This window comes from Leopardus geoffroyi, chromosome B2 (assembly GCF_018350155.1).
Source record: "Leopardus geoffroyi isolate Oge1 chromosome B2, O.geoffroyi_Oge1_pat1.0, whole genome shotgun sequence".
Lineage (NCBI taxonomy): Eukaryota > Metazoa > Chordata > Mammalia > Carnivora > Felidae > Leopardus > Leopardus geoffroyi.
Window position 1 is genome coordinate 20,677,370 of NC_059332.1, and position 288,358 is coordinate 20,965,727.

Here is a 288,358-nt window from a genome sequence, read left to right on the forward strand (position 1 = left end):
TTCTTTTTTTTTTTTTTTTAATTTTTTTTTTTTCAACGTTTATTTATTTTTGGGACAGAGAGAGACAGAGCATGAACGGGGGAGGGGCAGAGAGAGAGGGAGACACAGAATCGGAAACAGGCTCCAGGCTCTGAGCCATCAGCCCAGAGCCCGACGCGGGGCTCGAACTCACGGACCGCGAGATCGTGACCTGGCTGAAGTCGGACGCTTAACTGACTGTGCCACCCAGGCGCCCCCCCAGTGAGCCCTTCTTAAGACATCAGTCCCATCTGAACCCTAACACTTCACACCCCCCTTCCCTGCCTTATCTTTTCCTCCTTGGCGCGTAGTCCTGACCAACAGAGTATGTAACTCCCATATCCTGAAGCTGTATTAAGGCAGGGGTTTGGGGGTCTATTTTACTCCTCGCCGAATCCCCAGCACCTAGAAGTGTGCCTGACCCGGACGAGACGCTGATACACATTTGAGTGAATTTCCCTGCAGTAGGTCCTCACGATAGAGGAGGAGGTGCCAGAGCTCTAGCAAGGCAAGGAGACCAGACGTTTATCTTTGCACGTGAAATGCGACCTAACCTTCACAAAGTCGTTCGCAATGCGTGTTTGCAAAGCATGAATGGCACAAGATATCCCATAAATGAAAAGGGGTCTGTGATGAAAGATGTTCGGGAAACGCTGCATATGATACTGTTGGAGACTCAGAGGGTGCGTTTATATATTCAAATCCCTGAGACATCCTTTGGTGAGTAAGCTTGTCTCTTCTAATTTCTTCCTCATTCCCACTTCATCTGGCCATTCGTTTAGTCTTCCCAGCTCCTTGGCACACGCTCCTGGTGTTTGCGGGGCTCCCAAGGTCACACGTCCCCGGGTGTGAACTAGAGTTCAGGGCACTCGGCCCTGATGCAGTGAGACTTCCATTGGAAACTAGTTTTGTCATGCAGAAGCCATTCCTGCAAGGGGGGTGGCGGGTGACGGCTGCAGAGGTTGAATCCTGTGTCCTGTCTCTGTCGAAACCCGGTGTTCTGCAAACATGTTGGAGTCAGAACTCTTTTCTTAAGAAAACCCCTGTTAAAGGGGCGCCTGGTTTCGGCTGAGATCATGATCTCATAGTTTGTGGGTTTGAGCCCCACATCGGGCTCTGTGCTGTCGACACAGAGCCTGCCTGGGACTCTGAATCCCTCTCTCTCTCTCTGCCCCTCCTTGCTCACTCGCTCTCTCAAAGTAAATAAATAAACTTAAAAAATTTAAAAAGAAAAGAAAACCCCTATCTACTTCCAGGGAACACCAGCATTCCTTCAGTGGTCTGTTCCACGTCTGTGTGCTCAGGGCCCTGCAGCACCCCCTTCAGAAGCACCCCTCCCCCCCCAAGAAGCACCAGGGGCAGAGATCCAACTATGCATCATCTAATCTCAGTGCTTTTCGACATTGGGTGCTGGGCCAAGGCATCAGTACTATTTTCAAGACCCAGCTGATTGTAGGATGCAGCCAGAGCCTAGAACCATTAGTTTAGGTAAATCATTTTCCTGGATTCTAGATTTGGAATAGTGTTCTGGGACCTGGGCAGCCTTTAAGAGCTGGATTCTTTTTCTTTTTTAAAAATGTTTATTTATTTATTTTGAGAGAGAGAGAGCTTGGCCCTTGGGTGCGACCATGAGTGGGGAAAGGGCAAAGACAGGGAGAGAGAGAATCCCATGCAGTGTCCACACTGTCAGCTCAGAGCCTGACTCAGGGCGTGTTCCCACGAACCATGAGATCATGACCTGAGCTGAAATCAAGAGTCAGACGCTTAACCAACTGAGCCACCCAGGTGCCCTTAAGAGCTCATTTCTAAGCACCGTGAGAGTAGCATGCCCCCATGCCCATATGGAACACCACAGACCACGGTCAAGGCCACCAATGCCAGCTAGCACAGCCAAAAGAAAAGTAGAGCTATTTAGTGAGTGGCATCCATCCTTGGTGAGAAGACTGTTCTCCTGCTCCCAAACCCAGGTGCCCATGTGCAAATTGGTGCATCGGCCTGTTGACCTTGCACTCAGGGAGCCCGGGAGAATGGCAGAAGAGCTGCCATAGTAACATCCAGCAAAACGAGGAGCTGGGAGAATGACAGAGGTAAGGAGGAGCACAAGAATCCACACGTGCAGAACCGCCTAGAAAGCTAGAGCCACACGTCCATGGACTTTGAGAAATAGCACAGTTGTTTCGGCTCAGTGGTCACAATCCATTCGAGAACTTTTAAAGTGTTTCCCCTGGCATGGATCCCACATGGATTCTGAACTGGATCTAGGATGTTACAGCGTGTTTTCCTGTGCTTAATTGTTCAGGAGGAGACGGGCAGTGTTGCCCAGGGAGCTCATGTGGGTAGCGAGCGAATATCAAATTTCCATTAACCATTTTCAAACGCTGAAAATAGCTTTATGTCTCTGAGGGACTCCAGGCTGGGACATTGCTTTAGTCTTTTTCTTTAGACTTTCTCTGATGAGAGCAATCCTATAGCTCTGCCCTCTTTCTCAACAATCACATTTGAAAAGTCACAAAGGCTCACTGAGAAAAATGGTTTCTCTTCTTTAGATGCACCTTCCAGAACGTTCTGACCAGCAGTCAGAACAACAGGATGCAAATGCTTTCAGTACCGGCCCCAAAGTAGCATTTTCAGCCCAATAATAACTCAGGATGCACCTGCTAAAGGGGTTCCGATGGTGGCATTTTAGTTTCTGTATTAACAGAATGTTCTGTGGGGTCCTCTTCCCAAAGTGACAACATACCGGGGTTTCATTTTACTCTCAGAACGTGGAAAATGCAAGCTGTAGTTTCCCTGTCGTAGCAATTCTTCCTATTTCAGCTTTGATTGCACTCACTGGGATGAGGACAGCTTTGCAAACCATAGGCTTTGTCACACACCCCTTGGGCTGCTGTTGGGATAAGGGCACAGCTCCTTGAAGGCTACAGATTTACAGTAAAAGGGCAGTCTAGCAACACTATTTGTCAGTAGTAGGAATACTGATACCAGCCTTCGTGCCTGTAGCCTTATCTGTTTGGGATAAGGCTGTGATTGTAAGGGTGTTTTCTGAAGGAAAACCAAATGACTATGGCTTTTCATTTAATCCTTCATGCATTCGTTCAACAAACATGCGTAAGTACCTGCACCAGACATAATGTTCACAACCCTTACCCCACGGAGTCTACAGGGGAAGGCTTATACCAACAAATAATTACTGTTCCGTTCAGGGGTATGGAGAGAAAGGACAGCTATTATGAGGGCATAGTGTGGGGTGAGGGCTAACCCCTCCTGGGGGGTCAGAAAAGCCTTCCCTAAGAAAGTTGTATTCACTTCATGTTGTAAAAATTCCATTTCTCCATTCTTAAGCCTTCTTGAGCTGGAAGTCAGGCTGCTGAGAGATGGGGCACTCCAGCAGGGGCTCTCGTAGCTGCCGCCATAGGAAGTGGCACCTCCGTTCCACATGAGGGCTGGGAATTCACAGAGAGTCATTCCAAGTACAGGGAAGAGCCCGATGGATATTTGGGAAAGAGTAAGTCATTTAGTCTTCCTCGAGCCTGGGAAAAGAACATGGGTCAGATGATGGGCTCCTTCACCCAACACTTGTTGAGTGGCTACTATGTGCCAGGCATTTGGGTTCTCGGGAGAGAGCGGGGAACATGACAGATATGGCTATCCTTCACAGGGCTTATTGATGGAGAAGAGGGCCAATTAACCAACTTAACCCACGTGTCTGCAACAAAATGACATCAAATTGTGGAAAGGGATGTGCGGAAACCAAACCATGCAGTGACAGAGACAATGTGGTGAGCAGAGGGAGGCAGCTCCAGAGGGATGCGTAGGGAAGGTGTCCCCGGAGTCGGTGATGTGGGGGCAAGAGACCTGAGGGCACAAGGTGGCCAGTCACAGGAAGAGAGAGGAAATGAGCCTGGGCACCACAAGTGCAAAGGAGGGAATCTCGTGGAGGGTGGTAAGAATCATCCAGAATGGGAGCAGAGGGCACAGAGGTAGGTCAGGAGGCTGCATCTTTCCTCAAGGCCCTCGGAAGCCGAGGCAAGGAGCTGGGGCTGCATTCTAAAAGAAAAGGAAGCCACTGAAGGAAGTTAAGTGACAGTTTTAGGATTTTAGCAGTTCTAGCTGCTGTGTGAAAACCTGTGAAGCCTGGAGGGACTCAGCGGCAGACCACGTGCGAAGTGATACTGCGGGTCGTGGCAGGGAGTAAGTTGTTGGAGATGTGTTTCAGACATGGAAGTGACTGAGCCTCCTGGTGTGAGGTGGAGGCTGGGGTGGGGACTGAGACGCAGCATTAAGGGAAAGGGAAAGGGAAAGGAAGCCGTGCAGCTGTGAGCAAACCCCAGGGAAGCGGCGCTTACCGAGGTGGCGAAACTGAAAGACAAGCGCATCACTGTGGGGAGTCACGAGTTTGGATTCGGCCACGCTTGTCAGAAAAATGAACGGCGGTGGCAAATAGGTAGGGAGAGCTCAGAGAAAGGTCTCAGCTGGTGTAAGCACTATGGAGTCGTCATCGTGGGGGTGTCTAAAGTCATGGCTCTGAGTGAGGTCACCCAGCGTGGTTGGGGGGAGTGTAGCCAGACGAAAAGTGGGTTGGAGGCTAAGCTCTGAGAAGCTGACACGGAGGGGTGGAGGAGTGGCGAGTAACGGAGGGGGCACATGGGAGAAACTGCCACCAGTCTCCATCCTGAGTGGATCCAGATGTGGCCAATGGTGATTGGACCAAAGCTGCCAGGAAGCCCAGTGAGATGAGCAGAGCAAAGCGCTCCTCTGACTAGCCAAGTGGACACCTTTGGTGACTTTGGTGTCTCGTGGGTGAGGGAGCCACAGAGGCCTGGCTCAAGAATGAATGGAACGTGAAATACAGATAATTCTTGAAAGATTTTCCTATGAAGGAAAAGTAGGGAATTGGGATAGTAGCTGGGAGATTGTGAGGTCAAGGGATGTGCTTTATCTTCAAGTTCGGAGATCTAAAGTATGTTGTCTGTGCACGGAAAGGTCTAGGAGAGACAGAGCAGTTCATAACCCATGCTGGGGAGAGAGAGAGAGAGAAGACAATGGAAGCAGTGAAGCCCTTGGGGAGGTGAGCTGAGATAGGGTCAGTTTCCTCTAGCTGCTGTTACAAACCACCATGAACTTGGGGCTTAAATAGCGCACATTTATTCTCTTACAGTTCTGCAGGTCAGAAGTCCGAAATTAGCTTTACTGGACCAAAGTCACATTGTCAGTAGGGCCAAAGAGCCCTCTTGGAGTCCCAGGAGAGAAGCCGTTTCTTTGCTTTTTCCAGTTTCCAGAACTACATTCTCAGCTCACTGTCCCTTCCTCCACCTTTAAAGCCAACCGTGGAACAGCTTCAAATCTCTCTCTGCTCTGGTTGCCTCCTGCACTCCTTCTGTAGTCAAACTTCCCTGTGCCTTTCCCTTATTAAAAAACTTGTGATTACATTTCAGGCCTACCTAGATATTCCAGAATAATCTCCCCGGCTCGAGATCCTTAATCTCATTACATCTGCAAAGTCTCTTTTGTCCTGTAAAATCACACTCAGAGGTCCCAGGGATTAGGACCTGGATATCTGTCTGGGGAGGTGGGTGGAGGGGGTGGAGGGAGCCACAGATATGCTCTAGAGCACTGCAGAAGACTGGCCTTTGGAAGGAAGGGGATACTTCCTTCACTTGTATAGCCATAGGGAAGAAGGGGAAGGGGCCACGAGGGTGTGTATAGATTTGGTGGCACAAACATGAGAGAGTTCACGCTTTGGGCTTCAGTTTCCTGAGAGCAGTATGAGGTCAAGTTCAACTGAAAGGGTGAAGAGGGGAGTGGAGGGAGGTTGTCGGTAGAGGTAAACATGGCTGATTGGGAAGCCAAACTATGTCTCAGGCCTTGCCAGAGTCACTGCAAGAGAGCATGGCAAGACATCAAGTATGAGAATCCATGGGATCCAATTTGGTCGGGAGGCAAGGAAACACAGCGATGTGGATTGTAAGGAGACTGTGAGCAGATGTGGTCTGGAGCTCAGAAGTCATGATGAGGGGACACTGAGCAGTAGACTATAAGTACAAGAGGCATTGGGCAGAGTGGGATGCCTTTGATTCAGATTCCGGACACAGTGCAGTTTCAGGTTATAATAAGTTCCAGGGTTTCCCTTTGGGAAGGAATCACTGAGGGACAGATAGGTGGGCCATCTGAAGACACCAGGAATGAAGACGGGAAGGTGGTGGCCAGGAATACGGTGAGCCAGGAATCAAATCTTCCATGAACAACAGGGGGAACCACCTGGGAGAGGTTAGATGACAAAAGTGGGCGGGTGACAAGGACTGGAAGAGCAGTGGATGCCATACCCACTGGCATCACTTGAATGGCAGCTAGGGGTTTTGCAAGAGGAAGGGGGAGAGACGGTTTGGGAGGAGCAATGGGGAGCAAGGAAGCCATCTTTCAAGGTGTGAAAGAATAAATAGCTAACATTTGGGAGGGCTCCTCTGTTTCTGTTTGTATTACGATAAGGAAAGAAACGTGTGCCACTCTTGTGTTGGAACTTCCTGATAGCACAGGTGAAAGAGTTTGTATGAGATTGGGGGGAGCATCAGGATAAGAGTCTGGCAATAATAGATTATTGGAGAGGATCCCTGGACTTCCAGTGGTGAGTTTCACAATGATACAAAGCGCATGGAATCTCATCACAGAGGGCCTTGAGTGGCAAACTAAGGAATCTGTGTTTGACCATGTTGGGGGGGAGGGTGTGTGTGTAGGGGAAGGTATTGAGCAGCAAACTATCATGGTCAAAGGTAGGCTTTAGGAAAAATAATTTTCCTGATGTGTGAACAAAGGAGGCCCTTAGAAAACTACTACAGTAGGCCAGGATTAAAGTCTGATGAGAGTATGGATACTTACAATGGTGGAAAGAAAGGATAGATGCAGGAAGTGTGGTTGGTTTGAATTATAGGAGATAAAGGAAACGGGGGAGCATGTGAGAGATGATTCCCATTTTTCAAGCTTAAGTGGTTGGGAGAAAAGGTTTTGAAGGGAATTGATAGTTTGGTGTTTGGCAAAGCATGGTTAAAGGTTTAGTGGCGGCTGACCCAAAGTCTGGAACAGAGTAATGACAGGTGAATCACTGGGATCTTCCGCTGTTGCCATGCCGAATGCCTGGAGTTTCCCAGATTGAGGACAATCAAGGACCAAGCAGGATCCCAGGAAGCAACCCAGTGATTCTGCCTAATTTAGCTTCAGGCCCCCAGGGCAGAGCCCAAAACTTCAATAACCATATGCAACAAGACATGTGTGCAGGTATGAACTGTGAGGTGCCCAAGCCCAGGGAATACCTTTTACTGGTTCCACCAGGGGGGCAACCAGAGTAGGGGTGTTGTCATTCACCTTAGTGCAAGGGGGTGCACAGTAGGATGCCAGCCACCCTTTTGAAGATGAGCCCTGCGGGACTTGTTTGAAAGAAGCCACTCTGACCTCTCCTTCTCGCCCCAAAGTTAAGGCAGGGCGGGGATAACAGGCCACGGTTTCACTTGGAAAGTGGGTTTCATCACACTTCTGACTGAGCTCAGGCCCAGAATCACGGTTGAGGTCTGGCCAAGCATTTGACTCATTCAGGTGCAAACCCCACCCACTTTTGCTCAATCCCCTCCATTCTGCTGACAGCCGCTCTTTTCTTCCTTTAGCCTGAAATCCCGGGGTCTTTGTGTGTGTGGCTACGATTAACCGACGCTGACATTCCCATCTGTGGCTTCCAAGCACTAGTCACCTTACTGTGGGCTGAGCGGGCCCCGGGGCGGCTGGCGGCCGGGACCACTCACCTTTTCCCCCCTGGCGCTGGGGGTAGGAGGACCACGGACGGGCGCGCGCGGACTCAGCCTCCGGCGGGCAGCGGGCGCGCGCCAGGCGCGGGGCGGGGCGAGGAAGGGGCGCGGCCTCTGCGGGGCGGTGCGCTGGGCGGCGCGCGGGGCGGGCGGCTGCGGGCGGGCGCCGCCGAGGGGACCGGCCGCCGCGGCGAGAGCGCGCCAGCCCCGCCGTGATGCCCGCGCGCCCCGGACGCCTCCTCCCGCCGCTGCCCCGGCCGCTGGCCCTGGCCGCGCTGCCGCTGCTGCTGCTGCTGGGCCATGGCGGCGGGCGCGGGGGCGCCTGGGCCCAGGAGCCGGGGGCGGCGGCGGCGGCGGCGGCGGACGGGCCCCCACCGGCCGACGGCGAGGACGGGCAGGACCCGCACGCCAAGCACCTGTACACGGCCGACATGTTCACGCACGGGATCCAGAGCGCCGCGCACTTCGTCATGTTCTTCGCGCCCTGGTAACTGGCCGCGCCGCGCTCCACGGGGCCCCGCACCCTGCGCGCGGGGGGCGGCCGGGCCGGGGGCGCCGCGGCGGGCCGGCGTGGGGTGGGGGGTCGCGCAGCGCCGGGGCGGCGGGGGCGGCGCGGGCTCGGGCCGGGGGCGTGGGCGCTCACGGCTGACGTGGCGCAGGGCGGCCGGGGCGGTGCAGGAGGGGGCGGACCCCGAGGGGGCAGCCGGGAAAAAGCCGTCCCGTCCCTGCTCCCAGCACACCCTCCCCCCCCCCCCCGCCCCCGAGTCTCCGGACCAGGGGGAGGGGCGGGTGGCCTTGTCGCCCTGTGGGGCTACCCCGCCGGTTCCGCAGCCCCCGCCCCAAACTTCCTGCGCCGGCCAGAGGCGGCGGCCTGCGGGTGCGGCTGGGACCCGTGGGCCACGTGCGGCGGCCGCCGGCCAGTGGAGTCCGGCAGTGAACGCTCGGAGGTCGGATTCCGTGCGCTCGCTGCAGGGCAGATCCCCCTGCACAGGGGTTTAGTTGAAAAATAGCAACTCTCAAAGGTGGGATTTCCCACTTTTGTGTGTTCAGGAGCTGGGAAAGGGTGGTCCGGGGAGAGAAGGGGTTCCTGTGCTACCCCGGGAAGCCGAGAGTAGTGCGAACGCTGGAGACCCCGTCGTGGCTCCGAGTCGATGGGGGAGCTGTGTGTGCTCTAGGCGACTGCAGCGCACTGGCCCCTCCACTCAAGGCTGACCCCCGGCACCTCCTCCCCACCTCTGTCTTGGGGCCTGGTCTTCTGGAAAGTGTGAGCTGAACGGAGCTCCTGCCTCGGTTCTCCGGTGGAGGCGTCCGTATGGGCCTCCGTGCCAACCCCAGAGACCCCTTCCCTGCGAATTGTCCTGCAGAAGGACTTCCTGATGTTCACAGAAGCGCAGGTAGTGCTTTCCTTCCAGCGCCTGGATGCCCCGGTGGAGGAAAGTTCTCATGGGGCAGAGCACAAAGCCAGTGTTAGGGCACAAGGCAGTTTGCAGGCTTGTTGCAGCACTCGGCATCCTTCCCCAGAGCGGGAGAGAGGCTCGCTGAGATGGGGGGAAGCGATGTAGGAAGGAACAGAGAGAAGATGCCCATGAAAAACGTCCTGTTCAGGAACTGTGCGGGCGGAAGTTGGAGGAAACTTTTTTTCTCTTTTTTTCCATATTCTGGCTGTTAACTGTATTTCAGTTCATTTGGAGTTAAGTCAACTTTGGGGGGCAAGTCTGAGTGAGAGCTGGCATTTATTAGCAGTGTACCCGTGGGGTACATTGTGTTTCAACTTCCCAAGAACCAGCCCCGACTTGAGGTTTTAGATCTTCCAGTGGTCTAGAAAATACTTTGTAGCATAAAATAATCGTTCATTATTAATAGTTCCGCTGTGAAGGAGTATTCTCAGTAACTATTCCAATTAAATACATTACTTAATTGGAGCCTATTTCAGTGGAATAAGTCCGTGGATTTTTTTTTTTTATCTTTTAAAGAAAAGCTGACATGTAGACATAGGAAGTCTGTGCAGTGCCGAAGGAGTGTTAATGTTGGAGTCTCAGTAATACCAGCGAGTCCTAGACTGAGCGAGAAGACTGGCAACTGGGCACTTCGTATTAAGTAAACTCCTTTTTCAGTGTATGTAACTTACAGATTTAGGTTTTTTTTTTTTTTTATGTTTAGTTTTGAAGGCGAGCGAGAGACCGCACACATTTGTGGGGGAGGGGCAGAGAGAGAGGGAGACACACAATCCTAAACAGGCTCCAGGCTCTGAGCCCTCAGTACCAGAGCCTGACACAGGGCTGGAACTCGCAAGCCATGAGATCGTGACCTGAGCCGAAGTCGGAAGCTTAACTGACTGAGCCACCCAGGGGACCCATGACTTACAGACTTTTAGGTGGATGTTCCTAGGAACATAGCTCTTTAAAGTTTTTGTTTGCTTCTTAATTATCCACTACAAAATACTTAGATAAAGATGTTGGGTTTCTATGAAGGCATTTAAAAGTTAGACCTTAAGGGCACATCGGGGCTCAGATAGAACAGGCTGTGGCCTACACCATTCCCCCCATCTCTTTCCAGGTTTAGTCTCTGGAATGTTGGAAGCCCACATGTAACTTGGGGGCAGCGACAGCATATAATGAGAATATTGCTCTGTATACCTGCACTCTGAACCTGGCAGATGTAAGGTTATCCGGCTGTAGATTTTGTGCTAACATCAGGACACGGCTTCTGTATGGCCGATGTGCATCACCTTGAATCTGGTGACTGTCAGATTAGGAGGGCCAGGTGGCTTTGCTCTATTACATGGTCACAGATGCAAGATTTTGAATTCAGCTACTGTCCCAAAGGTTCATACTGTAGCCACAACGGTCCCAAACCAGAAGTGCCCACTACATGGCACCTGTGGATGATCCATCACTAAAACATTGCCAGACACTCAGTACCCGTTAAGCATGTGCTGGTTACTGGAAATAAAGTTGTAAAAGGAACAGTGCTTGTCTTCACAGCACTTGAGCTGTATAACTTATATAACTTAATACAACTTAGGTATAATTCTGATTTTCCTTCACAATTATCTTCCAGAAAAGAGGGAATCATTTTGTAGTTGAGTTTCTTATAAAGCAAGGATTCTCTTAGCTGGCCAGGAAAGTGCTGCTTAGGGAAGACACATTAGCTTAAGGCAGACTTTTTTGGTGCTGCCTTTCAGTGCTTATGACAGAGGTCATCTGTCAGAAAAGAAGAGAGGCAAAGAAATGTAACACTGATTTTGTTGAAAAATTACTTTGAGGACATAGTGACCATTTTGAGTGTTGGGTATTCTTTATAAACAGGCATTTATTTTTTTTTACGTTTATCTATTTATTTATTTGGGCGGGCGGGGGGAAGAGAGAGAGAGGGAGAATCCCAAGCAGGTTCTGCACCTTCAGTGACCTCGGGCTTGAACTCATGAAACTGTGAGATCATGACCAGAGCCAAAAATCAAGTGGGTGCGTAACTGACTGAGCCAACCACGCACCCCTATAAGTAAGCATCTTAAAGATCACTTTGAAAAGCAATACGGCAGCCAGTTTCTTTGTAGATACCATGAATATACACCAGGTGAAAAAAACAAAAAACACAACAAAAACTCCTATGTGCCATAATGCTACTGTGACTGCACCTGAAGCTTGAGATAAAGTTTCCATGCTGACTCATATAGTGTTCAAATATGGCACTACAGAGAGCTGATAATTAAAAAAGGTGATCAGTTATAGGACTGAAAAAGTAGATTTAGTGATGGACAAAATGCTGATGCTGTCAAGAAACGGGAAGAGTAGCAAGAAGCAATAATTCTAAGTTAATGTATTATTTTAACTGATAGGGGATTTGAAAATGTACTCTCAAATTCATATAGCGAATATCAGAAGTATACATTTGGTTGCGTCAAACCGAGAAGTTGGGGTAGCCACAAACTTTTCTAAAGTTTCTCATTGGGGAAAGTGCAGAATTGAGTGAATTTTGAGGTTGTCTCGCGTTGGCAGATACTTAGTTATTTAGTAGAGAGTCCTGACTAAATAAAATAGGGGCGATTATGGCAGGCAGTGTGAAGCTGCTGCAGTAGAAGGAGAGCAAGGGAACTTTCCAGAAGAAGAAGAGTAGAGAATGGCATCAGACAGCCTCGGTAGTCAGAGCCGACTTGCTGGAGGAAGCGATACCCAAACCAAACCTGAAGGGCAAATAGGAATTTGCCATGTGGGCTTAGGGTGGAGGCGTCAGAGAGGGTGTGTACCAGTGCCCGTGTGCAAGCCAGTCTGTCCCCCTTCAGAAAACCGCAAGTAGTTCAGTTTGGCTCCAGGTTAAACTGCAAGCAAAGGAGGGCAGCAGGTGTACAGAGGTCAGATTGGAGGTCAACAGGGGCCAGTTCAAGGAGGATCTGTCACAACACCTTGCTATGTTTCGGTTTCCTGCTGAGAACAATGCGGGAACTCTTTCGGGGGCTGGAGGCCGAGGAGTGAGGTTCTGTGGTAATTGTGAGCCATCCTTCCCTGCTGTAGTATAAAGAAAGGATCAGAAAGGTCCACTGCCGTATGGAAATGGGTGAAGAGGTGGCCTGGCACCCCCTGACCCAATATTCAGTGTGCTTGCTCCCCTCCCCTTGTTCCAGGTGTGGACACTGCCAGCGGCTGCAGCCCACTTGGAATGACCTGGGAGACAAGTACAACAGCATGGAGGACGCCAAGGTCTACGTGGCTAAAGTAGACTGCACAGCCGAGTCAGATGTGTGCTCCGCCCAGGGGGTCCGAGGATACCCCACGTAAGTGGGAGGGGCCCGTGTTTCCCGTATGGGTCCAGGTTTTCCAGAGCCTTTTGCCAGCTGCACTTGGCTAAAGAACATTCAACTTAAACTTCTGGTAAATTTTTATGTAGTTCTGAAGAGTGAGGAGATGATAAATGTAAGCAGGCAGTCCCTGGTGTCGGGGAGAGGTTATACTTAACACTGTCTTGTCTATATTAGATGTCTTTTTGTGCTGTATTTGGAAAGAGCCTTTCATTAATCAGTGTCGGGTTTCCTGTCTGTAAGGGAATGTGTTTGTGAGACAGAAATGGCGGTCTCCATGGGGTCCTGTCAGGTTTGATGTTCACAAGTACCTTTATGCAACGAGCATACTTTGTCATCAATTTTACTTTGAGTTTTTGGTCACTCTGCTATGCTTAAGCATCCTTCCTGGAGTAATTTTCCCATGTGACTAGCACAAGGGCTGTTTCTGTTGGAAAGAAAAGTGACAAACTGGAATATGGCAGTTCTGACCAGCGGTGCTACTTACTCCCTTGACAGTTAAAACAGGTTTTTTTGGTTTTAAGAAGTAGAAATTGAAACTGGCTTAACAAGCAATAGAGGGATGACTTAGAAGGCTGTGGAAGAGGCTCTGAGGCTCCCCTCCAGGGGCTTAGGGGCCAGTTTTTACCTTTACCTCCTTAATGTGACTTAACTTTCCAGCTCTGCATCTCTCTGTTGCCACGGTGGGCTCGGGCTCACTACCGATGGGCCCAACTGGGGTGGAGTGTCCGCCCCAGACAGTCCTTGTGGCCAGAGAGGCAGGTACTGTAGGAAGGCAGCAGTGCCCTCAGACCACATGGCAGGCGTTAAAGTGAAGAGCTCTGCTCCAAAAAAGGGAAGAAGCTGTGTCCAAAAGGATGGGGGAGGGGCTGGCCACTGCGATTCCCCAAATATTTATTCAAATTGATGAATGAAGTGAATTCTTATAAAACCTGGGCCTGTCTTCAAACCCGAGGGGCGGCATGGAAAAGTGGAAGGAACTCTGGGTTGGAACCTAGAAGCCACGTCTGAATCCCGGCTCTACTGTTTACTTATCATGCAGTCCTGGCCACGCTGTTTAACCTCTGAGTCTAAAGTAGGATGTTGATACCTTACCACCCCCACCACCCTCATTGTTGTATGAAATTACGTGTTTGTAAATACTGACCTCAGCATACTCAATAAATGTTAAAGTTTTCCCTTACGTTCAGAAATTTGGCATTTTCATAAAGGACACTGGAATTCTTGCTCTTTGGTGACTGCTGCTAATCCAAGTGCCATGATTCAAATCAGATCAACTACGATGTGTGCCTACGATAGGTACCATTGTCCTGTGCTTCATAGCATTGCCTTTAAAGTAAACGTAGCTTAGATGAGGGGCATCGCAAAGAAGCTGTCAGTGAGTAGTGGGACGCACGGAGGAGGTAGATGTTTACCTGTTTGGAACCTGTTACTTTCAAGATGCAAGGGCAACAGAGATGATTGGCTGAGGTGTCTACTGTTAAATAGCTGGCTGTGTGTGGCCATGTACACCACCAACCACACCACCAGGAAGTGAGACAGGACTGGTGATAGGCTGAGAAGGGCAAGTGTTAGGGGGCGTCAGAGGGGGCAGTAGAGGGTTCCACCAAAACCTGGTCATAGGAGCTCTCTGGCTACGACGTCAGTTACTCCATAGATGTTATTCACAGATTTTAAACGAGCCGCATTGGATCGTGTGTCCTGGTTTAGAAGATGTGGTCTGTCCAAGAAAACCATGCACTGGTTTTGTGTTGTTAAAAAGAACTAGAATGAATCCACATTATACTGAACATTGTTTGGCAAGGAACTTCTGTAACCCTCAGAGCCCTACACACAAGTGCCCGAGAACAGGTTCTTGTTTTTTTTCCATAGAATGCAGGAGGCAGGGTGTGCTGCATTAAAACGAGTCACATGAGGGCACACATGAGGGCATTCATGCATTGACCTGCGTGAGCTTTTACTTCCTCTGAAACAGTACTCATGTCATAGAGATACATGAGTGAAAATGCCTGAGCGTGCACCGTGGGTCAGTGCATTCGCTTTTATGTCATTCTAACCCTGGTACCTTCAACTGAAATAAAGGATTGCACAGGGAGGGAGTTTGGGTTCCCATGTTCCTAGGGATGGTTCACTGTGCTTAGAAAAATGTTTTGAGGTCATGCTGTTGAGCCAGTAAGGAATCTTTATTATCTGGGAAACCGTGAGCCAGAGCAGGGCTGAAGGAGGTTTGCTAGGGCTGCCGAAGCAAAGAACCACAAACCATGTGGCCAAAGAGACCAGAAATTTATTGTCTCATAGTTCAGGAGGCCAGAAGCCCAACATTGAGGCATTGGTAGGGCCATGATCTCTCTGAAACTCGGAGGGGAACCCCTCTCTGCCTCTCCCTAGTGTCTGGTGGCTGCTGTAGTCTTTGGGGTTCTGTGCTTGTGTCTGCAGCACCCCAGTCCTCTGCCCTTACACGGCCTTCAGCCTCTGTGCATGTCTCTCTCTGGGTCCAAATTTCACCTTTTAAAAAAGGATCCCAGCCATATTGGATTAGGTAGGGCCCATCCTCGTGACCTCATTTGAACTTGCTTGCCTGTATATTGATCCTATTCCCGAACAAGGTCACATCCTGAGGGACAGGAGGCTTGGACTTCAACAGATCTGCTTTGGGGGACACAAATCAGCCAGTAGCACTGTCTCCTTAGTTGTGCTAGGATTTTGATCACAGATTTCCAGAGTGACCCATAAATGGAGATTTTTTTTCCCCCTACAGTCTCCTTGAAAGAGAAACAGATCACCAGGAAAAGCAGATGCCCCTGTGGAGGTTTGGGAATAGCAGGAAAGTTTGGGGCTGTCCTTTAGGCTTGTACCCCGGGGCCCACTCCCTATCCCAGATGCCCTGGACAGACTGAAAGGTCTGTAAAGGAAGCTCTGATTTTATCCCCTAGGCTCTGTGAACCTAAGGAAGAACCCAGGCTTGGGCAGGATAAGAAGATTTCTAATCCAGTAAGAAGAAATTAAAAAAAAAAATTGTTTATTTTTGTTTTGCTCAGTGCACACCAAATCAGAAAAAGTCACAGGTTAGATTTTACTGCATTTTAATGTTAGCAAAGAAATGAGGAATGGGTTTGGTAGTGCCTGCTCCTTCCTAGTAGTTTGAGGATCCACCTCCTTTTCCACTCTGAAGAGCTGTGGTGGGGAGGTGCCTTCTGGAAGAGAGAGTCGGGGGTGGAGGAGTACATTAAGCATCTTCTAGCTCTGTGGGCATAACACGTTTCTAGAGCTTCCTGAGGTCCCAGGGGTGGGTGTGGGCATTCGTGATTGTGAGATCATTGGGGTTGCTTAAAGTGTTAAAGTTCACGAAGTAACGGATATACTGGCCAAAATGGTGAGTTTAGCTTTTTGTTACAGTCGTCGTAAAAGTAAAAGCTACTGAGGAAGCGGGGCACATATTCTTTATTGGAGGCACATTAGGGATGTCACCCTAAGTCCATCACAGGATCTTAGAGCGGGTAAGGCCTGTAAGCCTGTTGTGATTAAAGTGCTGATTCCGGCTAATGTGCTGGTTTTCTTGTACTGCTACAAAACTTCCTTCTAAGGCCTTTGGGGAGTTAGCTCTTCAAACCACAGTTCTGATATCTGCATATCTTGACTTCTGACACTCTGCTCCTACACGTCTGGCTCCTATTGCCAAAGTCCACAGATGTGCCATAGAAGTGATAAGGATGTTTGGATGAACAGCTCACCAAAAAGTGCTCGTCTGTGTTTCTTTTCTTCTGTCAGTAGCCATATTCCCTGCCCCCACTCCTCCATCCTGGACACCCTCTATTAAGTTTTATCTAGAGCGTATTTGTCCCCTACCAGTGGAATGATACGGGATCTGGAAGTGTAATTTCAGTCTCTGACAATGTCTTTTGCTCACCCACTAAAGCAAGTGCTACATATTCTATCTGCAGATACCTTCAGAGGCTAATATATGTAGAAATAGAAAAGACTCCTCAGTGGGGAGGTGGATAGACCATATCAGCCAGTGTCAAGGCTATTCTTATAGCTAGCAATGTAAATCTCACAGAACCTGGATATTCGTGCTTTGTTAAGAGTTGAAGAGCTGACAAGGTAGCGTGGAAATACATTTATTGCAAAACAGTGCTATTTCTACTACAGCTTTAATTTGTTTTTAAACGCAGCACGTAAAAACTACTAAAGCCTAGGAAGGATGACAAATCCCTAGCAGGAGAGAAGCTTGGAAGTTCTGTCAACCAAACGTTGGTGGCTTGGGTTTTCACTCACGACATCTTAGACTTGATGTGTTCCACTCAGTCTTATTTTTCTTGAATAAGTTAAGAAACTTTTTTAAGTGTGGGATTAAATGGCTATGTTATCTTCTAGGACATTCTTTTCCTTTCTTTTTCATGTTGTATCAGAGGGCAGCAGGTCTGTGCCTGGCTGCGGTCCACTGATTGCCTCCCTCCACAAGCTTGCCCCCCGACGGGACAGCGCTGTCTACTCGGAGCACTCTGAAGGATTTAACAGTCTGCTCTGTCCTGTCCTCTGTCACCCTTTCAGCTTGAAGTTTTTCAAGCCTGGCCAAGAAGCTGTGAAGTACCAGGGTCCTCGGGATTTCCAGACACTGGAAAACTGGATGCTGCAGACGCTGAATGAGGAGCCTGCGGTGAGTGCACATGAGGCTTCCCTGCCTCCCGCCTGCTCTTTCTTCCTGTAGTTTCGGGGTAATAAAGAGGCCACTTCAGGCAAAGAAAAGTAAAGCTACCATTTCAAAGGAACTTTTTACTCTTTTAGAACTAATTGATGCTGTAAGTAAAAATGAACTTTTTTTCCCTTCTCAATTTTTGTTGATTTTGGTAAAATACACATAAACTTTACCATCTTAGCCACTTTGAGTACACAAATTCAGTGGTGCTAAGTCCATGCACCCTGTTGAGCAGCCATCCCCACCACGTGTCCCCAGAACTCTTTGCACCTTGTAGAACTGAAACCATGTCCCCGTTAAACCAACTCCCCAGCCTTTCCCCTCAGCCCCTGGCAGCCAGTCCTTCTACTTTCCGTCTCTATTTTCACTGCTCTGAGTATCTTGGTGGAAACAGATGAAATTTTGAAAAGCTTTTTATTATGGAAATATTCAAACATGAACAGAAGTAGGAAGAGTCTTATCTTCGGTGCATGAGCGAGGAGCTGTGTAATGCAGATGGCCCCGTGTGCCTGCCCCCACCTTCCACAGTTACCCCCATTTTGCCCAACTTGTGTTATCATACCTGCCTTCCTAGCTCTTGTTTGGCTGCAGAGTCAGCCCTGGCAGAGTGTCATTTGTGAATATTCCAGTAGCATCTCACAGGTGCACGCTTCCCACTTCCTGACATAAACCTCTGGGCAAGTCTCGCATGTAATACAGTTACACTAATTTCTTAGCATCACAGGGTTGACTTGGGGTCCAGTCCAGGCCGGCTTCGGCCCTCTCCTGCAACCGTGAGCGGTACAGCAGGGTGACTCCCTCCTTGTCCTCTGCACTCTCAGTCCCCAAAGGTGCTCACTGGCCTCGCCAATAACCTAACGTAGTAAATACTCGTAATACTGTCGGTGTCTTAATGGCCCTCCCTGCGCTAAGGGTGATATCAGGAAATGGTGGGAACCGTATGATTTCTGAGATATTTTTCAAAGTTGTAGGTCTGTGTAGAGTTATACTAAGCGTTTATAACCCTCCCCCTCTCCAGTGGATGTTGGGAGCCTTGGTTTTGACCTGGAAGCACTCAGAATGCGTGGCACTTTCTGATTGGCGCAGAAGGCCCGCGGAGGCGGGGCGGATTGGCCGGTGTGTGGGCCCTGGCGGGGCAGGTCTGGAAAGACGAGGTGTCCGGTGCCACTGGTGTCTCTGGTGAAATAGAACCCCTGGAGTCTCTGGAGGCAGTTGTAATCCCGCAGTCCACTAAGGCTGCTTTGTTGTGTCAGGTGGGCTTTCGCGGATCCGAGGGTTGTCGGTGCCCATGCGCAGCTCCAGCGGTCTTTGGGGGGGATCCACTGCTCCCGGTGCCGTTTCCCGGGGTGCCTGTGTGGTCCTTCGGCTGTCCCCCGCATTCTCTGTAGATGTCGCTGCTTATCCAAAACCCACCTGCTTCTCAGGTGCTGCTTTACCTCACGTCTTACAAAGTCTATCTATAACTGCGTGGTGAGGAGCGTTGGTGTTCGCGCTGAATAAGTGTCCAGCAGGGACTTCTCTAATTTTAGGCACCAGGGGAAGCCACAGACCTCTCAGGGAGTGAATTTGCATCTTTGTCATGGCAAGAGAGTTACATGAGCAGGTGGAACTTTCATGTCGATTTAAACTTAAAATTGTTTCCTCTGTGAAAAGTGCTCTGAGTGGAGGAAGCCGATTTTAAAGAGGGAGTAACAGTCTCAAAAAAAAACCCACTTACAATACTTGTTTTCCACTATTCCACCAAAAATCCAGTCTACTGTGAGGACGTTTTTTCAAGGAACCAGTAGCCCTTAACAGGATGGCAGAATGACTTCTCTGGTGCTTCAAGCTCCCGTTTTGAGGAGCGGCAGCCTCGGGGCAGGCTGGGAGGGACAGGGAGGCCCCGCCCCTTCTGGGGGCACAGTGTCTCCAGATGAAGGGCCATTGCTGCTTGGGGTCCACCTGCTGCCATATCCTAGTGTCAGAGCAGTAGGGATCTCAGGTCATTGCTGGAAAACAGTGACAATGTGCCTTCCTGTCAGAAAGTTCAAATAGTCAAACCTTATATTGCAAACCAAAAATTTTTTTCAATTAGAATTTGCCTTTTATTGTACATGAAAACTTTTTAAAAAGTTCTCCATCTGTGTTTATACCTAAGTAACTTAACGTATGCATTTTTATATTTAAAGAGGATAAATTTAGAGTTTTCCCCTTAGTGTTATGGCAATATTAAAGAAACTCAAAGAAAAGAAACCCTGATGCTACATCTTAACTTTCAACTTCAACTTTTATATTTTCCTATTTGCTTCTGTATTTTTTTTCTTAAATAGTCATCATCACATAAACACAGTTCACTTTACTAGTGATGTTTTTGTATAGTTATATCATCTCAACATTGGTCATATTTTATATTATGTGGATTTGCCATAATTCATCTCTTCTCTGTCAATGGATATTTAGGTTGTGTGTATTTTTTCTATCATCAGAAATGCTTAAGGAGCATGTTTATTTTTGTAAAAGACATTTTTTTCTACTTTTGAGTGATGTTTTTAGAATATATTCCCAGACATAAAATTGCCAGGCAAAAAAAAAAAAAAAGAAGAAAAGAAAAGAAAGAAGAAAAGAAAGAAAAAGCAAGACTACTTTTATGGCTCTTGATGAACATTGCCAGATTGCTTTCTTAAGAATCTGTAAGCTCACAGTCACCAGCAGGGCAAGACTGTACCCATTTCTGTGGTATACTGTGTTTTTGCCATGACTGCAGGGACTGCTCTGGTATCTGCCACAGGGCAGATAGTGACAGTGCCCCCTCCCCCCAAGTTTCATAAATGAGCATTGAACATCCTATAAAGGGTGACATACAGTGTTTTGCATTATTGGAACTCACTGTTTGCTTAGCCACCATTCTGTCGGGCATCTTTTCGTGTGGGTACTTAGCACTTGGAAAGTTTTGACAGGCCCGCAGCAGCAAAGAAAGCTTCACGGTGCTTTACGATTACAACTCTGCACAGCTTTGAGCTGTCAGCACTTTTTGAAGCTTTTAATAACTTGGCTATTCTTTCTCATAGAAACGTGTGAACTGCCAGATAAAAATTGAGTAATCTACATCCACGTGTCTATAGCAAAATGGTGATTTTTCTGATCCAGCCTCAGCAATGGAGAACTTTAGACTTGTGTCCTGTGCTAACTGCCTAGTTGTACACAGTTGGTACCCGCTCAGGGACTGGCAGAAGCATCCTTTAAAAAGCCACTTCTCGCTCCTGTGTTACATTTCTGTCCCAAGCTTCGTTGAGTGAATTAAGAAGCACGACTCAGGTCTGCTCCATGGTTTTCTCACTCTTGCGAGAAACAGTCACCATCTCTTCTGTCCCTTTACCAGTCCTTCACAGTTTGTTACCATTTGTGTGAACAGAGGATGGCCAGGCCCTTCTGTTCTCTGATGGTCTCTTGCTCTCCACTGTGTCTATCTTGCTATCTTTGTATTTTCAGGTACTACTTCCTTTAGAGCCAGTCTGTCAGGGATTTCATTTTGAATTCCATGTGGAATCTGAGGTCACGCTGCAAAGAACAGGGCAGTGTGCTTGTTTGGGGTGGGCCTCTCCTTCAGTTTGTCTGCTCTGTTCGTCTGGGGACAGCGAAGAGCAAGTTGGGGTGGGGACAGGCATCCCTGGCTGCCTTGAGTGCCGATTCTGGAGCACTTCCTGGAGGTATGGCTGGTGAGGGGCCTCCTGCTGAAGTGTCCAGACGATCTGACAGAGTTGGTTCCTGCCTCGGCCTCCCTTAACACAGCAGCATGCCCCAAGGGTTTGATGTAGCCAGATGAGGGAGGAGATCTGCAGAAGGTTCCAGACAGACACAGGTCACCTCCTCAGTTGGTTTCTCTATGTCTTCACATACAAACCCAGTGACTGTTGTTTTGTTTCTGTTAGACACCAGAGCCAGAAGTCGAACCGCCCAGAGCTCCTGAGCGCAAGCAGGGACTGTATGAGCTCTCAGCAAGCAACTTTGAGCTGCACGTCGCACAAGGTATGGCGGGTGAAGCTCATGGGTGCTCACAGTGGGACGCACACTCTTAGAACCACTGACCGTCCGTCACTCCTTGATTTGCCGGGCTCTTTCTTCCTGCCACTTGAGGGCTCGTGGTTACCATCTGTGCACTTAGCAGTGGTCTCTTCAGGACCCGTAACGTCCTTGTACAGTGCACTTCCTCTTAGAAATCATTTCTCCTTTTGTCTCTCTGCTTACAGAAATGCCAGTTTTAATGCTAGTTAAAGATGTAAGTTTTGGAAAGCTCACAAAGCATGAATGGGCACGCTTAATTTGTATACTAGTTAGCGTATCCTTGGATAAGAAAGTATTTATTTATATTAATGTGAATCATATGCTTATTGACCAGAGGCAGAAACAGAAGTTTCTCTTATGTGTTCAAACTAGAATTTAATGGGACCATTTTAACGTGTGAATCAGAGTAGGTGTTCTTGACACTTAAAACGGTTTTTTGTACCACATCTCATTTTTTTTTGAAAACGCTCTCCTAAATAGTAAAATGATCTATATACGGTTTCTAACGTAAATAACCCATAAGTCCTTTATTCACATATTTCGGAACAATTGGCTCAGCACTGAATGACTTGAAAGCAAATTCAGCTTCCTTGTTGCTCTCCATTCTCAAATGCTGCCATGGAGAGAAGTCCTCCTGTAAGACTGGGCTGGAAACATTGTGAAAAGGGCTTAACATTATGTCTGGCCCTGTAACTTCATGCCCGCTGGGGGGTTGAACCCCCCCTCCCCCCCAACTTAAGGTCTAAAATAACTTACTGTGATGCCTTCTTTTGTTTTCCCTTTGTGTTCAAGGTTGTTATTTGTACCAGGGCTCTGGGGGGGAGGGGGTGGTGGTGACAGTACAATTTCAGGGTGTTTTCCCCAGTAGGGGGTTCACTTTAGTTCCCATAAGCCCAGCTAGGACTCTCTCTAAGCAAATCGTGCCTGAAGGGCAGCATTGTGGAGATGCCACCTTGTGCTGCTCACATGAGGATCTGTCCTCAGAAAATGACAGTCACCTCTTGGCCTTAAAGCTTCCACTGATACTCTGGTAGGTTCCTTCCTGGACATCCTGTCTCCACCTCACAGCACAAGTTAGTGTCATTATCTGTCCAGAGAGGCATGGCTTCAACCTCATGGATCACTTGCTAGTTTTTTGAATCAAGTGTTTCACCATTTCCCTCAAGGTGTCATTGCTGTGGGTGACAAAGCACTGCCATGAGCGTTTGGTGTGGCAGTGTCCTGTGAGCCTATGTCACATTTTGATGACGTACTCACAACCTGATTGTGGTCTGGTCTCAGCCTGACATCTTTCAGGCCCTAGGCTGGTCAAGGCAGAACAGCCTAGAAAAAATCTTCAGTATCCAAATGACGATGTTGTATGGATTTGGGTTTTTTTCTCCTAGCCAAGGCACTGATACTGTTTTTAAAACCTTCTGTTTTATTGTCAAACAAAACACAGACACAGAAAGCCCTCAAACGTAGGGCTTAGTGAGTTGTCATAGAGTGGTCAGCCTATAACCACCGTCCAGTTCAAGAAATGGCACTGCCAGTCACCCCGTGCCCTGTCCAAGTCCCAGTCTTCCTGCCCTCAAGGAGGCACTTTCCTTGCTTTTCTTCATCATTCACTATCCAGATGTGCCTTCCTTACATTATAGTTTAATTTGTTCTTTATTTTACCTACGTCTCTCTTGTGTCTCAATCTACATGTTCCCCCAGCATGTTTTTCTTCCTTGTATCCTTTTGCTGAGCACATAGGTTATTGGACCTGTAGAATTCCCCAGTCTCGACTCTGACAGCTGTGTCCCCATGGCATGGTTGAACATGTTTCCCTAGATCCGTTAACTTATCAGGGTTGCCAGATGCCGATAGTCTCATTAAAACATCCTTTCTTCATTGTTTTAGGGAGAGAAACTTGCCCTCATTTATCATATGCTTATCCAGTGGTGCAGTTTGTGTAAGAAAGGTGGGATAATTGCCTGATTCTTCCCGTTTGTTGCCAGTTCTTCAAATAATGTGTTGGTTCCCTGTTGTCCTCCAAAGATGACAAATTAGATTTTGTTTTGAGGATTGCTATGAGTTCATGGATATACACTTACTTGATGGAGTCTCTTTTTTACCAGTTAAAGGGTTCATACTGCAGTTAGTTTTGCGAGAGGACAAAGATCAGATCCTTGCATTCGATCTTGAGTAAGGTATTAAGTCACTCCTTCTCCCTCCTCTGTCTTGGCTCTCCACTGAAGGCGACCACTTTATCAAGTTCTTCGCTCCGTGGTGTGGTCACTGCAAAGCTCTGGCTCCAACCTGGGAGCAGCTGGCTCTAGGCCTTGAACATTCTGAAACTGTCAAGATTGGCAAGGTAAGTGAAAGCCCTTATTAAACTGGAAATAGACCGCCTTTGGCTGGATTAATTAGCAGAGTGGCCCATTATTCATTCTGTGTGCAAAGTCGCAAACTTGATTTATTAATTCCATTTAGTGTGCCACTTGATAATTCATTTCACCTTCACAGATGGCAGCCTGGTTTCAAATGTGCTGGCTTTTCCACAGCCTAAAGATAAATTATGGCTTTGGCTCCTTTGTTTATTTTGAAGCAATGGCCAATTCTGAATTGGCAGCCCCAGAGCCCTTTCTGCAAAGATATGGGGCACAGCCTTCACGAATGTTCACTGGCCGGACTTGGAGGCCATCCACATTTGACCTCACCCAAGAGCTGTCCCCTAGAGGAGCCTCAGCCCTGTGCTCACAGAGGCATGCAGAAGGTCCCCCTCCGGTGAGCCCCAGCTTTCACTGCTGCCTGGGAGTCTTTCCAGCTTTCCCCACTTTGCAGAGAGAAGCCAGAAGTGGTGTCTAACAACTTCTGTATAAGTGGATTTTCTGGAAATCTCCAGAGCGGCTCCCGGGCCATCAAGCACTTTTCATCTCACCCAGCCTTTGGCATCCACCAGATGTCCAGGCATGGGTTTCCTTTTATAAAGATCTCATGTTTTACTTTGCCAAAGGCCTGACTTGTATACAGAAGGAATGCTGCGTTTCCAGAACTGCAGCTCATGAGATGATCTGCCCGGGACAGGGAGATGGCCAAAAGCACAAGCTTAGGGTCCAGGCAGACCTGGCTGGCCAGCCTTTTTGACAGCTTCTCCACACCTCAGTGTCCCCTTTGCAAAACCACAATAAGACCTAACTGGGGCGGGGGGAGGTGGCGCGGGGAGAGTATGGAAGTCAGATGCTCAGTACGACGTTTGGCATGAAGCAGATGCCTGGTAAGTTGTAATAGTTGTCGTTCAATGGATTTTCACTGTTGCCTATTAAACACTTTTATTTTTTTAATGTTCGTATGTTTTTGAGAGAGAGAGAGAGAGAGAGAGAGATCAGGAGAGGGGCAGAGAGAGAGGGAGACACAGGCTTCAGGCTCTCAGCTGTCAGCACAGAACCTGACGCGGGGCTCAAACTCACGAACGGTGAGATCATGACCTGAGCCGAAGTCAGATACTTAACTGACCGAGCCGCCCAGGTGCCCCGTTGTTAAACACTTTCAATTATGTATTCTAGTTATATGTGTTCTTACAATTTTATATTTATTGAACATATCGTGGAAGTAGTCATAATTTTCTTGTGTTCTATCCTCCCCATTCCTTGTATCCTTACTTTAAACTATTTTATGAATTCTCATGGGCGATTATTTTCAGGTCATGTCTGTAGAGATTTCTAGTAGAACCAGGTGTGAGCCGACACAGTCTGCCCATGCGGGCTGTGGCCTCCGTCTCCGGACATGTGTGCGGCTGGCTTAGATTGGACTCTGAATGCCCCCCACCCAGACTTCAGGCTGGGGCTTCCTGTGCTTCAGTTTAATACTTTAACTGCCGACTTCAGTCTTAGGTGTGAATGTAATATTTTTATCCTACTTTGTTGATATCCTGAAAACCAACAACTTAGTATCCCACATAGCTGATTTTAACATCAGTAGAAAATCAAAGAGAAGTGACTTAGGATAAACGGTTTCATGAAAATGTTGAACATGCAGAATCTTGATAAGATTTAAGTGAAACAAATTTAAAGAGCTGTAATAGTTGAGCTTATGGAATTAAGAACATATAATCACCTTAATTTGATATCTTTTGAGTTATCTTTATTTTATACTGAATACTCCTGTTTCAAAACTCCTTAAGTGTGAACATGAGAATAAATATCGCAGCTGGTGTTGGTGTGGGCCCCTCTCACCGACGGCCAGGCCTCCCCTCCCCAGATGTCAGGCTAGGCTCCCCTTCTCCATCTGCTAACATGCTCCAGGTAAAATGTTGCTTCCTAAAAATTGGCATTTTTAAGTGAGATAAATAAGTCCTGTCTCTCAAACAAATCCCATCCCTCTGCTCCCTTAGCTCAGGTGTATTTTGGGGTAGGTTTTAGGAAGTCTCTCCCCAAACTGCCACTTGCTGGCAGAGATGCTACAGATGAAGTATGTAAAGTACTGAGTGCCCAGTGATCCATTTAGCAGGGAGGCTCACGAAGAAAGGAACTGAGAATCTGGTCTTACTTTATTTTTAGGTCGACTGTACGCAGCACTATGAACTCTGTTCAGGAAACCAGGTTCGTGGCTATCCCACTCTTCTGTGGTTCCGAGATGGTCAAAAGGTACGTACGTCTTCAGGTCCTGGTATTGAGACCAAGTGCTTCTCTTAACCACAGTGGGCTGTTGCCAATATGAATTGTTTGGGCACTGGTTTGTTTTTTTTTTTTTTTAATTTTTATTTATTTATTTTTTTTTTTCTTTTGAGAAGAGTGCATGAGTATCCATGTGTGTATGAGCAGGGGAGGGGCAGAAGGAGTTTTTTTTTTCAGTTTCATTTCATCTGAGAGAGCACGAGCACGAGTGGAGGAGGGACAGAGGGAGGGAGGGAGAGAGATAATCCCAAGCAGGCTTTGCACTGTCGGCATAGAGCCTGACTCGGGACTTGATCTCACAAACCGTGAGATCACGACCTGAGCTACAACTGAGAATTGGACACTTAACCAGCTAAGCCACCCAGGTGCCTTGGGCACTGGTTTCAAGGCATACGTAATCAACAAAAACGTCTTGGCCTCGATTAGTAAGATTTGGGTAGTTGACAAAAACGGTCAGTTGTCCTGCTATTTTGAAGCATTCCCATTGGCTGAGGTTAGCACTAGAATAGCTTGGGCATACCGCCGGCTGTAGCTGTGCTCTGGCCACAACCGTTGAGTGGAGTCAACACTGGCTCCCAGTCACTGGCACTCACTCCCACTCTCCTGTCTATCCCTGGCCGATGGTCAGCTTCTCAGCACACCAGAGTCGGCCCCAGTCGTGACTCTGGGCTCTGCAGGAGGCAGGTGCTGTCAGGTTCTCTCCCCAAAGCTGAGGTGTTTGGTTTGTAACGTGCACTCTCGTGTGAAGATGAGCGTGCGAATGCTGCCCAGTCCCCACTGCCAGGGTGACGGCATCAGTGGAGGTCTCATGGGGGTGAGTGGGGTCGGGACGAGGTTTGAGCGATTCAGAACACTTAAGTGTACTAACCTGACAGCATTTTTGTGCGGCCCTTACCTTGGACAGATTGACCAGTACAAAGGCAAGCGGGATTTGGAGTCCCTGAGAGAGTATGTGGAATCACAGCTGCAGAGCACGGAGCAGGGAGCCCCGGAGGCCGTCGAGCCGTCAGAGGCCCCAGTGCCAGCCACTGAGCCCGCGGCCAAGGTGGGTGTCCACTGCGATCAGGAGCGCCGGGGGTGGCCCACCACCTCCTGCCCACAGAGGCCGCTCTCCTCAAATGCTTTGCACAGAACGGCAGTTGGGGGTCAGCAGAGAGTAGTTCAGATGGTTGGCTGAGGCTGACTTTTCAATGCGAGACATTTCCTTCAGCCACTTTTAACATGCTTGTGAGGGGTAAACCTAGGAGCTCCTCTGAAATAAACGTGAGACAAATCCTAGGAGTATTTGGCGTCAAAAGCTCTGGAAAAGTCATCCCTTTTTGAGTCAGTAATACCTGTACTTGAGGGCATTTGCTACATGAAAGTTTGGCTGCTGTTAGGCCCCCGTTTCTGTCCATTTCTACCACCTACTACAGTAATTTGACTTTCACCCCGTGGTAAAGGCCCCTGAAAGGTCTGCAGCAGGAAAGATGTACATGTTGGAACTGAAAGGCACATTGCCCGAGGACATTTAATTTGCTTAGGCAGGCAGTCTCTGACTTACTGTGCTGTTGTCTTCATTCACCCAGTAGAAGGTTTCAGATCCACTTGTTCTGCATTTATCGAGCCCGTTACATTTCAGACACTGTCCCAGGCCACCAGGAAACAAAGGCAAATAATAAGACTCTTTCCCTACCTGTGAAGGGTACCTGTTCTAGAGGGGAGACAGATGAGAACTTGGAGAAGCAGATGTCCCAGGTGTGTGACCCAGGAGTGTGCAGGCCCAGTCATGATTGGGGCAGGCAGGCAGGAAATGTCACTTGAAGAGCTGAAAGGCAAATTGGTAATTGCTGCAGAGATGTGGACGTGGAGAGAAAAGGCTTGTCTGAGGAAGAGCGTGAGCAGAAGCGCGTTAGTGTAATCGGCTGGGCGTATTTGGGGCAGGGCCAGCCGTCAACTGGAGGGAAGGGGGTGAAAAGGACAGGGGGTGCGGTGCAGGATGCCAGAGAGGGGAGGTAGGAGCTGGATCATAGAGGACTTTGTCGGCCAGCCAAGGATTTTGAGCTTCATCGTATATTTATAGGGATCCAGCAGAGGGTTTTGAGCAGATTTGAATTTTAGATGACTGGCAGAAAGAGATGGAAAGTATGAAAGGGAGGGGAAGTCAGTGTATTAGGCCAAAATGATGATGAGACCCCGAAACTAAGGCTGTGACAGAGGGTGGAGACCAGGAGACAGCAAGCGTAAGGAGCCTCACCCTCCTGAATACAGTCGGGAAGGTGGGGTGAGGGGATGACCGGAATTGTGGCATACCTGGTGGTCAAGGGCACCAAGCGTGAGAGAAGGACTGAGGGGCGGGGGGAAGGGAGGTGATCAGGTCAGTTTTCAAGTTGCTGATTTTCAGGGCTGTGGTGGACATTCAGGCGGAGATGTCCGGTGGACAGTTAAGTAGGACTCGGGAACTGAAGCAGGAAGGATATGTGCACTAGAAGGGTAGCCTTAGGCGTCAGCCGATGATGAAGCCGTGGGTGAAAAGGAGATTTTTCAAAGGGAGTCAGGGAATGTTTTCCAGGAAAACAGAGCTTGGTTTCCTAGCTAAGAACCCTAAGGCCTATTTGTCAACAGATTTCCAAGCAGAATACTTAAGTTGCTACATCAATTTACACCAAACCCTTAGCTGGGACACCAGGATACAGTGGGCAGGGGAAGGGGCAGCATGCCCTTGTCCTGTGAGGCCAGAGCAGTGAGTGTGCAGATGTGTGTGACCACCCTCCTCCCGGCCCCCCCAGTAATTCTTGAACCCTCAGCATTTACATAGCAGGTCCTGACTTGCTGGGACCATCGCTCTCTGAGCCCTCTAGTTGTTTGGAATTGGAAAAAGACAGTCATCCACTCCCTCCTCGTGGAGTGGGGACAGGAATGGGCCTCCTTGCCCCCTACAGCCCATGCCTTAGTTGGACTCTTAGGTTGGGGACTTGCCTAGGTGTTAGTTCAAAGTCGGAGCTTTGGTTTAAGAAGTAAACGAATGATTCTGCAGTAGTTGCAACCACATACGTTGGAGGGGACTGTGTCACGGTGGTTCTAAAGGTCACCATCCCAAATTGAATGTAATTATACACTGTGGATGTTTTCATCAAACACAGAACAGTTTCTATTTATAACACAGTTTTCCAGCAGTAAGTAGGTCTTTCAGTGAGCATGGCGTCATGTTTCTGGACATAAAGAAAGATGGTAGTGTTCTACAATGGGCCCCTTGGCGGGCTTCGCCTCCGAGTCACTGACACGCGTTACTCGATGCCAGACTCAAGCGGAGCAGCCCTGGTACGTTTAGCCACATGATAAATCATCATTTTCTTGCTCTCGTGAGAGAATCACAGATCCATTTCTGGAGAAACCCAGGAACATAATTCTGCAAAGAATTGTCAAGACCAAATTGCTTTAGAGCAGGCTCCCTCATGGCACCTTCCCCCTACATTCTCCAGCCAGAGCTTAGATGAACAGTTTGCACGTTTACTTTGAATTTAAGAAGGCTAGGATACGTAAAACACGTATCCTTGCCTGTGGTCTTGCCACTGTCGACTCTGAAGGCAGTACACAGAGAAGGGAACTTGTGCACATCCACGTGCTAGGAGAGCGGTAGGGTCACTTCGAAAAGACAGCAGGTGCACGCACATCAGGTGAGCCAGTGAGTCGGTGTCTGGGACTCTCCAGTCGGCGTCGGAGGCCCTGGGCCGGAGAGGTGCACACTGTGGCACAGGCCGCACAGAGCCAACTGGTCCACACCATGGAGCCCTGAATGACAGCAGCCACACCTTGAGCCCCTTTTCCCCCCCAGCGGCCGGGGAGGACTGCGTCCTGCCACCTCCTCGAGGCATCTCCTGGGCTCAGGACCTTGGGGACCTACCTGTGGTGAATCATTGTCCCTTCTTGTGTAGCTTGTGAAATGCACGTTGTACAGGTATCTCCGTGTGACCTTGGAGCATGTATGACAGCACTGTTAAAAGATTATTGATTTGTATTTCTGTAATCCCTGCTTTAAGTGATGCCTTGGAACTGTGGCCATTCTGTCCCCTGCAGGGCACCCTGTTGGCACTCACGGAAAATAACTTCGATGACACGATCGCAGAAGGAATAACCTTCATCAAGTTTTATGCTCCATGGTAAGTGACCGTTTGATGAGAAACTGCCTTGTCTCAGTGCACTTGAGCCCCATCAGAGTTCTCTGCTCATTAGGCACCGCTCTAGACTCGATGTTGGGCCTAGATGTTGCTACATTTATACATAGGTTAGGTTCTAGGAAATGAGGAAAGGTTATTGTTTGCACCTATATTCAGGTATGTTGAAGTTCGGTTTGGTGGTACTCATGAAGTTATTTATAGAGGATGAGGCCAGTTTATTTTAAAATTCAGTCTGTTTTGGAGAAAACATGACAATGTGACAATAGAGAATTAGGATGGCCATATAAAAGTTAAGCTTTGTGGTATCTGCCCTTGTCCAGATAGATTGAACATCCATATCACTATGTAGCTTTGCTCCTTAGTGTCTGAGACGTTGAAGAGAAATCCCATGGGGCTCCTGGGCAGCCGTCCTATATGTTACCCAATTACCCGAACCTTCCTGCTGCATGGTCCTCAGAGACCGGAGCAGAGAGGGCGACACCAACTTTGTGCCCAAGGCTCCCTGAAGTGGGGCAGGTGACAGGTGCCAAGAGTCACCTGCACTGCTGTAACTCTGCATGTCCTTTCTTTCCTTTGAACCTCTGTTTTCTGAGCTGTAAAACGGGAATAGTGCTTTGTCTTCACAAACAATCCGCTTAGAAAAGCACGGTCTCAAGGAAAGTGTTAGGTTTTGTTTCTAAACACGAACAAGTAAGGTCCAGCGTGTCACTTCTGCTCTTCGGTTTGTTTTCATTCCAGGTATTGATGAGAAACCACAGGGGCAGAGAAGAGAAGTCAGGGAGCACGCGACTCACAGGAGTTGTACAACTTTTGTTCTTAAAGAATAGAAACACTAGTCAATAACACCTTTACATCTATTATTTTCTTTTTTTTTTTTTTTTTTTTTTTTTTTGAACCTAAAGCCATATAGACCAAGTATGAGGACAGAAGATCCCCTTTCAGTGAAGGGGTAAAGTGCTGGGGAAGGGGGAGGGTTTGCACAGAACTTGGCTTGGACTTCACTGCTCACAGCGAATGGATGACGTTTCAGGGAAGCTTTCAGGCTGCTCTGACATTTTGAGACCACAGCAATCAAATCTAAAATGAAACGTCTTTAAAAGAAGTTTTTGGTGTCCATTTTCTTTTCTGTTCATCAACTCCTGCTCATGGTGCACTTGCTTCATTCATAATCCAGCTAGCTCAGTTTACCACATCCTGGAAATGGTCTCAGAATCTAAACTTGCTTTCAGACCAGCCTGTTTCCATTCAGTTCTCCAAAAGCCTACTTTGGATGGACTTCGAATTCCGTGTCTGGGACGGAGGAGGAGGAAATGTTAGCGCACCCAGGGGGGAATCTGATATCTTACACATTTCTAGGCAATTGCGGACTGCCTCGTACAGAAGAAACAAGGCTTGGCTCGGCAGCTGGATTTAGGTGAGTGAGCTTGACCCAAGACTTCAATAAAGCTGTCGTTGTCCTATTCCTAGGTGTGGTCATTGTAAGAATCTGGCTCCTACTTGGGAAGAACTCTCTAGAAAGGAATTCCCTGGTTTGGCAGAGGTCAAGATTGCAGAGGTGGACTGTACTGCGGAACGGAATATTTGCAGCAAGTACTCGGTGGGTACATGCAGAAGAAAACCCTCCCGGGGACCCTGAGTGTCGGGAGCACGCCCACATGGAGCTGTCATCTGGTGTGGTGGCCTCAACCAGGACAGACCACAGGGCCCTCGTCGTCTTTGCGAAGCGCTCCTTGTGTCCTTTTGAGGCTGTTGCTTCATTTTCGTTTTGAAAAGCAAAAGAGGGGGCGCCTGGGTGGCGCAGTCGATTAAGCGTCCGACTTCAGCCAGGTCACGATCTCGCGGTCCGTGAGTTCGAGCCCCGCGTCAGGCTCTGGGCTGATGGCTCAGAGCCTGGAGCCTGTTTCCGATTCTGTGTCTCCCTCTCTCTCTGCCCCTCCCCCGTTCATGCTCTGTCTCTCTCTGTCCCAAAAATAAATAAAACGTTGAAAAAAAAAAATTAAAAAAAAAAAAAGAAAAGCAAAAGAGATGCTCTGCCCGAGGAAGGGCTTTCTTCTCCCACTGGTTACACACCTCTCAAGGGGGACTTGAGGCCTTGCTGTCTGCATAGAAGGCTGGGCGGTAACAAGAAGGAGGTGCCACCTCGGCACAGCCACTTGCTGGCTGAACAGTCAGCTGACTTGCAGCCTCATCTCAAGCCCCTAAGTGGCTTATTGTTCAGCCCTGAGCGTGTCCTAAAGTACAGTGGTTGAGTAAGGGAAACCCCTGACTTCCTCCCGAAGGGACTATCCCAGCCAGCCAGGCTTCCACTTGGTTTTAAGCGTTGCCTTCTTTCTGAGCTGCTAGCACAATCTGATAGCCTAAAAGGTTTGTAGTTCACATTTTTGCTTTTGTGCGGTTTTCTTAAAACATGTGGGGGCTCTGGAGTTCCCTCATTAGATTGAGAATAGGTGCAACACAGACGTCATTTACTCATCACTCGAAGGTGCCATTTTTTCTGGTGCCTTAAAGCCTTAGAAAAGAGCTGGAGATGTATATTCTTGTGACTCCGCGGGGGCCACAGAGTGGCTGGGCATCCGCAGGGGGCTTGTCAGAAATGCAGTCAGGCCCCACCTGGACCTGCGACATCAGAATGTGTCTGTTCACCGGGTGCCCAGGTGGTGGCATATGCACGGAAGCTCCAGAAGCTGTACTTCTGGGTAAAGTCCTTCCTTTGACACTAATCCTGAATGCGCTTTTGAATTGGAAGGTGAATAACCCTGAGGCTTTGCTTTCTTGTACTTTTTAAACGGTCTGCACCTTTTAAAAATTTAACCATGGGGGTGCTGTGCTGACAGCTCAGAGCCTGGAGCCTGCTTTGGATTCAGTGTCTCCCTCTCTCTCCCCTGCTCATGCTCGCTCGCTCTTTCTCAAAAATACACATTAACAAAAATTTTTTAACTTAACCATGAACTTCCCTGGTTACAACTTTAGGAGTTTTTTTGGCAGGGGGTGGTGGTGGTGGTGGTTTATCTCAGAAGCAATTTGTATGTGACCTGGACCACTGGTCTTCATACTTTTTTTTTTTTTTTTTGAAGGTACGAGGCTATCCCACATTGCTGCTTTTCCGCGGAGGGAAAAAAGTCAGTGAGCACAGTGGAAGCAGAGACCTTGACTCGCTGCACCACTTTGTCCTGCGCCAGGCAAGGGATGAGCTGTAAAACCCAGTCCCAAGTCGCCCGGCCACCCGTGCCCAGGGTGTGGGAGCTGAATTGTGCAGGTGTGGAGTTTCACGTGGTGGTTTTTCAGAGAGCTGAATGTACTAAACTTGTGGTATCTTCTTTGTGTGTGTGATTTTTAAGGCAACACACTCTACAAATTCTTTAAGTTTCTCTAAGTAAACACGTAACTCATGATCCCTTCACAAACAATATTTTCAGTGGCGATCTGTCGTCCCCTTTACCTTTCTCTTGATGAATCTAAATGGTTTCCTTTGAGACTAAAATAGAGTTGAGAAAAATCAAATTGCTCAACTACTTTTGGCTCCTGAGTGATTCTGGTGAAAGTATCATCTAAAGCATCGTTTGTGAACCGCCCACAAGTTCTGGAAAGGTGGCAGTATTGATATTCTGCTGATCTTAAGGTCATAAAGGACTTGTTAGTAAGGTGGTTGGTCAGTAACTTGGAGCAGATCTAAACACAGAAACCCCACACCTCTGGAAGATACCTTCACGTCCACCCCTGGCTTTGCTGTTTCTGTTAATACTACTCTCATTGCGAGAGGTCAGCCATAATGAAAGCAATGGTACTTCTGACGTGTGCCTGAGTAAGACAATGCTGGTGCCATAATGTGTGTGTGTGTGTGTGTGTGTGTATGCTTCTGTTTGTTACTCACAGGTGAAAGATTTATTAGGTTCTCATGCAGCCAAGAGTCTATGTGAACTTTAAGATTTGACGTCTTCCACAGAAGATGTGGCACGGAAAGTTTCACAAGACTTGTCCTGACTATTCTGTTAACTCATAGAAAGATTCTGGTTGTATTTGCCACCAGGGGGGCAAAAGGACTTAGGCGAGCTTTCCCAGCCCTGGGTCTCCTGACCAGGGTGGCCCTCCTGCTCAGCAACAGGGCCCGAGCTGGAGGCAGCCTCACGTTCTGCTTCTGAGTAGTCATTTTAGAGGCTAACTGTACTTTGCCTTGGAAGAGGTCTGCTCTCTGCTGTATGAGGAGCAGGATTAAGTTGGCCTCCAGACCAAAGACTGAAGTAGGTGGGGCTGGCTGGGTCAGGGCTGACACAGGCCAAGTCACTGCCAATACCGGCGTTCTCGAGAGCCACGCCATCCTAGGTGTTAAGCATTCTTAACTGTCACACTCGAAAATAAGCACCCATCGGACTAGGCTCCCTTAAGATAATGTACCTGTATGTTCTTTGCCATCGAGTTACCTCTCATAATCCCTCCGTCTCCAACACTCTTTGCCCCACTTCCCATGCTCGGGGGGTGCGGGCAGTGGACACACAGTAACTGGTGGTGGGAATCTGATAAACAAGACCACTTCTGCTGTCTGCGGCAGAAGACAACAGAGCAGGATCTCGGCCAACCTCTGCCTTAAAGGAAATCTTTATTAATTATGTATGATTCACAGATGTTCTTTTAAAACCCCAACTTTCTAGAGAAGCACAATCCTCATGAGTGGCTTCAGCTTTGCATCATGAGTCTTGTATTAAGAGAAAATCCAAGTGGTACAATTTGTTTACACTATGATACTTTCTAAATAAACTCTTTAAAAAAAAAAAAAAGTCTGGTCTTTCCTTAAATGTTACAGCAAAACAGATATAAAATAGACAATAAATTATAGTTTCTATTTACAAAAAAGCTGTAAGTGCAAACAGTTTTAGATCATAAATGTATTATTTAATCAGTTTAGTATGAAATTGGCTTCCTAGTACATGATTGTGAAAAAGACACTTTAAAAACATTCTACGATTTCATCGGCGTCTTACTTTCTACAAGAGAAAATGGGATTCGGGTTCATGAGGGCATGCCCATCCCATTCCTAGCGGCTGGGGGCTTCCTTCCTCATTTTGTTTCCTTTGTTGCTTCTAACCCCGCGACCCGGCATGCTGTCCAGTAAAAGGCAGACAGCCATTTTACTGAGATAGGTGAACTATTAAAGCCGACATTCCCGAAGTTAATGTGCTTTTCCAAGAGCCGTTCCAGAAGAGAAGAGGCGCCGAATGGCTTTCACATGTTACACGGTTAAAGTGACGGCTGTCAAAAATGCTTCTGGCCCCCTGTAGCCTCACCGCAATGCCCAACTCGCCCCACTTACGGTGTTAGCAGAGAAAATAGCAAATGCTGGGGTGGGGGTAGGGGACCGAGGTGTGGAAATGACATGGTTTGTTGGACCAAAATAAGTATATTTTCACACCAACAGAACTCCAGCACAAATGCTAACGGCAGTGACGGAGACAAAAGGCACTTCCACGCAGCCCTGGGGACGACCCAGGCTGTTGATCCTACATGAAACCAACTTTTCCGGGAATGAAATCTGTGAACAGAGGCATTTCCCCCCAGTTTCCATTATCTGTAGGTCTCCCTTCGACAAACACTACAGAACGGGTGGATACTTTAGCCGAGAATACTCCTTTTAAGATTATTTTCCCTATTTACTGTTAGACACTAAAGCCACAAATAGCTTGATCTAAAGCTAAAACTAATTTCAGTGGGCTCTTTTTCTTTTGTTGGGTGTGTGTGTGGTGGGGGGGGGGGGGGATACTTCAAAGTTATGTTTCTTTAGTTAACCAGACTTCATACTGCAGACATCCAAACTCCATTTCCTATAGACCAACTACTCACGTTATTTACTGTGTGAGCGAATTATTAACGAGGCCCTTTACAATCTTCCGTGGGCGGTAAGGCACCAACCAGCACTGAACGGCTTCGAAGCCTCGCCTCCCCCCTTCGCTGTGCTTCTGAATGTTTGTTTTTAAGGCAGACGTCATCTGGGAACCCAAGGCAGCATCTGTGTCCCCAGCAACTGGTTTTGAGTTAGTGGCATCCACAAGCTCTGACGACCATATTCCTGTATTTTTTCAAGATGACGTTGGAGTTGTCATCAAAGTAAAGAACCGAGATGGCATTCAGTTTGGTCGGCGCACAGCACGGTTTGGGGACATACTCAGGATTCATAAGGTGAACCTGTTCCAAAACAGAAGGGGAGAGGCACCGTTAGAAGCCATACCAGACCCTGGCTGACTCCTACCTATAAAGCGAAGTGGGGAGGGCGCCTGGGTGGCTCAGTGGGTTAAGCGTCCAACTTCGGCTCAGGTCATGATCTCACGGTTTCTGGGTGTAAGCCCTGCGTTGGACTCTGTGCTGACAGCTCAGAGCCTGGAGCCTGCTTCGGATTCTCTGTGTCCCTCTCTGTCCCTCCCCCCACTTGTGCTCTCTCTAAAAAAAAAAAAAAAAACATAAATTTAAAGTGAAAAGGGTCCCCAGGAGCTCACCAGCGTCTGCACAATCGCGTGGTTTGTGGCGTTCATGTGTGCATTGAGTGGGAAGGAGCATTCTCCATCACAGTAATTGGCAGCATAGCCCTTGGGTGCGATGATCCAGTCCTTAGTTGAAAGCAAAGGGACATGACATGTGATGAGCATACATTCCTTCTATCATCTGTGTTCTTAGTAATCCTGTGAGAAGGTATTCCTCACGTAGCACAGCTATGCAGACCAACACAGGGAGGCCAAGTTCACGTTCAATTGGCAAAGCCAGGATGTGAACCCGGTCTGTCTGGCTCCAGAGCCCTCGCTCCTTCCACAGCCTGCAGGGCCTTAGCTGCTGCCCACCTGCCAGACCGGGAAGCACACAGGTGGTTGGCTGTCTGCACCTGGCCGCCCCCCCCCCCCCCCGAGGGGCCTCGAGTATGCCCTTCCTCATACTGCCACCTGCGTACAGTAAATGGTATCTCCTATCCCTTGTCACCAAGGATTTGCTCATAAACTAGTGGTGGCTCTCAGCTGTGGGGCTCAGCCTTTGTGCGCCTCTAGATAGTTCAGGTGAGTCAGTTTGTAGCCATTGGAGAACTGTCAGGGCAGTTTCTCCAATGCTTTCTCAAAACACAAAATTGGGGGGCGCCTGGGTGGCGCAGTCGGTTAAGCGTCCGACTTCAGCCAGGTCACGATCTCGCGGTCCGTGAGTTCGAGCCCCGCGTCGGGCTCTGGGCTGATGGCTCAGAGCCTGGAGCCTGTTTCCGATTCTGTGTCTCCCTCTCTCTCTGCCCCGCCCCCCGTTCATGCTCTGTCTCTCTCTGTCCCCCCAAAAATAAATAAACGTTGAAAAAAAAAAATTAAAAAAAAAAAAAAAAACAAAAAAAAACACAAAATTGGTGGGGCGCCTGGCTGGCTCAGTCAGGAGAGTGTGCGACTCTTGATCTTGGAGTTGTAAATTCAAGTCCCACATTAGGTATAGAGCTTGAAAATAAAATCTTACACACACACACACATACACACAATTTGTTTAAATGCCCAAATAACCACACGCCTTGTGGACTTTGCAAAGAACGGGAGAAGAACACTGGGGACGGTAGTATGGATCCTGAGGGACACAGAACTTAGCAACCAGGCTCCCTGGGAAGGGGGGACTCTTGGTGCACAAGCAGGCCCGGCCCTTCCTCTGCCTTACTCCAGAAGCCCAGGCATTTGGAAAGGCTCCCAGTACCTTCACACAAGGAATTGCCTCAGCCCTAAAGCTCAAAGTCTTTGATGGTAGCTGCTCCATTAAGATAGGAAAGGGCTGCTGTGAAGGGACCTTTGTCCGCCTTGCTGTCCAGAAAACTCACCTGCCATCCCAGGTCTTGGAAGCTCACGTAAAGCTCATGTTTCCTGCAGGCTGTTTTCAACTCACTGCTGTTATAATCTGTCGGAGGAGATCAGAAGATGCACCCATTAACCCACTCATTCTTTCATTTGAAAACATACACCGGGAGGGGTTGCTGCAGCCCAGGCCCAGTACGGGGCTCATGACAGACGCGAACCTGGCCCCTGCTAGACACAAAGGCGGTCACCAAACAGCTCCGTCACGTGCGCAGTCGCTTGGCTGTCTCGTTCATGCCATCTTGTTCACGCCAGGGCGGGTGCCGGGCAAACTGGCACACAATGTGTAATTATTGACTTGAATGGATGCTTTCAAGCGACAGATGATCGTTGTGAGCCCATTATGTGCAAGGCCTACGGACAGAGTTTACAGATGCCCCTAGACCCCCCTTGGGCTCCTGACCTGGAAGGCAGTGTATTCACAGTAAAAGCCACACCCAGGCAGGGTTTGCTATCATTCAAACAGACACAGTCCTAAAACTGTCCAGGGGCTGTGAGGACAGCTGGGTCAGGAAAGCATCTGGAAGGAAGGGTAATGGAGCGGAGCCTAACCAAGAGAGTGTCGTCAGAGAGAGAGAGAGAGAGAGAGACTGCAGCAGGAATCACTCTGGCACTGGTCCCTTGCCTCACATCCAGCGCTGAGCCCTTTGCACCAAAGCACTGACTCTTAAGACAGGAAGCCCCGTGAGAATCTGCTGAAGTATCCTACCTGCCCTGTGCAATGCAGGAGCCACGAGCCTGGCCTAACCTAGAAGAAGGAGAGGGCCTGGATTTGTTTCGGTTGACTGGAATAGCTCTAATGTGACATGCCCTCTGCTAGACTGACCGCGGGAAACAGGAAGAGAGGTTACACAAGGCTTGCATCCTCCAGGAACTTAGAGAATCTAAGGGGCAGTATGAGACATGTACACAAGTAACTCCAATACAGAACAGCATGGACGCTCCAGGCAAGTGCGGATGGCAAATCCCACTGGGAGTTCGGAAAAGGGTCAGTTATCAGGAGGAATAAAATGGGACATGAATGGCCTGGAACACCAACCAATCCAGAAAGATTGGGACTTTCTACCAGAGGCATTAAGTAAGCCTGTGAAGGGTTTTGAGCCAGGGAGCGCCATGTTCAGAGCTATGATTCTACAGGATCAATCTGGTAGCAGTGTTCCAGAGAGATGAAAGGCAGGACTCCGGAGAAAGGTTCCTAATCTAAAATGGATTTTGATGGATGCAAGAGCCTGAGGTCACTCACATGCCTGTTTTAATCACATGAGCCAGTAAATTGCCTAATTGTTTAAAGCCTATTTGAACTGGGTTCCCTGTTAACTTGTGCTTCTGGAAAGCTTGGCCCAAAGTAAGACAGGACACGCGAGTTTGTAAGGGGAAGAGACAAATGGTACTGACTCCACTCAGTCACCTACACTAGGAGGAGAGAGAGGCTACCTTTTTGAGGTGATCTGCTAAATTCTAAATTTTTTCATGCTCCCTACCTGCCTTCTTCACCTTGCAGAACAACTCTTGCTGTAATTTCAAGTACCTGGGAGAACTGAACACAAGGCCATGCTGAAGGGAAGTCTTCACAGAGAAGGGCACTGAGGACTCTTGCTTAAACATACACACACACAAACCACCATTACCAGGCAAGACCAAACCTCCTGCTGAAAACAATCCCTCAAGAAAAAATCAAGCACCCAAAGGAATAAATTATCCCTAAAGTTAGAATATAAGAGAATACACAGAGACCACAATAAGAGTAGTCTCTGAGTGAGATTACAAAAAAGAATACCTAAAATAATGGAAGAAATAAAGTAAGAAATAGAAATGTTACAGCAAAAACGTTATGGAGAAAGAACACGAAAAAATGATAGGTGGATGTGAAAGAGAATAAAATAGAACTTTATAAAACCAGAACCATTGAAGATAAAAATGAAATGGATGGTTTAAACATCAGATTAGACACAACCGAAGACAGGATTAAAGAACTGAGCAATAAATTTGAAGAAATTTCCCAAAATATAGCCCAGAGTGAAATGGCTCAAAAATAGGACTCTCTTCCTATAAAGAGATAATGGAAGACAGAATGTAAATTCCAGTGTATTTCTAGTAGGAATTTCTGAAGAGAATAATGGGGGAACAGTATTTGAATATATAAAGTGTTGGGGTGGGGGGAGAATTTTCTAGAAGTGAAGAAAACCAAACATCTTTATATTGGAAAGGCACAATGAATCCTAAGCATAGTAAATAAATTCCTGTCTGGCCACATGTGGTGAAACTGTAGTATATTAGATGCAGAGGAATGCTTAAAAGCAACCCAAAGATAAAAAGAAAATAATCCACAAAGGAACATAAGGTAGATGGACAGCAAACTTTTTTTTAAATGTTTTTTTGAGAGAGAGAGAGAGAGAGTGCACGAGAGAGCAGGCATAAGCAGGGGAGGGGCAGAGAGAGGGAGAGAGAGAAAGAATCCCACGCAGGCTCCACACTCAGCGTAGAGCCTGATGTGGGCCTCCATCTTACAACCATGAGATCATGACCTGAGCTGAAATCAAGAGTTGGATGCTTAACCAACTGAGCCACCCAGGTGCCCCATGGACAGCAAACTTCCTAGCAACAAAAATATACAACATAAAAGGTTTAATACCATAAGAATGATGCTGTCAACCCCGAATTCCATACCCAGCTATGGTGGATACTTCTCGTTTGGGCCACCCAGCTCCCAGGTTCACCTCTCATTTGGAATGAGATGGGAATTCATAGTCAGGTGAGAATCAAGGCCCGATCCCCCACAAGATAGCTCCTGCCTTTCTTCCCTGGCAACTGAGTACAGGCTTATGACTTCATTAATGCCAGGCAGATGCCCCGACCTGTGAGAAGGGGACTCCAAGGTAAAGCCAAGAATGGGCAGCTTGGCAGCCATGTGTTCAGGGTAATGGCATTCCAAACCACACTCTCCTTGTGACTAGGTCTCAGCTTCCTCACTGGATTCCCTGTGTTTGGTTGTAGGTTGGAGGAGTTCCTGATACTCTTACATTAGTTTGCACTTTGATTAGGATCTGTTTCTCTTCCACATAGCCAAGAAGGGCCTTGACTAGCTAAATTATTATTCCACGGTTAAGGGATAGGGAGTGCAGGATGCAAGGGAAATGATGGTCACTATCTCATATGGGTTGCTGAGACTGTCTTTCCATTCACATGTCTTCTAAGCAGAGACCTGCAGGCATATTGGGAGTAAGGCAGGAAGCTATTTGGGGGAAGAATAACCTGCACGGTGAGAATGACAAATGCAAAGTCCCCGAGGAAGCAGCCTGGCCGGCCTATCATAGAACAGCCTGGTGAGGGCTGCTGTCTGTTTAGTAAAAACCCATATCCTCCATCTACCCCCTGGGCACACAGCTATTGGACATTTCCCACTGCGGTTAGGTGTGGCCATGTGCCTAAGCTCTGCCCACGCACTTGGGGAGAAGGGGGGGTGTGCGGCTCCCAGGCCTGGGCCTCCTGGGTGCACATTCCTTCCTTTCCTGCCAGTTTTGAGCAGGGGTCAACCTTTTGAAGACTCCAAGGCTCTGGTTCTTTGTGCTCCTGAAGGTTTCTTGGGTTAGATGCTAAGTTATATGATCTTCCTACTTATAGTCTCAGTCTGGAGTTTTCCCCACCCAACATCAGTTGGCCTGTGTCCCCACAAAGTAAACTTCCCCCCAAATGCCTTCTCTGTGCTGGGGACCATGATCTCTCCAAAGTCAAGCTTGGAACCGTTCGCCATGTGGAAGGCAGAGATTTCTGGGATACTTTTCCTTCCCAGGTTGATGAACATGGACAGTATAATATAATAAAGAATATACATCCTGGCAGAGCTATAAAAACCATGAAATCTCCTAATAGTTCCAACTCGTGGGTCCCTAGATAGGCTCGGGATGAGGGCCGGCTTCCAGAAAGACCAACCATGATGTCATAGAGCAGGACTCTGCTTCTCTACCTTCACCAGTAGGTCTGTCTGTGAGCCTCCTGCAAATTTGACTCTCTCAAAGCTCAACAAAGAGAACTTTCTCCATAAGAACAGCTATTTCTTTTAGAGCCAGACACTGGCATTTTTGTTGTTAAGTAAAGATTGGGGCTGGAGAGAGGAAAGGGAGGAATTCAACTCTCCTGTTTTTCCTCCTACAGACACTTTCAAGCCACACTTAAGTTTCCTTATAACTCCATGTTAAGTGCTGGCTGAGAGTGTATAAATATTTATGAAGGTCAATGCTCCTCAAAATACTTGTGTCTGCCACTCAGGGGTCGGTGCCCTGGGTTCTGCAGTGGAATTACACCGCCACGCACCATTTTGTTTGTTTGTTTGTTTGTTTTTAAGGACTGAGAGCTTGCAGAAAAACATTCTCCTGCCCTGGCCCCTTGATATTTGTTTAGATGAATGGTCTGGACAGGCCCAGTGAAAGTTCATGCAGTAAATTCTCAGTGGGAGAAAGGAAGGCAACATGACTTTGTCCAGATGGGCTCGCCAGTCAAGGGGAAGGCAGAAACAAGAAGCCATATTGCTGGACAGAGGTAACAGACAGACAAACAAACCAGAGCAACAGACCTGAGGCTGACACAAACCTCCCCAAGGGCAACAGTCCTCTGTCTGATGCATCGTGAGACTCATCAGGGAATTCAAGCCCTCTCTCAGACCCTCAAGCCAGGATCACTGGAAATGGGTCCCCTGCCACCAGGGCTATCTGGGCATTCTGGCATGCAGATGTGGCAAAGGCTGGTCTTGGAGGTGAGACACATCTTCAAGGAATCTAAGTTTCTCAAAGTTGAACACATAATGTGAAATCTGTCTTCCATTCATCCCAGGGGATTCTTTGGCCTAGAGCAGAGGGCAGGGCAAGTGCCCAGCAGCCCAGCTAGGATTCTGGCCCAGCCAGACCAGGTCCAAGGGGGTTGTCCTGAGTACCGTGGATAAGCAGGGCCCAGCCATAGACAGGTTGGGGCAAATAACTGTCACCAGGTGACAAAATCTACCAATCATAAAAGCCCCCAGGATTAATTTCTTTCATAACCAGAAAAACGTAGCTCCCTGGTCTACTTTTAAATAGGAGAGAAACATTTTCCCTCACCACACATTTCCTTCCTTCCGAGAGTATGAGTAGGGGAGGGGCAGAATGAGAGGGAGGCAGAGAGTCCAAGGAGGCTCTACACCGTCAGCGCAGAGCCTGACACGGGACTTGAACTCACAAACCGTGAGATCGTGCCTGAGCTGACATCAAGAGTTCAGATGCTTAACCAACTGAGCCACCCAGGTGCCCCAGCCCTCACCATACATTTTCAAGCTTTAAAAGATTCAGATGCCCCACACTGGGAGAAGGGGGGAACCTTTAAAGACCTAAGACAGCCCTGCCCGTTTGCCCCCCGCAAATGAAGATCCTTGGGCAAAATCTTCCAGGCTCTGTCGTGGGAAAGGCACCGTCCTGGTCGGAAACGAGGATGAGCAGAGCGGGGCTGGGGCAAAGGCCAGGCTCCCACACACGTTCTCCATAAGTGTTCCGTTCTTCCCATACTTTGCCGAGCGACACCTGCATCTCTTTCAGGCCTTCTGGGCCATTAAACCAGTGGCACAGAAAGTGCCACGTCCATGCCCAGTGGCCACGGCCACCCGTTTTGCACTGTGGCTGCTTTGGAGTAGTCAATCTCCCAAGCCTCAGGTGTGTGTGTTATTCGTCGATCTGGGTAATGCAGGAGCCAGGTGCACCGCGGAGGCTTCAGGGGGAGGGGCGGAGGGCAGCACAGAATGAGCTCTATGGAGGTACGTTCCCTGGAGTCCAGGCTGATGGGCAGGAGGGTAGGGTGACACGCTTCTCGTCCTGGCGCTTCAGACACCACCTCATTCCCACATCTGAGAGTCCTGCTGGGAGCAGGTGGGGGTGGCTGTTCCCATCTGGATGGGCCACTGGAGGCCAACACGGTGGGTCCCACCTCACGCAGCTCTTCGCTGACCCACTCACTTGTCCTCGGCCCCCGCTTCACCTTCCAGTGCCTCTCTCACCTGGACAGCTACGGCCGGACTGCCACGGCCTCCTCGGCTCTGGCTGGCCGCTCTGTCTTCTCGGCTTCTGGCCCGCGGCCCTGACACTCAGTTTCATCGGCGACAGCGTCTACTCCCCAACCTTACGTTCCATTCTTCCCTGTGATGCCTGAGGGGCGGCTCACCTATAGATAAGAACTAGTGGGACTAACGGGGGGCTCACAGTGGGGGCCACCACTGCCTCACAGGACACTGCAGGGAGACAGTTCTCTTGCTCAGCACAGTGAGGACAGGGTGCTTCTGACCCACTGTAAGCAGCCAGCTGGCCTGGCACCTCCTCAAGGCATTCGTGTCCCTAGGCAGTGGCCATGTGTACCATATGTTTGTTCTGTCCCGAACACAAGGGTCACATCCCATACACCCTAAGGAGGACATCCAGCATTCCTTGCTGCCCCCCGCCACCCATCCCCGAAAAGCCATGCAGACAGTAAAGCACAAAGGAGCCATAGGAGGGGAGAGCTTGGGCCCCACCACTGGCTTATTTCTGAAGCTGATCGGCTACATGGAGTGAAATGCAGGCTTCCCAGGCACCAAAGGTCAGGGGATTCTCAGGGGAATGAGTCCTGGATGAGAAGGGAAGGGCCTAGCAATGATCCTGACTTCCACGGCAGGCAGCGAGTGGGAAAGGTGGGGACCATCGTGCCAAAGTGGGAGCCATGCAGCCAGCCGGGTCCCAGGTGTCCAGGCAGCCTGCCCGCCATCCTTTCCAGTGCCAGGAGAAGAGGACAGGAGAGAAACAAAAGGGAAGACATGGAGAGAGGAGACAGGCAGACCAGGGACAAGGTGAAGGCAACCACATGTAACCAGGTGAGTGGGAAGGAGGGAAGCAGGCAGGTGGCCGCCACCCCGGCCAGGGCTTCTGCACAGGGCTGCTCAGCAGTGCTGGGCTCACCCCACAGCTGTTGTCCCTGCTCAGCAGGCTACACACCTGGCAGGGGCTGGGGACCAGGTGGCACGCCCCACACTGGGTTCCCCGTTCTTCTGAGCCCAGAGTCTTCCCAGAGGAAACTCGTGTTTTAAGTTATTTTTAATGTTTTATTTTTGAGAGAGGCAGAAAGAGAGAGCGAGCGAGCATGAGTTGGGTGGGGCAGAGAGAGAGAGGGAGACACAGAATCAGAAGCAGGCTCCAGGTTCTGAGCTGTCAGCAAAGAGCCCAACATGGGGCTCAAACCCACAAACTGCAAGGTCATGACCTGAGCTGAAGTTGGATGCTTAACTGACTGAGCCACCCAGGTGTCTCAAAACTGGTTTTTCAGAGAAACAATTGACTACTCTTATCTCCCTCCTCTGCTAGAATGACAAGGGCAAGTATAACATTAGCAGCTGTTGAAATGGCACATTGGTCTTCATTGATCTGGCTGCACCTTCCAGATCGCCCAGCCTTATCAGCCTGTCTTAATCCAAGAGTCTCTGGCTCTCCCTCCCTGCCCCGCCCCTCCAATGGAATCAACCTGGCCATTAAGAACGTGCTGGAGGAAGCCCAGCTCCTTGTGGAACCACACTGAGATCTTGATCTCAGGTCTCAGTAACGTCACAGAATGTTGGGGGGCAGGGAGCTTGATCTTCAGAATCTAGACTTGGTTTACAAGCTGGATGGTTAGATTGAGAGTCAACAGGGAGGTCCCATTCTTCTGGGGTGCTGGAATCTCAGCCTCTCCTGCTTTATTTAATTGGGGTGGACTTTGGCCTACTTTCAGCCTTTATCTCGATTATCAAAGAATGTGGAGATTAACTATCTTGAAAACAGACACAGGCTTCTCTTCAACACTGAGCATGAACACTAAGACTCCCTGTGCTTTCAGCTTTCAGCATCTCTGCTCTCCATGTTCCCTCCTAGGTGGAGTCTCCTGGCCCCCAGGACCTGCCCGTGGGCTTAGCAGGTCTTGGTGGATCATTCAGGTTTTTGCAGCTCCTGTTTATGCTTCTTTATTATTTCCCTTCAGCACTGCTGGCCGTTATTACATTCCCATGGGGTAAACCTAAGGATGGGGTAAAGGGGAGCCTATCACTCCTTGATAACTTTTACCCAAAGGGACTTCATGGTAAAGGAGAGTCAAGTATTATAAATATGGAGTTTGAAATGACTCTGTTGAATCACTAACACCATGCCTGTCGGCCACAGCTGTGAAGAATTAAGACTTGATTTCATTTTAGAAAGTCCTGAACAGGCCTGTACTTCTTGACCAAGACATCTGGAAGCCAAGCCGCAGGCCCTAAAATTTTAAGTTGAGATCAAAATGACAAATTACAATTCCCGATTCCTTTGAAGAACCATAAACAGCTAACTCAAAGCTCTGACCCACGTCCATTCTTCTCAAGCTTTGGATGGCCACAGAGGGTCAGCCCACTCAGCTGTGGCATGCCAACCCCCAGAAGCACATGAGGAGCTAGTGGGGACACCTGCCAGGAACTAAAAGGCCAAATAAACATTGATCTGTAAGAATGAGGCCCTCGGCCTGCAGACCGGAGTTCCCGGAGATCTACAGCAAGATTTCACAGTCATAATAAAGTACCCAAACCACTGTTTTGCAAGCGACGCAGTCCGGTTACCTTGCTTTTATGCTGGATGCGCACTGAATGGTCCCAATCAGGAAGTTCATGAGATACAAGATATGAACTATCAATGAGGTCAATGGCATATCTATAATGTACCAGAGCCACATTTCCCCCCAAGGATCCTTAAAGGCACATGTCTGGGTGGGTTGGAAAGAGACAGAAGAAGAAAGGACTCTGAAATGCTAACTGGTAGCATCTGAAGCAATGAAGGACTCATTCCAAAAGACAGGGTCTTGAGGAGTCGTTGATTCACAGATGGTTGGCAGAGGTGCGTGGCAGCGACAAAAACATGAGGATTAAAGAGGCCTAAAGGTCATCTAATTTTACATAAATCGTTAAAAGTGGCAGAAGAGTTCCCACACTATCATCTGCCACAGCAAAGCACAATTCTAAGTCACAGCGTTGGCAGCTAGTGGGTTGGCGGGGCAAAAAACCTCAGACTCACCAACAACTTCTCCCTCCTCAGTGATGTCTTAGAAACATCCTGGGAAAATTAGCTAGGTTGGTATCTAGGATCACCACATGGATCCCTCCCTCAAGGCCATTTGTTCATGGAACCAGTAGTGAATTGGCCAGGTGTTGTCACCTACTCCAGTAGGTGAAATAATGAACCCCAAGAAAAAACTACTATAAGAGAGGGTGAGAGGGGCAGCAGGTAGAAAGACCAGCACACGAGAGAAGGAACTGGAGGGTAGGGTGTCAGAGAGCAGTAGGCTGGGAGAAATGGAGGCTGAAAACTGCCAGATTCACTGGAATTGCCAGTAGGCAGCACAGCGTGGCTCGGACCAGCACTAGTAAAACATGTGTAAAAGTGATAAACAATGCTGTCCAGATGATGTCCAAGCCCACTGGAGAGGTGTGACACAGCCAACATCCATCATTCATTTGGAGCAGACAGCTGCAAAGAAGCAAGGGCAAGTGAAAACCATCCGGGAGACTTCGATCCAAACCCACGCTTCGGTGCTTGTGTTTGCAAAGTCTGGCTTGAAGGCCAAGTACAGATGTCAGAGCAGATTCTGGTGGGCGGTGGGGAGGAGGTGGATGGGGCTCTTGGCCTTTCCCTTGTTGTGGACTCGTCCTACCGGCCCAGGCATCTGCAGCTCTGTTCCAAAAATAGCCACAGATTTCCCTGCCATGTTTCACCCTGATGACAGGCAATTTGATGGATTATGTTAACTTCTTTGCCCAGATGCAGGATGGTCTCTGATGGGCTTCCGGTGGTGGTTGTTTCTGTGGAGAAATATTAATTCCTTGGGAGCACTCTATTGAAGAAGGGGGGCAGCAGAGACAAAGTAATCTCTCCCTTCAAACTCCAGAAGATTTACAAAGGGAAAGTCCTGCCTGGAGTCATACCAGAGACCACAACTTTTTGTCTCAGTGGCAGCTACCTGGTTCAGGAAGGTCCAGCAAGACATGAAGGTTTAGTCCCATGGTGGCCTAGAAAAAAGAATAGTCCAACCGGATGGCCCATTTCTCTGGGTAGCAGACCATCTTTGTGGAATTCCCTTCTCCAGGAGTGACCTCTTCCGTTATGTATCTGCTCCCATTAATAGCAGGGATAAATGAAGAAAATGTCAAATACATAAAGTAGCACTTGAATGGGCCTAACCTGAGCAATTTCTCGAACCAGCTTGAGAGGGCTTTTGAAGACAGTAAGAGGGAAGGAGAGTCCTTCTTAGTCACACTCTCTTGGGGGTTGTCCTTGGAACAGGTGAGACCAGAGGCACTTGCTGTGAACTCTCTCATCCTACTACCGCTGAAAAGAGTGAAGCGCGTTTGCAAGTGCTGGGTTGGGAGGTGGGGGAGGGAAGACCAAGACAAAGCAGATATACTTGCCTGTTATTCCACATTCGATCAACTTTAATACTCGTATTTAATTGCAACTTATCAAATTGAAAAAAAAATGTTGAAAGGGACATGGAAAAGAATAATTGGGTGACATTATGGAAACCCAAATCAGAGACATGTCTTCCCAATGAAAAACTCTGGCATGTGTACTTGGGGGAGGGGGTGTTGAATAAATCAAGTGACATTTCAATTTTAAAAAGCAATCAGCATTCCCAGCGCTGCTTCATGTCTGGGGTCCCAGTACCAAAGTGACCACAGTTTATTCATTAATTGAAGCCTAAAATACTGAGATGATTAACTCTCTTTAGCAGGGTTCCTCTGAAGTGAATAAAGGAAAGCAATCATTTCTTCTTTGTGTTTTTTAAAAACCCAACCCTCACTGTTTTTAGTGATAAACACAGGAACACCCATGCTGGGCAATGCTTCCAAGAAACACCAGGAGGACAAGCAGGAAAATGTCACGTCACCCTGGGTGGTAGGTCCTCAAAGCCCCACAGCTAAGTTGCTGGGGAGAGAAATGGCTTATTAAGTCAGACTCCAAAATGAAGACCATTCCTCCCAAAGAAAAGATGAGTACTCTGGGAAGTTGCATGAACTCTTTGTGGCCACTGATGAGGACACTTTTAAACAGTCACCTGGAGGAAGTAATGCATCTTCCAGATCTTTTTTACATCCTTCCCAACGATCCTAACATACGCTCTCAGAACATACTTCCCACAATTGGAGGTAACTAATCTTTGAGTATTAAGGACCAAATCAAACACTTCTTATTTAATCCCAGCAAATCTACCAAGTGTTAAGCATCCCCACTTAATGGATGAGTAAACTGAAGCTGGAATGGATTAGGTTTGCCCAAAGTCAGTCACAGGGTAGTAACAAGGGAAGCAACATCTCTGGCTTCAAATCCTACCGCAAAAGTTCAACTGCATGCTTGAATCCTGGGCTGGTTCAACAGCTTGAGGAAACCCAGAACTTACAAGCCTTGGCTTTAGAGTAAGATGGATCTCTGCTGGAATTCAACACTTACTAGCTATGTGAACTTCAAAACATTGAAGAGTGGACTTCCATACCACTTCCCAAAAAAAGGCACAGCATAGTGGGGTGGGCATCTCTGAAGGACCACTAAATTGACAAGTAGTGGTGTCAATTGACTCTCAATTGACTCTCACCCTTTGCACCTGCCCGTTCGGGGCAGGATGGAGCTGACCCCATTCTCTAGCTCCAGGGTCAAGCACATGACCTCAGCCTGGCTATCTACTAAGCTACTGTGAGAGAGACATTCTCTCCTGAAGCAGAGGTAACCAAGGGTGATAAAATCCTGGAGCTGTTGGTTGTCTTCTTTACCACCATGTTAGAGATAGTCTTTCTAAGAATGCCACCAACAAGGGAAAAATTGAAAAGGAGAAAGTAAGACTCCTAACACCATGTGAGCCCATGATCCAGCCATGCCTAAAGCCAGAACCCTCGATTTCCCAGTTCAGTGAACCAACGAAACCCATCAGAGAAGGCTGTTTGAGCTGACTTTCCATCACTTTCAGCCAAGAGCACCAACAAATGCAAGTCCATTTTCTGCAACTATACAAAGTTTGCTTGTGCACCACAACCTCCCAGGTGTCATGCAACTAGAAGAAAATCTAGGTGTCCTCAGGATCTTTACGTGAATGAAAGAAGAGTTGGAAGAAAAAAAACCAGAAGGATGCTTTTCCAGAAAAAGAGACTCTCAGGAGGTCTTCAGCCTGCAGACTCAGTACCTGGATAACAAATGGTCCTTTCTGACAGCCCTAGGAACCCATCCAGATAATTGGTGGCTGTGATGAGGCACCTCTGGGTTTCTGTATTTGCCATGCAGAAGCCATGCGACGGCTAAAACCATCGACACGTCCTTGTTCTCGCTGAGGCCCAAGAGCCAACTAGGCTTCCTGAAAAACCAGGCTCCACCCAAACCTACCTGAAGCGCTGGAGACCCGCGACACGTCTTGCGACTGGGTGGAGCGATTGCGGCTCTGCTGTCGGCGCCGCCCAGGGGCTGACCTCGTGGTGCGCACATGGACCTCACTCACTTTGAAGAAGGCCACCATGAAGGGCTGCTTGTCGTAAGGGCCGTCTCTGCCCACCAGGCCTGCGGCTCGGGGGTTGATGTTGAGTCCTTGAAGGCAAAGCACAGCGCACCTGTCTTTACCCATGGAAACTTGTTCCTGCAGCTGTAGACCTGAGCTTTCCTGGCCACCCAAGTGCCAGCCACAAAGAAGGAGCAGGAGGGAAGAACACTGTGCACTCTCAGAGCCCTGATGACTCCCCTCAGATGGGCAGAATCAAGACACTCCTTCCAAAGTTCCATGAATTAGAGCCAGGGGTGGTGTGAACTCCCAAGGCTTGCCCATCCCGGATAGACTTCCCCCTGCATGATCATTCTCTCTTTCTGATGATATAGGTCATAGAGTCGCTAACCAGTGAGGTGACTTCACAGGCAAAGTGTGCCTAGTCTGGGACCTGATAATATAGATCTGATCAGATCTGATCATATAGATCGTATAGTCGCCAACCAGTGAGGCGACTTCACAGGCAGAGTGTGCCCAGTCTGGGACCTGCATGAGGACCCTGAGCTGCCAGGCTTTGGTGCTGCAGGAGAAGAGGGTGCTGGAGGGGTTCTTGTGCAAACCCACCCAACTGTCAGGAGGTAGACTAGGCTCCCCCCCTGCCTCCAAGAGCTGTCTTCCCATTGTGGCCCCTGGAACTCAGACCACCTACTTGTATCTGGAGACCTCAGGGACAGGTTTTGCTTTTCAATAGCCATTCTGAGGGAATAGTCAGCTCATCTTGGAGCTGTGGTCTTGACTGTAAAATATGGTTCTACCATAACTGTTGCAAAGGAGACGAATGAAAAGTGTTTGCTGATTTGAGCAAACTTACCATCCCGAGTCACCACGCTCAGCTGAAGCCCCATGTTGTGCTGTGGGGTCACGACCCACAAGTTGCTAGTGGCTGTGATGTCAAATTCCAGCCAGCCTTCTTCTGAGGCCCACACCACGCGGGTGTCCAACAAAAATAGGTCAGAGTCTCTGAAAGAGAGAAAAGACAGTGTGGTGAGTACCACGCCGCCTTCTTGGCCCATCCTCTCTGTCCTGCCTTGGCATTAAAGTGAAAATGCCAGCATCAGATCAGGTTCACCTAGGAGACACTGCATACAGTGCCTACCGCGGTTCTGGCTCACACACACAATACAATCTGGAGACGGATATCTGCTAGGGCACTTCAGAGCAAGGAGTTTTCTCCCAAATATAGGTGGACCCCTCAACTTCATCAAAGGCCTTGCTAGGGCTGTTCATGCCAAGTCTTTCTCTGAAATAAGGGAGGAAGGGAGGGAGGGAGGGGGGGAGGAGGAAGGGAAGGAAAGGAAGAGAGGGAGGGAAGGAAAGGAAGTCATATTGTTGCTTCCTTTATGGCAAATGAACTCTAAAAAGAGAGAAAGGGGGGCATGAAAAAAAGAATTAGGAAAATATTAAAATCAAGATTCATGTGAGCAAAAAAAGAAAAAAGTTGTGCTTTGTTCATTTTTTTTTTTTTGTAAAATTAGGGAATGATAATCTTCACATGTTAGTTCCCATGAAATAATGAGAAACAAGAAGCCACATCGTATCTATGAGTAATCATTAGTCCCTTGCTTTTAATTAAGGCCTGTGAGTGGTCCTTGCTGAGTGTGGGGTCCTTCCTCATGTGGACAGTATAGCCACGGGTGTATGTTGAGTGATTTTAAAGTTCATCCCAGCACAGCTGTGAGCCATGGCTGGGGTTCTTGTAGGCAAACTCAGAATCCATACCCAGGGAGTAGTTTTATATATGTATCTCTATCTATACATATGGACATAATTTTTGTTTACAGTTTTCAACTAACATAACCCTAGGAATTGTGGGAAGGTGGGGTAAGGGTTTCTTCCTGCTCCTGCACACGTCGTGATAGAGCAGTGATAGGGGACAGTCCCCTTCATGTGTTTCAGGGACATGCTGAACCTGAGTTGACATCCCAGGATCACTGGCACGAAATGGCCAGGAATTCCCATGACAGGGAAGGGGAACCACTTTGGCCATGGAAAGATTCAAATCTCCTGGTGCCATATTTTACAGGATAGAAAAAGGACTAGAATTAAATACTGAATTTAAGATTAGTATCACAATACTAATGTCGTACACCAAAATTGACTATAAAAGGCTTTCATCCACTTTGCTTTCCTTAACAACAATCCTGAAAGCTAGCAGCATATCATTATATAGCTGGGGAAACGGAGACTCAGATGTGAGGTTTCAGACATACAGCTAAGATCAAACGCTAGTAAGTAAAAGAACTGGCTAGCAAGGGGCGCCTGGGTGGCTCAGGAGGTTAAGCATCAGACTTTAGATCAGGTCATGACCTTGCAGTTCATGTGTTTGAGCCCTGCATCAGGCTCTGTGCTGACAGCTAAGAGCCTGGCACCTGCTTCGGATTCTGTGTGTGTCTCCCTATCTCTCTGCCCCTCCTCTGCTCGTGCTCTCTCAAAAATAAATAATTGTTAGAAAATTTTTTTTTTTTAAAAGCCTAGCAAGCAAGAAGAAAGCAAACATATTCGGAGTTTTCCATACTATCATGCTGCCTTCTGAGATCAATATGAAAGACAGCCTGTGGCAAATGAATAAAATGCATTTCTATCCCATCAAATATCTGTGAGGCCAGTGAAAATGTCTAAATTAAACATTTTAGATTTCTGAGGGGAAACAATTTTTCCTGTTTACATGGCTTAGAGTTAGAAGGAAGTTCTATTGTCATCTTTTCCAAGCTTAAAACAGTAGGTAGAGCTAAAAGTAGTTTACTCAGCTGCTGACCAGGGTCCGCGGGGGGCCACTCTCGGGCCTGCCATCTTTAAAGCGTTCTCCGATGTGCATGTGTCATACCTCCTGTTGACAAATTACCCCCCAGGACTGAGGTAACTGTAAGCAGGGATGGGGGTGTTCATGGAAAACAGCAAGAGGAGAGTGCAAGTCCAAAGCTTTGAAGTGAAGATATAAAAAGACATAAATTCTGATCTAGAAGGTTGGAGAAGACCCTCATCCAGAAATAACACAGACGCTATGGACAGCAATGTGGGAAAATGTCCCGAAGGCAGCATGAGATGTGTCCATGTCAGAGCGGCACCCTCAAGGATGAAGACATAGTGAGAATTTCAGGGTGCCACGCTGCCCCTGAGGCGAAGGGGGTCTGCTGTCACTATCTACAGAGCTTCGATGACAGACCTGGCAAATGATTCTGAAGGCCTTGTAACAAGGACGCAGAAAACCTCAGTCTGGGACAGGAGTGTGGCAGAGATGGTACGAAGAGCTAGAATGAACTTTTATTTTGAAAAAGTAGGGTTTATAATAATGGAAATGGGCCTCTATTACAAGAGAAAGCAGGATGGGACACAAGTCCATCGTCCACAATAGGACAGAAAGCAGAGAGGAGAAAAGGGGAAAACATGAATCAGAAACTAAACTTGGGGTAAAGGGGGAAGGTGTTGACGGGAAGGATTAACAATAATGACGTGGAAAGCATGAACTCCTCAGGGTTAGTGGACACCCGTGGACACAGGGAGCCTGACGTTCTCTCCTGACTGCTCCTGAGTCAAGCCGGGTCCCCAGGCATCTATGATGTCTCTCCACCACCTTCCCAGGCCGTGCAGTGAGAACGCTGGTCCTCACTGCTTAGGAGACCAGTGGCATACACAAACACAGCCTGGCAGCTGAGTCCAGAAAGAAGGAAGACTCTGTGGCTCACCAGCAGTGAGACAGCCTCAAATTCAGATGTTCTTTGAATCTACCATGCCTGGGTCCCATGGGAAGAAGGTGAGCTAGAGCATGTGCTTAACATGATGGGACTAAATGGACAAGGAACAACAACTATTCACTGTGTGCTTTCGATATGCAGGGTGCACCCAGAGCCTCTCCTTTATTCCTTGGGGACCCCGAGAGGCAGGTCCTATTACTGTCTCTCTCCTACAGTTGAGGACATGGAGCCTAGAGAGGTGAGGTATATCAAAAGTCACACAGGTATTAAGCGGGGTGACCAGAACTTACAATCAGAGCCCACACTCTTGGCCACCACGTATCTCAAAAGCAGAGTCAAGAAAAGCACAGGGCCCAGGTTGAAAACTACTGCACCAGGGCTCAGAATAAGGTAAGTGTTCAAATCTACTGCACACCAATGCCAACATCAGCTGGATGCAGAAACATGTTAAGATACTTGGAGCTGGCATGTGATCAGAAATCACGAGCAGGTTCTCCTATCAAGGCCAGGGAGGAAGAGGTGAAAAGTGCACACAGGAAGGGACCAAAGATGGCTGACATCTGCTGAACTCTAGGGACCTTCTCAGTCTTGCTCTACTCTTCTTCCCACGCACAATATTCTCTGTTTAGACTGAGAACACTACTGACACATATTCACCCAGCCAGGGTGAAAAATTAAAAAAACAAACAAAAAACAAAAGGAACAACTTCATTAGCTCACCCTCAATGTTTCCAATAACTCAGGTATTTAAGAGACGCTATTTGGGGCGCCTGGGTGGCTCTGTTGGTTAAGTGCCTGACTCTTGATTTCAGCTCAGATCATGATCCCATGGTCCATGGGATCGAGCTCCAAACTGGGTTCTGCGCTAACAGCACAAAACCTGCTTGGGATTCTCTCTCTTTCCCGCTCTCTCTGTCCCTCCCCCCTTCACGCTCGCTCTAGCTCTCTCTCTCAAAATAAATAAACATTAAAAAAAAGACATTATTTATGGCAAGTCAATGAAGTGGGTCAGGTCTCACCCACATCTATTTACTTTTCTTCAATGACACATAACCTTTTTAAGTCTCCTTACTATAAAAGTGTAGCCTCAGGGCCGCTGGGTTGGCTCAGGCAGACAGGTGTGCAACTTTAGCTTAGGTCATGATCTCATGGTTCATGGGTTCAAGCCCTGCATCGGGCTCTGTGCTGACTGACAGCTCAGACCCTGGAGCCTACTTCAGATTCTGTGTCACCCTCTCTCTCTCTCTGCCCCTCCCTAACTTGTGCTTGCTCACTCTCTCGCTCTCAAAAATAAATAGAAATATTAAAAAAAATTTTTTTTAAATACAAGGATTCCCTTCTGAATCTTATCTAAAACATGTATAACCAGTGGATAAAGAATCCTAGGGTCTGGCCAAAGTGACTGCCATGACTGGACTATTTGGACTTCCTACTTGGATGACTGACATACTCAAGTTAATACACCATGAAAGAAGATTCTGAAATGAGAGAGAGACAGTTTTGAAAGAATTTACTGGGGCGCCTAGGTGGCTCAGTTCGTTGGGTGGCTGACTTGGGCTCAGATCATGATCTCACAGCTCGTGAGTTCGAGACCTGAGTCAGGCTCTGTGCTGACAGCTCAGAGTCTGGAACCTGCTTCGGATTCTGTGTCTCCCTCTCTCTCTGCCCCTCCCCCTCTTACACTCTGTCTCTTGGTCTCTCAAAAATAAACATTAAAAAATTTTTTACAAAAATAATTTACTGCCTATTTTGTTCTCTATCAACTCACAGAACCCCATGTTTCATGCTAAATATGCATTCCATCTTCAAGGATACAATAATTTTATTCTCAGTGTTATCTAACCTGAGGGAATGAGTTTCCTCATACTGTGATCATCCTGGGAAAATTACGTTCTTAACAATTAATAAGCCTAACAAGAGATTTCCAGAAAATGTAGAAATTTCTAGAAAATTTCACAAATTCACCTTGGGGCTAGAGTTGACTGACCAGCAAGTCACTTGCAAAGACTTGTGGAACTAGTGTTGATGGGCAAGGTCACCTCTACGTGGTCCCTCCCATTGCACAGCCTCCAAAGCACCTGCCCTTGTAGGTGACACTCCGTCAGGCTGAGAGGCAGACCCATGGCGAACACAGTGGGTCCCTTTCTTTTTCACCCCCAGGGAAGAGCAGGAAGTATCTGAGCTCCTAGTGGCCAGCTTTGGTCTTTCCTGACAAATGGCACCCATTGCAGTCATACTGCCCTAGACAAGGTGCAACTTTGCTTACTACTCACCATTTTACTAGAAATGTTCTTGATAAAGTAGAATTTAGATGTTTGAAGCAAGCAGATTTATGAAATATTTGATAAGGTGAGCCTGTGGTCTTGTGCCTTTATTTGTTCAGAACATTCCTCTACCTATGTGTAGACTTAATGGTAAACTAAGATACGAAACGACATTCTTATAGTGATGAACCGACTTTATATGCAATGAGGTGAATTTAAACTTCAAAAAGAATGGAAGTCAAAAGCAAATCATTTTAGAAAGTGAGATAAAGCAGCATTTTTACTTTCTTCTTACATAACATATCATATATAGAGAATTATGTTTAAACTTTTATCACTAAAAGGACAGAAAAGAATAGGATATTTGAAAACAGCCCTACGAATCAGCGTAAACTGCTACACACACATCAATTTGAGTAACAAGGGTGAAGGCACATTGTTATTATATAATTATCTAAGCTCTCATTGATTTTATGCCACTTTCTATTAACTAATTTTCACCTCAAGGACTAGCATGGTATAAAGAGATGTTTCAAATGGCAAAGGCACCTTAACTCTGTATGGAATATTCCATCTTCAACAAACGAATACAAGTCACTTTGCTGACAGAATATTAACCTAGCTAGCCCTTACATGCTGTTTACTACCTGAATGCTTTTATACATGCTAACGCCTCACAACCACCATAAGAGGTAAACGCCAGGGATACCATCACAGGTTTACAGATAGGGAAACTAAGGCACAAAGAGGTTAAGAAGCTTGCTCGCAGTCATACAGCCAGTAAGCGTAGAGCTGGGATTTGAACCCAGCCAACTTTGCTTCAGTGGTGCACATGCTCTTAATCATCAGAGCGGTGGTTCTCAAGTTCAGCTGGCTTCCTGTTGGAATCCCCGGGAGAGCTTGTTAACACACAGACTGCTGGGCTCACCCCCAGAGTTTCGGGGCATGGGGCCTGAGAACTTGCATTTCTAAGGTTCCCAGGTGATGCTGCTGGTCTGGGAATGACACTGTGAGAGCCACTGACCTACAGCATAGTCCCCCTCCCTTGAATAGGACTAGCATTACCTTCACATGCTTTTTAGACTTAAGGTTCAAAGCTAACTGCTCTTGAGAGTTCTTGCTCCTCTCCTTAAAACAGTACAAAGCAAATGTAGAATGCTCACAGAGTAAATGTTTGATTGTCTTATGGATTGGCCTTACCCTCAGGGAGTTATCAAGTTAGACTAATAATCAGAATCACAAGCAAGATCAAGTCCAAAACAGCGGTACCATTAGAAGGCCCACTTCTCTGTGTCGAGGACGGAGAGAGATAAAGCGGATGACTTTCCACAAATTCACAGCTACCTAACCTGCAAAATAATGTTCTCCTTCACTGGGGTATATACTCCAACATGCCCGAGTGATCAAGCACAGACTGAATGAGAAATCCAGCCGGCTTTTAAACATGTTATGTGCAAATGTTACGCTGTCATTGTCATCACCAATCCTACATTTCCATATCCTGTATGATCTAGGGAAACAAAACAGGAAAAATGCTGTTCATCTGTGACTTTTCTTTAAAAAACAACAACAACAACAACAACAACAACAACCCCAGATGTCTTGCAAGATAGTCTTAGCTACTACTATGGCCGGCCTCCCACAAGGCTGGACATCCTGATAAGAAGATTCACGTGACTAAGGTGCCTCGGTGGCTCAGTCAGTTAAGTATCCAACTCTCAACCTCGGCTCAGATCATGATCTCACAGTTTGTGGGTTTGAGCCCCGCATAGGGCTCTGAGATGCAGCCTGCTTGAGATTCTCTCTCTTCTCTCTGCCCCTCCCCTGCTCATGCTTTCTCTCTCTCAAAATAAATAAATGAACTTAAAAAAAAAAAAAAAAGAAAGAAAGAGAGAGAGAGAAGAATATGCACATGATTAAGGCAATCTGTTTCTGGGAACGAATAATATGGAAGGCACAGTTTCCAGAAATAAAGACCTATTTTCATGTTTACCAAGTTACCACTTGGTAACAGTCCCCAAACAATAGTTTCTCTTGCCCGCCACACCCTGACTCCCCCTCTCCCCCCAAGTGGAGCATTCTTTTGAGTATATCCAACTCTTTATGATAACCTCAATTCCTTTCTGTAATATTCTCTTCTACATTGTGCCTATGCAAAGAACAGAACTTAGATTGGCTAAGGAGTAAGGTTCAGTAGCTGCTTGAATTTTTTTCTTGAATTTCCAGTAGACCATTCTAGGTATGACTTCACTAAAGAGATGAAACTAACTAGTTATATAACCTGAGCTGTGGGTCAGCTGTATTGTCCCTTTTTCAGGGGCAAAGGAACAAATACTGAAAAGTTCAATGCTTGCCTGAGGCCCATGCTGAGTGTGCCAAAGATTATCAAGTCGGCAAGTAAGATTTCAGGAGTCCCTGAGGATCATACCTGTGAAAGCCAGATACAGAAAGAGAAACAGGTGTGGCTTGGTACAGTGATAAAGGGCTTTGATTTCCCTCTGCCCCAGGTACAATGAGGTTCTCTAATCCCGGCTTTCTCAAATTTGCCCTTCTCTTCAAAAAAGAACATAGTCTCAGGTATCTCACCTTTACCTCAGTGAAGATAAAGGTTCGTGTCACTTCAGCAAGCAGCACTGAAAACCCAACAGCATTTTTAGAGCAATCAATCTATAAGAAATGCTATTCGAAGGAAATTGCTCTCCTAGATCCTGGAACTGGATCAAGTACCAGGTTCAGGTCCTGTTCCCAAAACAACACCATTTGGTTAATAAATCAAAAGCAACATTTGTAGGGATTCATTATAAAGATTTCACCATAAAAATAATAAAAATACTATGATTCAGAGACACAGGCTTCTGGTTATGATGTAGCAAACTAACATTCCCACTAAGAACAACTGGGGAAAAAAAAAGCCCATTTGTCGTCATCTTAGAGCAATAGGACAGTCAACTCTTGATGGGTCAATTTCACAGAGAAAAAGAAAAACACATGGAGGTGAGCCCCGCATTTGTATTCTTTGTATTGCCTTTTCATTTCAGGACATTGGATAATTCCTAACCTGATGCATGGGTATCAGAAAGGAGCAGGAGCCTATAGCTTGGAACAGTATCTGTAACTGAGGATAAAAACTGGAGTTTCAGAAAGCGAGGGCTTGAAGGGCTAAGGTCTCAGAGGAAAGGGGCTGCATAAAAGTGAGCTCACAGAAGTTTGGGTTCATTTCCTCTAGGGCCTTGGATCTTTAAGTCCTGTATACCTTGAAGTCCAATGTTTCCGTGTGAGATATTTGCCAAATATTAGGCTGTGTATGCCTGGAGTAAGAAGTTGAGAAAACAAAGAGAAACTGCTTAAAAGGCAAAAAGCAAAGCAGAGTTTTTGGCAGTTTCTTCATTCTGGGGAGTTAAATACTAAAGCTCAGAGCCCACCAAGGAAGAGGAGTTCTGGTAAACATCCTAGACTTTCAGCTGAGACTCCCTGAAGAGCTAAGCTCTAGGAGAAAGGGAAAAATCAAAAACAGATAATCCTTAACACATCCTTAAATACCCCCATTGGAACAAAAGAACAAGATGATCATGGTGTATTTTGTCTGCCTTCCAGAAGAATTTAGAGTCCACACTGGAAAGAGATAACAGTATCTATTAAATATTTTCCATAAATAATTTCCAGAATTTATTTTTTAAAAAGTATCAGGCATGCCAAGAAATAAAACCAAATGAGGAAAAATCAAGGGAACAAATAGATAATGGGAACAGACCCATAGGTGATCTAGACAATAGAGTTATCAAACATGATCTCTGAATCAAGCCTTGTATAAAAAAGATAATAAATGACAAGTTAAGCTTGTTCCAGGGATGTAAGGTTGGTTTAACATTTGGAAAACATTTAATGTAGTATATCACATTAATACTTAGGGAAAAAATCATATAATCATCCCCCCAAATTCAGAATTTTTAAAATAAAATTTCACACCAATTTCTAACATTAAAAAACTCTTAGCAAACCAGAAATAGAGAACTTCTTTATTCTAATAAAGATCTACAAAAACAGTTTTAGCAAACATCATCCTTAATGGTAAAATATTAAGTCTTCCCCCTATAAGATTCAAAATATCATAGGGATTTCTAATCTGAGACAGAAATCTGAATCAAATTCAAAATTTTACTGGATGTCCAGCTAGCATAATAAAAACAAGAAAAACAGAGGAAGATAAACTATAAGAATTACAAAAGAAGAAATAAAACTGATATTTATAGATGGCAAGATTATATTTATAGAAATTCCAAAATTTTGCACAAAAAAATTTTTAGAATGAATATGTGAATTTTCAAGGTTGTTGGATATAAGATCAACATACAAAAATAAGGGCATCTTGGTGGCTCAGTTGGTTAAGCATCCAACTCTTGACTTCAGCACAGGCCATGATCTCACAGTTCCGTGAGTTTGAGCCCCCTATTGAGATCTGTGCTGACAGCACAGAGCCTGCTTGGGATTCTGTCTCCCTCTCTCTCTGTCTCTCAAAAATAAATAAATAAACTTAAAAAAATCCAAAAGTCAATTGTATTTCTATATGTGAGCAAAAATAATTAGACACCAGGGGCGCCTGGGTGGCGCAGTCGGTTAAGCGTCCAACTTCAGCCAGGTCACGATCTCGCGGCCTGTGAGTTCGAGCCCCGCGTCAGGCTCTGGGCTGATGGCTCAGAGCCTGGAGCCTGTTTCCAATTCTGTGTCTCCCTCTCTCTCTGCCCCTCCCCCGTTCATGCTCTGTCTCTCTCTGTCCCAAAAAAAAAAAAAAAAAAAAAAAAAAAAAAACGTTGGAAAAAATAGACACCAAAATTTTTAAAAGCTAATAATATTTACAATAGCATAAAAAAATCTTCAAAACCTGGAATATTATAATGTTCTATAAATAAGAATAATGTAATAAAAATATCCAAGACACAAAAAATTATAAAGAATTACTGAAAAAAGGGAAAGAAAGCCTAAATAAATACCACATTCTTAGACTGGAACATTCAATATTTGTAAGAGTCAATTCTTTCCAAATTGATCTCTAGATTTAATGCAATTGCAATTAGAAGCCCAGCAAGTTTCCTTGTGGAAATTAAAATGGTGATTTTACAATTTATACGGGAATGCAAAAGGCCATAAGTAGCTGAGAAAGTCTCAAAATCTGAAGAATTTAGATACCATTTTTCAAGACTTCTTATAAAACTGAGAGAATGAAGAGTATAAGATTGGTGCAAGAAAAGTCAATCAATGGAATTGAAGGAAGGTCTCAGGCCCAGACCCACACAAACATGGCTACCTGGTTTATATTGGAGACGCCACTGAAGTGCATGGAAAAAGGATAGTATTTCAATAAATGATACTGGATCAATTATGTATTTCTATTCTTACACAGCGAGGCTATCTAATCTACTTCACAAGTTCACTTAGGATCTCTAATATCTATTACTTTAGTGAGACCATTATGCTGAGCTGAAAACTTTCATTTAAAAAAAAAAAAATTTTAATGTTTATTCATTTTTGAGAGAGAGAGAGACAGAGACAGAGACAGAGCACGAGCTGGAGGGGTGCAGAGAGGAGGGAGACACAGAATCCAAAGCAGGCTCCAGGCTTTGAGCTGTTAGCACAGAGCCCAATGTGGGGCTTGAAACCACAAAACATGGAATCATGACCTGAGCCAAAGTCAGCCGCTTAACCAACCTAGCCACCCAGGCACCCCTGAGCTGAAAACTTTCATATCCCACTGCCTCTTGGTCACCCACTCATGCTTCAAACATGTCCACACCTGAACTCCTCCTAACTCCCCTTCCCTCGCTAATTCCTGTGTTCCCTATCTCTATGAATGGTTCCGAAGAGCACTATCAAACTAAATATTCTGGAGAAATGTGTTTTTGCCCTTTGAAAGTTATTTTCTCTCCTGAAACAATTTTATATTGTATATTTATATCAGTGAACTTGGCCAAAAATTTAGTTTAAGCAATAATTCAATCTGAGATTGTTCCCAGGGACTTTACTAGCATGGGTTTTGGGTGGCTTGAAGAAGTCTTTCTCAGTTTCAAAATCCAATTCTGATGCAGCATTGCCTTTTTCCCTTGATTCAAAGATGCATTTCTTCACAACCTAAGGCTACTTAAGTCAGGATGAAACACATGAACTAAAACAACAACAAAACTTTGCCTATCTGCAAACAGAGGAGTATGTTGTGATATTGCTTATTATCAAGAGGAACTGAATTTTAAAGTTGGGAATGAATTCTCAGTCTAAATGTCTTCCAAAGACTGCACCATGATAGAACACAGAAAAGTTACCATATACACAGAAGACGGACTATGACTGCCAGCAATACAATTGCCAAAACATATAGAGCAGAATTTGGAATTTCCAAACTAGCAGCAGCGAGTGGGCCAATGCCTGTACCAAACTGTACCATCTTTCAGACCCTGAAAACATTTCTGGCGGGCTTTCAAGAGATGATGTTTGACTTTGACTTCTAAGTGGACGAAATTGAAGTAAGAACAGTAAAAGACTGTCTTTAACCCAAGGTGAAAACGATCTTCTTGAAAGGTCTCAAAATTGCACTATTAATCTAAAAGTGCTATCAAAGTAAAGATCATAAGTACGTGTTATGGAAAGGCTACCATCATGAGCGGAAGGTCCCAAGGTATTCAGAGCAGCCTTTACACTCCAAGCATGAAGACAGCTTAGGGTGTATGAGTTTCAGGAGAACATGGTAAAGTAAATGGACAAACAGATAATACTAGGAATAAGTAAAGATACTTTTGCATAAGATTTTCTAGTATTTTTTCTCATCCACACCCTTCCTCTAGAAAAGCTAATAGATGCTCAATAGCTCAACAAAGATTTTCTTTAGAAAAACCTGGAAAGCCAAAGAAGCAGGGCCTGAATTCTAGCACATCTGGTCCCCAACAGAGCCCCATCTCATTGGACATCCAAACAGAAGCATCCTTTGGAATGCTTGCATCAAAGCTAAGCAGATGGATATAAGGGATGTGCCAGAAGGGGACTGCTGACCTCTTTCTGACACTTCAGCTTTATCTTGGGACTGTCCCCATGTCATCGGGGTGACTTTTGGGAAACAGCAGGTGACAATGGAGGCCTAAATTGGGCTTGGCAAAATTCGTATGTACCACGTTTCATTCTCTAAAAGGAAACATGCCGGCCTGCTTAGCTGATGGGGTCAATGGTTAAGTCCTCCTAGCAGGGGGATACGTGAGAAGGCTCTTTCCAAACTCTAAGTGCTGTGCGAGTGCCAATTTTCACCAGTGTCATCATAGAACCATGATGATGTAGGATATCAGATATTAACACCATGTGCAAAGGGCACCCCGTGCTACTCTGATTTAACTGTGAGCACTGTTGGGTTGCTAACCAACCCAACCACTGTTGGGTTGCTCCAGATCTTTTCAGCACTTAGATTCTATCTCAGGGCTTATTCTCAGTTTTTGAATAAAGTATCAAATGTTTCCCTGTTCTTACTCAAAGTGCCATCTATTCAAGTAGTCACTTTCTGGAACTTACCTAGTCCAGTGATTTCTTATCAGTAAGAGGAATATGTTTCTGCAGAATTCATAGCAATGGCCTATCTTCCAAGAATCTTTTCTGACCCTGCCCTGGGTCAGCCTTCTTAGCTGCTTTTATATCAAGAGGCCCAACATATCATTTCTGCCTTAGCTGAGGCTATGACTTCAGCACCAGAAAACCTGCCTTTTTATGTTTTTATTTTTCAAGGAGGCCAACTATTTTGCAAAGCAAACGTTTGTTAAATTAAGTTAATCCATCAAATTCTCCAAATTTCACTTAAACACAGATTAGACAAATATGTTTCTTCACAAGCCCGGAGGATCATTTTTAGCCAGGACACCCCAAGACGGTACAGATGGGGAGATCAAACCCTCCCCAGAAGGAGTCCTGCAGTTAAATCTGGAGGCCTCAGGAAGAACATTAAGAGACAGCAGGAGGCCTGGGCTCCTGGCCCACCGATAAGAAAAGAAAATCTCCTCTTGGCCAACCTGGAGCCCTTCAAAAGCATGAAATTCTCCCAAACCTCCCCATATTTCTCCTTGCCTATGCACAAAAGTTAAATACATCCGACCGCCAAATACTCCCATCCTAGAAGGCAGAGAAATTACAACTTTGCTTTGACACAGTCATCAAAGTTGGGACCGTTTGCGATTTTGTTTTCCAAACTCGCTGCTGGCCTCAAGAAAGTATGACACCACCATGTTAAGCACAAGGCAGCTGTTCATTTTTGGCTAGAGTTCAACATAAACCTTACAAATGGTCTGCTAGCTCTATTTGTTAAATAATAATAATTCTGAAAAATCCCATAGTTACAAAAATCCCAATCTAGTGTTTTCACTAGAAAGCTTTTCCTGCAGAACAGAAAACCATGTATTCCAAACAAATGCCTGAGCCAGAAAGGTACTGGTAGGTTATTATTTTTTTTAATGTTTATTTATTTTTTGAGAGAGAGCAAGTGAGCGTGAGCCAGGGGAAGAGGAGAGAGAGAGAGAGAGAGAGAGAGAGAGAGAAGACACAGAATCCAAAGCAGGCTCCAGGCTCCGAGCTGTCAGCACAGAGCCCAATGCAGGGCTCGAACTCATGAACCACAAGGTCACTACCTGGGCCGAAGTCGGACACTTAACCGACTGAGCCACCAGGTGCTGGTATCAGTAGGTTATTTCTGCCAGATAAATACAGTGGACAAATAATTAGGAAGATTGAAAATCAATGGCTAAAGCAGGTCCAAAGAATCACCACTGAGTATAAATTCTCTCTGAAACCTCAAAAGACAAAAATCTACCAACCAATAATTTATTATTTCAAAAGAGACCCTGCCTCAACACTTATTAACTATGCTTTTATTCAGGAGTGAAAATCAGACATCAGAAAACTTTCCCTTCTTTCTGAAATTTTGGTTTGTAACAGATACCACAATAGCTATATTTTGCTTATTATATAACCATCCCACCTAAAAACTCACATACAACCATCAGTGCATATGTTCCACACCATGACGTGTCCCCAAAGCCTGGCATGTGTCTTTCCTTCTTCTCTGTTTCCCTCATTACAGACTTGAAAATGCACAAGGGCCAAATGTTGGCAGTGTTGTCAACATTTATTTATTTTTGGGACAGAGAGAGACAGAGCATGAACGGGGGAGGGGCAGAGAGAGAGGGAGACACAGAATCGGAAACAGGCTCCAGGCTCTGAGCCATCAGCCCAGAGCCCAACGCGGGGCTCGAACTCACGGACTGCGAGATCGTGACCTGGCTGAAGTCGTACGCTCAACCGACTGCGCCACCCAGGTGCCCCGGCAGTGCTCTCAAAGTAAACCTTTTATGGGGCAAGTTAAGGTCCATTATTATTTTAGTGTGCCTATTTGTGGCAGACCCACACACAGATCCATAGGTCCAGGAGAAGCCAAAGTCATCCCTAAACCTTCGGACATTCTTGGGAAGTCAACAGACATCCAGGACCGAAAAAAGCAAGAATCGAGACTTGGTGTATAAAACCAACGCTGGCGAACCCCTTACAGAGTTTGTAAATGTGGGGCTCCTTTCCTCTCTGCATTCGCTTTCATTTTTATCTGCCTACTTACCACAGAATTGCCAGGCTGTCACAACACATGCTGCATTTCCACGTCACGAGCGCTCACATGGAAGCATGCGGTGGTGCTAATCTGTGTGTCGGGATCACCAGTCTCTCTGGACTACCGAACTGACTGACCCCCAAATACTAAGCACAAGTCAAGGTCACTGGCTTGCTCTCTTGTGCTACAGGATTGCACCAGCTGCTGTAATATTTCTCTCCTTGGCCCATCTAATCCTCCAGAAACCACTCTGTGGAAGTTTTTCTTTATCGGTGAGCAGCCCCAAGAACATGTTCTGTTGAAGTTCTTTTGTAAAAACAGCCTGGCCTCATTTCAAAAAACAAGAATAATACAGACAGGGTGGGGAGGGGGTGGGGCGGGGCAAGTCTATTGTTGCCCTGAACCCAAATGAGAAGAGATACATTTGAGACACACAAAGATATATTGTATCATTTGGATGTATATATTATATGCAAACACACAGCTTTCTATTAACTTGAATCAGTATCATTTGCAAGCATCCTTATGTAACTGTCACGTGTGAATCTATTTTAGCCACCTTCTCGCCCATCGTTCAAAGTAGGCACTGAAAAACGGTGGGATATGTTTTTTGCCCAATAAGGCACGTGTTCTCTGATCACAAAGGATGCTTAGTAAAGACCATCCACTGGCTTGCTTAGGAACAGAAAACTATTTGGAAAAATCTTCATTTTAATAACAAAAAATCTCCCTGATGGCCAAACACTACCATTCAGAACACATCCCTCGTCATGCTCATGGCTGCCCTTGGACTCCACATCACGTTCCACAGACACACTCGGGGTCAGACGATGGCGGGGTGAGAAATGGGGGCCAGCCCCACCCTTTGGGGTTCCTTGCGCCTTCATACCTGTGCTGATGCTCCTGCAAGACTTGATAAATGCTGATAAGAAAAGTTTGGTTTTTAAAACTCCCCACAACACAGTCCTTGTAGATTCGGAATTCTGCAGCCGTCACCGCCTCACCCTCAGGAATCTGGGATAAGTTGAACTTGAACTCTTTGTGGTATCGCTGGCCAGGGGAGAACTCCTTCTCGTGCTCCACTATAAGATTAAACAAGAGAGAGTGACAACTATTGTTACTTGACTAAGTGCCACAGGCTCACCTCAAGAAAGCCGCCCCGTTTTCATTCATAAGTGGATTACCGGTTACCAATGGCTTAGGAGAGGGGAGGGGGGGTAGCAAGAACCAACAGAGGCTGACCTGTCACACAGGCTGAGATTAAAATCCCTCATTTGACCCAAGGATTAAATAAAACTCTTAGATTCTATTTGGTTTAAATACTTTAAATACTTAGTTGAAGTACGTTGCATAAAAGCAAGTTATTTTAAACTCTTGGCTTTGGATGTCCTCATCCATGGAGACAAGAATTCACAGGGCTTCCCAAGGAAGTTGTGAGAATGGAGAAAACGAATATGATGGTGCCCGGTGATCCTGGCCCCGGTCACCCCCTCCCGCCCCCTTGACTTCCTGCTGCCTGGTCCCCCTCAGATTGATTCACCAGTCACCATCAAGCAGTTGACGAGGCCAAGGGTAGCCCTGAGCTGACCTCTGAGGGGGATGGTGGGGGAGGGTCCTTGTGGTGGAGGGGACCGAGGAGTGCATTGACCTCAGCCTGAAGCTCCAAGAGTCCTCGGATTTTGCCTGCTGCTCTGTGGCAATTTTTGTTGAGGGGTTTAGGGTAAAGCTTCAGAGAAAATGCCACTCTTTTTTTTTTTTTTTCCAACGTTTATTTATTTTTGGGACAGAGAGAGACAGAGCATGAACGAGGGAGGGGCAGAGAGAGAGGGAGACACAGAATCGGAAACAGGCTCCAGGCTCTGAGCCATCAGCCCAGAGCCCGACGCGGGGCTCGAACTCCCGGACCGCGAGATCGTGACCTGGCTGAAGTCGGACGCTTAACCGACTGCGCCACCCAGGCGCCCCTAGAAAATGCCACTCTTAACTCAAGTCCACTGCCCTCCCTTCTCCGGGAAGAAAGGGAGGGCTGCAGGAATCTGAGGCCAGAGCCCCTCCACTTAATCTTTGTGTACAACCCAAGTGTGGGGGCGGACACGTGGAAGCAAACTGCCAATGGTATGTATAGCTTGCTATTTTCTAAGGCTTTTCTAAAAACTGGGAAAGATTTGAATCTGAATGTCATTTTTACTTTTTTTAAACATGTCTTTTTTTTTAAGTTTATTTATTTATTTTGAGAGAGAAAGCACTAGAGCAGGGGAGGGGCAGAGAGAGAGAGAGAGAGAGAATGAATGAATGAATGAATGAATGAATCCTAAGCAGGCTCCATGCTGTCAGCACAGAGCCTGACGTGGGGCTCCAACTCACAAGCCATGAGATCATCACTGGAACTGAAATCAAGAGTCAGACGTTTAACCGACTGAGCCACTCAGGTGCCCTTGAATTTTTTTTCAATTAAATCTTTCCCCTGCATGAAGATAAATTATGGAAAACTACAACCGCTGATTATCATTTTTCAGAGTCAGCTTCCAGTTGTCTATATAAAGTCCTGTGTGAGAGAAATGGTATCAACCTCAGATGCTTAACTCATAAACGTAAAAATTTAAAAAAAAGGGACTGCTCTGCTTCCCACCATAAATCCTTGACTCTTTTCTCCAGGGTTTGGAAACGCTTCTGCCCTACTATTCCTATTGGTTTTTTTTCTTAATGGCAACCGCAGTGAAATCTCATGAGTAAATTAATCCTTTATGGCAGAGTTTTCCCAGGGCTGTGGGTAGGAAAAAAAAAAAAACAACAAATTATTTGCCACCTCCAACTGCCCATTTTCTCCCACATGTGTTGGAGATTTAGCTTCTTTAAACAAAACAAAACAAAAACACCAATAACTCTTTATAAGAACCTAAGACCTCAATGGCATTCGTGGAGGAAGCTAAGGAAAAGTTAAGCCATGTATAGGTAGGAGATTTTAAATAAAGAATTTCTGTAACTGCCATGTGAGTATGCTAAAATCTTTTAGATTCAAGTTATCTCTTCATTTGGGGGGTGGTATAAAAAATAAGCTTGGACTTGTGTAAGACCTTGATAGTTAAAAATAAGAAAAAAGAAAAAAACAAAACCAAGATCTAACCACAAAGTAAACCACGGTTCAGTCCCAACAAGAGAACAGGTTTTCTAATTTAGTGGCTAAGCATGAAAAGCAATCTTGTTGGTGAGTTCACCCAAGGACACCCATACATGAGGGTATATCACTTTTCCCTAAAACTGATCTGCCTTTTAAGTGTGATATGTTATCATTGGTGGTTAAAAAGTGAATCAAATCTGATTTCCCAAACAGACTTTCTTAAAAACAAAACAAAACAAAACAAAACAAAAAACCAGTCACATAGCTTTTCTATAGGGCCTTTTGGTTGCTTAAATTTTAATATCAATCAATAAAAATATATTGTTAAGATTCATTTGAAAGAATGCATACGAATTCCTCAAAGAAGTCTTTCAATCACTATCAGTATAAACAATAGTTAGAAAGAATAATGGATGTGATACAAGATATAAGATAGTAACAAGATATTTCAGTTATAAGAAGTAAACAGAAACTTCAATAAATCAGGAATGTGGTCTCTAGTTCTAGACAAGTATATCACCCCCAATAAACCACAGTTCTGTGTATTCAGACTACTGGGTGGTCCCCCTCCCCTGGGGTAGGCTCCGTGACCTTCTCTGTACCCATTTCATTCAGCAACAGTGCTTCTGAGTGACTTCCAAGCTTTGAACTTCCTTCCACTTAGACTTCTTGGAATGCTTATCTGGGGGAAAGATGGTTACCATGTAAGAGGTCCAAGTACTCTGACCCTCTATGCCATGAGGAAGCCCAAGCTAACCATATAGAGAGACTGCATGGTACATGAAGAGACAGATGGAGGGGGAGAGGGAAGAGTCCAGTCGGTCTCTGACCACCTCAGCTGAGGCACCACACATGTTATAAAGATGCTATCTTAGATGCCCAATCCAGGGGAGAGTTTGGAGAACTCCAACCCCAACCAGCATCTGTCTACACCTGCATGAGAGACCTTGAGCAAGAATCACCCAGTTGAACCTGGTCATTTCACAAGACTGTGGGAAGTAGCAGCACATTGTTTTAAGCCACCGTGATCTCGGGTGGTTTGTTACACAGTAATCGGTAATGAACACAAAGAGGACTAGGGAGGACAGGAGAGGATAAGAAAGAGATGGGAAGTCTGGTAGAAATCACATGCAATTATTAAGGATTTCAAAGTGCTGGGAAGCAGTATGTATGACTGAGGAGGAATCCTGGCAAATGATCACAGACAAATGTGAAGAGTTAAAGAATCTAAAAATGAGAAACTAGGGGGTACCTGGGTGGCTCAGTCAGTTGAACGTCTGACTCTTGATTTCGACTCAGGTCATGATCCCAGAGTCATGAGATGGAGCCTCTCATCTGGCCCCACGCTGATCATAGAGCCTGCTTAAGATTCCCTCCCTTTCTCTCTGTCCCCATCTCTCTTCCTCCCTCCCTCTCCCCCACTTGAGTGTGCTTGCTCACTCACCCTCTAAAACTAAAAAAATAAAAATGACAAGACAGGAGCATAGTTCAAAGCCTTCACCTTATTACAACACGAATTAGAGCTCATTGCCTTATTATGTGCATTTTCCCAGTTCTCTACTGACCCCACGTTACCTTGAAGCACTTTGAACTTTCTTTTACATTTCCTTTATTCCTTCTTTGAGGAGATTCAGGGATCTGATTGCCCCCACCTCATTTTCAGCCCTCTCACTCAACCCCTTTACTCCACTGTCTTCCAAACCTCTCTTGAAGCCTCTTGGCTGGAAGTTGTACCACCTTCTTTCCTCTCCCCACGATACTTCAGCCACGAGTCATTAGGGGTTTGCCTGGAATGCCTCTCTCCCCCAATATTTTGCCTACAACTGAATTTACATAGTGTGTGCACTAATGTCTCATAGGGATACAAGAAATAAATGCAGTTATGTCACTGCTCACACGTGCATTTGAAGACCACAGTAGTAAAACTGTAATGTTTCCAGCAAGCTTAGCGTTCCCCCCTTCAAGCTCTATGATTCGGGACTCCTGAAATATCAGACAACTCAAGAAATATGAGAGGTAATGAAAGGGAGAGGGCTGAGTTCTGAACTCAGCACTCAAGGCTATTTTGTAACTCCTAGCCTTTTGGCATCTCAATGGTGGTGCCAAACACGCTACATGATTGAGTAGTATCTAAAAGCGTTGATGAAGGGTCATTCTGCCAAACTGGTTTTGAATTCCAGCTCCCCTTTTCCTGATCTATGTGATGCTGAGCAAGATATTAGCCAAAATTTGTTATCAGTTAAGTGAGAATCATAGCATTTCTGAAGATTAAGTGAGACAATCTATACAAAAGAGTCAGTGGTAGAGTTAAGTACTTAATAAATATTAGTTGTGATGCTCATTAGCTGATGCTTGAGAATCTAGCTCTACTGATGGAGTATGTCTTTGCTGAGTAATTAAAATTTACTTCGGAGTCTTTAGATAAGGCCAATCAATGGTTCCTCTAAATTACCTTTTTAATTTGGAGAGATGCATTCTGTGTAAAGGGCAGTAAGTCAAATCACTGCATTGAGTATCATCAGTCTTGGTGTTTGGCTAATGAATACAGTTCTGTGTTCTCTGAGGTGGTAATTCCTAGAATTTTTTTATTTCACGGACCAGTAAAAACTTTTTAACAGTAACGACCTTTTGCAAGTTCATTTACTTTTTCCGTTTGCCATCTTTGAAAGCAGTAGAACAAACAAAACAACAAACTGCATCCTTTTAACTCGATGATCATTTCTTTTTTTTTGGGGGGGGGGGGACAGAGAGAGACAGAGCATGAACAGGGGAGGGGCAGAGAGAGAGGGAGACACAGAATCGGAAACAGGCTCCAGGCTCTGAGCCATCAGCCCAGAGCCCGATGTGGGGCTCGAACTCACGGACCGCGAGATCGTGACCTGGCTGAAGTCGGACGCTTAACTGACTGCGCCACCCAGGCGCCCCTCGATGATCATTTCTAAAGGTTCTTTTAACACCAAATAAAATAGAAAGGACATAGTTGAAGACCATATACAATCCCATATACCAGGTGAAATATCAGACCAGCACCGGACCTTTGCTCAACATGCAGGAACCATAGCCCAAAGGAGTAGAAGTTCCTAGTTGAGGATTCAAAATGTAAGTTATGTAATACTATATATACAAAAGGATATATGCAACTTACGAAGGTAATGAAGCATCCTAACAAAGCACTGAGGAAACCAGCACCCAACTGGAATATGACAAATACTGTGTTATTCCTCCCTGGTGCCATCCCCGGCACCTGCCCAAAAAGTATCTAGAATCATGAATAGTGCCCAGCACTGTCTTGCCTTTTAAGAACTAACAGTTTCACTACATATGTATCACTAAATCAGTGTTTTTTCTTTTTTCCCTTAAAGTCTGTCAGAGACATAATGGAAACTTTATAGGCACACATGGAAAATCCAGGCACGGTCACAGCTAAGAGTGAAGGCAGCCCAAGCAGATGGCCATATTGCCTGTCAGCTGGTGGGGAGGTGAAGTCCCATGGGTGTGGCCTGGCTCTCTGGAGGCGATGGGTGACTAATAATTCTTCTTCTTCAGCTCTACCTCGCACAAATCCACTGAAAACATGGACGTTTTCTTAACAAGCGCTGGCAAGGATGTGGAGAAAGTTAGAACCCTTGCGCTTTGCTGGTGGTGACCTAAGATGGGGCAGCTGCTATGGGAAACAGTTTGGCAAGTCCTCAAACACACACCGAATCACCATATGATCCAGCAATCCCACTTTTAAGTACAGACAGGTATCCACAAGAATTGAAAACAGGAACTTCAACAGATATCCGCACACCCATGTTCCTAGCAAGATTCACAGTAGCCAAAAGGTGCAAGCAACCCAAGGGTCCACTGATGAATGAAAGGATAAACAATGTGGCAGAGACAGACAGAGGAATATTGTTCAGCTTTAAAAAGGAAGGACACTCTGACATAGGCTACGACATGGATAAACCTTGGGGACATTATGTGAAGTGAAATAAGCCAGTCACAAAAAGACAAATATACGCACTTACATGCGTGTCAAATTCATAGAGACAGAATGTAAGAATGGTGGTTTCCAGGAGCTGGAGAGGGGAACGGGGAGTGAGTGTTCAGTGGGGACAGTAATTTTAATTACTCAGCAAAGACATACTCCATCAGTAGAGCTAGATTCTCAAGCATCAGCTTGGGAAGATGATAATGCTCTGGAGACGGATGGTGGTGATGGCTGCACGACAGTGTGAATACACCTAATGCTGAACTTGTACAATTAAAAATGGTGGAAGCGGTAAATGTTATGAGTATTTTACCACAAAAAAACTAAAAATGGGCCTTTTTCTTACATAATCACAATGCATGATCACAGCTAAGTTAAATAATTCATTTTCTTTTTTTTTTTTTTTAAGTTTATTTATTTGAGAAAGAGTGCCAGCAAAGGAGGCGAAGACAGCGACGGAGAGAGAGAATACCAAGCAGGCTCTGCACTATTAGGGCTCCATGTCATCAACTGTGAGATCATGACCTGAGCTGAAATCAAGAGTCTGATGCTCAACTGACTGAACCACCCAGGTGCCCCCATTACTGTTTTCTAATATCCAATCCCTAATCAAATTTCCTCAAACACCTCAAAAAACTATGTTGCTGCATTTGGTTCATTGGAATCAGGAGACAAACAGGGTCCACTCGTTACACTTGGTTGTTCTGTCTCCTAAGTCTCTTCCAAAATAAGCAAACCAGGAACAGAAAGAACCCCACTAATCTGATCATGAATCCATCTAAAAAACCTACAATGAACAACATTCTCAATGGTGATACACTCAGACGTTTCCTTTAAAATCAGGAAGAAGACAAAGATGTCCATTTTCAGTCTTGAGGTCCAGTTCAGCATTGCTGAGATTAAATAATAGGAAAGGAAGAGTACTATTACAAATTGTTAAACCTAGTAAGAAAATTCATCAGATTGCTTCCTTGATGGTCTCGGTGAGTTAAAGTTGCTCTAACAAAAGTACTACAGACTGAGGGGCTGAAACAATAAACATTTCTCACAGAGATCAGCGTGCCAGCACATTTGGGTTCTTGCTGAGGGCCCTATTCCCCCTCTTCCTGGTTAGGTCGTCGCTTCGCCTACCTTGGCGCATGCACGTAGAGAGACACAGTGTGAGCTCCAGTCTCTTCCTCTTCTTTTTTTCTAAGCTTATTTATTTTCAGAGAGAAAGTGGGGGAGAGGCAGAGAGAGAAAAGGAGAGAGAGAGAATCTCAAGCAGGCTCTGCAAGGCAAGCACAGAGCCCATTGCGGAGCTCAAACCCATTTTGAGATCGTGACCCGAACCAAAGTCAGATGCTTAACCAACGGAGCCACCCAGGTACCCCCAGTCTCTTCCTCTTCTTGTAAGGATACTAATCTCATCATGGAAGCTCCACCCTCACGACCTAATTATTTCCCAAGGGCCCATTCATAACACCATCTCATCAGGGATTAGGGCTTCATCCGTATGAAATTTAGTGGACACGAACCCACAGTTCCCAGTACTGACACTAAAAGCTGTTTGTTACTTGCTCACATTATTGTTCTGTTACTTTTCAAATTTACAGTTTGGAATTTTTGCATTTGTGTTCATAAGTGACACTGGTGATGGGCTCATCTCATATAGCATCGTTCAGTTTCAAGTAATACTTGCTCTTGGAATCAGCTGGGAAATGTTCCCTCTCTTTCTTTTCAGGAAATGATCTCTTCCTTCAAACCCTGGCAAACTTATCTGTAAAATCATCTGATCCTGGTGTTTTCCCTTTGGGGAAAATTTTTAATTACTCATTCGCTTTCTTTTAAACATATAGAAATATTCGAGTTATCTATTTCTTTTTAAGTCATTGTACATTTTCTAGAAGTTTGTCAACTGGGGCATAATTTATCAAATTTATTGCCATAAAAATATTTATTTTTTTGAGGAAAAGAGAGAGCATGAATAGGGGAGGGGCAGAGAGAGAGAGGGAGACACAGAATTCCAAGCAGGCTCAGGTTCTAAGCTATCAGCACAGAGTCTGATGTGGAGCTTGGACTCAGAAACTGCGAGATCATAACCTGAGCCAAAGTCGGATGCTCAACTGACTGAGCCACCCAGGCGCCCCGCCATAAAATTTTTCACAGTATTCTCATATGATTTAATCTCTGCTCTATCTACAGCTTTTTCATTCCAATATCATTTATTTGTGAATTCCCTTTTTTTCTGGATTCGTCTTACTGGAGGCCAATTTTTTTTTTTTCCTCACTATTGCTTAATTTGATTGTAATATTGATTTTTCTTTTTTGACATGTCGAAAGCAAAGAACTTTTTGTTACTTCTTACAAACAAGGAGACAGGGAGCTAACTCTCAAGACTTACTACAGTTTCTGAATCACATCCTGCTAAGTCTGAATTGTTTCAGGTGTCTAGAGAAAAATAAAGACACAACCTTTTTCAAGTGGAAATATAAACAGAAAAGTAACAGGGGAGAGTGGTGGGAAAAGAATAGAGCAATCTTCCTAGTTAATACATTAAAGGATAGTCACATAATCAGGATTTTCTCACTATCTGGACTCACTCACTGGTTAACTTGGCAAGACTTAGTTAAGGCAAAATTACACTCATTCCGTAATAAATTCTACAATTCCAAATGCTTCATGCTTCCACTTATAGTCATACACCAAACTTAAAAATTTTTTAACTCTTTAAAAAAAACAAAAATTTGCCATTCCATTGACTACTGTAAACAATTTTTTATGCTATGGCATAAGTTTCTTTCATTTTAGGTGACAAGGACTGTTCTGGCTGGTTTCAAGGCTTGGTACAATAGCAGCCTTCTGACTTTTAAGATGCCAGCATTCAACCTGAAACAGTAATAGAGACATTGATTTGGACCCTTTGGCTCACTTTTTAACCACAATGAGTTAACAGACTTTACCCTCTAGGGTGCACCAAACATTTCTAATTATTTGTTTCTATTAATGTTCTATTAGAATCACAAATATCAAGACGAATATTTTCCTGGCTGCCATCTTATTTTTTTAAACTGATTTTTCTAAACTTTATATTTTTTAAATGTTTATTTATTTGAGTGAGAGAGAGAGAGAGAGAATGTGCACAAAAGCAGGGAAGGGACAAAAAGAAAGTGGTGGGGGGGAGTATCCCAAGCACGCTCCACACTGACATCGGGCTTGACCCCATGAACGGTGAGATCATGACCCAAGCCAAAATCAAGAGTCTGATGCTCAACTGATTGAACCACCCAGGCACCCTAACTTTTCTAAACTTTAATTTTTATTTTAAACAGTTATGGACTCACTAGTAGTTTCAGAAATAGCAGAAAGGATGAAAAAAAAATAGTCGAAAGATCCCCTGTGACATCTTACATAACTGAATAACGGTAAAAAAAAAAAAAAAAAATACCCAGGAAACTGACATAGATATAATACCTTAACTAGACTTCAGACCCTACTTTGATTTCACCAATTTTTACACCCATTTTCTGGTGTGTGTATATGTGTGTCCATACATAATTCTACGACATCACATGTATCGATTCCTATAACCACCACCATAATCTAGACACAGAACTATCCTGTCCCTGCAAAGTAAATCCTTTGAGCTGCCCTTTTAATTCAAATGACTTTTTAAGACTAGATCGAGCACATATGCTATAAAGAGCTTTCGGACCAACACTAAGTGCCTACATGTCGTCATTAGTAGTACGGGTTAGCCAACACATTTTTTTACTTTTAAAAACATGTTAGAAACATTTTCATACCAAAATACAGATGTTCACATCACTTTAGGTTGGGGAAGACACTCAGCTAATAGCCACAGCTATATATGTCTTCCAATGGAAAAAAGTTGCAGACTTCAGCTAACATGAGAGAATACACTCAGGCACTTAAGTCAATAAACATGTGTCATGAGGAAAGACTTAAACTGAAAAATTGCAGCCTTGCTAGAGTTCCATCAATATCAAATAACCACATTTTTTGCCCACTTATAAAGACTGCTATAAAGAAGCAATCATACATTTAATAAAAACCAATATATACATGTATTTTTTTCACTATTAAAAATTTAACATCTTCGGTCAAAACACCTAGATGGGACAGCCTAAAAGAATACACTCCCATATCTCTGATTAAAAAAAAACTTATTCAATTTACTTAAACTAAAAAAAAAAGAAAAAGAAAAAGAAAAATGAAAAACAAACAAACAGTTCACCCATTTCTTCCACCCCCAACCACCTGCCTCTTGCAATCACCAATCTGTTCTCTGTATCCATGAGCTTGGTTTGTTTTGTTGTGTTTTAGATTCCCCAAAGAAAAGAGATCATATGGTATTTGTCTTTCGTTTTTCACTTCAAGGTCCATCCATTTTGTCACGAATGTCAAGATTTCATTCTTTTATATGGCTCAATAATATTTGTGTGTGTGTGTGTGTGTGTGTGTGTGTGTGTGTATTACAATTTCTTTGTCCGTTGATGGGCATTTAGGTTGTTTCCATGTTTTGGCTACTGTAAATAAGCTGCAACGAACATGGGGTGTATACACTTCTACTTAGTGTTTTCATTTTCTTTGGATATCCAGAGGTGAAATTACTGTATCATATGGTAATTCTATTTTTAATTTTTTGAAAAATTTCCATACTGTCTCCCACAATGGCTATACCAATTTTCATTTCCACCAACAGTGCACAAGGGCTCCCTTTTCTCTACATTCTCACCGACACTTCATATTTCTTGTCTTTCTGATACTAGTCGTTCTCACAGGTGTGAGGTGGTATCTCACTGTGGTTCTGATTTGCATTTCCCTGATGATTAGTAATGTTGAACATCTTTCCATGTGCCTGTTAGCCATCTGTAGTGTTGTTTGGGAAAAATGTCTATTCAGATCATCTGTCCATATTTTAATCAGATTGTGTTTTTGCTATTGAGTTGTAGGAGTCTGTTGTATATTTTGGATATTAGCTCCTTATCAGATATATGATTTGCAAACATTCTCTCATTCAGTACATTGCCTTTTCATCTTGTTGATGGTTTCCTTTGCTGTGCAGAAGCTTTTCAGTTTTGGTGTAGCCCTACTTGTTTACTTTTGCTTTTCTTGTTTTTGCTTTTGGTATCAAGATTCCAAAAATTATCGCAATCTCCAATGTTAAGGAGCTTAGTGCCTATCTTTTCCTCTAGGAGTTTTACAGTTTCAGGTCTCACATGTAAGACTTTAATCCATTTAGGGGCACCTGGGTGGCTCAGTCAGTTGGGCTTCCGACTTTGGCTCAGGTCATGATCTTGCAGTTTGTGAGTTCAAGCCCTGTGTCAGGCTTTATGCTGTCAGTTCAGAGCCTGGAGCTTGCTTCAAATTCTGTGTCTCCCTCTCTCTCTGCCCCTCCCCTGCTCACACTCTCTCTCTCTGTCTCTCAAAAAATGAATGTTAAAAATTTTCTTAAAAAAAAGACTTTAACCCATTTTGAGTTAAACTTTGTGGACAGTGTAAGACAGTGGTCCAATTTCATTCTTTTGCACGTGGCTGTCCAGTTTTACCATTTATTGAAGAGACTGTCCTTTCCCCATTGTATATTCTTGGCTCTTTTGTCATAAACTGACTATAGATGTATGAGTTTATTTCTGGGATCTCTATTCTGTTCCATTGATACATGTATCTGTTTTATGGCAATACTATTTACTATAAATTTGTAATGTACTTTGAAATTAGGGAGCATATTGCTATGTTGTTCTTTCTCAAGACTGTTTTGGCTATTTGGGTCTTTTGTAGTTCCAGACAAATTTTAGGATTGTTTGTTGTATTTCTGTGAAAAATACCATTGGAATTTTGATAGGGATTGTACTGAATATATTGCTCTGGGTAGTATGGACATTTTAACAATTCTTCCAATCCATGAGCATGGAATACCTTTCCATTTATTTGTGTCTTCTTCAATTTCTTTCATTAATGTTTTATAATTTTTAATATATAGACCTCTGAGCTCATTGGTTAAGTTTATTCCTAGTTATTTTGTTTCTCTGGTTATCCAAATTTTAATTTTTGTCAAGAAATTAATGTGGTTTTTTTGAGTATAGTAGACACATCATGTTAATTTCAGGTGTACAATACAGTGATTCATTCATGGTGATAGTGATTTATGTGTTATGCTGTACTATTTTATTCTCTTTAATGTAATTGTAAATGGGATTGTTTTCTTTTTTTCTGATAGCACATTAGTGTAAAGAAGTCCAACAGATTTTTGCATATTGATTTTGTATCCTGCAACTTTACTGACTTCATTTATTCTAATAGTTTTTGATGAAATAATTCAAGTTTTTTATATACAACATATCTTCTGCAAACAGTGACAGTTTTACTTCTTCCTTTTGGATGTCTTTTTCTTGCCTAATTTCTCTGGCTAGGATTTCTAATATTATGTTGAATAAAAGTGGCAAAAGTGGACATTCTGGTGTTGTTCCTGATCTTAGAAAAAAGCTTTCAGCTCTTCACCATTGAGTATGATGTTATTAGCTGTGGGCTTGTCATATATGGCCTTTATTATGTTAAGGTACATTCCCTCTATCCTGCATTTTGAAGAATTTTTATCATAAGTAGATGTTGGATTTAGACAAATTCTTTTTCTGCATCTGTCGAGATGATCATACAAGTTTTATCCCTTATTTTGTTAATCACATTGACAGATTTGCAAACGTGAAATCATTCCAATATCCCTGGAATGAATCTCGCTTGATCATGATGTATGACCTTTTTTCTTTTTTTTTTTTTTTGACATCTCTTACACTCTTCACCTGTTTCACCCATCCCCCAACCCCCTCCCCTCTGGTAACTACCAGTTTGTTCTCTGTATTTATCAGTTTGTTTCTGTTCTTGCTCATTTGGTTTTTAGATTTCACATATAAGTGAAATCATATAATATTTATCTTTCTCTGTATGGCTTTTTTTTTTTTTTTTCAACCTTTATTTATTTTTGGGACAGAGAGAGACAGAGCATGAACGGGGAAGGGGCAGAGAGAGAGGGAGACACAGAATCGGAAACAGGCTCCAGGCTCTGAGCCATCAGCCCAGAGCCTGATGCGGGGCTCGAACTCACGGACCGCGAGATCGTGACCTGGCTGAAGTCGGACGCTTAACCGACTGCGCCACCCAGGCGCCCCTCTGTATGGCTTTTTTAATTTAGCATAATATCCTCTGGGGTCCATCCACTTTGTTGCAAATGGCAAGATCTTGTTCTTTTTTATGGCCAAGTAATATTCTATTGTATATATATATATAATATCAATGTCTATTAATGGACACTAACGTTGTTTCCATATCTTTGCCATTGTAAATAATGCCACAATAAATACAGAGGTGCATATATCTTTTCAAATTAGTGTTTTTGTTTTCTTTGGGTAAATACCCAGTAATGGAATCAGTAGAAGATCATACAGTAGTTTTATTTTGAATCTTTTGAGGACCCTCCATATTGTTTTCTACAATGGTTCCACCAATTTATATTGGCCTATGATCCTTTCAATGTGTTGTTGAATTTGGTCTGCTAATATTCTGCTGAGGATTTTTTCATCTGTGTTCATCAGGGATATTGGGCACACTTCATTATTTCCAGAACTAATGTTCTGGAAAATTCTTAGCCTTCAGCTCATTGATGAGGACGCACCTCCATTCTCTTTAAAGTCTCCTTCAAGAATGACAATTAGATGTGTTTCAGACTTTCATTTTAATTTCCGCTGCTCTTAACTGCTTTTTTATGTCATTTATCTCCTTGTCTCTTGGCTGGAAAATTTCTTTAGATTTATCTAAAAGTTCACTTGTTTTTACCGTATAGCTTAAGCCATCTATTAGTTTCTCATTTTAGTGAGTTTTTAAATTTTTCTAACTCCATCTCTTGTCATCATTGTTGTGTGGTCTTTTTCAGTTGTCAATTGTTCTATATCACTATTATGTATTTCAGTATTCATTATTCTTTGTGTATTTCCTATATAGCTGTCTCACAGTTTCTAACTCAGTGTCTGTTTTCTGTGAAATCCTTGGCAAATTTAAATCGGCACTGCTTTCCCATCCCTCTGAGGACTTTCATTTTGCTTCTTTATTACCTTGTGTGTTTGCAGATTTTTAGGTAATTTTTGATTGAAATTCATCCTCAATGTTTAAATGGTTTGCTTTTCTCCTCCCCCCCCTCCACCCCCTCTCCAAAAAGAGAGAGAGAGAGAGAGAAACATGGACATTTGCTTTTGCGAGGAATGTTACTGACCTGGACCCAGTTATCTCCCCCCTTTGAGGGCTTAATGTGGGAATGTCTAGGATAACTCTCCCACCTTGGCCTGGACTCTGCACTGCTCTCATGATCTGCAGGAACGTTGGTATTTGCATTCACAGAAACCTAGCTTTTATGTTTGTTTGCTCACAGTAACACTCAGGGGAGTCCTCAAAGATGTCCCCAAGTCCCTGACATTCATGCTGTAGACATATTTGCTTTTGTTTATCCTGGATCGAGTCATATTTTAGCAGGAGGGCCTTACAAATTATCTAGTCTGCAATATTTCCAGAATTTGAAGTCTTTCTTTGATCGGTTACGTTTGGAAAACAACATTTGGGACACACTCCTCTCAACTCCTAAAGATATTATAAAACATGCCTAATGTTTGAGGAGTTTACAAGCATTTTCATACATGCTATCTCATCTGTTTCTCAGAATAGTCCCAGAAGGTAGACACAGCAAATATTATCACCATCATAGCAATAGGAATCCAACACCAAAGGCAGTTAAGGGGCTTCCCTTTGGCACTTACATTTATGATTTCAATTATTATTTTATGCTAATGCCTCCCACATTTCCCATCTCCAGCTCATTGCTCTCCCTTAAGCAATGGGTTTATCTCACTACCTGGGACACCTCATCCTGATGCCCCATATGCATGGGGAGTCAACATGCACAAAATGAGACTCTTTTTCTCTCCCACTAATATGCCCCTGTAGCTTTCTTTACCTTCTCCACCCTTATTACTCCCAATTGGCCAATTAATCACCAACTCCTGTTGATTTTACCTTCTAGAACTGCATTGTGTAATACAGTGGCCACCCGCACTAGCCACATGCAGTTATTTAAATGTAAATGAGAGAAAATTTAAAATTCAGTTCCACCATCACACCAGCCACATGTAAAGGGTTCAGTGCCCGCGTGTGGCTGGTGGATACCGTATTGGCAAGCATATCACAGAACATTCCCGTCATCACAGAAAGCTCTGTTGGATGGCACTGTTCTGGAAATTTCTCTAACCCACCTGTCCTGTTCCATGACCACTGCCCTTATTCAGAGCCGTCCTGCTGCCTCAAGATGTGTCCCTAGCCCATCCTCTCTCCACACTGCAGCTGGTACCACAGTCATAGACCCAAACTTGAAAATCGCCTGCTTAGAGCCTTTAATCTATTCCCCTGACCTTCTGTCCTTACCCCTCACCTTCTCCTGCCTCAAACTCTACTCTTAGGAGACCTTAAACTGCCTTTACCTTACCCCCTTTTTTTTTTTAATTGTTTTGTTAAGGTTTATTTTTGAGAGAGAGAGAGAGAGAGAGAGAGAGAGAGAGAGAGAGAATGAGCAGGGGAGGGGCAGAGAGAGAGGAAGAGAGAGAGAGAATCCCAAGCAGGCTCTGCACCGTCAGCATGGAGCCTGATGTGGGGCTTGAACCACAAACTGTGAGATCATGACCTGAGCAGAAAATAAGAGTCAGATGCTTAAAAGATTGAGCCACCCAGGCACCCTGCCGTTCCCCCATTTATACAATCTCCGTGCCTTGTCAAAGAACTTCCCCTCCCTAACCTCCAGGATGTAGATGTAAACTTTACAGTCTCAAAATTTTGGAGATGCTTTGATGCTTCTATGTAATTCTAAATGAAAACAATTTATTAAAGCCATAAAACAAGGGTAGGTACATCAGAGTTTTTGCTTCCTCCATAATTATGAATGCTTTGTTGAAAAATATCAAGCTGAAACTCTTTTTAAAGTAGATGTCTTTGGGGCGCCTGGGTGGCGCAGTCGGTTAAGCGTCCGACTTCAGCCAGGTCACGATCTCGCGGTCCGTGAGTTCGAGCCCCGCGTCGGGCTCTGGGCTGATGGCTCAGAGCCTGGAGCCTGTTTCCGATTCTGTGTCTCCCTCTCTCTCTGCCCTTCCCCCGTTCATGCTCTGTCTCTCTCTGTCCCAAAAATAAATAAACGTTGAAAAAAAAATCATTTAAAGTAGATGTCTTCAGGGGCACCTGAGTGGCTCAGTTGGTTGAGTGTCCAACTTTGGCTCAGGTCATGATCTCACCCTCCGTGAGTTCAAGCCCCGTGTCGAGTTCTGTGCTAACAGCTCAGCTTGGAGCCTGGAGCCTGCTTCAGATTCTGTGTCTCCCTCTCTCTGCTCCTCCCCTGTTTGCACTCCATCTCTCTCTCTCAAAAAATAAACAAACATTAAAACAAACAAACAAATAAATAAATAAATAAATAAAGTAGATGTCTTCACTCAGTGTTAAGTGTTCCTCTTTTGCTAAAACTCTGACCATTACTTGCCTTGCTTAATGGGTAATGCAGCGATATTTTAAATCTTCCTTTAAGGCTGAATTCCAGGAAGCCTTCCTTAACTGCTGTTTCTCTACCCTCCTTACCCCCAGTTGGTTTGGGGACCTTGACTACAGGTTTCTGTAATATTCCATGCAAATCTTCAGCGTTGCACCCCACCTCTTACTAAGGTGATCATTGTTCGTGTATGTACCTTACCCACTAGAGCGCAAGCCCCTCAAAGGCAGAGTCCCTGTCACATTCACTTTAATACCTCCAACAGAGGGTTCAAGAATGTTTGTTGAATGAATGTATAAGCCAGGACTGAGGTCTGCTTCATGCTCTTTCCTGGGCACTGTAAGTATCCCCACTGGACAAAAAGAGCCAGAACAGAACTCAAGCTTTGGACTCCAGCCTCTGCGATCTGTCTTCAAGACCCAGGGGCATTCTCCAGAACACGAACAGCTAACTAAGGGACCAACTCAACACATCTGTCTAGGTTTGTTTCTTGAAGGAGCAGCACTATAAGCCCAGAATGCCAATTAGCATATTGCTTTGTACTAGGGAGTTGAGGACACAGACTCTAAGCATGTTAAATTTTAAAAAGCTAAAGAAAGAAATTAATCTGCTCAAATTACTTTAATTATACTCAAGCCATATCACAAGGTCATCACGCACAAGAAAGACGGAATCACATCCTCAATTCAGAGAAACAGACCTCTGGCACATGAACACGCTCTCTTTCATCCGTTTTTAAAAGAAGTGAGGGGCACCAGGGTGGCTCAGTCGGTTGAGCTTCTGACTTCGGCTCAGGTCATGATCTCGCAGTTTGTGGGTTCGAGCCCTGCATCAAACTCTGTGGTGACAGCTCAGAACCTGGAGCCTGCTTCAGATTCTGTGTCTCCTCTCTCTCTGCACTTCCCCTACCCATGTTCTGTCTGTTTCTCTCTCTCAAGAATAAATACACATTAAAAAAATTTTTTTAATTGAAGTGAAATTTACATAACATGAAACTAATCGTTTTAATGTGAACAATTCAGTGGCACTTCGTACATTCACAATGTTGTGGAATCACCACCTCTATCTGGCTCCAAAACATTTTCATCACCCCAAAAGCAAACCATACACCCATTAAACAGCAACTCCCCATTGCAGCCCCTGGCAACCACCAACCTTTGTTCCATCTCAATGGATATTTCGTATGAATGGAATCATACAATCTTCTGTCACCAGTTTTTTGCACTTAGCAATGTTTTCAAGGTTCAACAGTAGTATCACCTATTGGTCCTTCATTCCTTTTTATGGCCACGAAACATTCCTTTGCATGCACATACATTTCGTATGTCCATTCATATGCTGATGGACACTTGGACTGTTTCCACCTTTAGCAACTGCGAATGGCACCTCTGTGAACGTGCATGTACTTATCTGAGTGCCTGTTGTCAATTCCGTTATGTTTGTCTTTTGCTTTTCCTCTTCCATTTTCCTTCTCAGCCACCGATTCCCTAGAATTAATGTTGGATGGGTTGCTCATTACCCACCAGAGTTAAGTCATAGCCTGTCCCAAACACAAGGGCAGGGAGCTGGGCACCCCCCTCTCCAGGGGCAAGCTATGCAGGACATCTGAGAAGAGACTAGGTGTTGAGTGAATGTGCCCAGCACACTCTCTGGCACACAGTAGGTTCACAACAAATGTTTGCTGAGTCCGAATATAAATGAGGTTAATCCAGGGGGGCCTGGGTGGCTCAGTTGGTTAAGTCCAACTTTGGCTCAGTCATGATCTCATGGTTCATGAGTTTGAGCCCCGCACCGGGCTCTGTGCTGGTGGCACAGAGCCTGCTTTGGATCCTCTGCCTCCTAGTCTCTGCCGCTCCCCCACTATCTCTCTAAAAAATAAACATTTAAAAAACAAAAAATAAATGAAGTTAATCCAGAATTACAGAACAAAGAGAAGGAGAAGTATATATTGGGGAGGAAGAGTCCAAAGAAGAAAATGATAGGTCAGAGGTCAACACACAGAAGGGGCAACAAGAGAGACTGAAAATCGCACTGGTGAGAAAGCTTCTTGCCAGATGAAACCCTGGGAGCACTGAAAAAGAGAGAGGTCCTCCTAATGAAACAGCTAGCTTTTTTTTCTTTTGAAAGCCAGATGTCTAATACACAAGGGAAGAGCACAGGGCCAACAGGCTGAAGAGGGGAGGTTGAGAAGCAGCAGGGTCTCTATGTCAAGTTACTTAATTGTTGCAGCTTTTTTCTTTTTGGAGGGAGGGAGGGAGGGAGAGAGATGGACAGAGAGGCAGAGAGAGAATCCCAAGCAGGCTCCATGCTGTCAGCACAGAGTCCAATGTGAACCTCAATCTCATGAACTGTGAGATCACAACCTGAGCCGACACCAAGAGTCCGTTGCTCACCTGACTGAGCCACCCAGGTGCCCCTGTTTCAACTCTTGCAGTATCTACACAGTGGCCATAAAGTCTGGAAACAATGTAATATTATTTTATCATGCATTAGAATGTAATGTCTATACTTCATTTGTTACCGACTTGCCTACACTTACGGATATGGTGACCGCCCTCTACGTGAGCAGTAGGAACATCTACCCACGAGGTAGCATGAGAGGCAAATGCTACGTGAGCAGTAGGAACATCTACCCACGAGGTAGCATGAGAGGCAAATGAGACCCTGTGCACCAAAATGCTCCATAACCCACAACGGGGCTATAAAATGCTACATGATGCATTCTTTTTACTAAGCGCAACGTATCAACATCACTACCGTTAGGATTTTTCTCCATCTTCAACCCTTTGCAGAGAAAGACAGTACGTGCAAACGGGTACATGAAAAGCCCACAAAAGGAAAAACCCATCCTTAAATGATTGAGAACTGAACTGCATTGGCAACAGTTTCTCTCATTGGGTGGCAGCTTAAATAAACGCTAAATCCTGCCTTTCTCCACAGCAGAATTTTGACCATGACAGTGGAGCTATGCGATTTACTAAAACGTTCAAGTTTTAAAAGTTAAAAGTAACTGACAGGCCAATTCCTTGCTTCAGTTCCCAGGGTTACCAGGGTTTCATATTCCTATCAAGTTACACCGCATTAGATGACCTGCTATTATTCGAGGCACAGCATCGAGCATGCCAAACACGGGGACATGGGAGAGTCCTTTCTCATGATCCCTTCCGACCTCTCCTCCCCGTGATTGGTCCAGGGTGTCCTGGCCCTGGGAAGTCGGGGGTCAGCCCGCTTCCCTCCTTGCAGGCATCTGCATGGCCCTCCCTCCCCACCTTAACAACACCCAAGCCAGTGGCCACAGAAAAAGAAAATGCAGGCCTGTGACTGCAGGGGGCTGGAACTTTCCTCCAATGTACACCCCACAAGGGCGGGGCATTTTGTCTTGCTCCCTTATGAGTTCCGAGTGCCGAAAGTAGTACCTGGCCCAAGGAAGGCGGCCAGTGCGTACATGTTGACAGAGTAAATGACTGACTCATCCAGAGCCAGTGGAGCTGTACTTCTCAAGCTCTGGGCGGCCTGACCTGGGACAGACCCTCGACTCCGTCCTGGTCAAACTAAGACCTGCGGTCCCAAGTGGGGTTGTGACCGTGGCTGCCGAGCTGTGTGGGGGACGTGAGCTTGTCATGCCAGGGGCTCTAAACAAGAGAATGGAAAAATGCCACCATGGGGGTCAAGACATTCTCTGTAGCACAGCCGTGTGATGCAAACACACAAACACAGAAAAGGGCCATTCCTTTCCTTTAATAGACAAAACTCGGATCCCCACATCCTTGCAAAAACACAACAAACACTTCTCCCAGGACTGCTCTCAGGGAATATCTTTCCGTCTCTGGACAATAAGCCCTCTGGGTCCCTTTTGAGGGATAGCTGTGCTGGTGTGTTTAGCCCTGTTGGATCCTAAGTTGGATTCTAAGAGATCCTAAGTTGGATTCTAAGTGTTTACGAGGCAATGCTTCCTAAGTTGAAAAACACCACAAAAAAAAAAAAAAAAAAAAAAAAAAGTCACCAAGATTAAGTATTTGAATGTATGGTTTGAAAAAACAAAAACACAGCCGACACCTACAAGAGGCTTTAAAAACATGAGAAAAGGAGGGGCACCTGGGTGGGTCAGTCAGTTGAGCTTCCGACTTCAGCCCAGGTCATGATCTCGTGGTTTGTGGGTTCGAGCCCCACATTGGGCTCCCTGCTGTCAGCCTGTCAGCACAGAGCCCGCTTCGGATCCTCTGTCCCCTTCTCTCTGCCCCTCCCCCACTTGTGCTCTGGCCAAAGGAAAAAAAAAAAAAACATGGGAAAAAGGGTAAGAAATGCCTATGGCTCCCACCTTCCTGCTCCTCAAAAATATCACGTAACTTCTGACTTAACCAAATAATCCTTACCTCAACAATGTCATGTCCTAGGCAGTTTTATTTATAAGACTAAAACTGAGTCCAATCCATGAGGCACTTCCGGCTTTGACTCCCAGATGATGACAACAATGGATGGTCTAAAGTCAGAAAGACAGAACTGAGCTGGGAAACAGTCAAGTGTGACAGATTGGTGGTATGCACTCATTTGTGTTTTTCATTTGGTTCTGATTTACTAATTAACAAATGGAGCAAGAAAAACATATTTGGGTTGAGTTGGAAGCTTTCACAGCTCATCTCCACTTCCTGGAGCCCACGGTGAAATACTCGTCTTGGATTTGTTGCTCTGTGATAATTTCCATGTCTAACATGGCCTTGTCATTTCACTGCAGGATTGAGTTTGGGAAAAACCAGGCTGGAGGAGAAAGTTCTTATCCAAGCATATATCTGAGGGAAGGAAGGAGGGAGGGAGGCAAAGGAACAACAAAGCAACCAGCCAAAGGTTTCTCAGTTACTCGCGCTCCCCTTCTAATTCAAAACATTATACTTTATTATTGGTGCAGCACCAGAGAGCACATTCTTTGCTCCGGTGATTCACTTCATTTTCCTGAGAACACAATGGAGAGAGTATCTCAGGGTAGAGTTACTGATTTGCCTCCAGATTAAGTCCAAGCTAAACTGCTCACTTCACGTTTTGTTTTCCCTGAAGCACAGCAGGTCCACATGGCGGGTGAGTCCTCGTAGCGGGTGGCTCCTGATGCCGAGTCACAAGATCTCAATTCTTTCAGGAGCTCAAATCACAGATTGATGAGACCAGCAAACAGGCCTGGCAAAAAAAAAAAAGGGCTTGGGAAAGAACTGAGGAGGGCCATAAAGATGATAGAAAATCTCCAAGGACACTTGCCCTTGGTTTTCGGATTGACACAGGGCTGTGATGTGTTTGGACCAATATTCCAGCCTCACTAGTGTGGACTGAAATGATCAAAAGTCATGGGGGGCGCCTGGGTGGCGCAGTCGGTTGAGCGTCCGACTTCAGCCAGGTCACGATCTCGCGGTCCGTGAGTTCGAGCCCCGCGTCAGGCTCTGGGCTGATGGCTCAGAGCCTGGAGCCTGTTTCTAATTCTGTGTCTCCCTCTCTCTCTGCCCCTCCCCCGTTCATGCTCTGTCTCTCTCTGTCCCAAAAATGAATAAACGTTGAAAAAAAAAAAAAAAAAAAAAAAAGATGAGAGGAAATGAGTGGTTGGGGGTTGACTGGGGGTCCCAAAGAACAGCTCACATAAGTCAGGGAGCATGTGTCCACAAAAGCGATCGACCATGCAGCCGTGGAAAGCCAAGTGTCATCCCACTCCACTCAATGGGCGAGTGCCCGAATCCATCACACTCTCAACTCGGGTGGCTAAGGGTGCGGTACTATGTCGTGCTGTATCTCGTGCGGTACTTATCTCACGCAGGCTCTTGCTAACCTATTCTCTTCCTACCTGGTCTTGGCAATAACCAGACAAACCAAGTTAAGAGGACAGTGGGAAGAAGAAAAAGGGCCATTACTCAAACGATCTCTGCTCAGAAGTGCCTCTCCCATGAAACCTTCCGCCAAAAGCAATTAGTAATCAGTGCGACTGATGGTCTGAATTCTCTTCTTTCTCTTTTCATAGCTTTCGGATGCCCAGAGGTTGGCAGTAAGGAGCTGAGTGCAAAATAAACCGAGAATGAAATCAGGAGCCCTCAGGTAATTCAAACCCAGGCTGACAAAAGGCATTTCCATAGGCCCCTCCGGGTGTGGGATCATGCCAGCCCTCTGCACTTACTGGGAGATAAATACACCATAGAGGAGAGTAAGAATGAGAGAAAGTGAATGGGAAGCCACCGACAGAAAGTATTTGACTTGGCTAGAAGTCACTTCTTGAATAACAAAAAGGAAGCTGCTGCCTTATAGCCCTTAGGAATCAAGAAGGACGTCTACCCAGTGGGCCTTAGAGAGAGAATGACGTCTAACAGCACAGCCACTGTCAATGTGCCTCAAGCCTCCCTGCGTAGTCTGGAAGGATCCACAGCCCCTGTGATGTGGCCTCAACTCACAGGACACCCCAAGCCCCCTCCGTCTCTGGGATCCTCCTCAGCCCTCCTCCTGGCTAGAGTGTGACCAGCCAGTGGCACGGGGTGACAAATAAGAACGGGGGACAATCCGCCTTTTCTGTAGCCTTCCTCAACCAAAATGCCAACAGGAAAGAATAAGATGATGGGGGAATGCTCCCCAACAGGCTGCCACTGGTCTATAGTAGATGAGTCTTTGAGAGCCACATGGTTGAAGAAGCATTGCATACTTCAAATTAAACCTTGGGGAAACACTTTGTGCCTTAAAACCACTACGATTCTAAAAATTACCAGATATGAGCAGATTTTATCATGGCCTGACAAAGTCCAGTCCACAGCAAAAGAAGACCCTAGAAGGTGAACATGAGTTGAAGTCTGCACATTTTCAACGGCGCAGCAAGCGTGTGGATCCCCAGGGCAGATGCCTGGCATCCAGCTGTGAGATTCTCTGGCACCTTCCCAGCTCCAGGGAGGAGGATCTAATGGCATCATCCAGACCAGCTCTTCTATTTCCCACTTGTTCCCATGTCAGTTCCTCACTGGCAAAGTACTAGAAACACCAACACTAATTCCACCTGAAAGTGAGGTGTGGCTCTAATTACCAATATTGGAAAGAGAATTGAAATATGCATGTTTCAGAAAAAAAGCCAACATGCTTCACCTTCAAAAATCACTAAATTCAATACATACTTCCTGAACATCTATGATCTACAAGGCATGTATGGATAAGCCTTTGCGATTTTCAGATCATCCTCTATATAGTTCATATCTGCACATGAAATCACTGTAAAGTTGTTAGCCAGAGGTGCCTGGTGGCTCGGTTGGTTAAGCATCTGACTTCAGCTCGGGTCATGATCTCTCGGCCTGTGAGTTCAAGCCCTGCGTCTGGCTCTGTGCTGACAGCTCAGAGCCCAGAGCCTGCTTCAGATTCTGTGTCTCCCTCTCTCTCGCCCCTCCCCTGCTCGCGTTGTGTTTGTCTCTCTTGCTCTCAAAAATAAATAAACATTAAAAAAAATTTTTTTAAAGGTTGTTAGCCGGCTTTTAAAGATACTACAGATACACTAAATGGTATATTACTATTTAACTGGATATTCGGTTAAGCTCACCCTCCTCCACCATGACCTTAAACAAAATTAAACGATTACACAGCAATAACTTGCTGTCCTCCCTCTGCTATGTACCAATCAGGAAGGGTCAATAAATGTCTATGGTCAAAAGTGGGTTTGAAAGAGGGAGAAAGGTCGCAGCTGCATCCATTCTTAGAAGGCTCACAATGGCCACAGGGAGAAGGGGCCAAGCCGGACAAAGAGCCCTGCTACTCACTGACCCTTGCTCAGAGAGCTCTGGAAAAGACACGGGGACATCCATGTCAATCAGGAGGTCTGGACCTGCCTTCAGCCGACAACATTATATCACTTCTTGAATTCTTCCTCCGAGCTTAAAGCCCCACTTGGCTCCTCTCTGTCTCACACCTGACTCTAAGACACTGGAACAGCCTACCTGTACTATCTTCAAAATCTATCAGATTCCAATCAGCTCACCACCTCCCCAACCACCATCTGTTACCTAAATTATGGTGGCAGTCACCTGACTCTACTTTCTGACTCTACTTTGCCCTGCAGCCTATTGTCTACACAGCAGCCACAGTGATTCCTTCGGAATATAGATCAGACGCATCCCCAGCACCTAAGTCTCTAAAGTACCCTCCTGTCTCAGAGCAAAAACCTCTTCAGAATAGAATTCAAAATCCTCAGGGTGATGCACCAAGCCCTGATTTAGTCTCTGACCTCATTTTGTACCACTGAAGAAGTTTCTCAATAGGGCAATATCATGAACACACCAAGCACATTCCTGCCACAGGACCTTTGCACCTGATACATCCTCAGCAAGAATGCTCTGATTCTGATGGCCATGCAGCTCACTCTCTCACTTCTCATTATCTTTCTGCTTACATGCCATCTCCTTGGACAAGTCATCTTCCCTGACCACCAGTAACAGCACATCTAGTTACTCTCTGTCCCCTTAAAAAGCCTGTTTTGTTGACCTCCACTGCATTTGTCACCAATCTGGTATTATACTGAATTTATTTAAAATGCATGTTCCACGAATGCAAGAACTTTGTGTTGGGCATTTTTATATCCTGAACACCTAGAACTCTGCACAGTACATGGGTGATGGTCAGTAATTCTTTCAAGTGAATGAATAACGGTTTTGATTTTATTTCCTCCATTGGCTAAAGAAAGATGATAATTCATCTGCCTCTTGAAGTTCAATGCTTCAGTGAGACAAAGATGTGGAAGCATTTTGGAAAGAGTAAACTACAGTACTCTAAGTGGAAGGTACCATCCACTTCTTTTTGCCCACTTGCCTTGGAACAAAGCAGAGTCAATAATGACTCCAGCAGCTCCACTTCCCATAACCGAGATGCAAGGTGCGTAGATGTGCAAGAAAACCCAGCTGACAACACATTGTGGTCACTGCAATCCCTCGCATTAAAACTTTTTCCGTGGAGAAAACAAGATCAGGGTGAACGTCGGATAGAAAAATGTAAGGTACTGATGGTCACAGAGAAGGTCAAGCAGGCCTGCTGCAATCTGCAAATTCCACACTGGGGAACTTGACGGTGAATCAACGCCAGAGAAAAAAGAGGGGGCACATTCGCTGGAGCAAATGCGCTAGCCCTGATCCCGCTGCAGGGCTGAGGGCCCGCTGTGGTTTCCAGAACTCAGTAGCATGGAGGAGCTAGTTGCTATGGCCTAAGATTCCAGCACATCAAAAGCCTTCTGAATGCTGGCACGGCTGACTTCTGTAACTCAGGCTTTTGAAAGCCACACCACTCTTTCGGTAATCTGTCCTATTTTGCTTCATTTTGTACCGCTGCTACCAGAGGAGTGCTAGCAATTAGGAGGGAGAGGTAAAAGGGTGGCGGGTGGGGGGGGGGGAAGCATGGCAAGAGGAGGGAGGGGGCAGATGGGGGACCTCACAACTGGGCTGAGGCCAGAGGGATGGGAGGACAGTGTTTCCACAGGCACTCCCAGGATGAAAATAAAAGCCCCAGAAATAAGTCCACGGAGCGGTGATGGGGTGGAGTTGAGGCAGCGAGAACAGGGCTCCAGGTGTTAGGAAGTGATGTGGTGAGAAGGAAAGCTTCAGGAACCTGACCAAACACCCCAAAGAGGACAGAGGAAAGAAAGCACCACTGGTCCCTGTAGCCTGCCTCCCGTGCCAAATGCCTGAAAAAGTCCTTCCCAGGGGCACCTGGCCGGCTCTGTCAGGACTGCATGCGACTCTTGATCTTGGGGTCATGAGTTCGAGCCCCACGTTGGGTGCAGAGATTACTAAAACTAAATAGACTTTTTTCTTTAAAAAGCCACTGTCTGCTGAGCTAGTGACATTGAAAAAAAAAATTCCTTGGGGCACCTGAGTGTCTCAGTGGCCTCTTGGTGACGGCTCAGGTCATGATCTCACAGTTGGTGAGTTCGAGCCTCATGTTGGGCTCTGTGCTGTGGAAAACACATTAAAAAAAAATTCCTTTCCACAGTCGGGGATGACCTTCAGTCAGTCCTTGGTTGCACAGGGAGGAGGGCGGGTAGAAAGGTGAAATTCACAACCATAGGCTCTATGTTAGGTTACATCTCATTCCCAGTGACTTTCCCCAAACAGCCAGTCCTTTCACAGATCCCCTTTTTCTTTTTTAGAGAGAGAAAGAGAGAGAGATAGAATTTCAAGTAGGCTCCACGCCAATGCGGGCTCTATCCCACGACCCTGGGATCATGACTTCAGCCAAAATCAAGAGTCAGATGCTCAACCTACTGAGCCACCCAGGCGCCCCCAAAGATCCCTTTTTTGTGCACCTAGGGTCGAATATTCCTGGAAAGGAGGGAATGTTTTGTTTAAATAAGAATACATTGAAAACAGATTGTGGGCCAGATCGTCTGCCAAGTGGGGTACATGCGTCATCTCACCTACTCTTCCTGATGCCCACATGCAGCAGTCACTGTTACCACACACACAGCACATCTGGGGAAGCAGACTCTCAAAGACAGAAGAAACCTGCTCAAGGTCACGTGACTGACAAGGACACAACTGGGTCCTGACTCCAAACCCAAGCAGTCTCATCACACCATGGTGCCCAAGGTAGTTACAGGAGAGATTCTGGGGACACAGATGGCACCAGAGGTGACCCAGGTTCTTCAGTCTTGATGGACACAACGCAAGAGCCCTAGAGTTCTCCCACTCAGACCGGGAGAAGCCAGCCCTCAGGTGGGGACAGGAGAGTCCGACCCCAGGACCCCAAACCTCACAGCCAGACCTGGATGGAAGAGTGAGGCAGAGAGTGACAAGAAGCCTGGGCATCCTATTCAGCTCAAGCATGTTGACGTTTCCCCAGAATAAAGGAACACAAGGGGAAATAACCCACAATAGGCAGAATTACATCCAATGGGCCAAAGGCTCTTGGGGAAACGTAAAAGATGAAGGAATCATTTAATGACTAGCGAATGTGCCTTCCCCCATCCAACAAGCTCATCTGCCTCAGGGAATGAGCTGACAGGTCAGGTGCTGGCTCTGTCCTCCACCTGACTCCCTCAGGGAACATACACATTATATATGCTTTCAGTGCCTGGGTCACAAAGCAACCACAGGGCTAGAAGAGCTCCCAGATACAACCTTTTTCGGGTGGAGAAAGAAGAAGGACCACAGGAAGCAGAAAAGGGCATTCAGTCATCAGCAAGTCTTGAGATCCAAAGAGCTTCTGAGCTTCTCAACCCATCACAAACCCCCCCGGGTCTGATGTCATCGGCTACAGGTAAGAGCTTGTAAATGCCGCAAAACCCAAAGCAATCTTAGTAACAAAAAAGGACAAACCTGTATTGTGTATCTGGAACTTGCTAAGAAAGTAGATCTCTTTTTTCTTTTAATTTTTAGAAATATTTTTTAATGTTTATTTATTTTTGAAAGAGAGAGAGAGCAGAGCACGAGCAGGGGAGGGGCAGAGAGAGAGAGGGAGACACAGAATCGGAAGCAAGCTCCAGGCTCTGAGCTGTCGGCACAGAGCCCGAAGTGGGGCTCTGACCCACAAACCGTGAAATCATGACCTGAGCTGAAGTTGGACGCTCAACCAATGGAGCCACCCAGGTGCCCCAAAAGTGGACCTTAAAAGTTCTCATCACAAGCGGGGCGCCTTGGTGGCTCCATAAGTTAAGCATTCAACTTCGGCTCAGGTCATGATCTCGCAGTTCGTGGGTTCAAGCCTGGCATCGGGTTCTGTGCTGACAGCCTCAAGTCTGCTTTGGATTCTCTCTCTCTCTCCCTCTCTCTCTCTCTGCCCCTCCCCTACGGTCTCTCTCTCAAAATAAATAAATTCATAAAAAGAACAAACCTTTAAAAAGCGTCTATTTATAAAACACTATATGGAGTGACACCGTTTGTATGCACATACATATATTAAAATGTACACACATACACCCACTTTTCCAAAGACTGAATGGGTGTATACAACAAACTAGTCAGCTGGGATGACAGGATTATGGACAATTTCTATTTCCTTCGTTTTGGTTATCTCTATTTTATGATATTTTATCGTTCCCAATATATTTTATTTCTAATAAAAATACATTTTTTAAAACAAAAACATTAAGTGGACCACAAATGCACCCAATTGCACCAAACTTTCACTTTATTTCTCAAAGCTAAATGCTCTCAGATGACTAGAAACATAGTTGGAATGCCTCTTTCCCATCTGATAAAAAGATTACTCACCGTAGTCCAATTTATGTTAACTCTGCCACCAAAAGAAAGAAAGAAAGAAAGAAAGAAAATGTAGCTTCTGTTTCTTGGTGAAAATCACAGTATTACCTCAACTCCAGCTGGATGATGGAAAAACAACATTTAGGATTGAAAGGCCATCTTCATTTACATGCTGAGTTTTGGAGGAATATTGTAAGTGAAAAAAAAAATTAAATACAACTAAAAATGATTTTCAGAACAGATTCTGAGTTCCCACAATTGGTCTCATTTTGGTCTGGGAACACTGCTGAGGCCTGTCAACAGGGCCCTGGGGCCTGCATGCCACCCCCAGTCCTTGCTTCCTTCCTCTCACCCTACTTTCCCTTTTTCACTCTCCTGCCTATTTGTCAAATTCAAGTTTAAACAACCGCTGGACCTCCAGATCTGACAGTCAACATACTCTTGTCAGGCCTACCATGGCTAAAGCATTAGCCCATAAACTGACCCGGATGAACTCCCAGCCAGTGAACTGTGAACAATGAGACAGTGAAATAGGGATGCAGTCATACCAGGTTTGCGTTTCCTCTGGATCATTCTCACCAGCTCGACTTAAGCATGATGAGTAAGGTGTATAGTGACCACCCATGCTGGTACGCCCAACACGGAGGGATTTCCCAGAACGCAGCCTTTTAGTGCTAAAACCAGGATGGTCCCAGGCAAACTAGGGTGAGCTGGTCACCTAAGGCCTTAGGCTATCAATTTCAGTAAAATGTCAGGATCCAGAAGATGCCCGGATTGGAGAGCACATGTGGACACAAGCACAGGCATGCACACATGCAGACTCACACACAGAATCTCACACACACACACACACACACACACACACACGTGTACCTGGTCACACCTGGTTGCTTTCTTTCCCTGATTTTCTTTTCCAGCCAATTCTTACAATTCACCTTGTCATCACGAGTGAGCTTTCTCCCTCTGAGTACTCATGTGCTCACAACTTGCCCTGGCTGGACAGGGGATATCCCTCTCTGAAACATGAAGGGAGCATCTTGCCAATTTCGTGTGTTTCTGTTTTTACACAATGCAATCATCAGCTCATTAAAGGCTCTCCTTTCCCCCAGAGAGGGATGGCCTTTTCCTGTTTTGATATTATCAACATGTCGACAAATGACCTCTGCCCCAGGTTGTAGGACCTCTGACCTGGCAGTCCTATGTGACATGGTCCCAAAGACCATGAGGAGCTGTATCCCCTGTTCACTTAGCAAACAAAGGGCATGGAGCTGGGCTCCAGAAGCCCAAGCCCAGAATGGGGCTTCCTCATTCGAGAAGAGTCAGTACTCTTGGCTCTGTGACCTTGACCAAGCCAGCTACAAGCTTTGCCCTTTGGCGGCTGCTATATGATTAGTGTTTGATTGCAGACAGTGCTTGTCTACGGAAAAAGGAAATCTTTGAAAGCACCAGGCCACAATAAAGCCCTCGCTCCCGTTGTGTATGTTGACAAAATGCAAGTTATACAAAGATGTTGGTTATTGCCTACAGCTGCTAGCAAGTTTGGGGCGGGGGGAACTCCCCAAATCAGAGTTAGAAGTGCTGAAATATCCCACAAGGGGTGGTAATAAGTTAAATAATATGATTCAACAAGGACTATTCAAAATCCCAGAATCTCTTCTTTTTTTCCCAAATCCCCTTCAGCAGAATAGAAATTGTCCCAAAAGTATAAAACAAATACAGCGTTGCCACTCTTGTCCTCCAAAAAAGAGAAATGCTTAGCAATGTTTTTATACCTCTATGGCAGTGAGATTAGGAAATCTGGGAAGCTGACCTACCTCTAACTTGTTCCTATTTGCCTATTTTTGATCTACTGCAATTCTCTGTGTCTTGTAAATTCTGAGAAAAATCAGCAGAACCAAACAGTCTAAGCCATGGATTTAGTCCGTTTTATGCTTTTTAAAAATTTTTTGAGGAAACAGTCCAATTACAAATGTGCTAAAAAAACAATGTGCGGGCATGGAGACATGAGCTAAATTTACTCACCTGTTGGATCCCTAACGTGATTACCCATAACAGATGGGGACCAGCTGGCTGAGCAACGTCAGGCAAAGGGCCTGACACTCAGGACTTCCACTTCCTCACTTTGCTACATGAGGTGGCTGTCCAGGATGATTCCCAAAGCCCCTTCATTCCAACGCTACGTTTCTATCATTACAGGAGGTGTCTGGGATCATCTAGTATTCCACATGAGATTCAGCTAATCCTCAGCTGATGGGAACTTGACAAAAACTGTAAGTAAAACTTCTAAAAGCACCTATAATTCAGCTTTAAAACATGAGACAGCTTTCTGCTTTGCTAAAACATACAATGATCGAAGCTCATACAGAATACCCACATTAGCATTCACTAAGAAAGGTAAGACAGAAACAAGGTCATTTGATTGAAAGAACCCCAAAGATCACAAGACCAGAGCATATGCTTAGCTCCCTCACCAAAATGAAAAAATGCAAGAATAAAATGAGCTCACTGACACATGAAAAACCACCTTGCAAGTGGTAAAGTTCAAAGACCAGACTTTTTTTTTTTTTTGTAATTTGACGGAATACTTGGTTGGCCAAGGACCTGCCTGAAAGTTGGTTTCGTCAAGTGAAAATGATGCTGGGGATGTGAGGGACCCAAGGCTTGCTTTTGTTTTTGAGTTTATTCATCTCTTTACTCTAAGTATGGCCCCAGAATGCTAGACCTGCCTGGTGAACTGAAGGATCTGATCTTAGTAACTGAAGCATTACCATAACAAAAAGACCAATCAGCTAATAACTGGTGTCAGGCACAGTAGGGCAATAATTTCTTGCTTCTATAGCATTCTGTAGTATTTTCCCCTAATGTCATAGTGGATTTTCTTTTTTTAACCTAATATATAACCTCCCTAAGGAAACCTGACATTAACAGAAAAAAAGTAAAACCAGAATCCACCACAACCAAAACAAACTACATACTCTGATGTGCTAATGTGCTCTAATCAAGTTGAACTAGTCCTCAGTTTAATTAGTCAGTCTAAAATAAGGGTCAGCAAGGACAGAAAATGTAATTATGGATAAGACTTTGAGAGACATTCTACTGGGAGGGATTCTTTCAAATATTGTTTCAACGTCACCTCCCCCTCCAGAGTTACCATGGTGAAATATATTGACATTTTCCTAATTATGAATTTTACTTTAGGTCAGAAACCAAAACTGTATCTGCAAAAAAATGCATAGGTTTTGTGGTCAGATTTATGTTTAAATTTTTTTTTCAACGTTTTTTTATTTTATTTTTGGGACAGAGAGAGACAGAGCATGAACGGGGGAGGGGCAGAGAGAGAGGGAGACACAGAATCGGAAACAGGCTCCAGGCTCTGAGCCATCAGCCCAGAGCCCGACGCGGGGCTCGAACTCACGGACCGCGAGATCGTGACCTGGCTGAAGTCGGATGCTTAACCGACTGCGCCACCCAGGCGCCCCCAGATTTATGTTTAAATTCAGCTCTCTCACCTAGCAATTCATGTGACCTTTGAGAGCTATTTGACCTCTGAGCCACTTGCTTACTTTTAAAATGGGGAGAGCATCATTCTGTGACTTGAGAGGATGAAAAGGGCCCAGGCATTACCTAAATGTCAATGCCAAGGTCTGTACCCACCTCCTCTAATTTGTCTCTTTTCCCACCATTCCCTCTTCCTTTTCTAAAAGATTCATTAGGAAAACATACACACAAGTCTCTCTAACAGTTTTCCGTCTTACTAATGGATGGCTTCGCAACCCAGCGGGTAGGACTTCCTTAAGGCCTCACTGTCGGAAATGCCCTAACATAGAAGCACAACCCCACCCCGAAGCGTCACAAAGTCAGCCTGTAACCATTTTGCCAGCAAGCACAGCTTAAACCATATCAATACAGAAATGATTAGTAAAATTTGCCTGCCAACCATTTGGTTTCCAGCCAGAACTACTATTTCTATGCTATGTTCTATTTCCTCTTGTTCTATTTTTGGATAAATAAGTTGTATTAGGAAGTCCAGCAACTGGAAACAAAGGAAAATGTTAATACTAAGCATATCTTTGCTGTTAAATGCTTATTATTGTAGTCGGAATGAACCAAGCCATTTTCCTCCATTCTGAAAGACCTTATTGTAGTGTGTATTCTCTATTTTTAAAAATTTAGTATTAATTTATGATTCAATTTATAATTCTATGATCATTTTAACCTTTAAAATGTTTCATTCTAAATGTAATTTCAACCAAGACTATAGCATTATTATTGCCACCATTAATTCTTAGCAAAATAATAAGTGCTATTATTTATTGAACCCTTATTATGTACCAAGCAGTGCTAGGTCTACAAACACCTAGTCTGGTTTTTGCAACTCTCAATATTAACTTACTGATGAGAAATTTGCCCTAATTCCTAAAGCTTATCAGTGTCAGAGCCAGGATTCCAGTCCAGATTTTTTTTTTTTTTTTTTTTTTTTTTTGAGAAAGAGAGTGAGCAAGCATGTGGGAGGGCCAGAGAGAGAGAATCCCAAGCAGAATCCTCACTGTTAGTGCAGAGCCTGACGCAACTTTGAGATCATGACCTGAGCTGAAATCAAGAGCTGGATGCTTAACCGACTGAGCAACCCGGGTGCTCTCCAGTCCAGATATTTTTATTGCAAAGTCTGTGCTCTTAACCACACTGCTATCCTGCGTTCATAGAGGTAGGTGCCACACATCCAAAATTATTTCCACATTCATCAGTTCATCAATGTTTTGGTCCCACAGCACTTGGTGGAGGTCTGAAATGCAAGTCTTCCAGGAAGCACTTTGAGTAAAGGCTCTAATTGCTCGGTGAGGCTGATCCCTTGATTATATCCTAGGAGTTCTTATGTTTACCAGGAGAGAAGGGACCCCAGAAAGGGGAGAACAGTCTTACAATTGGTGACTTGGGAGCCTGGCATCACATAATTTGAATGGTAAAAAAAACAAAACAAAACAAAACATGAAATGAGCTCATTTTATACCTCAAACAGGTTAACAAAGGCACATTAGTTACCACCAAATGAGATAACTAAGGCACTAAGAGATCAAGATATTTGCCTTAGAGACAACAGACTTTCAGACTACATTTCTCCTCCTGATGGTCTGAACAAAGAAACAGATACAAAGAGAGAAAGACAAGATGGAGAGACTCCCTATGTTTGCTAGTAAAAGATTCAGGGGTGGTGTAAAAGGATTAAGAGGATGTGTACACTTTATGCAAAAGAATTAAAAATTCCTGAAATAAAATGAAAGAACAACAGAAGCTGGTGAACAAAAGAAAGACAGAAATGGGGAATATGATAAGTACCATCTTAAGGATGAAGAAAAGTCCAGAGTTTTTGGCATGGGCTATGGTAGGCAAATCCTAAAATGGATCCTTGACACTATCTGCCCTAAGCCCTAGGACTGTAAAATGATGAGATACCATGCCCTGATTATGTCATATGACCTGGCAAGATGTAATTAAGGTTACTAACCAGTTGACTTTGAGTTAATCAAGGGGAGATTATCAGTGAGAGCCTCATGTAATCCTAGAAGCCCTTTAAAAGCAGTTTTCTCCAGGGGTGCCTGGGTGGCTCAGTTGGTTAGGCATCCAACTGCAGCTCAGGTCATGATCTCGCAGTACGTGAGTTCAAACCCCATGTCAGGCTCTGCGCTGACAGCTCAGAGCCTGGAGCCTGCTTCAGATTCTGTGTCTCCCTCTCTCTCTGCCCCTCCCCTGCTCCCACTCTGTCTCTCAAAAAAAATTTTTTTAATTTTTAAAACGCAGTCTTCTGGGGCGCCTGGGTGGCGCAGTCGGTTAAGCGTCCGACTTCAGCCAGGTCACGATCTCGCGGTCCGTGAGTTCGAGCCCTGCGTCGGGCTCTGGGCTGATGGCTCGGAGCCTGGAGCCTATTTCTGATTCTGTGTCTCCCTCTCTCTCTGCCCCTCTCCCGTTCATGCTCTGTCTCTCTCTGCCCCCAAAATAAATAAACGTTGAAAAAAAAATTAAAAAAAAAATAAAAATAAAAAGCAGTCTTCTTCAGCTGGTGGCAGAAGTGGAAATCAGAGATTCCAGGCATGATGTGCCACCATGGGCCCTGAAGATGGAGGGGACCACCTGTTGAGGAATGGGGATGGCTTCTAGAATCCCAGGGCAGCCCTGGCTGGAAGCCAGCAAGAAAATGGGGACCTCAGTCCTACAACCACAAGGAAATGAATTCTTTCAAAACTGTGTATAAACTTCAAGGTAGATACTTCTCCAGCTTTCAGGTAAGAGGCCTGCTTGGCCAGTATCTGGATTTCAGCCTTGTGAGGCCCCAAGAGGAGTACCCAGCCATGCCCCCCAGATTTCTGATCTATACAACAGTGAGCTAACAAATGGAGATTGTCTTGAGGCCCTAAGTTTGTGATAATTTGTTATGTAGCAGAAGAAAACTAATACACTGGCTGACTTAGATTCAAATCTTAGCTCTGTCATCAATTTCGTCAAGTTACTTAATTTCTGTGTGTCCCCATCTGTAAATAGAAATAATTACAAGCAGCCCGGAAAGCTGGTGGGAGGACTTAAATAGCTGCGCTTGGCCTGACACGTAGAAGCTGACACCTGTTACCTGTGAGGAAGAATCCGAATAGCTGGAGTCCCTCAAATTGGCCACCAGGTGGTGCCACTAAACAAGAACAGCTGGGTTTTCACTCAAGCGCCCACCCCCCCCCACCCACGGAGAATGGGGGGGGGGTAGTAACGGGAGGGGGGGAGGTGTCATCATACAGCTAGCTATTTACATACACAACTTTTCACAACTCAGGTGTACAAAACCAAGAGAATTCCAGAGACAGACTGTAGAGGTATGCTATGGAATATCTGTACAAGTGTTAAAAAGCGTTTTACGTAAGGATTTACTTAAAACCTATGTCATTTCAGGTTTTTATAAAGTTTATTTTATTTATTTGGGGAGAGCAGGGAGGGGAAAAGAGAGGAGAAAGACGATCCCAAGCAGTCTCCGCGAAATCAGCACAGAGCCTGATGCGGGGCTAAATCTCACCAACTGTGAAATCATGACCCCAGCCGAAATCAACAGTTGGACGTTTAACCAACTGAGCCACCCAGGCGCCCCAAAACCTACGTCATTTTTTAAAGAGTATTTGAGGAAAAAAATAAAAATAAATAAACGTATTTGAGGTGGTTTACAAAATAAAGCCCTATATCGGTTAAAAATTAGTAAGTGAGTGGGACAGCTGGGTGGCCCAGTCGGTTGAGCATCCACCTCTTGATTTCAGCTCAGGTCATGATCTCACATTAGTGAGACTGAGCCCCGTGTAGGGCTAGAGGCTGATAGGTGCTGAGAGTGCAGAGCCTTCTTGGGACTCTCTCTCCCCCTCCCTCTCTGCCCCTCCCCCTCAAAAATAAACTTAAAAAAATTAATAAATAAGAAAACAGGGAAAGAGAAAAGAAAACCAGAGGTGTATAAACTATGTGACATGAAGATCTCTCCCCATGCTAAGGATGGTGTTCAACCTTCCCGGCAATCACTGAAAACAAGGAGACATGGCCAGGGACCCAATCCACTGAGAGCAGCTGCTCAGAAAAAGGCACAGACCAGAGGTTGGGGGAGAGGGGGCGGTCCTCATATGGGTCCACAGAAGCAGGCCAGTTCACCATACTCTGAAAGGGTGCTCGAAAGTACACCACAGATATTCACAATTCTTTCTCGATCTCTTTTCGTGCCTTCTGCACATTTTAACATTAATTTCAGTATTTTACTTCATGATTTGCATGGGTTCCTTACACAAGAGTAGCTTTTTGTCAGATTTGATGTCTATCTAAAGGGCTAAAACCACAAATGTATTGTTTATATTTTGACATAAGTGAGATTTTGAAAGTTTATCTCGTCTGTTCTGTAGGTATATATTTCCCGATACGTATGTGTAAGTAATATGTATAGGAGTACAAATACATTATACAATCTCATATTACTTTACAGATGGAACAAGCATTTCTCCATCTAGAGACAAGTTAAATAGTCACCTTTATTTCCTTCCAGTTTAATTTTGTAATGGTTTAATTTTGGAGATCTCTCTCCCTGTCGCCCAAAGACTACTGAATTTCAAAATGTGTCTGAGGTTCAGGCCAGTGTTCGAAAGTACTGGAATGGGTAGTGTTCTTCAAGCAAATAGAAGGAAAATTTTTCTAAGACTGAAAGTTTCAAGTAGATCCTTGTTATCTGGAATGAATTCACTATCAGTCCTGAGAAGAAGCAAATAGATTCACCTCTTATTTCCTTTCCTTAACACCCTTCCATTTTCTCAATCCAATTATAACACAGTTCTATCAAAGTATAGAAGATGTACCCTTGATCTAACTCAACCCTAACCCAAAACAACCAAATCTATGTTGAATTTGGAATCTCAGTCCTGGCTTGCAACCCCCACCCTGTTTTCTCCATTTGAACACCTGCCTGTGTTGACATAAAGCTCTGAGCAGAAAGGCACCACCCTGTTCTCTTATAACCATCTCAGAGCAGGAATTTCATATCTATGGGCTTTTTTTCTTTTAGTTAAGGAACCTAATTTGAAGACAAAAACATGAAGTGTTTTCATCATCAGAGGCTTCTACCGCCCCAAAAGAAAATTCGGTGCTTCCATTACAGAAGTTACCTGGAGAGAGAGTTCTCACCACTGCCAGAGTTTAGCTGGAAAAGTTGAGCCAAGGGAAAAGAGAACCCATTTGAAGAAAGGAGGGGATAGATGTTCGGGAGACAATGATGAGGCCTGGAATCAATTAGGTCAAATTATACCCTGTATTACATGCGCAAAATGCCTCCTGTTACAGTCAAATGCAAGAGCAGAAAAGAATACTACCCTGAACTTAGACCCTATTACTGAACGCGGAGTGCTTTATAAACAAAGTTTCCTTAATCAAGCTGTTTCGATTAGAGCGGGTCAGAAACTGCCAGCTGACAAGGCTTTTCTCTAGGGCATATACATTGGCCCTAACAAGGGGCCCATCCCCATGGCAACTAGTTACCAGGCCAACGATTATCCCTACAAATCAGACCTTCCTCCCAAATATTCTTTTCCATCTCCTCCTCCACCATTGATTTCTTCCTCCCGTCATTTTACCCATCAAGCAAGTGTGTCTTACTCCACAACCCACCAGATACCCCGAGTCTTCGCCCCTGATGACCTCCACGCCCCTCTGACTCTTGCTGCTGTGACTGGCCCCATTCATGCTTCCAGAAGAGCCAGGAACACTGAGCATGTTAGAGGGGATGTCCCAGGCTTCTGGGGACAGGATCCGCTGGGGTGAGGTGTAGATCTGTTCACTCAAATCATAGTTACAGTAACTGAGGCCTAAGAAGGTGTCAAGAGCCTGTGATACGGTGACAGGCGGGGGCCTTCCTGAGAAGACCGCATTCCTGTTTACATGCTGACCTTTGACCCCATTTAGCATGCGCACCTCATTTACTAAATAGGGCTCTAGTCCCGAATTGGGAGCTGTACGGAGGTAACAGCACACTTTCCAGGCCCTGGACCATGGCATTTTCCAATCAAGGGAAAAAGCATCAGGGGGCCTCTGTCAGACTCCGGGGTTTCAAACTATGGCTGTGGCTGGGTCAGAACTCCACTGCGAGTTGTCGGCTCCACACTGTTGCTGTCCCCATGGGAACACACGGCAAGCACGCTTCATCTCAAACCCCCTGCCCCCAGGGCTTCAGAGCTGGCTTAGGTGACAGCAAAACCTCTCTCCTACACCCGGAGAATTCCCTTTTCTCGAGAATGAATGTATTTTAACGCCTTATAAACACTTCTGGTAAAATACAAGCGCAACCATTACGTATAATCCCTCAGAAAACAATCTTAATGGATCCTCTGGTTAATTTTCACACTTCGTAAGCTTCCACTTTGTAATATTTGAGGAAGAAAGATCTAAGACAAATACAAGACTGCGTGTGAACTCCTCAGGGACAGGGACTTTTGATTTCTTCTATTTAGTCACGGAATCTGGCACAGGGGCTAGAGCCAAGTCAGAGCCTCAGCAAGAGTTTGGTGCTCATAAGGGTATCCACCCTGAGGGAAGCAACATGGCCCCTGTGCTTGGCTATTCCCCCAGCTGCCTCTGTAGTCTTGGGACAGCCACTAGGCTAAGCTCAGTGTGCTCATCTATAATTTAGGATACTTAGCTGGATGTTCTCGAACATCCCTTGGAGCTTTAAGATTCTTATGATGCAGGGCGCCTGGGTGGCTCAGTCGGTTAAGCATCCAACTTCAGCTCAGGTCATAATCTTGCAGTTTGTGAGTTCAAGCCCCGAGTCTGGTTCTGTGCTGACAGCTCAGAGCCTGGAGCCTGGCTTTGGATTCTGTGTCTCCCTCTCTCTCTGTCCCTCAGCTGCTCACACTCTGTCTCCTCCCTCTCTCCAAAAAATAAATAAACGTTTAAAAAAATATATTAAAAAAATAAAAAGATTCTATGGTACTATGTAGCTGTGCTCTTAAATTTTGAGGATCACACAACTTGAATGGAACCATTTTGCTATTTATGGATAAGGTGAACAAACTGGCATACAGGAAATGTTTAATTCACATTCTTCGGTGAGCCAAATAAATGTGTTTTTTTTTTTTTTTTCTATCAGTACATACAATTAACCAAGAAAGTTAGACCCAACTTCAGGAATTTGTAGAGCAGGAAATGTAAACATATTTGTATACATATATTTTTAAATGGCTTAAATACCTTGGGCTAACAACATCTAGCTGTGTACATAATCAAGGGGCCAACAAATATATGACTAACTGATCTCACCGTGGAGGAGATTTTGGAGAACTAATACAATATATTTTCATGATCAGATTCCATTTCCTTTGATTTTGCTGTCTTTGATAATGTTTTAGTCCCTAGAAACTTCCTGAGCATTCAACCCATTTAGGCTAGTTTAGACACACAGGCTTTTTCTCAAGCTGAGTGTGGTATAAATTCAAACACAATCACACACTGTTCACCCATTGGGCTATAAACCCTAAAAAACAACAAATAGCATTTGCAGTAATAACTGTGTCAGTCTATCTTACAGAGTCTGAAGATTTCCACTGAATGGTGGCGGGTGGAATGTGGTCACTGGTCGGGAGTATCTCCTGGATTAAATGTTTTCTGGCATTTCTCAGAGGAGAGCAGTTAGTCTGCATTTAATTTTTAAACCACATTTCATCCCCTTCCGCCTCTACACAGCCACACACAGAAGAAAAAAAAAAAAAAAAAAACAAGCCTGTTGCTCATGCTACGCATTCTTTTTCCAATTCTTCTGGGCCGTTCTTCCATTTCTGTTTAGAACAGCTAATCTTCCACAAACCTGGACTGAGCGCAAAGAGGCACATTTTGCACATCCCTAATCACACAAACATAAATAAGGTTTGGACACCATTAACCCCTTGAACAACAGCTTTTTCCTGACCCAGGAAAGGTTCAGGAAACATATGATATCTCTTTCCCCGCTCATTCCAATGAGTTTAATACAGGTTGCAAAAAGCTACCAGAGAGTTCCATTTAAATAAATGCAAGCAAAAGTTTACAGGATCTACAGATGAATGTTTAAGCCATAGCTTTTAAATCTTTATCAACACAGCCATTTTAAGCAGAGTATATTTCTGTGCTGTACATCCATTAGAACAAACAGGGCCCCTGCCAAAGCCTTTTATTTAAAAAAAAAAAAAATCTATTTATGGCCACAAGTTCTCAGGAGTCTCAAGACCCAGGAGTGCTAATGCGAAGTGGATGCTTCTGATCACAGTAGGTGAATATGTGCCTGCCTTGCTCTTTCAAGGTAAATAAAATCTGACACGTTCAGAGTCTTTTGGAAAGGAAGAGGGAAGCTGTTTCAGGAACCATCTACATCTTCTTTAGTCGTCCCATGTCCTAAGAATAAATGTGAAATTTAAAATTGATAATTCAGAACATGCAGTCTTGAAAAGTGAACTGGGGCCCAGAAATCCCAGGCAATTGGTTTTGATAAGACTGCAGTGTGCTCCGCCCACCACAGGGGGCACTGTGCCGTTTTTGGTCAATGAAGTGTGCATGATTAGCAGGTCTATTTGCAAAAAGCTTCTCCATTCATCAGTGAATGTTCAGACTTTATAGAAGTTTGTCTTCTACCCACCAAAAGCACAAGCTGACTTTAATTATAACTGCAATTCTTTATATGTGTATTTATTTTCTTCCACTTTAACATTTAAAGACTTTAGGTTAGGGGCGCCTGGGTGACTCAGTTGGTTAAGGGCCTGATCTTGATCTCAGCTCAGGTCATCATCTCACAGTTCGTGAGACTGAGCCCCACGCTGGGCTCTGTAATGACAGCAGCACGGAGCCTGCTGGGGATTCTCTCTCTTTCTCCCTCTCTCTCTCTCTCTCTCTCTCTGCCCCTCCCCTGCTTGCTCACATGCTCCCTCTCGCTCTCAAAAACTTAAAAATCAAAAAAAAAAAAAATTGTTCTTCTAAAAGTGAAAAGCTCTCAAACCAAATATTGACATTGGTTTCCCCAGTCATAATGAAATATGTGCTCACTGATTCACATAGGTTACTGACACATAAAAGAACTAGGATCCTTCACAAGGATGAGGTGGAGTATGGCTGCATCCCATTGTTGTCTTCAAGATGCACTTGAAGTGTGATGGAAGACACAGTCTGCCCTTCCCAGGATGGTCTGAGTTGTCCTCTCTCCTTTATGACTGCCTCTCCCCAACTTCCTATACAGCAAGGGTTCCCAAACCTTGCACACATCAGAACTATCTGGAAGGTCAATTAAAACAAATTGCTGGGCCCACCCCTGGAACTTCTGACTTCGTAGGTCTGGGGTGCGGTCCAAAATGTGCACACCTAACAATTCCCAGGAGAGGCTGATGCAGCTGATCTTTGGACCACACTTGGAGAACCACTTCTATATGTGTCAAAGGTGGGGAGAGGGGACAGGAGATACAAGATTCCTGCAGGGTACTATTCTCTCCCCCAACTACAATCATAAGGAGAGCGTTATCTAAGAGGATGACCCAGTGTTTCCTACTTATAAGAGTGAATGGTTAACTGACAAATGGAAGCAAAATACGTTGGGATAGGATGTTTACAGAGCTGGTAACTAGTGACACAGATGACAGATCATGGAATCCTCTTGTCAGGAAGTTAGGATTAGGGGTGACCCTTAATTTAATGGTCTGATTTAAAATGAAGATGGGGGGTGTTAACCAATCCATTCCTGTCCTATGACAGGTGAAGTATTTCCTTTCCTACCCAGCTACCCTAGATTAACCCAGTCTCTTGAGAAAGCATGAAACTTTTATTCTAAGCTATATTTTTTTCTTTTAAAAATTTAGTAATCCAAGCACAGTTTAAGAAGATGGACTCTTAAGTGGAAAATATTAATTTCGTTAGGATGTAAAGTCTTTAGAGTTGTCTAACCCGAAGAAAGAACAAGGTAACTAAGGGAAAGACCACACTGAAAATTCTTTAGACTACTTTGATATATTCCCTTTATTTAAATCTTTCCTCCTTACTTGTCAGGACCAGAAGTATGTGTTCCTTAGAAGCAGAGAAAATATCAAGAGCCAATGAAATTCATTTGTACAACCACAAAAGCCACACATTTCCAAGTCAAAACTCTGGAGAGGGAAAGGAAAGAAGGTACAATTTACACATGAGAAAAGCCACATAAATTTTCACAATGAGAATGTGAAGGATTATAGAGATATTTGGACAAAAGGAAATTAGCTGATTAGCTGTCCTAGAAATGGGTCATAGGGACTGTAACCTACAGACTGCCTATTCATGCTAAGAAGGGATCACTAGAATAGAAGTCGATTTTATCGACCTGGGCTGGATAACAACATATGTATTATTCTGATTTGAAGATCCAGGTCCCCCATGTGAGAAAGGGAGGGTGAGGTCATTGGGGTCCTGGAAATCCAGAGAACAGCACACGTCTCATGTTCTCTGGGTCTCTGAAGGCTGGCACCAAGTGGTTAACTTGATGTGTTGAACAGGCTTTGCAGAAAACGTGTTCGATGTTAATCTCCTAAAAAGCATCCAACCACATCGATGACCCCACATCTCAGAACACAGCAATTCTTATGTGTGGAAGACTGCATTCTTTCCAAGTGGACACTTCACACTTCAGCAGTAATGAGACTAAATGTGACTGTAGTCATGTGTCATTCCAAATGGAGATAAACAGACTCAAATGTGCCTTCCATGGTGACCTCACTTAGTGTGGGAAGCCTCACTGGGACATTTTTCACATTGTGGAGTAGTTAAGACTTTAATGGCCTTGTGACTTCTGTGCTAGAATATTTTATGATCTCTACTGACCCTCAAAAATGCTCTTTGTGGGGTTTTATTTTGCCTTACATGGTCCTGCAAGTGCTCTTCTAAGAGTGAAAAGCTCTCGAACCAAATATTGACACTGTTTTCCCCTGTCATAATGAAATATGTGCTCACTGATTCACATTCATTCCTATTACTTGAATCCTCTACAAAATTCTAAGGGGGACAGATCTGGTTTCCTTCCAGAGTATCTGATGCATCTATACAATTAAAATTCCATCTGTCCTAAGCCATTAAAACAAGACAGCAGGGCAGACTTGGTTCTTTAAATGAACCTAACACAGAACCACAGAGAATAGTTCCATCTCAGCCCTTCATGTTAAAAAGACACAAATTTCATTCTACTTTTTAAGATGACTGCAGCCAAGATAACCATCTTGTATGTGCTGAACAGATACAGATCACTTCACATACCTGTATGTCAGTGTGTAGCTTTGTAATCCAAAAGATAACATTTATGTATTGACAATGAGCTCAGGATTATTCTGGCTCTGCTGGACGGATGACAGACAGCATGGCCAACAAAGCTCTTTTACACAGGGAGGACTTAGGTGAACTCCTTTGCATGGCTCTTTGTCTACTGAAAAGAACTGAATCTCTAGGCAAAGGGTGAAAATTTGAAACTGGCAAAGTCAGCATCGGTGTAACTTGGGTTCCATTTTGGATAATAACTAGCTTTCTATGAAACACTGTGTCACTTCAGCGTGACCTGGGGGTTTACAAACATCAGGTTGGTGAAGAAGAGGGGACAGCATTTCTGGGTGATGGCATATTTTTTATACACTAAAAATTGGTTATAGAAAAAGATGGAAAATATTTTAAAATCGTCCAGTCCAGGGATGGAAGTAACCTAATTTAAACCAACCCAGTACAGGTCGTCAATACATGTTTAGTAACAATCCTGAACATGCTCCTTCCCTCCTTGACACGGAAAAAAATCACCTACTAACCAACTCTTTGTGTTTAAAATAGAAGTTGCTTGAAGGAAGGAAGCACATCTTTGTGTGTTTCCTGAACCCAGCATAGTATAACTGGAATGCAGATGTTTGCTGAATGAATGAATGAATGTACCAATGACAAAGGAAGAGAAGACTTCCAGCATTACCCACGTGTCTTTGGGTTCTAAAATCTTACTCCCCACTGAAGTTCAGGTTGATGTGAAATTAATAATTTAAGTAAAGGACTTGGGTAATCAGTCCTGACAGTCACAGAGCTGCCTGAAAACTCTGCCCTGACATTCACTATGTATAAGGCCAGGGCTTCTACTGAATTCTTCTTTTTCTAAAGAAAAAAGCAAAGGAAAAAAGAAAGAAAAGAAAATGTCAAAAAATCAGTTTACACAACAAGATGGCTAGTGGCGAAAGGAGCTAGAGGTTTTTTAAAAATCTGTAATGTTTTAAGGGGAGAGAATCATGAAAAAAAATAAATGATCAGAAGTGAGGGTTAAAACCAAAAGAAAGGGGGTAACCCCTGGAGTCCTTTACTTCTTCCTTAAATCTCTGTTTTAATGTCATAGCTCAATGACGGTCTTAGTTCAGGCTGCTCTGGGTGCCTGGGTCTTAGTTCACAGCCCTGGGGGTGCCTGGACGGCTCAGTCAGTCAAGCATCCGACTCCTGATTTTGGCTCAGGTCAAGATCCCAGGGTCATAGGATTGAGCCCCATGATGGGCTCTGCACTGACTGTGGGGCCTGCTTAGGATTCTCTGGAAGTGGAAAGGAGGGGAGGAAAGGAAGAAGAGGAGAAAAGAAAGGAAAAGCCTGGGTGACTTATGGACAACAGAAATTTCTTTCTCACAATTCTGGAGGCTGGGAAGTCCAAGGTAAAGACACCAGCAGATTTGGTGTCTGGTGAGATCCTGCTTCCTGGGTTACAGAAAGCCAACTTTTTGCTGCATCTGGTGGAAGGAGGAAGCAAGCTCTCTTGGGACATCTATAAGGGCACTAATCCCATTGATGAGGGCTCCACCCAAATGCCCTCATCTAATACTAGTTATGTCCTAAAGTCCCCACCCCCTAAAATCGTCACATTAGGGCTTCAACATAACCAATTTCGTGGGACATGAGCACTTGGTCCACAACTGTGACTATGCACCCAACTTGTCTGAGATTCTAGAGGAGATCAGAATTCTTTAGCCTGGCATTTGGGCTCTCTACTCAATGGGTCACCCACTCCATTCTAGAAATGTCCATCTCTCATAATGCTCCAATTCAGTCCCTCAGATCTAGCTGGAGTAAATTCCTTATTGTTTCCTGCACACTCTTCTCTCACTTCTCCCATTTTCAATTCATCATGGCATGCCAACTTTGCATATCAGAAAGCTTGCCTAGAAAAAGGGGTACGTACCATGTGGTCACTGTGCTCTGAGCCCTCATTTCAGGAGTGGAACATGCAATTATGTTGATCACAATAGCACATGGTAGACTGATTACCACGTTTCACCCAATCTAAAAGGCCACTGATCGTGAAACACAGACTTCACTTACACAACCAATAAAGTTAAAAGCACTTGTAATTAAACTATTGCACACCATCAGTTGTCTGGCACAACCTAACTTCAGAAGTTGAATGTGGAAGGAAATCCACACCTCGAAGTTACAGAAATCTAGTGGCATTCATAAATTACAAAAGGCTCATGGAGAAGGGAAAGCATATCTGGGCTGAGGGAACTACAAAACAGGGCATTATGATGGAAATGCCATGTGAGCTGGGCCTGGAAGGTGGCGAGTTTTCTAGAGGTGGAGAGAATGGTACGGACAAAGGTGTGAGGTGGGCCAGCATAGGGGGTAGACATTGGCAATGGGATGGAACTTACTTTGCATGCAGGGAAGAAATGAAAGACAAGACAACCTGAAGGGTGCTGAATGCCAGTTGGAAGTCCATGGGGACGTCCCCAGGGATTTTTGTGTAGTAACCCACAGAGACCGTTAATCTGGTAGCAGTATCTAGGATTACATCACAACTGTATTCAAACACTTCAATGGATTCTAGTTAGAACACATCCAAACTCTTTTTCAAGAACTCCAAAGCCCTGAATGATCTGGCCACTGTGTCTCTCTTCAGCTTAACCCACACCTCTCCCTGTCTACCATGGACACAGCCACACTCGCCTGCAAGGCTCTTCCTTGGGTCTACACAAAGCGGGTCCTTCCTATGCTTCAGTTCCCCACTCACCGTCTCAAATGGCGGGGGTGGGAGGGGGACCTGCCTGGACAACTCCAACCAACAACCTCTGTGGTTTTCCTATTCAACTTCTCACATGCTTCTTTCCTAGCACCCACCACAGCTGGAAGTGGTTTCACTCATACTGTTTCCTTGTTTAGTTGGCCTCCATCCTTAGAATGAAAGGTCCATCATTACAGGAAGCACGTCTCCCTTATCTTCTGCTCTCCCAGTAAGTACTATAGAGTGAATACATGGATGCCTACACTCCTCCTCCCCTAGCGTGTGCGCACTCTAAGCCAGAGTGCCAGCTGGGCTCAGGGCCCCTCGATCTCACCACGGCACACAGGGCATTGCCTGAGACTGGCTCTCTGGGATAAAGAAACCAGGAAGATGCTACATTGTCAGCTGACAATCCAAAGGAGGGAATCTCAGCACATCCAAGGGCATTGCTGCCTCCCTCTCCTCTTAGCAACCTGCTCTGAAGAAACACATATTGTCAATAGCAGTCGTGTGATTGCCCTGTCCTTCCCTCTCCCTGATGCGAGGTCTATCTGAAGCTTATAGAACAGTGTTCTCCTAACTCAGTCACGCCACAAGCCGTGGTTTGGCTGAACACGGTACTTACTCCACTAATTCTGACTTGGATAGGAAAAGCCCCTTTACTTGCAAACATTATAACCCCTGCACATGAGGGTTCAAGAAAGATGAACTGTGTGAGCTATCCCAAGTCTCTGAACAGTGCTCCAACATAGGAATCAACAAACTGCAGGAAGACAGGGTCTATATACAACAGATCTTTTTCCTTAATAACCGATGCTAATAAACGATGAGCTGAATTAGGTAGTAAATCGACTGGCTCACACAAGGCATCTTTTTCAAGCTGAAGATCTCTTGAGCATTCCACCAAATGTCTTGTAAATGGCCTATTGGCAGGTTCTCTGTGCTCAGGAAGCTGATTAGGACTTTGCCCCTTGGACCTCTGTCTCCATCTCCCTGATAGAAAAGGCTTTCTACAGATTTCTGGGCGGTACATACATCTCCCTGACCTATATCAAGCTGACCTCATTCGTGAATTCTACTATAGAACCATCTGTACCCCATTCTTGCTAGATGTCCACAAGGCTGCTGTTTCTGCCAACCAGAACCACATTGCTGTGTCTGCCTTGGCTCCAGGGCCCACTAAGTCATGAGAGGCAACCTCACGTCTAAGCACTCCGCAAACCTCACAGACATACAGAAGGCATCTGTAGTCATGTGGCATTCTGCAAGCCACTTGAGCTACCCACCCACCCCAGTTTGGCACACATCTCCCAAACTGAGAGGGAAACATGTAGGGAAAATATTTCCTCTGACACTACTCTATTATCTGGACAGACCTTTCCCAGTCTCTGAACTATTTCACAAAACCACCTGAGATCGGGGTGAGGGGGGTGGGGATGATGCCAAGCCTGTGGGCGAGCATGACTTGGCAGAATCCAATTGTCCTGGGCCCCCGCATTTGATCACTGTGCATCTCAGAGCTCACTGTTGACCAGAAGGAAGTGATTTCCTGTTCACCTGGGTTTGCTCTTAAGAATGCATTCAGACCCAGCCTGGCAGAGTCCAGCCCGAGCGTCAGTCACTGCAGGTGCTGCTCTATCGAGTTTCTCAGTGCGTCACTGCTCAGCGATGAAGAGCTGGCTTTAAGTCCAGTCGTATCAGGCTATGCCAAAAATAAGAGGACTGGTCTTCAAGAAAACAATAAACAAAGCAGTTTGAAAATTCTGCAAGAAAGTTTTTCAGAGGATACAGTTTGAGTTAATAAGTGCACTATTAAAATGTTAATGCTGAGCTACCAGAATGAAGGAATACTATTTATTCTCTTGCATGGGAGGGATCATCAATTCAGAAATATTTCGCTTCATCATCTTTGCCTTCATGACTACATCCCAAGACAGAGACACATTTCTTCTTCCAAATTAAGTGGTCAAATGAGAACAATCTCAATTTGAAAAGCCTGTTATGTATGGCTTCCTCCGACCTGAGGCTAACTGACCCTTCTCCCTGAAACTGAAATAGACATGGCTGACAATGACCAGCTCAACTGGCTGGAGTCAAGGTCAAGGATTTGTGGCCCACCTTTGATTCGCTTTGTTTTATGGCCGCAGCCCTGTCCGGTTCAGGTGAAAATCAGCTGGGGTAAAGAATCATGGGCACTAGAAAATACGGGTTGAATTTTTTTAATTAATGACGTTTTATTGAATCAGGTTAATCAGTTGGTTTGTAAAATAATGCCACACCAATAAATATTGCCGCTATGCTCCCGAACATGGAGATAAAATGGAACAATAGAATAAATCCCAGAATAACTAAATAAAGTGATTATATAAACTCACCCTCCAGCCCTAAAGGAAAGAAAAACTTCTTCAGTCAGTAGGGAGAGCTACTACTGACTCCCCAGAGTTTAGTAAGAACAGATTGCAAGGGATCCCACCATCCAGATAATGTGTAAGACCTGGTTTCCCACAACTGTAGGGCAAAGGAGAGAGGAAGAATTTTTTCAGGACATAATATTAACAGATTTTTTGAGACTTTGGGGCTATGGAAATAAAGGCCAATACATGGTGAAACAGGAGATCAAATGCACTATTTATTTTATGGATATTGATTATTTACAAAGTTTTCCACTGGAATTATTTGATTTTATGAGATAATTTTTAACATCTGTATTTAAATCTTTTCCTTAAGAGATCAAAGAATGCTCACATTTATTATCTCATTTGTCTTTACTACTTACTGTGAAATAGGAAAGATAAAGACTATTCCATTTTATAGCAATCAGTGTGATGTTTGGAAGTGGTCATGTGAAAAGGGAGGAAACCATATGGCAAGGTGGCTATTCTAAACACACACACCTTTTATTGTTCAGTAACATAAATATAATATAAACAGAGAAAGTCAAAAAGCATCACGCACTAGAACCTGATCAATTCAGGACTTCATTAATTTTGAATGTCTCTCTCTCTCTCTCTTTTTTTTTTTTTTGGAATATTTGTTTTTTTTTTTAATATTTATTTTATTTATTTATTTTGAGAGAGAGCATGTCCCTGTGAGCAGGGGAGGGGCAGAGAGAGAGGGAGAGAGAGAACCCAAGAAGGCTCCATGCTGTCAGCACAGAGCCCGATAGGGCTTGATCTCATGAACAGTAAGATCATGACCTGAGCCAAAATCAAGAGTCCAACACTCAACCCAGTGAGCCACCCAAGTGCCCCAGGAATGTCTGTTTTCTTGATGGCACCTGACCCTTCACCATTTGAACTTACCAATAAATAAGGAGTTCCTTAAGCAAATGGAAATGACACATATGAAGGAAAGAAACTCAACTGTTAAAGCGGGTGTGGATTAAAATCAAGCTCTGCTTTCAAGTTTTAAAGATTCTCAAATTACAGGGGCACCTGGGTGGCTCAGTTAGTTGAGTGTTGGACTTTTTGTTTGGGGTCATGATCTCATGGTTCGTGAGTTCGAGCTCCACATCAGGCTCTGTGCTGACACTGTGGAGCCCGCTTCGGATCCTCTGTCCCCCTCCTCCCCCCATCTCTTGCCTTCTCTCAAAAATAAACAAACATTAGGGGCACCTGGGTAGCTCAGTCAGTTAGGTGTCCAACTTCAGCTCAGGTAATGATCTCATGGTTTGTGGGTTCGAACCCCATGTCGGGTTCTGTGCTGACAGCTCAGAGCCTGGAGCCTGCTTCGGATTCTGTGTCTCCCTCTGTCTCTCTGCCCGCCCCCCACCAACCCCACTCACAATCATTCTCTCTCTCAAAAATTAACATTAAAAATTTTTTTTAATAAATAAACATAAAAAAAGATTCTAAAATTACATCAAGTCCTGTAGATATTATTTTTTTCACAAACACAGTAGGTTGGCTGGTGCTGTTGTCAACTACAAATCGTGACTGTTTATTTATTAAAGTAAGCTAACTGGTTCAGATGCTTGACTAACTCATTACCAGCTACCGCAGGTATTTTAAAGTAATGGCCCTGTGCTTACAAGGTGTTGGCATTGGAAGAGACCTTAATATTCATGTTGGTGAATGGATGACTGGATGGTTAGATGGCTCATTTGTCCATTCATTCATTCATTCATTCATTCATTCATTCATTCATTCATTCAATTTACAGGGAAAATCCAAGGCCCAGAGGACTTAAATAATTTGCACAATGACATTCAGCTACAGCTAAATAGCCTTTCTTTGAGAAAAAAAAAATCATAACTTTAATTTCTTCAGTAATTTCATCAGGCCTTCCCTGAATTAATCAAAGTTACTTGCAGTTTTCTGAATTCTACTTCACACACAATTACCAATTCAGCATCTGACCCTGACCCCCTGCTTTGATTGACTGAGACTTGGTGACCATTGAAAATCCACAATGTAAATAATCCTTGAAATGGATAATTGAGAAGTGAGTGCAGTAATTTTAACAAATTAGCTTGGCACTCCAGCCTTAAAATGAGGTTATTCTGTTGAATAAGCTGTTCTCTCCTCCCTCCTTTGGAGTCCTTGCCAGATTTTGCCGTCCAAAACCCTGGAATTCGCAGTAGCCGAAGTTTTCATGCTCTATGTTGGAAAGTTCGAGTAAGCTTGTTACTCTTAGGCTACTGACCAATTAAAAATCAGTACATGATGTGGGTGAGAGAAAGTGAGTGAGTGAGGTCAAGAGGTAATAATTAAAAATGATGTAATGAGATGATCCAATCTCCCTCGGCCTGCCAGAAGGCCCACTGGTGACCACGGTCCTGGTTTCCCTGTATCACTCTGGCATCTAGCCAGAGAATCTGTGAAATAAAGCCACCTCTAATCCTACCAGGGGTTTCTCTGGTTCCTGAGCTGAGGCCAGTCGTTGTAAAGTCTGAATCTATGGGAATTACTCTAGAGATCATCTTCCTTGGACTACAAGTGGTGTGGGGATCAAGGACTATTTAGAAATACTTCATAGTGACAGGTGTCTGATATGTCCTTGAACTACCACCCCTGGCCCAGTGTGTGGCACACAGCAGTCTTCAGTGCAGGAGTCTGGAAGAGATACTGGAGTCCTTACCCTCACGATGAACAGGACTGGCAAAATGTCACTGTCTTTGTGAGTAGGAAAACATACTGTGGAGAATATGAGAATACGTGGAACAGGAGCACTGAACTGGTGTGTTTTTGTGTGCTCCCCACAGTGATGGGGGATATTTGCTGAGGTGTCTGTGCACACGGCACTAGAGGAGAGCTGGATGGAAGGTGGTCATACAGTACCAGCTCTGAGAGCTCTGAGTGACTATAAACATAGACTTGACCTCCTTGAACCTCAGGTCTTCATCTGTAAGGTGGGGAAAATGACCCACATCATCTCTGCTATGGACTGAATATTTGTGTCCCCCAAAATTCGTATGTTGAAATCCTTCACTCCAATGTGATGGCATTTGGAGGTGGGCCTTTGAGAGGTGCTTAGGTCATGAGGGTGGAATCCTCTTGAATGGGATCGCTACACTTATAAGACCCCAAAGAGCTCCCTTACCCCCTTCACCAGGTGAGGACACAGTGAGAGGACGGCTGGTTCAGCCTGGTTAGGAGGTACACTCTCACTAGACACCAAATCTGTCAGTGCCTTGACCTTGAACTTCCCAGCCTCCAGAACTGTATGAAATAAATGTCTGATGTTTATAAGCCACACCCAGTCTATGGCATTCTGTTATAGCTCCCCTAGCAGACTAAGACAATGTCTGTGGTTCCTGCTGAGCCCAGAGTCCTCGGCCCTCTGGTCTTGCATCCAGTTCTACCTCATGACTCATGGCAAGGAACTGGCTGACTTGGCCTAAAAGTGTAGCTTACGGCCTTAAAATATAAGGTTAGTGGAATCTACAGAAATGAATGCGTTGGCACACTTACACACATGTGTGGAACAGAAGAGGAGTTTTGTATTTAATCGAAGGCTTGGTCCCCTTAGTATACTTCACTCAACCAAACAAGTCAGCTAATGAAGAAACCACGATTGAAGTAGCAGAGTCTCTAGAGGCGACTTTAGCTTAAGGGAAAGAATGGTAGAGAAGCACAAGGTCCACAATATAATGGCAAGTGGAAATCACTCTATCCCAGGACAGGACGGACCAGTCAACATGTCTGACCTTTTCAATTGCTAGTTTCTACACTTCTCACAGCATCACGATGGAACAAATGATCATAGAGGAGTTCACTTAGTAAAAAAGAAATACACATAAATCAAAAAAGCAGAGTCTAAAATAATTTTTTTTTCACTTTGGGGTTCTCTAAAGCTTGCGTCAATCCACTTTTTTGTTGCTGTTATTAATAAAGTTGAAGTCTAAGAGATGAACCAAGCAATCTCCTGGCACATGGAACTTACTACTCATGCAATTTCTACTCCGAGAAAGAGATTTACAGACCCAGTGAGAAAAATAAATCAAAGGTACGCTTGTGAACGTTGTCCAATAAGAACAGTGGTGTGACAAAATGTCGCCATTTGACGTTTGATGGTTTATTACTCTCTCTCAACACCCACTCTTGTTTCTCATCTAAAACACAATTTCACATGGAGATAATTTATAAGCACCAATTTGCCAAGGTCGATTGCGAACCTTAACTTTTCACTCAATGAATTCTTAGGTGCTTATTAGGATTAAAATACATCACCTCTTAGAATATTAGTTCCGTAGCTTTCCAAGCCAGGAGAAAGTTGAAGCAATTATATACTTCACTGCTTGGGATTGGTCACAGCCCATGTTTTGTGTAGTGGATGAACGAGGGGGTGCTGCCTGTGCCGGATTTATTTTGGAGTCTGTGAACTTAGGGACACATTAAATAGAGCATACATTTAAAAATAAGCACCACCTGAAATTTCCAGTGTGTCATCCTCCACAAAGAGTATGATGATGTATATTTGTTGTACTTACTGTGAAGTTTCCTATTGCTTTACCAAATCCTCATTATTGGATTTGTGAGTCTGCATTGAAGGTTAGTATGAATAGGTAGCACTGCTAAAGCATTCTTTAAAGAAGATACATTACAGGTCCAGAGTTTTATCACTTCAGTTGATGAATAACAAAAATAAGCCTCAACCCACACAACAACAGAACTACTTGGGCCTCTGTTTGGGAGCCTAAGACAGTGCGGATATCTGGAAAACAGGACCAATTATCCAGAAAGATTTAGATAGCTGTGAATTGAGAAGAAGATTATTTGGGGGAATTATTTCACTAATTTACAAAATCTGAAGATCTGATTTAACTGTGAATCCAGCAGCCTTCTCTTGTTAAAAAGAAGTCTGCTACTAATTTGCTTACAGAGTAAATGTTAAATGAAATGAAATTAAAATTCCATTATATATTTATTCTACTAAGAGTTAAGTGATAGAAGAGAAAACACTATTTTGTAAGTATTACCTTTTCTGGCAAAACAGAAACTCCTTCACCATGAATTCTAGGCCCCATGGAAGTTAAAACATTCAACACATACAATTTTACTTCTCTCAACAGAATGTCCATAATATAACTGACAAGAATTTAGGAAAAGTTAGCTAAGATACTCTGGCATCAAGACAAGGCCCAGAACTAATACTCCTACACATGAGAGAGAAATACTATTTAAAATGCCTTAATGCAACAATGTGGAGAACAGGGTGAAAATAACATTTTTCCACCAAGGACTTTCCTGCGACAAAACCAACACCTTCATGGCCACAATGGCTAGATTTGGCTTCATCCTCAGTATGTCTGCCAAAGCTTTCCTACCTCCGGTATCATGAGCTCCCCTGTGGCAATCAAGATGGCACTCTTCTTTTTCTTTCAAGATCTTTCAGCAGAATGTGACATTACCCTTCTTGAATGCTTGCCTCCTTTGCTTTTGAGATCCCATGCATTTCTGATTCTTTTCAGCCTCCTTCCCAGGATCCTCTTCTTGCACCTCATCTTAGTCTACCCCAGGAGCTAGTTTATCTCCCCCCTAGGGACTCTCCCTGGGCAATCGCATCCATTCTATGGTGTCAACTGTTATTCCACGCTGCAGACTCCAAATTCCAAACCTCTACCCTGGACCTTCCTTACAAATTACAAACTTGTTTCCAATCACCTACTCGATATTTCCCAAGAGTACCTCAAAGTCGACATATTTCAAACTAAGCTCAATCTTTCCCCCAAACCTACTCTTCCTCCTCATGATGGTTACTTTTGTGTGTCGAATTGGCCACTGATGCCCAGATTAAACAGTGCATCTGGGAGGGAGTTTCTGGATGAGACTAGCATTTGAATTGGTGAATGTAGGAAAGCAGACTGCGCTCTGCAATGTGGGTGGGCCTCACCCAACCTGTGAGGGCCTGAACAGAACAAAGGGTAGAAGGAGGAGGAATTTGCCCCTTTTTTTTCCTCCCTCATTACTTGAGCTGGATGAGATCATCTTCTCCTGACCTCGGACTGGGATTTATATCATTGGCTCTCAGATTCTTGGGCCTTTAGACTATGGTTGAATCACTCCACCAGCTTTCTAGGGTCTCCAGTTGGGACTTCTCAGTCTCCATGAGCCAATTCCCCATAATAAATTTCCTATTCTATCTCTCTATATAAATTTATAATATACTTTTACATATTTATGATTGATCATTTTAATATATAAATATATCATATGCAAATACATATTTAAATATATAAACCCAGGATATATATTATAAATATTTTAAAATACCAATTTATATATACATTTATATATTATGTATAAGTATGTTAACTATTTTTATCACATATATTAATATATAACTATATGTTTTATTATATATAAATATATACATATTTATCATATATGTAAATATATATTTAATATATAGATGTGCATCTATATCTCCTACTGGTTCTGTTTCTCTGGGGAACCCTAACACACTTCCCATTCTCTGACTCATTTAGAGGCATCACCCTCCAGCCATGCACACAAGACAGGTGTCTGGGAGTCATCTCTAACACCTCACTCCCTGCCATCCCTGCCCTTTTCCAATCAGTACCAAGTCCCACCAACTGGACCTCCCCAGTGGCCTTTCAGTGTGTCTCCTGCTCTCCACCCACACTGTCACTAGCTCATCCCAGGTCTTCATCTCACCTGGACAATCTGAGAGCTTCCCATCTTCAAGTTCTATCCCATCCACCCTCTCCCTGCCACCCAGCAATGCACCTAAAAACACATGTCTGATCACATCACTCCTGATTAATTTCTTTCAATGTCTTGTCATCACCTAGAAGGTTGAATCTAAGGAGCTTCTGACAAACAGGCCCCTTGTGACCAGAACCTTGCTTACCTGTCTGACCATACTGCTGTGTGTTAGAAACCCCTGCACTAATAGGGCTATTTTACAACTCTCTAACAGGGCTGCTTTCCCCCCTCTTTGCAGCCTGGGACCACCACCACCATCCCCTGCCCCAATCACATCCTCCAGATCATCTTCCTGGGCCAACTCTGATCCCCTTGGGACTTGACTCCATCCTTGGGGAACCTGCACCAACCACTTCAGACTGGGCCAGGGTCCTCTCCTGGGCTCTCTGTGCCCTTTATTCAAGCTTCTTTCAAAATCCCAGATTGTGTGTAAATGAAAACTTCCTGCCTCCGTGTTTTCCCCCATGAAAGTTTCTGGACATAGAGACTATGCCCCACTGTGTTCATAAAACCAAGTGCACAGAAGGTTCTTCACCTCCAGTATCTAGCCAAGAGACATTCAATATGTTTTTTTTTTTCTTCCTTAACTTGGCAGTGGTTATGCTATTTTGCAGTTTAATAAACATTGAGAAACCATAATTGTTTACAGGACTCTGTTTCCTGCATAGTACTGGGATTCTGAGGTCTATAAACTTTTCTCTAGGGTTAGGGACAGCCTACTCTCACAGTTCTTTTCACGCTGGGTTAGGTGTCCCTTGGAAAATTCCTCCATGGACTCTCCTTACAAACAGTTTGGCATAGTGAAGTGAGGCCAACCTGTGTGTCCCAATCCTTGCCCTACCACTTAAGAACTTGGGCCAAGTGACAGCTCCTAAAACTCTCCGCATTTCATTTCCTCTTCTTTAATCTGGGAGTGAGGGTGCTACCTCCTGGCGTTGTTGTAAATGTGGCAGAATTTACTGTGAGGTTTTAACTCATGTATTATTTTCCCATTTCCCTTCCCATTCTTCGACCATTTTCCATTTGGGATGCTACACATGGGTTGACCTAAGTCATTTCCCCCATTATTTCATGGGGGAAAAACCAACAACAGAACAAAACAACCCAACTTTGGCCTCTTCTGTTTCAAAAGTCAAGATCCTTCCACAAACAAGTGTTGGCAGAACTCGTACTGAACCAGGTGTGCCTCCCGCCACCCTTTCCCAGACACCTGAAAGGAAATTTCCAGGCCATGGGATGGGAGAGAGCAGGAGGGAGTACCAAAAGGACAGATACTGATGTGGGTCTCTGAGAATGAGCCTTACCCATAGGCAGAGCTCAAGGATGAGAATGACAGAACCTTTACAGGCATCTAGATCCAGACCTTTGTTTCCATCTGAAGCCCTGGGGGGCATGGAGTCCTGAGAGCATCAGGGGGCAGAGAGAGCAGACTAGAAGTGGCTGCATAGGTAACTGGGAGAGTCACAGAGAACTTCCTAGAGATCACAGAGGGAATGGAGAATAATACCTTCTTCCCCCATGCACTTGACAATGGAATTAGTGGAGATGCAGCCGGCAGCTCCTAAAAGGCTTGGCAGTGTGACAGCAGTATATGCTGGCCTGAGCTAGATGGCTGGGGCTCAGGTGCAATCACAGACACACCAACAGACATCAAGGTAGAGGGAGCACTGTGCCTGGGGGTGAGAGGAGAACACCTACACCCTAGCAGACACCCCTGCAAAGATGGTAACCAATGACAGGTGTCCTCCCTCACAGCTTTGAAGTTATGAGAACGTCCCGCCAAGAAGATGCACCACCACAGAGAAGGATGGCTAAAATTTAACTAAGAAGCCTCTGAACTGACTGTTTTCCAGGCACCAACTCTATGACGTTTCTGCCATCAGGCACCCATGCGGATGGGAGGCAAACTCATCTATAGAAAAATACAGAAATTGTACTTCTTGAACCCCAAAGTGAGTGACCTAGAAATGCAGAATTGCTACGTAATAAAAAGTCATGTGGCCGTTTTTGAGTACTTAATATGGCACATGACAATTAGTGGTTACCGCTACTAGTCTCTTAATTAGGAAATACTTAGCTGCCAAGTGGCCCATCTCTTCTTTCCCTCTTACAGTTCATGTGCTACCACTGGATCTGGGCCAGGCTTTGTAAACCCTGAAATGTTTGCCATGTGGCATATGGAAATGTTGTGCATGACCTGGCAACTGGCCAGTGACATCAAATGTCCTTTGTCACCGATTCTACATGGTTGGGACCATTGTCTGCTTCCTACAATCCATGAAAACACAGACTAAGAAAATAAATATCCACACATTCATTTTACTCCTACATATGTATGTATGAGTGTGTGGCGGGGGAGGGGAGTATATGTCTGTGCATTCCTATTTTATGCAGGCATTAGGTAGACAACATACAATCTCTGCCCACAATCCAGTGGAGACAGAGATGAGTACACAGCCCATCTCAATACAGTGAAAAAGATGTTAGGAGATGTGTGCTATGGGAACATCCACCCAGAAGAACTATGATGGTGAGTTTTATGTGTCAACTCAGCTAGTTAATAATAGTATCCAATTATCCATCAACCTAGTCTAGGTGCTACAGTAAAGCTATTTTGTACATGTGGCTAACATCTACAATCAGTTGACTTTAAGTAAAGCAGATTTCCCTTGATAATGTGGGTGGGGCTTAATCGGCTGACGGCCTTAAAAGCAAAAGCAGACGTGTCTCAGGTAAGATGAAATTCTGCCGCATCACCCCCTGCCCGAGTTTGCAGCCTATTGGCCTGCCCTACAGTTTGGGATTGTCAGCACTCACAACTGCATGACAATTCCTTAAAATCAATTCCTATGCACCTATCCATCCACCCATCCTACTGGTTCTGTTTCTCTGACAGAGGCAAAAACCCAACCTGTTTCTGTGAGGTCAAGGAAGTCTTCCAGGGTATTGACTTTTAAGCAAGAGATGAAGTGTAGAGAAGGATAAAGACAAGTAGACAGATGTGAGATGTATTAAGAAGATGGAATTGATGATTGTCCATTGAAATGGGTAGGTAGGAAATGGTGGGAAGAGGAAGAAGCAGCTGAGAGAATGCCTTTTTTGCTGGCTTGGGAAGCTGAGTGCATGGTGATGGCAGTTGCAGGACAGGGGCACAGAAAGGGTGGCAGGCTTAGGGACATGATGAAACACATTTCTACATGCTGAACTTGAGAGGTCCCTGGGACTCTGAAGCACCAACATTCCAAGGGCAGTTTGGAGGGTCTGGAGACAGAAAGAGGGAGAAAAGGAGAAAGAAGATGCTAGGTTAGATATACAGATTTCACAGACAACCCCTCAATGACAAATTGAAGCCCTGGGGCGACATGGGTTGCCACAGAGAGTGAGGAGAAGGCATGAGGGCCAAGGGAGGGGCCCGAGAAAGCAAAGCAGAAAAATCAAGAGCACAAACGCCACAGGGACATGATGCTCCCAGAGGAGAAGAGACATAGCAGAAAGACCATGATGGAGCATTCCTCCCCAAATGCCAGGACTGACTATAAACACACAGGGCTGGGAGCAGGTAATGGGTCTATTGGAAATACTTCAGAATTGTGCCCGGCTATCGTAAAAAGCTCGGAATTTTTTTTTTTAAATATTACTTATTTTTGAGAGACAGTATGAGCAGGGGAGGGGCAGAGAGAGAGGGGACAGAGGATCCAAAGCAGGCTCTGCACTGACAGCAGCAAGCCTGATGTGGGGCTCGAACCCACAAACCATGAGATCATGACCTGAGCCAAAGTCGGACGCTCAAAAGACTGAGCCACCCAGGTGTCCCTATTCTATTTTTTAAAGTTTTACTTATTTTGAGAGAAACAGAGACAGCATGAGTGAGAGAGGGGTAGAAAGAGAGAGAGAGAGAGAGAGAGAGAGAGAGAATCCCAAGCAGGTCCCACGCTGTCAGTGCAGAGCCCCATGCAGGGCTCAGTCATGACCTGAGCCAAAACTAAGAGTCAGACGCTTAACCCCCCAGGCACCCCCAAAATCTCAGAATTTTAATAGAGAGAGAAAACAAAGCATTGCCACCTTCTCCTGCAAATAACCACTTCCCCTCTACCCTCTGACGGGGGAAGCCAGTCAGGGGGAGGGAAGGCAGTGAGACTGCAAACACCACTTTCAGGAATTCTGTCCCTGCAGGGGAGGTGTGAGGAGGGGAGGGTCAGAGAGGGCTCCTGTGGGAGGCGGGCAGACAAAAGAATGTTTAAATGCTCTTGGGAAGGAGATGCATGACAGGCAAACGGGAACCTGTCCAGGAGAAGGCAGATAAGTGGTCGCTGAGCAGCAGAAGCTTTTCCACATGACAAGAGGAAAGGAAAGGATGCTCCTCAGAGAAGCTTGGAAGCATAGCAGTGGGAAAACCTTCAGGAAGCAGTATTGGGACATCTGGACATCCGACAGTGCCCAACGCGGTGACAGCTGACATGCCTTGAGAGAGGAACTTGGTGGTTTGGGTTTTCTTCTGTTTTGTTTTCACTACAAAGGAGGCACGATGGACAGTGATGAACTCTGCCAGCACCCTTGCCCTATCCCCTCTGCCACATGCTAGAAAAATTCTCCAAGTAGAGGGGGCAGGAGGAAGGGGACCATGGGAAGAAAACGCTTGAAAATGAACTTGAATAAACACACATGCGCACGCACACCAGTAAGAACAGCTGTGTGTGCGGGTTCTTGGGCCAGCATCAAAACAAGTGGTCCAGGCTTAGAAACGTTCACTGTGGCAACTGGTGACACACAGGAAGCTTCTGGAACACAGGGTAATGCTCAGAACTGACAGAGGTAATGGCCCCAAGCGAGAACCTGATCAACACTGAGCGATGCCGACCAGCACTGGCAGGCCTGAGCAAGCCAGGGACACGGGCCAGGGTGCAGGCTGCAGGAGGCAGGCCAGACCAGCAGCCCCCAGGCCCAGCGAGGCACGCTGTGGCCTGGCTGTGGTCATCGGAGGCCGCTGAAAGCATCTTCTTGGTCTGAAATAGAAGGGTCGTTTGGAAAAGGCCAGCCAAGGAGAGCCTCTGAAGAAAGCCTATACAAGCTGGGAAATGATTACCAGCCCAGAGTACTTCCAGAAAGGAAGTTGTCAAGACATTCTGGAACTGGTCGCTTAGGAGCAAGTTACCCACTTTCCCTGAGATCTGTGGAACGTTTGCCAGCCTGTCTGCCTGCTGTCTCCCCACCTCGCTATATCCACACATTTTCAATTCAAGCATCCATGTGAACTACAGTCTCGTGGGCCTCATTCTTCCTGGCATTTTTCTACATATTTTTAAACTTCTGTCTATCTTCAGTTAATTTTTCAGTGTCTTTGGGGACACTCTCCCTTGACCTTTCCCTCTACATATATGCCTGCTAAGAGTCACATGCTCTAAATCAGTCAGTCATCTCCCAAACGGGGTCCACAAAGCCCTAGGGGAAGGACAAAGATTTTTATGGAGGGGGTATAAGCACGGAGGACTTCTAAAAGTAGATTACATTTCCAGAACCTGTTTCTATACGAATTCTTTCCTAAAACTGACGAGGCAGAGATTGTGCTGGGTCTCCCTTCCTACCTCCCCTTTCACCTCTCCCCTCCTGAATCTTATTTTTTTTTTAATTTTTTAATGCTTATTTATTTTTGAGAGAGAGACAGAGTGCAAGGGGGGAGGGGCAGAGAGAGAGGGAGACACAGAATCCGAAGCAGGTTCCAGGCTCTGAGCTGTCAGCACAGACCCTGACACAGGGCACGAACTCAAGAACCACGAGGATCAGGACCGGAGCCAAAGTCGGACGCTTAACCGACTGAGCCACCCGGGTGCTCTCCCCAACTCCTGGATCTTAAAGCACACTGACAGGAGCGTGAAAGCCTCTGGGGTGCCAAATAAAAAGAGTAATTTGAGAATGTATTCCCAAGACAGAGGCCTGAGGAGCAAAGAACAGAAATGTTTTCTTTATAATAAATAGAGGAGCGCCTGGGTGGCTCATTCAGTAAGCGTCTGACTCGTGATTTCGGCTCAGGTCATGATCTCAAGGTTCACAGGATTGAGTCCCACATTGGACTCTGTGCTGTTAGCGCAGATTAGGATTCACTCTCCCCACCCACCCCCGCTTGTGCACTCTGTCTCTCAAAATAAACATTTTTTAAAAGTTTATAATAAGTAGAGATATGATATAATAAGGGGAGGAGGAGTCTTATTTCTGTCGGGTGACAAATTCACTGCACGGCCCTTGCTTTTCTGATCTATATACCCAGATTTAAATCCAGAAGTTAGATGGTTGCCTGAAGACACATGTTAACACATTTTTTAAAATTGAAAGCCAAAGTGACCACTTCTGATTTGCTTTATAAGAAGAACTGGTCCTGTCACTATTTGTCTTATAATGGTGGATGTTTTCCAAATAGGAAAATCCATAACTTCAACATTTTGAAGAAAATATATTTAAAGCATGTATACAATGTTACAAGGCATGGAAGACTGCACCTTTAAGACTATTCAAATTTATTTTTAAAAAGTCTTTAATTGTTCACACAAAAATGTGTGAAGGGGTCCATAGTCCTTTAGCATATACATGGCAGATGGTATTGAGATCATGTGACTTAATCATTTTCCCACTTTGTGCCGGTATACACAATAGTATACACTTGAGTTTCTTCTTACTCAGAGTTTACAGACAGTCTAGCTGGAAAGACTAATGTATGAACCGGGGAGTTTGTTCCATACTGGATGCAAAGAATGACTCTTCTTTGTCTAGTGTCCTCAACTAATTGTTACCAAGCCTCTATCCAAGCGTACTTGGAGGTCTGAATTCAACTGATTGAGCTCTGGCAACATTCTTCCAAGGACTCCATCTTATTCCACTGATTCAAGAAATATACTCCAGACTTGTCCAAAGAGCACCTGTACATGACAGGCTGAGCCACGCTTCCAACCATTGATCGTCACTCTCCATCATTTCTAATGGGTCACAATTATCGCATGTTATTTGTCGTCTTGCCATGTGCACATACATATGCAAATACACCGTCTGATGAAAGAATGTGCCTGGATTTCTCTGGAAGAGCCTAAGTGAGTCAGTGTCTAAAATGGAGTTACACCTCTAAAACAGTTATCAAATATTTAGGGGTGAGGTGCTTCAAGCTATACTTGAAGCAGGCACCCCAGCCTGACATAATTTCATCAAAATGACTTTGGATTAAAAAAGTAAGTCAATGTACCACAGTCAGCAATCCAGAAGGTGGGCAAATCATGCCAAAGATAAATGTGAGCCCACCAATCGGCAGAAAGGAAGGAGAGCCCAAGAAGGGAAATGCCAAGATCAAATGATTTATGGGATTCTGGGTAAGAAATCTTGGTATTGCCATAATGAAAGTAATAAACATTCCATAGGCGTTAGGAAATATGAATTCCAGAGAAGTTCTACCAGTATCTACTATTTACTAAATCGAGACTCTTCATTCCAACCTAACACACAAATATGCCAGAGTTGAATGTAGCCTTGACCTGTTTTGGATAGAGCAGGCTCAGCTGAGAAAAAGTAGCTAAGTGGCACACCACACGAGGCAAATGGCCCCTCGGTTTACTAACGGCAATGCAAGCAAACAGATCCCTCCTCTGACTGAGGAGTCTAACAGATTCCTCTTGGAGCTCTGTCGCAGCCTGCAACAATTCATCTGTCAAAAAAGTGCATGAATGGGAAAAATCCAGTGTTCGAGCCAAGGACTGTGTTGCAAGTGTCTAAGATTGTTGAGAGCCGGCCAAACACGCCTTTATGGATTGTTTTCACTCTCTTGGCTTTGTAGCACCTCATCCCTAAATACTTGATAACTGTTTTAGAGGTGTAACTCCATTTCAGACACTGACTCACTTAGGCTCTTCCAGAGAAATCCAGGCACATTTTTCCAACAGATGGTGTATTTGCATATGTACACCTGGCAAGACGACAAATAAACACATTTTCCTTTTACTAAGAGCTGATCCACATTCAGCTATTCAAAGACGGACTTCCCTGACTCCTTACTTTTGTTTCCTCCCTGATGCTGCCTCCTTCCATTGGCCTTCTCCTTCTCCCCAGTGTCTCCATCAGAAGGCTAGTGGAAAGGAAACACAAGGAAGGAAACTGAACTCAAACTAGTTAATTTAGCTCCATACAGTAGCTCTGGGGAAAAGGCTCAGGAGAGAAGGATGTGAAAACTATTACCAGTGTCTGGGAATTGTTTGGGGGATCTTAATTACTCCCATTCTTCCTACTTTGAAAGGTCAGGAGTGATTAACAGCTGGAGGTTCAGTGGAATGGATGGTCAAATTGGTGGATCCTCAAGGAGATCCTTCCTTCTGACCCTGACCTGGGTCCCCTGCCTGGGGTTTTTTACCTGATGCTCTGAGTGAGCACTATAAACCATCAATCACTGCTTTCCTCTCCACTTCCTGGGCTGTCTCAAGAAATGCTCAGTATGGCAGGCTTGTTGCTGGGGGCTGTCTGTTCAAGGCCGACTGAATCACAAACACAACATTTGATGCCCATACACAAAATTACCTCTAACTCCCAGAAGGGCAACCTGCTAATTGATAACCTGCCTAGAGTAACAGGTGCTGGTCAGGAGCATGGCATGGCATGGCATGGCATGGCACGTGAGGGCCTTTACTAAGGAAGCATTGCCAAGGATGTGAGCTGAAAGGTTTCCGGAGGGATTTTATTTAAAAAAAAAAAAAGGAAAAACAGACTAAAGAAGGGAAAAGCAGCTGTTTGGAAATAAACTGTAAAACATCTGTAGCACACGACTAGAATTCTCTAAGTATGAGCATGAACTTTTAAAGGGACCTCATCTTTCACAAACACCACCCCAACTGCCCAGCATACACCAAAGGCAACCGATCCTTGGCAGTCCCCCTGGCACGAAGAAGAGACGTGCCCAGATGAGCCATCACAGGGGAAAGGCCAGTTTCCCTGGCAGCCATGGAGCATAACTGTCCTTTGCTGCACCAGGCCACAAAGAAGGGACAGCTCAGAGAAATTGTAGCTATAGGGCAGTACTGTCTCATCGTGGATGGTGCATAAAGAATGGAACACACTCGGACTGGCTCCGCCTCTACTGGGAAGCCTCCACTTACGCTTTCTGCTTTCTCTCGACTCTTTGGGGGTATGCTAGTTAGCAAAAGGGCAAACACACTTTCCGTACAGTTTCTCTGTGTTTTTGTTTTTGGTTTTTTTTTGCATCACTGCAATAGAATTTAGAGATTTTTTTTTTTTTTTAAATCAAGGTTCAAGGGTCTAAGTAGCTCGATTTATTTTTCAGTAACTAAGTTACCAGAAACTTGTAGCGTGGCTGTATTTATTTTCTGAAGAAGGCTCCAAGTTGGCAGAGGGGTCCTTGGAAGGACATATTTCTTCACGTTCTCTTGATCTCAGTGTGTGGAGATTCGCTTAACAGCTGGTTTATGTACAAGTGTTTTTTTCAGCCACGTCTTCCCCCTCCATAAACAGACTTTTTTCAGGCAAAAGAAGTCTGCGAGACACAACAAAATACGAGGCTCCTCACGCTTCTTCCAGCAGCAGACACAGTAAGAGTTTAGGACGTTCATCAGGTTGCATGCTTTCCATTAATTCCTTTAATAGCTTAAGGGCAAATGTGTTGAAAATAAAAGATGCCTCTTCTTCCTGTCCCCTAAGGAGGCCTTTTCCAGGCTTATCATCACTCAAAAGGCAATCATCAAGATGCAATATCATGAGAAATGCCAATTTTACTAAGTGTTTGACAATTGGGAAGGTCAAACAGGAACAAAACCCTTTTGTCATTTACCAAAAAAAGCAGGTAACAAGGAGACTAGTTGTGACGCATACAAAGAAGTAAATTAACCATTCTTTAAGTCATATAGATTTTTTAATGACAGCTATAATTCCTTGCATTTTTTAAACATCATTTATTTGAAGAGTGCCAAACTCTGTAAATTCAGTCTCCTCTCCCTCGACAGCACTGGTGGTGGGAGATGGGCGCTGTTTTGGTAAATACTGAAAGTGGACCACCACCGAAAGCTATCTGGTATACCATCACACTCTTGAAACTCCAGCCCTCCTCTGGCTGCCTAGAACAGGTGTCTAGGGAGGAAATCTGTTCTCTCTGGAATTCATCTCAACTTTCTCGTCTCCATGACTACTCCTCTCGGTTTGCCAGTAAAGCATTAGCTATCCCTTGCTAAGTAGGTGGCAGATGGTTCTAGGGACTTCCCCACCCAGGACTGAAAAGTTCACCTCAGACTCTAAGAAACACAGATACTCCTTCACTTCCTCACAGCACACTCTGGAGCCCTGGGAAGGGTGACCCAAAGTAGGAGGCAGCCCATCTCTGTGGAGACAACTGGTCCCTCCCTCCCTCAGCTGCTTCTATAAGCTCAGGGTTAGCATCCTACTGAGGAATAAGAGGATTTCTTACACTTCTTCCAAGATAAACTTCCTACACTTCCTTCTCTTTCGTGTTTGATCTTCCCCCATGCTTGTGTCAAATACTATCATCGAAAGTTCAAAGGATTTTGTAAGAAAAAGTGAATTTTGCCAAACGTGTTAATTAAAAAAAAAAAAAAAACTATGGAAAAAATATTTGAGTTGAGGCATGAATTAAAAAAAAAAAATTATCCTGACAGAGAAAAGCTTTACTTTGTACCACTTGTGATAACACCCTGGACAATTTAACATTAATCACATGATCTGAGCAAACCTTCAAATACATACAGACCCATTGAACTATATTTGAAGATGGCCAATGAATTTGTTTTAAAAGAAATTATCAGTAAAGATTGCTAACATTCACATTTTTTTTTTTAAAATTTTTTAATGTTTATTTTTGAGAGAGAGACACAGAGCACAAGCCCGGGGGGAACAGAGAGAGAGAGGGAGACACAGAATCTGAAGCAGGCTCCAGGCTCCGAGCTGTCAGCACACAGCCCGATGTGGGGCTCGAACTCATGAACTGTGAGATCATGATCTGAGTGGAGGTGGGATGCTTAACCAACTGAGCCACCCAGGCGCCCTGCTACCTTTCACATTTCTTAGAAAATAAGATGAATTTAGATAATAAGCAGGGGGGGTGCAAGAAGATGTGTCACACATTTAATGATGAAATGCAAAAATGTCTCTAATCACAAAAGCAAAGTGAAGAAGGAAAGAACATTTTAGGTGTCTGTGTGCATTACAGAATGTGAAGGTTAGAAATAACAGCACCTTAAATTTTTAAATATACAAAATGATTGACCCAAATTGCTAAAGAATGTTCATATCCACTTAGCAGATAATAAAAAATACTGAATTTTTTTAAATAAAAAGATTAAAGAATGAAAATCGAAAGGAACCATTTTTCTATGTAAAGGAAAATAAACAGCAGAGAGAAATCAAATAAAAATTGGAACTTTTCAGACCAGAAAGATAGGGCCTTAAAAAGAATCCAGCAGAGGGGCGCCTGGGTGGCTCAGTCGGTTAAGCATCCTACTTTGGCTCAGGTCTTGATCTTGCTGTTCGTGGGTTTTGGGCCCCGCGTCGGGCTCTGTGCTGACAGCTCGGAGCCTGGAGCCTACTTCGGATTCTGTGTCTCCCTCTCTCTCTCTGCCCCTCCCCGGCTCGCACTCTGTCTCTCTCTCTCTCAAAAATAAATATTTTAAAAAAATGTTTTTAAAGAATCCAATAGAAATATACAACAGCATGGAGGATGGGAACATCCACTGTTTTGAGAACTTCACAGGTTATCTCCTTAAATTTTCACAATGGTCTTACCAGAAAGGTATCTTCATTTCAGATTCTCAATCATGTTTCTCTCTCTTGGGGCATAAACCACGCCATCTCATCTAGATCCTTCCCAGGGATGACTGAAACACAGCAAGTCTCCCCCAACATAGCCGCATACTCCCATCCTCTCTGGTACATACCCCTTCCCTCTCCTCCCCTCCACAAGCCAGGTTCCAGGAAAGTTGTCTCAACTCTAGGTCTGCATTTCCTAACCTCTTATTCTTCCCCTTGCCCATCGCAACTTGACTTTTGCCTTGATCTCTCCATCCAGTCAATCTCGGTAGTCAATGATCTCCATGTTGCAAAATGTGACGGACAATTTTAAGTTCTCCTACCGCTCTGTCAGCAGGATTTAAAACTGTTTGTTGCTCCCTCTTCCTCCATACACCCTCTTCTCAATGCCCCTGGTTTCTTTCCCACCTCCCTGGCTGTCGCTCAGTTTCCTTTGTCAGTTCTCTCCTAGGCCCTCCTCCCTCTCACTCTGTATTCCTCCCCTGGGCGAGTGTATCTATGCCCATTGTTTCAGTTACCTCGCAACACTCATGGCACCAAGTTCTATGCCCATCCCACATCTCTCCTGACTTGAGATCTCTAGAAAAACAATGAGTACACAACAATTTCTCCTGGGTGACTCAAAGACCCCTCAAAACTCAACATGATCATGATCCAAATTGTAATCTATCCCCCACCAACCCGGTATTCCAGATTTCCCTATCTCCACAAATAACACTCCCTCCGTCCAAGGTCTGCCAGCTAGAAACCTATGCATCAATCACCCTCCAAACCCCCCTCTTGCTTGCTCCTTCACCCCTTATCCATCACCATGTCCTGTCCATTTACCTCCTAAATCTCTCAAATTCATCCACTTCTCTCCATCTCCTCTGCCATTCAAGCCACCGTTTTTCAACCCAGCTACTAAAATCACTTTCCCAGTGGGTTCCCCATCCACTCCACCCCCTCCATTCTGTCTGTTCTCTGCACCAAACCACAGTGATCTTTTCTGAAATGCATTTTGGACCAAGTCAGCCCCCCACCACCAATCACTTGAAACCTTCCCCATTGCTCTTGGGATAAAGGTTAAAACCCCAGATACATCCTGCAAGACTTTGTACTTACCACCCCACCTTTCGGTTCCACCCAAGTTCTACATCTTCTGCTGACAAAGCCTTCAGCCAGGTGCCATTTATTCCAGGATAGCATCCCAGAGTGCCCAGTCTTGCTTGATAGCTTTTGCTCTTTCGGAGCACTTAACTTCAATATGACATTATACTCAGTACTAAAATTACTTGGTTGATATGTCTGTTTTTTTTTTTTTTTTAATTTAACTGCATCCCCAGGCACAGTTCTTAGCACTCGATACACAATTGTTAAATGAACAAATGAACGAGAGACTCACTTAAATAACACGCTAATTCAGCTGGTGACAGAAGTCTGATTCAGAGGAAAACCTATCAAATGCTAAAGGTCATGTTCTTTCCACTATACCACACCACCTCCCACAGCAAATGCTCGCTGTGCAGTTATTGAGCCTGAATCCATACAAATACAGTAAAAAACGGACTAACAGTCTTTGTCCACATCACCACGGGGCATGCCTTGAGCACGGCAGAAACAGCCACGTGACATGTATGAAGGAGCGTGGGTTTTTGCACTTATCAGCTATGTGAACTTCAGCATGTTAATCCTTCTGTGACTCAGTTTCCTCATCTATAAAGTGGTAATAAGGAATTTGGTGAGAACTAAATAGACTGCAAATACTCTCTTGACTCTTGAATGCTAAGCATCCAATGAGAAGGGGCCAGAAGAAGCAGTGGAAGTAGCTTTCATGACAGTGTTAGGGCAAATAAAAATAGTCCCATAGTGCATTACACTGTTTGGATGAGAAAGTTGCTAAAAGATACAGGTTAACGATATAGTCTCGCATTTAACAGATATTTATTGATCACTTACTAAGTAGAAGCTGTTTGGGATATAAAAAAAAGGACTTTAGGCTAATTCAAGGATTAAGGAAAACGAAGACTTTGAAGGGTCTTCCTTGACTTTTTAAAAAACACTAAAGGGGCGCCTGGGTGGCTGAGTCGGTTGAGCGTCCAACTTCGGCTCAGGTCATGATCTCGCGGTCCGTGAGTTCGAGCCCCGCGTCAGGCTCTGTGCTGACAGCTCAGAGCCTGGAGCCTGTTTCAGATTCTGTGCCTCCCTCTCTCTGAACCTCCTCCGTTCATGCTCTGTCTCTCTCTGTCTCAAAAATAAATAAACGTTAAAAAAATTTTTTTAAATAAAAAATAAAATAAAAAATAAAATAAAAAACACTAAAAACGCTACCGCGGCGGGCTATCTGGTACCAGCCCACACACCAGATGTGAGATTGAATTGGTCACAGAAACTCAAGGGTTGAGAAGATTTTGATTCCCCAGAATAAGTCGTGACAAATTAGCCAAGTAGAAGGAGCACAGGAATAAATTACTGGGCGTGTGCACTATCTACATTCTACTTAATATTCTCTCTCTCTCTCTCTCTCTCTCTCTCTCTCTCTCTCTCACACACACACACACACACACACACACACACACACAACCACAAACAGCCTATGAAGTAAGGTGGAATGAGGTGAACCAGAGAAGCAAATTGGTTGCCCAAAGGCAGCCTGTGGTTTCAGGGCGGAAAGACCATAACGCACCCAAACACTCTCACCAGACACCACAAAAAGACACCGCGAGCACCAACGAGGTACCAGAGAGAGCTGTTTTCTCATCAATCCCTTCTTGACCTCAGATGGCATCTCTCTGCTATTTAAGTGTCCTTCTCCACTTTGGTGCCCCTGACCGTACGATGGGGAGGGTTGGCTCACAAGGACGCAATGAGGATGGAGGTACTGCAGCTGAGAACCCTGTGGGAAACGTAGAGCTCTCTGGGAGAGTAGGAACGTTTTTTCTCGTCATTGTTGTTAAGTACACAATTTGCACATTAAAAGCTCATTAGAGAGTAAACCCACCCGGGTGAGGAGTGGAGGCAGTAACTTGAGAGTCCCCCAGGGGGCACCATGGTAACTTGGCATGTGGAGGCCACACAGTATCAGGTTACTTGGGCAGCCACCAAAAACACCTGCAGGGCTGTAACCTGGGTCTTAGGGAAAGTGCTTGGGTCCTCTTGATCCACTCCGTGGGGAGACCCACAGGGGTTCAGAAATTGCCAAGACAATCCGCCCAGCAACCCCCGAGGCATGAATTACTACTCCCCAAGAAGCAGAGTTGTGTGGCATGCCTAACGTGACATGAAATCAGAACTACTTGAATACCTACATGTTTGAGGCACTTGTCTATGAGCTTGGGGGAAAACAAAAAAGTTGCACAGTACCTGCCCTCGGAATGTTTATGATCTTGTTGGAGAAGGCAGGCGTGAATAGAGAAGATAATCCATGAGGCAAGATGACTGGATACCAAATGAATGTCGGGGAGAACAGAAACCACAGACAGTGTGCCCTCCTCTCGTCCCACACCGAAAAACAAGTTCTGCCCCTGACTCAGTGAATCTGGGAAGTTGCTTCATAAGACCAGACTCCAGCAAAGCATGGAGGGTTAAAGCAAATCATCTCAAACTCTTTTCTAGGTCTAACATCCTAAGACTTTAACATCAGTTCCAATTTCTCTACTTCTCTCATGCTTTTTCTGTCACTCATGTTAAGAGACTTACAACTGTACAGCCACAGAAACAATGTCTAGAGAGCAGCTCCAGGTCTGCTCATTTAGAGAGAGGCAGATACCTCTAGGGGTCAAGAGACGGGGTTTGGAGTGAGGCATACCTGACTGCTTACTGAATCCTGCTGTTGCTGGCTATGCAGCCCTGAGCGAGGTACTGAAAGGCTCTGTCTCCTTATCTCAAAAATGGGGAGGACATGAGGCGCCTGGGTGGCTCAGTTGGTTAAGCATCCGACTTCAGCTCAGGTCATGATCTCATGGTTTGTGGGCTTGAACCCTGCGTCAGGCTCTGTGCTGACAGCTCAGAGCCTGGAACCTGCTTCGGATTCTGTGTCTCCCTCTCTCTCTGAACCTCCCTTGCTCACACTCTGTCTCTCTCTCTCTCAAAAATAAACAAACAATAAAAAAAAATTTTTCTAATAAAGAAAGAAAGAACAAAATAGAACATTTGGTGCATTGCACTCAATACATGCCGGCTGTTAATAACGTTTGTGTTTTCACGTTACACTTCCCTATAGTGTACATTTATCCTGTGTATCCCACTGCTTTGAGATGAGGGTACCCAGAAGGTAAGTCACGTCTTCTGTAACACACCTCTCCCGACAAAGTTCCATACTGTGCTCTGAAGGTCAGCCGACAGTCAGCAAACAGTTATTTAAAATACTTTGCAAATAGTACAGCTGCTTGCTCCGAGGAGATGCATGTCTGAATATGAGCATGTAACCAGACTTTTGAACTAACAGGTAATGGTCCTCATAGAAAAGTTATTTAGCACTCCTTTTGGGAAGGAGGGAAAACACAAGGGCAGTGCTATCACTAACGCTCTGCAAGCCAAAGAAAACACTAACGTATACAGCCTCGTCTCGGGCGGGGGCCCTGAAGAGGCTTGGTAGGCTGGAAGTCACGGCTATGCAAGCAAGCGGCCTCCCAAAAGGTCACTCCCTGAGTGGCTCCAGCTCTAAATATAAAGGTATGTTTGCACAGAGTACTAATTTGGTAGTTCTCATGTGTTTACTAGGGTTTTATACTTTACTTTCAGCATTTTGTTCCCTGTGCATTAGGAAAAAAAAAATGATGATTCTAGAAAGATACAGTCTTCATTAGGTTTGTGTGCTTGTTTTATTTTAATATTGGCCTAACTTCCACTCTCTCTTCCCAGCTTCTCTCTCCTGCCGAACCCTTCCCAAACCTGCAAGTGCCAGAAGTCTGCGAAGAAACAAGGCACTTCCTATCTTTATTCTGTATCTTCCATTTTCCAGTACATGTACTAGAGCAAGAGAGTGGGCATTCCATTTGACACAGAGTCACTCTGGGCCAGCTTTAGCATGCTTTAAAGAAAGCGCTCTTATAAAGCAAGTATTCATGTATTACTTGCATAACTTTTTAAAACCACAATGTGTCAAAATGCATCCAGTCCACTGTCTCCTAACCTGATGGCTATTTGAAGTACACATGCAAAGGTGTGTGTGTCTCTGTACAATGCACATGCAGGGTAAGTGTTAACAGTCTGAAGCTCAAGTGCACCCAGGGGCACCTGGAAGCACTCAGACCTGATCTGGTCAACTCAGCCAGCACCTATGTCCCCCTTCACCTTGCCAGGTACCCTGATGCAGAAGATGCCTGCCCATTCTGAGGACAACCTTCTCAGGTGGACGATACCCTTCCTGGATCAGGGGCATAGGAAACACTCCACTTCCGTGCAAGAACCCTAAGGTGAGGCTGTCCTTTAGAATGTGGAATTTAAGAAACAAAACAGATGAACATTTAGGAAGGGTGGGGGAAGAGGAGAGAGGAGACAAGAGACTCTTAATGAGAGAGAACACACTGAGGGTTGATGGAGGGAGGTGGCTGGGGGACAGGCTGGATGGGTGAGGGGTATTAAAGGAGGGCACTTGCTGTGATGAGCACTGGGTATTGTCTGTAAGTGATGAATCACTGACTTCTACTCCAAAACCAATACTGTACTGTATATTAACTAAAATTTAAATAACATTAAAAAAAAAAAAAGAATGCTAAGGAGCCATTCCTAGCTCCACAGCATAAATAGTTTCTGGTTATGACCTCCTCATATTGTAGTAACATGAGTGCCTGACATTAAGAAAAACTCTGAGACTAGATATTCAAGTTGTGGCCAGATTAAAATCACAAGGACTTGATTATCACTCTACTAGAGGTCTTCATTTTTTTATAGATGTCTTTCCCTTCTCTTCACTCCTCCATCATAAAGTAACTAGAGTATGGTCCTGAGGGGCTTCCCATATCAATAAAAACAATACTGATAAATCATTGTACTTACACTCTTAGTTTGACAACGACCAACAGTAAAGCCGGGGAATGAAAAATAAGCAATTTTGGCGAATAGACCACCCTGAGGAAACAGCCCTAGTGACTAAATATTTGACTGACACTGTCAGGTTCTTCCTCCTGAAAGTCTGGGAATGGGCAGGGGACTCCCTGGCTAACTAAAAAGAGGCTCTTTGGGAACCATCATTTTTCCTGGATCCAAGAAAGCAAGCTATAAAAGCAAAGCAGAAAACCAAACTTTATGTTACTTTCTCTGTTAATTTCTCTTTTACTATATCAAAGTCTCCATAAAAGTCTCTTTTAAATGTTCTATCCAGTCCCAGACAGTTAAGGCTCTTGGGCCAAAATGGGAAAAAAAATAAAAATAAAAAATAAAAAATAAAAAAAAGAGCATTGGGAGAAGTTCTACCAATGTCTTCGTATATAACTTAGGCAACTATCTCAATGACTAAATTCCTTCTTTAAGCCTGTAATTTTGTTTCAACTTGAGGAACCACTCAAAATTAAAACCTTTCATTTCCAAGCACTGTAAAACTTAACATTTTTATTCCTGCCCTTGGTTACATAACAAATTAGGGGCATTGTTTTTTTTTTTTTTTTTTAACGTTTATTTATTTCTGAGAGAGAAAGAATGAACGCAAGCAGGGGAGGACCTAGTGAAAGAGAAGGAGACACAGAATTCAAAGCAGGCTCCAGGCTCTGAGCTGTTGGCACAGAGCCTGATGTGAGGCTCGAACCCACAAACTGTGAGATCATGACCTGAACCGAGGTCCCGAAGTCAGATGCTTAACCGACTGAGCCACCCAGGTTCTCCAGGGCATTGATTGTTTTAATTAAAATTTTTCAAACTAAAGAAAAATATAGAAAGTTTCATATTTGAAGTGCTATTTCATCCTAATGTGAGGAAAAAGAATGGAAAGGAAATTACTAAAATATATATATAATTTCATAGGAGATATGGAGAATGATGCCTTCTTTGCTACCCCAAATGTTTAGTTTTAGAATCATGGAGGAGAAATTTTCAATACTGAACCAAGTCACTGGAATTAATGAAGAATATTAGCAAATTTCACTCTAGTCATCAAATAAAAGCTAATGTGACCTGGAAGGCCAAGCAGAGAAAGTCCTCTTGACTGGGAAGCAAAGAAGTAGGAAGATGACAGAATCAGAGGGCTGAGCTTGCCTCATTCCTCCAACTGGGGACATAAGCCCCAGGTCCCTTGACTCTCTGCCAACAAGTGAGCAATTTCATAGGATAAAGGGCTCATCTTCCTAAGAAGTCAACTTCACTCACCAGGATGTAATTTAAACCATCATTTTTCATTAAAAATAAACAAGGGGCACGTGGGTGGCTCAGTCAGTTAAGCATCTGACTCTTGATTTGGGCTCAGATCATGACCTCACAGCTGGTGGGATGGAGCCCTGCATTGGGCTCCATGCTGACAGCATGGAACCTGACTAGGATTCTTTCTCCCCCTCTCTCTCTCTATGCCCTTCTTTGGCTTGTGCTCTTTCTCTCCCTCAAAATAAATAAACTTAAACAAAATTTTTTAAATAAACAAGATGTGTTATGGACAGTGAGCAAAACTTGCAGAATTTTTTGAGAGAATGCAAGGAATTTGAAAAAAATATCACAGGCTCTTGGTGGTGGCTGTGGGTACTCCAGATCTTTCCAGAATACAAATGGGGTCTCCACAGCCACTGAGGCTGCTTCAGCAGCTCCATGATTCTCAAAAATTTCCCACCAACTTCATGCTTGGAGCAGAGGACAGACAAGTTTTATGATGCAGATATCTCCAAGTTAGCTAAGCTCACATTTTAACATTTTGTGCTTTTTATCTTAAACATTCATGTGAATTTCCAGTCTGCTCCACAATATATCCATGTGTGTTCTGATAAAGAAATAATGTCCTATGGTATTTATCACTGAGGAGAATGGAGGGTCTGGGAAAACATGGTGTATTGATCTACTACATCCTTAGGAAACCTCCAAAGATATGTTCTCCTATGGTAGGTAGAAAGAACCCTAGACTGGAAGATGTGGGCTCTATTCCAGTTCCTGATACTAGCCAGCTGTGGGACCTTAGGTCAGTCACTCTCTTTGGACTACATGTGTTCTGTGATAGTGAATTTAATGTGTCTACTTGCTTGGGCCCTGGGGTGCCCAGGTATTTGGTCAACATTATTCCGGGTATTTCTATAAGAGAATTTTGGGATGAGGTTAACATTTAAATTGGTAGACTGAGTAAAGCAGATTACTCTCCCTAATATGCGTGGGTGGGCCTCAACTCACCAGTTGAAGGGCTAAACAGAAAAGAAGGCTAACACTCCCTGGAGTAAGGGAGAATTCTCCTGCCTGATACCCTCAAACTGACACACCAGCTCTTCCTGCCCAATGAACATTGGCTCTTCCTGGTTCTATAGCAGCTTCCAGCCTTTGGACTTGAATTGGGACATTGGCTCCACAGATTTTAGACCTGCCAGCCTCCATAACCACACGAGCCAACTCCTTATAATAAATCCCTTTCTATATATATACACACACCCTATTGGCTCTGCTTCTCTGGACAGCCCTAATACAAACTCTCAATCTCCACCATTCCAAAATATTATAATTGGAATTACACATTCAATGTTTCTCACTGCTTCTCTCCCCCACCCAAATTCTAAGAGTAATTGGACACACTTGGCTCCTTCCTTCCTTCCTTCTAGTTTTTATAGTCCTAGAGCTAGTGTCACTGGGCAGCCAGGGAGGCGGCAGGGGGTTGGGGGGGGGGGGATCCATAATTATTTTTTTAAAGAAATATACAGCATGTTAATGCAGGTTAATGTGAAAAGACTTTAAGTCTTGTAGTAAATAAGTCTTTTAAACTGTTTGGAATCCCTTTTTAAAAAAGAAAATATACGTCAACACCACCACCAGAGCTCTTCGGCACACATTTTTAAAAACGGCAAACTGGAATAACTGTTCGGGGCCCAGACATTGCCACCTCTCTCTCCACCTGCCAGCTTAGTAATGCAGGCACCAGGTAACTCTGTCATGAGTCACCCTGGTGGCCATAAAGAGGAAGCACGTGGCTCAACTCCTACTGAGAAAACTGGTATGAACTTGGCATCCTCTAATTATCCCTGGCCCCTCTCTTTGGTACTAAAGCTGCAACAGTGCTCGACTCACTCCTCCTTCAATTCCCTCCAGCTGCCCTTGGGTTTCAATTGAATCTAAACTCACCTGGAGGATCCAGGCTAATTTATCCTTGACCCACATCCCATTAAGATGTACCTGCTGATCCGAGCTGTTATTCATCCTCTACCTTGTCCTCTGGCCTAGGGGTCTGTCCATCCTGTATCCCTTAGCATAGTGCCTAGCACATAAAAATTACAGGTGCCTGGGTGACTCAGTAGGTTAAGCATCCAACTTTGGCTCAGGTCATGATCTCACAGCTCGTGGGTTCGAGCCCCACATCAGGCTCTGTGCTGACAGCTCAGAGCCTGGAGCCTGCTTCAGATTCTGTGTCTCCCTCTCTCTCTGCCCCTCCCCTGCTTGCACTCTGCCTCTCTCTCTAAAAAAAAATAAATAAATATGAAAGAAATTTTTAAAAAATTACATATGATATCTCTTACGTGGAACTTAAGCAACAGAGTGAACAAAGGAAAAAAGAGAAACAAAACAGACTCTTAACTAGAGAACAAACTGGTGTTCGCCAGAGGAAGGTGGATGGGGGAAACAGGTGAAGGGAATTAAGAGTACCTTTATCTTGATGAGCACTGAGGAATGTATAGAATTGTTGAATCACTACACTGTACCCCTGAAACTAAAATAACACTGAACGGTAACTATACTGGAATTTAAAAAATATTAAAATAATGGCCAAGTAGCAAAAGGGGGGGAACATTAGCAACAGATTTATTTTTAACTTTATTTAGAGAGAGAGCGCACACACAAATTGGGGAGGACGTGCTGCGGGGTGGGGGGCCATGGAGAATCCTAAGCAGGCTCCATGCTGTCAGTACAGAGCCCCAGTGCGGGGCTCGATCTCATAAACCATGACCTGAAATGAAATCAAGAGTCGGATGCTCAACCAACTGAGCCACCCAGGAGCCCCAGCAACATATAGTTTCAAAAAGCACTTAATCAATTTCTGTCGAATATGTAAATGAATGAATGAAAGTACAAAGCACCTGAAATAGGGGAAATTTCCTGTGACTCAGCCCCGGTTCATGACAATAAGGAGTAACGAACAGCCTCCTCAGATCTGGGGAGCGCACAGGGCTACAGTCTGCAGGGTATTGTGAGGGCAGCACAGTGGATTCAGGCCAATTTAAACACCTCTAAGAGAGGACCCTTCTTGTCGCCAGAATCAGAACAATCTGAGCTCGTTGGGCGCAGGGGGACATGCACCTACCGTGTGTAATGGAGCTGCGCCTCACTGTCCAAGAATAAATCAGGTCACCAATGCTATTAGGGTGGCAGCTACGAGGGCCAGTAATAAATCACAGATTGAAACACTGAAAGCCAGGACTCCAGAATTACCCATTCAATCCCTATCGTTCTACAAACGAGAAAACCGAGGCCAGGAGTCGTTAAGCAACTCACCGAAAGTTGAAGATTTCAGAGCCAGGACTGAAGTCCAACTCTTCTGGTTCCCTGTTCAGGGTGTTTCCTACACCACCACCCTGCTTGGGACTTGCTCAAGCCTTAAACCTGTCACTGAAGCTTTTAACACAAATGTTTTGAAATTGTTTTAAGAAATTCTTGGAAACATCTGCCTACATTCTTTCAAGTTGTCAGAGTATCCAGAACAGAACAGCAGCAGAACCCGAGTGCAATCCACCCAGGCACAACACACACGGTTACTGGTTTTCCACGTACTGTGGCAGTTTTTCATCTCTATCAGGACATCCGATCCACTGTTGCTAAATGATAACAGCAGGACCTAACTCATCCATGGCTGCATAGAAAATTATTACAAAACCATGTTGTTACTGAGAGCAGTGTCACGAGCAGGGTCTAGGGGAGGCAAGGTGGCAGGAACATAATCTAAGGAGCCCATCCTTGCTATGTCTATATGCTCATCACACAGCATATGCATGATAAGATGCCAAACCCAGGTTCCTTAAATGGATTTTATTTCCTTTCCCAATACTTTGGAAATGCTTTTCTTTTGGTTGGAGAGATGGAGAAAGAAGGTCTAAGCTTCGGGTTTTGCTGTTGCAAAACATGCATAATGCCTGAAATTCTTTCATCCAATTAGTTCAAACACCATTGGACAGACGCGACTTCACAGCTTTTCCAAAAGTCTAAGCTTATTCCAAAGTAGAAAGTTTGTTTAAAACAATTTATATATATATATATATGTTTATATTTATATATATGTTTTTATATATATACATATATGTGTGTATACACACACACACACACACAAAGAAGGCAGGAAGAAAGGAGGGGAGGAGAGGAGCCGCAGAGGTGGAAATCAGCACATGAGCGCGAAGCTGTTCTTGCTTGGCAATCCAAGCTGGAAAGTATTTGGGTCCCACCATGTAGTGACTCATCTGTACAGTCAGGGTGCAGGTAACACAATACAACTGAGCAACTTGAAGCAGAAAGTATCTTAACTTAGGCAATTAGGTGTATATGAATTTGTGAAGGAGCTGCCGGCACAGGCCCTGGGCTGGGCCTCCAGGAATGAGTCCTAGAACAACACCCCAGAACTGGCCCACCAGGGGGGCCCTCAGCAGCACAGTCAGAAAGCCACTGCTCCCAGCTGGCCCTGACACCATCCACCCTCTCAGCCACCCCCAGGGAAACAGGAAGCTGTTCCAGAGGTGCTCTAGGCTTGTGAGATCTGCACCAACCAGCAAGTGGGGGCCTCAGGCCCTGCCCCTCACCCCTCAAGTTGGTTCCACAGTCTATCTGACTGGGGGAACTGGTTGCACTGGGTCTCCTGGCCTCTGCAGCACAACAAGGCACACTAGAAGGGAGATGGAGAAGTTTATAGGCAAAGCCATGGTAAGCCCCACACCCACCAGGCAGAGAAAGTCCTCCTTCCACAGAGCAAATGCCTCAGCCAGGCTCGGGGTGGAGGGGCAGGAGTTCATCTTCACTCTGAGTCACCTCTTTCTAGAGCACCCCAAGCTGAAGCCTGAGCCCTCTTCCAGGTTAACCAAACCTCCACAAAAACAGTATATCCCAGAGAACAGGTTCCAAAGGAGACAGAGATGGCCAGCAGACACATGGAAAGGTGCTCAGTGTCACTAATCCTCGGGGGAACACAAACCAAAACCACCGTGACACCACCTCACACCTGTTAGAATGGCTAGTATCCAAAAGACCAGAAATGGCCAAGTGTTGGTGAGGATGTGGAGAAGAGGGAAACTTTGTGCAGTGTTGGTGGGAATGTACATTGGTGCAGCCACTGTGGGAAACAGTATGGAGGCTCCTCAAAAAGTTAAAAGAGAAATGACCATAGGATCCAGCAATCGTACCTCTGGGCAGTCATCTGAAGGAAACAAAAACACGAACTGAAAAAGGTAACTGCACCCCCATGTTCATTGCACATTACTTACAATAGTCGGGACATGGAAAGAGCCTATAGATGAATGAATGGATAAATAAGATACATATCAATAAATAAGATATATGTCAATCATAAAAAGAATGAAATCCTGCCATCTGTGACAACATGGATGGACTGTAAGGGCATTATGCTAAGTGAAATAAGTCAGAAAAAGACAAATACTGTACGATCTCACTTATACGTGGAATCTAAAAACAAAAACAGAATTGAATGCATAGACACAGAGAAGAAATTGGTGGTTGCCAGAGACAGGAAGGGGTGGAGGGTAGAGAGAGGGTGGAGGGGGCCAAAAAGTACAAACTTCACTTATAAGACAAATCCTGGGGATGTAACGTACAGCCTAAACAAACAAAACCCCAACAGGCACACAGCGGCCTTGCCGTAGTCAGCTGGGAACCAAATCCTGGGATGCCCACCTGCCTCAGCCTATGCCACTTTCTGCCCAGGCGAAGCCTGACGACCAATGCTGGCAATTTCTCTCGGTTAAGCTCTCTGTGCCCAACTCCCTCCTGGACACTGCTTTTGAAGCTGGGATCCTGCCCTCTTCTCCCCTTCCAGGAATCCTGAGAAGTGCTCTTCTGAGGCCACATTCACTTGAGCTGGGCCCCTGGCACCTGTCACAGGTAAGTGGGGCAGCTAAAATGTGATGGCCACCAAAGAAATGGGTTTAAATCCCAGCTCTGTCACTGAGAGCCGAGTGAACCTGGATGAGGTACCGCATCACACTGAGCACTAGTTTTCTAAGACGTAAGAGGAGGAGTCTAGAGCTGCCAGGGATGTTCAAAGAAATGCAGCAAGACAGCTTTAGGAGCCTGGTGAACCAGGTCCGCAAAAGTACGCAACCCATCCTTTGTTCTTGGACTGGGCTGTGCTCATGCCTCTTGCTTCTGCCTCACCTTTCCTGCCCCCACGTGCTTGGGGATGACCAGTGCACACTTGCCATCAGCTGCCCGCCTCTCTGGACATCCGCTATCTGCCACCAAGCAACATCCCAGTCTGCCACCCCTTCCCGGGCCCCTTTTGAGACCGGTGGTTTTCAACCACGGTGAGTCATAACCAGATGTAATAAGACACTGGAGTCTGCAAAAGATTCACATTTTTCATAAATTAGTTGAATGAGGCTATCCCCAGTCTCGCTCACCTCCTTGCACTTTGAGGAGCTTTCTTGAGTGCAAAGGAAAGCATGTGGATGGGGACTGGCACGCCGAGACTTATCTCTGCCACAGCCTTGAGGGAGCCACCTAAGTCCTGGAGTGGACTGTGCACCGTGTGTGACACCCTGTGGGCCAAATCCAGGCTCCACCACAAATCGATGTCCACTCACCGGCTCGTCTCAAAACTGGCTCTCCTTTGGGCCAGCAAGGCTGGAATTAGGTAGGCCCCTCTGAAAATAAAAGGGGTGATGGTTAAAGGCACTGGTGGCTTCTGGCCTTTTGATACATCCCCAAGAAATCATGACAAACTGGTTAACATGTCATTATCCCCCCAAATTCCAAATAGGCTCAAGAAAAGGGTCTCTCCCAGGAGAAAGAAATGGAGGGAGGGGATGTGTCCCATTAACTCTAAGCCATCTGTGAAAACCAAAGTCGGGTGGCAAACAAATGGACATACCAAATCTCCTTGGTTGCTTCAGGAAAAGTCACCTGCACATACTAGTTTTACGCAATGTTCACATTTCTCTCTATTCCTATTTTTTATTATTTTTTAATGTTTATTTATTTTTGAGAGAGAGAGAAGTGCGAGTGGGGGAGGGATAGAGAGAGAGGGAGACAGAAGATCTGAAGCGGCCTCTGTGCTGACAGCAGAAAGCCCGATGCAGGGCTTGAAGTCACCAACTGGGAGATCATAACCTGAGCCACAGTCGTACACTTAACTGAGCCACCCAGGTGCCTCTACCCCTGTTCCTTTTAAAAGCTTTGGCTTCAAGACGCTCTTTTGAACATCTACAAGTGCACATACATATTAATAGCACAGAACACGGTACACGATACTGAATACATGTACATGACCTGCACATTCATTGTGAGCCTATGCTTATGCACCATGTAGGCCTGGACCAAAGTTTGGCTTGCCCATCCTTTCCCTGTTCCTGATCTGTTCTGTATGATCCTCTCCACAGTCATCTCTGCTTTCCTGTCACTCCCTAGAACCCTGCCCAAGCACATTCACTAGGAAAATGCTTTGTGATGAATGAACACAATTAATAGCAGATGTTCTCTGTTCTCCCATTCCTTCCCTAGTTCCCTCTGGAATATGGAGGTCATCTGGCTTTGCCAAAAATGCCATGATCAACAGTAAAACTGGGTCTGTTGGGCTGTACACATGCATGTAAATGGAGACAGAGGGCAGAGGAAGGTTTATGCTGGGATTTTATGTGCGCCCCTTGAGAGCAGGTGCAAGTGGAAACCGCTAGAACAGTATCAGGCATTAGTTGGGAAGAAATTCTATAAAAACAGAATCTAGATTCTTCTAAGTATGCTTCTTTTGTCATTTTCCTAACTGTGAACAGCATATAGGGGCTACAGTGAGAAAATCCCCTCCAAGAATCTGAAGAGAGAGAGAGAGAGAGAGAGAAATGCCCTTGGAAAATGAAATTTTAAAAATGAACCCATAGTGAATCCAATTAAGCCACCAGAAGGAGAAGGATTGGTTCCCAGGCTTGCAAGGCATGAGAGTAATCAGATCAAATGTTCTATAAAATACCTAAAGAAAGAATGTAAGAATGTGTTAATCAGCAGTGGGCATAGGAGGTGCCTGTCACCTGTTGGTCCCTGGATCTTAGGAAATGAGGGCATCCAAAGATTAAGACACACAGGTTCTAGGGACGCCTGGGTGGCTTAGTTGGTTAAGCGTCCCACTTTGGCTCAGGTCATAATCTCAAGTTCATGGGTTCAACGCCCGTGTCAGGCTCTGTGCTGACAGCTCACAACCTGGAGTCTGCTTTGGAACCTCTCTCTCTCTCTCTCTCTCTCTCTCTCTCTCTCTCTCTCTGAAAATGAATAAACGTTAAAAGAAAAAAGACACAGTTTCCACCCAAGCACTGTCCAGAGTTAGGGGAGCCCACCCCCTGGGAATTTAGAGAAGAATCCCCATTTTACAAGCCTAATTAACTCTTGCACTTGAGTTCCTGTTTTGCCTCCCCACCTCCTCGTGACAATTTGACTCCCATGGCATCAGCCCTCCAGGAGAGAGCATTCTGGCAGGAGGATACAAGTGCTTAATCCTGTTGGCACTTATTCTCACTGTAAATCAATAAACTGGCATCACGTTTGAAATCAGGCTTGCCCCAGCCCCCACCCTCAGGGAGACAACCCTCCTCCATCTGACTACATTTGTCTGGCCCTCCCAGTAAGTTATAATCTTGTCGTAAATCAATAAATTCGTTACTGGCAGAATGGGCCGTGAGACTTTACAACTGTGGGACAGACTCTGTTTGACCAAGGAGAAGAATCCCTGATAGGTGTGATTCTGCCCATGAGACAGCACGGGAACACACCCTTGCTAGGAATAATGACAATAAAATGGAGGGTGTCTCTGTTAACTGGAAGCCTCTCTGTTGGTTTAGGACCCAGATGCATTTGTTTATGCCAGGTGAGAGCAGAAGTGCTCTAGAAAATAGAGGAAGAAGACGGTGGGGTTCCCAGGAGTGATCCTGAGGCGGGAAGATGGGAAGGGGATTACTAAGGCTGACAAGGTCAAGGATGCAGCCCAGGTGACAAGTCCCTTTTAGTGAGAGCTGAACAGATTTCTAACAGAACCAGTGACCTATATGCAGTTTCAGGTTTCCACAGTGCAGCCTGCTAGGCCATTTCCACTCCCTATGATAGCCTCTCAGCCCCCTGACCAAAGGCTTCCAGAAAATCTACTGAGGGGCAAGACTGCAGGACCATAAAAAGCATCAAAACACAAACTCTGGGGCTAGGATGCCCAAGCCCAACGTCTGGCTCCACCTCCCACTTAACTGCATAATCTCAGAATGAGCTACATAACCTCTCTGCCTCAGCTTCCTCACCTGAAAATGGGGATAATGAGAGCAACCACCTTATATAATAATGCCATACTTACGAGGGAGGGATGATTTCACCAATAGGTCAAATCCGTGTGGAACATGAACCTCTTAGGCACACAAGCAGACACCCAGGGGCTGCCGCCAACACAACCACACAAATGCCAAGGCAGCAGAAGGTTTGAAAAGGGCACAGTGGAGACAAGGCAGTCAGGTCTACAGCGGAAGGAGCAGGGTGCTCCCAGGAGACATCTGGATTAGACCAACAGTCAAGAACATTCATCGAATGAATATTTACTGGGTGTCTGGTATACCTCTACTTTTCTACAGAGCTCTAACTTGGTTGACCAGAGTGATTTTTAAAAAGAATTACATTGAAGATGAAGAAAAAGGGAAAAAAATAAATATTAGAACAGAAAGAGGGTCTCAGCCTCCTTCCTGTTTCACAAAGACAAAGAATCTACCCAGTTAGACCCAGTCTTGGTTTTCCAACGAGACAAGGAATCAACAATGATCTCCAAAGAATTCCCTTCAGTTCTCAAGAATGCTGAAGGTCAGGGGAACCTGGGTGGCTCAGTCAGCTGAACATCTGACTTAGACTCAGGTGGTGATCTCACGGTTTGTGGGGTCGAGCCCCACATCGAGCTTTGCACTGACAACATGGAGCCTGCGTTGGATTCTCTGTCTCCCTCTCTCTCTGCTCCTCCTGTGCTTTGTCTCTCAAAAATAAATAAACATTAAAAAAATTTTCTTAAAAACAGAATGCTGCAGGTCAAAGACTCCCACTGAACATTTGAAAAATACTGCTGTCCAAGGCCTATTTCCAATAATGCAGTCAGTCACTTGGTGAGCGAGGCCTGGGCATCAGGATCTTTAAAGTCCCCCACTTGATTCTAATGAGCAGTCAAGGCTGAGAACCACTGGTATGATGAATTTTAATCTATTTCCACCTAGGTTGCTTCTCGAGCTTTCCTAACAACGGAGATTACCTGGCATAATAGGTGAACATACAGATTCCCTGGGTCCCCTCCCTAGGATTTCCGAGTTAATAAATCTGGGACAGAGCCCAGGAATTTGCATGTTTACAAGCACCCTGGGTGATGTATGTACTCAGGGAGGTTCAGAAAATAAGGTGCACTTTTCAGAAAGGGTGTGGACAATATTGGAAAATCAACAGGGAAGTTAAGAATGACTCTAAGTATACCTCTTTATATCCATAAACCCAGTCTCTCCCTCTGAGGTTTTGTTCCAATCCCAATCTAAGTCCAGGATTCCAATGACAGACAAAACGGGGGAAAAAAATTCCCAGTTCTGCAGATACTCGATCCTTAGTGGGCCCCAGGCCCAGAGAGAAGAGAACCAATTGTTACATGTGGTTTCTGTCATTCCTTATGGGATCATTTCTTTTCACTATTATTTGAACCAAATCACCAGGACCTAGCATTTAACAATGATGTAAGCTATACACACATCACTGAATAAGCACTTAGATATCAATTCACTTGAAAGTATGTTCAACCACTTAAAAACAGGATGTGGCTTATTTTTTATTTTAAATGTTTTATACTGTATCATTTAAACTGTTCCATGCATTTTTTTAAATAAGGCAGAAGGCTTCCATCTCATTCTTTACATTCACACTGGAAGTGGCTATATAATCCAGATACCAAAACAGGACAATGACAGAAAACAACAAAAATGGAAACGCATAGCAATTTCATCTGATTATATCCAAAGATCCTAAAATAGTTTATTAGAATAATTATATTATAAAAGGTTTATTCCAGGATGCAAGAATGATTCAACATTAGAAAATCTGTTTGCATAAATCACTACTTTGAAGGAGCCCACAGTTGCTATTATAGATTTTTTTAATAAAATATTTCTTAAAGTCCTAGACAACGAAAGAACAGGACAAGACAGTTACTGATACTAGAAAGAAAAATACAAATTTATCTTTATTTGCAGATGGCATGGTGGTCTACCCCCAAAATCCAAGAAAATCAACCTCTTTACATTGTTTCTTCCCTTGTTTGATCTTAAATAAATGTAAATTACAGTTCACAAATTATAATGCTTTTCCAAATATGTTTTTTTTCCTGACATTCCATGACTCTATACGCAACTACCTTAAGTATTTTCACATGCTTGATCTCTCTGTGACCCTACCAAGTAAGTCTTCAGGTTTTTAATTCAAAGGCCAAAAAATGCAGAAACCCAAAAATCCTCTAGAGGTCATGGCAACAGGAATGTGAAGATCATACACCTGTCCTGAACTTGACCCCAACTCAACACATGCAGTGCATAAGCCCATGGCCCTCACACTCTGCTGTATCTGCTGGAGTATCTCTAAGGGAGCCTGATGCCCAGCTTCCACCCCAGACACATGATTGAATTAGGGTGGAGTGTAATCTGGGCATCAGATTTTTTTAAAGCTCTCCAAGTGTTGTTGTTTTTTTTTAAATGTTTATTGTTGAGAGAGAGAGAGACAGACAGACAGACAGACACCAAGCCTGAGCAGGGGAGGGGCAGAAAGAGGGAGAGAGAAAATCCCAGGCACACTCCCCACTGTCAGCACAGAGCCCGATGTGAGGCTCTAACTCACAAACTGTGAGATCATGACATGAGCCGAAGTCAGATGCCTAACCAACCGAGCCACCCAGGCGCCCCTAAAGCTCTCCAAGTGGTTCTAATGCATAACATAGCTCAGGAACCACTGGTTCAAGCAGTTCTCAGGTTGCTCATCATTTCGGCAAATGTAGGCTATGAAGAGCTGGTCAGCATAATTCTGCTTTGTCCTTTCCAACAGTGAACCTGGTTCCCTTTATTTATAACCAGTCTCCCTTCTAGTTCAGAAATTACCTGGGACATTTGTGTGCTCTGTTTGTCTTTGGTTTTGTTTTTCCCATCTGCATTACCGTACTAACTCATTACATACTTACTATGTTTGGTTTGGGGAGGACATGTGTGTATCCCTTTAGCACTGTTTTAGCTAGGCAGTACAATAAAGTTTCTATCGTATTTATTGACTGCCTACCATGCAGGTGCTGGGTTGGGAGTGGGGGCTAAAAGCGATGAATGAGGCCCAATCTGCACAGTTTACAATGTGGAGAAAAAGACACAAATGACCATAACATACAACAGAGCATAATAAGCTGTGATGAGTTCAACAGGAAAGGAACAAATAAAGTGTAACAGGAGTTCAAGGGAGAAATATTCCTTTATACCACAAGATGATGAGACAGAAAAAAGTAGCCAATCCTGGAGGGCTGATGAAATATGAAAGAGGCCCCTGAGCAACATGAAGAGGCGTGACAAGGTGATGCCTTTCCAGAGGGGCCATGATGATCAGCAAGAATGGGGCTAGGGTTGGGGGGGCAATGGGAATGAACACATGTGACAGGGACACCGAGGTGAGGCTGCTCAGAGGCTGAAGACCTAGGTTCAGCACAGGTGGCCAAGACCATCAAGACAGCCTAGGGGAGCAGATGTACAGAGGTCAGGGTGTCTGGAAAAACCCAGGACATCCAGCTAGGACAAAGGCAGGGCACCAAACGCAAGTAAAACAAATAATTTTCACTTCCGGTTTCCAGTTTGGCATGTGAGACTCTCGTAAGTCTCCAGTCCATCCTAACAAGTAAAAAGTTGAACAAACTGAGAGGCGTCTGGGTGGCTCAGTTGGTTAAGCGTCCAACTCTTGATTTCCGTTCAGGTCATGATCTCATGGCTGTGAGATCAAGCCCCGAGTCGGGCTCCACGCTGGACATAGAGCCTGCTTAAGACACCTCTCCCTCTCCCTCTCTATCCCCCTCCCCCATTTGTGTCCTCTCTCTCTTTCTCTCCCTCTCCCCTCTCAAAAAAAAACAAAAAAACAAAAAAAAAAAACAAGTGCTGAACAAGCTGAAAATCAATAGCTCTTCTCAGGTCTGTCAGTGAAGTGAGGTCACAGGACAAGCCACCATCTAGGATACTGGAGACATAGACAGGCAGATACAGTGAATCACAATTTACTGGAGCAGAAAACTCCAGGGGAACCAGGACCCAGGAAGGGAACCCTGAACTGTAAATAACTGATCATTGGAGGTTCCATGTGGATCAGTCTGAGAACTTACAAGTCCAGGGGAACCTCATATTTTTGCAAGTTTTACATTCTTTAGGAACTTGACCATGTTCTCACAATGAAGATCAGAGAAAAATCCCCTCATGCTTCCAACAGGAGGAGAGGAAAGTACTCATTTTAAAATGAGTGCATTTTAAAATGCACTAGAGCACTCTATTCTTTTTTTTTTTTTTTCATTTGAGAGAGAGAGGGGCTGGGGAAAGGGTAAGGGGTGGGGAAAAGAGAGAGAGAGAGAGAGGGAGGGAGGGAGGGAGGATGAATCTTAAGCAGACTCCACACCCAGCACAGAGCCCAATGCTGAACCAACTGAGCCACCCAATGCCCCTAGAACACTCTCTTCTTAGGGCCTGTGCTCATGACACATTATTTCAGTAGAGCCCAACCAACCTGGGGAAAAGGAAATACCAACTCCAGTCCCCACAGGCCATTATATCCCACCAGAGAAAAAAGTTGAGAAGCACGAGTGAAGTTCAGAGCGCAGGGACACAAGCTCACTAAAAGACCAAGACCTAGTCATAGGACCGTAGAACATGGTGTCCCTGCCCTAACACCTCACCACCACCTTACTGAGGATTTGTTTATTGAAGTTCCTTTCATCCAGTACATTATGTCTGTCTTTCAACAAAAAATTACAAGGCATACTAAAAGGTCAAAACAAAAAACACAATTTGAAGAGAAAGAGCAAGTATCAGAACCAGACTCAGATATAGCTGGGATGTTAGAACTATGAGATCAGGAAATTAAAATAATTAGGACTGTCAAGTACAAAAGATTTACCATATGCTGTTAAACTTTCATCCACCAAATAAAGAAAATTACTTTGTAATTAGCTTTGTATCTGGGAGAAAAACAGCTGAGAACTGAGTTTTCTGACACTGCCCCCTCCCCTACCTGTTGAATCTGAATGTCCAGGATGGGACTCAGAACTCTACACTTTTTTTTTTAATATTTATTTATTATTGAGAGACAGAGAGACACAGAGCGTGAGCAGGGGAGGGGTAGAGAGAGGGGGAGACACAGAATCCGAAGCAGGCTCCATGCTCTGAGCTGTCAGCACAGAGCCCAATGCGGGGCTCAAACTCACAAACTGCGAGATCATGACCTGAGCTGAAGTCGGTCACCCAACCAACTGAGCCACCCAGGTGCCCCCAAACTACACTTTACAAAGCCCCCTGGTTACCCTGATGATCAGGCAGCTCACAAACAACTGCTGTTTCAAAAGAGGCTCATAGGGGCACCTGGGTGGCTCCATCAGTTAAGCGTCTGACTCTTGGTTTCAGCTCAGGTCATGATCTCATGGTTTGGTTCGTGGGATAGAGCCCCACATAGGGCTCTGCACTGTCAGCACATGATCTCTCTCTTTGCCCCTGCTCCTCTCTCTCTCAAAATAAATAAATAAACGTCAAAAAAAGAAGCTCAAAGTTTACTGTTATCTTCTCTAATGAGCACACAATAACTATAAAAAACATCTTCAAAATAGAGTTGACCCTTGAACAACATAGGTCTGAACTGCATGGGTCCACTTATACAGGGATTTTTTTCGATACAGCACTGTGCTTAATTTTCTTTTATGATTTCCTGAATAACAATTTCTTTTCTCTAGCTTACTCGATTGTAGGAATATAGTATATAATACATATCACACACAAAATATGTTAATCAACTGTTTGTTATTGGTAACAGTAGTTAAGTTGAGGGGAGCCAAAAGTTATATAGGGATTTTTGACTACACGGAGGGACTGGTACCCCTAACCCCACATTGTTCAAGGGTCCACCATACTAGGCTAGTTTCCTTTTGGTTTGTTCTTTACTAGGGCACTTCTAATTTCTGATTCTTTTTTGTTCTTGTTTGACTTTAAAAAGTCTTCAAAATAGGGGCACCTGGGTGGCTCAGTCAATTAGGCATCCAACTCTTGGTTTTGGCTCAGGTTATGATCTCATTGTTCATGAGCTTGGGCCCCAGGTCAGGCTCTATGTTGACAGTGTGGGGTCTGCTTTGGATTCTCTGTCTCCCTCTCTTTCTGCCCTTCACCCGCTCATGCTCTCTCTCTCTCAAAATAAAATATTTTAAAGTCTTCAAAATGGGACAGTAAGGTCACCAATAGGATAGGAATGATACCGAAAATACCTTTATGCATATCACGCTTCAAAGTCTCCTGCCTAGAGAATATGCCATCAAAATATATACTGGTTTTATTTAATTGTGCACATTATCCTAAAAACAGCAACCCTACATTTAGGCACAAGGAAACACTCTGTCATCACATACCTTCTAATTAATGATTTCTGATCATCTATTTAGATCATCAAAGTGGACTGCAAAACCACTCAAAACCTGCAAATGAGATGCAATCATCAAAACTCTCCATAGGATCTTCCTTCCATCTGCCTAAAAGACCCACCAGAAGTACATACTATGTGCACAAAGAATCTCCCACTTAAAAAATATGTCATCACAAAGGCATCAAACTTACTCCAACAGTCAGAACAGTACCCCTCCCCCCCAAAAAAAAACAAAAAACGCTCACATCCTAACCCATGGACCAGGGAATGTGTTACTTTATATGGCCAAAGGGATTTCATAGGTGTGATTAAGGATTAAGGATTTTGAGATGGGGAGATAATCTCAGATTATCTAGCTGGGCCCAATGTAACCTCAAGGGCCCCTTATAGGCAAAGAGGGAGGGAGGGAGGAGATGAGACAAAGACCTCACGCTGCTGGATGTAGTGTAACATAGAGAAAGGGGCCATGAACCAAGGAATGCAGGAGGCCTCTAGAAGCTAAAAAGGGCAGGGAAACATATTTTCCCCAGCGGCCTCCTGAACAAACACTGTCTGGCTAACAACTTGAAATTAATCCAGAGAGACCCACACTAAACCTCTGATCTACAGAACTGCAAAAGAAAGAGCTTGCGGTAATTTGTTACAGCACGCACAGGAAGCACGTTGCACCAGAGTGCATTGAACGAAGGTCGGTGACTTAATGAGAGAACAGGAATCTGGGTCTGTCACCTTGGGGGGGGGGGGGTTGCTGATGCCAACAAGGTGAGGAATGCACTCTGGTTAATGTGTGCTTCTGATGTGCTTATGTGTCATTGTCACTGTTAGGTGAGATCATGGAACAGAGTTAACCCAACTGAACCAAGCAAGGATTGACTAGCCACGTTGTTTGTTTCAGGGAAAGAAGAGGGATTATTTTTCCTCTTAACCTATAATGGTGGGAGTTGATGCTATTGTTCCGTCCTTATAATCCTGAGAAGAGGTAAAAATAATAGATGTGGTTGAATGAAATGGGGTTTCCCACTAGTGGAAAAACTAGTGTGGACTTCTTGAGAAATATATCCCCAACCCCAGCATCCCTGTGCCAACCAACTACCCTAACCAATCAGGAAGGAGATGGAGAAAACAATCATGGGGAAATTTGAGGCTTTAAAGTCTCAAGGCTGGCCCATTCCAGGAACATTTTATCAGCCACCATTTGTCAGGAGGACAGATTTATAATGAAACGAATGAGCTACATACCAGTGAGAGTGAAATAAGGGCAGTGTGTGTGTGTGCATGTGTGCACATGCGCATTTGACCAAACCTTCCTCATGAAGGTGGAGCCAGGGGTTAAGAGAGCCACCCATAGTCCTTGGAGCACATTCTTCCTCCTTCAGTCCCACTGATGACAGCAGTGTGTGCTCCATGCTGATGTCCACAAAACCAGTCATGAAACACCATGGGATCCGTCTTAACAAATCCAGGGATCCATTAAGGAATATGACTGGATTTGCATTCTGGAGGGGACTCAAGTTATTCAAGTCAAACATTTTCAAAGTTCCATCTATGATCCCTCTTTAAAACCAAGAGCTGGGGGGCAACTGGGTGGCTCAGTCAGTTGAGGGTCTGACTTTGGCTCAGGTAATGATCTCACAATTCGTGAGTTCGAGCCCCTGCATTGGGGTCTGCGCTGACAGTGTGGAGTCAGCCTGGGATTTTCTCTCTCCCTCTCTCTGCCCCTGCCTGGCTCATGCTCTCCCTGTCTCTCTCTTCTCCCTCTCTCTCAAAAATAAACAAACATTAAAAAAAAAAACAAACCCTGAGGACTTAGAATAGCAACTCATTGAAAAATCGATATTGCAGGGAGGAAGGGGAGGGGCAGAACAATGGGGAATGAGACAAAATTCAAACTTCCCACAAGTTTACCACTACCAAGAGAAGACTTGGTCTTGAAGTCAACTCATTATCTGCACGCAGGAAGTATTTAACAAATGTCAATTAAATAAACGAGGGTATGTACAGAACCCCGCAAGCCGTCAATGGCCAAGATGACACGACCTCCATGCACTAACTGAACGCCTCCTGGCTTCACTCTTCCCTACTGCTCCAGTGGTGGGTAACCAGACCCCAAGTTCACCCCGATGCAGAAATCTGACCTCCTCCATAAGGGGACACACCAAGGAGGGCCCATCATAACAGTGCACACTGCACATTATAGAGTGCACACCATGAGCCTACATTTGGACAGTCAAGAACAAAGAAACAGGAGTGTGGTCCAAGACTTACTTCTAGTGGGAATAACTTACAAATGTAGGCTGCTGGGGCCACGAATTTCCGATGTCTTTTTCTCAGAGTCGCAGATTATTTTAAACAAGAATAAGTGGAGAAAGATAAAATCTCCCTTCCATCACCCCCAGGAAAGGACATCCAAGGGCTTGTATATTAAACAGAGGTTAAATCTGAGTAAAGCGGATGAAATTTCAGACTCCCTTTTCCCCCAAAGCCTTCCCACACTAATCGTTCTGAATACTTTAACCGTCTTAGCTGAAAACACAGAACGGTCTCTCCTCACACCCAGCTTATCCTGGAATACACAGCAGATACCCCGTCCCGGCCCTGCTGAAGACCACCTGCTCCCCCAGGGCCCTGACACATCACTTCTCTCCCCTGCTGTGGGCTCTCTGGCAGGGCACTGTGGTTTGTTTCACCATTTCTGAGGACAGAGCCTTCGCTCAACAGCTGTGTTTGTTTACAGGACTAGAACTGAACGCAGGACACACACGCTTGACCCAGCAGAGTTTTTCTTTTGGCATCTTCCCCTCCAGACTACACAATATATCCAGCCTCATAGTCCAATTGTAACTTGCCATCGGTGTGAGCCAAGAGGGTGGGCAGAGAGAAAGTCACCACGTAGAGGAGCCTTGTACTATTCGCTCAACATTCTCTAGAATAGACATAGGTTTTTCCTTTAAGCAGGGCCAGGAGCCCACACCTGCATGGCCATCTGAACCTAGCATGTCCTTACAATGGAGGGACAGGGTCCTCACTTTTCAGACACAAGGGCCTAGTAAACACCCTCGGAATCCATGAGAGGTTGTGCCGGGGCACAAGCAAGCCAACCTGCCGGTCCAAGACCACAAACCGCACTTTCTTATCTGGCAAACTGTCCCCAATAGCAAATGGCTTTCTGTATGAAACCCACTAGCTTCATTTTGAGTGGGGTTTTAAAAGGATGACAGCAAAAGTCTGGGATACAAAAGAAAATGTGGCTGTTTTCTTGAGACTTCTTCTGTTCAGAAAAAATACTCTTGGTTTTTGATGGGTTTTTTTTTTTTTTTTTTTTTGGTTGTTGTTGTTTAACTCCCATGAGAGTGCCCTCCCTCTTCACAACTTTTTAAAAATAAAGTCATCCTAGAAGAGAACCATTATGGTCCGTAAAAATACAGAGCCTTATCATTACTTTTCAAAATAAATACTTATGGTCCTCTTGTGTCAAAGTAAAGGGGTGTCTTGTGCTTTCATTTCTTTGAGATTCTTTTACATTATTCCTCCCCCAGGGTTGGCTGCAGAGAATGGAAGCTGAAAATACCCGAGAACTTTTTCCAAGTTCTAAATTTGCTTCCGAGATGCAGGCTTTGTACTTCAAAACACGGGTTTCTAAAAGCCAACCTATTTACCCGATATTAGTTTTGGAATATCTGCAAAGCAGAGCGTGGGGCGCAAACATGCCTGGGACTTTGGCGGTCAGGTGTGACTATCGCGCACAGTCACATTTTGACGGGGTTGTGGCTGAATCTCAGAGTAGTTCAAAGGCTTCCGGGATGCCATGATTGCACAATGAACCTCAGCCGGCTGCCTAACTGTGTTGCCACGCAGCTTCCCCGACAAGCCAACTCCCAAGATTCCCTCTGTCACCTCACAGCGTGTCCCCTGAAGAGGATCCGTGAGAATATGGATGCACAGTCCAGGTTTCGCTGGGACATTACGGCCACTGGAGAAACATTTGAAATGGATGGACACACACCCAGACATGCACATTGATCTGCATGTTTTTTTTTTAATTTTTTTTTTCAACGTTTATTTATTTTTGGGACAGAGAGAGAGCATGAACGGGGGAGGGGCAGAGAGAGAGGGAGACACAGAATTGGAAACAGGCTCCAGGCTCTGAGCCATCAGCCCAGAGCCTGACGCGGGGCTCGAACTCACGGACCGCGAGATCGTGACCTGGCTGAAGTCGGACGCTCAACCGACTGCGCCACCCAGGCGCCCCGATCTGCATGTTTTGATTAAATCAGAATTGTTATAGACACTATAGTGTTTAAGAATACTTAGCATGCCATCAATAATGTTACATTTCTATGGTCTCTGTTGACCATTTCACTCAGCCGGCATTGCATTTAGAATGTACTTACATTGTCGTTTTTATTATATATTAGTCTTATTTGCCCTGACGTGTTGTCAACTCTGAGAGGGTGAGGACGATTGCATAAGGGTTCAAATCCCACACACAGCACCTTAGCAATAGATGCCTGGTAACCTTGTGAGAGACAAATCATTAAAGCAAACCTGAAACTTTGAATCAAACCGTTGACCCAGGAAGTCACTGGCTAGGCCCAGACATGTCCTTTGAAAAAGAACATGTAACATTTCATTAAGACATGGCTAATCACATCCTAATGAAGACACATCCTCTTTCCTGTGACAAATCCAAGGTGAGCAAGACACTGTTCTTACCCCCAAGAAGGTTATAGACCAGTAGGGGCAGTAAAAAACAAATGATGACTGAGCAGTGAGGAAGTACACATAAAATGCTGAGAAGACTCCAAGGAAGGGTGTTTGTGTCAACTCAGAAGGGCTCAGTCAAGACTTCATGAAAGAGGTACCATTTGACACGGGCCTCAAAAGTCAGCCAAGAGCAAAGGAGAGCCAGCAACAGGAGGGGCCTATGATGGAGAGAGAGAGGTGCCCATGGCTCAGCACCTCAGCGGCTGTGTCTGTGCCCTGGCCCAATCCATTCCTCCACCCCCGTGGCCTCCACTCAACAGCAACCACGGCTGGGTTTGGTTAACCCTCAGCTGTCCCAGAATTTTCTGTGCTATTAATTGATCACACGGAGTCTATTACAGAATATCAGATGTCCTCCTCAATCTTACAAAAAGAGAAATGCACTTGGAATTCTATGTTAAAATAATATAACGTGCTCCTTCTGTCTGCTGCCCAATTACATTAGGTTGGAACGCTCGACTGGAAAACTTACTATAATGACCAGCCAAGTGCTGAAGGGCATAATGTTTTGATTGTCAAACAGGTTGTACATGATGCAAATATATGACTTAAGAAGTGATTTCACAAACATTTTGGTAACAGTAATCTGAGTCATAAGCTCCAACGTAGTCTCATAAAACAGCTGTGTATATAAGTAATCCAAAGATGGTCCTTAAGAAATGTTACAGAGAAAAGCCTTAAAGAAGAGGAGAAAGTTTGAATCTTGAAGAGGATGTCGTTTGACATTGTAACTTTAGCGTTCAATGGCAAAGGCCAAATTGACCACACAAACAAAATGTGCCACTGCCATTCAGATCTGCCAGCATTATTGATCTGAGGAGAAAGACTAATAATTATCAATCTTACAAAATTTACTGGAGATTTTCCACCCACTAATTATAGCATTTGGCAAACAAAAGATATTTGGGTGGCACCGTTAAGATAATGTTCACTTCCCAGAGAAATTGTTTATCCATTCCAGACTTTTACTTTGATTTGTATATTTTATTCACTGGGCATCTGTCTTTGCTTATGAAAGTACTATGGTCCAGGAGAGTTAAGTGACTTGCCCACGGTCACCCAGCAGCAAAGTCAGGTACAAAAATGGTGTTCCTCACTCTACTCTGATTCCTTTAACACATATGCAGGCCAACAAAGATACTCAGGAAAAGGGCCAAATAAATTGTAATTCTGCATTTTCTGTGTCAGTTTCACTGGGGCTCAATCACACCAGCATAAAAAATTTTGAAATTCTGATTTCTTAAAAATAAGAATGGAATCTGGTGTGTGGAACAGATTTCTTTTTTCTTTGACTTCAAACTTTTAAAATCTGATTTGTTTCATCCCATGGAAGGTGTCTTTTATTTAAATTTCAAAGCAAATTCAAGGCAAGAGTTTAGACTTAGAAGAACCTTAAAGAGCTTGTGTTTTATTGCTGAGGCAGCTGGGACCTAGAAAGTTTAAATCTAAGGTCACCAGGTAGTTAGTGGCAAAACTAAAACCAGAAACAAAGTGCTCTGGATTTCAGCATCTTGAGTGGTGGCTGAGTTCAAACTGTCTACAGCACCGAGCTTGAGCTGTTTTGTTTGTTTGTTTGCTTTCATTCATGCTCTGACAGGTCCCCTCTACCTCCAGCTGCTCAAGGAAATATCTGGCAAAACTCATCTGGCGGAATTATTCTGTGGCAATCTATGAGCTTCCTAGCGACACAGGTTCCTGGGAAGACTGAAGGTGTTGCTAGTGTTGAGGATATTTACATGGTCATGATGGATTTAAAAAGCACATAACTTCAGAGAACACCTCCTGACTCACTGAACGAGTCCCCAAAGCCAGTAGGGAGACTAATATTCTGCAAAAGGAAAGCCTCCTTTGTACCACTGAACCATTCAGAAGATAATTCAATGGTTATCATATGCCAGGCTGTGTGCTTGAAGATACACAAAAATTATAGTTTCTGCCTTTAAAAGCTCTTGGTATAGTGAGAAGCACTGATAAGTAAACAGACTGACTCGTGTTGGTTGGACAGGAGACAACCTCTCCTTCACCACTCCTCAAACCACAGATGCACCTGTACACAAGATGAACAGAGAAGGAACACGGGCTCCACCTCCTGCTGTGCCCGTGAGCACGTGGAAGGTGGGTGCAGAAAGGGTGAGGGTGTTTGTGGCTAGGTCAAAGTCAAGACTGGATAAAAAAACTGCTAGGCACAGCCTGACCCAAAGGCTGCATTTTTCTAATGCATCAGGTTTGGCAACTAGCCTCCTGTGACCAACCCCTCTAAAGTATCCTAAACGTTCACCTTCTGGCCACTACCACCACAGCTATTCAAAAGAAGTCAAAATTAACACACCAAGACCACAAGGCCGAGGAGGGAGGACAGGGGTCCTGTTGATCTTGTTTTAAATAGGCTTGGTTGCAAACCGTAGTTGTCAGTATGGCCATTTTCCAAAAACACAAATCTAGTAAGGTCCTGCAAGGACCTAATAGAAACACAGATTAATTTCTTGGTCTCTAAAAAAGTGCCTGGTGGTGAGTCTTCAGCCAAAATTCACTAAATCTATTCCTGATTCTGCCAGTAACTTCTGGCCATGAGTGAGAATCACTATACCCTTATTCAGTTCCCTGCATGGCAGTAGGGATATCACTTACCTAAGTATGGTGGCCACTCAACTTGCTTTCATGTTCTCAAGTATGAATTCATAAAGATGCTAGAACCTGCACAGATTATCTTCTTTCCAAAAAGAAGTTGAGCTAGAACTCTGTAGGGCAACATGTGAGATGTTTGTGAAAAATGCTGTGTATTTGGTTGGTGTTATCCCTATGCAAGAGCATTCTTCTCTAACCAGAAAGAGTATTCTGTTTCTCATCTGCCATAATTCTGTTTCTCATCTACAGAACTTTGATCTGAAAAAGGAGCCACTTCTATGGAAACAGGTCACAAAGGAAACTTGCAAAGATCATTGCAGGTAGGATTCTGAAATGTGAACCTTCAGAGAACGGCCATTTTAGCAGAGTAGGGAGTAGTGACCAGCAGTTATGACCAAGGTTGTGGAAAGAATGGAAGGAAATGCTAGATGGGATTTCCTCCCTGCTCAGCAGTGCAGTTATCCTTCAAAGGGAATAAGTACAGAAACAGCTATGAAGATGAAGCTTTGGGTACACTGTGGAGCTATAAAGGAACACCAATCAAGGCACCTGGGTGGCACAGTTGGTTAAGCATCTGACTTTGGCTCAGGTCATGATCTCACAGTTCGTGAGTTCAAGTCCCGCCTTTGGCTCTGAGCTGACAGGTTGGGGCCTGGAGCCTGCTTCAGATTCTGTGTCCCTCTCTCTCTGCCCCTCCCCACTCATACTCTGTTTCTCTCTCTCCTTCAAAAATAAATAAACAAAAAAAAATTTTAAAAGAACACCAATCGATTGCTGGGTAGGTGGCTCCCACATAAGGGAGGAGTCTGGAAAGGAAGTAGACAGCATCTTTGAAACTGGCCTTGTTTCAGCATAAAGAATTTCTTTATCAAGAATAATAACTGATGTGAGCCCCTTTCCCTCTGAGCTCTTCCACAGCTTCAAGAGATCAAAGGAATTCTGGGGACTCACAGTTGCCAATGTGTTGGGTTAAACAGTATCCCCCTAAAATTCATGTCCTTCCCAGAACCGTAGAATGTGATCTTATTTGGAAATAAGGTCCTTGCAGATCTAATTAGTTAAGACAAAGTCATACTGGGGTCAAGTAGGCCCTTAATGCAATATGACCAATATGCTTATGAGAAGATGTGAAGAGACAAGAAACAGATAGAAGGCCAAGTAATGGCAGAGGTTAAGACTTGAGTGATGGAATGGCAAGAACTGCCAGCAACACCAGAAGCTAAGAGAAAGGCATGGAACAGATTCTCACCTAGAATCGAGAGAGAGAGAGAGAGAGAGAGAGAGAAGAGAGAGAGAGAGAGAGAGAGAGAGAAGAGAGAGAGAGAGAGAGAAGAGAGAGGAGAGAGAGGAAGAAGACGATGAGGAGGAAGAGGAAAGGGAGGAGGAGGAAGGGGAGGAGGAAGGGGAGAAGGAGGAGAAGGGGAGGAGGAGGAAGGGGAGGAGGAAGGGGAAGCGCTCAGCATCCCTGATACCTTGATTTCACACTTTTAGCCTGTATATCTATGAGAGAATAAATTTCTGCTGCCCAAAGCCACCCAGTTTGTGGTACTTTGTGATGGAAGCTCTAGGAAATTAATACACCATACAATAGGACCTTCCCTTCTACCCATGAAGGATTAACTGCTATGGAATGCCCCCCCCCCACTATAAAACTATTAGAAACAGAATAAAAGTTTTGAAACAAATGATTTGAGCCTTACAATTATCCCAGATCACTACCAGGAGAGAGTTTTGAGGGGCAGAGGGGCCAAATAGAACCCAATAAACTTACTGGGTTTTGGAGACAGAGACTGGAGTCTGGGGAAGCCAAGGTAGCTAAATTTGCAGGGGTGAATACCAGAAGAGAGAGAGCTACACACACACAGCACATCCACAGATTTTCAAAGGGGTCCTCTCTAGCCTTTAGCAGAGTTGTGAACTGCTCATGTATGAGAAAAACCTCCAAGGCAGGGAAAGAACTGTGGGAAAGCAACACGAAAAAAAAAAATTACCAGAACCCACACATGGCTAGAGAAATTCGGTGTGTCCAAGAACCAAAATGTAGAGGCCTCTTATGAGAAATTGGGTAGATTCTTAAAAAGAATGTGCCTTATTTGTGAGATAACTTATTTCTAAAATAAAGACTGATCTGGATCTACCATAACAAAGCTTAAAAGCAAACCTCAAAAGGATCCTCAAACAGATCCACAAGTTACTTAACTACACACCAGAATAAAATCTAACTTTCCTCAAAAGAATATAAAATCCAGCACACAACACCAAATCAAAAATTAGTAGACATGCAAAGACACAGAAGTATAACTCATAACCAAAAGAAAAAAATCGATACAAACAGATTCAGAAATGAAATAACAATTAGTACACAAGGACCTTAAATAGCTGTTATCTTAACAATATACTCAAGGATGCAAAGAAAAACATAAATACGAGGAGGAAATAAATGGAATGGAAGATATAAAATATCCAAATGAAACTTCTAGAAATCAAGTGAAAAATATACCAGATAAGATTAACAACAGTTTAGATACTGAAGAAGAAAATATTAGTGAAGTTGAAGTCATAGTGATGGAAATTATGCCAAACAAGATAGCACAGGAGAAAAAAAAAAAATGACTGAAAATAAATGGGCAGGGTTCAGGGAACTGTAGGATAAAAAAACAGTCCAGAATTTCTGCCATCTGAGGCCCCGAAGGAGGGTACAAAAAAGGGAAAGACTGAAAACTGATTTGAAGAAGTAACGGACCAATTTTTCTGAATTTGAAGAAAACTATAAACTTGCAGATCCAGGAATCTTCAAATAGGAGAAACATAAAATAACACCAAGGCACACGATAATAAAATTGCTGAAAACAATGGTGATAAAGCGAAAACCTTAAAAATCAGCCAGATAAAAGAAGACATCACATACACAGGAACAAAGATAAAAAGGAGAGAAGACTGCTCATGAAGCCATTCAGGATAAAAGTCAATAGAATGATATCATCAAACCACAGGAAGAAATGCTGTCAAATAGAATTCGATTTTTAAAGTGAAATTTTTTTCAAAAACAGAGATACTTTCTCTGATAAAAAAAAGGTGTACACCAGTACACCTATACTACATGAAACATTAAAAATAAAAGTTCTTTGAACAGAAGTAAATGATTCTAGATGGAAATTTTGATCTACACAAATAACATGAGAAATATATAAATATAAAAAAGTTTTAAAATTTGTTTAAAGTTTTTTAAAACATAATTAATTGCTTCCAATTTAAAAAAGGAATACTAAAGGATTTGTAACATATGTAGATGTAATATGTATGACAACATAGTACAAAGGACAGGAGAGAGAAACTGAGGTATACTTTGTAAAGTTCTCCCACTACATGTGAAGTGTTAAAACATTAAAGATAGAATGTGATCAGTGTGATATATATACATACATACACACACACACACACACACACACACACACGCACATACTGAAAATCCTACAGGAATTACAAACAAACAAATAAATAAAGGTATTAACCAGTAATGGAGAATGGAGATAAAATAAAATCATAAAAAATACACAATCCAAAAGAAGGCAAAGAGGGGAAGAAAAGAACAAAGCACAGATGATACAAACAGAAAATAGCAAAAATTGTAGATTTAAACTCAATCAAGTCCATAATCATATTAAATGCAAATGTTCTAAACACTCCAGTTAAAAGGCAGAAATAACCAGATCACTTAAAGACACACACACACACACACACACGCACACACACAAGATCTAACTCCATGCTATTTACAAGAAATCCAATTTGTATATAAATACACAGACCTGTTAAAAGTGAAAGATTAGAAAATTATGCCATGCACACATTAATTAAAAGAAACTTGGACAGGCCATATTAATTTCAGATACAAGATGGCATCACAATAAAAAATATGACCAGGGATAACAAAAGGACATTCCATAAATGCTAAAGAGTCCAATTCATCGAGACATATAAATCCAAATGCATATTCTAGAATAATACAAGAAAAAATAGTAGCACTGAAAAGTAAACAAATCCATAATTTTTGTTGAAGAGTTCAACTTCCAGGAATCAACAGAACAAGTAAACAGAATGCTAGTAGAGACACAGAAGGCTTGAATAACACCATCAACCAACTTACCTACCTGCCATTTACTGAATGCTCCACCCAACAAGAGCACAGTGTATATTCTTTTTAAATGCACAGAAAACATTCACCAAGTCGATACAATACTACAGTCCTGAAACATTATTCAAATTCAAAATTACTGAAATAATACAGAGTGTTCTCTGATTACAGTGGAATTAAGCTGGAAATCAGTAAATCCCCAAATATTTCAAAATTAAACTGCATACTTGTAAGCAATCAACAGGTCAAAGAAGAACTCACAAGGGAAATTCTAAAAAATATTTTGAAATGTATGCAAATGAAAACACAACATAACAAAAGCTGGGGGTAGAGGAAAACCTATACCATTTAATGCTTATTTAGAAAAGAAGAAATGGCCACATACCAGAGTGATGAGAGGACTTAGAACTTTGGCACTTAGAATAATTTTATTTTGTAGATTTCTGGGCAGAGTCTCAATGCCATCGGAAGTATGACTTCTTTCCTCCACCTTATCTCTCTAAAAACAACTCAGTCTCTTCGTAATTATGGGTATTTCTGAAACAAAGATAACCTTGCTGTGTTACCTCTGTGACGAAGGCTGTGACCAAGATCAGCCGCTCTCAAAGCAAATCACCTAGGGGTCTTCTGAGATTCTGAATCAAAAGATACAGAATTGGGCCTGAGATGACGCATTTCTAACAAGCTCCTTAGTGAGGCAAACCACGCTTTCTGTAGCAGGGAACAAGAACCATGTCCCCCAAATACATAAGCTCATTTTAGCCAGGAACAATTTCTCCCACCAAATCTGAGTTTTTAGCCTTCTCTCGTGTACTTTTCCTCTCCAGAGAAAAATGCCAAGAAAAGGCTGGTGGGTGATTAGGGCAAAGTTACTTAATATGGATGAGACAGGGCTTGCCAGTGACCATCTGATCAATTAAGTAGCAGGTGCGTGACTGAGATCAAGACTGGCTTTAATAACCATTACTTAAAATGTTCTGAATCCTTTTCTTTAATGCCTAAAATTACTTTGGACTCAGACCAGTATTTTCTTTTTTAACAGCAGTGCTCTTACCATATATAATGCAAAATCTTAAAAATGAAGTTCTGTGCTCAATATTACCTGCTTCTGCAGTGTGATACGCTCTGACTCCCGGCCGACCCTGCTTCTTGATCCTCTGAGCTATAGGTGTAGGTGTTTATTATGCCTACCAGACAATACTCTGGCACCACCATGGCCCTAAAGAGGATGCTAATTGGCAAAGAAGAAAACCCAAAGGGCGAGAGGAAAGGGTAAAAACCATGTGAGCAAGATTTCATGTAGCTGTTGCTGTGTATCCATCTAAACTATAATCCATGGCTCTCAAAGGATAGTTAGTTGTACTCAGAACCCTAAAAACATGCCACACTTTGGGGGCAAAGATTTTTGTCCACCTGAATCTTCCTCATCTCCACTTTGCCAACGGCTCAACCAGAAAAGCCCAGCGATTGAACGCCAGCGGCACTTTCTTGAAGCTATGGCTTCCTGACATGAAAAATTACGTAGTATCAAAGTTACCCCTTTTCAAAAAGGAGCATATGATCTTAAATCCCATAATAATACATTTAGAACAGGAGATAATTCCACTCGCAAATTCATTTCTAGGACTTAAAGACTTTAGAAGGACCTTCCAATAATTCATCAAGCAGAACAGGTGAAAATCAGCCTAGAACTTAAAGTTTAAGTAACTCACATTCAGGACCTAGATTCCATAGCTCTAGAACAGAAGCCAGAAAACCATGGCCCATGACCCAGCCACCTGGTTTGTAAACACAGTTTCATCGGGATACAGCCTCTCATATGTTAAGTTACTCCTCTCTCACTACCGTAGGAAACTTGAACAGGGGTGAAAAGACCATGCTCGCAAAGCCAAAAATATTTACTATCTGGTTCTTTAAGAAAAAAATTTTCCAACCCTTGTTCTAGAAGCATTAGCATGTACCAAGACTTGTTAAGGAGGTGGAAAAACTGAGCAGACAGTTATCAACGACCACAGTACAAAATTTAAATGAAGTGTCTTTGCGAAGTAGTGAGCTTCCTGTAACTAGAAGGCTTTAAGCAACTCTGACGATGCTCACCGTCTCAGAACTGTGGTGAAAGGGACACAGGCACCCCTTGAATGGTTTCTTAAATCACTTCTGAGATTCTGCATCATTTTAGGCTATCATTGCACAGAAGTCCACATTAGACTTCTTGAAAAATAGTCTCACCTGACTTACAAAGAAAAACATCTTACATTATACCTAAGAGAATCTAAAGAAAACACGTGTCTTGAAAAGGAAAGCCCTGGGTATCTTCTGGTGGCCAGTCTGCCTGTAATGGGCCCACAGAAGTGACTCTGCTGGACAGAAGCCATGTCTAATTCTGAGGCCATTATAGCTCTTCACATGCTATGATTGCTCCACAGAGATTTGTAAATATAATTTAATGATGTCTCTGTGTAATCCAGATTGCCAAATCTTTCCGCAATCTTACTCTTGGGCAGAGAATGTGTGTGTCAACACCATTACATACTCTTAAATATCTGCTGCCCTGTTAGGATCTTTTAGAACAACAGTGAGTATTGTTTTCTAAAAATCCAGGTGGGTGGCCTCCTGGAGAAATATGGTAAGGCTTAAAAAGTCAAAGATTCATCAGTGTTTTTCATTTCTTAGCCAAACTGCTTTCACAATATGGCAAATTAAGAGGGCTTTTTTAAGTTTGCAATTAACGTGTTTGACAGGTCTACTACATTTTAGTTAGGGAGCCCCATGAGATTGACCTGGGCTCCATTCCTCTGCCAGAGGAACACTCTTTGTGATTCTCAGGCCAATTCTTTGACCAATTTGGCAGCATGACTGGCTGGGCTCGCAGGTAGTAGAGTGAGCACTCTCAGCGAAATGTTCGTTTTTATGGTGTTGGCTTTCACCTACATATCAGCAGGAGGCAATACCACTTGGTCAGTCCGCCTTTACGCAACATCAAAGGCACAGAGCTTACTGTGGCTGAGTACAGAGTAATCCAACAACAGTCAAGGCTTTGGGTTATAGGCAAGCACAAGTAGGTTCAGCATTTTCGTTCTGGCTCTAAGTTAAGAGTAACTTAAGCAGCATCCTGACATGGATCCATCCACCATTCTAGCTGATGCCATCCGAGAAGGCATGCAAGGTGGAGAGAATTAGAGCTCAGGCACGGCAGAACTGGGGGCAGGAGTGGAGTAAGGAGGTCACCCGACATTTAACCTCAAAGTGTTTGAGGACCTCGGATACCAGACTTAAAAGGAAATAAATAGCAGCCAGGCTATTAAAAAGCTTCCCATTTATTAAGTTCCTCTTTCCAGTAAAGAACGTTAACTTTGTTTTTAAAGAATAGAGAATTTTAAAAAATCAAAGGTATCTTTTTAATTTCAAATTCTCGAACCACCTGGAAAAATGTCAAGATACACCTAGTTAGTTCCCTACATTTAGTTCCCTTAGTTAAGCAGCAGAAAGGCAGAGAGAACACAAGGAAACCGCCTAATAAAAATTACCTGTTATTGCAGAAGTCACTGTGGGGACTCTCAAGCTGAATCACCACATTGTACAATTTCGTAAACTTTGAAGAAAAACATCTGATTTTGTTTCAGGATCCCTCTGCTTCCTCCTCCTGTCCTTATCATTCCCTAAGTGATACACTCCAAGTAGATTTCTATCATAGTGCCAGCTATGCTCCAGAAGTCCTCTATCTACACATCAGCCTCTCCCTTCTCTGCTGCTGGCAAAGCACGGCCTATGTGCTTTAGAGTCCTTGGCACTTGGCAAAGCAGCCAGCACACAATAGGGACCCGAGTGTTCAAGTGGATGGACAGACAGGTGGCAATGACAGTAGGGAAAGTGCCCTACACACACATGGTGTCCACACTTCAGCCCCCCTGCCTGTCACCCGCCCTTGCCCACAGTGATCTGTGCCTTTCTTGGGCTAGCTCTAGCATCTGAGGGGCACTACCCCTTGTCTCCTTTTTTTTCAATTTTTCAATTTTTTTATGTTTATTTTTGAGAGAGAGAGAGCGAGCGAGCGAGCATGGTTGGGGGAGGGGCAGAGACAAGAAGGGAGACACAGAATCCAAAGCAGGCTCCAGGCTCTGAGCTGTCAGCACAGAGCCCGACACGGGCTCAAACTCCCCAGCGGCGAGATCATGACCTGAGCTGAAGTCAGATGCTCAACCTACTGAGCCACCTAGGTGCCCCCCGCCCTCATCTCTTTAAATCCTACCCACCCTGTTGAGGCAGTGCCACTCAAAGTATGGTTCACCAACCACTTGATTAGAAACAACTTCTTCATCCGACTTCAGCTCAGGTCATGATCTCATGGTTTGTGAGTTCAAGCCCCACGTCGGGACAGCTCGGAGCCTGGAGCCTGGAGCCTGGAGCCTGGAGCCTGGAGCCTGGAGCCTGCTTTGGATTCTGTGTCTCCTTCTCTCTCTGCCCCTCACTGACTTGTGCTCTGTCTCTGTCTCTCAAAAATAAATAAATGTGAAAAAAAAATTTTTAAACAAACCTTCTTAATGTGCAGACTCCTCGGTCTCAGAGCAAACATACTAAATCAAACCCTCTAGGAGGGAAGCCCAGGATTGTGCACGTTAAATAAGTTCCTCAAATGATTCTGATGCCTATTATCCATGGGCCACACTTAACATTTAAAGTCAACTCAAGCCTGCCTTCAAAGTTAATCAGCCAGCCAATGTCACATTGTCCCATGTGCCCTGAGGACTGTGTGTGACACATAACCACTTGGCAAAAGACGCCTGCCCTACACTCAGGGTGACATACCAGGGTGTAGGCGATTTCTGTAGAGGAGAGTCCCAAAGGTGTGGTCACAGAATAGGTGTGGGACGTACTGGCTCCCTGACGACAGGAAATGGTGTCCTTGACAACTTATTATTGATCTTGAACAGTAATTTGTTTCTCCCTTAATTCTAAAAATAGATTTGAGACAATTTACAGAAATACAATTTTATAGAATAAACATTAAGCAGATGTAGAAATAGGAATAAAAGGGGAAATGGGGAAGGGCAAGAAGATAAGGCTAATATAGGAAAATAAATACCACAGATCAATCAATACTAATAGCTCTGAGTTTCTTAGTGACCAAAGAATACGAAAACACGAGCATTTACAATAACTCAGTATTCATAAAACACAAGTTGGGGCGCCTGGGTGGCTCAGTCGGTTAAGCGTCCGACTTCAGCTCAGGTCACAATCTCGCCGTCTGTGAGTTTGAGCCCCGCGTCGGGCTCTGGGCTGATGGCTCAGAGCCTGGAGCCTGCTTCCGATTCTGTGTCTCCCTCTCTCTCTTCCCCTCCCCCGTTCATGCTCTGTCTCTCTCTGTCTCAAAAATAAATAAACTTAAAAAAAAAACAAAACACAAGTTAGAGAGAGAGAAAAAAAAAAAACACCTGAATTTCCCTGACACTGGCAATTTGATCTAAGCACAGCTTCATATTCTGAAAAGCATACCAATAACATGAAATACCTATCCCACATCCCACTGCTCCCCATTGGAGGCACAGCGCCTCATCCATGATTGCCTTCGGTAGACGAAGCACACAATGGTCAGCGAGCATCTATAGGATGTTATAAGTTCTCACCATGAAGGACAGAAGGCCAGCAGCATCGAGGAGGGAATTGGCGGAACTAGACTTTTGCTCTATTTTACTAGGATCTCTGCTTTGGCTAAAGAATGTCGGGATTTGCAATTTTTTTCATCCCCCACAGGCTCATCTTCTGTGGATACCAGCATTAGGACATCATCATAACACGGTAGCACACTTGAAATCAAGGGCCATCAATTGCAGTCTAGAGCCATCAATAGGCACAAGAAAATTATAAGACTATGGAAATTATGTGACTGTGGCATTTCAAAATTATAGCCCTACGGAACTGGACTGAGACACTGACAGGGAATCTTCATCATTCATCATGGGTAGCTTTAACAATAGCAAAAATCTCCACCCACTCAAAAGCTGACCATAGGCACTAAGCTAACTTATAGGGTATTTGTGGTCACAATTGGTGGAGCTCCCAATCGTCCTGATTTATTTTATCTTACGTTGGCATAGTGCTTTAGCTTTATAAGTCTCTCATAAACGTTACCTTAAATTCCAGAGACTACATAATGTATTTGTGCATTCCAGAAGAACTTAATATTTATTATCTAGTGCTTCCCAGTTTTTTATGGTTTCCTCTTCTTCACAGAAGAAGAGGATGTGTCAAATAGTATCACAGGCAAAGAACATAAAGATTTTTTGTAATGGCCCCTTATTGCAAACAAATGCTATGGCTTATAACCAAGCACTTAAAATGTAGCAAGCACTGTGCTAAGCTTGTAACATGTAGCATCTCAGTGAATCCTCACAAGCACCCTAAGAATAAATGCAACTATTATTTCCTGTTTATACAGGTGACACAACGGGAGCACAGAGAAGACACTGACCTAATGCCCACCCAACTAAGGGATAAAGCCCATATTCAAACACAGGCAGCATGCCTCTAGCAACTATTGGTGTAACCCTCCTTCTCTCCCAGAATACCGCCATCCCATCACTTACTTAAGGGATTTCCAAGGGGACAAGAACATCATCGAGGCCCTCTATAGAAAACACCACATTCATTTTTCTGTCGCTGCCTTAACAAATTACCGCAAACTTGGCAGTTCAAAACCACCACGGTTCCATACATAGGTCAGAAGTCTGACATGGGTCTCACTGGGCTCAAACCAAGGTGTCAGCAGAAATGCTCTCCGTTATGGAAGCTCCAGGGGAGAATCTGTTTCTATGCTCATTCTATGCTGCTTGCGGTCACAGAACTGGTGTCCCCATTTCCTGACTGGCTGTGGGCTGAGGGCCCAGGCCACTGAAGCCCTTGGCTTGAGCTCCTTCTTCCATCTTCAAAGCCAGCAACAGGGGGATGAGCCCCTCTCGCGTCTTCTACCTTCCTCTTCTAAGGGCCCATGTGAGTAATCATCGAGGATAATCTCCCGAGTTTAAAGTCAACTGTTCAGCAATCTTAACACCCTCTTGCCATGCAAGGTAATATATCCCTAGGCAAACCTGGGGGGGTGGGGGGAGGGGCAAATACTATGGCGGCCCCACCTGCTGCAAATATGGACACCAACCGTGGTCACATCTAACCCATCTCTCATATACATGGTTGTCCTGGGTGTTATGTATTGAGGTAATGACATTTTGTAAACTATACACTGTGGTCAAAAATTCTTAGGAGTAGGTCCTTATGTGATGAATTAGGGAAGTCGAAAGGAGGAGAGCTTGTCACCTGCTTGAATTGACACTGGCTAATTCCCAGCCCCAGAAGAGGACACGGGATCCTTCATGCTACCTGCCACAGGTGTGGGCTGGCCAACGGAATGGAGACAAAGCTGGTGGAGAAGCGAGCTGAATTTCGATCTGGTCAGTCCCGTTGGGCCAAGCAGCCTGTGAACAAGGCTTGGTTCACGACTCTCCAGCCTCCTCTTGAGCCAATTAGTTTCAAAAATGGAAACATTCTCTGAGCCTTGACCACACTTCTAGGCTCACAAACCGCTGTTTTTAATTGTAAGGAGAAATGAGGGAAAGGGTTCCAGGAAGACCAGGTTAAGTCTATTTAAATCCCAACCCTTCGGAGCGTAGTTACTGGAAGTGGCACTTTTTCCACAAGTTATAATCTCTTAGGTGCTATTCATGAATTTGTCACCTAATTTCCCATCTTCATTAAACATTCTAAACCTAACTAGAGGAAAGGAAAAATGCAAAATACTTGTAAAATTTCAAAAAGCCCTTCAGATGCTGCAGATACAGATCAAATGGAGGAGGGGGGGGAGATTACCTAGACGACTGCAAAATTGTCCTAGCTGGTCTCCCCCTATGCAGCCTCTTCCACACTGCTACCAGAAATACCTTCCTAAGCACACATCAGCCATGCCACCGCCTGACTGAAAATGGTTCCTCGCTGCCTACAAAATCAAATCCAAACTCCTCAGAACTGCGTCAATGTTCCCCACAGTCTGGTCTTAGCTTGCCTTGTCAGCCTCCTCTTCCTCCAAGTCCCATAGCACCTCTAGGCCCACCTGCCCTAGGACCCAACGCCCCACCGCCATCCCCTGCCTGGTCTCCTCAGTCTGGAATGACAGTGCCTTTCACATCCACCAGCAGAAAGCCAACTCTTCTTTCTACCCTCAGCCTAAATTCATGTCCCTCCATAAATTAATCACATCATCCTTGGCATTCCCGTAATATTCCGCTTTTAGCTCTATCACAGGCACCACCAAATTCTGTTTGGGGTCAGGGTCAGGCATCCATACATCTGCCCCTTTCTCTAGAGGACATGACGGCACCTCTCCCTTCCCTACTGGAGTCAGCACTTGGCCTGATGTGTTGAGACAGCTCCATCAACACACTGGACATCCACATCAAATCCATCATTTCTAATACTGAAGACACTCCCTGGGTTTAAGGAACGTTCTCGTCAGGGTGTGTCACCCAGTGCCTCAGACTCCGTTTGGTAAGAGGCACATTGTCACTGGATCTCCCACAATGTCAAAGGATGTGAAATAGAACCCATATACTTTTGTCTTCATGTGCTAGATGGGATCCTGTTGTAAATACATCTTTTTGCATTCTGGAGGGGGGCGGTATATAGATAATCACTATAAAACCTTTCTGCTTTTCTATTTGTTTGAAATTTTTCGCAATAAAACGTTGGCCGAAATTAAACGGTGAATCGCAACTTGGAATTTGCGTCCTCAGAAAAGATGTAGAAGTAAATCAAAATATTTGCAGAAATCAACATGAAGAAAGCCAAGAATTCATTGCGGAATTGTACATGAAAAGCACTTAGGTAAGAGTTTGGTAAACCATGTTTGCTGCCCAGTAGGAAAAAGCATGTACCATAGTTGACCTCAGAGAATCATGGAAATAAATCCCTCATTCCAGCGAAATGTTCTGGTGACATGTTTTATTTTTGTAGCATTCACGGGGCTATCCCGGTTGTCTCTGTGGTTTTAGTGATGCAAGGTGGCACTTCAAGAGAAGTTTCGATTCTGAGTTCAGCTTCCTATGAGCCAGGCTCCAAACACCAGAAGGGTCACAAAAATATAACACCTAATGAGAGGGACAGATCGAGTGCATGAGAATGAGCAAGCATGTCTACTGTCCTGAAAACGCAGGTGAGAAAAAAAAAAAAAAAGTCGAAGGGATGACTCATTCGCTTCAGAAAAGTGTCTCACATCATCCCATATCCCACACCAAGAGGAAAAAAGTTAGATGATGTATTACAGACACAAGATAAATTGTGACTCTAACAAGAGCTGGTCAAATAGGGAAAACATAAGACGACAGATATTATGATAGCCAAGACACCTTAACCTTCTAAGTCCTGAATAATGCAACATTATACACTATTACTTATTCCTAAACAGAGCCAAAAAATAAAAATAAAAAATGAAGCAGGCAAGATATGGAAACAATCTAAGTGGCCATGGACAGATGAATGGATAGAAATAATGTGGTATACACAATAGAGTATTATTCAGCCTTAAAAAAGGAAACCCTGGCACACCATAGATGAACCTGAAGGACATTATGCTAAATGAAATAAGTGAGACACAGAAAGGCAAATTATGTATCACTTATATACGGAATCTAAAATAGTCAAACTCGGCGCCTGGGTGGCTCAGTCTGTTAAGCGTCCAACTTCAGCTCAGGTCATGATCTCATGAGTTCATGAGTTCGTGAGCCTAAGCCCCGCATCAGTCTCTGTGCTAACAGCTCAAAGCCTGGAGCCTGCTTTGGATTCTGTGTCTCCCTCTCTCTCTCTGCCCTCTCCCATTCTCACTCTGTGTCTCTCTCTCTCTCAAAAATAAATATTTTAAAAAATTTTAATAAAAAATAAAATAGTCAAACTCAAAGAAGCTGTGGCTCAGGGAAGAGGTGGGGGGAAGGGCAGAGAAATGGAACGATATTGGTCAAAGGATACAAAGCTCGTTACCCATAATGAGTTCTAGAGATCTAATGGACAGCATGGTGACTACAGTTAAAGCTGCACTGTATACCTGAAATGTGCTAGAAGGGTAGATCTCCAGGGTTCTCACCGCAAAAGCACACAGACACAGACAATGGCCACTATATAACATGATGGATATGTCAGTTAGTTTGAGTGTGGTGATCATCTCACAGTGACTTCTATTAGGTCATCATGATGTATACTTTAAATATATACAATTTCTACTTGTCAATTATACTTCAATAAAGCTGAGGGGAAAAAAACACTACCTAATGGGGGGGGGTCAGGTAACGGAAGTATATACTATACAACATACCTTCCTCTACATTTATACAGGTCTTAAACATTATAAAATACAGAAGATTATCACTTACAAATAGGAATCTGAGGTTATTTCACATCTCTCTTGGCTACACTCTTGCAATTCATCAAATAAAATGTGAAGGAGAGCGGGGTCTGCTAGTTTTATGGCCTGTATCAACTCTGTGTCCCTCCCTAGAGCTAATATATCTCCCCTCAACCTAAGGCTAATATATATCCTGGAAATAAAAGTGTTTATGTCTTGCATACTCTAGGAGGGAGAGCAAATTTTAAGTGGGAGAAGGGGGGAAAAATGTTTTTTGTTCCAAGACCTACCTGTCTCATTACACATAATTTAAGTACTGAAGAGCTGTTTAATTTTAAACAATTTTTATAACCATCTATAAAAAGAGAAACATCACATCTTGTAGGTGCTTACTCTAATTTGACATTTTTTCCAACCTATTTGGACACACTTGTGCCCACTTAAGCAGTCTCTCTGGATCGGCTGCTCAGAGTTGAATTCTGCTGGATTCATTTCACCAATGGTCTGGAAATACAGTGGGGCAGTAACGCACGTCTGTTCCGGCAACCAACCCAAGAGACCACCCTCCCCCTGGCCAGACCTCGCTGCTCCTGGGCAGGGGTATCTCAACCCTGCCCACAGCTTTGATCTGTTTTCAGGTTTTAAATGCTCCCTGTTGCCTAATGGGGAGCTAAGTGACTTAGCTTCAATAGACATTATGTCACCTCCTCAGCCCTTACGTAAACAGAGTGTCTAACACCTTCACGATGTAAGCCAAGCCATCGAGCCTACAGTAGAGGCTGACAAGATACGTATTTTTGGATCGGCACCTGCCAGAGTCCCGCCTCCTTGCATGCAAGCTTTCTGTGGGGCACGACCAGGAAATTTATATTTAGACTTAGTAGCCATTCTTTCTCCTACTAATACATATTAAAGTCAAAATGACATCAGAAAGAGGGAAAATAATCTTTCTTCTTCCTGAGGTCTTTTTTCCCTAAACCATCTAGAAAGTCACAGAACATTAACTGTGAGAGGAGAAGGCAAGGTCCCTTTTTAGAACCGCTTTTGTGAACAGAAAGAAGGAGCATTCCTCATATCTGCACAGTATTTCACGGTTTATCATTCTCTTGCTCAAGTGTTTGGTGTTATTAGTGAGAGAGAGGGGGGCAGGGGGGAAAGAAAGAAAGAAAGAAGACATGCACACACCAACTTTATTTTGGACAAACTGACTTTCATTCATCCAGTGGGCACTTATTCAGGATCAACGAAGGTAAGGCACCATGTTAGTTACCTGCAGGTGGGGGGGAGGGGGGTGTCACGGTGAATAAAATATTACATGATCAAGAATCCAAGAAGTTGGTGCTGAAGGTGATTTGCCCGAATCCACACAGCTGGTAGGTGGCCGAGCCAACACTGGAGTTCAAGGTTCCCAGATCCTTCCTGTGAGCCACATGGAGCTCATCTGCAAACACGCGTCTGGCGTTCTGCGCTAAGGAAAGTGCCCGGTCACCGGGCTCCAAACGTTCTTCCAAAGAGTCATGGCCTGTGGGTGAGCAGATGTCAGGAAGGCTCCCATGACAGCATGGCATTCGAACCGGGGCTTGAAGAACAGACAGAACAGAGAATGCGGAAATCGGCAGCTGTGCAATGTCAACGTTAAAAGTCCGGAGAGAAAGGCCTGGAGGAGGAAATCACACAGCAGTTAGTGAGCCTGAGGAGGGCACGCACACACCAAGACGAGTGTGGGAGGTAAAGCTGGAAGGGGTGGGAGGCTGGCATTCGGGCGTCATTCAGCACCCCTCGAGGGTCCAGGGAAGGGGTGGAGGACAGAGAACAGGCCACACCTGCTATAGAGCAAGAGGACCCACTGGGGGCCATGCAAGGGTGGGTTAGCTGCAGAGGTGACAGCACACAAGTCTAGGCCAACATCATGGAGACCTTGTGAGGGGAACGTGGGAAAAGAATGGAGCAAAGAGATGGAAGTGAGAGCTCTCTCAGAAGCTCAAACAGAAAGCCTGGCGATTGGCTGGATGTGGGAGGAGGACAGAGATCAATGCTGCACCTGGGTGCCTGGCTCCCAGGTGTTCCTCCCTGGCGCACTCACTCCTCCCAGCCAGCGTGCTGACACATAGATTCCCACACCAAATGCCCACGGAGGACAGGGTCCAAGAAGCTGCTTGCTCACAAACACACTAGGTCTGAGCCACCCACTGTCACCAGCCCACAACAAGTACAGAAAGGGAGGCTGTTCAGTTTTACAGCAATTTGATCATTTCATACCAATGGAATCCAATAGTTAAAGATTGAGGCTTGATTTTGTATATGCTGGGGGGCGGGGGGGGGTGCTTTGCCATTTCACTTTTCTAGTAACTCGTTTTTGGTGGACTTTAAGAAACAGAACCCCCAGAAACAAACCCCCAGAAACAAACAAAAAAGCTAGTTCTCGTGCAAAGACAGCTTGAGGTGCACTGCACCACACGATTCTGATGCCGCGTTGTGCCTGGACCACACTCTGAATACACGGGGCACAGAAACAGAAGGGAACACACGAACAGGTGCTCAGTGCTGGCAGACCTCCCCACAGCTGACATCTGGCCCTCTGACTACACCAGCTGCGGGGCTCCCCACTACCGTGGTCCACTCAACCCCCAGGCCACCGCACCACTGCGGCGGGTCACCCGAAAGCCTGGCACCTGCCTGTCATTGTGCCCTGTGGCCACAGATCCCCTGAATCCTGTGCCTGAGTGTGTGCTCCCTTGCCCCCCCCCCCCCCCAGCCCTGTGGCTATCTCAGCCCCACATGGAGGTCTAGCGCCACCTGCCAAACCTTCTGCATCTTTTGCTGCTTTTCAGGAAATGTCCCAAAACACAACAGGTGTGGGCAGGACAGAAACAGAATGAAAAGGAAGCAAGCAGTATTACGGAAGAAGAGAATTTTTCAACGGGACTAGAGAGCAAGGAGAAAAAAAAAGTGTCCAAGTGACAAAAGTCTTGTGGAGTTAAGATGAAGACTTGGGACAGCAGCATGATGAGGACTCTCTAGTGGGGAGTCAGGGTGTGGTCAGGTAACTTCATGAAAATCTTCCATCACCTGACTGCTATTAGGAACATTAATGCTGCTCTAAATAATTTTCTCTAAATTCTCCCATTACTGTCTACTAATGTTCCGTGTAAAAGTCTCAGTTGTTGCCTTGTGGGAGATAATAGGATTGTACGTGACATCAGTCATTCTTCCAGGCAAAGGCCATAAAGAAATACAATACTTATGTTTTCTTGCAAAAAAAAAAAATGCAGTTTCCACTTCAGCTTACAGAACATTTGGAGAAGGATGAGCATAGGGGGGAAAGTTGGGGGTAAATTGGAGTCTACTTTCATAAATTTCTTGGACTTGTGCCCTGCGTAAATTGCCAGAATGTAAAACAGAAACACAGGAAAGCATCTTTGTGATGTTTTCCAGAAGAATCAAATCTTTTAAACTTGAGTATTTAGAAACAAGATGTCAACAGGATCACTAACAACCCAAAAGTACCCCTACACGCTTGATTTCAAAATTGGAAAAAGATATTCAACCTATTTTTATTATTATTTCCTAAAATAAATATGGGAGGTGAGATATAGGATAAAAGCCAATCACAGCTGCAAAGAGCAAGTTTGACCCCAGGAAGACTTGACCCCAAGGTTCTCTGATCCAAGATAACCACTTACAAACATCTTCAGCAAATTCCTTGAAGGATGTTCAGAGCCTGTAAGATGAATGCATGAAGAGCAACGTCATCCGTGAAAAATGGGAATTTTCACTGAAGTTCCTGTGTGTGAGGACTATTTCATTCCCTGGCATAGGCAATTGTTTAAAATAACAGCTCAGTATATGCTCACCATCTTGATCGTGGTGATTGTTTCATAGGTACATGTGTATGACAAAACTCATCAAATTGTACATTTTAAGTATGCAGCTTATTCTACATTGATTATTCCTCAAGAAAGCTGTTTAAAAAAAAAATAAAGAATCAGAGAAATACAAACAGGGAGCACTCCTAGCATGGAGCTCGGACAATATCTAATCTGGAGTTTCTCTGTGTTTTGCTGGATTAAGAAGTCCTAGCCATCAGAGTCCAACCAATACTTGCAAAATCCCTGCAAGTGTTTACAACAGAGGGAATTTAATGAAGAGAAATGGTGGCATAGATAGCAGGTGGCAGAGCCAAGCAGTCAAACAGGTGATGGTGAGTCAGCCTGCAGATTAGCAGCACGAAGCCACTTCCACCCCCAGGAAGGAGAGCGTCCAGGGCCGCCAGCGGGAGGCAGAACAATAAGGCAGCCCATCCAGAGAGAGCTGGAGTCACAGAAGAGCAAGGAACAACTAGAAAAGCAGCTGCCTGGGGTCCCACACCCCATCCACAGAAGACCAGGGAAAGGGTCAGGAGTGGATCTGGGGGCACAGACACCCGGGGCAGACACAAAAAGTGGTTACAGAGCAAAAGCCAATTCAAAGAAAACGCTCTTCTTCAAGCAAATCAATCAACAGACATCACTGCCGGGCTTGTCCGAGCTTCAACCTGCTGATGGATTTGTAAATCTCAGGACTAGGATATAAATGATATTCTCCATGATATTCCGCAGAACATCCTGGAGATGTAGTGTTCCCTGAAACACTATTTGGAAAATGCTGACCTAGCCAGTGCTGTCATGTTTTACAAATAAGATAGATTACAAGGCAAGAGACCAATAAATTTGGGTAAGTGATTTCAACAAGGTATTATAAAAAGGAATAGCACTAAAATTCAAGCTTCCTAACTCTTAGCCACACACTCTTTCCTCAATTCTGTATTGAAGTGCTGTAAGCGCTTCCCAGCACCATCAAGAAAACCCGCAACTTAACCATTCTAGAGGGCAAGGAGTCATTTTGGCGGTATAAAACCACCAGACTCCGTGGAGATACGTACAATCTGCCATGTTAGGTCAGTGACAGCCAAGGGCACCAACACTGTGAGAAAAGAACAGATAGGAAACAGGAAATAAATGCAATGGAGTTGCTAAATTTACTAATGGGAAGAAAAGAAGGGAAAAGTGAAAGAGAAAGAGGGAAACCAACCTGCACTGGGGACCACCTACATGCCTGCAGCTATGTTAGTTTCCACATCTTATAATGATGACACAAATGTGCACCCATAACGGTATGTCAAACACCCTCAATTCAGCAGATGAAATAATCGAGGTGCCAGATTTGTGACAGCAGTTTTCCAAGCTGAGGTTCAGGGATTCCACCCTAAATGGACCCTATAAAAATGCAAAGACCTGTTCTGAGGCCCCCGGAAGAAATGCGGCTCTCCAAATATCTTTAGCTGCAGTACCTATGTCCTCTTCACTATTACCTACCCTGAGTCTTAGTCCTATACCCTATGGTATCATTTCACTTAGGGCTCGATCAAACTTCTATCCTACCAGAGGGGTAGTTAAACCACAGCACATCCTAACTCAGGGGTTATGGGCCAAAGCTAATTTTCTCAAGCCCGTCGATACAGCCATGGCCCCAAGATCATCCCTCTTTTCGAGAGGTTTCTTAAGGGAAGGGGGGGAGAAAGGGGATCTAGCTACAATTCAGTGAGAAAATACCCCACTAAAATGGAGAACTGTATGAGAATTGGTGAGAATTCACAAAGTGTCTCACCTGTAGAATGCTTGTTAAAAAAAAAAATGCCCACAAGTTCCCAAAATATGTCAAATAAATCGCTTTTTGCTCAATTGCACTCTTTTAGAGTTACCATGTTCCTTGCTTGTACTGGTATTGCATTTTCTTATTTACCATTAATCTGTGTAGCTCTATCTCACAGAAAACAGTTCAAAGCAAATAAGCCTCATCTATAGACCACTTACAAAGACCTCTGGATTTATGGAGTCTCTATTAATTTAGTTTTAATCTGATCTAAACAGTCTCTCCTGAGGAAACCTTTAAAGGTCCCCTGACCCTGCCTCTAGGGCCAGTAAAGCATATTTTTGTGAGTTTCTCAATCCAAAATCACACTACGTTTTAATACGTTTTCAGAAAGGAAGGGGAAAAAAAAAAAAACTTCATCCCTCCCCTAACCATCCCCCAAATTTCAATAATTTACAAGCACAGAATTCCTATAATTCTTGTTCATTCTTCAGGCATGACTCCCCCAAATCCTGCAGAGTGTGGATCAAACAGGGCACAAGCCAGGGAGAAATTTAATCGCTCATATCTCTGCCTAAGGGATTGTCTAGGTACTATGGTGACAGACACCTCAATGAAAGTATGTGGAGGAAAAAAGATTTTTAAACTCCCAGACTTAAAAAAAAAAAGGTGGGGGAGGGATTTCTAATGGATTTGGGGTCAACACACAGAAGCACAAAATAAGGCCCATGGAGTCCATCAACATCACTTATTTCTACACCAATGTGGTAAAACCACAAAAACAAAACATTATTCAACAAAAGCATTTTATTTTTCTCCCCACAAGCTCTGCATATTTTGAATTTTCATATTCCCATTGATTTGTTTTTCTGGTTACATGTACAACTTCTCCACAGAGGAGTTTTAGGGCAGTGAAACGACCCTGCGTGACACTGTAATGACAGATACTTGTCCTCATACATCAGTCCAAACCCAGGGAACGTACAACAGCAAGCGTGAACCCTAATGTGAAAAATGAACTCTGGGTGCTGATGATCAAGGTCGGTTCATCAAGTATAACAAATGCACCACTCGGGTGTGGGATGTTGACAACAGCAGAAGTTATTCATTCGAAGGCGGGGAATATATGAGAAATCTCTAGACCTCCCACTAAATTATGCTACAGACCTCAAACTGCTCTACAAAAATAAAGTGTTTTTTTTTTTTTTAATGTACAACCTCTCTGTTAACATACTCTTACATGAGTGTTCAAATAAAATCTGGAAAAACCAAAGCCAAGTAAAACTTTTAGTCCTTAATTCTGTAGTTTACAAAGCTCTCTAATATTTAAATGTAATTCACAGATTTGAAAGAGGGGAGAACAAATAACTGGTCTCAGAGACTTAAGCAAGGCCAATTATAAAAATCTCCCAACCTAATCAGCACATAAAATAGCTCACACCAATGATATGGTTAGTTCATGCTCTAATACGCACATCAGAATGTTTTGCCAGCCCGTGTTCATGCACAGGAAACCAACAAGACTGTAAACACAGGAACAACAATCAACACACACAGATGTTTAAGGCTGGAAGTCACATTCTGGACAAGGTGAAAAGGGTAAGTGGCAGGAGAGTCATATAAGGATCGAGGCGGTTATCAAAGTTCAGCATGAGGAGGGCTCACGGCTTGGCTATGCTTTGGAGACAGTTTTCTGCCTGCAATAAAGCAACTACACACGCCCACCCCACGCCCCCACCCCCACCGAGCTCTGTGATGATGAGAAAACAATCTGAACATAAAATCAGCAATACGGAGCCAGTACATTTCAGGCCGAGGACAATCCCAACCTATCCAGCAGGATCAGTAATCAAGGGCGTATGCCCATGAACCTGAAAGTCAGTAAGGCTCTCCTGCTCGGAACCAGAGCCTCATTCTGCAAAAATGCTTTGGAGGAGAGTCTTCTACCCAGTCATCTGGGACAGAGTTAGAGATAACAAGGCCGTGGGGACCAATCAAGGAATTACCTGATGTCATTTAGATATCATTTCTATTATGGACTCAATCATTTTCATAATGGACACGGGAAGGGTGGGAAGAGAATCAGTGCCTGCAGACATCAGTGGAACAATGCCACTCACAGCAACCTGGTTTTCAACTCACTTTCAGAGCAGAAAACAATTCTTTGGGGTCCGCGGTGCTTCAGCATGCCAAACAAGGTGGTATTTATAGACCTGCACTGCCTTTTCTTTTCTAAAAGCAGAGTTCTAGGAGACAATGCTACCCATGGAGAGAAAACCCACAAGTTTTCAGATCTGGGCTTCCCCACTTCTCGCCTAGCACAGTGCTCTGGCAAGCTTTTGTAATTTCTCCTTAATTATCCACTCCTGCCTGATGGAGGGCTCCATGGCCCTGTTCCTCTGATGCATTAGGATCTCTCTGCGGTTGTCCCTCAGTCTTAAGATGTAACAACAGTGAAGAGGAATTGGTCCTGAATAAATCAAATTTAACTGCAAACATAAGTGAGTAGATGATATGCAAAAAAAAAAAAAAAACCTTAAAGTTCTAAATTCTATGATCTACAAAACAAGTTTACCACTAATCCCAAACTCCCTATCAATTATAGTGAAAACCTTGCTTTAAAATGGGGTGTCTGTTGCCCAGGCACGTTTCCCCAGATAAAACAATGTTATGGAAGGGAGTTGTGCCCCCAGCCAGCTCCAGATTCTAATTTTATCCATAGCAGAATGAAATACTATACATTTAAGGTGGGGAAAAATGATGGAGAACAGTATTTTCCAAACACTAGTAACTGAACAAAAAATCCAATCAACTTCAGTGAACTACTGGAAAATCCAATGCTTCCAGTGGAAGATGAACAGGAACACCTCTGAGTTCTAAGAATTTCTGGCACTCTCAAAAACTTTAGAGGGTGATGGCCCTGGTTCTTTAGTGACTCTATTTTTCATCAAAATGAGAATGGTTAGGGGCACCTGGGTGGCTCAGTCGGTTGAGCATCCGACTTCGGCTCAGGTCCATGGGTTCGAGCCCCACGTCAGGCTCTGTACTGACAGCTCGGAGCCTGGAGCCTGGAGCCTGCTTTGGATTCTGTGTCTCCCTCCCTCTCTGCCCCTCCCCCACTCATGCTCTGTCAAAAATAAACAAACATTAAAAAAAAATTTAATGAGAATGGTTTTCCTTCTCCTTAATTGTCACCACTTTCCTTTATTCCAGGGAAGACTGGAGCCATTTTCTGGCTTCCAAATTTCCAGAGGGCAAGAGTTAGAAGTGAGCACAGTCAGGGTGTTAGAGAGGCAGTAAGGGTGTTATAAGAGGAGAGAATGCGCTTGAATAAAAGCAGCTGAGCTGTCATGATGAAAACAGACAAAGAATGTGTCAGCTTTTTGTGAGAACACGAGAAGTCAGCAGCTGGGTCATACCAGCCCCTGGGTGACACCCTGCGGCCAGGGCAGCCATGTTGTTGGGCTCTTGGTTGGGTTGTGAAATGACCACAAGGGAGGGTGGGACAGAAAGGTTAATGTGTAACAGCTGTAAACTGCTCATCTCTTAGTTTCTCGACTGATTTCTACGACTTTTACTTAGGTATTCATGGAAGCTTCTAGTCAGGAACACAATCACCTGATTAAAATCTGTATTGCCTGCTTTCCTTCCCCTGCTGGAAGTGCCGAGGGATAGGAAAGAAACTAAAATTCAAACAAGGGGGTGGGGGAGGGGAAGCAGGAGGAGGCTCAAAACAGAAAAATTAAGAGAAGGCTATAAAGGCTTTTTATTAAAATAAGCATTGTATGGGTTCATTCATTTTTAAAAACACGATGGGAAGCAAAGGACGGACTTGTGAACAAAATTAGACAAAGCTGGTGAACGTTCCAAGAAATTTTTACCCTCTTCGTTTTCCCTAACTCAGCTCCTTCAACAGAGGAAGGGTGAGCCAAGGATGATAGCACTGTCACCTCTGAGTCGGCTATACACCTCTGATACCCAGCATGCACCCATCCAACCCCCACATCCAAGTAAAATATTACTTTGAAATCCAACATTTAAAGTAGCTAAACTCTGGGGGCGCCTGGGTGGCTCAGTTGGTTGTGTCTGACTTTGGCTCAGGTCATGATCTCACGGTTCGTGGGTTCAAGCCCCGCGTTGGACTCTGTGCTGATGGCTCAGAGCCTGGAGCCTGCTTTGGATTCTGTATCTCCCTCTCTCTGCCCCTCCCCTGCTCACACTCTCTCTCAAAAATAAACAAACATTAAAAATAAACAAAAATAAGAAAAAAAGTAGCTAAATTCTGAAGACAAGGTGTACATGTTGAATAAAGTGCTGAACTCAGTCCGGCTCCCCTCCCCTCACACACAGTTTTTTTTTTTTTTTTTTTTTTTTAATATCAGTAGGAATCCTTCCTCCATGCTAATCAGAGGTAAGCTCTTAAGTAGAGGAACTAAGCATGATTCAGCACATTTAAAAAGGATTTATACCCATTCTTAGAAGGACGACCAGAGGAAACACCATCTGAGGTCTAAACAATGATATCTGCTTGCCCTTTGATCTGAGTTTAAGAACACTTTGTACAACTTTTTTTTTTTTTTTTTTTGCTGAAATACCACTGAATTTCATATTTACTATTTGAAATCTGTTTAGAACATCGACTGCTTCTTTGAATCACACTCTTGCAAACAAATTCTCCAAATTATATTTGCTGTGAGTAGCTTCCAGGCAGGGATTTATTTTCTGCTAACAAAAATCTTCATAAGTACAGACAGCCTAAATGAAAAATAGTACCACTGATCCTATGTTTATGAGAAAGAGACAGTACAGTGTATCTGGTTACAAATACAAGTAGGGAGTATTCCATTTTTCTTCTAATTTATGTTTCCCAAGGGTAATTTTGTTCAGAAGATTGCCAGTATTTTTAGTACAATAAGTTTCTTGTTACTTGTACTAATACATACTGATTCCCTTTTCTGAGCATAATTTGGTTTTTTTTTATTTCATTTTACTCTAGCATCTGGAGATCAACACCTCATTAATTCAAACTAAATGAAGTCTGAAATGCAGAGATTTACAGAAACCCTTCCACTACTCTCAAATGTGATGCACATTAGAAATATACACATGGGTAACTAATTAAAGAGAGATTATTAAAGTATTATGATATACATCGAATACCATCAACCTCAATGTCCTAAATGTCTTTACTTCAAATTCAAATGATTTTGACTTAATAAAAATCAGGTATACCATTTATAAATGATCAGACCTTCCAGATTAGTGAAATAAGAAGTTTAAATGAAGAATTTAAAAAATACCCCCTGTGAGAAGTGCAACCAAGGAAATAAACAGGGTGTTGTGACAGTAAAGAAGTGGGTGGGGGTGGGGAGGGCACTAATTTCTATAGAGGGGTTAGAGAACGCTTTTCTAAGGTGAATTTTAAGACCTCAAGGATACTTCAGGATACTTCTCCAAGGTCACCAAATTGGCAGGTTTGCTTATTAGACTGCCAAGACATTTCTAGCATTAGAAAACAAGTAGAAAATGGCATCGGTGGCCCTGATTGAATGCAGGTTCACGAGTGCACTGGGCTAGTCCAGGCAGCCTCTACACCAGCCGGTTTGCACTAGGGAGGCTGGACACATCTCCAGCCTATTCACCCACAGAGAGTTTAAAACAGTCAAAGAAACAGTAGTGAGCTGGTCGAATGACCAGCATTTGGGATGGGGGCGGGGGGGGCACTTAATTCTGTCGATTGATACTTCTGATAGCCACTTTGGCTGACAAGGTTCAGGTTGTTTCAAATGTATTTCATGAGTAAATTATTCCCAGGTCCCAGGGAAGAAAGATGTTTACCACCATGTAACACTTTCTCTTGTACTCTGTTTATAAACCTAACCTACCCCACTAGGTATCCAAGTACTTCAAAACATGTATCTTTTTGTAGGTTCTTTAACAAATGAGTCATGTAATGCAGCAGCGAACATGCCGTGGACATGGAAATCTGCAGAATTCTCCCAACATCCTGATTTAGAGAATCCACATTGCTAAGCAATTATAGTACTTTCTTCCAGTAAACTGTCCTTATGCTCAGAGCTATGATGATCAGATTTTTTTAACCACATTTTAGCCTCTCATTATGAAATTCTCTTTCTTACTGCTGAATGGATTTGGATAGAATTTCTGGACTGGCAGGTGGCATGGTTTGGGCACGGTCAGGGACTTGGATTCTACTTACCTGGAAAAGTTTTCCCCCTCTAACTGCCCATGTGGAGTCCAGGACCGGACCTACAGACAGTTAGGACTCGGGGTCGGAAAGCCCAGGGCTATGATTGGAGGGGCTTGGGGCAAAGTTCCCTACCCAGGAATCTCTTCCAGTTTCAGATTAGCTTGTCCCAGGCCTGAAATTACACTACTGTTGGATTCTCTTCGAATTTTTCAGTGGTATATTTTGGACCTCGAAATTTCCCTTATGTTAAGAGATACTATGTTAAGCCATCACCTTAACAGGATTAGTGAACAACCAGCTTCAAGCAGTGTGACTCAGAACCAATGTTCACCTGTAGACTAGGAAAGGTCAGACAAGCAAGGAATGAGAATTCAGAGGTCCTTAAACACATTAAAAGTCACCGCCCTTTACAAACTTGGCCTCTGGCCAACGTTAACAATTTCAAATACTACCTAAGGCAGTGGTTCCCAAACAATGGATTCACCTGGGCAATCTCTGAAACGAGGGATACCTGGCTTCCACCCCGCACATTGATTTAACTGATGGGGGGGTTTCCACCTGAGCACCAGGATTTTTAACAGCCCCCAGGTGATTCTAATGTGCAGCAACAGTTGGGAGCCACTAACATAAGGAAGCATTGCTCTTCTCACTGGGATGATCTGATTTCCTTCAAACATTAGGATCTCCTGTCTCAGTGCTTCTTGACCATGGTGGCACATCCGAAAAACCAAAGGCTCTTCAAAAAAAAGAAAAAAGAAAAAAAAAAAGATGCCAGAGCCCACTCTCACGGACTCTGATCTAACTGCTCTGGGGAGCAGCCCCGCAGCATCCCTTAGGTCTTTAAGTGTCCTCAGGTGATGTCAATGGCCAACCAAGGTTAGAACCATGGTCTAAGCCCAGGAACTGTTTCTGGAGACCCTAACATGATTCTCCGTGAAGGAGCCAGAAGTACCATTCTTTTTCCACTTTGTCCAAGTTGGGACTACCCCAAGAGGCAATAAAACATTTCCCCAAGGCTGTCAGGAAACTGAGGGGAGGGAGATGGCAAGAGGTGGAATTCACTGAGCCAGAAGAAGCCCTCAAGTTAGAAGACAGAAGAGCTCGGCCTCTGAGCCGCCCCTCCCCCGCCAACTTTACTGACTGCAATGAGAAGCCTCAGAGTGCTTCCTGGAGATGGCTCAACCTTGGCTGTGGTCCCAATAAATGGTGAAAACTCTTGTCCAATCAGAATTCCTGGCACTGCAAATAGCAAGATTGGCAGGCCTTGAGCCTCCACTCCCTGTGAGATTCTGTTTCATGTATTTCCCAGGAGGATTTCTGCACCAGTTGGAGGCCAATCTGACCTCCCCCTTGGGCCCCCACTCCTTTCTTCCCCCAAAGCTCAGCAGAGTTGAGAGTCATCTCATAGACATACTTGTAAATAACTCGCCGAAATATTTCACATAGTTGTCACTCAATGATGTCAAATGTCCGTACATCTCTGACGCGGTCTGGACAAGTGTCCGGTAACCCACTTTGGGGCGTGGGCAGGGCCACGCGTCTCACACAGGAAAGGACATCCGCGGAGACCCCACCCCTGGCGTGGCTACCGCACCCCCATTCCTCCCAGCCCAGACGGCGTCCCCTACATCCCTTGGCCTACGCTAAGCTGAGTGAATTTATGAATGAAGAGTAGCATAGATCGGAGGCACTGATCCCGAAAAAAAAAGGCTGCTTTACACCGTTCTCATTTACAGATGAGAAAACTCGGAGAAAAAAAGGCTATGTGACTCCGTCCGGGTTTGCCACAGAACATTTGTGGCGGAGCCCGATTTAGCCGCCCTTGAATTTCCATTCTGTTGCCTGGCAACCAGTTCAGACCAGCTCAGCGCCCAACCCCGGCCCCTAACCCGCACCCTTTCTCTGCCCGTGCTTGGGCAGCAGTTATTAAAAGTTCAGCCTTTGGGAGGGCAGTGGTCAAAGGCATGTGAGCTAGGGCCCTGGACGGGTTACCCCAGCTGGGCTGGGGGTCCTGTCCCAAACCCGCGCGAGCCCCGTCTGGCATGCCTTCCGAGGTCCTTTTGACACCTTCCTCTGCAACCCTCCTCCTGCGCCAATTCCCTGGATACCACTTAGCACAATCATGTCAAGTTTCTAAAGTTCTAAATCGCTATCAGATTCGCTAAAAGTCCCGGTTGGGAAACTGGTACTCAGAGCTTTAAGGGTGCAAAAAACCAAAAAACAAACAAAAAATCAGGAGGGGAAGGAGTGTTGAAGAGCCTTCTCCTTCCCAGCTGGCTACGCTCGGGCGGGACTTTTCTGCTAAAGTCGAGTGAACCTGGCCCCGGCCGGGCGTTCTTGGAAAAAGCCCGGAGTGTGCTCGGACAACGCACTCCGGGAGCCTCACGCCCCGAACCCGCCCGCCGCCGCCCGCAGCCCCAGCGCGCAGCCCCGCCCGCTGCGCGGGGGAGCGCACGTGCAGCCCACCGCCGCGCAGGTGGAGGGAGCGCAGCCCGCCTGCCCTAGCGTCCCCGCTGCGCCAGCAGGGCCCCGCGTGCCAGGGGCTCCTCCACCCTCTCGCCTCCCTCCCCCGGCCCGGGAGACCGTTAAGGGGAGGGAGTTCTCGTCGTTACGCTACCCTAGATCCTTACCCAGGTTCACAAAGCTCATGACCATGTCCGCGTCGTTGAGGAAGGCGCTGTCCTGCGCACTGGTCAGTGGGGACGTGCCGCCGCCGGGTCCCGAGGCCAGGAGGCTCTTGCCGTTGACCGGGTGCGCCGCGCCGGGGGGCGGCTGCCGGGGCTGGGACGAGCCGGCCCCTCCTCGGGGCCCGGGCTGCCGCCTCTCCTCGTCCGACGCCCAGTCCTCATCGTCGTCGGCTGCCAGGGCGTTGTACAGATCCAGCATGAAGAGGGGCGCAGACTTCAGCCGCCCGGGAGGGGGCTCCCCGCGAGGCTGCTCCTGCGGGAGCGCAGCGGGCTGCGGCTGCTGGAGGCCGTGCAGGGGCCGGGGCCGGTGCGGGAGCCCCAGCACGGAGAGGATCTCCTTCTGCATCTCGCGCTTCTCGTGCGTCTTGAGCCGCCGGTAGAGGAAGCCCGAGGAGGACTGCGGCGGCGGCGGCGGCTGCTCCGCGTGGCCCGGACTCCCGCCGTCCCCCAGCAGCGCCCCCCCGCCGGCGGCAGCGGCGGCGGCGGGCAGGGGGGGCCGCAGCGGCGGGGGGCCGCAGCAGCTGCACAGCAGCCCCCACCACCAGCACAGCCACTGCGCCCTCCGCCCCAGCATCCCCGCCCGGCCGGGCTGGCCCCGCGGGCCCCGCGAGGCGTGGAGCGGCGGTGCGAGGCCGGAGCGCTGCCGCTGTGGCCCTTAGCGTGAGCAGCCCCCGCCACCTCTCGGCGGGCTCGCTTCCCCTTCCTGGCCCTCAGTCCTTATCTCTCATCGTCCTCTGGGGCGCCCCCAATTGCCCAGGCTGGAGGGGAGGCGAAGAGAACGATCACCCGGAGAACCACTTGGAGGGGAACCCCACACTCCGGCTCAGGTCTCTGGAGGCGCAAGGTCCGGGCCAGGTGCGTCCGAGTCGGGACTGCGCTTCAGCCCGCGCCCTGGCCCCTGGGCGGGTCACGGCGCGGTCACTCTCGGGCCTCGCTGCCCCGCGCACGTGCGCTGTCCCGCGCCCTCCGGGGCGGCTGTGTGGGACCCGGGGCGACCGGGCGGCTCACCAGCTGGGGGGGATGCCCGGCATCATCCCCGCGCACGCCTCTCCTTGGCTGGCACAGCCGCGGTGAAGTTTACTCCGCCGTGGGGCCCAGGCTGTGGCGACAAGGCGTCCCGAGATGCCAGTCTTCTTCGCCAAGCTTAACTTCCTTCCCGCTCACAAACTCCGCGCCCTCCGCCCTCGGGCACTGTCGCTGCCCCCCTCAAAATCTCCGCGCGCCGCTCGACCCCCCAAGCAGAGGCGGCAAGGATCTTGCTTTCCGTTCTGAGCTCTCCCGGCTGCCCCGCAAACACCGCCCGCAGAGGGAATGGGAGGGAACTGGACCCGCGCGCAGAGCAGCGACCGCGGCGTCGGCGCGAGAATTCGCAGACTCCCGCCTCTCGGAGCTGCGCTCCCCGCAGCGGCCAACGTGGGCTTTCTGGTGCGCGTCTCGCTCAGGTACCGCACTCCAGCCCGGAGAGTCCCTGCCCTCTTGGGTAACAGACAGGTTGGCAGCCAATGAAGAGGCGCGTCTCGCCTGTATTTAAATAGGCCCGCCCCCTTCTTTCACCCTCCCTCTCCAGGGAGGCGTTGCCTCGGCCGCGCGTAGGTTTCAAGTACAGAGGATTCTTGGAGGCACCCAAAGTGGGCGCGAGGTAGCAAAGGCTGAGAGGTCATCTCTAGTGTGGACGATCTAATCAACACCCTAATTTAAGCCTGTCTGTTTTACAATCATATAAAAGGCCTGACCTGATGCTTTAACTAAATAAAAGCAAAAACAACTGTTAAATCAATGCCGCCTGCATTAATAGAGGAACAACAGGAATAGTTTCTCTTATTGCTGTAATATAGACATTCAGCGGACACATGACTTTCAAAGGCAGCTGCTGGAAGCTGGGACACACCTTCTGTTCACAAACGGGCCACGGGGCCACAGACAGGACCAAATGTAAGCCAGAGCAGGCATCCCGAGGGTTTGGGGCCATATATTGTGATTCATCGCTTCGTTTCGGCCTGGGCTTGGCTTCTTAAGACAGCACCTTAAAGAAAGAGGGGCAGTTAGATAATATAACAAAAAAAAAAAAAAGCCACCCTCTATCTTCTTGGAAATGTTTCAGTGCTCCAGTTTTTCTGTGAACTTTTCATGTTAATGTATTGAAATACAATAGAGCTTTTATGACGCCAGATAAAACCTGAGGAGAGGCAGTATGGATAATTCCAGCCCGGGCAGTGGTCTGGCGTGTTCCCGTTCAGTGTAATAGGGCAAAGAAAGTCAGGTTGCCGGGAGGATTAGACAAGATCAGGCATAGAAGACACACGTTACATTACACTTGCATGATGGACACACTTCTCAATCACAGACACGACCCCCTCTGTCCAAACACCACCACCACCACCTGCCATTCAGGATGCAAATCCGCTTGCCCTCACACTATCCAAGAATGCCCAGTAATCTATGTCCAGATCCTACAAACGCATTCACTTAAAACACTAGGATCTTTTACTTGGTGGAAAGTGTACGGATTAGAAAACAGACTTCACTTTGCTGGCCTGACGGTCTTAGTTCACATGGTCCAAGGCATTTCTGAGCCAGACCAAAGAGCTATAAACTATGGGACTCATGGACTTATGAGATCATGGGGTTTCTGCTGCTCAAAATCTGATAAGCATTTCTGTCTTAATACAAAGAATCTGTTTTTCATGGGTGAGGGTCTTCACCCCCCTCCACCCACTGGATTGCTTTTCTCATTCTCTCATGGCCCAGAGAGATCATCTAGTCTTTAATTCTACAAATATAATTTTCTCAACTCGAGTTTAATTCTGCAAGTGTGGTCTTTAGTTCTACAAAGGTCCCATAGCCATTGACCTCAGACACCACAAGGTCAACAACATTGAAGGCCAGTCTTTAACCATCTGCAGGGATTCTTTTCATCTGAAAAGAAAATATATCACTACTTGGTCTGGGCTACCAGGATCCTTAGAATTTAAAAGCCTCCATCACTTGTTGCGTCTGTCTGGGACTTAAAATCACTGCAGTACATAACATCACAACAGCCAAGAGCTCTGATCAAAAGATCTAAAATCTCAGCGAGTATACATAGGCTTCCTGCCAAGGTCCTTCTCCTTTCTCAAACGTAGTCATACCTTCATTTTAAGATGGCTGGTGAAACATAGCAGAGTAAAAGCAGCTTTGAAACCTACAAGCAGAGTGAAAAACCTATTAGGGCAGTGGAGAAAGCACTCCAAAACTGTAAAACCCTTGAGCATACACAAGGGCACCTAGATAGGGCTGTGCCATTTAAAACACAAAAGCAAGCTGTGACCCATCTATATGCACTTGTTGTATATGCACCTATGGTCTAGCAGAGAACACACAGGCAGACACACTACGATCTTCCCCTTTTGTTCGGTACTTGGTTAGAAGTAGATGGACCTTGTGACGTGAGTCAAGAACGGCACTTAATGATGCACTACCAATTAAACATCTGAGCAGCAACCCCGACTCAGGTCTGCCATGCTTCTCACATCCCCATCAAGGTGGCCTCTTGGTTCCTGTTGAATATTGCTGGAAAAAGGAGGTGCTGAGGGCGCCTCCAGATGATAAACACAAGCTCTCTCAAGAGCCAGAGGGAAACTATGTGAAATGAAAAATGATAAGGATCCTAAGGGCAGTGACATTCAATTGAGGACCACAAAAGAGGGTATGCTCTCCTCATGTCCCTGCTACTCCCAACAGGTGCACTTGTTTGCTGGAAAACACCAGGAAACATCTTTGGATGGGACGCTGGGGCAAAGGGGGATAAAGAGAGGCAGTTCTAACATTTCTACAACCTCAAAATTGGGACCACTGCTTTTCCAAGGCAGTTGGAACTCTATGTGGATAAGCACCCCTCACCACTACCTCACCCACTCCCTGTTTCTCTGACCCCTCCCCTGCACCCCCTGAGAAGTCTCAGGTTAGGGAGCTGGACAAAGTCCAGCTGTGATGCAGGAGGGATGGAGTGAAGGGAAAAGGGCAGGTTTGGCTCTGGAGTCTGCTGGAATGTGTGAACCAACTGGAGAAAATCAGAGGTAACTTCGCCCCCTGCAGGACACCAACATATCACCACCCCCTTCCTCTGTGCCGGAACAACCTTCATTAAGTTCTCTGGATGTGTCTCCAAAACATCTGGGTGGAAAGAGGAGGAATTCGGTCAAGAAGCCGGATGTGGGAGCCAATCCACATCAAACATCTGCTTGCTTGGCTGACATCTCATACAGATGGCCTTCAGTTTTCTGGAAATAGGTTGCCTGTCCCACTCCCGCCCATTTAATGAAGGAATGAGGAACCCTCACCGAAAAGCACAGGTTTATCCCATGACTTCAGAGATGCCGGGGAGAGGGTGAGAGTCCCGCACCCAGGTGCAATTAATGCACAGGGCAATTCACACAACAAAGTCTTTAAAACGGCAGTCCTTCTTATTTCTTTTATGAGGGTTTCTGTTCTACATTTAAAACACACATGACCAAATTTCCATTTTTAAAAGATGTTGTTTCTTGGGGGCACCTGGGTGGCTCAGTCAGTTAAGCGCCAGACTCTTGGTTTTGGCTCAGGTTATGATCTCATGGTTCATGTGTTCAAGCCGTGCGCTGGGCTCCATGTGGATGACGCAGGCCCTATCCTGCTTGGGATTCTCTCCCCCCCCCCACCCCCATTCTCTCTCTGCCCTTCCGTCACTCGTTCTCTCAAAATAAATAAACTTAAAAAAAAAGATGCTGTTTCTTAACTTATGTTAAGTATTCTATACACTTTCCTTTGAATCAATTATTAGCAATAAACTGCAGTTGCCGTCTTTGCTTTTATCCTAAATCGCACATTGCCCCCTTTCAACTGTCTTGCAGAGTCATGCAAGCTGCTTCTATAATGAACTTAAGTGCCATAAACTACGTTGCTCTTGTGTTGAAAAGCCTGAGATCTGGTCACCTTGAATCTTTGGGAACCCCCACTTAAAATTCTAAATTTTAGGGGCACCTGGGTGGCTTAGTCGGTTGAGTGTCTGACTTCGGCTCAGGTCATGATCTCATGGTTCATGGGTTCAAGTCTCACATCAGGCTCTGTGCTGACAGCTTGGAATCTGGAGCCCGCTTTGGATTCTGTGTCTCCTTCTCTCTCTGTTCCTCTCCTGCTCATGCTCTCTCTCTCTCTCTCAAAAATAAATAAAGATTAAAAAAATAAAAACAAAATACAATGCTAAATTTTAATCTTTAATATTAGTCTAAGAATTTGATTATTCCTTAATATTCATTTCTTTAAAAAAATTTTTTTAATGTTCATTTATTTTTGAGAGAGACAGAGTGTGAGCAGAGGGAAGGGCAGAGAGAGGGAGACACAGAATCAGAAGCAAGCTCCAGGCTCTGAGCTATCAGCACAGAGCCTGATGTGAGACTTGAACTCACGAACCGCGAGATCATGACCTGAGCCAAAGTTGGATGGGCACTCAACCGACTGAGACACCCCGGCACCCTGATCCTTAATATTAATTTCTCAATAGAATAACTTGCTCCGATTTGAAAAATATCCATTTGGAGTTAAGTGAAAAGGAAATATGGTAAGTAAACGTGTGCCGAGTGTGAGAAACGAAAACTTGAGAGTTAAATAAATATTGCTTCTGAAAGCTACACCTGTAAGGCAGCCTTCAAAATACGTGTCTCATCCAAAAGTCTGTGGTAACATTTACATTCACTCACACTTTCCTTTCTCTGTCAACTATTCAAAAATGCTGGGCATTCACACTTCAAAATATCATTGGAGCCATCATATTTTCCTACTCGTGAAGGACATCTGGTGGCAAAGTGAAAAACTAATACATAAATCTGTTTCCAGAGATTTTTTTTCCACACCGTAACCCAAAAGGCAAATCTGTTACTTGTGTGTGCTTCAAACATTTTGGCCAAGCTCAGATCTTTATTGTCCTAGGACTTAAGCTGTCTGAATAATATTAAGCAACAGAATCTTTAGAAACATCCAAATGATTAAACGGTTTTTAAATGTTTCATTGGATAATCAGTGGGAGCGGACTGAGTCTTAAAGTTATTTTACTAAGCAAAACAATGCTCAAAACCTTTCCATGACTAGTTCTACTATCCCTGAAGCATTCTGTTCCAAGAAGTCATTGGACACTTGGCTCCTCTGGGGAGTGACTGAGGCTTCCCAGACTGTGTTGGCCTCTGAGCTTGACTCCATTCCGGGGTCCCCTCTGTACCCCATGCCCTGGATGTGTCTCTCGTGGCAACTAGGAGGCTCCATGAAAATACGACATTATTGTGGCCGCCTATCCCCTTAACTAGCAGAGCTGTAAGCAGTGGTGTGGGGGGCTCGGGGAAAACTACACTTACTGGGTAAAATCAGGTTGAAATAAAAGTCAAGACTATCTCTAAAAGACAAGAGAAAGTCTAAGAAGATGTGTACCAATGGGAAGGCTGATGATGACACTAATCACCCAGGCTGCATTCATTCATTCACCCATTCATTCAGCAAATATTTGAATGCCTAGTATGTGTCAGGCAAAGATCTCTGCCCTCATAGATTCTAGAAGGGGAAGATGAACAATGAATGAAATAACCAAGAAAATATATTGTGGTAGACAGGATGTTGTCTCCATGATTCTTACCTATAGTGTTACATCTATGAATGTGTGACCTTATATTGCAAAAGGGACGTTGCAGATGGAGTTAAGATTGTCAAACAGGTGATGTTAAATTGGGAAGATTATCCTAGATAATCTGAGTGGGCCCAGTGTAATCACAAGGGCCCTTAAAAGTAGAAAAGAAGGGGTGGCTGGGTGGCTTCAGTTAGTTGGGTGTTGGACTTCAGCTCAGGTCATGATCTTGCAGTCTGTGAGTTCGAGCCCTGCGTCGGGCTCTGTGCTGACAGCTCGGAGCCTGGAGCCTGCTTCGGATTCTATGTCTCCCTCTCTCAGCCCCTCCACCCCTCACACTCTGTCTCTCTCTCTCTCTCTCTCTCTCAAAAATAAATAGATATTAAAAAACATATTTTAAGCATAAAAGGAAGGCAGAAGAGATGTGTCAGCCTGAGAGGGACTCATTCTGCCTTTGCTGGCTTTGAAGGTGAAGGGGCCACAAGCCAGAGAATACAGGTGGCTTCTAGAAGCTGAGAGCAAACCTCAGCCCACAGCTGCCTAGAAAACAGTGACCTCAGTCTTGACTCTGAATTCTGTCCACAACCTGAAAAGCCTGGCTTCTCATCCAGAGACACCCAGATAAAAGCCCCAGGCAGCTGACACCTTGATTTTGACCTGGTGGGACCCAGGGCCAAGAAAGTAGCCAAGCCTAATGGACTTCCAACCTACAGAACTATGGGATAAGTTTGACTGTTTTAAGCCACTACATTGGTGGCATTTTGTTTCACAACAAGAAGAAACAAATATGTATATAATATGGCGGTAAATGCTGTGGAAAAAATCAAGCCAGGAAGTACACCAGGTCGGCAGTACATGGATGGTCTCCTGAGGAATCTTCACTGAGAAGGCAAACACTTGAGTGAAGACGTGTCAGAGTAAAGAGAGTAAAGAGAGCCAGCCCTGAGGATATCTGAAGAAAGAACTTCCAGAGGAATGAAAATAGTAAGTGCAAAGGCCTGGAGGCAGGGGCATGCCTGGTGAGTCTGAAGAAGATCAAGGAGCCGTTGAGGCTACGTCAGAGGAAATGACAGGGGATAATAATAGGAACTTAGGACAGACCTCCAAGGAGGGTGGGAATTGGAGGCCAGGGTAGCATGGGGCCCTGGGCATCCTTATAAAAGCTTAACATTTTTTAAAAATTTATTTTACTTATTTTGAGAGAGAGAGAGAGAGAGAGAGCAAGTGGGGGAAAGGGCAGAGACAAGGAGAGTCAGAATCCCAATCAGGCTCCACACCATCAGCACAGAGCCCGGTGTGGGGCTTGAACTCACAAACCGCAAGATCATGACCTGAGCCGAAACCAAGAGTCAGACACTTAATCAACTGAGCCACCCAGGTGCCCCAAGGCTTCAGATTTTAAGAAGCATAAGATGGCATAACAACATGGACAAATCTCACAGACATAGTGCTGAGGAGAAAATGCCAGGCACAAAAGAATACATTCTGTAACTCTACTTATATAAAATTCAGAAACAGACTGAACTAATCTAGAAGTCAGGTTAGTGGTTACCTCTGGGAAGAAGAGTAGGAATAATAATGGAATAAAACCAAAGGGCGGGGTTCTCAAGAGTTGGCCTATTTCTTTACCTGGGTGGTAGTTCCACGGGAGTTGTCAATTTTAACAATTCATTGAGTGGCACACATATGATTTGTACTCTTTTCTGTATGTATGTGGTTATAGTGCAATAAAAAGTTTGAAAACACAAGAGCAGGGCACCTGGGTGACTTAGGTAAGCGTCCAACTTTGGCTCAGGTCATGATCTCACAGTTTGTGAGTTCGAGCCCCACATCGGGCTCTGTGCTGACAGCTCAGAGCCTGGAGCCTGCTTCGGATTCTGTGTCTCCTCTCTCTGCCCCTCCTCTGTTCATGCTCTCTCTCTCTCTCTCTCTCTCAAAATAAATAAACATTAAAAAATTAAAAAAAAAAAAAACAAGGGCCACCACCACCAATAACAACAAGCTCAAGAAGGGAGGGTCATGGGATAAGGTTTTGAGCAGAGTGACACGTGCTGACTTAAATTTTATCAGAATCTCTTAGGCCATTGTGTTGAGAATATAGAGTTGCCAGGGCAGAATCAGGGGGATGAATGAAGAAATTCTTGTTATTGGTCAGGCAGGAGAAGACAGTGGCTCATAGGGGACCTCAGGGGGAAGCAGTGGAGAGAGAAAAGTGGTTGGATTCTGGACTTATTTCGAAGGCAGATCCCAGTGCCAAACTTCTTCCCCTGTAATGGCCTCCCCCACTGCACAAGGCCTGGGGTAGTAGTGTGAATTTGCTGTGGATGGAGGAAAAGACTGTTCATGTTCTGGTGACCGTGGGTTACCGTGCTATGATACAGGGGTGGTCTGAGGGGCTTCAAGCACCCCATCTCCATCAGCACCCACGCTACAAAAGCCGATCAGAATAAACACTGTGTGCTACCCAAGAACAGCTTCAAGACAAGCCCCCCAATAATAGCCTTGCAATGAGATTCCCTATGTAGTCATATAGCAGCTCCTCCTCTGACATAAAATCTCTTCTAAGACATGAAGTTTGGCCACTAACCCTAATATTATAAGGACTCCTATAAATGTAGTATCCTGGGTGGAATATTGGAGCACAAAAAAAGGACATTAGGTGAAACCTAATGGAATCTGAATAAAATATGGAGTTTAGTTAACAGCAATGTATCAACAGTGGTTCATTAGTTGTGACAAATGCACCATAACATTCTAAGATGTTAATCATCGGAAGCACTGGGTGGGGGATTTATAGGAACTCCTTGTACTCACTTGGCAGCTTTTCTGTAATTTTTAAATTATAGTAAAATAAAAGGTTTATTTTAAAAATTATTCCTATAGCTTTAATCTTAGGATGCAATAAGTAACGTGTGTCTATATTCCAATCCAGGGAGTGTTTTATTTCTGTAAGTATATTCTTTCACTTCTAAAACTTCCATTTGGTTCTTTTTCTATATATACAACTTCTGCTTCTTGCTGAAACTTTCAACTTTTTCATTTATTTCCAGAGAATCTGTAATTGATTGAAGCATTTTTAACGACAGCTGCTTTCAAATCCTTGATGATTTGGATAATGTGGGATAATTCAACACCTGATTGATCTTGAGGGCGGGGTCAGCTGAATGTCTTTTCTCATTTAAGTCAGGATTGTCTTGTTTCTTCATATTACAGGGTTTTGTTTTTTTTTTTTTTTTTTTAAGCATATCCTGGACATTTGGTCTGTTATATGAGGAGCCTCTGGGTCCCAGTTAAATCTTTTATCAGGCAGTTGCACTGTTTAGCTTTAGCATATAGGTCCTGGCCTACTTTTGTAGCTCTGGTTCCAATGGCAACTTAATTTTCAGATTTGTAGTGTTATTTTTATCTGCATCATTAATCTGGTGCTGTTGGGATTCCTGTTGTCCCTGCTAGTGCTGCCTGAAGGGACAGAAGAGTCTTCCCCAGTCCAGACTATCAGGTGTCTTTCAGTGGGAGAGGGCAGCCTTCAGGATAGGAAGGATTTCTTGGAGCCAACTTTTAAACACCCACATATTGGGGCGCCTGGGTGTCTCAGTCAGTTAAGCGTCTGACTTTGGCTCACGTCATGATCTCACAGTTCCTGAGTTCGAGTCCCGCGTCGGGCTCTATGCTTGACAGCTCGGAGCCTGGAGCCTGCTTCAGATTCTGTGTCTCCCTCTCTCTGCCCCTCCCCTGTTGGTGCTCCATCTCTAGTTCTCTCAAAAATAAATAAAAACATTAAAAAAATAAATAAAACAAATACCCGCATACTGATTTTCTACTGTGGAATGTTAGTTCTAGGATGGTTTCCTCTAATGACTGCATAATAACTGTGGTCACTCCTCCCTGTTAAACGAGTACGTGTTCATTTTTTCTTGTACCGGAGTAAGACAAATCTACTCCAGTATGGCCCATATGGTATATTCCAGAAATAAGTAGAAACTGCTACTTGGGCTTTCACATGACATTATTTTCCCAAATTGCATATGGAGGTTAGTGAATTTATTAAGTAAACTGGAATTGTGGGCTGAACAGGTAACAAATAGCTAACTCATAAGCCAGTCTCCAGATATCCAGTGTGTAGGTGAGAACCCACTACACCTCACTTTCACGTAGAAATCTAGACCGCAAGCTCTGTTGTCTGTCGGCACCTAACACAGTACCTGGCACATGGTAAGGTGCTAAATGAGCATGAGCTTAATGATAGAATTTCATCGGTTAAGGCCTTGGCTGGGGAAAGAGAACACATAGGACACCTTCCTGATCACATACTTTCTCGACCGTGAGAAGACCCCATAACATAGAAAAGTATGTGCATTTGTAATAGTTAAACTAAATTGTAGCCAAGAATAATAAATACTAAATTATTCATTAAATATAACTGAAATGTCAGGGCTTTAAAACTATGTATACTACACGGACATTAGCATGGGATAACTAAAGCTAATTTTAGCAGTCACCTCTACTACTTAAATCACACCCATAAAAATGAGACGTTCATACAGAAATAAAACTAAAATTTGCCAATACACCTCAGAGTAAAATGTTATTTAAGGATTAGTAAAACATTTATTTTCCTAGCATGTGAATAGGACACTTGTTCTCATAATTTTCCTTCACGTCCTCACCAGAACTGAATCTTCTGGCATCTGGAATAGATTCTTTCAAATGCATACATCCACCTGTTTCAAATTCAGACTCCCCAGAATCAGTAAAAGGAAGCTCTCCCAGATGACATCAGCAGGACAGGGCTCCTGTCAGCCAAGCACTTTGCCGTGAAAAGAATGGGATCTGTCCCTGTCATTAGAAATGAGCTGAAGGGAAATAAAAACCCCACTTATTAAATTAAGAAAATGGTGATGTTATCACTTAACAAGTTTTCAGAAGTGTGTGTGCCTTGTAAAGCATTTACCGTAATTACCCTTGCTGTACGTCATTTGCTCTTACTTTTTAGCAGAGCAACTCAAGAGACATTTTCCTCAAGGGGGCGTGTGGGTGGCTCAGTTGGTTAAGCACCGACTTCGGCTCAGGTCATGATCTCACGGTTCGTGAGTTCGAGTCCCGCGTCAGGCTCTGTGCTGACAGCTCAGAGCCTGGAGCCTGCTTCAGATTCTGTGCTTCCCTCTCTCTCTGCCCCTCCCCTGCTCATGCTCTGTCTCTCAAAAATAAATGAAAATTTAAGAAACATTTTCTTCAAGACTGTTATGCTCTAGTTATGCAAGATGCCTAAGTTCTAGAGATGTGCTGTATAATATTGTGCCTATAAGTAAACATACTCTATAGTGCACTTAAAAATTTGCAGATGGTTGGACAGCTGGGTGGCTCAGTCAGCTAAGCATCCAGCTATTGATCTCGGCTCAGGTCATAATCTCACAGTTCATGGGATGGAGCCTCACATCTGGCTCAGTGCTGACAGCGCAGAGCCTGCTTGGGATTCTCTCTCTCTCTCTCTCTCTCTCTGTCTCAAAATAAATAAACTTAATATTTGAAAAAATTGCTGATGGTAGATTTCCTCTTAAGTATTTTTACCAAAAGAAAAAAAAGGGCAGGGGGAACACAAGGCACTTTTTGGAGGTGATGGATATGTCTAGTACACTGATCGTGGTGATAGTTCCATGGGCGTACGCATATGTCCAAACCCATTGAATTGTATACATTAAATATGTGCAGCTTTTTGTATATCAGTTACACCTCATTAAAGCTGATTTAAAAAAAAAGACTTCCATGTTCTTTCCTTTCCTACTCTAAATATGTTTCACTCAGTAAAAGCTCAGGGCCTCAAAGGGGCCCTTCCTGAAGAAGCTCAGCCTTAGCAATGCTGCGGGGGGGGGGGGGGGGTTGGGGGGGTGAAGGGAGCTGGTAGAGAACTCAGGAGCCTGAGATTTGTCCCTGAGCCAGGAAAAGAGCTTCCTTGGCCATGGCCAAGGACTTCCCATGGGCCAAAGTCCTTGTTGCCAAGAACTTTCAGTACATCATTTGGCAAGCGTGTTAAGCACCTGTTGGGTATACACCAGGCACTGTAAAGAGGCTGTTGGGTTTTAGGAATAAAAAGACAAAGTTCTGACCTGACCTCAAGGAGCACATGGTGTATCATGGAGATGGATATACAAGGAACTCTCAACATGGTATGGCAACTGCTACCAGTGGAGGTGTTTGTTGTTTATAAATAATATATAGGGGGAGTCCTGGGTCAGCCTGAAGGAATGTGGGAAGACTCCATAGCCTGGGAAAGTTATTAAGAAGATAGTTTTTCAGTTGAGACTTGAAGCACAACAGGGAGATTGTTCATTTACACAAATGGTTACTAAGTACTTACAAAGTGCTTGGTGCTGAGTATACAAGTGTGAACGAAGCAGACATGGGCTTTGTCCTTATGGGGCTTTCAGTATGACAAAGTAGGCAAATAAATAAATGAATAAATCTGTGAGTACTAGTTTTGACAAATGCATGAGCCAACCATGGGGGGAAAGTAAAGGAAGGCATCACAGGCTGAAGGAGCAGCATGTGCAAAAGCCTGGAAATAAAGAATTCAGGGCATGTAAGCAATGAAAGCCAGGGCACCTGGGAGACTCAGTCAGTTGAGTGTCCGACTCTTGATTTCTGCTCAAGTCATAATATCACAGTTTGTGAGAGCAAGCCCTGTGTCCAGCTCTGCATGGAGCCTGCTTGGGATTATTCCTCCACTCCCCCCTCTGCCCCTCCCCCATGCTCTAAATAAATAAATATATAAATAAATATGTTAAAAGAGGAAATGATGAAAGCCAATGCAGCTGACACATAGTAAGTGCAGGGTGAATACAATGATCTGAGATTGAAAACATAAAAGACATATCATACAGAATTTTGAGAAATTTAGATTTTACAAAGAATAAGGGGGCAGCACCAGAGGCTTTTTATCCAAGAAAAACATGGCCTGATACAGTATTCTAGACTATTCCACTGGCTGCTCTGCAGAGCAGGAAGGCCAGTAGGGGATGACTCTAGTAAGCCAGGTGACAAGATGGTAGGTTAGGGTAGAGATACTGGAAGAGAAACAGATGGTTTGGTAGTATGTTTGTAGGCAGAAAAAGTATAGGACTTGGTGATAGATTGGAATGAGGGATTGAGGAAGAAGAGGAATCACGGATTTATATTTGAGCAAACCAAGTGGCTGGTGGCTCCATTTATTGAGGCGGGGAATTTGGGAGAGAAATAAGAGAGAAAATTTAGAAAACAGAAGTTCTGTTATAGACATGAAGCCTGAGGTCCCCTTGAGATTTCCAAATGGAGTTATCAAGTAAGCAGTTAGAGAAACCATTCTAAAATTCAGAGGAAGCATTGGCTGAACAAATTCATCTACATGTAAGTAACATTTAAAACCCCAGGAATGGGAGAGGTCACTTATGGAAAGATGGAGATAAGGAAGATGCAGAACTGAACTCTGGGAAACATCAACATTTAGAGTGCAGGTATAAGAGAAGCCAACAAAAGAGAGAAGAAGTGACCAGAATGATTAGAAAAACTATGTCACAATGAAAACGTTAGTATCATGGAAATCCAGAAAGGAGGAGGGTAGCAATGGTTAGCCATGTTGAATGCAATCAAAAATAGGGAAGTGCTCCTTAAATGTAGCAATATGGGAAGAAGAACAATAAGATGATAGCTTAAGGAGGACAAGAAGCCTAGGGACATTTTTTTTTGTAGTTGTGACAAGGGGGGTGGGCAGGAAGAAGGACAGTTTGTCAGTGATAACAACAGGAAAAATGGAGAAAATGGCTGAAAATGAGGAAAGTGGGAGACTTGGTTGCAAGAAGATAAAAAACAACTTATGGTCTATTTTCTTAAAGAATAGAGGGCCAGGTCATCAGGTAAGAGTAAGACTCATAAGAGGCAGAAAGTGGAGAGACCTTGTGATGCAAGGAGAGAGAATCTGGTAGGAAGCTATTAAGATGGCTCCCAATAAGCCTTACCTCCTGCTTTTCATGAACTTGTATTATCTCTCCCCCTTGAATGTGAGCTGGACTTACTAACTTTTAATGAATACAAAATGGCAGTGATGGGATGGGAAGTGATAGGATGTTCCTTTTGAGATTAGGTTATGACAAGAATATGGTTCCTTCTTGAACACTCTCATTCTGAAGGAAGTCAGCTGCCATGTTGTGAGCTGCCCTGTGGGGAGGTCTACCTGCCAAGGTACAGAGGGAGGCCTCTGGCCAACAGCCAGCATGGAACTGTGGCCTTCAGTGCCACAGCCCATGAAGATCTGAATCCTGCCAACAACTACATAAGTGAAGTTGGAAGGGCTCCTCCTTCACCTGAGCCTTCAGAGGTGACTGCAGCCCAGGCTGGCAGTTTAACTACAAACGCATGAAAGACCCTAAAGTCTGAGACTCCCAGCTGAGATGTACCCAAATTCCTAATGCACAGAAACGGTGAGACAACAAACCTTTGTTGTCTCAAGATGCTGGATTTGGAGGTGATTTGAACACAGCAATAAAAAATGAAAACAGAGAAGAAAACAAGGAACAGAAGTCTGGGACGATATGAAATTCAGTTAACTAGAGAATTACAGTTAGGATTGGTACTGTTAACTAACCCATTTATTAAGGAATCTCAACTCAGGGGGCACCTGGGTGGCTCAGTCAGTTGAGCATCTGACTCTTGAGTTCAGCTCAGGTCATGATCTCATGGTTCATGAGTTCAAGCCCCACATCAGGCTCTGTGCTGACCATGTAGAGCCTTCTTGGGATTCTTTTGCTCTCTCCCTCTCTCTCAAAATAAATTAAAAAACTTAAAAAAAAGTCTCAATTCAGGGGATGCCTGGCTGGCTCAGTCAGAAGAGCATGCAGCTCTTGATCTCAGGGTTGTGAGTTAGAGCGCCACGTGGAGTGTAGAGATTACTTAAAAATAAAATCTTAAAAAAAAAAAAAAAGAAAAGAAAAAAGAAGTGTCAACTCAGTAGGGTCAAAATGTAAAACATTTTATATGTTTTTCAAATCTATGCACTCAGCTTTGCTCTCTTGAGTCCTTAACACAGCTGGGGGAAGATATCATAACTTGCCACTCACTTTCAGTTTAAAAGCCCATACACTTTAACATGCCAGTCTCTTTATTAAAATGTCTGACTACAATTTTGAAGGAGCACCCCAAAACCCACTGTGTGGTTTACAGGTTGGATAACCAGTGCTCTAAACCTTATAATAATGTTTCACCAAAGGTATCCCACAGAACACTATAACTCCTTAGCATATTCTTTAGAAATCTGCCAAAACAAAACCAAAAGCATATACTATTTTTTATTTGCTCTAAAATTCTTTTAAAATATAAGTATAAGAAAAATGTCTAATGACATTTTTAAGCCGTGTTTCCTCATTGATAATCCACCTTTAAAAATGGTGTGTCCGATGAGTAAATGCTGAGAAGTGTGTCGTGTGGTTGCTTTGTGTATGACTGAATGGCTTTAATCTGCTTACTGATGGATATGAATGTTTCTAAATTTATTATTGCATTGATGTATGTCTTGATCTGATGATCATTGGTCTCTCTTGTTTAACATTCGATGTCTGTGATACTTTGTTTTTGTTTCTTTAATGTCTCTAATGTTTTTTTTAATTGATGGGAATACATTTGGAATGATTTTTTGGAGGGATTAATTTATCAGTGAGACAATACTTTTTCACTACACTAGTCCAAGTCTGCAAATATCTCCTGTGTTCCTGCTAGTGTTGTATCAGTTTTATAATTTTTTTCAGTTTTATAATTTAAATGTATTAAGTGTTTAAGAAAGCCTGGGATAAACTGACCTACAGAAATGCTCAAGTACTGGAATTATTGTTTTTATTTCCAAATATATTTTCTTGACTACTAAACTTGTGTGTGCATGTGCACACATGTGAGGGTGTTGTGTGAAATTTAAAGCTATACTCCCTCGCATGCCAGCATCTTGAATTGGACAGAAGAATGTGGTCTAGAAAGCAAGGTCTTTCCCCTCTCTTTCGGAGTCTACCTCCTCCAGAGACAATGACTGGGAGCAGCAGACAAGAAAGCAGAGGTTATCCGAAGCAACTGATGTCTTACTGGTGGTGGTGATGGGGAACATCTTTGATCCACTCTGACTTATCTGATGCTGGTACCCTCTGCTAACATGGTGGCCTTCTACCCAGTATGTGTGGTTTGGGGGTTGGTGTTCAGGTTTACCCCTACCTCCTCCACTACTGAGAATCCCTTCAGAAAGGGGTGCCATGTGTCTTTTTGTCTCCAACAGTGGTCTACACCCTCAATCGCCTCCCCAAGCTGAGCATCCCATACTGGCCCAGACTCTTCCTGGAGAGCCCTCCTTCTTGCCTCTCAGCTAACTTCTGTGCTCCTTTGTATTGAGCCATGGAAGCCACTGAAGTCTTTTCCCACATCCCCTAAAGGCCAAAGAGAACTACACTGAGGTTTCCCAACATCCACCTTCTTCATGAAAAGCAGGTCAAAATACAGTCCTTTTTCACCCTTCTGGCAAGGAGTAGAAAGCCTCTCACCTTAGAAATTTCAGGCAGAGGAGACCCTGTTTCTATAGCTACGTATGCTCCTAAACTCTAGGGGACCCATGTCAGGCTCTCCCACAAATCCCTTCACCATTCTTCCCTCTGGTCCTATAGCAGCATCAGAATGGAACAAGAGTTTTCTGCTTCAGAAGCATGAAGCCAAGGAGTGAGACATCAACATTCTCTTCTTGCAATTCACCCACCTCTACAAGTGATTCTCCTGATGTTCCCTGCATGTGCATGGCTTTGCGATAAACAGTCCCCCACCTCCAAGAAGAGAGTGTAGAAAAGACATGCATTCCCCTACAAGGCCAGTGACTCCTGACTCCATTGATTCCCCCTTTGTTCCCCCCTTAGGAGTATGGGGGAAGGATGGGAACCATGGATGAGGATTTTAGGGAAGCTATTACAACCTCTTTAATAATCCATGACAGAGTGTCTGGTTCTAAATGTGGGCAGCTGCTGCCACTTACTGCTTCTCTATCCTCTACTTTGGAACCCCAGTTACTGAGCCAGGAAAATAGTAAATGTCTCACTTTGTGTGGCAAACAATCATTGGAGGATATTCTGAGGACAGAGAATAGCATATGCAAAAGCCAAGAGGCCTTTCAAGAGCATGAAAGACCACGGTAACAGATAAGTAGATCCATATGCTTGATTTGCAAGGACTTTGAGACCTGAGTCAAAAGATGAGGCTAAAGACACAAAAAGAGGCCTATATGCCTTTCTAAAGAGTAAAAACTATGTAATATAAATGATGCAGAGTCACTGAAGAATTTTTTGCAAAAGTTGAGAAGATCAAATTTGCATGGTAGAAAGGTGACTCTGTGGCAATGAGGCAGGGAGATTATGGAGATGATCTAGAAACAAGACAACATGTCTCAAGTAAGAGGGGAGAAAGGCTTACATTAGAGCAATAGTGGCTATGATGTCCAGTGTGAACCGAGGTGAAAGAGGTTTAGCTTATAGACCAGACAGCTCTTTATGAGTAATCAGATGCACAGGAAGAGAGAGGTGGGGACATTTACAATGGTCCATTGGTTTCTGAATTGAGGGAGCTGGTGGATGATATTTGCAAAGACAGAGAGTTCAGCAGAAGAAGATGGTAAATTCTGCTTTGGACCTACTGAATTTGAGGTCTTCATGGGACCTACTAAGTTTGAGCTGCCTGGTTGGACAGGAAGGAATGCCCCTCAATGTCAACCTGTCTGGAGACGTTGATTTGGAAGTTGGAGCCATGAGCATGAATGGGTTAAGTACAAAGTGATAAGAGGACCTGGGGCAGAGTTCTAGGGACCACAGACATGTTAGAAGTGGGAAGAGGAAGATGAAACTACACACACAAACACACACATACACACACCCCACAAAGAATTTACCACTGAAGTAGGTGGGAAACTAGGAGAGAATAGTGTCATAGGATTCACTAAGGAGATTACAGAGCGAAAATGCTATAGGAGAGCATTTGATGGCATTTGAAGAGTTTCCACTGGATGTAACCACCAGAATGTCATGTGAGATCTTGGGGAGTAAAGATCTGAGGGGTGGAGGCTGGTGTAGAAAGTACTGGAGAGTTAATGGAAGGTGAAGTAGAGAGGGCAGAAGGAGAAGAAGGTCTACTGGGAAGGAAAGAAGAGAGACATAAAAGTTGGAGGCAGTTGTGGGGTCAAGAGACGGTGGTGTCTGTTGGCAAGAGTGGGTGATGGGGTTTCCACTTTAACTCAGAGAAGGGGCTCTCTTCTTTAACTCAGAGAGTCATGTTGAGGGTTTCCTTTGGTTCTTCATGCTGAGACAACTGTGAATGCTAGAGATGCATACTTATAAATTAATCTGGGGCTTGCTAAATTTTATTTACCAGTCCCATGAAGTATGTAATACTTCAGTAGAATTTAGTAGTCAGAAATTTCCAACATCTAAATTTCCATTCTTTACATTAGCCCAATTATGAAAGTAGCCCAAGTGTCCATTGAGAATAGCACTCAGCCAAAAAAAAAAAAAAAAAAAAAAAGAGAATGAAATCTTGCCATTTGCAACAACATGGGTGGAGCTAGGGAGTATTATGCTAAATGAAGTCAGTCAGACAGAGAAAGACAAATACCGTATGATTTCATTCATATGTGGAATCTAAGAAACAAAACAAATGAACAAAGAAAAAAAGATAAACAAAAAAACAAGACTCTTAACTATAGAGAACAAACCAGAGGGGAGGTGAGGGGGGATGGGTGAAATAGGCAAAAATTAATTAATTTATTTATTATTTATTTATTTATTTCAATTATCTGCCTAATCTCTGCTTTTCTTCCCAACAACAGAAATCTAGAAACCAGGAATACTATGTCCAGGCCACTGAAGACTTGTGAATTCAGTTACTCTTGGGTTATAATATTCACATCTACCATTTTGATAGAAACCATAAGCATCTTTGAAAGCATACCTAACTGCAAATTGTCAATCATCTGAATCAGCCAATAACTCTTCCAATCTTCTCCCAAACCTAGATCAGCCCCAAACGCTGTTTGAGAAAAATCACCCGGTATGGAGACTGGTTATCAAGACCATGGTCAAGCAGTTTCCTCCGGACACTGCCTATGGAGCCTTCCCTCCATCTCCATGCAATGCCGGGTTCATACCTCCGCAACCTGCTGTGACTCCCACTGCCCTTTTTATCTTCACTATGACCTTGCTTCACACTCCATAAAGGACTGGGGGAAGAATCTACTGGGGAAAAAATGCCATCACCTTCCCACATCAAATCTTTAAACTCATTTTCTACGTCTTCCTTCCTTGTCACAACGAAGGAGGGGGCTCCCCTCCTCTTCCAGGGATGGTGTAACCTAGTGCAGAATGCTCCACGTGCACTTGGTCACATCCCCTTGCGACTTCTCAGGGACTCTGCTCCTTTGATCAGCCATCCGACACCCTCTCCTTCATACATACACCATCATCACTAGCAATCTCCCCCTCCCTGGTAGACGACTTTCCTTGTGCCCAAATGCTTTCGGATGTCCCAGTTTCAAGACCTCCCCTTCAATCCGTGCCCAACACACACTCCCTCCAGTTTCCTCCCCATCTTTCCCCTTCCCTGGATGGCTAAGTTCCTACAAAGTGGAGTCTGCATATGCTGCCGGCTTCCACCCCCACTATGCAGGGTCACTACCTGCCTCCACATTGTCAAATGCAGGATCAACTTTGGAAACTCCTCAAAGCCATTAACTTGACCTCTTCCTTGTTCTTAAAATACTTTCATCTCGGGGCGCCTGGGTGGCGCAGTCGGTTAAGCGTCCGACTTCAGCCAGGTCACGATCTCGCGGTCCGTGAGTTCGAGCCCCGCGTCAGGCTCTGGGCTGATGGCTCAGAGCCTGGAGCCTGCTTCCGATTCTGTGTCTCCCTCTCTCTCTGCCCCTCCCCCGTTCATGCTCTGTCTCTCTCTGTCCCAAAAATAAACGTTGAAAAAAAAAATACTTTCATCTCTAGGTTTTTGTGAAACCCTCCTCTCTTGGCTCTATCTTTTCCCTTCCTCCAATCCATTCTCCACAGCAGCCATGATCATCTTAAATGCAAACTGTAACCCTGCTCAAATCTTCCAAAGGCCTCCAGAAATCCTGCCCCGCTCTCCAGCCTCAAAATCGATAGCCCTCCCAGGACACCTGGGTGGCTCAGTCTGTTAGGTGTCCAACTCTTGACTTCAGCCCAGGTCATGATCTCATGGTTTTGTGAGTTTGAGCCTCACATCGGGCTCTGTGCTGGCAGCACAGAGCCTACTTGGGGTTCTCTCTCTCTCCCTCTCCCTCTGCCCTAACTCATGCTGTCTCTGTCTCTCTCAAAATAAATAAGGGGCACCTGCGTGTCTCAGTCAGTTAAGCTGACTTAACCTGACTTCGGTTCAGGTCACGATCTCACAGGTTGTGAGTTCTAGCCCCACATTGGGCTCTGTGCTGACAGCTCAGAGCCTGGAGCCTGCTTCACATTCTGTGTCTCCTCCTCTCTCTGCCCCTCCCCTGCTCATGCTGTCTCTCTCTCTCTCTCTCTGTCTCTTTCTCTCTCTGTCTCTCAATAATAAATAAATGCTAAAAAAAATTTTTTAATAAAAATAAATAAACTTAAAAAAAATTTTTTTAAATTGTACCCCTCCCTCCAATGCTCACTGCCCTCCCGTCACCCTGGTCTCCTTCCATTTCTGAGAAGGTGGCTGTATCTACTGCCTCCTCCCTCTTGGCACATTTTGTTCTGTCTGGATTACTCTTTTCTCCCTCACCCCAACTCTTCACCTAGGTGACTCCTACTTCAATGCTTAAATGTCACTTTCTCAAAGAGGTTTTTCCAAGTTTAAACTGGACTCCCTGTAGTAATCTCACGTAGCCCTCTTTCGATTTTCTTCATAAGATTTATCATAGCTTCAACTATTCATCAACTATGCATGATTGCATGTCATGTCAACAACTCTATCACCTCCAGGAGGTCAGAGCCTCTGTGTATTTTCCTCCCAGAAGCCAGCATTGTCACAGGTCCCAGGAGGGACTCGACAAATATCTGTTAAATAAAATAAAATATTACTTTTAAGCTTATTTATTTATTTTGAGAGAGAGAGAGAGAAAGCACAAGCAGGGGAGCGGCAGGCAGAGAGGGAGACAGCATCCCAAGCAGGCTCCACACTGTTAGCACAGAGCCTGATGCAGGGCTCAATCTCGCAAACCGTGAGATTGTGACCTGAGCTGAAATCAAGAGTTGGATGCTTAACCAACTGAGCCTCCCAGGCGCCCCTAAAATAAAGTATTATTTTGAAATGACTTTGTACACTTGAAAATAATATTCTCAGTGTATTAATGATATGTTATCATTTGCAAAAAAAAAATTAGAAAAACAAATCCCCCCCTTGCTTTCTGGTCACAAGATGGTATAGCATAGCAGAAAGGATGTAACCCAGGTGGGGACACAGGGAACCAGGTCTGGCTATGCCCTCTGGGTCACAGTTTTCTCCTCTGTAAAATAGAGGTAACAATCATACCTAACTAGTGTTAATAAAATTATCGTGAGGATTGAATAAAGGAAAAAAAATGGGAAAAGTGCTTTGTAAACTGTAAAATGCTAAATAAGCATAGTTATTAATATGATGCTGCTGCTAGATTTAATTCCTTACAGAAAGCTTATTTCCTCATTAGTTTTCTTTACAAAGGAATAGGCCTTTAAGTGTGTTTAAGTTTTGCAAAAATAGGTTATTAACTTGTGAAAGTATTGGAAAAATATAGGCCTGTCACTTGGCTCTAGTTCACATCTAGTTTTTGATTCACCCAGCAATACATACTGCACATTCTGTTGAGGAGAAATCATGGCAAGTCTCTATTTTTTTCCTAAAGCTGTGTTTTTTCGATACATTGATTAGATTAACTTATTGAGATCAACATGTTGGAGTATGAAGTCACCTACAATTTAACATATGTTGATAAATGCAAGGAACTGGGCCATTGAAAGTTGAAGAAACAGGGGCACCTGGGTGGCTCAGTCGGTTAAGTGTCCGACTTCAGCTCAGGTCATGACCTCGCAATTCATGAGTTCAAGCCCTACTTAGGGCTCTGTGCTGAGAGCTCAGAGTCTGGAGCCTGCTTGGGATTCTGTGTCTCCCAATCTCTCTACCCCTCCCCCGCTCAGGCTCTGTCTGTCTGTCTCTCTCTCAAAAATAAATAAACATTAAAAAAAAAAAGTTGAAGGAACAAATATCTTAAACAAAAGGATTCCTCCGTGTTTTTTTAAATGATTTTTTTAATGTGTACTTATTTTTGAGAGAGGGGGAGGAGGGGCAGAAAGAGAAAGGGACAGAGGATCTGAAGTGGACTCCATGCTGACAGCAGTGAGCCCCATGTGGGGCCTGAACTCACGAACCCACAAGATCACTGAGCCAAAATCAAGAAGCAGATGCTTCACCGACGGAGCCACCCAGGCACCCCAATGATCCCTGTTTCCTTTCCCTTAAATGCCTCACAGGATATTGTTGATTCAACCAAAGGGAGGATATTTGGAAGTCAGACGGTGATTTCTACTCTCATACCAACTTTGAGGGGCATCAATTGTGTCTTTTAAAAATTTCGTTCGATACACGTTAACATGTTTAATATATTCTTTCTTAAAGTGGTATTTATTTAGGCGTGACTTTCGAAACTGATTTGCTAATTTAGAAAGATCATCCTTCAACACTCTATAGTCAATTATGTTAAAAGTGCTTTCCCATAAAGCTGACAAAATAATTCAATAGACCAGCATAGTTGTTTATGGTTGCCGAAAATTTTTTCAGTTTTACAAGATCATGGATATGTAAGCCCTACCAACATCTGCAAATATCATCCTGATGTCTAAACAGGCTTGTAACTGCCCAGTAGGTGATAAAACTGTCAAAAGTGCATGGAGGCAGCTGCATAAATTCTGGAAAGCAAAGTCAAGGTTCTATTTATTCTGTGACAGTATAAGAGTTGCACATTTTACAGCATTACGGAAAGTAAAACCCTTACCCCAACTTGTTTGCTTTTTTAACTCATTCTATGGGGATTTCTCCCCAAGTGCTAAACATTTATTGACCTGCTCTGTTTCTAAGATGAAATACTGTATATATTTTTTATTTTTTATTGAATATGTATTCGTATATGCATACATTCAGAAAAGTGCATATACATTCAGAAAATGTACATTCAGTAAAGTGCATATGTTGTAACACACAATTCAATGAACTTTTACAAACTGATCACCCAGATCAAAGAAACATGACCACCCTTTGGACCCCATTCCAGCAACTACTCTTCCTAATGATAACAACAGCTCCAACTTCTAACAGTGTAAATAATTTTGCCTGCTTGGGTACTTCATACAAATGAAATCAGACAGCATGCTGATTTGTGTCTGACTTGTTTTGTTTAACACAGTGGTTTTTTTTTTTTTTTTAATATTTATTTATTTTGAGAGAGAGAGAGAGCGAGCTGGAGAGGGGCAGAGAGAGAGGGAGAGAGAGAATCCCAACCAGTGCAGAGCACAACACGGGGCTCAATCTCACAAGCCGCAAGATCATGACTGACCTGAAATCAAGAGTTGAATGTGTAACTGACTGAGCGACCCAGGCGCCCCCAACTCTGTGTTCTGTACACCTTTATTAATGTGTCTTCAGTCAAATGCTAATGTCCCACAACATTGTAGTTCTTATCCAATCATTCAATAAATATTTGTGGGGCTCCTAATGTCTGCTGGGAACAAATGAATCTTCATTTCTAGGGGTAGCGTTTCAGGGTTCACTTGTTTATAGAAAGTCAGTAAATAAAACTTTAGTTTACTAACCCATCTTTCAAAGTTAACTGCTTTGCCAAACTGAATTCAACTGAAAAAATAATTTAAAAATCATTATACACATAAGGATACAGGCAACACTTTATTTTTCTTTAAATAGTCACAACTCCAATTGATATTAATAGTCTTAATGTTTACTCAGTAATGGCAGGGTTTTCTCTCATGGCATTTGTGATATAAATAATTTATTCTGTCTTAAGATTTATAAATCCAACATCTTTGAAGCAGTTCTTTGAATAAGTCTGCTCAAGGACACACTGAACCTGGGCTATGAATCTCAATTTTGCCACATATTAGCTGTGTAACTTTAGGCAAGTTTCTCAATCTCTCTGGGCTACTTTCTCTACTCCATAAACAAGATGGTCAACGTACATGATTTCTACAGTCTTTCCTCACTCAAAAATCCTACTAATCTTTGTTAAAAATAGGAACTATTTCCCAAATCAGTTTACCTTTTCTAGTTTTCAAGTATAGGTAGGAACATGCTAAAAACAAGAATACCAGGCCAAGGGAAACAGAAAACTCCATCGGTTTAACTTAAAGAGGACTAGCAGCTGCCGTGGACCTAACTGAGCCTGGACCAATCCAAGATGAGACCTTCACTCAGTAGAGTGCCTTCTGTTTGCCCTGTACAGTGCCTGGGGGTCCCCGGACACAGAACCCAAGGGACTTATCTATTTACCTTATAGCAGTGATTCCCTACCACATCCAAAGTGTAACACAGAAATATAATTTCTTTTAGGCAAACACCACTGCTATGGGAAGGAAACCTCCAAAATTATGTTTCCCCATTTGAAACTTACATTGAATTACCCAAAGAAAGAGCTGAATCTGGTCTCAGAGCAGCATTTTCTAAACAGCAAGCTTAAGCAAGAACCTGACTATACACCCCAGAATCTGGATCTATTTTCCCAAAGAGAAAAGTGATAAGATGTGTTGTCTTTTTCCTGGGGCCTATGAAACATTTGATTAATGGCCTAATCTAGCAAATAACAACAAAAAATAACACCTGCCTACTTACTCTCGTCCTTAGAACTCTTAAGTTTGACCACAAAGCTTAAAAAACCGTAGTTAGCAGGTAAGGGACAAGTTTTATCCTTTCTTCTGTGTCCCCCTGCTTATTCCACCCTCAATGGGGAAAACTGGGATATTCTTCAAGTTTAAGGAGTAATTATTAAAATGAAGCCCAAACTCTAAAGGATGTTGATAAATATACTAATATATCGTCTACTCAAGTTCATATCTGTTTTCCAGTTGGTTAGCTCTAAACCTGTGGCTTCATTTAATTCATACAGTTTGAGGAAAAAGCAAAAACTAAAACAGAATCCATTGATAGGGGCTTTCTGTCCTCTTCAAATGAGGAATTACAAACATTTAAATCAACCACCAATCCTATTTTTGGTTTATTTGAGGCAGAAATACATCAACACAGATTTTTTTTTTTACCTCTGAAAAGTAAGTCACTACTTACGTAAAACAAACACCCCAGAAAGGAAAGCTTCATCATCCCCAGCCTGCAGTGGGATTTGGGGAAGCGTGCTGACGTAGCTCAGGATTTCATCTGCCAAACAACAACTGAGCTCATCTGTACGGAGTTGGTAAATTTGAAAAGGTAAACTACTAGAAATGTTGCATAATGACACCATAAGAAAAAAAAGTCATTTTTGAGTTCGCTGTTCTTTAAACTCTTTGAATTCTTGATTCAGTGGCTCTGTTGAGTCACAGCTGTGATCCATGTTGGCATGAACCAAAAATAACATGGCTAGCTGCAAAGGTTACAGGGTTTGGGCCAGCTTTTTATGGCCACACAGCAGTACCTTTCTGTTGAGTGGAAATGTAACATTTAGCTTGTAAGGGAAATCTTTCTCAAGCAGGTTCTTATTCAAAGTTGTCTTAGGTCTGCCCAAAGTGTTTGTTTCTGCTCTACTGAAAGCCAGAGTGAGCAGACTGCTAAGGTATAAAATATACGGTGTTAAAAGAACACATGTATCTTCAGGGGACTTCCTCTGAACATCCCATGCTAGACCAGACTACTAATGGAGAAAGTGAAGCTCGTTACTGAAGCAACATAAAATCAGTTCTACATCTGACTTTGATTAGAAAACATAAGCCCTTTTCAGAATCTTTCCCCTTTCTTTCCCCTCCTCCCCTCAAAATGGCACTACAGACTGCTTCACTTTTTCCAATCATACAGTGATATTTGGAAAGTTCCACTTGCTTCCATTAAGAAAAATACAGAGAAGGAAAAAATACATAATAGCCATCTATCATTTTGTATGTGAGGTTTAGCTATGGGATTCTCAAAAAAAAAAAAAAAAAAAAAAGAAAAAGAAAAGAAAAAAACCTGTGTGTTATATGAATAATTTAACTACCATAGTGATAAGCCTATTTTCCTTTAAAGAAATGATTTGTATATTTAAGTTAGGTTTTGTTTCGTAATCTCTCAGCAAGGGTTTATTTTACCCTGATCTCTTTTGCAGTCATTTTTGTCAAAATGTCAAAATACATTCTGTCACTCATTCACATAGAATTATTTAATGCCTATCATACTCTAGACATCGAGATACAGAGAGGTAAGTGGCGTCAGCCCTTGTAACAGGGAATCTAGTAGGAAAGATTGGCTTGAATCAGAGAATTACAAAACGAGTTTGGCAAAGCAATCGTGATAAGGACTCCTCAGGAGAACAACACATTTGGTAGAGCATAATGTTGAGAGGGCTGAGCCTAATCATGGAGGTCAAGAAAGGCATCTCCGAGTAATAGTTGAGCAGAGATGCAAAGGGCAGGACAGAGTCCACTGGGAACAAAGAGTGAGTGAAGAGTAATCCAGGTGGAGAACTGTTTCCTGGTGCAGAGTCCCTCCATCTGAGGAACTAGAAGCAGGTCTGGGTAGCCTGAGGGCACAGCAGAGCCCCAGAAGGACTTGGGGATTGGAGAAGGTGGCTGACAAGCTGGGTAGCATAGCGACCGTGCAGGGACTAGGAGCCACTAAATAAACATTTGAGTCCTTCTCCCGAGAACAGCAGGAAGTCAGTAAGGTGTAATAATGAGTAAGTAGTGGGTGCCTTAGTCAGATTTCAGTTTTATTCTTGTCACAGAAGCTAATGGTTGAGTAAAAGAAAAAACAAAATTCCAGGGGATCCAAAAATGAATTATGGCCTTAATTATTCATTATTGTTAGGAATATCCCTAGCAACACATGTGAAGGATAAACTTGGCACACACCAGTTTCCTAGCAAGGACAGACAATGACTCTTCTCTTCATGGTCATAGAAAGTTGACCCAAACCCTGGTAACCTTTGCCATTAGTCATGTCGGTTTTGACCAACCCAACTCACCTGTTTCCAAAACACTGGGAGGCACTCTGGCAAGACGTGTCCAATGCCCTCAATAGGCCAGTGAACCCAAGTACCCTGCGTCTTTGGGTATCTCCAAATAGAACACAGGGAAGAAAATGCAAAGGCAAAGGGTAGATCTCAAGAGCTCAAGTGATGACTGCTTATCAGAATGCTAGACCATTAGCTGGCACTATCCTTCCAGAAGGCATTTTTGTGTTCTGGTTTGCTTTGTGTGAAAGAGAGCCTCAGACTTTGTAAAGCTAGAGAACAGTCCCTCTGTGGTACACTTCCAAGTTCTATCTTCCCAAGTCATTGAGGACCCCCACAATCATCCCACTGCACATTCCACACCTTGAAAGTCAGCTTCTGGTGCCTTCCTCTCTTTCTTGCCTACCTCCTACTCGCTAAGGCTTAACCAGATTCAGACACTTAAGACCTCCTCCATCAAGAGAAGAACCTGTAAGCAAAGTTCTAACAAGGAAAAAGGTGCTTTTTAAGATTTTTAAAAAATACTTTCAAGAATGAGGAGCATAGGATGATAATGTGTAGGCAAGGTCCCCCTGCCCAGGCCCGTCATGTGGAGTAGCCCCATTCAGCTGTGAAAATTAGATAACCACATGAAACTGAGTGGGCCCTTGATAATGAATAGAATGCTCTTAGCAGACCTGCAAGTTGAATGGAAGGAGCACATGTCACATAGCTCATAGTGAAACCCAGTCAAAGACCCAGGCAAGGATTTTGCCTAATGATGGATTAGTATAAGCAGGGACATATTATAACTCTCATGGACGCCAGGCATTTCTGCCTTTCTGGTCCCTTCTCTATTCTATATATAACATATATTATACCAATCATCATTTCTATTGTATAGTACATGTATATATACTGCATTAGTGTAAAGACAAATATTACATATAAGACAAATTCTTCAACCTAAAAGTTAATTTTTTTTCTTCTGACTTAAAACAAAAAATTCAAACATTTTACGAACTCCTGAAAGTATTACAGGCTCTCAGCACTGAGCCCACTGTGCCCAGGGGCTCAGCAAGAAAAACCTTTACACAGATTAATGCTTCTTGCGCTCAGTGAAGGTGGTCCCCCCTTCCACACTGGTCACAGCACTTACCGTGGTGTCAATATCGCTGTCTCACTTCCCATCAGTTTGTGAGCTCCGGGAGCATGGAAGCATATTTGGGGCAAGTTTTCTTCCCCATCACTTGGCAAAGTGCCTCACGCTTCTTGGGGACTCCTTAAATGTTTGTGAAATGAGTACATTGAATGATCTGGGTTGGGGCGCGGCTGAGAAGATCGTGCAGCTAGACTTGCTGAGCTTGGAAGGCCCATTAGCCGGCATTCAAGGCCCAGCAATGACCCTGTGCAGACGTCCCTGGAGGATTGCTGAAGAAGGCAGGGTGGGAGTCAGTCTGCCAGTCTGGGAACTCAGGCCACAGGATCTATGGCACATTCCCTAACCTCTCCAAGCCTCAGTTTCCCCACTTTTAAAATGGAGGATCCTGAAATTGGGGTAGATGTCAAGGGGATAATAGTGTGGGGAACTTAGCGCAAAGCCAGACACATAAGAAGGAATCGACATACGTCAAATGTTATTGTCAGTTTGCCCGAATCTCTCATCTACATAGTAGGAATGAATTGCACCTGTGTTACCGGGCCATTGTGAGAATAAAGGGAGGCAATAAAGGCTGAGGTACCTTGAAAACACAATACATCAGAAAACCTGACTCCGTATCCCAGCTCCAAAGCTTGTTGGCGGGCAACTACTGAACCTCACATCACTCATTCACAAAATGCGGTTGATGCCTACCTGAGAACAGAGCTTGGGGGTGAAATGATATCATGAATGTGAAAAAAGAGCTTTGTAAAGTCCAAGGAGCTATTAAAAAAAAAAAAACAAAAAATCACTGCCCAGGGGCACCTGGGTGGCTCAGTCAGTTAAGTGCCTGGCTCTTGATTTCAGTCAGCTCAGGTCATGATCTCACAATTCATGGGTTCAAGCCTCACAACAGGCTTCACACTGACAGGGCAGAGCCTGCTTGGAATCCTCTCTCTCCCTCTCTCTACCCCTCTCCCTCTTGCTCTCTCTCTCAAAAAAAAAAAAAAAAATCACTGCCCAGCTCTTGTTATTTATTGGTCACAAATATCCAAAGCAATACATTCTCACTTGGGGCTTAACAATGGCAGCCATTGATTTCACCCTCTCCTGTTTCCGGTCTCCCTTCTCTTCCTTCCTCTGCTGTCAGCCCCTTTTGGGTTTTAGCATTTCATTCCTTAAGGAGGTCTACCTTGGAGTTTCTTTGTGTGTTTAACCCCTTAGACTCTGGCTAACTTCAGCCTTTTCTCCCATGTGCCTACTGGTAGACTGAGGTCCCTCAGGACCATCCCGTTCCTCTGGGGATTTTGACTTCACTTGGTGGGAGAACCTCTTGAAATTTGTCACTTGTCAAACCCAACAACCCCAGCCTGTGTTCAATGAGATAACATAAAAGGCATCAAACGCTGTATTCACTTCCCTTTCCCTGCAGTAGACACACGTAAGATTTCCTGCCTGTTTATAAGGCTATTGTTCTAGGTTGGGGAGGAAGTTGTAAAACAGTAAAACAGAGAAAACCTCTCTGATAGCTTTATCCTGTAGGGTAAGGTCAAAACGACCCCTTGCTGCAATTGACAGTTTTAAGCCCCCCAGAGAGGCACGTCTGACTCTGCTCTCAGACTTCAGACATCACCACCCCAGCCGGTGACTCACCCTCCCAGAGGAAAGGGTGGGGCTGCCAAAAGTAAACAGATCAGGACACCTAAGTCTGAGAACCCTGGGAATGTGCTATCTCGGGAGGAAGCTGCCCGGCTCACTAGGAGATCATCAGGGCAAACATCTGGGTTTGAAAGAGATCCCTGTGGACGGGCTGTCATTGACATGGCCAATTTTTAGCTTCAAACCCTAGAAAAGTTTCCCTGGGATTCACCAAATATCTCTTTTCAGTTTTCTGGTTGCAAAGTAGAATTTCCTCAAATTTCAGAAATTATTTAGAAGCAAGGATTCTCCTTTTTGACCCATACAGTCTGTGTCTTCCTCTTTGAGCATCTCTTTCTCTGTGCTCCAAACCTGAGAATCCTGGCCTGAGCAGAGGTGGGTTAACCAGAAAAAGGTATTTCCCCATCCACTGTTCCCCAGGACCAGGAGCACCTGGGAGGACAACCGTTATCCAGGGCCTGAACGCCTTCTGCTAGCGGGGCCTTCCAGGGTGCCCTCTTGGCCTGGCTTCTCTAAGAGCCGCTGGCCCCGCCATGTACCCCATCTTGCCCCACACTGCACAGGTGTGTCCCGGCTGCCTTGCCTGGACCAGTGTGTCCCCCGTATGTCAGGACAGGTGCCTGACCTGAGCTTGCCAGAACAGATTCTCCCAGGAATGAGGGACCGGAAATCAGAGACGCTAGTCAGTTTCTGTTTATGTGACTGAAAGTGGAGGAACATAAAAATTCAGGAGTTGAGAGATAGCCATCTTCTGCCATCTGCACTGAGACACAGGATCTGATGGTCTCTGGATAAACAATAAAACCCCTGTGATAAGATAAAACCAGAGAGAGAGAAGGGCGGGGGGGGGGGGGAGGAAAGGGGTAAGGAGAGAAAGGGAGAAGTAACAGTTTGGTGTCTGGTGGCTCTTAGGTTCTTGACTCCTGACCCCTCCCCCAACAATAGGCTTCCATGCCCTTGGGTTCCACAAGACACACCTGTGTCCATGTGATTCCTCCCCACTCTTTACTGAAGCTAGTAATCAGGTTGATTTCTGATATTTACAACCTTAGCCCTGAGGTTGCCTCTTTACCAGTATTTCCCCTTTCTTGGCAGCTACCACGATTCTGTCGTCCACATTTCCATCAGTGCCGTGCACATGCTTTAGAGGAATGTGACTTCAGAACAGTACATATGACTCAGGGTTAAGTTAGTCAGCATAACCTGATCCCCTGACCACAGGTCAGGTTCAGGAACAGACCCATCAGACATTGAGGACAATGAGATGGGAAGAGTAGCTTGAAGTGGTCTTTTGGGAGCTTCTAGAATGACCCCTCACTCATGCCTTCGATACGAATGGGAGTTCATGGCAACCATCTTGTAACCGTAAAGAGATGACCCCATGGAGGGCTACGTGGGAAAATAGAAAAATGGGGGAAGATGCCTGGTCTTGGAAGACATCACTGAGCTATGAAATCAAACCATTCCTAAAGACCACCTTCTCTCAGACTATCCCATTACGTGGGCCAATAAATCCCTTTAACTAAATATCTTAACTAAAATTTCAAGACACTACCCCAATGTACACGTTTCCACAGCAGTAATCCCAAACTATTTCAGTGTGTTTTGGGAGAATAAACAGTGAAACAGGAAAAGAGTGCTTGATTAGAAAATCATACCAATGGAAACTTAAGCAAGCCATGTACTTTCCTGAGCCCAATAACGCATATGCTGAATGAAAAGAAGTAGACTTCCAACACCAGCATTCTCTCATTGTAATCATAGACCCTCCGCCCCAACTTGTATTGAGTCCTATGGGGGCTGTTTATAATTACATATGTGAACTATGCCATGTTCTCAAACTCAGAAATCAACAACAACAACAACCATTTCATTTACATTAAAGCTCTCACTGTGAGGGAAGACACCCAGGGTTAGAATTCTAACACAAAGGTGGACGGGGAAAACACAAAGAGTCTTCTGGCTGAGTCCTGTTCATAAAAGCCAGCTGTTGGAGCATTTTTTAGTTATAATGACCAAGGAATCCATGGTTTTGGTGGCCTTGCTGGTCACACCCAGCCAGGGGACACCCTTCACTTGAGCTGTGTGTTTGCGGTTGACTCTGACAATGGAAAGAGCAGCTGGTTCATCGGGCTTTGTGAAAAAGGATCTAAGTGTGTAATATTTAACTTAGGCTTTGAATTCGTTAGGGAACACACTGAACCGTTAGTATTTGTTATTGATATTATTTTTCAAGACATTTTTTCATTGTCAGAGATCATTGTTTTTCTCTTTTGTGGCCTGGTTACTGCTAAGAAAATAAAACCCATCCCAACCCAGAAACTCAGAACTGATACTCCAGGTTCTCTCACTGGAAAAAAACAACAAAAACAAAAACCTGCATAATTAACTTACACCACAAAGGGCACCTACAGGATTGTGTGTGTGTGTGCGGATATGCACACACACACACATACACACACACTCACACCAATTCATAAAGGATCTTGGACCCAATCACCCAGGAATCAAGCTGGGACTAGAACTGCTGTATGGATTTACTTTTACTGGAGTTTTCCAAATGTTCAAGTTTAGAGCAGACTTCAGTACGCTATTTTTCAACAAGTCTCTTCTCCTTACAGCTTTAAATATAGCTGAGCAAAAGTCAAGCATGATCTCAAAAGAACAAAGCAGGAAAAGTTCATAGATCATCATTTGGTGAACTACCAAGGATATATCATATGACACGATCTGTATGTCAGGCCAATTTTAAGACCGATGTCTACCCATACTAGGGAATATAATACTGGAGAAAAATATTCTAGAGATTGTAAAGAAACAGTATGGTGTGCATTTCCCAAATGCCTTTAGATTAGCTTAAAAAGCATGGTAAGTTTTGTCAGCCAAAAACATATTTCAAACAAAAAATATTTCACAATTTTCTTGACTCACAGACTCCAAAGTTGAGACCTAGAAGAAATCATAGTGGTTACCCCGTTCAGTCTCCCCATTGTTACTTGGCATATCTATATTTAGTTATGTAGAACACTAGTTCGAAATATAACTAAGCCTATTAAGAGTGTAATATTCAACACTATATGATTTTATTTACATGAAATTCAAAAACAGGCCAAACTAGTCTATGGTGTTAGAAGTCAGAATATTGGCTCCAGCTGGGAGGGAGGAAGGAGACTGAGGAGAGGCCTGTGATGATGTTCTGTCTTTTGATCCAGGTGATGGTTACTTCGGTACATGATAGTTGTGACATTTATAATCAAGCTGTACATTTATAATCTGTGCATTTTTATGTGTATGTTATACATTAATCTAGAAGAAGTCTATTTCCCAAAACAAGAGCATAGATAACCAAATCTAAGTAAAACAAAAACAAAAACAAAAACAAAAAGGAAAGATGTCATTGTGTTTTCAATCCATTATTTAATTTAGAAATCCATTACCTTTTTATTCTCCTTTTAAATTCACATATGGGGCGCCTCATGGCTCGGTAGGTTAAGCATCTGACTTGGTTTCAGATAGGGCCATGATCTTGCAGTTTTGTGGGTTCAAGCCCAGCATCAGGCTCTGTGCTGACAGTGTGGAGCCTGCTTAGGATTCTCTCTCTCTCTCTCTCTCTCTCTCTCTCTCTCTTTCTCTCCCCCTCCCTTCCTCACACTGTCTCCGTCTCTCTCAAAATAAATAAATAAAAGTTTTTTTAAAATTTCAAATTTAAATTCACATACAGTCTAATTCACGGCTTTTGGTGTCTATGAGTCAGACAAATGCATGCCATCAGGGCACCATTATGAAGATACAGAACAGCCGTCTCATCCTCGAAGATTTCCTTGTGCTGCCCCTTTGTACTTGACCCTTCCCCCACAGTCACCCCTAGCAACCACTGATCTGTTCCTATAATTTTGCATTTTCCAGAATGTCATATAATTAGAATCATACAAAATGTAGTCTTTTGAGTCTGGCTTCTTTCACTTTGCACAAGGCACTTGAGATTCTTCCACGTTGTTACGTGAACCAGTAATTTGTTCCCTTTTATTCCATTCTGAATAGCGTCCCAGTATTTGGATGTGCTATGGTTTGTTTATCCATTTACCAGTTGAAGGGCATTTGTGTTGTTTCCAGTTTTTGGCATTCACGTACAAGTTTTTACGTGAACAAAAGTTTCCAGTACTCTTGGGTAAAAACCTAGGAGTGGGGTTGCTGGATTATATGGTTGGTGTATGTTTAACTTTATAAAAATAAAAAAAAAACTGCCAATTTTTTTTTCCCTGAGTGGCTGTACATTTCATTCCTGCCAGCAATGACTGAGAATTCCAATTGCCCTGCATCCCTGTAAGCACTTAATATTGTCTTTTTTTTAAAAAAGCCATTCAAATTGGTGAAGAGGTCATGTTCACAGAGAACATTTGCCCAAGATTCCACTAAAGGTACACATAGTAAATTTAAAATTGAGGAAGAAATAGATACATTAATATAGTTCTGCAGGCCAATTGAAATGATTTATTTCGCAGGCACCTGGGTGGCTCAGTCACCTTGGACTCAGGTCATGATCTTGAGGTCCGTGCGTTCCAGCCCCGCATCAGGCTCTGTGTTGATAGCTCAGAGCCTGGAGCCTGCTTCAGATTCTGTGTCTCCTTCTCTCTCTGCCCCTCCCCTGCTTGTGTGCGTGCACTCTCTCTCTCCCTCAAAAATAAATAAATATTAAAAAAGAAAGGTGAAAGGATTCTATTTCCTTAAAAATGATGAACTTTCTTTTCAATCTGAATCTTTTTAATAATTGATACTGAATATTTTCTCTTCATTGGCCATTTTTGTTCCTTTCTATGTGAAATGCCTATTTAGATACTTTGCTCCTTTTCTGTTAGTATTTTTAAAACTAATTTGAAAGAGCTCTTTGTGCTTTATGGAAATCAGACTGTCGATTGCCATTATGTTGTGAATAAGTCGGTGCTTTTACTTTATGAAGTTGGCTGCTAGAAAGAGATTTTCTGAAACTTAGACTCAAATTTATGATTATTTTTCTTTATGGCTCCTGAGTTTAACATTATCATTAAAAAGCCCTTTTCCATTCAAAAGTTATAAAAAAATTCTCATCAATGTTTTCACTACTTTTTGACTTTATTTTCTTCTGGGTAAACACTGATCTACCTAGAATTAATTTGGGGGTAACAATTAATGAAAAGATCTCAACCTATGGAAATTAAAATTAAGCAAAAGAATTAAAATCTGTAGGTAAAAGATGGAAAAAAATTCTTAAGATTAATTAACATCTTTCCCAAAATAATTTTTTTTAATTTAAGCCTTTCAGTCATTTTCGTTTGCCACTACATTCTAGCTCTCTAACCATTTGAGATTTTTCCTTTTGCTAGCTTTATTTAAAGTTGAATGTAACAGGGACTTCATGGGGAAATGTGGTATCAAGGTCTGTTCTTAAATATTTCAAATGTAAATGCAAATTTAAGTGACACACTTTGATCTTGGTTAGCTAAACAATGTACCCAACACTATTCATTTAGAAAACCTTATTGAGGGTGCCTGTGTGGCTCAGTTGGTTGAGCTTCTCACTCTTGATTTTGGCTCAGGTCCCAGTGATCTCACCGTTTGTGAGATCTGTGCTGACAGTGAAGAGCCTGCTTGGGATTCTCTCTCTCCCTCTCTCTCTGCCCCTCCCCAGCTCATGCTCTCTAAATACATAGATACATACATGCATGCATACATACATACATACATACCCTCCTGGGAAAAATGTGCATTCCAATGGCAATAGTTTGATCCCAGTAAATGTAAATTCAAATGCATAGTTTATCCTAAATATACAAGAATATTCCCATCACCACTTGTTAAGCAACTCATATTCTCCTCGCACTGACTTGAAATGCTACTTTTCTTATATAGTAAATACTCATTTTTCCTTAATCAATCTATGAAATGGACACTTTTATGGTTCTATCACATTATGCCTCTAAACATGAAAGAGACTAACCTTCATTTTTTGTGTGTTTTATTGTGAAAATTAACATGGATACAGAAAAGTGCATTAAAAATGTAAGGACATTTAAACAGTCATAAAGGGAATCTCTGGGCAAACACTCATCCAGGTCAAGAAATGGAACTAAAATTTATTTTTTAGGCTGTCTCCCACAAACTTCCTATTAAAATAAGAATTATGTTAGTTCTGATGGTTAGGCAGTCACAGTTAGTCCTTTAGTAAAAATTGGGATGTAAGTTGATAGTGGAACCACCAATGCTCCAGGAAATAGAAAGCACTTGGTTAATTTTGTTATTTTTGTAAATTAATAGGGTTTAAACTTCCTTATAATTCTATACTACACAAATACAATGCAATAATTTTTCCTTATTATACAAAAAGATTTTTCTAAGTTAATCAATCCTGTAAAAAAAAGAACATGCAAACTTGAGAAGGACCCCTTTTCAGATGTTCAGAAGTATTTGTTTATTTATAAATGGTTAGGACTGTGCTGTTCAATATGGCAGCTACTAGCCACAGATGACTACTTAAACTTCAATTTATGTTCATTGAAATTACATGAAATTAAAAATTCAGTGCCTCAACTGCACTAGCCACATTTCAAATGCTCAAGGGCCACATGTGGCTAGTGGCCACCAGTGATACAGCACAGATACAGAACATCTCTGTTGACGCAGAATGTTAAGTTGGATGGTGCTGGTTTAGACCTTCCTTGGCTTCCACAAGTGATTTGGAGTGTCTTAAAACTTAAAACTAAACACTAAAACATGAATTTGAGGCGTCTTTAAAACATTCAAGATCTACAATTAAAATAAACACAGGAAAGAGAGATCATAAATTACAAAGAGAGAAAAAAAAAGCAATGTACTAGGAACTAGTGATATTATACAATGAAGCACTAAATCTTTTTCTAACCTTGTTTACCCAAAGCTAAACCAATAAAGCATCTGATGAATTTCTCATTAGGCAGAAGAAAGCACACACTTTTATTTGGCAAGCCATACTGTTTCCTGGCAACAACATTTGGTGAGAAAATATTAATGGGGGATCTTCTATCAGTATAACCCATGGATGGCCGGACCATTTATGTGGCCTCTGCTCACCCTGCACACCTTGAAGCCAATGTTCATCACCTCAAAACAGCAGCAAAAATCACTAGGAAGATTTTCCTGAGGGTTTTGCGGGGAGATGAAAAAAAGACTACGTCACTAAGCACAAGACAAAACCTCATCCAACTTGTATTAGCCATCTCTGTCCTTGTCCATCCTAATGTCTCTTCTCCACTCCCCCTTCAGCTCAGTTTTCTTTTCCTTCTCTCCTCCTACTCCCCAATTCTTCACCCACAGCTTCTAAAAATCCTCTTTATCTGTCCCAGCAATTCAGCTCATGCCCTTCCATGCACACCTCACTTGGCAAAACGAAAGCTGAGAGGGAAGCGAATTAGCAACCTACAGTCCTGCCTGTGGCCTGCCTCACAGAAGGCGTCCTCTGCTCACCACATAAGAAACGCTGAGCAACCATTTGAATAATGCCTCTAACAGCAATTTTGAAGACAATTTTAAAAAGCTGCCATTATGACATTAAATTCTAATTTAGTCCGAGGGATTCTCTGACTTAAAAATTTAAGCTAATTCGATCCAGATATTTGCTTTCTGGTAAACTTGGTAGCACTCAAGGCAAAGCAGAAAAACAAATAGACACGCATACAAGGGATGATATGTTTCTCTTCTGGCGGAGAGAAGCATGCAGTTTTTATGGGAGGACATTCTTTTTTCCAGCTCTGCAGCGGCTGACATCTGGGACAGAGGGGAAATGACTTTCCCAATCACAGAGATCAGGAAGAAACAGGTCTGAGGTTCCAGCATATTGGCCTTCTGGACAATTCCATTATGCCACCCTGCCTCCCTTGATGACTACAGCATGGGAGAGGGCAAGAGACACAAAGTGCATCATGGTAGCGGCCAACCTGGCCCCAGAGAGTCCAGGTAGCCAAGACTGGTCCAATAATGAATTCCTCCAGAGCAGCAGCTCTCTGCTGACACTACATTTCAGAAGAAGGAACGTAAAAAAAAACAACAACACAGACCTTGTGTTTACCATCTTCCTTTTTTTTTTTAAGTTTATTTATTTATTTTGAGACAGAAAGATAGTGTGTGGGGGGAGGGAGGGGCAGAGAGAGAGGAAGACAGAGAGAATCCCAAGCAGGCTCCTTGCTGTCAGCGCACAGTTGGATGTGGGGCTCGAATTCACAAACTATGAGATCGTGACCTGAGCTGAAGTCAGACGCTTAACTGACTGAGCCACCCAGGTGGCCCCCCAACCCTTCTTTGTAGATAGAAATCAATTAGAAGTCTATTTAGACATTGAATTCATACACTCAGAGAAGTAGGAAAAACTCCAGAGCTCGTCCTCTGCAGCTTACTGCTCCATTTCATGGATGAGGTCACTGAGGCCCAGGGAAGTTTTGTGATTTGTTTAAGATCACCAGTAGATTAGGGCCAGAACCAGAACCCAAGACTGCCTGAAGCTCCAGTTATTTAAATCAGAGTTCATAAATCATTGGCTTATACAGTGCTTTTAATTTTTTAATCACTTGCTAAAATTTTAAAGTTGGGAGATGGTACCTCCACAAGTCTACATTTGTGACTTTAAAAAGAAAATCAGGGGGCGTCTGGGTGGCTCAGTCAGTTAAGTGAACGACTCTTGATCTCTCGGCTCAAGTCATGATCTCAAGTTTTGTGACAGCACGGAGCCCGCCTGGGATTCTCTCTCTCTCTCTCTCTCTCTCTCTCTCTCTCTCTCTCTCTCAGAATAAATAAATAAATAAGCATTAAAAAAAAAGAAAATCGAAGATTCGCTAACATGGAGGGACAGCCATCTCCTCTAGGTAAGCCATGAGACCCTTGGTTCACTGCATTTACCAAATAGTCTCTACAGACTGCACCTGCTGACGTCACCGTTTACATGGCCAGCCTGCCGCCCAAAGTCCTGTGAGTAGCAAGCTCTGCCTGAGATCCCTAGTACATGTTTCCCCTCCCCGGTCAGGCAGTCAGCTCCCCAGACTCAGAACCATGCCCGATGTATTTTTGTAACTCCAGTAGCAGTGGCTGGCATATGATTGGTACTTAAGGCATGTTATTTTTTGAATAAGCAGAGCCTGAATTATGGATTGACAGTTATAGAGGGCGATGAGAAGGGGCACAGCTTTCTCTGGCTCACAGTTCCGCTCTCCTGAGTTGCCAGCTTCTGAGAGACATCATCATCCATGGAGACTACCTGGTAGCTGGCCCTCATTGGTCCCTGACCACCTCATCTCCAGCGACCTCCAGCTCTACCTCCTTCACCACAGAACCTTGGTCACACAGTCGCACACAGAACCTGGGGGTTCCTCTGAAGCATTAGCTAGCCAACATCTCCTTTCTCTGACGAAGCTCCCATCTTGTCGGCTCTGTCATGCCCTGGCTTCCACCCCAGCCAGTCTCTACACATGCAGCGACAGACCTTCAGTTCTCTGCCACTCTCCTGTCTCCTAGACTGTCACAGTGCTCCCGATGGCACCGCCTTCCTGGCCAGCCCCGACTCCCTGCTCCACATCACAGAGCCTCAAAATGTTTTTCAGACTCTAAAGAAGTACTGTGGTCTAATAATTTCAGAGCACTTTTTACAAACATTTTTAGGGTCCAAAATGTGTAGTTTAACAACTTTAAACAAATGCCCTACTTTGAGGAGGTTTTTGCTCTGCCTTTTATCTTTGTTTTTTGTTTTCTGGTGTTTTCTTCGTGCACCATAATTTTTCTTTTGTCAACCATAAGGTTTGCATTGTGGTGTGTGTGTGTGTGTGTGTGTGTGTGTGTGTGTGTGTGTGTTTTAGTTACCCAACAGATAAAGCAATGCATTAACCTTGCTGAAAACTGTGGGTGTATCATTTCTAGAGCAACTATTTAGAAGTAACTACCATAAGTTGAGCTTTTCTGCCCACTGTAGAAACAACACATTCAAACATGATGAAAACTTAGAAAGGTGGCTCTAGAGGCACAGCTATCCACCACAAAGGCACAACATATAATTCAACTATGTAACAAATATTATATTTCCAAATAAGTAAAAGGCCACAAGTGGGGAAGAGTGGGAGCTGAAAAAAAAAATCCAAATTTCATTAAAACAGCGGTTGCAAGCAAAACTGAATTAACTTTGACAGTCACAGTTGCATGAAGTATCTGTTATTACATGTGTCAAGATAACCAAACATCTAAAACTGAAGTATGAAGGATCCATTGTTCAATCTGCAAAAGGGCAAGATCATGTAAATGAAAATACGATAGGAAAAAAGGTACCAAAGAGAAAGATTCCAATAGAAACTTTCTGATAAAAACTCAAAACATATACAAAGAAACTTCGCCAAAAAATAGACAAAGAGAGACAAAAATCTTGAAAAGATTTACTGCAAAGAAAGTAGTAAAATGAGGAAAGGCTATTCAGTGGTCCAATTACTTAAAACAAAAATAGAAAGGAGAGGTCAGCAACGCTGACCGGTTGGGAGGGAGGGGTCCACACAAGAGTGATCGGAGGACTTCAGCCTTCCATGGCCCCCTTGGACTCCTAGCTGAGCCACTCCCTATAAATATCCTGGGAGACACAATGCCAGGCCCCCAGCCCTTTTTTCCAGGATCATTCCCTACACCCTTGCTGCATGAAACTTTGGGGGTCTGCCACTTCAAGAAGGCATAAAAAATGCTAGGAGTTGCTTAAACAAACAAAAATGAGCAGGCAGGTTAAAAATAAGCAATGAAAACAAGAAGTGGAATATGCCTTAATGCATTATCTTCCTGGTAGAATAGCAATGGTCATTTAGTTATTATGATTGTGATGAGTAGCTAAGAATATTTATTTCAACCTCATTTGTTTTGCTGTCTATGTTAGCCAAAAAAAAAAAAAAAAAAAAAAAAAAGGACGAAAAGTCAACAATTAAAGCCGGAGGGACTCATCATTTTCCCATTTCCAACACTGCCTTATGAAGTGGTATGTCCTTGTGGGATTGGGGTGGGGGGGGGGTGCGGTAGAGGTGGGGTGGAAAGATCATCGACAGCCATTTTGTCCAGACATGTACCAAACCACTGCTGAACAGCCAAAAAAAAAAAAAAAAAAAAAAAAAAGCAAAGGAGATCAGCCAAGAGGAAAAGCGAAACCCCACCCCCCCACCATGGTGACGGCAAGAGCAGGCTGCAAAAGCTACTTCCAGGGGACACCCCAGCCAAACAAGCAAGCAGCCCTGGAGGCACAGGGTCTCAGTACCAGAGCCCACAACCACATTCATTTACCACGTGCCATTTTTACAGCGTGTTCTAGTAACTAACCAGGTGAGGCATAGGAAGCCGTCCCATCACCGCCCATTGCCGAGGTCTTCCTGGATGGGCACGTCCCTCTCCTCTCCTCTCCTCGCTGCTTTCTGACTTCCCCGCCACATGCACGCTCTCTTGTCCTTCCGCAGAGATGTTGAATCAATTCAGTTTGGTCTCTGTGTTCTGCATTTGAAGGCCTCGACCTTACCCGCCCTGCCCCTCTCTACATACGCGGTAATGCTGCTCAGGACGAACGCTCACTCTTTCCCAAACACACTCAGTTTCTCCCCCTCAGGAAGCTGTCCTGCAGCTCTGGGTCCAGAGCCCTGGGTGAAGTGGGCCTCCATTCTACTTTCCTTCCTTCTAAAATGTCAGTATCCCGGTATGAAGGAGATAAGACTTGCCCTGAGGGGTTCTAGAACTTTCTGACACTTCCTTCATGTCACGCCTTCCACCCTTCCCGAGGGTCTGCTCCTTGATGTCGAGGGCAGGCCTTCATACTCACAAAGTCACGTACCTCAAGCCGCTCAGGCAGCATCATGTACATACTAGGTACTTAAATATTGTCTGGATATTTATGATTGAATGGGATTGAATTGTAAAATAAGATTTAAGTGGTCTAAGCTGTGGGTGCCCTGAAGCTACGTTCACAGAAGCAGAATTTTAATGCCAAAGAGAATCTGAAAACCCTACAGATGAAGCTGAAGCCTGGGAGGATTATTGTCTTGTCCAAGAACATACAATCAGAAACCGAAATTGGATGATTGAAAATAAGTTCCCCAGGACTTAATTCTGATGATCTTATAACATATGAAGGCAAAATACTGATATGTTAATTTTGGAATATCTCTTGAGGAAATTGTCTGATTTTTCAGCCATATATGGCAGTCTGCTGGGTCCCAGGCGCTGTGCTAAATGTTCAGGGCAGGGTCCACTGCCTTGCAAGTGTATAAATTAAAATAGTTATTAATGTCTTTAGAAAGGCAGTAAATAGGGGTGCCTGGGAGGCTCAGTCAGTTAAGCGTCCGACTTTGGCTCAAGTCATAATCCCCCAGTTCGTGGGTTGGAGCCCCGAGTCAGGATCTCTGTCTACAGCTCAGAGCCTGGAGCCTGCTTCGGATTCTGTGTCTCCCTCTTTCTCTGCCCCTCCCCCGCTCGCCCTCTGTTTCTTCTGTCTCTCAAAAATCAATAAACATTAAATAAAATGAAATAAAATAAAATAAAGCAGAAAGGCAGAAAGTAGACTGTCATTCCACCAAGATCCCACATGGGAAGGCTACATGGAACCAGAACAGCTCCTTATTCCCTAAATCAGTGCTACTTTTTAGCTAACCACATTTCCTCTGTACATGCAAATGTCCATTCTGTTCACCCATCTGTTCTTATCTGTGCCTTCTGTAATAAAAGCCTTAGTTTTAAATCCACGCCTATATTGCTGTCTGCTTTCATTTTTGGCTCCTCTAATATCACTCCTGGCCACAGCTGCATGGCTTCTGTCTTTAATGTGGATGATAAATAAGTCTCCAATTTTTGACATTATGAGGTTTATGGTGGGTCATGTTACTCTAGGAGATACACACCACCTCCCCAGCTTCCAAAAGAGGGGAAGAAAAAGAGAGCACATAAGAATGATTTGAATGATTTTAACTCCTAACTTGGCCCTTCCATATTTTGTCCTCTTTTTAATCCTCCCCTTCCTGTTTAATCTTTTCAAGATCACCATCTTCTAACACGATGTGGAAAAGAATGGGATGCTTCTTAAACGTAGCCTGGATTAGACATCTGTGAATTGACCTCTATTCTATGTAATTTTTCATGGCTTCTTGTTTTGTTTCATTTTTAATTCCTTCAGCAGACGCGAATGCTCTCTGGCTTTGCCACAAGGACTACTACATAAGCAGTGAAAGTTGTTTACAGGACACGGTTCCTTCTGGGGGCATTGTGTAGGAGGTATTCCCTCACGCAATACAAATCACCTTCCTAAAGCTGACATTTCATTCTTTGTGTGACCCTTCTTGTTCAAATAGCCAACCATTTTGCAAACATGGAACATCACACGGAGCGTCAGAACTCCAGCCAAGCCTGGGCGGAGGGGGCTAGGTCAGACAGAGTCTCAATCATATGTTACACTTTCATTTCTTCCATTGGCTTGTGTCCCAAATGCTATTTAACAGCAGTTAGTGCCAGTTTCCTTTGTTTCTGGGAATGTGTCAAATGTGTGCCTAACATGAATTTAATTCCTTATCAGAGTTGAAATAAGAGTTTGCAAAAAGTATGAACAATCCTCTCCACAGGTTTAGGAGTGAACAGTCTTGGATGTATTGCTGGATTATGGGTTCTCTTACCTAAGAATGTCTTGACTACACTGCCTTCAAGCATAGAATGCAGAAGTGGGACTCATCGTAAAGACTTCTAGAAAATAGAAATTTGAAGGTGGTTAAAGATAAATCACTAAGAAACAGATTCCTTAATCAACTGGGTCGGTATCTGTCAAAGAACACTTTGTAGGTGTATGATTCCACATATTTTAGATGCAAATTAGTAACTATTGTCTGTTTTCCTTTGCTCAGAAAATGTCTCCATTAGTCAATGTTCTCCAGAGAAATAGAACCAATAGGATATGTGGGTACACACACACAGATTTTAAGGAACTGGCTCATGCCTGCAGCTGTGAGGGTTGGCAAGTCTGATATTTGTTAGGCAGGTCAACAGGCTAGAGACCCAGGGAGGAACTGATGTGGCAGTTTGAGTCCAAAGGAAGTCTGGAGGCACGATTTCTTCTTCCACAGAGGACTGTAGTTTTTTCCTCTTAATGCCTTCAAGTGATTAGATGAGGTCCACCTGCATTATGGAGGGTACTCTGCTTTACTCAAAGTCTACTGATTTACAGGTTATTCTCATCTAAAAATACATTCACAGTGACATCTAGATTGATGTCTGACCAAATATCTGGACACTATGGCCCAGCCAAGTTGACACATAAGATGAACCATTGTAGTGCCATGTGCACAATCTGAAGTTCTCTACAAGAAATTAAAACATTATGTTACTTTATGCAATATCTTCTAGTTTTCAAAGCACTTTATCACTTTGCCCTTCGAGACATTATGACATGAAACTTACAGTTGAGATCCCTTGAAAATTGGAAAGAAAAGGCCCTTTTTCAAAAGTTTAAGTCCTTTATCTAGAACTTACAATATAGCAATTGCAGCAACTAATGTAATAAATGGTTCAACTTCACCTACTTGATCCATTACATGCTGGAAAAGTGTAAGACCAGTGGTTCTTTTGTAACACTGTGTCTATGGGGAAATGCATTCAAACCTGTAAATCAAAATACCAATAATTTGGTAGCCTGCCTGGGTCAGTCTCCCATAAGTTAGGGATCATCATGGGGACTCAAGGTGAACTGAAATTGGGGGTGCCTGGGTGGCTCAGTTGGTTAAACATCCGACTACAGCTCAGGCCATGATCTCATGGTTCATGAGTTCGAGCCTTGTGTTGGGCTCTGGGCTGACAGCTCAGAGCCTGGAACCTGCTATCTCTTTTTCTGGAATCCTATCTCTTTTTCTGCCCCACCCCTGCATGTACTCTGTCTCTCTCTCAAAAATAAATAAACATTAAAAAAATAAAAGATAAACTGAAACAGGAAGAGTGATATGTTCTTTGCCACCAATAACTTCTCTGTGCATTTGCATAATTGTAAGAAGCAATCACTCTACATTTTTATTAGCCAAATAATCCCTGGTACCTTGGCGTACAAAGGAAAAATGATCTGGAGAAGGTCCCTGCTACTAAAACTCTTTCCATATGAAAGTTGTTTATTAAACAAGGGCCATCTTGTCTAGATAAAAGGAGAGGAGTAATTTTAATTGTTAGAATAACAGCACTCAATAGTGATGTGACCATTGGAGTTTTTGTTTTGTTTGTGTGTGTGTGTGTGTGTGTGTGTGTGTGTGTTGTCTTGGAATATACAAAAGCAAGGAAACAAGAACAGAGAATCTAAACCGTGTAATGGAAAAAGAAGCCCATCTATTTGCTAACACAGTTAACGCTGTTACTAGGATTGAGCTGTAAATAAAAGCTCCCAAAGTGATAAGGGTAATACATACAATGTTATGCATTTACCAGATCCATTTTATTTCTCTCCTCCCAGCCCACATTTCCCAGCTTTCTGGTAGCTGGGGAGGCAGGACTGGGTGCTGCTGACAGACGGCTGTCGGAAGTTACACAAGCCACTTTCCTGCCCACCAGTGCCCCACCAGCAGCATGGTCCACGAGCTCTCCTTTCCAGTCTTACAGACCGCACTTTGAAGATTGCATAGTCATGAGATAAAAGGATCCTGAAACCCTCAGTCCCTGCTTGATAAAGACACACTGAAGAAAACCATCCTACCATGACATGGGTGAGAAAAATCCTTTGTGGTGTCAAGCCACGGAAAACTGTGGTTTCTTTATTAGACAGCATAACCTATCCTATCCCAATAGACGGTACCCAATTCTTGCCATCAGACAGTGGAAACACCATATCTTAAAGCAAGTAGTATATTCTAAAGATTTGTCATGTGGAACATTATTCAGAGAATAAATAGCATGATAGGTTACACAAACTGTTCACAGCTTTACCACACATTTAGAAGCTTCCTTCATTCCGCTGTTTCTTGTGTTGGCCAAACGTCTAGCGTGGCATTCAATTCCTTCCACGGCCTGGGCATTTCCACCCTTTCTGGTCCCATCTTCCTCTCTCTGCTTCTCATTTGATTTCTGGAAACACCAAGCTACCTGTGGTTCCCTGCATATACTCTGCCATTTCACGAATCTGTTCATTCTATTCTTCTTGCCTGCACCATTTTTTCCCAGCCATCTTTAACTGGTCTACCCATCAAGGTCCACCAAAGAAGTATAACCATTGCCATGATCTAGAACAAGGGGTTTATTACGGGGATTTGACCCTACACAACTGTGAATGCTGGTTACACAGCTTATGTGCAGCTGTTGTGTCTATATCTGGTGCTGGGCCTGGAGGGAGCAGGGCCATGTTCACGTCTGGGAAGGAAAGATGAATGTGAAGTGGGGAGAGCCAAGGGCAAACCAGAACCCACATGGATAAGAAGGTGGGAGCCCAGAAGGATGAATGGAGTCTGTGCTGGTCTCTCATACCTCAAACTTCAATGATGCTAGAAGGGAGGCTGGTATCCCTCATCACAGAGCTAAACACACACCTGGCCTAGCCATCTGAGAAGTTGAATGAGGGAGTTCAGAGGGAGGGGAAGGAGGTGCAGACCTCGTTGCTTGCCTGACTCCAACAGGGCAGGTCAATGGATCTGCAATCATAAGTGTGAGCGACAGCGACGTCTGGCCCTATGTTGACATTCTGGGCATAAATATGGCTGCTGCTTCTCATTCACCTTCCAGACCTCATGCATGTTTCTCTTACGATTAATCCTAATCCAGAATCAGACAGGGAAGGGAATTCTGGGGAATGTAGTCTCAGCTTAGTCAGGGTAACAACTACAAAGTCACCACACTGGCTAACCGGCTCTTCTTTTAAGACTCAGCAAAGGCAACACCTTCCTTAGAGTTATCCTCAACTTCCAGATTGTGCTCATTGACACTTCTTTGTGCTTTCTTAGCATTCTGTGCATGCCATTGTCACAGCATCTAACACATAATATTTAACTCACTTATGTGTCTGTCTCTTTAGCGGAAATGTAAGGTCCCCGAAGGCAGGGGCCACATGTTGTGCATTTTTCTGTCCCAAGCACCGTGTCTGGGATGTAGCTGGTCTTCAGGAAACATGGAACAGAACTGTTGACATCCATGCCATCAGTAACTTATTATCACCACTCGTCAAACTAAGATCAGATTTAGAAACACGGGAGAAGAGAATCAGGAAAAGCTCCCCTTCTCTCTAGCGCTCAAGCCTGAATGGAGTTGGACCCACCTCGAGCTGACTCAGGTGGGTGACAATGCGGAGCAATCTCTCCAACTGGGGGTGCTGAGGGTGGGTGAATGTAGACTAGAAACAGTCATCGGACACTTTCGGGGTGCCGGGCATCCTACACCCCTCACATCTCGGACTCCTCTTTCTATTCCCACCAGAGTCATGTGAGGTGGGTATTACTACCCCCAAGAGGAACTCAGGGCTGTTGAGTGAGCTGCCCACAGCTGCCCCAAATCACAGCTGGATTCATCTGACTCCAAAGTGCGTCCTCATTCTGCAGCAATGCATTCCCTTCTGGCCCCAGTTTGGGGACTGCAGGTGGCTGGTATGGCAGTGTGACTCAGAGGGAAAAGAGAAGGAAGGTGTGCCATCAGCTGGTAAAAAAGCCTGAGGTGCTTATAAGCAATCTTCCCTTAGTGGCCCCATCCTCTTCCCACAGAGGCCAGGCAGGAGGGGTGGGAGGCCAAATCACCACCTCCCTCCTTCTTTCCCTCCCCTATCCCTGCCCTCCTCACCCTGCACCCTGGTCAGCCGCATCTCCTCTCCTTTAGGCTCTTCCTTGCTGGCCTTCTTGGGTGTTCTTCTGCTGAAGCCTGCCTGGTTAATTATGTGTTAAATAGAGCCCTACAGTGGAGTGAGGGAGGGGGTCATAGGCTGGGATGTACCTGCCATGCCCAGTGCCCCTCAGGCTGGCTAATTGCTATCCCCAAGCTCCTTGACCATGACTATATAGTCCTGCAGATTGCTTGGCTTTAGGAACGGAGCATGATCCCTTTGCAAAAATCATGGAGGGCAGCAGGGAGAGGTGGCCTTTGCACTCAGACCAGCCTGAGTGTGCGTCCTAGTCAGGCCACTCACTACATGGTCTCAGGCTTCTTACCCTTTCTGGGGCCCACTTTCCTCCAAAATGAAGACAGTGCCCACTGTGGTTGGGTGGTGGTTGGCAGGGGGAGGGGGGGCGATAAATGGGATGGAATCACAGGACACAACACCAAGCCCCGTGCACAGACATTGCTGTCGTGGAGATCTTGTGGCAGCTGCTGATAGCAGCCTGATTTGGGATATATGAAAGGAAGTGGCCCAAAGTGAGAGCAAGTTCAGGGTTCCTGTAGCTCTCAATTGCTTGGCACCAGGGACTCAACGATGCGGCTCAAATAAAACCACTCCTATTTCTCAATGGAAAAGTCAAACACTGGCTTCTCTCTTTGGTCGAATAGGATGCACACCTTTCCCTGACTGTGTGCCCGCCACGGCGTCTGTGCTGCATGTGGAGAGATATCTAAAGACATCGAAGACAGATTTCCTGGCTTCAAGGAGCTTTCCATCCAAGTGTCTTTTAAAAGGAAGGCATTTGGATCATGTGAATAAAGGGTTAACAGCAGCTCTTTCTGCCTTTATGTAGTTGCTATTTAACAGCAGTAAATTCTCATCTGAACTGCAATTGACCCCTGTGCGCACAATCATGTTATTCATATTCTTATAAACAGAGGGTACAGTATGTATAATTTCCTAGATTTCTGGGAGGGGATGTATCATAACTAAACTCCAGCTTTTCCTTTGGAGAAACATAGCCATTTGTTTCTGGTTAGCTTCAAAGCGAAAACTAATTTTTTCCTTTTATGTGTCAGTAACTTGAGTGAAATTTGTCACTTGTTTTTATGAAAAATTCTTTGCCATTGCCTTCATTGCTTGAAGAAAAAAAAAAAAACCACCCACAACACTCGCACTTCCTACATGGTACAAGGGACGTGAAATGCAGTGACAGAATGGTGGTGTCATTTCTAGTCATGGAAACTAACAGACGTCCCGCAGAAAGGCCCAGAAGCTGGCAGTCCCAATGCGAATCTATTTCCAAGTGCCTACTGTGGGAGCAAGACCACTGGTGACATCTTGTTCCAATTTGAGCAAGGTTGAGCTGTGGGCCAGCTCCTTCAAATCATAACCAGCACAGAAATTACCTCCTACCAAAAAACCACAAGGGTTAGACTCTGTAAGAATGAATCCCGGAAAAGTTGGAACTCTCAGGTCCAGGCATATTTCTGAAGCAAGCCAGTCGAGAACAGCATTTTCATTTTCTTTCATTGGGGCATTTCTTGTTTGTCCTGGGATGCAGTACCCGGGTGTGTTGGGGATGATGAAGAGCAGCTTTATTTTGCCTTAAAAAGAACTAACAGCTCTTTCACCGCTTTGCTTTGAGCTGGGGCTATTTAGAAAATGCTCCACCTATTTTTACCTTGCTATATACGTATTTAATAGATACCATGTCATTAGCAAATTACCAAAAAACATGAGCTGACACAGTCTCAGAAATGAGTCAGAGTAAACAGGATGTCTCTCTAGGAGCACAGTTCTCTCCGAGGACAACTTCCTCTGGGTGGCATTTTCTTTCCCAGGGCATGCCTTGGTTCCCCCAAAGGACCATAAAGATTGTGATACTTTAGGGAGGTGCCCTGTTTACATCCCAAACCCCAAACATCATGATATGCACTGCGGCTTTGAACTCACAGTCTGCTTACCCTCTGTAAGTTCAAGTGACCAATGAGCAAGGAAAGAAATAGGAGTGGCCCTAAGATGATTCAAATATGCTGGGTACACCCAGGATAAATGAGGAGCAGTCGATTCACATTTAGGATTCAGAAGTGTACTGTGTGTGTCACTATGGGACATGACGTACGGGACTGAAGAGGGAGGGAGAGAGCTGAGGTTGGTGGTCAGCGGTGGCCACCTGGACTGCTCTTGGAAGTACAGATGGGCCATGTTGTTTGTAGCGAACCTCCTGCCTCTACGTCCCATCTGAAATGATCACTGGTGATATTGCCTAAATTGTGTCCCCTGCTCAAAAAATTCATATGTTGAAGCTCTCACCCCTAGTACTTCAGAATAGGACTCTATTTGGAGGTAAAACCTTCAAAGAGGTCAAAGTTAAAATGAGGTTATGAGGATGGGACCCTAATCTAATCTGACAGGTGTCCTTCTACAAAGAAATTAGGACACAGACATGCACAGAGGGAAGCCTGTGTGAGGACACAGGGAGAAGATGGACATCTGCAAGCCAAGGAGAGAAGCTTTTGAAGGACCTGGCCCTGCTGACAGACACCTTGATCTCTGACTTCCGGCCTCCAGAACCATGAGGTAAATTTCTATTGTTTAAGCCCCCAGCTTGGTATTTTGTTCCAAAAAAGAATGGCAGCCCTAGCCAAGTAATACAAGTAGTGACTAGCAGTTGCAAAGTCAAATTATTCTGGAACTTTTGGCAAACTTTGGCTATTTTCAGAATTTCCTCAAAGCAAGCAAATTGAGAAAAGTCTTTCTTCGGGATTTTAAAATTAGGCAAAGGGATAACATTTGAGAGGCTTTTACAGCCACAGTCCCCAATATATTTCTATTTTCCTCACTCCTCTGGCTGTTGAGCATGCTGGGTCACTACTTCCAGTCTCCCTGAGCCCATTTTCATCCTCAGTTACCTGTCCTCACCCTCCCACTGTGCACAGAATGTCACCAACAGTATCTCCAAGCCACTTCTAAATGTTTCTCCAATGACGGTCTTCAGCTGTGTAACATTTGACATCGTCATTACCCCTTACTTTCCCCCCTGATTTCTTTTAACAGAAGGAATACTTGCTTTCTATGAAAATTCTACACACTGCAAAAGCATATGGAATTAAAAGTTAAGACCCACTCCTCTTCCCCATCATCAGCCTCCTTAAAACAGTGGGCTGTCCATCAACTGATGAAAGGATCACCAAAATGGGGTAAATCTATGCAATGGAATGCTATTTGGCACTAAAAATAAATGAAGTATTAACACATGCCACAACATAGATGACCCTTGAAAGTATTATGCTAAATGAAAGAAGCTAGTCCCAAAGGACCACATACTGTATGATTCCATTTACACAAACTGTCCAGAATAGGCTCATCTGTAGGGCGGAAAGTAGTGGGTGTCAGGAAGTAGGGGAAGGGCAAATGGGAAGTGACTGCTAATTAGTTTGGGGGGGGGGGCGCAATGAATATATTCTACTTTTTTATTTTTATTTTTATGTTTGGAGTGAGAGATAGCGTGAGTTGGGGAAAGGGCAGAGAGAGAGAGCGAATTCCAAGCAGGCTCCAAGCTCAGTGTGGAGTCCAATGCGGGGCTCCATCCCACAACTCTGGGATCATGACCTGAGCCGAAATCAAGAGTCGGACGCTCAGCCACCCAGGTGCCCCGCAATGAAAATATTCTAGAGTTAGATTGTCATGATGGTTGCATAACCCTGTGAATATAATTTTAAATTTTATACTTGAAATGAGTGGACTATGTGGTTTGTGACTTATCACACAACAAAGCTGTTAAAAGGAAAAACAAAAACAAAAGCAAAAACAAAACAGAAACAAAAAGCTACATGTGGAAGCCAGAGGGCCCCGTGGGCAACATACAGTGATCCTCATCTTCTGCAGAAGAGGATAGGGAAGGTTGAGGATGGACTCAAGATTTTTAAATCCTATGAATAGATTGAAGTCCTAAGAGTAGCTGAGCTCAAAAGAATGTTAAGCCAACCAAGGTACGTCATCTTTACCAAGACCAGCTCCCTTTTTGAGGAACAGGACGCTGACACATGGAATGAGGACATCTGGGTTGATGCATCCAAAAATCTTGAATTCCCAGATTTCCTTAAACCTTCTAAGCCCACAGAAGTGCCCTCTCTCCTCCCCATTAAGAGCTAACACTCCTCCCTTGTTTCAAAACAAACAGGGTGCCTGACTGGCTCAGTTGGTTAGGCAACCAACTCTTGATTTCAGCTCAGGTCATGATCTCTGGTTCCTGAGATCAAGCCCTGTGTCAGGCTCTGCGCTGACAGCGAGAAGTCTGCTTGGAATACACTCTCTCTCCCTGCCTCTCTCTCCGCCCCTCCCCCATTTGCGTGCGCCCTCTCTCTCAAAAATACATAAACATTAAAAAAAATTACAAAGGTCTGTTCCCCCCCAAAATCACATACTTTCCCTCCCCACTTAGAATCTTCCTTGTCTCCCCCCACATCCACTTGCCATGAGGCCAATAGCCAGGGTTAGTTAGGTCACTTTGTCACAGGGCTGGGGATGAGCTACTCCCACTAAGTGGTAGAATCGTACCACTTGGTCTGAAGGTCTCAATACCTCATCAAGGCCCCAGAAGATGGTGCAAACACCCCCTAAAGCATGGAGAAAGCAACGGTCCACACCAAGCCAAGTAGGAGCACCAGAACTGCCATGGCAGATGGTGGGTGAAGGCACTGAAAGGCTCAGAGCAGTGGGCATGCTGGAGTGGGCAGTGTTACAGGGAAACCTAGAGGGCACCCCATTTCCCAAGGTGGTAAGGAAGGCACAGGAGAGACGGGCTCCAGCTTCCCTTAGGGGTTTAGGGGTGGCTCTGCAGGGGAAGCTACCACAGAACTGAGCTCCCCAACAAGAAAGGGCAAGGCAACCCCCCACCCCGCCCCAGTTGAAGCCAAGTGACTGCAGTCACCATCAGAAGCCAGAAAGACTCAATTGTCACATGAGTGTCCACATAAGAGGGACAACACAGAGGCCTGACCCACAGGGAGTTAAGGGAAACAGTTCAGAGAACATAGATCCCCAAGGGACAGAATAGATGGCGGCCAATGAGGATATTATTGCATCTGTACAGTGAGAAAGCCAAGGTCGGGTGAGCCAGAGACTGAGAGGGCAGGCCCCAACAGTCATTGTTACTTTCTCTGGGTTGAGACCTAAGGCCATTTTTAGTCCCAGAACCCATTGATTAAAGAAGAAGCTGAGCCCCAGGAAGAAGATGCTGACATACCACAGGAAGTATGTATGGCAATGAGCCTCTTAGTGCTTCCTAACTCAGGTAACTAGAGAAAGGAAATACTCAAACATTTCAGGACCATTGAATACAGGGTCCAAGTTGACTATTGATATCTGAGGGCCCCAAGTGACATCATGCCCCACCCCCTGTTACAGTGGGATGCATATGGGGGCCAGGAGTCCTAGCAATGAACCAGCTCACTTAGGTCCACTGGTTCCACAGACCCGCCCAGTGGTAATTTCCCCCGTGTCTGAACATGTCATTGGTACTTAGTAATCTCTTGCATCAGTTCATTGGATTGTGGGATAGGAGTTCTCCTGGTAGGGACATTAGCCCACTAATTTCCATTTTCTAAATTTCCCTGGAAAAGATGCCCATTGGAATCCCAGATGAACTGCTCCCAGACCTTACACAAGATAATGGATTCAAGCAGCTCAGAAAGGGACTGTGGTGGGTGCCTCCCAGACCCCCAGACCCCTACCCATACCCTACAGGGACTACCTGGGCTAAAGAGAGATCCTCACTCAAGACCATACCTACTTCCTAGAGGGGCTGTAATCCAATGCCTGATTGTTGTAGGCGTATGAAGGCCCGACACAGTCATCCCAACTTGGGACAATGCTGAAGACTCAGCTCAGCTCCAGAACAACCTATAGCACCACTGAGGTCTCACTGAGTCTGTACTGCAGCTCACCTTCTCCCTCTGCCCGTACCTGGTTCCTTCCCTTCCAGTGTACTGATCCCCAGAATGTCCCTAGTGGCTCCAGTACCCTCATCTCCTTCTCAAAACCTGCTTCACGGGGAACGCAGCCTGTGATAAGACAGACCTGGGTCTTCATTTTCTCTTACATGGAACATCACTGTAATATTCATTACTCCCCATTACATGCCTTCTCTCAAGAAACTATGGAAAAGTGTGTTCCACAAAAATATGGGAGCAAACCAGGAAAGAGACTTGGGATCCAGGAAACAAGGGATTCAGCCCAAGAAGGAGGTAAGAGGAAGGTCCAGAGGACATCTATGGAGTGGACCTGCACAGTGGCCAGTTCATTCCAGAGCTGGAGGATAGAGCTATCCAGGAGGGACTTCTCCAGGAAAGAAGAACACAGTAGCATCAAACACCTGATGTGTCTGAGTATGTTTAGAACATACTGGACTTTCACAGTCCCAGTACATGACTGGGGCTATAGGTCCCCAGGAAACCAAGCAAACGAAGAGATGACCACATGAGACAGTTATTAACATCTGAAAAACCAAACATTTCACGAGGAAGAAAATAGACTCTGAGCTCACCACTTGGCTGGACTGTGACTGGTATTTACCTGGTTCTCACAGTGCAAACACTGAGTATTGATTTAACCAAAAAATAAAGCTATTGGGAAAATAGGAAGAGAGACGAGTTTGTATGCGTGGAGGCTGATGTAAGGAGCTAAATCCTCACTTTCTTCAGTAGGAGGCCATAGGGTTATATCTAAAATTGGAAAATAAGACAGAAGGAGGATAAACAGATATTCTGACATATGGAAATAAACAGCATGAGCAAGAACTACAAGAGATATGAGTTGGAGCCCTGGCAAGAGGAAATCCAAGCAGGGAAGAGTTGAGCAAAGAGCTACTTGCTCTTTTTTGTTGGAAATTGTGTAGAACCATTTGATTCTTAAAACTGTGTGTAATGTGTTTTAAAGCAGCACATGTTTCTTTATGGTAATAAATATTAACTTTTCTAAAGTAAGGGAGCCCCAGGCGCGCCTAGGTGGCTCAGTTGGTAAAGTGTCTGCCTTCTGCTTAGGTCGATGATCTCATGGTTCATGGGTTTGAGCCCCACGTCGGGCTCTGTGCTGACAGCTCAGAGCCTGGAGCCTGCTTCAGATTCTGTGTCTCCTTCTCTCTCTGCCCACCATCCCCACTGACTCTCTCTTTCTCTCTCTCTCTGTCTCTCTCAAAAATAGATAAAACATTTTTTTAATTTAATAAAAAAAAATTAAGGGAGCCCCATAAGTACTCAACTGATTAACTGATTTACCTAATATAAACCAATGGATTATTTGATTTTCAGCAAAAAGTGCCAGGAGTAAGGAGTGGATCCCAGCTATCAGATAAACCCACAGCTGGCCTCTTCCTGCTTCAAGAACAGTCCCTGCCCACCTCACCCAGATGAGAAGTAGGAAATCAGCCCAAGTCTGGCCCTGAGTCATTGCTGGAATAACTAGCGATGCTGCCCCATGGTGCTGGCCCTTCATTTTATTTACTTAGGAAAACCCCTTCATTCAGAAACTATGCTCTCTTTTGACATTTATTATGCAAATGTTCAAACACTCACAAGATTGGAAAGAACCCCCATTTACCCACTTGCTACCTTCAACGATGACCAACATTTGACCCAATTATTTTATTTGCCCCGCCCCCACCCCACCTTCAACCTGCCCCATTCCTTTCGTCTCAAATATTTTAAAGCAAATCCCAGATATCGCGGTACTTTAACCAGGAATAGCTTAGTGTGCATCCCCAGCTATTGAAACGGATTCAAATAAGGTCCACATGTTGCATTTGATTGCTAAGCCTCTTAATTCTCTTTTATTCTCTAACAGTCCCTCTCTGTTTTCCTTGCCACTGATTTGTTGAGGAAACAAAGTCATTTATACTGTAGAATGTGGAGTGTTCTGAATCTGGCTAATTACTTCTTTGTGTCATTTAACTTGTCCCTCTAATGCTTGTGTTGCCTGTAGATTAGTCATCAGGTATAGGTGTTTGCAGAGATTCAGAATCAATGTTTGGATGGGAATAGTTGCTGAGTGATGCCATGTGCTCCATCACAAGGCTCACAATTCTGGCTGCCTGAGTTAGAGTCCTGCCAAGACTCATTACTAGGTTCACACAGTGTCAGCCCTATTTCTCTAGCACGAAGGTCTCCACAAAGTTTTCACCCAAAGACTTGAGTATATGCGATACGTTGTTCCCAAAGATCACCACCAGCAGCTCCTCCCCTGTCTGACCCCAAAATTTTAGGAAATGGTGAGGTTGGTCCGGATTCAGAATTGCTGTGGAAGAGTTACTACCACGTTCTTCCCATTCTTCCCCTTTTGACCAGCTGTGCCCTGTGCAGCCTCACCATTGTATGTTGGATGTGTGGAGGGGAGAAAACTTGTCTTCCTAGTCCATAGGACTCAGATCAATAGGAGCTACACCTGAGGACCTGGTTACATAACAAGACCCTGGACTTTCAGCAAATGCCAAAATGGAGACATTGGGGGAGAATTAAGTGTATGTTGCATGTGGAAGGGGTATGAACTATTGTGGTTAGGAGACAGACATTGACAAGTTATTCCTGAGATGCCCATGTCTCCCATCAGAGCTGGAGTCCACTTTCCTTCCTCTAAATCTGGACTGGCTTTGTGATTCGCTTCAGCCAATAGAAGGTGGCAGAGGCGACATGGTATCCCTTGAGGTTTTAGTCCTTAAGAGACCAGCCAGCTTTGACAGCTTCTGCCTCCACCCTCATGGAAGTCAACCACCATATGAAGAAGCTCAGGACAGACTGTGAATGATGAGAGGCCACTGGCAGGAGAACTGAGACTCCCTGGTGACAGCCAGCACCAATGCCTGCAATGTGAATGGGGCCATCTTGGACACTGAAACCCTGGGTGCAAAGAATGTAGCCCCAAATAATGTAGCCACATTAGTGACCCCAGCAGACCCATATGACTGTGGTTTGTCATGCATCAGCAGATAGCTGAGATTCATGATAGTAGATGATAGATGGATGGATAACAGATACATAGATAGATAGATAGATCCATTGATAACTATTACAAGTTTCAAAATGTGATTTTTCTAATTTCTTCTTCACTGATTAACTGAAAATATGCTTAAAAAAAAGGACAACTTCCTGTAAGAACTATTTGTTTGCCTTGAAAGGGTAAATATAAGAAAGGAAGGACAAACACTTGATGTTACTTTAGAATTTTCATAGTGCCCTGTAATTCCAACTCATTCATCACTGAGGTTTGAGTTTTTGGTTTTTTGGTCTTTGGGTTTTTTTTAGTTTTTTTGCTTTTATTGTTTTTGTGTTTTAGTATCATTGTGAGCCCTTGGATATTTATGTATTTATTTCAACCTATTACAGCTATTATCCTTGCCAATACTCAAATAGCCCCTTCTTTGGCCCATGGAAGTCTCCTCAAGTTAGATCTCTGTTCTTGTGATAGGACCCCATTAGTCCTGATAGCTTCCTTGCTTTCTGGCACAAGATGTCCTAGGTTCATCACATATGTTTCCTGCCCCAGATCTGGAGTCAGCCATTTCTCTAAGGAGTCCTCATTCCTTTAGTGGGAAGTGCAACCTGTTTACTCTTAATTTACATTCAATTCCAACAAGCTTAGACATTAAATTTCCTAGCCCCAGATGCTTAGCAATATTCCATTAGAAATGGGCTGTTATAGACGTACACTCGCAGCTGTAAGAGGCACAGCTAATAGCCCATTAATAGGAGAGAGAACTTGGAAAATATGATGAAGTGCAGACATGTGAAATCAAAAGTTTCAGCAATTTGTCCCACGCCACACTTGCATTCTTCAAGAAGAGATCTTCAGTACTCCCATTTGAAATTAACCTCCTCTTCCAGCCTTTCCTTACATTTTATTTATACCTCTATTGTAATATTTATCAAATTGTTATTATGGTTGTTTTGGTCTGTTTGTCCAGATCTGTACCCCAGGGGCCCATGAGAATCATCTAAAAAGTTTTTTATTAACAAAATAACATAACAAAATTTTTAATGTTAAACTGAGATATACTTGATGTATAATATTGCATTGCATTAGGTACATGACATAACAATTTCATATGTGGATAAAGAGCAAAATGATAGCCAGAATAAGTTTAGTTAACAGCCATCGCCACACATAGTTGCAATTTTTTTCTTGTGATAAGCGCTTTGAATATCTATTCTGTTAGCAACTTTCAAATGTACAGTACAGTATTATATATATTCACCATGTTGTATATTATATCCCCTGGACTTCCTTATCTTATAACTGGAAGTTTGTACCTTTTGGCCACCTTCAACCATTTTGCCATTCCAACACTCCCTATCTCTGGCAACTGCCAATTTGTTCTCTGAGTTCTATGATTGCAGGGTGTTTTTAGATTCCAAATGTAACTGAGATCATATAGTAAAATAAATAAATAAATAAATAAATAAATAAATAAATAAACAAACAAATAAAATAAAATGATGTCTGGGTCCTACTGTCAGAGAGTAATATTCAGCAGGTCTGAATATTTTTGAAAATTGCCAGATTATCTTGTTTGATAATCAGGGCTAAGAATCACTAATCTGTGACTCTGGAAGAGTAGAGCCTCATTAAGTAGTTCTTGTATCCCTCATAACTGTGTTACCCAGAACTGCCATTCAATAAATGCTTGCTGATTTGTAATGGGATTGAAGTTGACTAGGAAGCCTGAATCAAAAATGGTTAATCATTTTCAAGGTAATAAAGTAGATGAGTGTCCCACCCTATCCCTTCAAAGGACTGGACCCATAGCTATTTAGGAAATTAGACTGTTCAGGACAACATATTTCCAGAGGTGTTCAGAAAGCTCAAGATTACACTAATTTGGGGGAAAAATCACTATATTGCAGAAGCTTTTATCCCAAAGCATTAAATCTCACTAAACATGTAGGTTGGAAAGACTCCTACAGATGCAGAGTTGAAATCCACATGGAGAAAATACTAATGTGGGAGATATGGTCATGTGGCTTGGAGATAAAGCTACTATAATATGGCCAACAAAAGATTTTCTGAACAATGCCACAGTGACGGCCCTGGTGGCATATATCCCAAACTGCCTTTGATTCTCAACCATCCCTTATATGTATGTGGCTCATTGAAAATCCTGGTGGGAAGGAAATAAATGTATCTTATATAACATACTTATTTGTATTTCTTCCACACTTAGCAGTGTGTTAGAGATAACACATAATCAACAAATAAGTATTCAATCTTTTAGGAAGGAATAAAAGTGTGCTTGCCACCTGTGTCTTGTATGAGTCCTGTATCTAGCCAGTTAGGACCACATATTTTTACTATTCTCATTAACATGATATAGCCACAAAAGCATTGAAAATATGATCTTTCTATTTTAGGAGAAACAAAGAACTACAATTTTCTCTAAAAATAACCTAGATTGGAATTTTCTTCCACCCATGAGAGCACTATGTTTATGAACACACAGTCCCAAGACCTGTGTCAACAACATTCTAAAACAATGCTTCACTGTGATAATCACATATAATAAGCATTTGGTTCCTTAAGTTTTCATTAGTTTTGGAAATTCTTTTAGCCTGACAAAGACGGGATCTTTTTCACCCCCTTATAGCACAGCCCATCTGGTTAACAGCAGCCTTATACTAGGGTGCCTGAAGAGGGACAAAAAGTAAATTATGGATAATAGTGTCCCATGCCCTGAATCTGTTTCCAATCCCAAGAAGAATAGCAGAATAGCTTCTAGAGAAACTCCAGACCCAAAGTCAAGCCTTTGAAATGCTCAAAGTCAAGCATCTACGATCCCTTTGGAAAATTTTCTGGAGCTATCTGGGCATAGATCAAGAGCTTGGCCAATCTAAAGTACAAGTCACACCATGCAGAAAGAGCTACTTCTAGTGGAGAATGGGGGTATCATTTATCTATTGCCTGTCCTTCAGGATTCTTCATTAAAGGTAAGTATAGCTTTGCCGCGTAACTCCCAGACACTCTCTTGAGAGCAAGTCCTTATTCCTTTAGTGATCCTCAATTGGGTGAAGTGTTTGAGAGTTGTAGGAGCAGTTTCAATTGTTGCTTTAACTGGGAGGAGCCCAGAAATGCTATACATCCCATAATGCATAGAACAATCCTTCAGACCAAAGAACTTTCTTGCCTAAATACAAGTAGCACCTCCTCTGAGCTTAATAATTTAGTTACTTAATTACCAAGTTGGAAATAAGACATTAAGACCCCTAATGCTTATTTGGCTCTCCTGTTGTAGGCAGGTGGTGATCATCTACATATTACATTATTGAACAGAACCATCTGGAAAAAGGAGAGAACAATTCATCTCTCCCCAGTACAGGATCATCCATTAGAGATGTACCCATCAGTATCTGTTGTTGGATGAGGCCAGAGGTTAGAGACATTTAGGGAATATAACAGTTACAGTTAATTAATTCCACGTTCTACTCAACCCATAGTCTGAATTTGAGGATGGCAATAGGAAAATCTAGAAATCAGCTTCAGCAAAACTATGCCAACCAAAAGAAAATTAAACCAAAAGCAAGTCCAATACCAGGCAAATGTAATGAAGACAGTCTGGGAAATTATCAGATGAATTAAATGATTGAATAATGACTACTGGCATGAAAGATGTTTTCTAAAATGAAGGAGATGGTCTAAATTCTCTTATACGTTGATAGTTACTAAATTTCTCTGCTCAGGAGGCAGATGTGTTTGGTTCTCTGTACTTTTAGTTTGTATTTCTTGTACCCCAAAGACAAAACTGAGCATCTATAAAATCAAACAGAATTGCTTTCAAGAAGATACAACCCAAAGTAGAAGTCTTGAGATTTAGTGCTTTTGAGGGATATGACTCTAATGGAATCCTGATTTGTTTTCACCTGGCTCAGGCACAAGTGATGAGGAATGTACTCAGGACAGCTCTTAGGCAGAAAATATAATCCAGATTCCCAGATAAATTCTGAGTTTTAAGGCAGCGCTCCAAATGTAATGAGGTGAGGTGCGTTCTGATTAAAGTACTGCATGTCTAAGAATGTTATAAATACCTGCCCAAAATATGCAAACAGACACATCTTCATGTATTAACCAAATATTTGTTGATCTCTAGTATATCTACGCCATCATGCCAAAAGAACTAGAGTTTGGTTTCCTTCCCCAATGTGCATGCCCATTCCACAGAGCTGAACAGAAGGATAAGGGGTGGAGGGGAGGGACTAGCAGAAAATAGGAGAGGATGGGTCAGGCAGGACGCAGTGGGGCTGATTGCCTCCAAAACGCAAGTCACCCTTGGAAAGTCTTCCAATTTTCAGCAAAGGCAGGTATAGGTATGTCTACAGGTAAGCCAGCAGCATCTCCTATTAAAATGATCTCTCTTGTTTCTGGAGCCTGTGCTTTGAACAACTTCTTGGGATTTGCTTCAGCTCTTGTTGGTTGGCCGATAAGATTCTGTGTTACAGAGAATCTCAGTCTGATTCTGTGTTTATTATAAATACAGACATTAAAATATTCTTCCAGGATATATTCAAAGACATGGTGGAATTTGGATAATACTTCCCAGAACCAGGATATAAACTGCAGGCCATAATATAATGGCTGGGATGCTCAATAAGACAGAATCTTATATCTGTATTTATGCAGATGTGGCTGGAATGTGTGGAGATCCAGCACAGGGCATAATATAAGCCATCTTTGGAAGTGTCTGACATTACTAAATACTCTTGCTGGTCCAGAAAGTAGCATGGAGTCCATGTGGAGGTTGCCAACAGAGTTCAGGAATCAAAAATGAAGCTAACTCTCTGAGTCTCCCATTGTCCTAGGTAAAAATGTCACACTTATTATAACAAAGGGCATCATCCTACATGCAAGGCTTCCAGAAATTTATACAGACCATGATCAATATTTTGCAGAGTAGGGTCATAGCCAAAATGCAACTCTGAAGTCTGGACTCTCTTTTTTCCTGGTACGTTAACTGGTTATTTGGCAGAACTAGTCCTTCCAGAATGCTGAATCCTTTGGAGGACATAGAAGAATATTTTCAGGACTTGAAATGGTAAGGTTAAATACTTAAAAATGGGGAGAGGTGGTGATGGACCTCTTGGATTGAAGAGATCTCTGCCCCTTCCCACACTTCCTTTAGAAGAGACAGAGAACAGAAATACAGTAAAACCTTGGATTGCAAGTAACTTGTTCTGCGAGTATTCCACAAGATGAGCAAACATTTCTGACAAATTTTAACTTGATAAACAAGTGATGGCTTGCAATACAAGTAGTACATGATGCCGAACATCATGTAATCACAACTGAGCCAATGGTTCTTCTCTCTCTCTCTTTCTCTCTCTCCCTGTCGGATTGTGGGTGATCATCTCCCATGCTCAGTCTCAGGCCAGTGTTTGGCAGAAATCAGTGATTTTTCAGAATGTTGGCAAGTGCCCACAACTAGCACTGGTGTATTTTTTGTCATTTGAAAGCACCTATGGACAGTCCTTTGCTTTTCCATACAAGAGCAAACTTAAAATGCTTTGCTTCATTCTAGGTCAGGCTGCCTGCAGATATAGACCCTTTCCTTCGCTGCCTTATTGCCAGTGTCATTAAATACAGTATATGACAAGAGTTTATTAATACTGGACTATAGTCAACATCCATGCAAGTATATACAATGGCCCCATGCAGAAAAAGTTGAAAATAAAAGCAGTAAGGAGATGGTTATGGTGGAAGTTAAGGAAATCATCAAGAAGTACAAACATGGATGTGAGTGACCAAAATTGCAAGATTTTATAAGAAGTCTAAGTCTGCATCTCATCTGCAGAGGAGGAGGAGAAAAAGGCGGAGGAATCCATCACTTCAAATGAGATTAGGCAGATGTGTAAAATTTGGGAAACAGTGCAAAATTTTGAAGAAAAGCATCATCTGAATAAGACTGTGGCAGTGCAAGCGATGAATCTGTTTAACGACAATGCAACGTCATATTTCCATGAAATCCTCAAAAGAAGGCCAAAGCAATTGTCATTGGATACGTTCCTTGTGAAAGTTGCACAAAAAGAAAAAGATTCCGTTGAGCCAATAGATAGCAGTGATTCTGTTAGTGATAGTGAAAATCGTCCTACACAATAACCCTCCCTCTTTCTTCTCCCTCACACCTGCCACGAAGGTTATCAAAGGTAAGTGCAGGTTAATTTGTTTGCTTTTCTTTCTCTTTTGTATATTCTTTATTATTTTGTATTATAGTACAGAATTGTAATCATTTTTGCATGAATATGTTTGGCTTATGGAATGAATCATCTGAGTTTCCATTATTTCTTATGGGGAAATTTGCTTTGATATACAAGTGCTTTGGATTACAAGTATGTTTCCAGAATGAATTATGTTCACAAACCAAGGTTTTACTATAATCTAATCCTGTAAAGTAATACAGGAGATACCATACACTTCTACTTCGTGAAAAGGCATTTTTGATTAAAGACAAAAAAAATCTCATGACAAAATGCAATTGCTTTTACTTTACTGTGGACTTTTAAAAGCCAAAATATTCAACCAGTTAAACAAAGAACAGGAAAGAAAGAAGATACAATCAAGTGATGGCATCTACTCCTTTAGCAGTGACATCTGGGAAAGGTTGGTTACCAGTGAGAGGTTGTCTGGGTAGGAAGAGGCCCAATAAGTCTGCACAGGGGAAGATCTTGCTTCAACACACACACACACACACACACACACACACACACACGGTCTCTGCCTTGTCTGCTAACCTATTGGTCATTTATCCAAGGAGGACTTCTATATTCCAAAGTTCAGTTACCACAGCCTTGGAGGCCTCAAGGCCCATACCAATTGAAGTAATGATTCCATCAGTCTATAGATTTCGTATACATTCTCTTTTCAGACTTATCTAAAGACAAAATAAGAACAGATATATCTGGTTGGCAAGCCAGCTGTCAACCACGTTAGCCCCCAAAATAATTTTTAAATTTACTGGTTATTCTTTTTTTTTTTAACTTTCTAAAAAAAATGTTTATTTGTTTTTGAGAAGGCGGGGGAGGGAGACAGAGTACAAGTGGGGGAAGGGCAGAGAGAGAGGGAGACAAAGTCTCTGAAGCAGGCTCCAGGCTCTGAGCTGTCAGCACAGAGCTTGACACAGGGCTTGAACTCACGAACTGTAGATCATGTCCTGAGCTGAAGTCAGGTGCTTAACTAACTGAGTCACCCAGGTGACACAGTTAATTATTCTACACATAGACATACACAATTATCTCTAGGTTCTGAGGAAGAGACATCTGTTACATGATATTTTTCCAGGAGAAAGGAGGAGCCTAAGACAAAAGTCAAGTTATCTCCCCACACTATGATATGATACCTCTTGACCTGATTTCCAGCCTATATTAGCACAGATTAGATTTGGAATTCATGTATGTCAAGGATTGGACTCAGTTCATCAACTGTGAGCTTTAGCTGTCCTGGTTTATGTCAGCTTCCTCATAAGAGAACGATCAGATTCTATGTGCATTGAGCCCTGAATCCATCTAAGCTTAGGTCTTCACTACTTAAACATTTTTGATTTTTAGAAATGTCTTATATCCCACTGGTAAATTTACCTTAGTCAAACAAGCTTCTTTGAGAAGCAGGTGTGGGGGCAGAGGTAAATTTTTATTTACCTGGAGTCTTCTTATGAAGATTGCTCTAGCATCATGATACTGAAGACATTAATTTGATGATTTGGAAGAGTAGTATTGGAATAGGCTAAGCCCAAAGTAGGTGTGAGCAGGTTCTTCAATTTCTATAGTTGATTTAAAGAGGTCTGTTATTAGAGAAACTTGAATAGAAAAAAATGGGAAATGAATCATGTAGCTCGTGCTTCTGGCACACCATACCACATCCCTCCAGTCCATCTAGTTTCAGTGCATCTCTGACCAACAGTTCTGTGCATACTACCAACATCCCACATCAAGAGCTTTTCTCAAGGTCCCTCTGATGTTCTGACTTTGAGATTTCTCTAAAACTATTTAAATCTGCTGAGATTCAACTATTTTCAATCCATATACACACTGGAGTTAAGACTCCTGGGGATAGCCCTCAAATAACAGGGGCAAAGGCCAGTATATAAATGTTACAGACCACCTGTCTCCTGGTGGGACAATCTGGAGTTGCATTCCACAGTTCCTCAGAGAATCCCCAGTGGAACTGACCCTTTCTGTCTCTTTCTCCCTATTCTCTCATTTTTGCTTCCATAAATCACCTCCTGAATAAACTTTGTGCACCTAGGAGCAAGTCCTTGTCTCAGGCCCTCCTTTCAGAGCATCTCCTTCAGGGCATCTTCAGGAGAGTGTATACTTGTCCAGGGCATCAGTTAAAACTTCTCCAGTTGAAAATGGCAAGAAATCCAACAGAACATGTATTTTGATCAATGGGAATGTATTGGCTCATTGACCTGGAAGGTGTAAGGACAAAACTGACCTCAGGCAGTGACTGCAATGTGGGGATTTCAAATATAACATTAAGATCCAGCATCACTGTCTTTTGACTCAGTTCTACAGCCTTCCATATGTTGGCTTTATCCTCAAATAAGATTTCCTTCTGTGGTCATAAGGTGACTATAGAAGTTTCATATCTTTTCTTCTTTAAGCTTCAGTTGCACTACAAACAGCAAGATTATCTTTCCCAGAGATTCTAGGAGTCCCATCGTGTTTATTTGACTTCTTCTGGGTTGCATGCAGATAGGCAATGGGATGCTCCAAATCTACATGTGGATATGTAATCAAAGGAATGGGTAAGGGGTGACCTCCCAGAAAGAGATCACATATGGTTGTCAGAATAAAGGTAAATGGTTTCTGGGTGACAAAATACAACTAAAATCCATTACAATCCACATCCTCTGGGCACACACACACATACATGCATGTGCATGCATGCTTCCTCCCATATCTTATAAAGTTGCTTGAAATACCTACTTAAAATACATTCACCACTTCTCCAAAAGGAGATAATCCAATTCTAATCCAGCACCAAACCTAGGATCTCTGGATAATATGCAATCTTGCCAGTCAAGGAAAAATGTCATGCATCATAATCTGATATAGCTAACTGATCATTTTAGCAACCCCTGACACTCAATATACAGTGGTGGGGGAAGAACAAGATAACTTCCATTAAGCCACTTGAGAAAAGCAACAATTAGAAATTACTTAGTGTTCGTCAATCCAAAACAAATACCATGTTCCACTGGACAGGAATAACAAGGCTTACTTCCTGGCATTGGACCTTGATCCTTGGTTAACCAATCTGGACAGCTCTAGGAAGTTCTCCCTCATCTGTTTTCTTCCATGGCTCATGGTTTCTCCTTGGAAGATCTCTTTGTCCATTATCCTCCATAGTCATATCTCAGATGGTCTTAAGAGGTAATGCTACTTAAAAGCTATACTCTATCAACTCCTTTCTTAATGACATGAATTTAAGCTGAAGAGTGTCTTCAAAATCAATCACAAATTGTTCTTGGCTTAGGCTTATGTTTTTATTATAAGCCCTCACTGAAACCACAAAAAGTAACCAGCATACTCTAACACCCAGAATTCTTCCTACCAAGTCCCCTTGTGTTGTCACCTTTGGTAGTCCATGGTGTGAGTGCCAACACAAGAGCAGGTGAAAATTTGATGAGCATTTTTACTATGCTTAACTACTATTGTCAACTTTACAACCTGAAGTAGAGAATTCCTTCTGACTTCCATTCAACATTGACCCAGCCAATTATGGAATCTGCTACTTGCTAATTCTTACTCCTGGTACTAACTTATCGATCACTCATTTATTCAACAAATATTTCTTCCATGCCTATTACATGTCAACCATTGTTCTCAGTTCTACTGATACAGTGGTAAATCAGGCAAGATCCTGCTTACACGGAACATACAGTTAGAATTCATTCATTTCCATGAGACAAAAAAAAAAAAAAAAATCTGGCCCTAATAAGATTAAGCCAAAAAATGTAATTTATTAACTAAGATAACTGAAAAGTTCAGGGGTAATATTGGCTTCAAACATAGCTTTGTGTAAATGCCAAATGATGTTGCCAGGACCCAGTTTGTCTTCATCACATGGTCTATTGGCCATGGCCTATTCTGTATCTTGGCTTTATTTTCAGACAGTCTCTCTCTTCCTGATCACAAGATGTCTACAGAAGATCTAGATTGTATATCTTCCAGGCGTTAAGCCCAATAGGATTTCATTTTATTCACTCTGATTGAGTCATACTGGGTCCCTAGCCAGGGAACTGAGACATGCTGATTGGCCAGACCTGAGTCATATGTTCTGCACCTCAAAGGAGCCAAAACAACCAAAAGTAGATGGAAGGAAAGTGGATTAGGGGTGGTTCCCCAGAGTGATATTGGGGTGTGGTTATCAGAGACGAGTGAATGGATACTGGGCAGCAAAATGTATCCACCAGATCCAGAGGAGTGCGGATGTCCTGACTCAACATACACACCCAGTCCAGGATCTCCAGGAGTTGACCAGGAGTTGGTGGTGCTACATTCAGTTGAGAAATATCTGAATCAATGATTCATAATGGCCAGTGAGTACATGAAAGCTCAAGTCCCAAGTCAGAAAGTTATTGAAAGAAAGTATGGGTGTTGCATATGCCAAAGGGCATTCTGACTGTCCTGACTGAGCTTGTCTGGAAATTTTGTTCCCCTTCATCACACTCTAAGATCTGGGTGAGGTTATATGTCCCTAAGATTCAGTTTTACAAAGGCTTGGGCTCCTCCAAGTTGCTTCAGAAGATTAGAGATTGGAAGGGAGGGAGTAGTAAGGCTGTAATGACATATTACCAGTTTTGTCGAGTCATTGCCAAGAATTACTCAAAGCTGGAGAATAACAGGGTAACAAGAAGAATATGACACATCTTTTCAGAAAATATATTTTGCTCAATAGGAAGTAATTTAAAACATTACTTATAAACATATATAATGGCATAGAATGCAACATTTACATTAATTTTATGACACAACCATAAACTTCAAAAAAAGTTTTCAAGCTTGCCGGGGATACTCAAAGGAAAATCACTTGCACAGTGGAGAGAAAAAAAAACCAGCTCTTTTCCCCAGACAGAGATTAAGAAGCATGATCCTTATCTAAGAAGTTAATCCAGCCTCTCTAAGCAGAAAATTCAGTGTATTGGCAAGGTCTTTTTAGTAGCCAGGGAAGCAGCCATTGAATATGGCTGAGTAATGCGCCTGTTTATTATCCCCAACAGGCCCACTGGGAAACCATTTGAAATCCAAAGTGAACAGAACTTCATTGTGAGTAAGTAGGCCTTGCAATTACAGAACTGTGAGGAAAGTATTAATCTCTTTCTTTCTGTTAGACAATCAGGAAAATAAATATGCACTTTCACAACCCACACTGGTGGGCAGGGCATAAAGAAGAACAACCTAGGGAAGTCTGCCAGGACAGTATCCAGGAAGAGTCTGACACTCTTGGTTGGATTTGAAGCAGTGGTACCAAAGCCCACTGCCTGACCAACTCTGGGAGACTTGGAGAGGCAAAGACCACCAGAGCCCATCCTCCCAGAGCCCCTGAGATACTATTTCTGGGCTAAGACTCTGGAAAAGTACTGCTGTCAGGAGAAAGGTGTGTCCTAGGGGATTAACAGTGCCCCTGATAGAGTTTTCCTAATCCCTCTAATGGCAGAGAGGTAAAGTTTAGAGGAAGGAGGCACATGGTACAGGGGTTGAGGGCCCGCACACAGAAACTGGGTGCATCAGGACAGAGTCCCCTATGGGAGGCTGGCCACCTTACCTGCTTGTCCTTAGACCACAGATAATGTCAGCATACAGTTTGCAATTCTTACCATAGGTTGTCATTCCCTTTGGTTTTCCCCATTCCTCCAATAAAATCTGATCCACCCAGACAGCTATGTGTGGAAGGCTATAAAGAGAAGCTCCCCAGAGCTACAAAAGAGGGGAGTGAGGCCTGTATCACTGTAGTAGAAACAGTTTGAGAAGTGAGGTGGCTGCTTAGCTCACAATTCCCATGGTGATCTTGCCTTTCCCTCCTTTCTTTGAGGAAATTGCTTTAGTCTTAACATAGGGTCCACCTGTGAGCTTCATGGCACCAACTCAGGCCACACCAGTCAAAGGGAAGCTCTTGGCCCCAGCTAGGCTCTTCCAGCTGGCCCAGAATGCAGGCCAGCCAATCAGAACCCTTCCCAGTTTTGTCCTCTCAGAGGGAAAAGTTGGGAATGTGTGTGCCTGTTACTACCGGTACCCATGATTCAAACCCTAAGGAAAACAATAATTTAGGAAAATGATGGCATGTAAAAAGAAAGAAGTGAAAGAGAGAACCCTGTTCTTTCTACCATTTACTTATATGACTCAGTACATTCTCCCTTTTCCTAAGCTGCTTGGTATTGGATAATTATCACTTGAAAATAAAGATCCTGTTCAATCAGTATCTTTCACACCACACGTGTACACGGGCAACACATGCACACACACACACATGCACACACATGCGCATGCATGCACACACACAGGCACACTGCAGTCAGTGGATTCCAGACTGAGACCAATGGTGAGGGAAGTGGAGTCTAAAGTAGAAAAAGTGGGCACATAACTCTGAGAAGTCACATCAACACCTTGAGAGCAGATGGAAGACATCCATGCCTCTTTCCCAAAGGATATGGAGAGAAGGAACTTTTTAAAGGTGGGAAAATTCACAGCCTAGATTTGCAAGTCCTGGGGCCAGAGCTAGAACCCGAGCTTGAAGTCATCAGAAACAGATCTCACACCCCACAAGTGAAAAGGAATTTTGAATGGTAATAAGAATAGGTGTATAGTAATAATTTCTCAAAAAGTGATAATAATCATGAAAACTATTTGCTGGATTAACTTTTACATCTAAGGCATCAGAGTAGATTTGGTGTGCCATAATATGCAATTATTATCTAAATATATTTTGACATTTCTGAGAAGTTGCTGGTAAGTATCAATTTTAAATATTAAAACTAAGATACAGAGAATTCTCTTCCTGGATATGTCCCAGAAAATCAGAGCTCCTATTCTATTCCAGAAGAAAGGCAATGAAAGCAGCTTGATCTGGACTCAATTGGGATGCTGCCCCCCCCCCACTATGATTCATACATTGAAGGTCTAGCCCCCAATGTTAAAGAGATGGTCTTTGGAGATGGGGCCTTTGGGAGGTAACTAAGGTTAAATGAGATCATGAGGGTGGAGCCTTCATGATGGGATTAATGCCCTTGTAAAAAAAGAAAAGAATTAACTCTTTCTTTCTCATTCTCTCTCTCTGTCTCTCTCTCTGTCTCTCTCTCTCTCTCTCTCCCTCTCTCTCTAACATGTGAGGACGCACCAAGAAAGCAGCCTTCTGCAAGCCAGGAAGAGAATTCTCACCAGGAGCCAAATCTTCTGGGCACTTTGATCTTGGATATCCAACTTCTGGAACTGCAAGAACTGATTGTTTAAGCCAACCAGTCTATGATACTTTGTTATGGCAGTTCGGACAGACTAACTCAGAACCCAGGACCACAGATACTGCAACCTCCCAGGTTTTCTGGTTTCCAGTGTGGAGTTCCAGTCTTCTGTCACACTATCAGGTAAGGCACCAGACTTGCCCCTTCTTCTTCACTTCACTGGAAACAGAAAAGAGATAAGAATGGATTGTCCCTGAGGGTCTGGATGTGTAAACCATGAACCTGACATTCATTCTAGCCATCCACAGTGGTTTCCTACTAATAGCAGTTCTTGACCTAAAGAATAAATTGAGCAATTAGATTTATTTTTAATATGAAACATTGCATAGATAAGATTCATTTTCAGGAGAAGGAAAAAAACTGTAAAATTAGAGTCACACCCTCCTGATTCAGAAAGTTCCTGGCCACTGGCCTATTCAGAAACTCAAAATAGTATCTTATATTCAAAAGTATGTTTTTATTCTATTGTAGAGAATTAAAAGGTTGATTTTTTTTAAAGCATAAGTTCTAAAAAATGAATAAGTCACTTTAGTCAAAAATCTTTTTTGTAAGGCCTGAAATAATTAAAATGGTAGGGATAGTGCAAGCTAATATTTTTGAGTCATTCTTCTGACCTTGTGTGCTCATTTTGAAGTGCAAAAATTATTTCTGAAAATGGGTTGTAAACACAAGCAATGAAGGGGTAACTAACCATGAAAGTAATTAATTAAAAGATTTCCCACTTAGTTGCATGTTTTCTACAGTAAAAACACTTTTAGAAAATTGCGAACATTAGAGACTCAGATGCACTATTAGTTAAATCTTAATTTAAGAAAATTACAACCACATACAGTTACCCTAAGAAGCTTGCATCCATGTGGCGGCCATCCCCACCTAGGAGAGCTAGTTTTCTGGAAGCCCCAGGATATGGCTTAACTTGGGGAAACATTAAGGCAAAACTAAGGTGGGAAGGGAGAAATTACAAGGAAACATGTGGATGTCATTGTAATAGCACTTTAAATGCACAAAATTCAAGCATAAAGACAACATAGGGAGTCAGTAATTACCAGTGATATTTTTTATTGTGGCAAAAATATGTAACATAAAATCTCCCCTCCACAAATTTTTCAGTGTGCAGCACAGTATTGCTGACTATAGACAAAATGATGTATAGTGGATCTCTGGAACTTTTTCACCTTGCAGATTTGAAACTCTGTACTCACTGAACAGCAACTCCCCATTTCTCTCTTCTCCCCCTAGCCCCTGGAAACCACCTTTCTACTGTCTCTATGAATTTGACTACCGTAGGTACTTCACATAAGAGGAAGCATACAGTATTTGTCCTTTTGTGCCTGGCTTATATTACTTAACATAATGTCCTCAAGGTTCATCCATGTTTTAGCCTGTATCAGAATGTCTTTCTTTCTTAAGGCTGAAAAATATTCCGTCATATGCATAGACTGCGTTTTCTTCATCCATTCATTTGCCAATGGACATTTAGGTTGTTTCCACCTCTTGGCTATCGTGAATAATGCTGCAATGAACATGGGAGTGAAAACATCTCTTCCAAATCCTGATTTAAATTGTTTTGGAGAAATATCCAGAAGCATAATTGCTGGATCATATGGTAGTTCTATTTTCAACTTACTGATAGTTTATGTATATAAATCTGCAGTAATTATTTTCTAAGATTAAGGTCTATTTATCATGTTCTAATAGCTAGAAACCGTTCGGTTTCGGTGAAATGCTTGTTTTTCTTTATTAAAGATAATGAGCATGTAAATTTTTTACCTTTTTTGTCACTAATGTTATGGCATGAAATGTTTCATTCTTACTATGATTCTAGAGACACGGAACAACCTGTGTGTTTGAGAGACTTTGTGTAGCGCTTGAGCACATAGGTATTTCTTCACCCCCTTCCCACTGCCCAGAGTTACACAGCTTCACTTGCCCAGTATCCTTTCAAGGCAAATCAGGAGCTGTCAGCAACTCTGATTAATGTCTCAGCTCCCTCCTTCCCACAGACAGGAGAATATGGTCCAAGTCCCATATTAGATTTTCCTCATCTTCCTTCCTTTCTCCCAAGTTTTAGTGGAAAAACCTCTCTTCCTGATCTGCCACTCAGTTTATATTCCTTTCTATTCCCAACCTCCCAATATTATCCTTTTCCAAAGCACACACATAAGAAACAAAGTTCTTGCAGTTGACAAAATGGTACGCAGAAGTAAACCCCTGCATAACGCAACAGAGATGGGGAAGGAATTACCACTCTCTTCTGAAACCATGTTTTATTTTAGGTGAAATTTTTTTTAACATTTATTTATTTTTGAGACAGAGAGAGACAGAGCATGAACAGGGGAGGGTCAGAGAGAGAGGGAGACACAGAATCTGAAACAGGCTCCAGGCTCTGAGCTGTCAGCACAGGGCCCGACGCGAGGCTCGAACTCACAGACCACAAGATCATGACCTGAGCTGAAGTCAGCCGCTTAACCGACTGGGCCACCCAGGCACCCCTGAAACCATGTTTTTTTTTTTTTTTTTTAATTTTTTTTTTTCAACGTTTATTTATTTTGGGGACAGAGAGAGACAGAGCATGAACGGGGGAGGGGCAGAGAGAGAGGGAGACACAGAATCGGAAACAGGCTCCAGGCCCTGAGCCATCAGCCCAGAGCCCGACGCGGGGCTCGAACTCACGGACCGCGAGATCGTGACCTGGCTGAAGTCGGACGCTTAACCGACTGCGCCACCCAGGCGCCCCTGAAACCATGTTTTAAAGAGGTTGCTTGAAATGTGAAAACAAGCAACAGCCATGGGTGTCCACAAGCAACTGCATAGGCTCCTCAATTATGTGTCAATTCTGTTTTAAAGATCTCAAGGCCCATCAATAACAGAAGTATAAAAATTGTAGCAGATTGTATTTTCCAAAGATGGCCACAACAGTATCTCACAGCCCACACCATTTACTTGAAATGGACTTTGACAATCTTCCCACAGAGATGTGGAGTCCATGTTCCCAGCCCATAAGTTTGGGTAAGTTCGTAAGTCTGGTGAAAGGGATGTGTGACTTCAGAGACTAGGTTGTAAAAGATGATAAAGCTTTCCCCTTGGTTCTCTTGGGACACTTGCTTCTGGAGGACTGACTTACCATGTAGGTCATCTCTATACTCTGAAACCACCATGCTAGCCCAAACTAGCCTATACAGGGAGACCACATGGAGATCCCTGAGACTATTGAAGAGAGATGTCCAGCTAACCCCAACTATCCCATTTCCAGCCACTCTCTGACTGAAATGACATCAGAAGCTGGAGCCAGAACCACCCAGCCAAACCTTCCTGAATTCCTGACCCACAGAATCATGAAAGATAAACCACTAAGTTTTGGGATGATTTGTTACACAGCAATAGAATTACTTACCTTTTCTCTTTCCTCTTTAATAATATTCTCTCACACAATCTTTCTTTTTTTTAATGTTTATTTTTGAGAGAGAGAGAGAGAGAGAGAGAGAGAGAGAGAAAGCACAAGTGGGGGGCAGAGAGAGAGGGAGACACAGAATCCAAAGCAGGCTCCAGGCTCTGAGCTGTCAGCACAGAGCCCAACACAGGGCTTGAACTTGTAGACCACAAGATCATGACCTAAGCCAAAGTTGGATGCTTAACAGACTGAGCCATCCCAGGTGCCACTCTTACACAATCTTTCTTAAAATTGAGTATGGAATTGACTTGATGTTTACCGAAATAATTTTTATTATAAATATAATTACATATGCAGTTAGGGGTTAATACAGCTGATCCTAGAGTCAGTCTGCTGGACTAGAATCCTTCTACCACTTATTAATCACATGACCTTGGGCAACTTACTAAACTACATTTCAGCAGACCTCCGTTGTGTAACAGCCATGCAGTTCTTGTGGTACTCAGTCTTTCAACTCCATGGATAGACTTCCCTGGGTATATGGAGCCAACCACAATAATCTCATCCCTATTGACACAGTGATTACCTCAAGCCTAAACCAATCGGTGCCAGACATTCTCTTAGCTACAGAAATTGGTCTGAAGCAAAACAATTGCAGCAAGGCCAATAGAAGTTGTAGGAGGGACTCTTTCTCCTAGGTGTGAATGAGAAGACAAGTGGCCCTGGTAGAGGAAGCCGGCCATCTTGGGATCCTGACCAAAGCCAACCAGAAAAGGAAGCTGACACATAGTAGAGGTTGAGCCAAAGTAATTACAGAGAAACTGAGCCAGACCCCTGGCCAAACTACCTGAAGCTCACTCTACCTCTGGACTTTTCAATTCTATGACTTGACAAATCTCTATTATTATTTTTAAAACTTTCAATTGAGCCTTACATTACTTAAGCTTTACCTCTCTGTGCCTCAATATCCTCATTTTTAAGATGGGGATAATACTGGTGACTTCTTTGATTCGTTGCAGGAAACAAAGGCAATAGTACATGTAAAGTTTTTAGATCAATGCCTGGCAGAAAGAAATGAGCTTAATAAAGTAAAATATATGCACATAAAGCTAGGGTTAAAGTGATAGGTATGGTTCTCATGCAACTATAACTTAAAAGCAAATTTATAAATTAAATTCAAACAAGCAGAGACACCTTGATGTCTCAGCCGGTTAAGCATCCCGACTCTTGATTTCAGTTCAGGTTATGATCTCATGGTTTGTGAGTTCAAGCCCTGCATTGGGCTCTGTACTGACACATGGAAGCTGCTGGGATTTTCCCTTTCCCTCTCTCTCTCTCTCTGCTCCTTCCCTGCTCTTGCACTCTCTCTATCTCTCTCAAAATCAATGAAAACATTTTTAAAAATTGAAATTCAAGCAAGCAGGGGACTGAACGTATTAATGCAGTCATTCAGGTGATTCACAATATGCTAATATGCATTGTTTTATAAAGTCATAGAAATTAAGACAGAAATTAAAATATTAAATCCTCACCAAGAACTCATAAGTCCCCTAGAACACATACAAAACCCTAGTAGAAACCAAAATGTCAATTCGTTACCCATCCAGGACATTCCTACTGAATGAAGAAGCGTAACAAATGTGTTTGGAGATCTTTTCTAGGGAAATTAAGCCAGTTGAATTTTCTGCTTTATATCCAGAAATCCTTGAAATCAAAATATCATCATTCCATACAGAAAAGTCTCAAAAAAATGAACTTCAAACAACTTGACTGAGAGATAATTTAGTTCCACACTCCATTTCCTAACAATGGAAAAGGTATTAAAATCCTAAAATACAGTTCATTATATTAATCAATTTAACACCATTTTCCTAATGGAGAGCTATTGCCTCAACAGTAATGCCATTCCTCCAGATTTTTTCACACAGTGTCATAATTAGCCATGACATTCAGAGGACCACCTGACAAGAACAGCACAGCAAAGGGCAGCTTAAGTTCAATTACATGTCCATGGTTCTAGAGCCAGGAGTCAGTTATTCACGCTGAGTAAATAACATTGATTTTGTTTATTTTATCGTCTGCGCGATATACACTGAGGCTTGAGCAGCTGGTAAATTTTGTAACTTGTTGAGATATTTTTTACTCTTATCTACAAAGCTGCATTCCACGGAGTTCTTTTCTTTCCTTCAACTATAGCTGTACTTGTTATGAGAATTCTCATGGTGAAAATTTCCAGTTAAAGACAATCGTGATATAGAGTGGGTCTACATTTGGCAGAAGACCAACCTCAACCATCGCTCTGTTGTCAATATAGTAAAGGGAAAGGAGTCATTTTGATCGAAGAACATTTTTGACAGATCAGAAATGCTGACCTGGGGTACAAGTGAGATACTGTTTTGATAGCAGATTCTGGCTTGAGCCTGAGCTACGTGATGAGGCAGATTCAGACTTGCATGGTATGATGGGCTGTAGAGCCTGGTCATTGGAAGTCTATTTGCAAGGGCGCTGACTCGTAGCAAAAAGCACAGAGTCTTGGGCAGACATGTAACCTTGGGCCTAAGTTGAATCTGGGTCTCTGAGGGGTATCTGTGAATCTTTTCTGGGGACAGGGGAAATGTTTAAAGGAATCCCTCTTTATGGGTTTGTTTTCTTACAGTCCACCTCCTAGGAGTGGGCCCCATTGAGGTACACCCAGGATGGTGTCTGACTCCTGTATTTCCTGGGTGGCCACTATGCCTGCCCTGGTTATTTCTTACCATATAAACAAACTATCCAAACTGCAATGGCTTAAAACCACAATTATCACTCACAATTTTGTGGGTCAGGAATCTGGGCAGGATTCAGCTGGGCAATTCTTTCTCCTCCTTGTGCTATTGCCTGGGGTCACTAGATGCTGTTCAGTCTGGATCTGGAGGGTCTAAGAAGGCTTCGCTGACATGCTTGGTGTCTTGATAGAAATGTCTAGAATATTGGGCTTAGCAGGATCCCTCTCCTTCTCCAGAGAATCCCAGGGCCTTTCCACATGGTGTTTCCCACAGAGTAGTTGGATATGTCACCTGGCAGCTCAGCACTCCAGGAGACCAGAGTGGAAGCTGCCATCCTCCCGAAGCTGGGCCTGGAACTGCCATAGCTTTGCTCCTACTATATTCAGTTGCTGGGGCAGTCACAGACCAGCCCAGAATCAAAAGTGCGGTGGGGTATCCTCTAAGTCTCACTGGGAGAAATCCTAAAGGAATGACAGCCATCCCAGTATCCTCCCTCTTCTGAACAAGCACAGCCCTCGAACCTGGATGATGATTGAGGCACCAGAAAATCCTAGTTCAAGGTCACCATTAATGGAATGAAACATGGACTGAGATCTTGTTCTGAGGAGCCAGGTGCAGCTAGAGCCCATGTTTTAGAATTCACGTTCTCCTTCTTTGTACCTCACTGGGATGCACTAAATGATAAGCCAGATTCTTATCTCCATGCTGTTTCCGTCATTCTCCACTGCTCATCTGAATTTTCTGAATGAAACAGATCATGAGGCTCTCCTGGAATCCTTCACTTCCTTAAGGCTTAACCAGCAGACCAGGTCTCCAATGTCTTCTAAAAAGCTTCACAAATATTCAAACAAGATTTAATGAGGTATCTTCAGAAAAGCAGATTTTTTTTTTTTTACTTCACCAAGAAAAAAAGAGAGAGAAGAAGGAACTTGATGTTTGAAGAAATATGTAAATATATGGTCAGCTTCTGCAGAGCATTTCAAAGAAACAATGTTATGTCTGAATCAGAATCTGAACATAAAAGTTCAAAAGATAACATGATAATGCTTGCTTGGCAACCCCATATTCCTGATGGAAATGCAAACAGACAAAGTCAAAGCTTTTTATTCAAAATGGATTGTAAACACTGGGCCCTACCAACATGCTAATTTGCAGGTTATTTTATTACTGTGTACTTTTTGAGACTAAATTGGAACCATCTGTCTTCTCGAGAATTAACTGGAAAAAGATTACAACTGAGCACAAGATGGCAAAGTTCATTTCACTTGCCTCTTGCTGAAGATGGGCCCATCTATCTGCTGGATGTTGGAACCATTTTTAGTGTGTGTGTACCCCATTATTTCCTAAAGTATAAAGTATAATTAAGAACATACCATAGTGTGTGATGTACCCAGACTCATCTATATGAAACATAAGTTAATTCTTTTGGTCCCTTTTTTTTTTTAATATTCATTTTTCCAAAAGGCATCTGGAACCAGGTAACCCCAGGCCTTACTGATTTATGCATTCAAACTAATCATGTTCTGTTGACTCCATATCTAGACACTCTGATTCTTCATCTATTTGATTTTCACTGCCTTGAATCACAGGAAAGCCTGTATTTTCCCAAGATCCCCTTCTCCAATAGTTTCCAAAGTCCCCATGGAAATTATCCATGAAACCAGATTGTTCCCTAGGCTTTCTTTCTATCTGTCTGAAGGGAGTTATTTATAGTCGGACTGTCACCTGTAGCTCTCTAGACCTTCTGTTCCAGGGTCCAAAGCCCTCTCCGTCCTTCTGCCCCATGGACTCTTCTCTGCTTCCTTCATGTTGCCTCCCCAACCCCACTACCACTGATCTTGGAATCCCTTCACCTCCTACTTCCCACAAGTCTTCCACATCCTCATCCTCCAGACATCTCCTCCTCTGACCAATGGGAAATATTTCCTGATCCTCATAACCAGGTCTTGTAGACGGACTTCCCACACCAGAGTTGTTGAGCTCCTAAGCTGGATTTGGTTATTTTCTTTATAAGGAAGCCCTCTTCTTCCTAGCATGCACAAGTACTAGAAGTTGGGGTGAGGGCTGCTTAAAGGGGAGCGTTGAGGACTGGTCAAGAACAGCTTCAGCCTATACCTGGAACCATTGGTAGTTAGGTCAACCTAGCTGTGCTATTCAACCTGTCCACTCTTCCAGTCTTCTTTCTCATCCATTGTTGGTTGTTGTTATTGTTTTTCTCAGCAGCCAAGATGTCTTTCCTAGAAATATGGCTTCCTTTAGGGACTCCCCGGTCAAGAACGGTCTTTAGACTCTATTAAAAAGACCCTGGGGCGCCTGGGTGGCGCAGTCGGTTAAGCGTCCGACTTCAGCCAGGTCACGATCTCGCGGTCCGTGAGTTCGAGCCCCGCGTCGGGCTCTGGGCTGATGGCTCAGGGCCTGGAGCCTGTTTCCGATTCTGTGTCTCCCTCTCTCTCTGCCCCTCCCCCGTTCATTCTCTGTCTCTCTCTGTCCCAAAAATAAATAAAAAAAACGTTGAAAAAAAAAAAAAAAAGACCCTTACCCTGAGCTCCATGTTTTAGAGGGCTCTGATTCAGCTTCCTAGACATGTTCCACCTCAGACAGTGAGGAGTCTATAAGACCGAGGGATCATGCTCGCTCAGAGACCATGGTCTTCCATGCTCCAGGTACCCAGAATCCTGGAATCCCTGCCCAAGTGTCCCCGTGATATCCTAGAGTTTGCAAACCCTCTTATCTGGGGCCTGTTCTCCCAAGGGCAGGCTGTGCCTCTAGTACGTGCAAGGCTAGACCTGGAGGTGGACAAGGGACAACGATTTGGGGGATACTGTGGACCAAGCTTCAAAATGTGGTCTAGTCTAGGGTGTCTGCATATCTGCATTTGAGTCTTCTTGCAGTGACAGGTGGAGCTACATGTGTAAACGGAAGATGGGCAGATCCTAGGCCACATTGGCTCTCCCGCACTGTGATGTTTAGAAATGGAAGTCCAAAAAAGTCTAAGAATTCTGAATTTGATCTTTGCCACTCAGGTTATTATGAAAGTACATTTGTCAAAGTTGAAGGATATATTGTATTTAATATTTTATTAAGCTACTTTATAACTTTGAAATATGTGAACATACAATTGTGGGCCTTCATTTAGTCGCTTGCCTTGGTCCTGGTCCATGTCCCTTGAACATGCTGAATTTGAACTGCTGAATCACCACAAATCAAGGGATGTAGTTGAGCATCTAAGTGTAATGGAATACACTGTAACAGCTAAGATGATACCCAAAATTCTGTGGTTGAGGGAATGTGCTCGAGAGCACCAACAGACCTCTAGGGGGCAGTGTTGCCTAACCCTCAACTTGCCCAGTTAAGGGACAAGTTTTGGTATATCCAGAAAACTTAAAAATGGAGATTGATCCACCAGCTCTTCCCAGATTTTTCAAACCTCAGCCAAGTGAAACCTTGGCTGTTTCTGACACTGTTTTACAAGATGAAGTTCAGTTTCTCAGCCTTTCTAAGGGCAGATCTGAGCATCACTTCTCCTTTTCAAGAAACAATCACCCTCTCACCTTTCTCCCCACCCGGGAGCATAGGGACCAGGCTGCATAGGGACACAATGGACACCGGAAGTGAAAAATTTGTTGAGCAATGACTTTCATTCACCCTTTAGTCAGACAGACTCCATGGCCTTGGGGCTCTGAGTTTCCCCCAGGGTCTACTCTAGGTATCATAAGTGCTAGTTCCTCTAGGTAAAGTGCCAGAAGACCTATATGTAAAGGACTCACCCTTCACCTCCTGTGTAGACTGAGCTACAGGGTGACCTAGGTGCCGGCTGCAGGGATGAAGCACAGAAATCGACCGCAGGTACTATATCAGGGCTTTGTAATCAGGGGATCCTGCTCCTCCTCCAAAAGGTGTCGCAAGAACTTTGCCAGGCAAGTTACACCCACTGGCCTCAGTTAACACCCCCAAGAGCATGGGGTCAAGTGGGAGGGAAGAACCATTGGCTGAGCATCAACTCCATGCCAGACCAATTTAGACTTTATTTAGATACTTTCTTTAGTCCTCACAGCCACCAAATGGCTGATATCTAAGAATTTGTGCTTCCCACTTTACAGATAGGGGCCAAGTTCCAGAGAAATTGTAACCAGATGTTAAAACACAAGATTTACCTGAAGCATGAGACAACAGAAAGGTGAGAGACAACAGTACAAATTTTTCAAAACTGATTCATGACTCTTGGGTCCCTAAACCATATGAAGAGAAGGGAGCAGGGGCATTGAAAAAGAGAGTTCTCCGGGTGCTGTGTGCCCTCCCCTCCCCCTTGGGGGTAGTGGCTAGGGATGCTTTTCCCTCACCTCAAGCCTATGAGAAAGGGCTTTAGCACTACCACCTAGAAAGCATAATGTGTGTCCCCTGTAGTTTGGGGGTGCCCAGAAGACTGGTATCTAACCCGTGCCTGATAAGTCTGAAGGGGGCAGGATTGATTGGTTCCTGAACTGTGGGCAGAGGCTGCTGTCACACTGGGTTTGGCCCAACTAACCTAAATATGTCATAGTAAAGAATGGGCGATGAGAAAAAGATAAGGAGGGGATGTCTTAGATCCTGCCCTAAAAGAGTTTCCCTACAGGGGCACGGGAACCTTAATAGTAAGAGTCCAGAGAGGAACATCCAGACGCCTAAGGACTGTGAAGGGGTCACAGGGAACCAGAAATTACAGAGATGTTTAAAAAAGGTGGGGGGCTGGGTGGCTCAGTCAGTTAAGCAGCCAGCTTCGGCTCAGGTCATGATCTCGCAGCTCATGAGTTCGAGCCCCGCGTCGGGCTCTGGGCTGACAGCTCAGAGCCTGGAGCCTGCTTCCGATTCTGTGTCTCCCTCTCTCTCTGCCCCTAACCCGCTCACATTCTGTCTCTGTCTCTCTCAAAAACAAATAAACATTTAAAAAAATAAATTAATTAAAAATAAATAAAAAAATCAACCTGCTTCTGATTACCCCTCAAAATGATAACAGTGATTTTTCCCAAGATATAGGACTATAGATTATTTTAATTTGTATACATTTATTCACTTAATTTTAGCACTTTCTATGTGCAAGGCACCCTTTATTTCACTTTGGTTTTTTTTTTAATTTTTTAAACATTTATTCATTTTTGAGACACAGAAACAGAATGTGAGCGGGGGAGGGGCAGAGAGCAAGGGAGACAGAATCCGAAGCAAGCTCCAGGCTCTGAGCTGTCAGCACAGAACCCAACACGGGGCTCAAACTCATGAACCGTAAGATCATGACCTGAGCCAAAGCTGTACGCTTAACTGACCGAGCCACCCAGGTGCCCCATATTTCATTTTGTTTTTTAGTGAATTTTTTAGAAGGTTAATTTTAGTGCTGCAGGAAAAGAAGTCCATGCAAGTGAAAGCCGTCCATGCCTGTTCCCTTGGCAAGCAATATGGGAGGCAAGAATGTGAGTGTCAGGAGTGAGCATTTGGCATAAACCAGCTCTCCGCGGGTCTCATCCAGAAAACACAGCTGCATAAGGATGATGTGCGAAAGCAAGGCCTACTGGAAACATCCCTGAGTGTTAACACATGTTACATAAAATACAAAACTTGAACTTCAGACTATTGACCCAAGAATGAAGAGTTTACCAGAGCAGGATCTAACCACACAAAAGAGCGATGTTTGCATCCTAAGGCTGTTTTCCCTCTGCAGCACATTGTACATATTGTCATATCAGCCACGCAACTTAAAGACCTACAGACCCCCTCCTCCCCAAATATAAAAGTACATATAGTCGTTCTCCCACAGTTACCATTTTACCAGACACAGGTTCAAATATTAAAAAACAATCTCAGGGGTGCCTGGGTGGCTCAGTCGGTTAAGCATCCGACTCTTGATCTCTGCTCAGGTCATGAGCTCATATGGTTCGTGGGTTTGTGCCCTGACAGCATGGAGCCTGCTTGGGATTCTCTCTCTTCCTCTTTCTGCCCCTCTCTCTTGCGCGCGCACACGCTCTCTTTCTCTCTCTCAAAACAAACAAAATAAACTTTAAAAAATGATCTCAGGCATTTATGCTTGTGTCTCTAGCCCTCTGTGCAGATTGCTCTTCATATTCTCTCTCTCTCCCTCTCTCTCTGTCACACACACACACACACACACTGTCTCTTCTCTTCCCATCCCTCATCCCTGCCCCCTTTCCCTACCTTCCACAGGCCAGGGTATTAAATGTTTTCTGTTTCTTAAATGCATCACACTCTCTTCAGCTTCTACACATACACCCACCACCCTTTATCACCATGAAACTGCCCTTCAGCTCCAAGTCTGAGTTGGGTACAAGCCCACACATGGTCTATTTCTACACCTTAATTGTCTACCTTTTGTGTATCCTCTAAACTATAAGTTCCATGAAAGCAAGGAATTTTCTTCCCAGAATGTCCTTAACAAACAAATAATGAGTGCTTTCTGTGCCAGGCTCAACTCTGAGTAGGATAGCACCTAGCTGCCTGTCTGGAATACCATGGGTACCTCCCCCAAATTGGCTGACTGGACGGGTAGACAGATGGATAGGAATGTGTCAGGAACACGTTCAGCTGCAGCAAAAATAAAACCTAAACAATGTTTAAATAATTAAAGAACTTATTTGACTCACACAACAAGAAGGCACAGGTAGGCTGTCCAATGACAGCAGTGTCCCAAAAGTTATCAGGGGATTCCATCTTCCTATTGTCTACCTTTATGATCAAAAAAAAAAAAAAAAGTGTCCATGTCCTGACCCTTGGTACCTATGAATGTGATCTTATCTGGAAATAGGGTCATGTAGATGTGATCAACTTAAGACAAGGTCATGCTGGAATAGGGTGGGCCCTAAATCCTACATGACTGGTTCCCTTACAAGAAAAGAAGAGACACAGAGAGAAGGCCATGTGACAACACAGGCAGAGGTTGGAGTGATTCTTCTATAAGCCAAGGAAGTGTCAAGGATCACCAGCAACACCAGAAGACAAAAAAGAGGCAAGGAAGGATCCTCCCCTAGAGCCTTCCGAGGGAGCATGGCCCTGCTGACACCTTGATTTTGAACTTCGAGACCCCAGAACTGTGAGAGATTACATTTCTGTTGTTTTTCAGCCACCTGGTTTGTGGTACTTTGTTATGGCCACCTTAGGCAACCAATGAGATATGACTTTCATCATCCTCTTCACAGGACAGCAGCTACTGCTAGACATCTGTGGTCTGGTCAGGAAAAGTGGGGGAAAGAGCAAAAGTCTGATGGGTCATCCCGCAGTCTAGACTGCACCCTCAGGGAGCTTTCCTGGAAGTCCAGTCAGTGATGCCAACGAATATCTCACGAAGGAGGGCTGGGTCACAAAGTCACCCTGCAGCTGCAAGGAAGTCTGGGCAAGTGGATGCTCTTAGTTTTCAGATTCGACAGTTGAGGGAGGCAAGTGGGACTGTAAATGATGCTGGACTTGCCAGTTCATAGGAGCTAGCAAGTCATTGCCCTGTTCGGGTCACTAACGTTACCACACCACCCGTGTCTGTCCCCTCCCCAGTATATCCTTACTTGATAACAAATAAATCCTGCATTCATGAGAACAGTCACTGTGGCATGGCTGACCGGTTAGAACATTACAATTAGGAATAGGCCTCTCAAACTGAGGGTTGAGGGGGGTGGAAGGGAGAGGAGGGTGGGTGATGGGCATTGAGGAGGGCAACTTTTGGGATGAGCACTGGGTGTTGTATGGAAACCAATTTGACAATAAACTTCATATATTGAAAAAAAATAAAATACATTCAAATGAAAAAGAAAAGGAATAGGCCTCTCATAAATGGTAACAGGTGAGAAATATCCCTCTTTGGTCTCTCATCCCCATGACCAGGGCTGGGGTGAGTCCAGGGAAGGATCACCACTTGAGGGAGATGGCTGTCAGCCCACAGCTCCTGCTTCCTGGGCCTCTTCCCTCAGCCACTAAGGTCTCTCTGCCTGCGAGCTGCTATTCACCACCACCCCCTCTCCAGTAAAACTTGTAAACGATCACTGAGCCTCAAACTAGGCTATTCATAGACCAGGTCAGAAGTACCCACCACCCCTTAGTGTTTGGCTTTGACATTCTGATTTTTTTTTTAATGTTTATTTTTGAGACAGAGAGAGACAGAGCATGAACGGGGAAGGGTCAGAGAGAGAGGGAGACACAGAATTGGAAGCAGGCTCCAGGCTCTGAGCTGTCAGCACAGAGCCCGACGCGGGGCTCGAACTCACGAACCGTGAGATCATGACCTGAGCCGAAGTCGGACGCTCAACCGACTGAGCCACCCAGGCGCCCCTGGCTTTGACATTTTGAAATTATACATGTAATAAATATATTCTCCTAAAAAATCAACAGGTCAAAGATTTATAGATTAGAAATGAAAAGTCTCCTTTTTTCAGCACCACCCCCCCAACACCTGCCCCTAGTCGCATGTCCCTTAGCAGATGCAACCACTAAGAACAGTCAGTGTGTTTCTTCCAGTTTGCTGTCATCCATGCATTTATACACACACACACACACACACACACACACACCAAGTACAGTTTGCACACTTCCTAAATGGGATTACACTGCCACCCATTTGTTCCGTTTTACAATAGGTCTTGGTATTGCTTGTAAGGGTTTGCTGTGATTTATCAACCACGCCCACACCGGACGTAGGTGAAACAGCAAGTGATGGAGAAGCTCAGATCCCTGCCAGACTGCCTGGGGTCTCATCCCATCACAGCTCTGCCTCCTGCTGGCTCCAGGCCAGGAAGAAACTGCTTCTTCACCGTTTTGTGTCTCAGGTCCTTCATCTGTACAATGAGGATAATAAAAGCACTTACAGGGTTGTCACGGGGGAGTAAGCGAGTTCATCTATGTAAAGTGCTTAGGCAAGTACTGACCCAGAGAAGGCTTTCTGTAGGTATGAGCTGTTACTCATCATAATGGCAGTATTTCCAATTTTCCTAGAGTAATATTTTAGCAAACAACTTACAGACAGCTCTGTGTGAGCATGTGTGCGTATTTCTACGGGACAGATTTCCATTCCTAGGAGTGGAATTGCTATATTCAGAGACCTCCACATTTTAATTTTGCTAGACCATACTAAGCTGCGTCTCCGAAAGAGTATATTTATTTGCACCTGCACCAGCACTGGATATTAACTCCAGTCTTTGGCAATCTCTGGGGGGAAATGGTGTTTTGATGTTTTATTTTGCATTTCCCAGATTACCATTAAGTGTCAGCATCCTTAGCCACTTTCCGGCCCTGTTCCCCTTTTTCTTCTGTGAATCCACCTGCCACATATTTTATCAATTTGCCACTGGGTGACTTTCCTTTTTCTTATTGATTTAAACGTGGTTCCCATATATTGTGGCTATCAGCCAGCGCTTATATACGCTAGTCAGATTTTCATCCAGTGAGGTGTGTGGCTATTATTAGCCTGACACGCATCATTATCAAATTTTTAGTGCTCAATTCCCACCATCTTTTCCTGTGGCATTGCTTAGGGAGGCTTTTCCTACCCCAGCATATGGAAAACAGTCCTCATTATCCAAGGAAGCAATGAAAAAAAAAAAAAAAAAAAAGGTTTGGGCTGAAATTTTATCTGGAAAAAGTAAGTTAAACAAGTGTTTTTTAATATTATATCTAACCACATTTCCATTATAATGCGACCCAGAAACTACTTTTCAAAATGTGCAAGACATAAATCGGGCTTTTACGGAGGGGGATCACTCTTCTGATTGAAATCTGTGATTGCATAACATAGCCTCCCTCGTTTTTTTGCAGCACAGTCGTTTTTACAAAAATATCTGCAGACAACATCAATTCTCCCGAGGGAGCCTCTCAATCCTTTGATGTTTAAATCATCCCCTTGTGACGGCTCTGTCCAGATTTGCTTACGAACTTTCTCCTCTTCATGCCTTAACTGGGCTCTCTCCTGTTGCGAGAACTTCACCTGCTGATGGCTCCACAGGAGGTCTAAGGAAGGATCCACCATCACTTTCATCAGCTGCATGAAAAGCCCTACCTCTTGCCAGGTTTGCGTTGTCACTGTGCAGTCCATTCGTTCTGGCACGATTTCGCCGAGCGTTTACAACACCAGGCTCTAATCAGAGATATTTGGTATCTGAGACACATGTTTGAGCCCAGGGAGATTTTACATGTGGCCAATCCATTACTTAATGTTTTCGTGATGTGTCTATTTTTTGCTTTTTGTGTAGCTCCATCACTTCAGAAACTCAGATAATGAGGACTGGAACAATGAGGACTCCTGGAGCCCGCCATTCCATTTAAGTGACCCAATACCAAGGGGCTGTACTGAGCGCTATTCTAGGCCCAACAAATAAGGCTCTGTAGCAGTCAGGGTTGTCTGGAGAAACAGAATAAATGTAGATAGAGAGACAGATGGATAAATAGATAGAAATAGATAGACGTTTACCATGGGGAATCAGTGCATGTGATTAGGAGGGCTGTGAAGTCCTATGATCTCCTGTCTGCAAACTGGAGAACCAGAAAAATCTAATTCCAAAGTCCTAAGAACCAGGAAAGCCAGTGGTGTAAGCACCAGTCCAGGGGAAGAAAAAGATGGATGTCCCAACTCGATCATTCAGGCAGAAAGACGGAATCCGCCCCTCCTCCACCTTTCTCCTCTGGTTCAAGACTTCACAGATTGGACGAGCACCCCCCACACCAGGGAAGGGTGGTTGGCTTTACTCAGGCCACTGACTTCAGTGGTAATCTCCTCCAGAAACACCCTCACAGTCATACCCAGAAATAGTAACCAGATACCTGAGCACCCTCTGGCCAGGCAAGTTGACACGTGTGGTGAACCATCACAGCACCTCTGACAGGTGTACTGCCTTCACCTGAAGCATATATTTCCTCTTCTGTTGAAGGAACAGTACACACTGAAGAACCCTCTTCCCCAACCCCGCCCTACATCCCCCTTACGCTCACCCACAGACACCAACACCACCAGCCTTCTTCCTCCTAATACTTCCTATGAAAAGCCTGAAACCAAAAACATCAGGGAAAAATCAAACTTAATACTCGAGAGAAAGTAAAATCCTGGTCAGGGCAAGAGGAAAGTTCAGAAGTGCGTTACACAATGAACAGATGGGCCTCATTCCCCCACCTGACAAACAAGCAGATGGGGGTCACACTGGAAAGAAAACAAACCCCCACCTTGTTCCAGCTCCAGCATTCAATGGGTCAACATCTGACTGTCCTGAGCCAGGCACTGACGTAGGTCAGACTCACTTCATATACACTGCATTCCACAACTGTGTCTGAGGCTTCGATGATGTTGAAATCCAAAGACAATGAGCTCCCCACCTCCAGCCTCTATGTTGTGCACTCTCTCTGCCACCCAGACCTCTGGTCGGAAAAAGGAGAACATTCCCCAGTTTTGACACCTGAGCCTATGGGAGGGAGTGTTATTCTGTGTCAACTTGGCTGGGCCACTGTGCCCAGATATTTGGTCAAACATTATTCTGGATGTTTCTGTGAGGGTGTTTTTGGATGAAATTAACGTTTAGATTAGGAGACCATGAGTAAAGCATATTATCTTCCATAATGAGGGTGGACCTCATCTAATTAGTGGAAGGCCTGACTAGGGGAAAAAAAAAAAAAAAAAAAAAAAAGGCTGACCTTCCCAAGCAAGAAGAAATTCTGTCAGCAAATGGCCTCTAGACTTGAATTGCAACATTGGCTCTTTCCTGGGTCTCCAGGCTGCCAGCTTACCCTACAGATCTTGGACTTACCAGCCTCCATAATAGGGAGCCAACTCCTTAAAATAAATCTCTCTATATAAATATATACATATCCTATTGGCTCTATTTCTCTGCAGAACATTGACTGATCCTGTGAGGAAGTCAGGCCAGGCCTTCCTGTCCATTCATACAGGGCTAGTTTGAGAAAGGATCTCAGGTTCACTCAACAAAGCTATAAATGACAGGAGCCTAGGATATTGTTTTTTCCAAAGATACCTGAATTTCAAAAGGGAACAAATGTCACTGGTTTTTCTAGTGGGTTTCTTTTTCTTCTTTATACTTTTGGGATTCTTTCATATATTCTTCAATTAGGTATTATTTTCGCATTTGCAAAATGAAATTTAAATATGAATTTACTGTGTTTTGGGGGCACCTGGGTGTTTCTGTTGGTTAAGCATCCGACCTCAGCTCAGGTCATGATGTCACCATTCGTGAGTTTGAGTCCCACATCGGGCTCTGTGCTGTTCGTGCAGAGCCTGCTTCGGATCCTCTGTCTCTCTCTCTCTCTCTCTGCCCTTTCACCTCTCTCACTCTCTCTCTTTCTCAAAATAAACATTAACAAACAAAATAAATTTACTGTGCTTCGCCACCTCTACCTTCCATAAATCATTGCTATTTTCCCCTTGTGTCTGATACTGAGTTGACCAGCATCCTAAAGCTGGAGTTCAACCTCTTTGTTTTCACAGATTCATTTACTCATTGGTTGATTGACTCAACACATTTTCATCTGGCACCTCTGTGTTTAGGTGTTCCAGGAGTCATAACAGGTGCTAGTCTGCCTGAGTTCGTATCCCAGTTCAGCCCATTACTAGTCCTGCGAGCTCAGTCTAGTTACTTAATCTCTCTGTGCCTTGGTGTTTGTTGGTTTCAGTCAAAAAGGACAAACAGTAGATGAAACAAGTTGGCAATTGAAGCATTTAGGGCAAGGCTCGGTCATTGTACAAGCTCTCACTTCATATTCAGCTAGTATCATTCCAGATGCTGCTAAGCGAATAGCTTTGGTTGGGGGAGGCGGGGAGTAAAAGAAGTTTCTGTGTGTTGGTTTCCATTTTCGGGGTGAAGGGGGAAGTGGTCAAGCTGTCATTTTGAGGAATGCAAACAACACAAGAAGAGGGAAGTGAAGGGGATTGGAAGGTAGTGATAGGGGTCCATACACGGGTAACAGCACCAGGCTGGACCTTGTGGTGTCCTCCAGGGCACAGGGGTGGGAACAGAGAAAGATGTGGATTATTCCAAGCTGAGTTTCACCTTAGTGTGGTGGAAGGCCACCAGAAGCAGGGATGTGGGCTAGAGAGTGGGCAGGGGGACAGACAGAAGCAGGCACAGGAGTGTTGCGTCCTGCTTGTTTCTGTAGAGGACACCAGACTCTTACAGAACCAGAGTGAGCTCCACCCCACCACTTGGCACACAAGGAAGGCTGTATGCCTTTTATTTTTTGAATTGAATTCAGCTCAGGCTGCAACATGCCAGCTTAGCAGGAAGTTCAACACCTTCCACTTGTGGCTTCCCGCCAACGTCTTAGCATTGTCCAAAACCCCCCACATACTTAGTAGTGTCTCCAAAGCCAGTCCCCTCTGGTTTTGGTCACACAAAGCAAAATTGAGACCAATGCCCTTGGGGCTGAAGGAAACCACAGCCACCCCCAGAACCCAGCTGCTCCAGATCTAGCTGCCTGGCCAGGCAGTGAGATCATAAGAGCTACAGTTAAGTACTCATCTTGTCTGGTTCAAAGAAATCATTGGTGCTACTGTGGGTTTCAAGACACAGCGTTTCTTCAAGGCAGCAACATCGTGCTTTCCAGGGGTATTTCCATGCAGGAAGCTACACACCCAAACCAGCTCTGGTTCCCAAGGTCCCCCCGCTACAGGCATGCACCCCATACCAGGCAGATAGGTGCCCCTGCCCAACACTACTTCAGAGCAATCTTTCCCTCATCACAGCCAAGCCATCTTTTTGAGCCCAGGTCACCAGCAGCCTGAGGAAGATCATGGAGGTCCCTTTTCTCTGTAGAACTGCCTCAGCCTGAGACCATCTCAGAATCTATAGGGGTCCAAATAGCACCCAGCCTCAAAGGGAATAGGTTAGGGTTTCCATTTCTCTCCTCACAGGAAGGTTCTTTCCTTTCTACACTTTGGTGACCAGAGGGATGAGGACCCTCAATCAAGCCATCAAAAGGGCCCCCAACTCCCACAGGGCAGGCCTGGCTGCACATTTACATAAATAAAGAGTTCACTCAACCCTTCCTGGACCAGAGAAAAATCTGACTTGCTGTCTCTACCTCAATAGAGAAACAACTAGTGTGGTGCCTGGGTGGCTCAGTCGGTCAAGCATCCAACTTCAGCTCAGGTCATGATCTCACAGTTTGTGGGTTCGAGCCCCACATCGGGCTCTGTGCTGACACCTCAAAGCCTGGAGCCTGTTTCAGATTCTGTGTCTCCCTCTCTCTCTGCCCCTCCCTTGCTTGCTCTCTCTCTCTCTCTCTCTCTCTCTCTCTCTCGAAATAAATAAACATTAAAAAAAGAGTTAATGGGGGTGCTTGGGTGGCTCAGTCGGTTAAGCGTCTGACTTCAGCTCAGGTCATGATCTCACAGTTTGTGGGTTCAAGCCCTGCGTCAGGCTCTGCGTTGACAGCTCAGAGCCCGGAGCCTGCCTTGGATTCTGTCTCTCTCTCTGCCTCTTCCCCACTCATGCTCTGTTTCTTTCTCTCTCTCTCCCCAAAATAAATAAATGTTAAAAAATATTTTTAAATAAAAAAAAAACAAAAAAGAACTAGCAATAGCAGCTTTTCTCCATGTAAAAAAAAAAAAAACGGTTAAAGATTAAAGCTTGACAATAAAATAAACAACCTGATTTTATTTTTTTAACCTTTTTAAAAATGTTTATTTATTTGTTTTGGCAGGGGCGGGGGCAGAGAGAGAGAGGGAGGGAGGGAGGGAGAGAGAGAATCCCAAGCAGGCTCCATGCTGTCAGCACAGAGCCTGATGTGGGGCTCGAACTCACGAACCGTGAGATCATGACCTGAGTGGAGATCAAGAGTCAGATGTTCAACCAACTAAGCCACCCAGGTGCCCCCAACCTGATTTTAAAATGAACCAAAGACTTTAACAGACACCTAGCCAAAGAAGATACACAGATGGCGAAAAGGCACATGAAAAGATGCTCCACGTCAGAGGTCATCAGGGAAATGCAAATCAAAACAAGGAGATACCACTACACGTCTATTAGAATGGCCCAAACCCAGAACACTGACAACACAAAATGCCGGTGAGGATGTGAAACCACAGGGACTCTCATTCCTTCCTGGTGGGAATGCAAAATGGTGCAGCCACTTTAGAAGACAGATCGGTGGTTTTTCACAAAGCTAAACATAGTCTTACCATATGATGCAGCAATTGTACTTCTTGATATTTACCCAAAGGAGTTAAAAACTTATGTCCACACAAAAACCTACACACAGATGTTACTAGCAGCTTTATTTATAAGAGCCAGATCTTGAGAGCAACCAAGATGTCTTTCAGAAGGATGGATAAATAGACTGTGGTTTATTCAGACGACGGAATATTATTTAGTGCTAAAAAGAAATGAGTTATCAAGCCATAAAAATACATGGAGGAACCTTAAAGACATATTACTAAATGAAAGAAGCCAATCGGAAAAGGCTACATAGTGTATGATTCCAACTCTATGACATTCTGGGAAATTCAGAACTATGGAGACAGTCAAAAGATTAGTGGTTGTCAGGGGTTTGGGGGAGGGATGAATAGGTGGGACCCAGAGGATTTTAGGGCAGTGGAAATACTCTGTATAATACCATAATGAGGGATACATTTCATTGTACATTGTCCAACCCCATAGAATGTGCAGCACCAGGAGTGAACCGTAATGTAAACTCTGGACTTTGGGTGATTATGATGTGTCTGTTCAGGTTCATAAATTGTAACAAATGTCCCACTGGGGTGGGAAACGTTGAAACAGGAGAGCCTGTACATGTGGTGGAGCAGGGGGTATATGGGAAATAGCTGTATCTTCCTCTGCAGTTTGCTGTGAACTGAAAACTGCTCTAAAGAAATAAAGTCTTAAGGGTATTTTTAAGTAAATAAGGAATTGATTAAAGATACCGTTGCTGTTGCTTCATTCAAGCAAAAGTAGATGGATTAGAAAGAATGTGTTCCTTCTTTTGAAATTGGATTACCTAGGACAGTGGCCCTCACTCATTCATCCAACAAATATTTATTGTACGCCTACTGTGTGCCAGGCACTGCTCCCGGCACTGGGGATGTGGCAGTGAGCAAAGAGACCATGTCCGCTCCTCTTGTGAAATTTACATTCTCATAAGCTATATTAGGTAATGAAATGCTACAGAGGAAGATAATAGAGCCAAGGGAAAGGGAGAAAGAGCTCATTTTTCAGTAGGATGGTCTGGAAAGTCCTCTTTGGTAAGAAGACTTTTGAGCAGAGAACTGGAGGATGTAAGAATCAAGCTTTTCAGGCAGAAGGAAGGCAATGAGTGGGAGCAAGCCTCTCATGCTTGAGGAGGCTGGAGCAGTATGAGTGACAGGAGGTGAGACCAGAAGCTTGGGACTGGGCACAGACCATGCAGGCCCTTGACGAGCTTGGTGAGAAGCTTGCATTTTACTCTGTGTGAGATGGGCAGCCACAGGGCAGTTCTGAGCTGAGCAGTGACATGGCCTTACTTCCAGCTTGGAAGGACCATGTCGGCCCCTGGCTCCTTGGTGGAGAGACAGGCGGTAAGAGGGACAAGGTAGAAGCAGGGAGACCAAGTAAGGGTTTTTCCTGACAGTCTTAGGTGACGTGGACTTGAATGAGGCTGATGGTGGTGGTGGTGGTGGAAGGAGATGGTAAAATGCATGATAAGGTCAATAGGGTTTCCCAATGGGTTGGATGCGTGTATCAGAAAAAGAGTGAAGGATGAGCCACTGGAAGCATGATGCTGCAATTTACTGAGATGAGGGAAACTGGGGAAGAATGAGTAAGATGGGCATTTGAGAAGGAATCAAAAGTTCAATTTTAAATATGCTTCATCTGAGATACACAGTAGGCATGTGGTGGTAATGCCCAGTCTGAGGTTCAGGGGGAAAAGGCAAGAGTCCTGTGGAATGGTCAGCATATGAGTTGTAGTAAAAGTAGAGGAACTTCATGGGAGGGCCTGGAGAATGCACACAGATATGGAAGAGGCCAGAAGATTGAGCCATGGGCATTCTAATATTTAAGGCTTAGAGACAAGAGGAGAAAACCAGCAAAGTGTGCTGAGAAGGAATGGCCTATGGCGTGGAAGGAAGAGCCAGGAAAGGGTGGAGCCGGGGGTGTGAGGAAAGTGTTTCGAGAAGGGACTCAGCAGTGATGTCAACTACAGTTGGGTCAAGATGAGGACTGAGACTTGACCACTGGATTTGGCAACGCGGAAGTCATTTCTGGCCTTGACTGGGCAGTCTGGGTAGAGTGTTAGAGGCAAGTGGGAATAGACTCAAGAGAGGACAAGAAAAGAGGAAGAAAAGAAAAAGGGAAAGTGAGGACAGCAAGTACACAAAACTCTTTTGAAGAGAATTGCCATAAAGGAGAGCAGAGAAATAGGGTGGGATGAGACGAGGGGTGGGGGTGAGGGAGTTAAGCTAAGGTATTTATTTTGTGGTTGTTTTGCTTAAAGATGGTGAACATCA

The 288,358-nt window shown here is 44.2% G+C and overlaps 2 protein-coding genes across 3 annotated transcripts; one reads left to right on the top strand and one right to left on the bottom strand.

Annotated features, from left to right (window-relative positions):
* Window positions 1-7,970: 7,970 nt before the first annotated feature.
* Window positions 7,971-33,649, top strand: TXNDC5 (thioredoxin domain containing 5). Of its 2 annotated transcripts, XM_045497454.1 has the most exons (10): window positions 7,971-8,295; window positions 12,430-12,579; window positions 17,155-17,260; window positions 21,208-21,304; window positions 23,563-23,678; window positions 25,864-25,950; window positions 26,885-27,025; window positions 30,037-30,119; window positions 31,605-31,734; window positions 33,212-33,649. In XM_045497454.1, the coding sequence occupies exons 1-10, from the start codon at window positions 8,024-8,026 to the stop codon at window positions 33,332-33,334; spliced, it is 1,305 nt and encodes a 434-aa protein (XP_045353410.1). In that variant the 5' UTR covers window positions 7,971-8,023; the 3' UTR covers window positions 33,335-33,649. The 2 variants fall into 2 exon arrangements, with proteins under 2 accessions (XP_045353410.1, XP_045353411.1); XM_045497455.1 differs by lacking the exon at window positions 33,212-33,649 and having other exon boundaries at window positions 8,009-8,295; window positions 31,494-31,626.
* Window positions 33,650-34,714: 1,065 nt separating this feature from the next.
* Window positions 34,715-195,458, bottom strand: BMP6 (bone morphogenetic protein 6). The gene is made up of 7 exons (XM_045497453.1): window positions 193,799-195,458; window positions 67,004-67,196; window positions 51,354-51,502; window positions 50,392-50,589; window positions 37,951-38,027; window positions 36,620-36,730; window positions 34,715-36,311 (listed from the first exon to the last, which is right to left on the bottom strand). The coding sequence occupies exons 1-7, from the start codon at window positions 194,427-194,429 to the stop codon at window positions 36,162-36,164; spliced, it is 1,509 nt and encodes a 502-aa protein (XP_045353409.1). The 5' UTR covers window positions 194,430-195,458; the 3' UTR covers window positions 34,715-36,161.
* Window positions 195,459-288,358: the final 92,900 nt, after the last annotated feature.

What these genes read in the sequence shown, in the direction of transcription:
- TXNDC5 (XM_045497454.1), top strand. Translation starts at nt 8,024, where the DNA reads ATGCCCGCGCGCCCCGGACGCCTCCTCCCGCCGCTGCCCCGGCCGCTG. An exon ending in GGTTCCGAGATGGTCAAAAG is followed by an intron (nt 25,951 to 26,884) that starts GTACGTACGTCT and finishes TACCTTGGACAG; the next exon opens with ATTGACCAGTACAAAGGCAA. An exon ending in ATATTTGCAGCAAGTACTCG is followed by an intron (nt 31,735 to 33,211) that starts GTGGGTACATGC and finishes TTTTTTTTGAAG; the next exon opens with GTACGAGGCTATCCCACATT.
- BMP6 (XM_045497453.1), bottom strand. Translation starts at nt 194,429, where the DNA reads ATGCTGGGGCGGAGGGCGCAGTGGCTGTGCTGGTGGTGGGGGCTGCTG. An exon ending in CATGAGCTTTGTGAACCTGG is followed by an intron (nt 67,197 to 193,798) that starts GTAAGGATCTAG and finishes TTAATCTTATAG; the next exon opens with TGGAGCACGAGAAGGAGTTC. An exon ending in GAGCGTGGTGACTCGGGATG is followed by an intron (nt 50,590 to 51,353) that starts GTAAGTTTGCTC and finishes TTTGCCTTCAAG; the next exon opens with GACTCAACATCAACCCCCGA.